At 36.1% G+C, this 288,358-nt stretch overlaps 2 protein-coding genes across 4 annotated transcripts; one reads left to right on the top strand and one right to left on the bottom strand.

The window, feature by feature from the left end:
* Positions 1 to 50,232: 50,232 nt before the first annotated feature.
* Positions 50,233 to 53,762, bottom strand: LOC109078845 (probable serine/threonine-protein kinase MARK-A). The gene is made up of 8 exons (XM_019094031.2): positions 53,373 to 53,762; positions 52,803 to 53,159; positions 52,320 to 52,640; positions 51,962 to 52,059; positions 51,766 to 51,816; positions 51,197 to 51,578; positions 50,943 to 51,119; positions 50,233 to 50,693 (listed from the first exon to the last, which is right to left on the bottom strand). The coding sequence occupies exons 1-8, from the start codon at positions 53,608 to 53,610 to the stop codon at positions 50,599 to 50,601; spliced, it is 1,719 nt and encodes a 572-aa protein (XP_018949576.2). The 5' UTR covers positions 53,611 to 53,762; the 3' UTR covers positions 50,233 to 50,598.
* Positions 53,763 to 56,950: 3,188 nt separating this feature from the next.
* LOC109069640 (cadherin-4-like) lies at positions 56,951 to 282,359 on the top strand. 3 transcript variants are annotated; one of them, XM_042734278.1, is made up of 18 exons: positions 56,951 to 57,168; positions 58,355 to 58,462; positions 91,601 to 91,712; positions 172,835 to 172,858; positions 213,950 to 214,176; positions 224,177 to 224,365; positions 242,498 to 242,653; positions 248,465 to 248,609; positions 253,914 to 254,086; positions 263,902 to 264,039; positions 272,615 to 272,800; positions 273,646 to 273,899; positions 276,139 to 276,281; positions 277,887 to 278,123; positions 278,328 to 278,561; positions 279,319 to 279,458; positions 279,606 to 279,770; positions 280,936 to 282,359. In XM_042734278.1, exons 2-18 carry the CDS (start codon positions 58,451 to 58,453, stop codon positions 281,140 to 281,142), a joined length of 2,742 nt encoding a protein of 913 aa, XP_042590212.1. In that variant the 5' UTR covers positions 56,951 to 57,168; positions 58,355 to 58,450; the 3' UTR covers positions 281,143 to 282,359. The 3 variants fall into 3 exon arrangements, with proteins under 3 accessions (XP_042590212.1, XP_042590211.1, XP_042590210.1); XM_042734277.1 differs by having other exon boundaries at positions 58,332 to 58,462; XM_042734276.1 differs by lacking the exons at positions 56,951 to 57,168; positions 58,355 to 58,462 and adding an exon at positions 89,249 to 89,503.
* Positions 282,360 to 288,358: the final 5,999 nt, after the last annotated feature.

Raw genomic sequence — 288,358 nt, 5'->3', positions numbered from 1 at the left:
TTTATAAATAAAAATATTTAATATATAAACATAACATATTTTTCTGAAATATATACATGCGTGTGTATACATAAATATACACAACACACATACATATATCATGTAAACAAAAACTTTTATTTTGGATGTGATTAATTGCAATTAATCATTTGACAGCACTAATTTATTTGCTAATATGTATCTATTTATAAGTGCATCAACATGAAGCAAGAAATAGCAGGAATAGATCAGAAAATCGCAGCACTTGTTTTCCTTTAAAGGTGCCATGTGTAAAAATTGAGGTAAAAATATCCAAAAAATGACCTACACGCATCAAAAGAATGAGAAGAAATAAGGGCAATGATGTCATTAAAAAAATGTCAAGTTATAGTGCTGCAGAGATATCAACCTTAATTAGCATTAGCATTACTAGCCACGGCCCGACAGGTGTCGTAATACCAGTTTCGGCCATGGGAGGCGGTATGCGGGCAATATACCCACCAGCCAACCTGCAATACACGAATAACTCGCACGGCTTGTGGGCGTACTTGAAGCTGATGTCAAGCAACCGCGCTCGGAATCACAAATCAAATCCGATAAGAAAAGGAGCCGAAACAGAGTAAACATCGGCACTGCTTTCCATCGCTGGAGACAAACTGATGGACTTGAAAGAAATGAGCTTCGACTCCGAACTTGCAACATTTCTTTTGGATTGGTAAGTAAGATGCTGTTAGTATTTCGCTAGAAGTTTGTTTTATATGTTTGCGTATTTTTTTCGGGAAGTTATAACATAGAAATGTATCGAAGGCTGTTCGATGGCTAACCGTAGCTGCTTTTGATAGTTAGCTAGCTATAACTTACCCACAGATCCGATCCGGTTTTCACCTGTTATCTACCAAAGCCCGTCTCTACCAAGCTGATGCTAAAAATGTAACATTACCTAAGAAGCTTGAAATGTCTTCGATGATAATGAACCCGAGAGAGAGAGAGTGCGCCCCGGCCGCGCGCGCACTCACTCACTATATTCAGAGCGGTCAAGTTTTTGAAAGCGTGTGAAAAGAGTCAATTGCGTGTGTCTCACGGTGAATGCTTGAGAGTTGGCAGCTCTGGTTACGTTGGTTGGCGCTAGCTTGGTCAACATCAGCCGTCTGATGTTGACCAATGATGTTGACAGAATGCTGTCTGTCAAATTAATTTAATTCAAATAATGTGTATATACAATTCAAAAGGTAATATGAACAAAACGAATATGAACATATTCACTGGTAAAGGTGAAGGGGAGTAGCTTGAAGATGTCAAAATCACTTGACATCACCCAACGTTCCTCTGGAGGCAAAACGTCCTTTAGGCTTCGGCTATGGCTCTAGGGTTGTTGTGAAGGTAGGGGCGGAGCATAGAGACTATGCCGTTTCTCGTTTGTTACTCTAGAGTAGACCAATTCACTTTATTGAGGCATATTGCCCCCATCTGGTATGGCATGTGGAGTATGACTTGATTTTTTTGCCAGACATTACACATGGCTCCTTTAATGGAACACATGCTACAAATATTATAAATTAATTATATTTTCTTGCTCCTCTAATATATTTCAGAATTCCATGATTACAACTAGTGTTACTGAAGTAAATCCATGGTAAATTTATGCAAGGTTAGTCAGTGTGTGTGCACTAGATGAACCAAAGGAACTGAGCTTTCTTAAAAATGAACGTAATGAATAAACACTTCATAAATGGTGGCCCAGACAAGTTTTTTAAACTGCACAAATATTGAGACTACCTTACAAAGGCTATGCTCGTTATTAAAATGACTAATCACAGCAAATATTCAAATGTGTAACGAACAGTCCAATGAAGGCAAGTTGTGATGAACCCAAGTGCAGCTTTTAATCAAAGTAATCCAAACAAACGAAGAAAGACTTGACTTGATTTGACTTGACTTGGCATGAACAGACTTGACTTGGCATGAAGAAACAAAATTGCGCAACCTTGTTTGCTTCCATTAAAAATACAGTTGAAAAAAAGGCATAAGGAAATTAAAGTCTCTTTTCGCATATATAACCAATCATTGTCAAAGGTGACCATTTAGGCCAAGCAGCTTTTAGTTTTATTTTGGAGCATCATCGAAGCAAGTGGTAAGACAACAGGTAAATATAAACCTTAAACATAACAATGATGAAATACAAATTATTGAAACTTTTTGAAACAGCAGGGGCATGTATAAATTTACCATGAAGAAGAAGTGAAGATTGGGGTTCATCTTCATACAGGCGAATAGATGATTGATGGAATATCTCTCCATTAGTGCATATTATGTTCTTAGTCTGTCTATGGTGCTGCAAGATTTCTTTCATTGATTTATTGTAGGTGTTATGTTGGTAATCGGAGAGATAACGTTTATTTGTGAAATAATTATTTTATTGGTTTGTTTATTGTTGATTTGCATTTCTCAGCTGAGCTCAGGGTTTAGTTTATGGTAGTGCTGCTGCGTTCCACTTTTAGAGTGTTTTTGGTTTTTGATGTTTCTCATATGCAACAGAAATGGCTGCACATTCAGTGTTGGGCAACTTTTAGTAGCACCAGTGTGAACTCTAACAAATGTGTGTCGCACAGGTAGAAAAAAAAAAAACACTGCTAGATTGCAAGACTGCACACCATGTGACTAATTACTCAAATGCAAGAAAAGTATACAGTGACAAAGCTGGCTGGCTGATGACACCACAAAAATTCCAGCACATAAGTTAAATCATTTAAATTTTGATTTATCTCAGTCCCAAACTCATCACCAACTACTATACTGGGCTGCATGCAGGCTTAATATATATATATACATATTAGGTCAATTAACTTGCATGATGAGAAAATCCATACATACTCCTTATCTGAACAAACTGATCAATTATGGAAAAGTCCAGGAACTAATCCCTATTTAGCCTATGCTGACAGTCTATTTTCCTCTTAGCTTTTCATTGCATTTTGTTGCTCCTCCTCACGGTTTTAATGAAAATCTCTTTCTTTTTATCCTCCCCCTTTCTTTCCTTCTTTGTCGTGTCCCATGCATTTATTCTTGTTCATTAAAAACCATGTTATCATGCACATTAAATGGAAAAGATTTACACGGGATAGTTATTATTCAATATCATTCCAATAATGTATGTATATAAGTATGTATGTATATGTATGTATACACACACGCACACACACACACACACACACACACACACACACACACACACACACACACACACACACACACACACACACACACACACACACACACACTTAAATAAAACTATTTTGGAATAAATTTTTAAACAGAATATGGAACTTAACTAAAAAATTATCTGCATGTAAAAATGTCATTCATCCATCTTCCTCTTAATCTCTCTATTTCCTCTTGGCATTTTCTGCCTTGTTTTCCTGTGTTTCCTCCTCTGCCCACCTCCCTCTCTCCCTCCCTCTCCCTCTTCTTCTAAGCTTCTGCTTGGATTCATTACAGTGTTCCCTCCCGTGAAAAATCTGAGCCTGTCAGCAGAACATCATAATCAAATTGTTTCAAAGGTCATTTAACATCGGAGCACAGAGCACCAACTAAGCCAAAGTCTTCAGACGATCTGGCTCAAAAGCAATTTACGTGTCAGAGATGAATTGAGGAAAGAAACATTTACAGAGAAAATGAACTATCTCAGGCCTGATTGTGACTGGGAGTGTCAGTCCATCTACAACGTCTGTCCCGTTCCATTCAGCCCCTCCATATGTTTCATGAATACTAGTAGCAGAGAGGAGAGATTTGTTTGGTATGGCGGGATACAGACAGCAGATGTGTATATCTTCATTTCTAAGAGCATATTTTGGCAGTTGACATTTGTTGTGTTGTTATGAATTGTTTATGCTTAGAAAGCACAAAACTGTAAAATTACTTGCACAACTCTTCTGAATTGATTATTTGGAACAAAGCATCACAGATGCCTTTGTGAAAAATTTGTGCTTTTTTTGAAATAATTACAAAGATTGTTTGGTAGGTAATCCAAACCATCAACGGTTATTACGTTTCTGAAGTAAATCAGAATTAGATAATTCCAAACTAAATTAGCAGGCAGGCCCAATGAATCATCCTGTTCCAATAAACGTAATGGACATGCTAAGCTTTGATTAATTGTTCAATTAACTTTTCCTTATGTTAGAACTTATTAGCTTTCTATGGATGAATATTCCTGCCACACACTTTATCTGGTACAACATCCTAGTTTCTGAAATAAACCAAAACAAAAGCATGGATTCTCATTTGTAAATTAGTCATCCACTCAGACATTTAAAGGCGTACCACGAGTCTTGCATATTCATGCAATCTTGCTATATTTAGTAATTTCTAAACTCGGAAGGATGTTTTATTTTTTGCTCAAATCCAACAGTACAATTTCAAAGAAAGAAATATTTTTCCCATTTTTCTGCACAGCTGATTTTAATAGATTTGGTTAAACAAACGTCTCTGTGTTCTTGTTAATGGACATTCATCAATTTTGCAAGATCAGTTAAACTACTGTGCCTTAGTTAGAACTTGACAGTACACATCTTTTTTTTTCAGTACACCTTATGGTGGCTGCTGTTTATAAAGGATTATAAAATGGAAGTTTCTTTACTAATGAGGCCTTCTCACTGAAACAGTTATATTGTGTTGACATCCATAATGCCTTGTTTGAAAAATGTGGCTTAGTGCATAGATTGTTTAGTTTTTCTTTTTAGATTTCTCTTTTTGAGTAATAAACTTCATAACAGACAGCAGTAATACATCACAGCTTACTAAATATATTACTAGAAAATATTAGAGATAAAGTAGGTGCACAAGCAAGAAATCTAGCTTGTCTGGGCTCAGTTTTGTAATGCTAAAGAACGATCTTTCTCTCTGACCTTTCAATGTCCCCAACCAAATGCAATCAGCATGAAAGCCAAACGTGATCGTTCTTCCGCACCCCACTTGTTTTAATCTACTTCAGCTTGTTAGGGCCTCATAATATGAAAACATTGCAACAATGATGACTGATGTAAAATGTAAATCTGTAGGGGAGATTAAATAGAAAAGTTTTGCCCCTGGGCCAAGCTTAGATGGATCAGGGTGGCAGAGAGCTGTCTCAACTCTAATTGGCTCCAGTAGACGCTAACAGCCAATCGAACAGTACTTCTTCCTCATTGATCCCTCACTTAAAGCCAGAATAGGGCAAGACACAGGAAGCAATAAAGAACATGCAACACAATGGGATTGGATTCGAGGGCACACAGGGAACAGAGGAGACCAAATTCTCCTTTCAGGAGTGCAAGTGGATTTTGGCATCAGATGAAAACAAACACACCTGTTTTATTTCACTAATCTGTTCAAATATCTGAGGGCTACCTGAGGTGTGTTTGCTCTGTTCTGGAGGAAATGTGTCATCCTACAAGAGCAGAGGCTTTGTGGAGAACTGGTTTGCATTAGCCACATGATGTCTGAGTGAGGCCTTAATACATCTACTTCAGGACCCTGGATAGCACACTAGGTCGAGCTCAGTAACAATTCCTGCTTTATTTGTTGAGTTTATCTCTTCAGAACCATGGAGAGCACTCCAATCATCCCTAGGACTTCAGAGCCTTGGACTGTGTCCTGTAACCTTGTTCAATAACACAACTCCATCTGACCATTTGAAGCTGTGAAAAATACCTATACACATGCTATGTCTACTCTATCTATCTATCTATCTATCTATCTATCTATCTATCTATCTATCTATCTATCTATCTATCTATCTATCTATCTATCTATCTATCTATCTATCTATCTATCTCTCTGTCTCTATCTATCTATCTATCTATCTATCTGTCTGTCTAACTATCTATCTATCTATCTATCTATCTATCTATCTATCTATCTATCTATCTATCTATCTATCTATCTATCTGTCTGTCTGTCTGTCTGTCTGTCTGTCTAACTAGCTTTATCTGTCAGTATAGTTTAATATATTTAATATTATTATTAAATATGCATTGGATATGCAAACTTATAATGCAATAATAATAATAATTCAAATCAATTCAATTCAAGTTTATTTGTATATCACTTTTCACGATACAAATCGTTGTAAAGCAGCTTTACAGAATATTAAGTTTCTACAATATATTTAGTAGTAGCTTATCAGTGGTGACTATGTCAGTTGATGTAGATATGGCATAAATGTACGGAAAAACCAATTAAAGACGTAAACAAACAGACAAATAATATGAGTACTATATAACAACATTAGTATTATTAAATGTGCATTATATATGCAAACTTATAATGCAATAAAAATAATAACAATAATAATTAAAAATAATAATGAGTACTATATAAAGCATTCTTATCATTAAATATGCATTGGCTATGAAAACTTATAATGCAATAATACATTCTCTTTGAATCTTCAGGGGCATTCAAGAATCGTTTGGGAAAATAATTTTTCTTTTAAGACTGCAGGTAATCAAAACACATTCTTAGATTCAAAACTACAAGCAGTCCTGTGCCCTGCTAATGTCTCAGGGTAGACAAAAGAGTATTGCAACTTTTAATCTGCTCTAATTAAGTTTCTTGCTACAATACTGGATCCAAGAAAATCGTTCATCTGCATGGGATTTCACAGAATAATTCAGCATCACATCATGTAGCCGCAGCAGTATATTTTGGGATATTATGCTAATTTTCTGGCAAGCCAAACATCGCTGATAGCATGCAAATAAAAACAGCATTTGGAAAACAATTTAAGGTGAATAATTTGAGATGTGAATGAGAAAAACACTGGAGGTAAAAGCATAAAAGCTAGAGTGATGACTCTTATCCAGACTCCGAAGTTTAGAGAGGTGCTCATGAATTTAAATTAATCAATGAAGACACATACAAAAATGAAATCGAAGCACAACAGATAATAACACAAAGGCCAGATGAATAGAGCAACACCGTGGGCATTGTTTCGAGATGCCATCATGTTAACTATGCGTGAGATGTCTCTTGATGAGCAGGCATACCATCCCTCTTTGTGCAGAGAGAATATGTTGTGGATGGTCTTATAGATTGGGCTTTAATCAAGACTCCGAGAGGGAATGTTTTTAGTTTGTTTGCTTCTCCTTTTTCATCTCTCCAAACAAATATCACTGATTGTGGTAATTTAGTCCATTATCACAACTGAAAAACTTAAAGCAGAATCAGAGGAAGACAAAGCTTTCAAGTTCCGTGTGAATAGCTCCAGTTTGAAATCTAACATTGCAGTAAGACTGTGAGAGGTATTTATGAGGCAAAAAAAAATGTTTGGGGTACAACAATGAAATGTGAGCGATAATTTAAGAACCAGCTATGTAATCTCTTCCAATGCTATCACTGAAAGCAGTCTCTGATAAGAGATGTTCACATGGTAACTCCATTGTTTTTGGGATAAAAAACACAGGAGTTGATGTCACACTTTGTGCTAAAAGATATAGAGCATTTTTCTGAAATTGCATTTATGTTAGGGGTGACACTAAGTTGACATGCAGAGCTTTTTCAAGTGGTCACCTTTTTTTTTCCTGACGTTTCATAGACTAGCCTTCACTAGGCTTGAGGATGAATTCTGTTGTCCCAGAGTCATCCGCTGTTATGTCTCTCCCCATTTCTTGAAGTTATCTTGGGGCCCAGGAGAGATATTTCTGGTTGATCCATAGCTATCGACTACAACTTTCTGCTGCCTCTGATGCATATTTGATGTTTTTTAGGGACTGACTAAATGGATCCCTTGAGTTTTATGGTGGATGTGGCTGTAAAACTTCTGCACCACACTTTTCTGTGGTTTTCCAGCCCTGTTGCTTTTGCATCTGCTGCCAGTTTCGTTTAACGTTGGCGCTTGTGTACTTAGTCTACTGAATTCTCCAATGGGATGTTAGGTCAACAGTGTTGACCACAGGCTTTTAAACTGGGGTTAAATGAGTCCCAAAAGTTTCTAGGGAGACTGTGTAAAATTTGAGAGACAAAAAAATAAAAAAAAAATAATAATTTTAAGTTGACAAACAGCTTTGGACCAATATTTATTGTGAAAAGTTCTATACAAATGTGAATAAAAATACTTTTATTCAGGGTTTCTAGAGCTAACATAAATCTTTAGAATATTATATTACGTTTTATTATATTTGGGGTAGGGTCAAATTTGTTATTGTATTTTTTGTTCAGCAACACATGATCAAAATTGACATTTATAAAGTCATTTATAATGTTACAAAATATTCCTGTTTCAAATAAATGCTACTCTTTTGACTTTCTATTCATTAAAGAATTCTAATTAAATGTGACAGTTTCCTCAAAAAAATATTGAGCAGTACAACTGTTTTCAGCACTGATAATAAGAAGAAATGTTTCTTGAGCACTAAATCAGCAAAATGTTTTCTGAAGAATCATGTGACACTGAAGACTGGAGTATAATGGCTGCTGAAAATTCAGCTTTGCATCACAGGAATAAATTACATCTTAAAATATATTAACATAGAAAAGTTGTTTTAAATTGTAATAATATTTCAACATATTGCTGTTTTTAGTTGCAGCAGTCTAGCAGATGGTTGGTTATGGACATCCACCAGCATCTTCCAGTCAAGGAAAATATTCAACTGTCCAGTTTCAAGCTCACAAGGGAGTTTTTTTTTTTTTTTTTTTTTTTGGTCTCTCCTGGCTGCATTAATGCCATTGGTCTTGCCATGTTGGTTATGCTCAGCCAGGAGTTGGTTGTCATTTTCTTTGGTCTCAATAGCTGCTGCCAGCCTTTTTTCAGGACCTGGTTGTGCACCTGCCTTGAGTGAGGCTAGTTTTGTAGCTTAATGTCAGGATGTGTTTGTGGGCTGCTGGAGTTGGACAGAGTGCACACACCATTCGCCAATCCTTTTTTCTGGCAGTGGAAGCACATCACATGTAGCTCTGATAATAAATCTGAGTCTATTTGCTTCCCTCTCCCAATTGCAAGAGGGTCTGGCTGCAGATTGCACTTGCACTCTCAGACTTGCATTCTCAGACTTGCACTCTCAGACACTTGCTCTTCCGCTAGTGACATCACTTGCAGTCTTTATTTTATATTTTGTTCTATTTAATTATTATTTTTTGTTTGAATCTCTCAACATTTTACAACAGTAGCCAGGTGTTGAAGACAAGAAAAAAGAAAATAAATTACAAAGTTGCTTGCAATCGCCACTTGCACTCTCAGCTACCTGCGACGTCACTTGCAGTCGACACAAATCATGCGTGTTGCCAATGGAGACAAGACACTGTGGTGATTAAACAATTAAAACTAATTTAGTACCATAACGTACAGCGTCCTGCAAGAAAAAGACAAGACCCGCTAATCCACGGCCACAAAACAGCAGAATATGAATGCACTGCACAAAGTCTCTCTCTAAGCGTCTTCCTCCTGTAGAAAAAACAAACACTTAATATGCTATTAAGATGCTATTAAAATATCAAATTCAATACAATTTATTAATATAATGAATAATTTATAAAACATGGCAAAACATGCGCAAAACATGGCATAATGTGCCATAATAATAGACTAAGATGATAAAAGACCAAACTCAATATGCTCCTCTTCATTATTCTAAAAGTGAAAAAAAATAAAAATAAATAAATAAAATATGCATAACTAATAGGTATGTACAGGCAAGCAGGTGAGCCCAGAATAAATGCAACACGCAAAGTTTCGCGTTAAGCGTTTTTCCATATAGAATAACTGTCTACAACTCTTTTATATCATTGTCTTTGTCCATTAAGCTAACGTTACATTACGTGTTTTATTTATAGGCTAATGATTGGAAAATGTTTAACGTTAACGCATAACGCATTGATGCTTTTAATATCACTTAATGCATTTCATAATGCATATATACAGACATATATTTGTTGGTCAAAAGAAAGACATATAGGCTCCTGAATTGTCTTTATAGTCCATTATTATGCCACATTAAGCGTTTTGCTGTATTGGAGGACAAGTGAAAGTTTGCACATTGTGTTTATGGCCATCTGCTTTCCTTGTAGTAAATTAAATAATAACTATATATTGAATTTGATCTTTTAATTTCACTTTATGTAGGCCTATCTTAATACATTAACCATATTAAGTGTTTGTTTTTTTCTACAGGAGGAAATTAAACACTTAACGAGATACTTTGTGCATCGCGTTCATATTCTGCTGTTCTGTGGCCGCGGATTTGCGGGTCTTGTCTTTTTCTTGCAGGACGCTGTACTTTTACGGTACTAAATTAGTTTTAATCGTTTAATCACCACAGCATCTTGTCTCCATTGGCAACACGCATGATTTGTGTCAACTGCAAGTGACGTCGCAGGTAGCTGAGAGTGCAAGTGGTGATTGCAAGCGACTTCGTAATTTAGTTTCTTTTTTCTTGTCTTCAACACCTGGCTACTGTTGTAAAATGTTGAGCGATTCAAACAAAAAGTAATCAACAAACAGAACAAAATAAAAAAAGACTGTTAGTGATGTCACTAGTGGAAGCGCAAGTGTCTGAGAATGCAAGTCTGAGAATGCAAGTGCAAGTCTGCAGCCAGACCCTTCTCCCCAATTGTCCTGCCAGCAGATTTTTCTCCTCTCTATATATTATATTATATTATATTATATTATATTATATTATATTATATTATATTATATTATCACTGAACAAAATTATAAGCTCAACACTTTTCTTTTTGCTATTATATTATATTATATATAAAAAAAAAATAGCCAGTCTTCAGTCCCATGATCGTTCAGAAGTCATTCTGATGTGCTGCTCAACAAACATTTCTAATTATTATTGTCATAGCAGAAGATGGTTACAGTTGTGCTGCTTTAAATTTCTGTGGAAACTGTGATACATTTTCTCCTTAGAATGCTTTAATGGAAAGTTTATTTGTCTTTTCATGTTTGTGAAGAGTGTTTCTGTGTGATCTGTTATGGTAGATTTATTGTATGCATGTTTGATCCTTTTTATTAACAGATTGTAAAGCACTTTGTGACTTCTTGTCTGTGAAAGGTGCTATATAAATAAATTTTACTTACTTACTTAAGTTAAAAAGAACATAATTTAAAATGATAAATATTCACTGTCACTTTTGATCAATTGAATGTGCCCTATAGATGAATAAAGGCATTCATTTCTTTCAAAATAAAATAAAATAACATAAAAACACAATGAAATATTTGAATAATAGTGTATATTTTTAGTTTGTTGACAAGCATTTTACATACTTCATAAACAACTTAAGATACATGCAGTAAATTAATATATATATATATATATATATATATATATATATATATATATATATATATATATATATATATATATATATATATATATATATATATATATATATATGATATAATATTGAATTCAAGGAATTAGTGTGTTATCCCTATTGTATTAAATAATAAGATTTCACTATTACGCTTTAGATGCTGTCATTACCTCCATATTGTATATTTTCTAATATTATATTATATTATATTATATTATATTATATTATATTATATTATATTATATTATATTATATTACACTATATTATATTATATTACACTATATTATTATTGTTAGAATTGTATAATAATAATAATAATAATAATAATTTATTCTGAAAATATGGCAAATTTTAAATAGCCATCAGTAAAAAAAAAAAAAAAAAAAAAAAAAAAAAAAAAAACTTTTTAAAGATTGTTAAGGAATCTACTAGCAGGTGCTAATGGGATCATGCTAACCAGCCAAATCTTGACCCCGTGGTTGTAACCTTGTGCTATGTTGATCCAATTTCCACAACTTCCTCCAATACAACACTATGAAACAGTCAGAACATAATAGGTCTTTTCCATAAGCATGTGTTGATATCAAAATTGCAGTTTTCGTCTAAATGTATGTTTTTCTGGTTTTAATGGAAGCACACAGGGCCTCCGCCACCCCTAATGAGCCTTATTAGCGGTTCTGTTTATTTATGCCTATTGCTATTGCAGCAGAATATCCAAGTTTTTTTTTTTTTTTTTTTTTTTAACTGTTGCTGTTTACTTAGGTGTAGGGTATCACTCACTGCACACACGAAAACCCAATCAGGGCAACAAAACAGGTTTGATTTAGATACCGAAGGAAAATATTGTCAAATTTAACAAACAGTACTAATGAATGAATCAGAGGTGCTACATTAATGACGGCCAATGAAAAGCACTGTGCTGGCACCACCAGTCTTTCTGCACCTGTTTTTCTCATCTATTAGGACTCAAACAAATGAGCAAATGAGGGCAGAGAGAAATTCTTGATTTAGTGCATCCTGTGGGATGAGATGAACCTGACGGGAAGAAGACATGTGTGGTAGTACACAATAAATCATTCCGACACCAATTATTTATTTTTCCCTCAAGGCGCCAAAAGCATAACAGAGGCTCTCAAGTCCATGGACTACAGTGATTGTAAACTGTTCCTATAGCAAACCATTTCACTCAGTTTTAAAAAATCAATAAGTACAAAGCTGCATGTAATAGCTTTGTGTGTAACTGTAACAAGTAACATTAATTCAATGGCCGCAATCATGTGGCCAAACACTGTATCGCTAACCCTTGTTCTTTATCTTCAGACCATGTTATTTGAGATTAAATTAGAGCTAGTTAGGCTACAGGTTTTAGTTTAGTGTGAAATACGTGGTGGGACAGGAAACTAAAAAGTGGTAAAAGCAAATGTGCGTGTGAGTTAAATAAATGGCTGTTTTACAAACAATCAATAGCAGCTTGGCTTTACAAGTGTAGTAAAGAGAATGAGGCTTTTTAAAAAGAAATTTCCTGTGAGGCACAGTTGGGTTGTTTTCAGTTAATGCCTTGTGAAGGTAACAATGCAAATCACGACTTGAGTCTTTATTGTACTGCCTTCTAATTATTATTATTATAATTTTTTTTTTTTTTGTAAACAGGTAAAATTGTAGCTTCTTTTTTTTCTTCTTCTTCTTCATGTGCTACATTTTTCCCAGATTACTTTGAGTGCAGAGAAAAGTTTGAAATAGAACTTTTGTAACATTATAAACATCTTCACTGTTACATTAGATCAATACATCCTTGCTGAGTAAAGATCAAAAATCTTACTGACCCCAAAATATTTGTACATTGCTATTAGTGCATATTATATTATTAGTGCATATTATTAACATATTAACAAGCATTTTATGTACAAACAACAGATACATAGAGTAAATTGTTTAGGTTAATAGAATATTGAATTCAAGGAATTAATTAGTTAATTATTGTATTGTACATTTTAGATGCTGTCAGTATGTCCATGCTATACATTTCTGATACATTAACTCCATAAAATAGATTATCTGCAAGTTTTAAAGTGTCTCTGCCTCACTGTACCAAGTTTTGGCTTTAAAGGGTTTTATGTTGTGCTTTCTGCTATAAATTGCAGATTTCTCTCTCTTTTCCCCATCCTTGGTTTCTTTCTAGTCCCAACAGTATTTTGTTTTCCATCTCTTCTTGCTGAAATCTATTAACCCAGTCATTTGATCCGGGAGCGTGGGCGTTGACCTGATGGACGGGTAGTTTTTGTGGTTGAGAGGTGAGAATTCCCACAGGACCACTGTCTCTCTGAACCTGACTTTAACCTTGACGGACGCAGCCCTGCTACGACACTGGAGCATCATTTGTTAGTTAGTATTTAACTCAGTAGAATAATTTAGAATGGAGATTTCAGGTTAAATGTCTACATTATTTTCAATGTTAAAATGATTCATTTCACGCAGTCCATTGACATTTTAAAATAAAAAAGCATGCAGTATGTAAAAGCGCACAATAACAAAGACTAAAGTGTGGTAATTACCTTTAAATACATGGGGTCGTCAAGCTCTGGCTGCTAATATGTGTTTGACATCCTTTATGATGTCACTGGGGAACTGTTGGAGCTGTCACACAGTTAAATAACGGCATTTCAGAGTAAGAATTATAAAAGGAAAAGAGAACTGTGAATATGCCAAAAGATTACATGAATTTAAGGAGCTCCAAACTGTTTTTTCCTTTCTTTTTTTTCACAGCAAGTGTCATGGTGGATGCCCAAATCCACAAAAATTTTAAAATAATACTGTTTTTGTGTGACAGAATGTAGTTTTAAGAGAATGTACTTGTTAAGACTTCAAATATGCGGTTTGTTAATAAGGATAACATCTATTTGAAAATTTGCTTTGACACTTTCGGATACGTGAGCTCCAGGGCATCAGCAGCTGTTCAGCTATCATGAACCTGATGAGAGCAGCCTCACCGCGGCTTCTTCTGGAATTTGCCTCTGGCTCTGATGTCTCTATAGTGGTCAAACATGAGATATCATTTGTTTTGGGTAAATCTAAAGGGCAGTCTTTGGTTTCATTAATCTATTATTTGTTCCAGAGCAAATAGTTTTGGCTGAGAGCAAAATCTTATCATGTTATATTTTATGTAACTTTAATGCTGTATTTCAGAATGCTGACTTTTGATTGAATTGTCTAGCGAATTTTATGATGGCTGTTGTTGTTTATTATTCAATAAATACTAATTTATATTCATAGTAGTATTTAGTATGGGGAAACAGTGTATGTGTTCATGATGGTGATTTTTGTGACATTGTTCTGTCATTAGATGGCGACAAGAGACTGTTTTATGAGTCAGCAGTAAAGACTTTTATACTGAAAGAGACTGAAACGGAAGTTCTTTTTACTTTCAACAACAGCTTGTAAGACACAATTAACAAATGCACTGAGCAGCGCTGTCATCGGAAATCATCCTTAACAGATGAAAGGACAGTACGACAAAGATATCGCTTTACTCGGCGGACATTCAAAATAATGTTTTATTGTGAATATGAGATTGAGCTGAAGAATGAATGCTGTATGAAGTGTCCAACATTCCACACTTCGTTTTTTTCAGTTAAGTGCATCATCCAGTTGTTTAAAGTGCACTTTTTCTTCTGGAATTTGGAAATCTCAGCCAATCAGAATCAAGGACTGGAACTCTCCGTTTTATAATGTCAAAGTGAGATTTGAATCTATGGCGGAAGGAAGTAGTTCTGCACAAAAGGGTTTTTAAAGACATTCAGTTGTTATTTTTCTTATATATTTACATACTTGTGCCATTGAACTGTTGTATAAATGCAATATCACACTCGTAGACGTGACATATGGCTGTATATCAGCACACTGTGATTACCTACGGCTGATGTACATCCATATCTCAGGTCTATGAGTGTAATATTGCTCATATACATACACACTTTTATATGGGCTAAAAGTTCATAAACTTCAGCAACGGCAAATAAGTCTACTGAGGTTAAGAGTATTTGCAAATTAATGTCAGAGTGAATCAGATCCATCTGTATCCTAAAATATACACAGAACACTGGGATCACAAAAACTGAAAACATCTTGGGATGTTATTTCTTGTCATTCTTGAATGAAAAAGACACTGGAATGCTATTAAATGCAAAATAATCTTTGCTTTTAAAAGTTTAACAGTGAAGAAAGTAGACTGTGATGTCTGTTCTTTCTTGTAATGAAGGAATATGAACTAAATGAATGCAAGCTGTGTGGAAAGAGATGCTCAAATTATTCTAAATGTGAAAGATTGGAAAAAGTATCAGTGATAAAACAGTTTACATTCTTGATCCAAGAAATTACCAATTGTAATTTTTTGTAAGAAAACACGTTTCCATGGTTCTGCTGCATTCCCCATGGATTTGTACACTTTGGTAATATTTACTGAAGATGATGAACAATATTATGAATTGCAACTTCAATATGTATGGAAGTTAATTGTCCTTCTGCCAGTGGACTGTTTCTGTATATTTTTTTTCCAACACTGTTTTGTTCATCTGTATCTGCAAACATTCTAGTTTGACAGTCATGTGATTTAAACTTTTGTTGTACACTCAAACTGAGCTGAATACAAAAGAAACAAAGAACATAAGAAACGAAGAAAAAAGTGCCAGTCCAACCACACAACTATTCAGTTTTGTTTTTAAAAACAGTAAGCTCTTTATATAATGTATAAAATTTGTTCCATCTTTCAGCTGCACTGCTGTGATAATGTCTTTGCTTATCTGTTCATTTAAAGGATTCATCTCAAAGACAAGGCAAAATGTGGGTTACTCAGTCTAACTGGTTGTACAAAAGGAAGGCAGAAACTGCTGGTGTTTATCTCTTAGATAAAATGGTTGTATTATGTGAACATTTGTCAGACCTATAGGACCGTTTGTTGTGTTTTCTTCCCCTATGTGCTCTGTTTGACCTAGTTTCTGTCTCTGTTTGATTATGTCATTTGGTTCAGGTGTGTCTGGTTAATGATCCTCACTTGCTCCACTGTATTAGTTGTGTTCTGTTCTTTGTTTGTCGTCCGGTCTACTTTGTCCCTACGTGTGTCTCCTGCCTGTTCTGTCCTGGATTTACCCTTGTGTGGATTTATTAAAGCCCGTTTGCATTAATCTTCATCTTCTTCGTGTGTTTATCTCACCGTAGCGTGGCAACATTAGAATGGGCAGAACCAGAAAAATATGCTATTATTCTCAGACAAAATGAATCCAACTCTATAAAAGGAACATTAAGAGAGATTTAGCTCTGCTTCTTGGAATCAATCCAGGTGTTTCATGGCTATTTTTATTTAAAATACAAAATACAGTAAAAACAGTTATATTGTGAAATATTATTACAGTTTAAAAAATAACTGCCAATAATGTAATTATTCCTGTGAGTGCAAAGCTAATTTTCAGTAGCCATTGCTTCAGCCTTCAATGTCACATGATCCTTAAGAAACCATTATAATAGGCTGATTTGGTGCTCATTGTTGAAAACAGTTATTCTATTTTATATTTTGTTGAAACCATCCTACGTTTTTTTTTTTTTTTAGGATACTTTGCTATTTGTAATACAAGTCTTTGGTAATATTATAAATGCATTTACTGTAAGTAAGTAAATGTTAATTTATTAAAAAAAAAAAAAAAAAGTAATCTGACCAGTAATGCGTATTTACAGTATTCAAACTTTAGCACAAGCCAAGGTTTTTTTTTTTTTTGAATCACATATACTCAGCAATCTGAAAGCTAATACGTCTACCTCTAAGTGTTGGCTGTAAAATCCCAGCCATAAATTCAGAGGCCCTGGTTGCTTACAAAACATTTGGAACAATTACACTTGGAAGTAAAAGCAATATCCTGATAGTACAGCGCAGGATGGATTGGAAATCCACACAAATGCGGCTTAAGGCTGCCAGCTTCTCTCAATATACCTTCCCTGAGGTTTAGCTGTGCTTGTGTCTAATCAATAAGGTTCATTGAAGCTCTACATGCTCCGATATGTGTTTCAACTGACAGTTTCATTCTCTGCTACTCTATTCCTATTCATTCTGCTGTAGCTGCTCTTTTTTTAAATGATTATTTTACACTCAGTCAAATAATGCAGTGCGTGCATGTGCGTTCAAATGAAATCTCTTGAATGGTTGACATTTCAGAAATAATATATATGCAATGCGCTCACTGAGTATGGGCCATTGTACTAGTTAAAATAATGAGAAATAGTTTCTTTCTGATATCCATTAGATGGCCACAGAAAGAGCTCTTGAGAGTGATTGCTTTATGGTTCAGCATGAATGTATAAAGAGCATTTTAAGTCTCAGCCTTGGCCTTGACTTGCTCATCTATCCTCCTTCGCCCAGCGCAGATGCACACAAACAAATGCATACTCTCAAAACAACATTTTTTATCTTCAGACAAAGTAAGTTCACTGAATAAACAGTACCCTATGCAGGCCATCCCATCACCACTCCCCCCTTCAAATGCACACACAAACTAACTTTTTCCGGTGCTTTCTGCTACAATAAATCACAGAAGGTCCCCTTTTCTAATACCACAAACTAAAACTCATCCATTTAAATAAACCGAGTAGACTGTACAGATTACAACTTTATGTCCCCAGTATGGCCACAGTCCAAAGGTCAGGCCGAAGCAGATGATCAGTCGCCTCCTTATTGGAGAGTAATTCAGAGTCAGTTAGAATGATTCATTTGGTGAGGGGGGTGAATCAATGCTGGTCTTAATGAGATTCTCCCATACGCTTCTTATCTGCAGCCAACACTGACATCCCAGAAACATTCATCCTCAGGTAGGACCTGTGCAGCCTGAGGCGGGAAGCTCGGCTCATTATGTATTTCCCTCCTTCTTCAACCAAGCCGGCCTTTCCTTCTGAATACTTAATGCTGAGAGTCATAACCCTAAGCACTCTGAAGGTTTAACAGGCTTGTGGTGCTCAGTCGGTGTTGATTACATCCGTTATGACTTGCTCTAGGATGTCCGGTGATGTTTTTTTTTTTTTTTTTCAACACTTGGGCTTGTAGTGTCATGGAAAATGATGTTATAGTGGTTTTCCCTGGATATCATAATTTGGTCTTCCGAACATCCTTCTGCTGAGTTGTTCTCAAGGTATGCATGCAAAATGATTTTTATGAGCAGATTCTTTTTTGTAAATCAAAAATAATACAGCGCACCAGTGTAGCTTGATTGCTGATACAATTGACTTATCAGTTTATGCTCACCAAGGATTTTTATTAATCAAAAATACAGTAAAAACAGTAATATTGTAAAATGTTATAACAATTTAAAATAATTTAGATTGTTTAGAATCGGTAGCAAATTTAGAATCAGTAGCATATAACATGACCAGTGTAGATTAATTGCTGATATAACTCTTATGAGCCAATTCTGTTTTAATTCTGTTTAAATTCTGTTTCCTGAATTAAAAACAGTGCAACCAGTGTGTAGCTCAATTCCTTACACAAATGACTCATGAGCTTATTCTTTTTAGTGAATCAGAAACATACAGCATGGCCACTTTAGCTTAATTCCTTAAACAAATGACTTATAAACTTGCATATAAGATGACCAGTGCAGTTCAATTGCTGATATGAGCCAATTCTGTTTTAATTCCTTTCCTGAATTAAAAACATACAGTGCAACCAGTGTGTGTAGCTCAATTTCTGACACAACTGACTCTCATGAGCTGATTCTTTTTAGTGAATCAAAAGCATATAACATGACCAGTGTTGCTTGATTGCTGAATCAAATGACTCTTAAGAGCCAAATCTGTTTAGTGAATCAAAAACACAGCTCGATCAGTGTAGCTTGATTCCTGATGTAAATGATTCTCAATTGCCTGATTCTAGTTCTTTATATGAGTATTTCAAAAAAGTTTGAATGACTCTTGCAGAGCGTCCTGTATAATTTACAGCATTAAGCAAAGATGGCATCGTTTTTACATATATGCATAATGAATGTGCCTAACATGAACCAAAATACTAAATATGCAAATGAATTGGCACTGAATCAATTGAAGCGAATGTCATTTTGAATTGCGAAATCCACATAAAGCTCTGTTGTTGACCAAATTCATATTTATTTTTGTCATTTCAGGTGAATAACATGCTGAAAAGAGAAACAAAAGGAGGGAGTGAAGTAGAGAGAGAGGTATGGAGGGACTGTGCCAGCAAGCATTAGTTACACTCATTACACTGCGACTCACTTGCTGGCACGAGGGCCGTAGCAGCAGACGACTTCATACCAGGGTGGCTCATTAACATCACTGGGAAGGAGTTGTGATGGTGAAAGAAAGAACAGGAGAGCATCAGAGAGGGAAGAATTATTGTTTTGTTGGGTTACATTTCCCACCTCAAATGCAGTCAAAGGTATATGAGTTTCAGATGATCGTCTTTGGTCTTCCAGGAAAACAGGAAACAGGTGGACTGGTGCTGTGCTGTACAGATAAAATCCCACAGAGCACTCTTCACCAAAGACAATATGATTAAAGGAGGGAGCAAAAAGAAGCAGATAATCTCTTGTGTCAAGGCTTTCTTCACATAAAAAGGTCTATCAGTTTCCCATAATCCCCCGTTTCCCCTATTAATCTGTGGACAGCCACTTTGAGAAGATCCTATCTCTTCACACAAGCACTACTTTTAATTTCCCCTTGAAGAGGCTGGCTAATGAAATCACAAACAGCTTGGCGCGGTGGGATGGGTGGAATGAGTTTGGGAGATGGAGAAAAACTTGAAGCCTAATTGGCAGCGCCAGTGTATCCAGTGTAATTGCACTTTATCTCCAGAGTCACCTTCCAGGGTCATTAAGACCAGAGTAGATTAATTGAGCATAGCTCACGAGTTCTGGAGGAAAAGCTCCTGAGAGCGCAGAGTTCCTCCATTACTCAAGTGACAAAGCTTCCCTCGCATAAACACACACACACATACGCTCGCGATCTATTCTGGGAAGAGTTTTAGGGAACATGTGCGAGTCCTTGAGCTCTGACAGGTGTTGAAATTCAAATGCAAGTGTTTGACATGTTTCTAGATCGCCCCCCCTGGTTATGCCATCATTAAAATGCTCATGGCCCCATTTGTCTGTTGCCGGGTTCGTTTGAGGTGACGGCGAGGCGTAGCGATCGAAATTCAAAGCAATTAGGAATCTAAATGACCCCACTGCATCCAGCTGAAAGTGAGATTATGTTAGATCATATTCATCGCAGTTTGACGCATTGTTCAGTTAATTCGTTGGGTTTATCTCATGCTCACAAGTACCTGGCGATGTACTGGTTTCAAGGACCTTGTGTAGCCCACTCTTTGTCTTCAGACCTAGTGTGATCATGCACCATTTTTCAAGAACAAAGGCTTGCAGTTCTTTGAGGGAGGAAATACTGTAGGTGGAAAAGTATTTTCTGCATTCCATTTCATATCCTCTAGAAAAAAAGGTTTGTTGCTGTGTAGATTTGGTGACTAAGGGGGCGTATGATGCTACTGTTATATTTTTTTTCACAATCACTGTCTACCTTTGTTGCTTGGACTGAAAATCATCATACAGGTTTTGTATGGTATAGGGATGATTCAATTGTAATTATGGGGTAACTGACCTTTTAACATCATTTTGCACCTTTGAAGAAGACATCTGACCCCAGGGGCCAGTTGCGTAAACATAGCCACTATGTTAAGATTGTCTTAAGAACTAGTTTGAACAAGTAGCAGTCAGCTTAGTGGTAATCAGTCTAACTTTTCAGATTTCTATTGGATACCTTTTTGTAACTGATTTTTAAAAAGTTACAACCAGTTTAGTGTGGCCATATGCGACGTTCATATGGGACACGTCCCGGCCAGGATTTTAATATTGCCTAAAATCTGTTTTAAGGCTGTTTGCATTGTGCAGGTCAATCGTTGTATGACATTCATGAAAACTATCAGAGAACAAAGCAGACAGCTCCTTTCAAATTGCTCTCGCACCTACTTTGGTCTCTTTTTTGATCGGTGCACAGCGACACTTCAAGTCAAATGAACGAACAAACACGTGCGCGTATTTGCATCACTTTGATCATTCCCTGTAGATCTCACCTTCTCATGTGCAGCCCCACGATTGGTCGATTATGTACAATACCTGCATGTTATTGGCCAAACTGCTTTGGATGTTTTTGGCAATATTAAAATTCTGGCCAGGATGTGTCCCATATGAACGGCGCATATGGCCACCCTAAGCCAGTTAGATGACTAACTTTTTATGCAACCAGGCACTTCTTACTTGGTTATATTTATCTTGCTAACATACAATTATTTGTACAAAAGTTTTCCCAGTTTAATTTAGTTTACTAAACACATTGTTTCTTTGATTGAATGAGTGAAGTGTGTACAAGAACTTGTAAAATAGCCTCTTGTTGGTTGTTAAATCGCCATATAGCGCTAGACTTAATGAACAGACATAATAGCTCTTAAAAGATTTTTTGACATTAGTGGGCAATGTTGTGATTTTGGTCATCCTTTGTCTTGTAACTGTTGTAGGCTTATCCAGAAGCAATACATTTTTCCATTGTTAATCGGCCCTAGTTTCCTGCTCTTTACAAGCAATTTTTGAAATTCTGAAGCAGTTTTAATTACTAGTTTGTCACATTTATAGTGTGTTTTCTGGTCTGTCCATATAGCAGTATGTTGCTAATCATAGCTTTTGAGCTTTCCTTAGTTTCACATTTTTAGCTTACTTTCATAAGATTAGATGCAGTTCATTCATATATTATGATTTTATTTGTTTCTTATTCCCATTACTTTTTTATATTATTTGAGAAGAGATTTTGGCATGTTAATTATAATTTGTGTAATTACAATTTTTTATTGTCACTATATACTAGGAATACTAGGTCCAAAATTAACTAATCTTTTTTGTTGTGAGTTGAGAAATTACCAGCCATTACCATTTTTATTTAACTGTGCCTTACATACATTATCTTTATAAAAATATTTTGTTCCCTATTAAAAAAGATGTTTTTCTTGCATATTTCTGATAAACAGTGCAGGTCGTGGAGTCACTAACAGAATTACATACGACTTGAGCCTGTCAACAGTCTGTAAATCTGCACCTGTCAGAAACATGAAGTTTGTGATTATATTTCTAGTTTTCGTTTTGGTTGCTTTATGTGAGGAAAATGTTTTAGAGGAGTTCTAGAGTAGAAAACAAACTTATTAACTTCCAGTGATGCATCTTCCACTGAGCTAAAGTTGTTAGGAGACATGCAGGTTTCAACATTTAATAGGCAGTTTGTATGTCTTTGATTTGAATTGCTCACATCACTAACGCTGGCAAAGTTCAGATCAGACTATCGTTTGATATTCTGCTTTAAGGAATAGTTACCCAAAAATAAAAAGTCTGTCATCATTTTTCACCTTCATGTCATTATGTTTCACTGAAAATCTTGACATCCAACATAACTTTTTGTGTGTGTGTGGGTTGCATACGAAAATAATTATTTTTTCAGTGAACTGTATTCATTTGCAAATCAGACTGATGACTCTCGAGTTCATCTCACTGACTCAATCTAGAGAAAACGATTAATAGTTATTTTTTTCTGGTTTTTAAAGCTTGAAATCTCCAGTTCCAAATAATTGTAATTGGATGGAAGTAAACATTCTTCTTTTGTGTTTCACAGAAGCCAGAAAGTCATACCGTTTTGGAACACCACGATGGCCAATAAGAAAAGAATATAACTTTTTGGATGAACTATCCTTTTAAAGGGGTCATCGGATGCCCTTTTTCCACAAGTTGACATGATTCTTTAGGGTCTTAATGAAAAATCTGTAACATAGTTTGGTTAAAATTTCTCAATGGTAGTGTAAAAAACAGCTTTTTTACCCTGTAAAAAACAGCTCTTTTCAGAGCAAGCCGTTTTAGGTGATACTCACTTAAATGTTAATGAGCTATGCTGACCCCGCCCCTCTCTTCCAAGCTGCTCTCTGAGGGACTGTTTACTTTAGCCACATTCATCATGAAACTCGCTAACTAGCACATTATTAGGAAAGGCGATTTGCAAAGATTCATTAAACCTTATACTCTAGTCTTCTCTAGGTGAAGCTGGACCATGAATGATTCGCGCGAACATAGACACATTTAGACGCATTTCCTTCAAAAACAAACGTAATCCACTGCGTCTTCAGCGGCTCTGATGTCGGGAGTAAATGACTACTGCTGTTCATTATTACATCCAACAACAAAACACCTCAGTCGCTTAGGAGTCATTCTTGTCTACATCTGCTCGAGCGGTGAAACAATGGCGGACTGATGACAGTTCACTCAGGGCGGGTCTAAGGTAAGACGCTAGTCCAGTTTGTGATGAAACGCTACTGTCAATCAAACTATCCTGGGAGGGGCCTGTTTTTGTGACGTCACACAGACAGGCATCTGAGATCGTCTCGATTTGAGAAAGGGGTAAAGATTTTAGTAGATTAATAAAAAATAAAATAAAAAAAACACTGGGGGGATTTTTATCATTATAGGGTGGTTGTGTACACTCACTGCCAACACACATTTCAGTTCAAACAACTTGTAAAAGTGCATGTAGCATCCGATGACCCCTTTAAACTATGTAATATTGCTGTTCCTGGGCAGCTGGTCAATTCTTTTTCTGGCGTTTGGCTCTTGGCGGGTGTTAATTTTGGACCCGGCTGCAGGGAAAGCAATAGATCAAAAGTGTTTCTGTAGTTGGGATTTTCTGTGCTATAGATTAATGAGAAAAATGTCCATCCCTATTTTGTTCTCTCTCCACTGATTTCTGCTCATGGATGGAAACCCACCATTCACCTTTTGAGTTTGAGATTGATACTGATGGTTCTGACCTTTAATTTGAGTGTTTTCCCAAACACATCATGCCACGGAGCAGAATGTATGCTGTGTGACGATAACTGGCAAGAGTCCATTGTATATGCAAGCATATGAAATCTTGAGCGTCTTGCATTTGGGTGGTTTTTCCTGTCTGCCGCCGCTCCACTTTCACTTCCCTTCTCTTCACGTCACCATGTTTCCCTCCCACTGAGAAATGTAGGAAAAAGGTAAAACATGAAATGTGTTTCGTAGGTGATAAAAGCAGTAAAGAACGCAGAGCTACTTGACCACATTCAAAAGTGAGAGCGGCATGTCGGCTTGCCAAATGTCAGCATGATAAATCCAACCTTTACAACCAGCCTCTGCTGCATGCTAGCTCATGTCTTCGAATTAATGATCACATCTATCAAATTGTTTTGGAATAATGAATGTCTCTGGACTGCCACATAGCCTCATGCGAGAGTCTATAAATTCACTCTTTAAAAACAAGTTATAGTTTATTTACAATGTGCCTGACACTGTGGTGGGAAAAATGGCACGCTTTATTGGTCGAGAATTTAACTCTTTCTTCTCCTGTGAAGTGTATGTTTTATCAAGTACAGGCTGAAAAGATCCAAATGCATTACGGATCGTCTAAACATCAAAGGTGAGGATGGTATATCTCTTAATAATGTAAGCCCACATCACAGTGCAGTTCCCAAGAGAAGCACCTTTATCTTTTAGCCAAGCTGAGTTAAGTGTTTCTTTTAATGCTTAGCTGTCCTCAAAGGGCCCTTTCCATGTGAGTCGGGTCTAGTCCACAGGGAGAGGGCCTGTTCTAGTTGAACATGACACCTCAGTACTGTTGAAAATGCTTAGAAAGGAGAAACACTGCTGGATCACACAAAGAATGCACAATGCAGGAGGATGTCCTTTTGCATATGCAAATAAGCTGGCTTGGACAGTTTCTCCCACGCTTCTTTTCGTATTTTTGTTTTTCCGCAGATCTTGCATTTTGCCTCATTCACTTAAGGATTGAGTATAGAAATATAAATTGAACTAGTATTTAAAATTTGTACCAGAATGGCAAATTGGAAATAATGTTAAAGTAATTATTATATTTATTTAATGATTATTGCTAGAAATCTATTATTCTAGTGGATAATCTAACCTATGCAGTGTTATTTTAGTACAATTTATAGTATTTACTATTGTTTTAAAATAGCTTTTATCAGTTTGTATATTAATTTTAGTAATTTTGTTGTGCGTTTGCCATTTTTTTTCCTTTCTATTCAGCTTTAATTTTATTTTAGTTTTAGTAATACTTCAATTTTTTAAAGTTTAAGTTGCTAAGTTTAACCTTTCATTTAATATTATATTTTATAGTATTTGATTTCTCTTTGGTTTAAAAAAATAAATGGTACAGTTTTAGTTGTAGTTTTAGTCACCAATAACCACACTGGATCTATAAATGCTACAATTAGCGAAATTAAACAAATCAGGGTTTTAAACTGTAAATAATCTCCATAGAAATTATATAGGAAAAATGTCTCATATAAATTTTTTCTCAGTTTGTGTGGTGCAGCTGATGTTTTTTTTTTTTTCCTTTTTTTTTCTTTTTTCTTTTAAGCACAGTTTTTCATGTACCAGTACAAAATGTAATACAGTATGTCCAGATTGTGCTGTATGGTAAATTATATAATAACAACATTTCAATTCTCATCTCAAATTTCTGCAAAAGAAAAATAAATCTCTTCCCTGCCCACAGCTGCCATCACTAGGGCCTATTAGGAAGGGACAGGAAATGTCTGTATAAACTATAGTTTGACATCCTTGAAAAACTTGAAATGAAATCTGTCTTGTTTACTGTGTCAGCACTGCAGCCAACTTCTGACTGAATTTCCATCTCAGACTTTCAGCTTTAGTCCATTTTTAGGTAATTCAAACAAGGCTATTTTAAGAGCTAATCTTGCTAAAAATTGGTATGTTTAGCCTTTTGTTAGGTTTTGATTCTTTTCTGCCCATAGTACATATAATTTGCCCAAAATTCAAGAGATTGTAGCGATCACACCTCCGAGTGCAAGCCCTTAGCAATATTGATTGTTATATTGAATATTTTGATGTTTTTGTCCATGCAATGAAAGTCAAAGTCACCCTCCCTTTGATTATAGTTGCCTATCTCTACCTATTAAATAGGTATATGCAAAAATGTTTTAACATCAAACCAATTATACACTTCACTTTTGAAGAGACACCAGTTCAAGGCAGTGAACCTGTTGCTAGGAGCAGATGAGATTATTCTTTGCCTCCATTGATCATGCAACATTATGTCTGCTTAACATCATATATATTAAAACCATCTCTCCACAGCCACTTTGAATAAATATAGACTCAGCATTAGTGCCGTAGAGCTCCAAACATTTGAACTGAGTCTGACAGTAATGCATGAGCCGTATTCAATACTGATTGTGTCAGCTCATGAACTGTACCATGCTTCATTTTCCTGCTATTATTTTACCATCGTGATCCCTTTATTGTGCTGCTCACAAGCCTATAAAAGTGAAGAATTAGATGGACGTCACATTCAATAAATGATTATTGAACATAACTGACATAAAAATCCTGCTCATTAATGTCACCTCACCCCTTGCTCTTGTAAATTTAGCGCATGTTCAGAGGATCTGCAAAAATTGGTAGTTTCTGGGAGGGGGGTTTCTGATTTGTTTGAATATCTCACTTGGTGTCTCACACCTACAGAGGTGAACTGCAGAACGGGAAGGGAGGAATAATCCACAAAGCTTGAAAACATTCACAAAAGATCTCTTAACTTCCCAAAGGTTACACTGTTCAGAAAAACTGTGTGTAAAAAGAACTTTACAATTTTCATAATGCCTCCTCGTTTCTGAATCTCTAATGGAGGTCATGTAGCCCTGGAACAAATTGAGATGAAGAGTGTGAGCTCTCCAGCTATTCTGTTGTTGATTTTTTTTTTCTTTCCTCTCTCTCTCTTTCTCTGCCATTTTGTTACACCGATCCATCCTAATGAGAGCTCTTCATGTTGTTTCATTAGGGTTGGAAAACTGTAGCTGTACCCTGAGTTCTGTCACAGCCCTCCATTATTAGATGGCTGGACCCATCTGTGACCCATTATGGAGAGTATGCAATTTTTTTTTTCTATACATAATGTGCCATATGTCTCAATAGCATAATCTTCATCCAGTTCATTTGTGGATGTTTTGAAGCTACAGTATATGAATTATTCTGCTTAATGTCATGGATCAACAGTAAGGATTTTTTTTTTACGATATTCTAGATTTTTATTTAGCTTTCAACGTTTTTACCTTCACAACATTTTCAATGCATATTTTTATTATTATTATTAAAAAAGGATGCATTAAATTTACATTTACATTTTTACAATAAATAAATAAATATTCTTTTGAATTTTCCATTCACCAAATTATGGTTTACACAAAAATATTAAATGCAGCTGTTTCCAAGACTGATAATGGTATACTATAATACATTGATAAGAAATTGTTTACAGCAATATGTAATACATCACTAAAAACCAAATGTTCGCAAAGCATAAAAATAATCAGAGAAAAGAGATTAAGAAAAATGAATGGAAAGCCAAGAGATGGATGACATACTGAAAGGGAAGGGTTGTGTTCCTGCAGAGGGAAGTTTGATCATTTCATTTTCTTGAAAGGGCGCACACTACGTTACATCATTGTTTCAATAAACTGAGATCAGCCTTGACAAAGATAAAAACCGTTCGAGATACACTGTGATTAATTTTTATGGTACGATGATGAAAACTGTCTATCAAAACCACATTCATTTTCTCCTATTTGAACAGTTTCCTTTGTTGCTAGAACAGCCAAACTCAGAATACAAGTGTGTGGGAACGATGTCAGAAGCGGGGCCCAGCTGGTGTCATATCCTTCATGAACTATAAAAGGTAATTTGCACTGTCAGCCATCTCCAAGCTGCACATTTCCTCAACATTAACTGCGCGATTAAAAACCCATTCTCCCTCTAATTCTGCAGTTAAGCACCTTCTTTTACTTTGTCTTTCCTTCCGCCTAAAAATCTACTAATCTGTCTGCTGACGTATATGTCCACTTTGGATAATTATTCTGATGGCTACTTGGAATGTTTTAATTAAAAGGAACGATTACAGTGGGATAAGGAATTCTGATTGGAATAATTTACAGTTCAGAAGAAGAAAGGTGCCGTGCAGGATAATGCTGTCTGCTTTAGCCTATGTAAATTATTGCTTGTATTACTTGTTAATTGTGTCAGCTAACTGATCAGTGCTGTTTCCACATCACTGTTAATTGTGTTGGAACTTGCACATACAAAGAAAAACATGCAGAAAAAACACTCATGTGTCATAATGAGACTATTGTTCCACAATATGTACCTTAAAGTACAGTAACAGTGTTTACAGAAGAAATTCCCTTAAAACATTTAAAACCTTTCCTTCACTCAGAAACTGATATTGTAATTATTTACTGTTCCAAAACTCACAGGCGTATTTATTTATTTATTCAAATCCTCCTACTACTACTAAATAAGAATAATAATAATAATTCATTATGGAATACAGTAACTGTCATGCAGCTCTTTCTATAAAATAAAAAATCACAGTGATCATTGTCTGTCAACATTACATTACATTACAAAATGTAAAATGTACAAAAAGTTGTTAACATTTTTGCTTTTTTTTTTTATTAAGTATTTATGTTGCCTGAAAATTTTAAGTTGACTAAACTTAAAATTTTAAGGCAGCACAAACACTTTTCCTTTGCATTTTCGAACAGTTTGGATACAGACAACGTCGTCAAAAATATCCCTGTTCACACTGATCCATGAAGAATACTAAAACGCTGCATTACACATACCAGGCCAGTAGTTGGCGATGTCATTTTGTAAAGACACATGATGCTTTCCAATAGACTGAATATGTATAATACTTGTCAAAACTGGAAAATGAAATATAGAGTAGCAGGTTTGTCATCATACACCCAGCACAACAGAGACAGAGCGACATGTGTCATAATGAGACCACAAACCACGCCCACCGGGGTGACAATCCAACCCATACCCCCCCAAAAAAAAAACAGAACAATGCCTAAAAGCTGCTATGTGACAAGGTGTACAGTAAAACCCAGAACTAAATTCTTATAAGCTGTCACCCCAAGAAAAAAACGAGTGTTTAAGGACACAAAAGTAGAGCACAATGTGGTGTGGGCGTGGCCTAAATCCGCTTTGTCTCTATGCGACGCCAGGTGCAACGCAAGTGTTTTTTGCTAGTTTCAGCCTGACACAGTTATCATTTTCACACCCAGTGCCACGTTGTTTAAATAGCAAATGCACTTGCACCCATCTGTTCGCCCATGGGCGTGCTGGTCTGCAAACGAGGTGTGTTCAGGCACATTGTTGGCGCATTGCTATTTTGAGGCAACTGAAAACGATTATGCCATAGACTAACTAAAACCTGGTCTAAAGTCAATGTGCAGCAATTTTTTTTAATTATTTGAAGGGCGCGTTAATAATATGTGCCTATGGGGGGGAGCACAACATGCATACAGCCTGCTTATTACATAAACAGGGACGTGCAGCAGCACTCAAACATGCCAAATATTAAAAATGAAAAGATTACAATGTAAAAGATCATTATTGTGTACATAAAGATAAAAATGCCTACATGTCATAATGGATATTCATTAACCCTGGGCACGAGCAGATCTGTTTCCTCTCTGGAGAAGCGTTCAGTCTTTGCTCTTGCAAATTCCGCCATGTAAATAGCGAATCCACCATGGTGCAAGTGCAACTGGCTTTTAAAGGGAATGGGAGATGAGACTCTGATAGGTTTATTGCATTTTATGCCCCAAACACACCCATGACTCATTAAGAGAATAGGTACAACCCTTTTGGACCATTGTCCTGTGCAAATGTGCCACATGAAATTCAGATGTAGGGGTGCAATTTCTAAATCACACGAGGTCCCCAGATAGTACTAATCTCATGCGAATAGGGCTTTAGGTGTTTTTGGTTCTTTTTTAAACAGTTGGAAAAGAGCTATGTAACAGATTCCTCCTTTTGTGTGCGATGGAGAAAAATAACACACACAGGTTTGGAATGACATGAGGGTGAGTAAATAATGATCGCATTTTCATTTTTGGCTGAACTATCTCTTTAATCTGCATCAAGCGGAGCGATAAGAGAGCAGTCCTGGACTTTAATTGCCTGATGTCTGAGTCAGTCTGGTTATGAGGAGTCACATTCCCTTCCTTTTGGGGAAAGAGCTGTTTGCGTTATGGACAGTCATTAAGGACCTGACGGGAGAATTAAATATTCATGGAAATTGCTTTTCACCCTTATGTGCTTCCCTCTAGAAGACATTTCCAGAAACAAGCTAGCGCCCCGTTTAAAAGAGCTGTTCTATAATGCATGTGTTTGGTGCAATTGTAAAGAACAAGGCCGGCGTAAGCTAAATTTGCGCTTTGCCAGAAATAGAAATATGAGCTCCTCGCCAATGAAGACAAAGCTGGCCGGCAATCACTTGTTGCTGCAAGGTCTTGTGAAGATCAACCTATCATGTCCCGACTTCTCTTGCGACTGATGTATTGTTTATGATGAGCCCGACAGGATGCTCTGTGTTTTTTCTCTCGCGCTCCCTCATTCATTTATGATGCTGGAGCTGGACTAGGTGAAGGGTTTGATATCATCAAAGGGCCTCATGACCATGACGGTGACCTTGAGTATGGTCTGTATCGTATTTCTTTCCTCTCCCTCTACTATTCTCTTTCAAGCTTTTCCTCATTCTCATTCGCCCCTTTCTCTCTTTTTCATTTATTTATATAACACTACATGAAACAACAGAGGGAAAAGGTTGAAAAGAGAGAACACGAAATGTTTTTCTCTTGACAAAAGCTCCCAAAGTACATCTGGATCCAACTGTTCAGGAGTTACACTGTGAACTGAACATCACCTCTTCATTCTTTTAATATCCAGATGGTTTAATATGTACTGTGTAGTAGAGATTTGAAGCGGTATTGATTCTGCGCAGACTCTAGAGCTGCTATCTTGGCCAGACTCTGGTCTTTTGGACAGGAACGAATCATGGTGGTTATTTGGAAATGGCCACTATAAGTGTAGCCTGGTGTGGGGGGTGGGGTTGTGCTGGGTAATAGCCTTAGGACCTGGCGGTTATCAGGTAAAAGCAACATGACAAGCAGGCTGATGGTTTGCCCCTGAGAACGAAAAAAGTGATAACAGTGGTTGAGTTAAATTAAACTGTATATATTTTTTTCACAAATAATTACAAAGAAATGGCAAGTAACAGTAAATTAAACTGAAAAGTAATCTTAAAATTCAAATTTCAGATTTCAAGGTCTGAGTCTGACCACAAAAGTGATGGGGATTTATTTCTGGGACAATATGATATTTATGTAAATGTAAACAATTGTGTCATTTTGACAATTTTAGGTCTCTCTTCAACACTTTGCTCTTTATTTTTCCTTTTCTGTGCTCCACTAATGCATCTTTTAATACATAAATCGAGTGGGCAAGCAAGTCTATTCATGAAAGAATCCTGAAAAAAACAAACAAACAAATAAAAAAAACCTTATGTCCACAAACATACGGACTGACTTCTGAACGATCATGTGACGTTAAAGACTGAAATAATGGCTGCTGAAAATTCAGCAGAGGGTATATTCTGTTAGTGATGTGCATTTTTCCTTCATACATTATATCAAGGACTGAGCAACTAATCAAGCTACATAATTAGCTTTTTAATTAAAGAGAATTACCTACATATAATCAAAGTAAGAAATGATTACAGGGATTAAATCACTCCACCTACAGTAAATAATTCCTAGGGGGCCATGTGTGCATTCTTAAACTAGCTTACTGTATTGAAGTCTACTAAGATAAAACAATATATATATATATAAAATGTAATTAAAAATCTTGATTCTGTGAGATCTGTGACTTTTCCAAGACACAACTGTAAAGCGCACCTGGATGTAGGCGTTGAGAATTCAAGATATAAAAAGTGAGAAGATAAATACAGAAGTCAGATAAAACTAATCAGAAATGGAGAGATTCTGACTTCAACTGCATTTATAGCAATGCCTTGCCATCTCCATTTCTCTTGCTCTCCCTCTTTATTCCCTACCACCAAAAATTTTCAAACACCCCTCTACATCTCCTCTGACTTGAGCTACAAACTGAAGGCCACTGAAGGTCCCTCTGATGTGCAAAACATTTTATTTCTCTTTGCGTTGTGTAAAGCCGAACAGATCAAATGCATACAACGGGATGTTGGAGATATCAAGTGATTTTTAAACTGCTTCATTACTGCTTTATTAGAGACGCAGGCTTTGAGATGTGTAACTTTACAGTTTAAATACTCTGGCTGGAGTAAGAGAGGCAGAGTGGAACAGAACCACTTTTTTTTTTCTCTCAGCGTTAAATCTAAAGCATGCAATGTCTGATTACTTATATTGAGCTTGTCTCCAATGGCCCCTGCCGAGTTGATCTTTTAATCTGCAAACCTTTTTGTTATTATTTCAGGGCATTCATTTAGGTAAAGTCATCATGTTTTGTTTTGACAGGATCAAAGGTCTTATTGGATATTTATTCAAATCATTGAGTCTTTGTACCATGTTGTGTTTTTTGTACAGTCTAGTTGTTAGCTGGATTACCATTAGATTATATATAAAGCAATGTTGCTAGTCAATTTCATGCACACTCTTTTAAAGGGGGAAAAAAATTAAATTATGTACATTTATTCACCCATATGCTGTTCCAAATATGTATGACATTCTTTCTTTCTTTCTTTCTTTCTTTCTTTCTTTCTTTCTTTCTTTCTTTCTTTCTTTCTTTCTCCAAAAAAAAAAAAAAAAAAAAACGTGGTTGCTTTTTTTTTTTTGCAACACAGGTTGCTGTAACATACCACAGTCCATTATGAAGTTTGTTAAATTCAGTAAACAAAGCAAAATCTTAAACTGACATTTTACTGGCGGATTTCTCTAAATTGAAGTCGTTAAAACATGCTGTGACTAAAAGTGCAAAGAATGAGCTCTTATAAAGCCGCTAATTGTTGCATCCCTTTGATGATATAGGCGTTTGTGAAATGAAAGCTTTTTAGGGTACTGCAGTGATCAAAGACTATCCCCAGGATAGATGCTGGTAGGACACGCAGTGTTTGAAGTGTTCTTACACGTTCTGCTATTAGGCACTGTTTAGGAGCGAACTGTAAATTCTATCTGATGGGGATTTCATTTGGATTCAGGCCTAATATAAAATGTACAGTCTTGTAGTCAACATACATTGTGAGATCACGTAATTGAAAATGTGTGTGCGCCTTGTCAGTTTGTGTGCAAGGCCGAGTTCTACATCCTGCTTTTTTATCTCTTTTCCTGGAGTTCGTGTTTCAATGAAATGGAGGCTGAATTGTGGAGATGTACACGCCGCAAGGAAGAGCTGCAGGGTGGAAAGGAAATTATTACCCACTTTCCTGTTCCATCAACATTAGCTACACACTCCGGCAGGCACCCCCTTCTACATGTTTGTAAAACCAGCAGCCTTTTCCAGGTAAAGGATCCATCAGAGATATGGAGCACTACAGCTCAGCCCTTCCTTAGTGGGTCACTTTTGCACTGTACTTAGAGTCTGGTGTCCTTATAAAATCTGAGTGATTTTAAGCAGGAAATTGCTCACTAAGCCCTGTGCTCTTAAATGACATATAATGACAAATTATCAGTTCACATGTGTCACTGAGATTTGGAAAGACCTCCGCTTTGGTGGATGGCTTGACTCCAGCAGCTGAGCAGGTGATGGCTCTCTGCACTCTTGCCTGATAATGTTTTACATTTGTTTAGATTGAAGGATAAAGCTTTTCTAAGGGTTCATTTATTCTCCTGTGTACAGAAAAGTGACGCACTCCTGTTCCCATGGAATTTAAATCACCAATGCATTTGGCAAATAAAAGGCGTTCGTGAAAAGGCATGATGCTTGCAAGGTTTCTAAAATGTTCTGTTCGTCTTGCCAAGCAGACACTTTTGCAGATGTGAGAGACATGTTCTTTTTCTAAATGTATGCATGAGAGTATATGAACGTTAATTGTTTCTTTAACCCTCACGTTTAAAGAGCTTTTGAAAAGTTTGTTAAATTCAGTAAACAAAGCAAAATCTTAAACTGACATTTTACTGGCCATTTTCTCTAAATGGAAGTTGTTAAAACATGCTAAGAGTGCAAAGAATGAGCTCTTATAAATCCGCTAATTGTTGCATCCCTTTGATGACATAGGTGTTTTCTAAGTGTGTGTATGAGAGTGTATATTATGAATGTTAATTGTTTCTTTAACCCTCACATTTAAAGAGCATTTAAAAGAGTTAACAGCAAATTGAACACAGAAGCCAATTTATAAATAGATATAATGTTTACAAGTGCATTTTTATTATTTTTATGTATATTAATATTGTTTATATATGAGACTGTCCCATAGATTGCCAAGTAAATAACAGTGTCAAGATTCATAAAAAGTATTAAAGTCGTGGTTAGAATACTCCATCTGCCATCAGACGTGCAATCTGGGTTATATGAAGCGACGGGAACACTTTTTGTAAGCGAAGAAAACTTTATTCAATAATTCCTTTGTCAACAGTCTCCTCTCTCCATATCACCGTATGCTGTGTATGCTCTTCTGTGTCATCTGCGCCACATGGATGCACTGTTTTATTTAAAATCAAAGCTAAATACACGTAGATACAGCGCATCCTTGTGTTGTGGATGACACAGAAGAGCATACACAGTATGTGGTGATATGGAGTGACACAGAGGAGACCGTTGACAAAGGAATTATTTAATAAAGTCATTATTTAAAGTTTTCTTTGCTTACAAAAAGTGTTCCCGTCGCTTCATATAACCCAGATTGGATGTCTGATGGCAGATGGAGTATTCGGACGATGACTTTTCATACCTTTTATGGACCTTGACACTGTTATTTACTTGGCAGTCTATGGGACAGTCACAGGCCTCCCAGTTTTCATCTAAAATATCTTAAATTGTGTTCCAAAGACGAATGGAGCTTTTATGGGTTTGGAATGACATGGGGGTAAGTGATTAATGACAAAAATTTTGTCAATTTTCAGAAACTAGAAAAAATGTGTTCTAAAAACGTTCATATAAAAAATGCTTGTTTAAGATTGTTGTCATTGCATTAATAACACATTTCATAGACAGACAGTCAGACAGACAGACAGATAGACAGACAGATAGATAGATAGATAGACAGACAGATAGATAGATAGATAGATAGATAGATAGATAGATAGATAGATAGATAGATAGATAGATAGACAGACAGATAGAGTACATGCTCTATTGGTGCCAGAGAACAAATGCCATTTGTAAGTAGGAACATGGGGTGAGTCATTCGATGCTATTTTTAATTCTTAAGATTAAGCAGAATCTTAAAGTCATTCTACATTCGCACTGCTTGCTGGGAATCTCAAATGTAATGGTCGGCACAAACTAAAGTGACAAAATGTCCAATTGCACTTCAAAGGCAGCAGTGATGAGGAAAGTAATTTGACCACAGCATGTTGTCCCTCTTTTTATATCTTACAATAGGGAAAAGCTGTCACCAGGAGGGCTGGAAACACACTAGGCAGAGCTGACTACATTATATTGAAATGCTAAGTACTATAAATCACAAATATGCCTGAACAGGAGTGTGGGAGTGTTAATGTGTAAGATGGGCATGCATGTTCAAACACACACACACACACACACACACACACACACACACACACACACACACACTGTCTATTTTTCATTTAGCATTTTACCTCTGTCCTACACAAGGGCAAGCTTTAACAGTACTAGCGCCAGGATAAATGCACTTAAAATGAACCTCCGATTTCTGTGTAACCTTACAGTATAAGGGAAAAATTGGACAAGACCCGACCTGATAATAATAGCTGGAGTTGAAATTACTTTAGTTCAATTTGAATAATGGTGCTGCCTAATCTGGTGATTTAACACATCCACTGAGGAAAAACTGCTTATGTTCCTTTTTTTTTTTCCTACCTTGGCACATGGTATGTTATCATTCTCAGTATCTGTAAAAACACTTTACTACAGTTAAGCAATGTGTTAAAATTAATAGAAGATTCCAGGATCAAAGCTAAAGCTTTAGTTTTAAAAATGTATCATTACTTCCCTATTTGATTTTTTCTTACTTTTTGTATTCTAGCAGTGACTAATTCATGAATGGGTCATTCTTATGAGTCAAACCTTTTCAGTGAATGATTTGTTCATAAACTGGACTGATTCTGATTGCACCCATGAAGATTAGCATCAACCAATTAACTTGTCACACAAATCCATTGTTTTCATCATTTGTGTTCATTTTATGCTGCATTTTTTATGCTTTTTGCATGTAGTCTAAATTTATTGTTATTGTATTGAATGAGCAACCAGCACATTGTTCAACATATTTTCTTTATGTGTGTGTGTGTGTGTACTTGTTTTGGTATTCAATTCAAGTTTATTTGTATAGCGCTTTTCAAAATACCAATCGTTGCAAAGCAGCTTTACAGAAAATATTATGTTTCTACATTACATTTAGGAGTAGGTTATTAGTGGTGACTGGCAGAAATGTACAGTAAGAATCATGCAGTTAATTACAAATTACACTTAATCAAACAGACCGTGAACACTATTAACTACAATGATTATATGTTGCTATTAAACTTTGCGATTGCAATTAAACATTGCGATTAAGCAAAATTTGAAGATTTGGAGCCTGCAGTCCCCACAAGGGAAAATAAAAAATATTAAAAATAGTAAATTATGTTTATCTGAAAGTGTAACAATGCAAACAGGTTTTCTGTATGGGGTAGGTTTAGGGGATAAAAAATATAGTTTGTTCAGTATAAAAGTAATAGAAGTCAATGGAAAGTTCCCACAATTCACAGAAACAAACTGTGAGTGTGTGTGTGTGTTACGCAGAAGATAAAGCCGTTTTGTACAATATAAGGGTGAATAAGTAATGACAGACGAAGTGAGACTACCTGCAACAAAGGGTGGAATATATAAATAAATAAATATAAATTTTAAAATATGCATTATATACAGTATATGTGTGTGTGTGTTTCCTCTTTGCTCTCAACTTAAAATTTGCCATCTCTTGACATTTACCCAACATATCACTAATTAAACCATATGAAACCTCTTTGACTGCTTGTGGCTGATTGCTTTTCTTCGAGGCTTGACTGTGTGGTGCAGTATAACGTTAATGCTTCATTAAAAAAAAAAAAAAAAAAAAAAAAAATCATGAGAGAGAGAGATGCAGAGCGTGTGCAGAACAGGGGGACGTGAGAAACAGGATTCAGAACCACTGCTTTAGAAGACTGATTTTGAAACTTGTGAATCTATTAGAATCGTTAGAAAACAGAATCACGATTCATATATTAATAGATTGAAGAGAAGAGAAGAGAAGTAACTCGTTGTAGTCCCTACGAGCTGTATTTGTAGGCATTAAACTGCCATATTTTAAAAGACAATATCTCCCTTTGCACTGAACTTTCAGCATCGTAACTTTGCAGATATTGTTTCCATAAAGTAACCATCACTTGTACCCTTCACTGACAGACTTGGGCAAGGGCCATTTATGAAATGATTCAGTTGTTGATTTTTGTTGGAAATGCCCCTAAAATTGCATCCTCTTCCAAAAGTGCCTTTCAAGGGCACAAAAACTCTGTTTGCCCTTAAAGATTTACATCAAAAGAAGTTATGACATTCTGTTGATTACAAAAGAAAATATTTTAGACTTGGAATTAAAATGTTTATGCTATGTATTGCTCCATGCAAACGATACTAAGTTAATAGTTACATCATGCTGTTAATACATTTACTGTAAACAAGATTTTCGTTTGTACTAATTGAATGATGATTATTTTAGTGGAAAGCATCAGCCTTTTTGACATGAAGCTTAAGTTGTATTAAATGTGGAATATTGTTTTAATCTCATGTTTCAAAAGAGATGCATAGAAGGCTTTACCTGCCCAATAGACCTACCGGTAAGCCCCTCCCCTCGAACGCAGACTAGCCAATGGCAGTCGAGTATCAGTTGCACGGGGAGCAGAACTCGGACATCTGTAGGTTTCAGCTCAATAGAGAAACATTAGAAGATCCTAAGCTTGCATCGTTTTTATGGGGCTTATGCTTCAAAAAAACAAAACAAAAAAAAAACAATGTGCCTAGGGACACTGTAACACTAATTCCAGGTATCCTGAGAGGATAGATAATGGAATTTATTTTATTCTATTTTCTAAACTCAAACAAAACAGAGCAAAATGTCCCTAAGCATTCACCCCCAATCCCAATGAAGACAAAAACATTAATTTTCTTGTTCTCGTATTCTCATTAAGTTACAGTTTTCATCTGCTCAATCAGAATGTTAATGTCATCTTGTGCTTTAGCAAGGTATCTCTGGCTAAAACTAGCTAACGTTAAAGTTAGTGAGGCCATGCTAATGTACAAACCTAAATAGCGTATTGTTCTCGCGTCTTGTACAGTGTAGGGCAAAAACACATAAACAACATTTCACTGTCACTTTATATTTAACTGGTTAAATGTAAATTAATATAATCTTACCCTGCGGTACATAAACAGTGTTGATCCAGGATATTTTCATCTGCAGTCGTGACGACCATAACATGGGACTTCTCCCACTTGCATTGTGATCTGTAAACTCTCACTTCCAAATTAATACCCACAATATTTATTTTAAAATCGTTTATATATCCCTCCATGGCATATTTAAGTCCCACTTGAATGGTGGTCCTTCTGTGTCCAAAATTTATCAAAAAGATATAGGGAAAAGATTTTCACATGGTCAGCTGTCACTGTAAGACATTTAGCAACTCCTTTGTTTGTCCGAGTTCGCAACAGTAACTAAGGGGGGTGGGGCTTACCGATAGGTCAATTGTCCACTGAGACACCATCCTCATGCCTGAGACAAAAAAAAAAGCTTTCCTTAATTTCCCTCTGTCATCATAAAATTATGAAATATATAAGATGAAGTCTTCAGTTCCAGTCAAAAATAAATAAAATAAAAAAAGGAGCCAGCATTTGCCTACTGGGATGAATAATATCTATCCAAAAAAACAAAAAACAAAACAACAAGTAGGATAAAAACTGGGATTTTTAAAATACTGCCAGTAGTTATACATATTCCACTGGGTCTCAAACTGTGCAATTAATATTTAGTTGATTAGTTCAAGAAAAATAATAATCTATGATCCGTCGGCCCTGTTAGACTCTGGCCGCAAAGCTTGTATTCTTAAAGAATATTAATTAAGAAGACAATAAACCAAAAACATTTTTACTTTTCTCCACAGAATGTGTAGCCTTGTGCCATCAGAGAGCCCTTCAGATGTTAAATAATTGGAGGAATTTACCATCATCATTTTTTCAGTAATGCTGTACAGTTTCTGTTCTGACAAACAAAAATACAATTACTGGCCAGTGTTCTCGTCAAATAATTTGTTTGTCCAAATATTTATGAAAATGATGGACGTAATTGGAAAAGCTTGTGATGTGACATTGTGGCCAGATTTTAGATGGACGAAGCTGCCGTTCTGATACACTTTAATTGTGTACAGTGGAGCCGTGTGTTTTAGAGTCTATTCTGTTGGGATTACCTCAACACTGAGACACTGGCCTCCCGGATGACCTCTCTGCTAACAATCTCCTCTCTCTGCTTTCTGCCATCAGAAGAAGGTGTGTGCGTCTGTGCGTGTGTGAGAGATGGAGTGTGTGTGAATGTGTATTGCGGGTGCTGTTGGAAGGCCCAGCAGTCTCTCTTCTATAATGAAGGGTGTGAGTGTGTGTGCAGTATTGCAGCAGCTGTCATATTGTTGGGTGTAATTGGGACCCATTGCACCATTAAGAGGGTTATGATCATTTGTGATGGTATGCAGCAACTGTCTACTTTTGACCTAGCAGACCATTACAGATGTAGAGTGGAACAGAGGGTTAATGACATTGCACACACACACACACACACACACACACACACACACACACACACACACATACACACACAGCACATTTTAGTTCCTTATTCTCCTGTCCTACATCGGTACAGGAATGATGCAGTATTCATGACACCAGCTTTTCTCTCTGAGCTGTGGATTACATCGTGCTGTAGCTTTATTTAAAAATAACTAGTTATGTATCTAGTTATATTTGAACTTGAAGATGTATCTTTATGAAATAGCAATGTAAATGCAATTTAAAACCAAAACAAATATCTGTGGCATCATCTCATGGAATAACACTAAGAATTTTATATTAGTCCTTCCAGGTTAATGTTTTTTCCTTAGCCTTATCTATCCACCCTTTACACTGGAAAGCAGTAATTCGAACAACATTTCATATTAACTTAATGAGTTCTATGAAAAAAAATCTATTTATTTAATTGATGGATAGGCCTATTAAAACATTATGTCATGTATATATAAGAATGCATGTCAAAGAGAGCAAAGTGCCTGTGGCATATTAACAGAATTGTCACTTAAATTTCATATTTTTTTCTGCAAAAATAAATAAATGTCTTTAGTGAATTAAAAGACTTAAAAGCTGCCATTAATGTACCTATGTAGATAAAGTATCTCTAAGATTTATTTTGTTGTGTCAGCTTGAGGTTTATAATGTTTCATTAATAGATACCATATCATTAAAAACAATTAATGAACAATAATGTTTATGTATGAAATATTCATGTCATTGAGAGCAAAGCGCTTGTTTTAAGCATTTAGCATATTCAAAGATGTCAGATACAGACCCCAAGACTTTACATGAAAAACATTATGAAAGGTTTATAATCAAACGATCATTTTATATAAATGAGCAAACTTATCTCTGGACAAGACAACATGCTACTACTCAATGTGACTACAAAATCAACAGCAACAATGTAAATAAAGCCAGTAAATGGACAAACAATTTATCCGTATTAATTTTTCATGCTCCAGTGGATGCTGGGAAGAAGTGAATGTGTCTAAACCAAGGTCAAATTAAATTTATTGCAAGCAAAAGCATACAATCAAGTGTTGACATGATGTCTTTTTGTAATGCTAATGCTAATGGATAACTCTCTCCAGGTAGGCTATGCTAGATGTCTTTGGACTGAACCAGAATACCCTTTTTCTTTTCTTTTCAGTGTAAGCTTACAGTATGTGAACTCAAACACATCCATCCACCCAACTGACTCGCCTTCTGTGCTTGTTGGTTCAAATCTGAGTATGTTACAGTAGAATAGCTGCATCTAGATGCCTTACTTCTGGTTGCTGAAAGTTCAGAATGGTACGTATGCTCAAGTAAATAATATATTAGATTGTTGGTAGTTTTTTTATCATTTACTTCATCCAAGACCTTTCCTACAGTGTGCCGTGTAACTCCACTACACGCTGTGTCCAAAAATTCACCTCCTCCATTTATCTCCTTCATTAATCATTCCTCTTTATTGAATTGTCTCTCATCCCCTCTCTTTTTAAACTAAATAATCCCAACCACTTCACAAAAACAATTTAATCTGCGACTGGGTGAGAATCCTGTATGCCATGCCAAAGGCACAGTCATCCTTCATTTTCCAATTGGTTGTGGTGTTTGTAATGAATGTTCCTGAGCTGGACCAACTGCTTGTAAATTAACACACGGTGCTCTGTTGCTTGCAGCATTACCGCAACATTTTTGGTAGAATGGTGCGAGAAGTCACTGTGGAAACAGCAAACGGCACATGAAGCATTAGCAGGGCTGCGGTGTGGTATGAGAGAAGTGCTATAAACTAAGAAGCCACTGCGCTGGAAAATAGCTTTGAAACAGCCCCCAGAAACAGCTAAGAGCTTGTGAGGGAAAAGGCTGGTCTTAGGAGACTGGGAGCAAGAACATTTCCTAAATGTGAGGATTTAGGACCTGCGAGGTGAAGTTGGCCTGGCACTGAACTCGGTGTAACCTGGTTTTTACCTCAGAGGTGTCACCCGGATGAGATTAGAGAGCTGGAATTTGTAAATGGCATTATGTTCGGCACACGCCTGCCTTCCCTGGGAGAGATCATTTAAAAGCGAATGGCTGGTCTGTATTGATTGAATATCTGAGGACGTGTTGTGGCTTTCTTTCCATGGAGACCCTCAGAGGCAATGATTTCCCTTAAAGTTGGCAGTCAAGGGAATCTTTAGTCACTAGATTGGGTTCATAAGTCAATTCCTTTGTGATTTACAGTAGCTAGAATGAGACAAACCTATCGGCCAAAGCCATGAAATTAGAGACAAATCATTTTACTGTTTAGCTTCACGCTTAGTAGCGTGTCCACGCATTAGATATTCTCTTTTCTCTTCATGGTCGAGTTTCTGCTGAAGGACTACTTTAGCAGCCATGGATTGGTGAGAATAGTGAGAGAAACATAGTCGATGGATTTCATGAAAATTGCAAGACCTTTTTTGTAAAATAGTAAAATGCATTATTTATAATGCAATTTAAAAATAAGTACCATGAAATGAAAGTGACTACTGCAAATACTATAAAAGTCTATTCTATATTATATTAGAAATGCCTTACATTCTTATATTTATTTTGAGTTCTATTCAATTTGTATTATTTTGTGTCATTTTTATTTTATTCTTGTACTGCTGTTTTAGGCACACTGAAAAAAAAAAATTATGTAGAAACAGTTTTCACTCCAAAATTGCCAGTTTGAAGTAGAAAAATGAATACAGTATTTTCTTGTACTATAATAATATTTTATTTAAAACTTCTAATCTTTTTTTTTTTTTTTTTTTACAGTGCACTGCGTCCCTCACCTTGTCCGAGAAAACACCCCTGCTTCATATTTGTGTAGTTGTGGACTTGCACCAGGACAAGGTCACCATTTAATTTTATTCAATACTGTTCACATCCCCTTTCTGCTCGAGACAATGGCAGTGGCCCAACTTGGCCTGAGGGACACAGCTTGCGTTCATTACAAGTTTATTGCAGCTGATTTTTTTTCTTCTCTGCTCATTTGGCCTGCTGGCAAGTCTTCTCTGTCCATCCATCCGTCCGTCCAAGTGCCCTGCGGGGATGGTCATTAAGGACATCACAATGTCCATCTCTAAGACGCCTGTCTTCATCAGATGCTGGGTGGTTATGTTCCACTTCTGCCTGAGGCGACTCATGGTGGGAAAAGCATCTCGTAGCCGGAGTCTTGACACTTGTGTTTCTTAATGAGGTTTAAGGCTGTCCCTGTGAAAGCATTTGGCCGGAGTCTGTTATGCCTGTGGTGATTTTAGCCAGGGAGATTTTTTTATGTCCTGCACCACAGATTCAAATCACAGTAATTTATGTTGTTTAATCTCCAGCTCTGTGACTCAATGATTTTGATCAATCTGGAATATTTCCTTTGAAATGCAATTAAGATTTTCACTGGTACTGTAGGTTGATAGATGGGTAGATACTGTATATGGATGGATGGATAAGTAGATAGATGGATAGATTAATAGACAGACAAACAGATGTCTTCAATCTACTGTATATCAATGATTAATTTCTTGCAAATATCATATACAGGACAAATGCATTGCTACTTTTTTCATAAACGTGACACACATAGTACACTAAGCGGAATTAAAAAATTGTGTTCTGAACAAATATTCATCAGCCTCGTAATGACAGATAAACAGAGAATATATTAAACTTGGGTTTTGTAAATACTGCCATCTTACCAACAAAGAAAATCTTGTTCTCGTCAACAACAAATTAGGAATATCAAAGGCCCAAGCTCTCTTGAGCATAATGAGATTGATTTTCAAAGGGATGCATACATCAGTATTAAAAATCACCTGACCATAGTAGCGATGGATTACCTTTTATCTCAAGAGCTTTCTTCGGAAAACCAAGAGACTATACTTGATATTTAAATACTCAGAAAACCTCATGCAAGTTCTCAGTTACCATCAAACTGTAGGCCACTGCTAAGCTGAGCTTGGAGATTTCCTCATTCTCATCCTCATTTCTTGTGGGTTCACTTAAATACCTAAACTAAAAACTTTTATGAGTGCTATAATGTTCCAAGGCATAATTTAATGGCTAGGCCTGAATATGTCCACTTTGTTTTACATTTAAATGTGTTTAAAAAAACTTTTTTTTTGGTTTGGATAAATCTATATTGTGCTATACCTCCACCTGATGTGTTTTCGTGAGTTCCAGGAGGTTTGTCTGTACAGTTAATTGACTTTAATAAGGTGTAACTCGTTGAATTGATCACACGCTCTCTGAAACACTTCATGTCTTTCTCGCTAGCCTTCAATATCCACCCTGCTGCGTAACTTCACCACAGTGCCTGTGTCCCAAAATCACCTCCGAATGCTTCTACTCCATTTATCTCCTTCATTAATCATTCCTCTTTATTGGATTCTCTCTCATCCTCTCTCTTTTTAAACCAAATAATCCCAACCACTTGACACACGGTACTCGTGGCTGGGTGAAAACCGCGTCTGGCAGCCCAAGGATAGTCATAGATTTTCTGGGTGTAGTGTTTACTGTTAATGTTCTTATAGTGCAACAAGTTTGTGTGTGTTGAACCCTAATTATGTATTTAAAACCTTCCTTTGAATGTGTGAGCATGAAGTTTTTGCCTGACATTATAAACGTGCTAAAATAAATTGTTTTTCCCATGACAATGGCAAATTAGACCTTTGCAATTTGCTAAAATTACACCAATGCATTTTTTCTTTACTGAACTGATAATCTGATCTAAGCACCACTTTCAATACAATCTAACCAATACTATCTTAGCAACTGTTGCTGTTTTTTTAATGTATGAAGTACTGTTTGTTTTCTTTGTCTGTATGTTTACATGGAATTTTACAGTATTGTATAAACCCCAAATAAGCAGTCTGATATAAACATAGAGAGACTTATACTGCAAAAAATGCTTTTCTTACTTAGATTTTTTGTTGTTTCCAGCCAAAATATCTAAAAATGCTTAAATCAAAAAGACAAAAAATCTAAGCAAGAAAAGTATTTTTTTTTTTTTTTTGCAGTGTAGAGAGTGACATTTCAAAATACATTTACATTTTAACTGCTTATTGTTCATTTTTTTATCCAATTTAGCAATGTTTAGATTATGAATCTCAACATGAAATGTGTATCAGTATGTGTCATATTTTCATTATTGAGTGTCCTAAACTGTATAGGGTGTATATATTTATTTTCGTTATTAATGAGTTGAAAGATAACACTACTTTTCATAGCTTGTGTTGAGAGAGGTTTCCCTCTGAGTTCAATTCTATGTTTAAAATTGTCATCATTACAGCCCACATAGAAGAATATAAGAATAATATCCCTTTTGTTTTTAACAATTTTATGGGACACATTAAAACCCCAACTGTCAACCCCCACCCCAAAAAAATACACAAAAAAATACACAAAAAAGCACAATACAAAAACAAAAAGTTGTATTATATTAAAAACCACATCAGAATATTTTGGCAAAAGTGGATTTTTTTCAAAAAAATTAAGTATCAAAAAGTTATAGAAGTTTAAATGTACTGTAAATAAAATGCGCTATATTAATTTAATTTAATTTTATTTATTATAAATATTTTACATAACAGGTTTTACTCTAAAATTGGTATAAAATTAAAGCCTTGTGTCTAAATAAGTTATGTTCCAAATTTGAAGTTGATATGAAAAAAATTGAGGTTCCTGTGAGATCTTATTTAGGGCGTCATACCACAAACAGCCACTGGGAGCCATCAAAACTCCTTTGAATTTTCAATTTCAACTTTCAATTTTACTTCAATACTCAAAATAACCACCAAATATGGAATCCTGAGACTCAGACCTTTCCAATGATATGTTTGTTGCCAAGATTATAAAAAGTTTTGATTCTAAAAGACCGTAATGCATTTTGTAATATGACACTTGACACTGCCCACTAAGGTGGAGGAGACCGCCATAAGATATTAAAGTACCATTTCCATGGTAACGCAATGTCCGATTTCAAAATGGTTTCACAGGATGAATCTTGGGCTTCTAAGCTTTCAAATGATATATAATTTATGATGATTACTAAAAGATTTTATAGTGAAAAAGGACAACAAAAAAAAGAGCGCCAAGTGTCCCACAGGTGGGACGGTGATAGTTAAGGGGAGAAGCCAGTTCCTACCATGGGATTAAAATAAATGTTATCGCAACTTTATTTTATATATGATTTTTTTTCTTGCAATTTTTAGTTTATATCTCATAATTATTTTTTTCCCCTAGAATTGCAAATATAAACTCCCTATTCAAAAAAAAAAAAAAAAAATTGTGACTGTTAGATGTTAACAGTTAAAGGGTGGAACTTAAAAAAGGGTAAATTGTGACTTAGTGATGTTTAGCACTGCTCTATTGTAAAATAAAAATCTAAATCTAAAAGAATGTGCATTTTAATTACCTTCTTCTTGTAGGTCTGACTATAGGCTTCTGACACACAGATTACATTTTGGTTTCCAGGTGAAGTGACTAAGAGAGAGATTCCCTCTTCTGTGGCCTTAAGCGAGGCACTTAACTGTGGGCTGCTTCAGGATCTGTCCCGGGATCATGCCCCTTAAGAAGCTTTGCAGAAAAGTCTTATTAATGAAGGTTATATAAATAACCAAGACTGGAATCTGGCCCCTATGTGATACTGCAGTGAGTTATCAGATCATTGCCTGTGACCAAGAAACTTCCACTGCTTTCGGTGCAAAGATAATCTAGTCTGTGTGTCATCCGTTAACATTATGCAACTGTCTGCTTTAATAGGCTATAGCGTAGGTTATGTCAACCAATAAAAGAAGAGGAAATCTTATATATAAAGGTGTTTTAGCTTAATTATGAGCTGTCACGAGCGTAAAAATACAGGCCTGCAACTCTTTACTTGACTTCAGGGCTGTCAGGGTTTTAAAAGTCATGCTGTTTTGATGTGCAGTACTGCTATATTGGCTCACTATTCTTAATAATATCTCAGAAAAAGTTGTCTGTCAAGCATTAATGTGCTTCTCAGGTACTACAGTCGGTTTTTGTATTGAAATAAATTAACTCTGCATACATATGGGCTTCTTAGCAGCTTATTAATACAAAGCGTTGACAACTACCATCTGAAGAATATATATGAGTGTCTTCTGTACATTTCTGGTAAATAGAGCATCACTAATTAGCACAATTCCCTTGTGAAAAGAAGTGTGCTTAATTTTATGCAATGTGCACTTTTAGTACTTCAAATCTTAAAAGTAGACTTTTAGGTGCTTGTCAATACATGATAAACAATTATTTTTCCTGACAGTAAAATTTCTAGTTTCCAAGAATCAGAAATGTAACATATTGTATAACATATGTATTTATATGACAATTTAACACAAAATGCACATAACAGAATTAAAGATGATCAAATGTCTGTAGATAAAGATTAAAGTATTGTAGATACTGAATAATGTTTTAAATGGCACGTTTATCACTGCTATGCACTCAGAATTAATATTTGTGATGTCTAATTAAAAAAAGATTGTACTAAATTAGGTCAAAAAGCATGTTTATAGTGTTGTAAAGTAGACTGGTAATTTAAGTTTATCAAATATTACGTTTTAATATTCATTCTAAGTTAAGACCCATTAACAATCATTAAAACAAAATTTCATTTAAATTCAGTTAAAATACATTTACTTTTAATCAGAACACTTGATAATACAATACAAATACATAAGTGTTTTAATTAAAAAAATACACTTTATTAGATTGTTGAAATACATTTAAATATATTAAATTGCAACTTCATTATTAGGAAAAAATTATTACAAATGTATTTAATTATATAATAAATGCAAATGTAATCAGCATTAAAGTATATTTTAGTTCACATTAATTGCTTGTCTGTACAAATAAAGATAAGTCCTTTAATTAAAATTAATAATTAATGTAAAAAAAAAAACCCTCTTAAATTCAACTAATTGCATTTATATAAAATAAAAGGCACATTTAAAATCAATTACAAATAATATGCATTTAGGTTTTTAAAAACACTGAAAGACTTAAGTATGAATTATATGTAAAGCATATTAAAGGGGTGGTTGATTGCGATTTCACCTTTTTAACATTAGTTTGTGTGTAATGTTGCTGTTTGAGCATAAACAACATCTGCAAAGTTACAACACTGAAAGTTCAATGCAAACAGAGATATTGTCTTTTAAAATTATGGCAACCTAAAAAAACGACTTGTATGGACCACAACAAGTTACTTCCTGGGTTTGTGACATCACAAACCCAAATAAACCGCACCCCCGGGAACATGCAATAAAGGGGTCGGGGCCATGTCGCACTGCTTTAGAGAAAAGGAAGAGAAAACTAGAGGTGCACATAAAAATCTATTCATATATGAATCACGATTCTAATAGATTCACAAGTTTCAAAATAAATGTTCTAACGCAGCGGTTGTTAATCCTGTTTGTCGCGTTCACCTGCTCTGCACACGCTCTGGTCTGCATCTCTCTCTCTCATTCAGATCCAACAATGAACTGTTCCAATTATACACTTATTTTCACAAAGCTAGGAGAAGCGTTAAACATGGACGTGCGTGCGGTTGCCATGATGTATTAAAGCTTTAATCAGGATAAAACCGTATATTAAAAGCTAATATAAGCAGTAGCATTTACAGATAACAGCGTATCTAAAAGTGTAAGACAACAACAAACAAAAAACATACTATTAAGAGTCGTCCTTGCACAGGTTCTGCACAATTCTCTTCACTATACCCTCCACGTCTCAATCGGGCTCAAATTCATAAGCGATCTTGATGATGCCATTGTTTACAATACAACTGAAGCACATGCAACTGAGCTGAGGGGCATGACATTTAGACGAGCACTGGCAGTTTAGCGAATTACAACACACTGGGCCAGATAAACAATCCAAGCCCATCGTGTATTTCTGAGGCAGTGGCTTCTTAAAACCAGGAAATCAACAGCGCGTTTATAGAAGGGACAGAGTGGTGTAGAATAAAGGTAAAATCTGTGAAAAAATAAGATTTATTTATTTATTAAATTTTGTTTTTTTATGACACATTAACACGTGTTAGACTGCACCCCATAAACACAATCAAGCCTAGAAAAAAATAAATAAAACAGTCAACCACCCCATTAAGTACAAGTATATTCTCTTAAACTATGAAGTATATTCGGATGAATCTGACACAGGCAACATCTCTGCAGTGGCTGGATCTGCATTGGCCTGTGTCGGCCTGATCGGAAACCCTGGCTCAGACTCAGCAAGAATGGCGTCTGAACTTCATCTCAGATAGAACTTGGACAGGCACTGGATTAGAATCGTGTAGATTACATAAACTGCTTTGCTCTTCTTCCCTTTTTTAACATTTTCTAAAATAAAGAAAAATGAATGAATTATTAGAAACATCTCTGTGAGAGATTATTAGAGATGCTAAGAAATACAATTAAAAATTTTTATTTTAAAGTTGTTACTTGCAGTGAATCAGAATTAAAACTGCAAGTAATTATAGAGAATAGAACATAGAAAATAAAAACTGGCAGAAATAACAAACCAAAGTAATGATGACTAACCATCACCCAAATCAGAGCTATCACAGAATCAGATCTATCACAGGTGGCGACTCAGGATCGGCCAGATCTGTGTCTGTCTTTTGCTCAGTCCTGTAGGGACCTGGCACACACAACGACTCAACATCTTCACAGACCTGGCCTGGCAGACGCACCAGCTCAGGGTCAGCAGCATCTGTGGCAGACGTTGGTGTGATTCTGAATGGACTTGGGGCAGGCATTAGCTCTGAATCATCTTGGTCCGGCTGCGGTGTAAGACGCACCACTCTGTTCAGGTCACAGTTTTAGAGCCTTCCATACTCTCTAAAAGAGAGCACAGACTTCTTTCCCCTTCCTCCCTTTTGCAGGTTTTTCTAAAACATAGAAAAATAAAAAATAATAAGCTCAGTCTGACTTGTCTCAGTCTCTCTCTCTCTCTGTATATTAACATCTGCTTTTATGATATCCTGATAGCTACTTGTGTATTGGAGTGCAAGAGGAGACGGAGATTGTGAAAGAGGGCTTCATTGAGTTTGTCTTCTGGTCCACAAGGCACAGATAGAGAGGAATATCTTTTGTTCCAGAAAGCCTCCGTATATGGATTTTGTTATTCCCTTTTCATTCCTATATTATGTAATGTGCAGTTCTTATTGGATGAATCTCTGTATCACTTCTTATAATATTCCTGCATAAGTTATAGTTTAACAATAAACTTTGTAGATGAAGTCTTGCCTCCTTTTACATGACTCTTCTCATGGGCAAGAGGGGACTGAGAAACAATTTAAGACCTGCTCTGTGTGTTACACTGCCTTTTCTTGTCTGGTTGATGCACGGGAACCTCTGTCTAGTTATTAAACCACCTGTGCTCTTCTAGATGCTGTAGCATCAGTCTGTTAGCTGGATTGCGGATCAAACACTGAAAAATCAGGTCACGGCATGCTGTAAAGTTTTCAGAAGGAGAGTGCGGGTTAGTCTTACTCAACATCAATGCTGACATAGGAAAAAGCTTCTGAAATGTTTTAACAAGAACATTTCATGATTTGATAATATAAATATACCAAATTAAATAATTAGGTCTACAGTCACATCAGTAAACATTTGTTACTTGCTAGACTTCCTGTCATATCCTGTCTGGCATATATTTTCCATCTGACACTGAAATTTTAAAGAGGTGTCTGTTGTGTTTACCTGAGGATAAAGTCAGTTTCGCTTGAACGTAGCCACGCAGTATTTCGTCTTGGCTTTCAAAGGGCAAATATCCATGCAAGATTTCAAAGAGCACAACACCTATTGCCCAGACATATGCTGGGTTAGCGTGGAATGTGGTATTCCTTATGACCTCAGGTGGGGTGCAGAGTGGTGCTCCTGTGAGAGAAACATTTTTAGCGTTGAGCAATGCTAAAAGACAATGCCGTGATCAATGACACTGCACTCAAACGTACCTCTATATTCACTGCTGAGATTGCCCTCACAGCTGATTGGATGAGCACAACCAAAGTCAATTAGTTTGAGTTTTAAACTGGGGTCAGTCACCAGGATGTTCCCTGTGTGGATATCACCATGGAGGACTCCACGGTCAATACAGTGTTTCACAGCTTGGATTAACTGACGGATTAACCAGCGTGCTTTTCCTTCATTCATGTCATCTGAATACATGATGTGTTGATTTAAGGTATGGCATGGTTCCGGGTACTCCATTATGAGCACAAAGCTCCTCTTATTCTCAATCCAATCATGCAATTTGATGACGTTGGGGCATAATGGAGGTTGTCCCAACCGAAGCAACATCGCCACTTCTGCGAGCACAGGTTTGGAATGACCAGCCTAGAGAAAAACAAACAGTTGGCTTTGAGTAACTCATTACTTAGAAGACAGGAATGATAAACATCATTGTATTTAGATTTGCACTTAAATCTTTGTTGTCTATTTCATTTCTGATTTATGTTAACTACAGGTTTCTACAACAATAGTCACTCAGTCAACCAAATATTCCTTTGATTTTTCAACTTACAACATCAAGATAACGGTCAGCTTGGTGCTTGTGGATGTACTTCATGGCAACCTGTGAATGCCAAAACAGAGTTAAGTTTTCCAAACATACCAAAGTGCCAGACATGCACATCTACAGTGTGTTTAAATCTAGACAGAGGACACACATCTCTACATCTGGAGCAAAATGTTGGTACAAGTCAATAAAAGTGCTTTACCTTAATTCTGTCACTAAATATATGGGATCCCTCATACACCATGCCAAAACTTCCTTGTCCTAGAAGCTCTCCCACTACAAAGAAAGACACTCTAGATCCTGAAAAACAGACAGGAAAAAGAAAATGACCATGCATCAGTTTCCTTTCATTGTCTGATATGATCAAAAGAGATCCATTTAAAGAGTATTAAAAAAATTAATAATAATTATTCTGATCTACTGTTAATCAGGTAATTAGGTAATTTACTCTAAAGGAAGTTAGAGTATCAGATTTACAGTCTAAATAATGATAAGCAGAAAGGAATGTAGAAAATAGTAGAGGGCAGAAATATAATGACACAAAGGTAATAATGACTCACCACAATCCAGACTGATCTCCAGATCTGATGAATCTGACACACGTGACAACACTGGAGTGGCTGGATCTGGGCTGGCCACTTGCACAGATGGGGACTGGAGATCTGAACAGACCTGGTCAGACCTGGTCTGACACCCTGGCTCAGGCTCAACAGAAATGGTGCCATCTGCTAACTTCATCTCAGAATCGTCTAGATCCACCTGTGGTGTAGAATGCTGGACTCTCTTTGAGTCACGGCAGGGGAAGAGGTGCTTTACAGCCTTACGGAATCTCCTGAAGAACGCATGGACTGCTTTCCTCTTTCTCCGTTTTTTAGGTTTTTCTAAAATAAAAAAAATAAAAATAAAAATAAAACTATTAAAAGTGAAAACAGTACAACAAACAAGTTACATGCAGTGAATCAGAATTACAACCGCAAGTAATAATAGAGAATAGAAAATAAAAGATGGTAGAAATAACATAAACTAAAGTAATATTGACTAACCATCACCCAGATCAGAACTGGACGGATCTGCCACAGGTGACGACTCAGGATCGGCCAGATCTGTGTCCAGTGTTTGCTCAGTCCAGGAGGGACCTGGCACACACAACGACTCAACATCCTCACAGACCTGGCCTGGCAGATGCATCAGCTCAGGGTCAGCAGCATCTGTGGCAGCTGTTGGTGTGATTCTGAATGGACTTGGGGCAGGCATTAGCTCTGAATCATCTTGGTTCAGCTCTGGTGTAAGACGCACCACACTGTTTGGATCACAGCAATGGAAAGGGCGCTTTACAGCCTTCCATACTCTCCGAAAGACAGAACAGACTTCTTTCATCTTTCTCCCTTTTGCAGGTTTTTCTAAAATAAAGAAAAATTAATAGTAACCCAATAATATCTGACTACAGATGAAATACAAATCAATTCCTGAAAAACAAATGTTACTTTTACTTGATGCATTTATTAAAGAAATATAAGTTCATAGTACTGAAATGTTCTTTTCAAAATGAGGCCAAGGACACCACAAAGATAACTTTTTCTCTGCAATATATGCAACTGCAAAAAGCAGCTCACCTGTTGGGCTGTTCTCCACACTGTCTGTAGGACAAGCCTTGATGCTGCCTTGATTATCTGGGCTCACGCTCCCTGAACCTCTTGTTGTTGTCTCGACAGTTTTTTTGTCAGTTGTTACCTTTTCGATGCTGACAGACTCATACATTATGTCTGAGGTAAGCATGATCATCTCCTGCCTATCCAGACCTTCTCTCTTGACTTCACTGCACTCAGTGTAAAACACAGATGTCTTGGACATTATGTTTGATTATATTATAAACCTAGAACTCAACAAACTGTGTGTACACCATGAATCACGAAACTAACTCCAGTTCGAACTCGAAACTTCAGCTTGTGCGTTTTGCGCTCTGTGACGTCACACAACTATGTCACGTGACCAGCCCGTGACGTATTTATTTTTTATTTTATTTTTTTAACCTTGTGACGTTCTAAATAGGCGCGTGCTTGAATTTCACAGCTGAACACCACACAATTCTGTCCTGTTGCTGTGTTAAATATAATGGACATATACTATAAGTTAAACACTCCGCACGAAATCCAACCCTCACCAAAAAGGAGGAGCGTCTCGCTGCAGCCTGCGGTGGACATCCAACCCGGCCCACATCCAAGTGTGACGTCACAGACCACGCCCATGTCAAAATACGTCACATTCTCAATCATTTTGAAACAGGAAGAAGCATCGATAAGAAGATAATTTGTATTGTTTGCCAACCGCTAAAAAAAGAAGCTGTTGTTTGCCGTGTCGGTAAATAAAAAAAAATATCTTTGTTCTTTACCAAACGTTGACAACTTTAAGAACGTGTCCGTCATTTGTGTGCATGCGGATAAACAACAGTAAGTATTTTTAATTTCAACTTCACACAGGCACGTTATTGCTAGCAACAAATATACTTATATATATATTATATATATATATATATATATATATATATATATATATATATATATATATATATATATGTATATGTATAGGTGTGTGTTTGTGTGTGTGTGTGGGTTGGGGGTGGGGGGTGAGATGAGTGTTTTTATGTTGGGGGGTCGTATATCCACACATGTATGTATATATGTACGTATGTATTCGTGGCATGCATGCGTACACACACACACACACACACACACACACACACACACAAATACATACATATATACATACATACATGTGTAGATAGATAGAGAGACAGATAGATAGATAGATAGAAGGCACAAGTCTTACAACATAAAATCAATTATGAATCAATGTGCAATATTTTTTATTTATACCAACTTCCCCCCCACACATAAACACTCATCTCACCCACTCAGACACACACACACTTCATCCCTCTCACACATATGTACTTACCTGCCCCCCCACCACACCACCCACAAACCACCACACACACACACTCACACACACATACATATGACATCTTTAATGATATACTCTGATCGTACCCCCATGCACAGTAACTTGGTTGGGCAACCGCATCATTTCATTATGTCTTGCTGGATATCTCTGTGTATGTCACAAATTATCTTTGTATTCTTCTATTTTAACAAAAAGATCACCTAATGTTTGTTTGTCATGTTTTACAGCATTCTACACATTTTCAGTCCAAGCCTGATGCAGAGCAGTTCTCCCGGGTTAAGGGGTCCCTGCTGCAGTTTCACCAGTAAAGAAAAATTACTTGTTTACAGTTCACTTGAAGGACCACATAAGCCATGCAGTGGTGCATGGAGGTATGGTGAGAGCATTTCTTTAGATATAGATTGATTTTTGTGGTGGTTTAAAATCATAAATATGTTTATGTAGAATGATGAGGTAAAATAATTTTTAGTAGTGGACACATATACCCCCAACACGTATGTATTCTCTATTTTTATTTTTAACAGGAGCGCCAAGAGGACATAAAGTGGATGTTTGTAAGGGACATTGGTCCAGCGTGGTACAGAGTCATCGTGGGTTATTCTGTGGGGAGGTGACAGGGCCTGCCGTTCTCCAGATGGACAGTAAAAATCACAGAATGCCATCAAAGACTACCTGGAGGGAGAATCGGAGGATATATTGAAGCAAGGAATCTCTCTGTGTAGTCTATGTATGTATGTGTGTGTACTGCATGTCAAGAACTGTTTATCTGCTCATTCAGCTGCTCAGACTTTATAATATTTGGAGCATAGCTTTTGTTAAACAACCAGTCAAAAGTTTTTGAACAGTGAGATTTTTTTATGTTTTTAAAGAAATATCTTGTGCTCATCAAGCCTGCATTTATTTAATCCGAAGTACAGCAAAAACAGTCCAATTTTAAAATATTTTTATAATATTTTGCTTTTGTAATATATTTTGCTATTTAAAATAACAATTTTCTATATTTCTATTAAAATGAAATTTATTCCTGTGATTTCAAAGGTGACTTACTCCAGTCACATGATCCTTCATTCTAATATGCTGATTTGATGCTCAAAAAACACATTTTATTATTATTATGTTAATACACTGAAGACTGGAGTAATGATGAAGAAAATTCAGATTTGATCACAGAAAATAAACTGCATTTTAAAATACATTCAAATAGAAAGCAGTTCTTTTAAATTGTAAAAATATTTCACATTACTGTTTTTGCTGTGTTTTGAATCAAATAAATCCTGGCTTGGTGAGCAGAAGAGACTTTAAAAAAATAAATAAAATCTTACTGTTCAAAAACTGGTGGTGTATATTATTATTATAATTTTTTTTTTTTTGTAAAATTGTACATGTAATTATTTTTGTAAAATAATAAATATAAAAAAAATATCCAATGAAACAATGGATGCCTTTTTCATTCATCTTTAAGTATGTGGAGGACCTGGACATGTTTCAAGGCCTGAAGGTCAATGTCATGTTACTTATATAATCTATCAATGCAATCTTTATTCAGCCTAAGTATGTGTAGCCTACTGCATATGGGGCACTGTTGATTCTATCATTCAAATGTTAACACTTTATGATAAGTGGAATAAATCTTTAGAAAATTAAAATGACAATTATACAATACCAACTTTTACAATAATTTTGCATACTTTTACAATACCAAAATCTAATTGTCCCCTTTAAATTTGATGCATTTCAATTTTGCTTGGGTAGGTCAAAATCGTTTTTTTTAATAAATGTGAATTTATCTCATTACATAAATGAACAAGGTAAGGTTTAAAAGTTTTAATTGACAATAAGCCTACTTTAATCAACATAAGCGTTTTAGGAGCTGTTATGATGACAAAATCAGCTCCGTATATTAGACATATTAAATATATATTAGATTTAAGTTGTGCCATTTTAGCCTAGACATCCTTTACAAAAATAAGAAAACGTGTATTAGTAAAACGAAGGACAATATTATTTTATTTAGATCCCATTAACTTCCATAAATTGCTTCAACATACTTCCGGGTTTCCAGGTACGGGGAAATCACATGAGGTGACGTATTTGATATGGGCGTGGCTTTCGTTTACGTCACACTTGGACGTGGGCGGGGTTGTGTCGGGATGGGCGTGACTTCTGACGTCACACTTGGATGTGGGCGGGGTTGGATGTCCACCGCAGGCTGCAGCGAGCCCTACTTGACGTAAAGGCGCAAGTTGTATTTCCTCGGAGAGCACACGCGTCGCGAACATGACAATCCAATTTACTTGAGGAAGTAACGTTAATGTAACTTAACATTTCGAAGTAACGCTGCATTTTTTATGAAATACGACTTTACCGAAGCGCTGTCTCAGTGACACGTGTGCTTTTGTGAGCTTTTTGAAAGAAAGGTCAGGAAAATCACTTTAGAGAAAGAGCAAGGTAACGTTAATATACTTATTTAATTTCATAGTGTATAACGTTAGCATTTTGAATTAATATAGAAGTTTTATGAATTAACTCACTGAGAATCTAATCGTTGAGCAATTGATAATTTTCAAAACATTAATTAACGAGAGACAGTTGTTGACTTTTAAAAGCTTTGTAGTGTATGAGCGACATAAGGGGTGTGTTAGGTCTATACTGGGTTGATAATGAAAATTAAACATTAAATAAAAATTTTAAAATTAGATTTTTGATACAGTTCATGCTTCCCCGAATGAAGAATATATATGTATATATACTGTAATGAAGAATAATATGTGTCTTATCAGTAGTCTAGTTTCTGGATTGTGCTTATTAACAAAAAAATTAATTATAGCATTATTTGCTAATGCTATAGTAAAATGCTATTAATTTGGCTACTTGTAGCATTTGAAACCATCTCATCTAAAAGAGTTCAGTTTTTATTGGACACTTGGTCTATAGTTTATAGTTTTAATTTTGAATTGAAAGAAATGAGGAAGCCGACTCTGCTGCAACAGAAGCATTATAGGCGGTTCTCAAAATTTGTGCTGTACCTCTAGATTTAAAACCAATAATTGGTTCCTATGTTAATAACAAATGGCAAACAGAGTGGGATATATATACAATGAATAAACTCCATGAAATTAGTCCCAATGTTGGAAAAATTATTTTCTATCAATTTTTGTTTCGATGGGATCAGATTGTTTGCACTCGCTGTAGAATTGGTCATTCCAGGATGACATACACAAGTGTTTAATAAGATCCTCCTTCATGTTCTCTCTGCCGAATCCCATTATCCATTAAGCATGTTTTATTAGATTGTGCTGGTTTTAACTTACTGAGAATTTCTTTTTTTTTTTTTATTCAGTTAAATCTTTTGAAGAGATTTTTAACAGAGTTAATCCAAATACAGTTTTGGAGTTTTTAGCAAAAATAAATGATAAAAACAGGATGTAATTCAGCCATAATATTTCTCGCCATGAAAACAGGCATACTGTAGAAGCTGGAATGTCGTTAAAAACAAACAAACAAACAATAGTTTTACTTACTTTCCATTAATAAATTACAGGTCATATTATTGTAATTCATATATAAAATAAGTATTAACAATTTTTTTTTCTTGTCTGAACATTTTTTAGATGTGTCTCCTGTTTTTGCTCAGATGCATCATTCCCTTCAAGTGCCTCAACATCAAATCCTTCTCTGGTCAACTCAAGAAGGATGTTGAAGATGTGATGACCTGACTGATAAAAAAAGAATGGCCAAATTTGTAAGTCAAAGTTTAGATTTGCCTAATTTTTTGAAGTTTGCATAATTGATTCTGAGATTTTACTGAGAAGCTGCTCTACTGTATAACTTGACTTGACTATGGTGTGTTCAAAGGGTTGTGCTGTTGTTTAAGAACATGCCAGATCCAATTAAATATTCACAGACAATTTTGGCTAACACTTATTGATTTTCTTGAAAGTTGCATTTTTGGAATCGTAGGTAAAGACACCAATTTGTTGTTATTATTGTTATTATAGGTATTTGCTTCTAAAGTACAAGTGATGGTCTGTAAGTCAATGTGATTATAAATTCCACTTCCAAAGCCTCGTTTAACAACACTCAGTGTACATTATTCATAAATAACATATGGTTGTTGATATGCATTTTGCATAATGTCGACTTTTCCTTTCAGATAATGGGTTTTATTGTGCTACTTGAGATTTAATGATAGGCTTTCACTCATGTGCTTAATTGGTGACAGGGTGCTTTATTAAACTATTTGTTACGGTATATATTATTATTATGGTGTCCATGCATAGTATGGGTATAAGATTCTGAGATGTGTGAAATATCCTGCATGTTTTGGTAACTGCTTTAGTGATATAAATAGCAAATCATTCTACAGAAAGTGCTATTTAAACTTCACACAATTTCATTGTGTGAAGTAATACTTTTTCACAACCTGAATTAGAATTTTTTTTTTCAATCCAAATGTTTAATATTTTAACTTGTTCCTACATTTATCATGTATACATTTATAATCTGTAACATACTTGACAAAATATGGGTGTTTTTTCACTAATAATGACTTAAAGAATTAATTAGGGATTTTGATTCATCTTTGACTCCTACAAGAAACACTTTTCCAGATAAAGTATCACCTGAAAGTTTCACCTGTTCCTTACTTGCATTTTTAAAAGCTAAAATGTTAGGTTGTTGATTATTTCATTATCACAATCAAGATTTCACATTAATAACTCCTTTAAAAAGATGTGCTTCATATATTTGCTACACATCAGATGTGCTTCAAATATTTGCTCTACTGCACTGGTACTCCCCGGAGTATATTAATATTCATTTTATCTTCCTTGGTACCTTGTATTTAGCTTAATGCAATGTTTTATGCAGTAGGTGGTCTGGTTTTGCCTTCTGCTTTTATTCTGACAAACACGTCTTAACATGTGTTGTATTATTCAACAGTCAGACAAAAATAGTGCTGAGTACAGTTGGGCCGCTAACAGCACAAAAGATCTTTATTATGCTGCTAAACAAATATTACTGGGGATTCAAGTGGCCTTCCCTCAAACACAGTTTCTTGGTGGTTAAAATTTGTAGCAATAAGTATAATGCTTAAATGCAATTATTGTAACACTAGCAATTTTAAAATAAGCTGTTTGCAGTATTATGCCTGTGCTTTATTGTGTTATGAGGAATCAGACTGAAATTTTGTTGAGGAATGCTGAGTTTGAACTGGAGAAAGCAGTGATGAGAGGGAAAAGAACATCTCACATGGCTGACAAGACCACAGATTTGAATTTCATGAACCATGGATCACAGATTTGACTCGCCTAAATCCTAAACAGAAATGCAAAAACCACATTAAGTGTGGGTAGTTCCTCCTGGAGTAGAGCGTACATATCTTTTCCATATATGTGTGGATAGTATCATTTCTACAACACATCCAGCAGCTATATCTTTTCTATAATAGCCTGCAAAGAGTGAATCACAAAGGCTAGTAATGATCTATTACGTCCCCAGCCAAAGCCCTAGCAAAAGGTTTAAAAACATGTTTTTACCTAATAAACCTGTCACCATGGAGACTCAGGCAGACCCTGTTCTCAAAAAATAAATGAACTGTGTTTTAAAAGTCCTCTCCTGTAACAGATGCATGGTGTTGGATTGAATAAACAACACTGAGCATTGCACTGTTACACTGATCTTGTCACTTTGTGGAAAGTCTTGACCTGTTCATTTAATGTAAATATGATCATTTCAGTATCAGTCATGCAATAATGGATAAAGAGGTAGTATACTTACCTACAGAGGCAAAGTGATAAATCAAGCCAAAAATGGTGTCATTGTCCATTATGACTTGAATTAACCAATTAAAAAAATCAAATGTATTCATATCAAATGTTTTATTTTGATTGAATAGTATAATATTAATACTAATATGCACTAATAGTACACCAAATAAATATACTAATAAATAAGTATTAGTAAATATTATTTTATTATATTGTTTTTAATAATAATTATGTATCTTTTTATTTTAATTGAATATTATAATAATAGTACTAATATACTAATACTATAGTAAATAAATATACAAAAATAATAATTAACTCTTTCAATCTTTCCACTTTGAAAACTCATGTTTAATTCTATGTGTTACTTGCCATTTCTTTGAAATTAATTATGGAAATTAATTGTGAATTTTGTGAAAATTGTTTAAAAGTAAACCCTACTACACCATTTTTCTCCAGTTACATGCATGTTTCTGCAGCCAACAATGCCAGAATGGTTTAGTTACAGCATCTAGCAGGGGCTAACTGAGCTGTGCCAATCAATCAAACCTTAAACCTTATGAACTTAACTGTACAGACAGTAGCGGCTCCTGACCGTAATTTAGGTGGGGCAAATTCTGGGTCGTAGCACTAATATATGAAAAGTATTTTGTAAACTTTATATTCTAATCTCTGAACCAATGCAGACAACATTTTGGCAGAGATGTCCTTGCGTTATCCTGTGGGTTTCACACTAATGTTAACTGACAGGCTCGGAGAACACGCATAAAATGCTGTATTATAATAGCTTTAATATAGCATTTATCACCTCCAAATGTTGATTTAGAATGTTACAAGTTGTGGAGCAATTCGAGTGAGGAAAGTCAATGATATGTCTAATCTCAGAATAATAAAACAAACACAATATAACCATATTTAAAGCCTTTTCATGTGAGCACATTTAAACTAAAGGATTTATACTTTGTTAATTTGATCCACTTCTCCACATAGAAAAAAAAAAAAAACAGACATGCCAACTAGACACTGACCTGATGCAGACACGCAAGTTAGCTGAAGCGGATTGATAATGTCTTGGTGCAGCGAGGTTCAAGTAAGGTAACGTGAAAACAATGGCTCTCAATTAGAGCGCGCTGCAGTTCCCATTTTCAGCACAGATTTACGTTGCAATAATTGTGGGGAGCTGTTGAGCTCAGGAGGTCTCATGCACTGTCTGCCCTGCTTATAGTATCATGTAGCCTACTAAAGCCATGCGCGGATTTTAAATATATACTGCTTACTTTACGACTTAAAATAGTATCGAAAGCTGAAAAATATTTGTTGCAGAATGCTGAACAATTTGTTATTGTTTCAGTTTATATAGAGGTCTATGTTGTGGATGAATATTTTGCCCCACCAGTCCATATAGACGAGCTGCGCCTGTATACAGAGCAGAGATCTGTGCTTTGACTGTCATGAATTCTGCAGTCTGTTGCTGCCTGAGGTTACAGCTACCCATGTTTGTGTCTACATTCTCCTTCAGGTTTTCACAGACAGACCACACTGACCTTGAGATAATAATAATAATAAAAAATGCACATTTGAAAACGATGTCATCATCTTCACATTGTAAAGAGGACTATGCCTTACTGGTATGTAAATATCATACTTTCTTGTGAGATTCACCACCATCCCCTGTGTATCTTTGATCTTCTGCTGTGTACAAGCAGAATAAACTTGTCACTCTGACAACTGCAGCAAAATCCCAGGGCTGTGATGCGCATCTTTGTATTCTTAAAAAACGCATTGGGTCAAACCCAGTCACAGAAGAAAATATTGACCACTGACACACAATTGAAAACACGGAGAGTCTGTCATCGTCCAATTGTTGTCATGCTTTCATCTCTCTGATTTACAGGATGGTGCTACTTGGTTGTTCACTAAATGCTCAGATCAATACTGACTCTCATTTTTAGCTAGATGACATTGACAATGGCTGTTTTCAGTGCTAGTGGGTTTGTCTTTTAAAAGATGGAAGTGACTTCTAACGTATTTTGAGTATAAACTGTTAATAAAATGATTAGGTCTCTCCTGTTCAATGTGATTTCAATTGGACTTGATAATACCAAACATTAATATCCATCCATGCCATATTGATTTCTCTGGAGCCGTGCTCCGCTCTTAGAGATTTTTTGAGTGACACCAGCATGATTCAATCATGGACAGAAGGTTTTGATCTAATTTTTCTTCCTTTCATTGGCACAGATGCAACGGTAGATTTTGCTAAAGCTCCGATCGATACAGCTCCCTGCTTCTTGCATCTCTCCCACAGCTTAGCATTTCCTCTGCAGGGAAAGATCCCCTCGTTTTTGCCTGGAGAGGTGGACACATAAGCTACTGTTGTCTTTTTATATCTCAGTACTAAAAGCTTACGAAATGTGTACTAATTCTATCTGCAATATCTTATTTTCTTTCACAAAAAATAACAAATAATAATAATAATCCTCTTTGATTGAATAGTTCACCCAAAATTTAAAATCTGCTTAATATTCACTCCCACTCAAACTGAGTATGTTTCTTTATCAGAACGGATTTGGAGAAATTCACCATTACATCACTTGCATACCAGTGGATCCACTGCAGTGAATGGGTGCTGTCAGAATGACAGTTCAAACAGCTGATAAAAACAGCACAATTACTCCAATCTCCAGTTCATCAATAAACATCTTGTCAAGTAAAAAGCTGCATGTTTGTAGGAAACAAATCCATTATTGAGGCGTTTTGGAGGCTAAACTGTTGCTTCTGGCCAAAATACCATTCCATAATCCATAATGTTTCCAACCCCTTTTTTAACCATACAATACATCAAAATCTACCTACATATTATAACGAGCTGACTTTGGGATGTTTTCACTTGTAAACAGTGCTTGATCTGTGCTTTTTTTATCAGCTGTCTGAACTCTCATTCTGACGACACCCATTCACTGCAGAGGATCCATTGTTGATATCTCATCTACATCTTGGATGGCCTGAGGGTGAGTACATTTTCAATCAATGCAATTCACCGCACTCTTCCAGCTGGTTAGGTGCCAAGACCTGTATTTGTTCAAACATTGCAAAGGTTGGTCTGCACTCTAAATTCTTTTATTTGAATTAAAGCAGGGGATAAAAGACAAACGTTTTGGCTATCTGCCTTTGTCAGTGTCACACTGCGTCAGTGTTTGAGTGAAGACCAACCTTTGCAGTGTTTGAGTACAACTTTCATTTTTGGGTGAACTATTCTTATATTATATTACTATTATAAGAATACTTGCATTACATTAACTTACAGTTTGCGACATATCATTAGTAATGCTAATGGCGGACTTTGAGTTGTCTAAAGAATTTCAAGTGGCAAAATATGAATTTACATACACCTTGTTAATCTTACTCATCTGAAATTAATGGACACCCACAACAACAGACGACGACCTCACAGGTGTTTACTGTACACGAGTCAATAACGACAGAACCCTTCAATTACATTCTACAGGGGATGCGGAAGAAGCATTTGTCTGAGACAATTGGCAGAAGATTGAATTGATTACCTGATTATGAAGAGACAGAGTTATTATTGTCATAACTCACTCCCCATTACAGTTCTTCGGCTCTGCAGACAGGCTATAAAAAGCATTATGGCTGTTATGTGGATATGGTGTGTTTACCACCTGTTCTGCAGGGAATAGCTGGCTTAGTTTAGATATCATCAAGATCGTTTTGCCCTGTGGTGAGAGAATCCTATTTTTTACAGCATATTTTTGCACCCCTTGTCTTATTTGAATTAGAGGAATAGTTCACCTAGGAATGAAAAATCCGCCATCCTACTCACCTTCATGTCTTTTCATAGCTGTATGACTTTCATTCTTCTGAGGAAAACAGAAGAAAATATTAATAGCATGTTTCTGAGCTGCTCTTTTCCATAGAGTGAAAGTGAATGGTGACCACGGCTGTCAAGTTCTTTAAACAGAGCTATGGTATACTATTTTACCCTAATCTTTTTTTTTTTTTTTTTTTTATCTTAATCATTAACTCAAATATTATTAAATAAATTAAAAAAAACTTAATTATTATTTTTTCCTTTTTAATCTTAATCTTAATCATTTTTTCAAATGTTTTTAAATATATTTTTAAAAACGTATTGATTATTGCAGAAAGTAAAATGATTTTGAGTATTTTTGTATGAATTGTGTTCATCAAAATCTTCAAAAATGAACACAACTTTTAGGCTATAAACAGACCTCAACATCACCACCACTAAACTTCTGACAACTCTATCAACCTTTATTTTAAATCTACAAGTTGGAAAGTTTGAGATAGAATAGCTTGCAAAAGTGCAATTTAGGGATGCTCATTTTAACCGGTTAACCGTTAACCGACAGTAAGAATTTTGACCGATTAATACAATCAGTTAACAGTTTTTTTTTTCAGGTATTAATCAAAATATTTTAAAACATTTGCTGCATGGTTAAAATACGTTACACATAGACCTATAAAATAAATTTTAAAAATTTGAGAGGAAAAAAAATAAATAAATAACACGTTGCATAGCCTATAAGTCGCATTTTATTATTTCATTCAGGAATAGGCCTAATGTTGATACAAAATGTTTGCAAACATTATAAACATATAGACTATTTTAGTTCTCCTCGCTTCACAGCAAATCTTCTAAATTTAAGTATTCAGAAAAGAACAAGAATTTTAAATGTGAGAAGCTATAGCTATATAGGACAAGCCAAAACATATTCATTTAGGCTAAAACGAAACTGAAACCAACGTTGGGTCTCTCATTCAACACAAATTCAAATGTTTCCGTATTCGCAATGTATTTAAATGCCAAAATATTATTTATGTTCCTGGTTTTGTACTTCACTTGCATTCCAATGTCCACGTAAAACAAAATGTGCACACAGATTTTACTACATTTTTCAACTTGAGCACAGTGTTTTTTCCATATATTTGACTGAGTGTATTTTATTATGATAATGAACAGGCTGCATTGTCAAGTTAGCAATGTTCAGCTGTGTGCACGCGTGCAGTGCCGGCACAATCACTTGAATTTTTTCCTTCTAAAAATGGAAACAACTACTCCTAGTCATACAGATAATCGAAATTGTAAAAGTTTTGCTTTTATTTGTGTACATTCACAATAAAGAACAAATCTTTGTGCTTTTATAGAATAAAGAAAAATAAAATGCCGCTTTCTGCCGTCTTGGTTTTCTTTCGCGCATGCACCACAACAATGCATGAACTAAAACTGCATACTAGACTAGCCTACTTGGTGCACAATTTTTCTTTCGATTTGTTAATTTATTATTTAAGTAAAATATATATAGTTATATATAGCCTAGCTTTATTATGTTGTTTTCTCTCGCAGAAGCGCTACAGGTGCGTGATGTGACCATGTGAATCTTCATGTTCTGTTGTTTGCTGCTTTTTGCGCATGTAAAATGAATCCCTGGGAAACAAATTTCACTATTTTTAATGGGTTACAGACGCTTATCCTTTCTAATTTAATTCAGTTCTAATTTAAAATAATCTTGTTGGTTAATAATCGGTTAATGAGCGTCAGTAGTCGGTTAATAGAAATAACTGAAATAAACATCCCTATAGTGCAATCATAAACACATCAAGGCTGTGAAAGTGGATTAGTGAGTATTAGTTTTCCTGTTCGACATGATGCTGTTTAATGTTCCCGACAATTTTTGTTGGTCTCTTCTAGCCACTTGTTAGCAACCACCTTTTCAAGACATGTAAGAGATTAAAAATGTTTTTTTTTTTCTTTTTTTTTTTGATAGAACTTACCCACATTCATTTTTTTTTTTTTCAACAAGTTGATCATTCTTTTGATATATTCTTTGTTTAGTTCTTGGAAAAGTTTGGTGAATATGATAAAAAATAAAAAATAAATAAATGCTGGCAACTTCTCTGGCGGGATTTTATTTATTTATTTTTTAACCAAAAACCTATTAAAAAACCTAATGATTTTTCAGAGGATTTTTATTTATTTTTTTCCCCTGTTATAAAAACTGTTTAAGCCTGACTACTTAACAATATTTTCTTTTCAGTTATTTAATTATATTAATATTTTTTTCCTTCATTATGATATACTTTACCAGTACATCACCCTGACATTTTTAACATTGACTTGAAAGGAATTTAAATTCAGAAATAAAAAAAAATTATATTCTCATCAAGTAAGAAGTGTATTTATGTAAGAGATGCATTTTTTTAATTAAATTCATAGATTGGACAAAAGAATGAGCACCTTGTCATTGACCCAAATATCTTCTTTGTGTTCTGAAGAGGAAAAGGAGTCATTTGTGTTTGTAACGACATGAAAGCAAGTAAATGATGACAAAATTCATTTCATTTCATTCATTATTATTTTTTTTTGTGATATTTTTATTTTATTTGAAATAACATTACAGAGCTTGAATGACAGTAAGTATTAAAAGAAGGGGAAAAAACACAAGTACAGTGAATAATACTTCAGGTTAGGTTAAAAGAAGGAACATACAAATAAACCACGGCACCAAAATTACCACAAAGAATAATGCATCTTTAATTTAAAACAATTCTTTTGAAGCTTGGGCTATTTTACTCCAACAGGTAACAGTCTGTATTCTAGCCCATTAATCCTTGCAGTGCTGCATTCTAAACAAACAATATTATTAAAAGAAAGCAGCCTAAGATCTAAGATCTCAGGTGTAAACCATTGCTGTATATAGATATATTTTTTAGCTGCAGTGAAGCCAGTCATTAACAATCTTCTCTGAACCAATGTAAACTTATAAGAAGAATCATCATTTAACAACATAAGACAAGGATCAAGATCAAACTGCAACTTTGTGATATTTTTTAGCACTTGAACTACGTTTCCAGAAATTTGATATGACTAAACAATCCAAAAACATATTCAAAAAAGTACCTTTAGAATTATTATTACACAAACTGCAATAAGGATTTGATAAAGATCATCAAGTATTGCTTATATGGGTTTCAATACATTTTGTGTACAGTTTTGAAATAAATAAGAGTGTGCGAGGTGAGGCAGAGATTTAACCAAACTGTATTCCAATCAAGACTATAACCCAACCAGGAGAGTTCACAACGCTAGTATCTTCAAGGACTTATATGAACATTCAACTAATTGCTTATAGATAAAGGAGACCATGCCCTGACAGTTTCCACTGTTTTTGATTCACTTTAACAATGGGTGATCATCTAAGCTAGAATTCCAGGGTACCCCATATGCTTTCATTGCAGACCTTAACTTCAAATACCTGGCAAGGAGTAATCTGCTTGAATATCCTGAAATGTGTGCAGTCCACTACCATTGAATATATCACCAAATGTGAGCACACCTTTTAAGGACCATGAGGGTAACTGAAAGGTTGGTTACCAGAAAATAGGCAGGTATTGTTCCAGAGAGGAGACTGACGTGAGAATTTTTTAACATGACCTGCAATCTTTTCTGCATTAAACCATGCTTTTAAAGTAGCTGAAATAATGTTTCCGAACTTCTGATGTAAGCTTCTTGAGCCTACACGAGTAAAAGGCAGCCTATCTCGAAGCCTATGGGGGCGAACACGGTCAGACTCAATACTCCTCCAGGGTACTTTGGAGTGGGTATCCACCCAGACACGCATGGCCCTAATTTGGAAAGCAAGGTAGTTAAGCATTAAATTAGGGAGAGCAAGACTGCCATGCGGTTTTGCACGCTGTAATACTGAAAAACTGACTGTAGGACGCTTACCGCCCCAGATGAATTTAGAAATTAATGAATTATATTCTTTGAAACATTTAGTGGGAGGAAAACAAGGGAGCATGAAAAATAAAAAGTTAACTCTAGGTAAAATATTAATTTTAACCTTACTGATTCTGGCTTGCATTTACATTTTAAGTTGCCCCACCTGTGCATATCCCACTTAATTTTCTGATTTAAAAAAAAAAAAAAATTGTCTGAGCAGATCGCTGATCTGATCTTAGCTTGGATGGAATCGCATCTGGATTGGAGCAGACATACCGATTTTCCCACTTGCTCGATCTGTCCTGTTACGATGGTGACTGCTTAATTGGTGTTTTCAATTTCACATTTCAGATCTAAAATCTGAGGTATCAGCACATCATCTATGGCAGATTTGACAGCGGCGGAAACTATTCTGTCTAAATCAGTCTGTTGCTCGCTCATGGCTTGTTTCACTCCGGCCAAAATGGTGCCATCCAGCTCAGCTTGGGAGATAGTGGTGAGGACTCCCTAAATTTTTTTCTTAATAGGAGAGGTTGTGTCATCCCGAGTATGAACAAGTGTGGTCTGGGTTGACATTTTCAATGATTTCACGTAGTTTAGCATTTAATTATCCTTCAAACACCTGGAAATATGTGAGTGGCATGGAGAGCGTCCTTTTAAAGCTGCATCACCATTAACGCGTCACGTAACCTCATTTAATTTATAAACTTTCGCTTTAATATCAACCCTCCTTGGATAATAAATTCTTTGCAGTTGATTCAGAAATGAAAGCAGTGTAAGGATGAAGAAAAATGCACCAGAAACTCTGACTCATACAGCATTCAATACTCAACGGTGCAAGAGATTCAGCACATATTGTTTGGTCAGTTGTTGTTTCACCTCACATTTCTCCCCTATAGCACTTGCTGTCAGGAGCTGTGCTCTGCTGTGTTTTACAGTTTTTGCAAGGTGTTGAGGAAATCTAAACATCCTTGCTGTCGGCTACGGCTCACACGCCTTGTGCTGACAGTTTCTGCTGTCAGCTTCCTCCTTCATCCTACTGTCCTCTCTGCAGAGGTGAGGCTTGTATGATTAGTGATGGCGAGGTGCAAGGAGACAGCTGAGGGAGGAGAAAATATGGAGGAAAGAAGGGAGAGAGTCATGAAAGAAGAAGAAAGAGAGGGAGGGAGGGAGATCTATTCAGCTTGTCAGTTTGTGGTTCTGTCAGACACCTGTCCCACTGCTTTCTGATGGATTGTCCCTTGCTTCACCTTTCTGCTAAGAGCCTGCTGCTCCTTTCTTGTGTGAGAGGCAGGTGCATGCATGCATTTGTGTGTGAATGTGTATGTGTTCTTGTGAGACTCTCTGGACAAATTGTGAACCTTAGCTGAAATGACTGTGGTATTCTGTGACAAGTGCACCATGTGGTTTTCCAATGCACTGCGAGTCACAAAGTCAGCAGAATGGAATTTAGCTTAATTGTTTATCAATAGACAATTATGTTTAAGCAATCGATACCAGACTATGTTTGATACCCAAAATTGCAAAAATAACATGTTTTAATTAAAGTCAACATGAATTTAGAATTCAAACTATGTACTTTTTAAATGGACGGTTCTACTAAAAATGAGAATTCTGTCATTTACTCAACCCCTAAACCTGAATGACTTTCTTCTGCAGAACACAAAATAAGATATTCTGAAAAATGCCATGGACAAACATGATTCTCAAAAAAATATCTTCTATTATGTTTCACAGAAGAAAGTACTTCACACAGATTTTGACCTTGTCGTTTTGAATTGAAGTGAACCGTCTGTTTATTTAGTGTATTTTTTTGTGTACTATTGTGTGTTTGTTTTTCAATGATCTGCACTGTATGTTCCACATAAGATTAGTCTTCATATTTTTTATTCATTATTTTTATGAAAAATAAAAGTTTCCTAATAAGTTGTAATATTTGTTTTAATTTTTATTATTTTTTATTTTATATTTAATGTTCAATAGACAAAAAACACTAAGACATTAATCAAAACATGTTTTGTTATGTTTCACATATATATATATATATACATATACATATATATATATATATATATATACATACATATATACATACATATATACATATACATATACATATATATATATATATATATATATATATATATATATATATATACACATATATAAAATCTATATATATATATATATATATATATATATATATATATAGATAGATAGATTATAATTATACACACACACACACACACACACACACACATATATATATATATATTTGTTTAATCTCTTTATTTAGACATTACATATATTTAAATATTTATATAACTTATTAGTAAATGAATAATTTATTTTATAAATTAAATTAATTACAAATTATTACATCACATGATCTGCTGAATCTGATTTTCTGTTTTACTGTGAAATATGAAATATAGAAGTAGGTAGCAAGCTTTGTTTCACGTTCACTTTAAGAAACAATGTATGTTGATCACATGCATTCTGGATACAGCCCGATGATATGGCTTGTCATTATTCTAGTGTGTTGCAGCTGTGCATTTCTGCATCCAATCATGTAGTCAGGGCCATTAGCGCTCTCACTGTGTTGCCAGTGGTAAAGTCTCATTTTCCCTCTCCCTTTCCCTCACTCATGCCATCTTCCTTTCTTGCTCTCTCTCTCCTGCTCGGTTGGTGTGTAATTGGGCCTCAAGTAAATGGAGATTTGTATGGAGATCAGCGCATCCACACACACACACACACACACACACATACACACACACACACAGCTTTTAATCAATGGCCGGAATGAGAGAACTTACATACGATAAAAATCCACCGTCAGGCATCAGCTTTGACCAGTGCCGAGTCCTTTGTGTCCCAGGTTCTGTAATTGTCTCAGTATCTGATTTCATTTGACTTTTTGATAAGAATAACCTCATTGGCTCTGCCTTGATATTTCCAATCCCATCATCCCACAGAGAATGATTAACTCTCCTCCTGGCTGTGAACGGCCGTCACCGAGGCGTAAAATATTATTTGTATTACCCAGCATTTCCACAAGCCTCAGCTGAGATCTTTGGCAGATGAGCTGGAAATAAACAGAGGGGGGAGCCAGTGAATCAAAGCTCCTAATATTAAATGATACGATATTAATTAGGGACAGGCGAGAAGTAATGCATCACATCTTATTGAAAAGGGCCCCAGAGGATTAAATTAGACTCGTGGGGACGGGGCTAAAAATCACCTAACCTTTTCTCCGTTTTAATATAAGCCATCCAGTGTGGTGGCGGTGCACTTTTAGCGGCGCTCGTTAAGACGTAAAGGGTTCTGTGAGGAGCTCCACTCCTTCTCTCTAATGATCATTATGCTCTGTGTAAACTGAGAAGCTACTGTTTGCTCTTCCCAATCCCACTCCAAAGGGTCATTCTTCTTCATTATCGCTGTCACAAAGTGCCTGACGATTATTGTGTAATCCAATTTGTTGTATCATTTTCAACAAATTGCTTCAGCCGTCTTTAGCCAAGGAAATATGTTTATTAGCGCACACGTCCACGTTTCCACACTATATGCTTTTAAGATGCCAATTTCCTTTGCCTTGCTAGTTAGCGACGATGAAATTATGTTTTTTCAGCCGTTTATTCTCCGCGGTATTAGTTTAGTGAGGACATTTCTGGCAGAAAGCCCCTTTTTAAAATGCTGTTTTTAATTGCCTCGCTGAATCAGAGCTCCAGGGATAGGCCGCGGCCTGTGCTAATGGACTCCCCCATTTGAGCAGGTAAGACAATTAGCCATATTACTGAGCCCACTTAGCTACAGGCTAACCTGTGCGCTTCTGTGGCACCTAAAGTGCTCTGCTTTGCTGGTGTCGAGCCGAACAAGTCGTGACTGCCAAAAGGCTAGGCTGTTTAAAGGTGGCTTGTTTGCTTTCAGATGCAACCGTGTTTGTTTGTTTGTTTTTTGGATTCGTCGAACGCTTTTTGTTCTAAGAGCGATGCCACATCACAAACGCTGCGCTCCATCCCACACCTGACTCCGACCAGAGGCGAGCGCATTTAACCTTGGCCGTGATTGAGAGGCAGATGGCGCACCCTTATGTCTATTGAGCATAGCAGTGTGCTAATGAAGTGATGTCTCCATAAACAGCAGACACGGGGTCAGTCAGGCTGCTGCGGGCCCGGAGAGAAGCTGTTGTTGCAACAGTGGACAGACCTCTGGAGGACTAAATAATGAGCACTCGCTCCCGGACTCGCTGGCCCTCTGCTGCCAGCTCTCAACCCTCAGGGACGTGACAAAGAAAGACCAAACATACACCTGTACACAGACAGACAAATGCACAGACGTACTTGTGCAGAGTGAGAGCCTCCTATAAATACAGATGCACAGCAAGCAGGGCACACAAATACCAGTACACAGACAAGCAAATACATATATTTATCTCCACATCCAGCTCCTGGATGTGTACTCGCACAGAAATACCAGTAAATAGTAGTTGCTACAGTACATACACATATGCTTAATATGCAGACAGTGTACATTCTATGAGATGTAGAGGTTTTGTATTTACTAGGGCTGTCAATCAATTAAAATTTGATATACTGATTCATTATTTAAATTATTTGCAGTTACTTGCACGTATATTAATATTTGCAGAGGAAAGCCTTGAAAGATGATTGGTTATTATATATGGCTGTTAGTTTTTATATATTTACAGTAGGAAATTTAAAAAATATCTTCATGGAAAATGATCTTTACTTTAGTATCCTAATTATTTTTGGCATAAAAGAAAATTCCAAATTTTGACCCATACAATGTTTTTTCGGCTATTGCTAAAAATATACCCCAGCGACTGGTTTTGTGGTCCAGGGTCACATATGGTTACCAATTGTTGTGGCAATTTTCTATTTCAATAAAGGTATGAGACAAAAGTATTTTAAAGGTTCATTTTCTTGCAAGACAAGTATACAGTCAATACTGCAGCGTGCGACTCAGGATTTATACCCTCCGGATGCTTCTATTTCATCCAGTCGTAACACATAAACATATGTGTCCATTTAAGGTATCTGGATGCATTTCTAAGTATTTAATGCAAATCATTTTCTTACAAGCGAGCATGTAGGAGCTCTAAAATAACATTTCTTGTCTCACTTTCAGCTACACACACACACACTTCCTGTTGGTCTTTTAGCACATCAAAATAACTCAAATTTAGATTTTTTCAGATTAGTTTAAAGAACACTCTTGTGTAAAGTAAAGCGGATAATAGCTATAATAATAACATTTCCCTCACACAAATATTCTTCACAGTAACTTTTTATGTTTAACAGAATAAAGAAATCCATTCATGTTTGGAATACTTACAGTAGGGGTGAGTAAATAACGACAGGGTGAACTGTCCCTTTTAAGAGCATACTGTAGGCTTTTCAACAAAATGTAAACAATAAAACTACTATCACAAAGCAAAAGCACTAATAAGTGAATCCATGTTTTGGCCAGCACATAAATTGTATACATTTTTATATACAGTCATGGCCAAAAGTTTTGGCAGTGACATAAATTTTGTGTTTTGCAAAGTCTACTGCTTAAGCTGTTGTGGTGTTCATTCACATTGTTTCTAGATTATTGTGTAGAGTGATCAGATGCAATTTAAATAATTGCTAAAAGCTTCACTGGCCTGTTTTTTGATCCTGACACAAAATGACCAGCTAACATTAATTGACTTGATCATATCAGCAACACATATGAAAGTGAAAAATGAGTACTAGTCAAGTTAATCACTATCATACTAATTAGATAGTAAGAGCAGACTGATTGCTATAAAAGGAGGGAAGAAGCGCTTCCAATCATTGTATTCTTGTTAGCAATGGTCTTCTCCAAAGAAACACTTGCAGCCATCATCGCTTTGCATCAACATGCAAAGAATATTGCACCTGAAAGAACCATTTACCGAATCAACAAGAACTTCAAGGAGAGAGGTTCATCTGTAGTGAAGAAGTCTTCAGGACGTCACAGAGTGTCCACCAAGTGCCAGGACTGTCTCCTCCTGAGGAGTCAGCTATGAAATCGTGTCACCAGCAGTGCAGAGCTTGCTCAGGAATGGCATTAGTTTGGTGTGAGAGCATCTGCAAGAACAGTGAGGCCAAGACTTTTGGACGACGGCCTGGTGTCAAAAAGGGCAGCAAAGAAGCCACTTCTCTCTAAGAAAAACATTAAGGACAGTCTACAATTCTGCTGGAAGTACAAGGATTGGACAGCTGATGACTGGTGCAAAGTTATTTTCTCTGATGAAGCTCCCTTCCGACTGTTTGAGACATCTGGAAAATCGATTGTTCGGAGAAGAAAAGGTGAACGCTACCATGAGTCCTGTGATGTGTCAATAGTGAAGAGCCTGAGACCATCCATGTGTGGGGTTGCTTTTCAACCAAGGGAGTGGACCCTCTCATAATCCTGCCCAAAAACACTGCCATGAATAAAGGATGGTATCAAAACGTCCTGCAAGAGCGACTTCTTCCAATGATCCGTGAGCAATTTGGTGATGATCCGTGCATTTTCCAGCATGATGGAGCACCATGTCACAAAGCAAGAGTGATAAAGAAGTGGCTCAAAGATCATTACATTGAAATTTTTGGATCCGTGGCCAGGCAACCCCCCCGGATCTCAATCCCATAGAGAACCTGTGGTCAGTCCTCTGAAGACAAGTGGACAAGCAGAAGCCCACAAATGGTGATCAACTCTGAGAACTAATAAGGCAAGAATTGATTGCCTTCAGTCAGGATTTGGCCCAGAAGCTAATATCCAGCATGCCAGAGCGAATTGCAGAGGTTGTGAAGAACAAGGGTCATCACTGTAAATGTTGACTCATCATATTTTTTTGCCAATAAAAGCCTTTAAAACTTATGATATGCTTATCATTGTCTTTCAATATACCATAGAACCATGTGGGAAAAAATATCTACAAATACTGAAGCAGCAAACTTTGCAAAACACAAAATTTATGTCACTGCCAAAACTTTTGGCCATGACTGTATACATTTGAATTATTTATATGCATATATTTTCATAAATCTTTTAACTATGTGTGATTATGTATGTGTATATGAATTATTTTACCCTGGTTTTATATTGATTTTCACTACTAAATATTTTATATATGCAGTCGTTGTGTGACTGTAATGCTGTGCAAAGGGTGATGTTGAAGCTTCATTAATTTCTTGTGGAACCAGGGAGCGCTTCTCTCTGTAACTGCCTTAGAGTCTGCATTATCTTCCCGAAATTAACTGATAAGGAGTAGCTTCCTGATGAGAAATAGCTGTATGTTTATTTTGTGTTAATCTAATGCATACACTGTCCGGACCAAACTTATCAGTGCTTTATTATTTTTATTTTGTATGATTAATACTGAATGTAATTTGTACTAAAATAACACGTTAAATTGAAAGTCCTAGTAGTTATGACTAATAATCAGAGGAGCAGGAGGCTGTAGAAAATATGAAAAAGAAAATACATGTTTTATTTTCAGTGCATACTGAGTAAAATCACAATATCTTTTCTTGTATTTGTATTTTTTTTTTTTTTTTATTTAAGCCAAAATTCAGCCGGGGAGTGTGATGGTGCGAGGCATCTTTATTATGAGAGCTCCCGAGAAAGAAATAGAATAGGCATCTGAAGTCATTCACAGCAAGATATAAAAAAGCACACAATCTCCAAACATCTCCTTTAAAGCACAAATGAAACAAAGAATTCAGTGTCCGTGGCAGGAAGCTACTCCTTATCAGTTAACTTTTGAAGATAATGCAGACACTCCTGCAATTACAGAGAGAAGCGCTCCCTGGTGCCAGAAGAAATTAATGAAGCTTCAACATCACCCTTTGCACAGCATTACAGCCTTATAGAAACTGCATATATATTAGAACACAGAATCAATATAAAACAAGGGTAAAATAAGTCAAATGAATGTTCAAATTATATATATATTAAAATCAGTTAATAAAGCATATACTGTATATAATATAATATATTAATTACAATATTTTCTAGCCAAAACAATATGCCATTCAGATTATATTTTAATAAGATTTTTGCTCTTTAATGATAGTTAACAATTAGCCTCAGTCTCCCGTATATGAATAATCATGTTAAGGAAAAGCAATAATAAATGAGTTGTTCTGCAAAAGTTTGTGTGCTTTCTGGAAGCAATTCTGAAAGGGCAACATTCATTATTAGCTCTCCAGACATGAGCCACAATCACCTCTCAGATAAGACACTCAGGTGGCTTCACAAACCAATTATCCAAGAATCCTTCAGATCGTCATGTTCCCAGCAGCACCGCTTCATACTAGAACTGTTAATAATAAATAATATTAGAAACAGGGTGTAAATTCGGCTTTGCACATGTAACCATTACCTCCACATGCTCAATGCTCTTTGTCACACAGTCTTTCACAAAGTTTCCTCCCGATCTATATTGGGCCCATTTCCAGGTCTGAGCTTTTTAGTTAGACTTTAATAGAGATGAAACCCCTCCATTCATAAATAGAACTGTCCTGGGTCTTAAGCATTGTTCATTAATTTAAATGCAAAGGAAAGTGTATTGTAAAGATGTATTAGACATGCTGCTCAGGTTAAGTAAACTATCTAATGTTTTCAAACGACCTTCTTTTAAATAAGGACATTCATTTCACTGCCCAAAGGAGGTATGATTTAGTTCTTCCTGAGAGAAAGCAAATGAAGCATACTTAAGAAGAGTACTAGTGGCACATCAGAGTGCACTTGTGATACCCACATGAGCTAAGACTATCTTTCCTGTATTAATATAGTTATTATTTCAAGTCACTAGTGAATGAATGAAATACTTGTAGTGCATCTTGGGATAGGAGTGTTACTGCATGTCAATCTTGATTTTGGTTTTAATCTGAAGTGATCCTGTGTGTTCCAAAGACGTTTTTCAACATTTGCCAGACCTCCTTGTGCATATAGAGTTACATAGAGTATTATACGAAACTGAGTGCTTCCTATAATTATGTGTACAGTATGATAATGCATTTATATATAAAAAATCTCTCTCTCTCACTCTCTCTCTCTCTCTCTCTCTCTCTCTCGCTCTCCCCCCCTGTCCCCCACCATGTGTGTGTGTGTGTGTGTGATTCAACATTAATAAAAATTAATTGCATTCACGACATGAAGGTGAGTAAATGATGACAGCATTTTTAAAGTGTGAAAATGCTGCCAAAGTTAAAAATTACACATTGTCGGGGTGCTGAAAGTGATTCAATATTACAGAATTTTATAAACCTGATAATGATGGCTTTGGAAAGCCTTTGGCAAGGTTTGAGAAATATTGATGTTTAACTTCATAGTGATTAATGTGACTGAAGAAAAATGCATTTAATGTGATTGCATGCAATGTGGGCCATGATGAGGGCCTCCGATGCTCATACTTAACCTAAAATTGTGCTTTTTGACTGAAAATTTTTAATTTTAACATTAGAAAACAGTAAATTATTAAAATGACAGATGTGTGCTTAAATTAAATACTTCATAGGCATATATTGTTTGATATAGAGAAACACTTGTGCATGCAATTATTATTGGTGCAACATGATTATTTAAAAAATAAATAGCTCAATTAGCCATTTTAGCTTAAGTTATTCGGTATCATTAATTCTCAGAAACAGCATACAAAGGCTTTGCTTTAATCAAAATCCATTATTGTCATTTATAAAGTCCCTTTGTCTTTGATAAACAGTGAAAGATCTTTAGTTGCACATAATCGACTTAAGAGGTTTTCATTAATTCAAGTTTTTGCATGCTACTTGGATATTGATGCTTTTATGTTTTTACCATGGACATTCATACTGTAAGAAGCAGCGCAAACCAAAAATGACTTGCAATCAACTTGTTGAGAGAAATCAAGTCACTGAAGAACCCTTGATTCTCACACACTTGTTCTCATTTAGACGCATAATGACAAAGCTGCTGTTTGTTTGCAGTGCGGCCACAATAGCTCAACCCACAGACAGCCCACTCCTTCCCCTTCCCGTCTTTGCTTTGGTTTTTGCCACAGAACAGCCAAATCCACCACTAGCATGTAATTACTGCCCATTAAAAGACCCCGATCTGTTTTTATGACCCACATTCATTTTTATGTACTCTATTCTGAGAGGCTTCTTCCTCTCTCCCAGGCATTCCTCCCTCTTTTTCAAAGGCTCTCTCTTTGAGTGTCTGTTTCTTTCTCCTCTCTACCCCCCATCTGCTGTGCTGGCACTTTGATAGTTGAATAGCTGAGGGAACCCACATCCCCTGAGCTCCCTAGTCAATATATCATATCTATACCTTGAAGGAGATACAGAGGGCAGTCGCAATGCAAATAGGTAAAGATGTACGGCATACACATTTGACAGCGTTGCTAGTTGAATGTGGGCGATAAAGGTCAAATGTCTAAAAGCAATTCTGTATCTATCTCGCAAATTATGCTGACAGATTTTTCTGTGCAGCACTGTTGGTGCAAAATGAATGCATTGTCATTAACAAGCCAATATTAAAAAGTTTAACTATCAAATTTCTCCAAATGTGGGCTCAGTAATGTTTTGTAGTCATAATAGTTTACTCACAAGGAAGGGAATAGTACTTTTGAGAAAACATGATTCAGTGTGCACATATGTGCATCAGCCTTCTGTCTTCTAAAATGGGTTTTTAAAAAGAGAAAATGTGGAAGGAAAGAATGCAATAATAATGTAAAAGTGGATATTATACTTTCTGCTATATACTGTAATTACTAACATTTTATTCCATTAATATGTAGAATACTTTTTGTTATACTTAATAATAACTTAATAATAAATACTTAATAATAATAATACTTATTATTACTAATATTATTAACATTTATTACGTATATATTATTATTTATTCATATTATTTATGTTTATGTACTTAGTAATAATATATTAATATATTTTCAAGATGATATTTGACAATATTTTAAAAAAAATTTTTATTTTTGACAGTATGAATCAGGTCTTTATAAAAATATATTGGCGACCATTATATTTGGGGATCTGTGGCATCAAAACGTTTGAAAAACCCTGTTCTGGGAAAAGTTGTTTGTTGAGATCACATGACGTGAGTTAATAATTATAATAATTATAACAATAATAATAATAATGTCTTTATATGCCCAATAATTTCCTGACATTTCTCTACTGTCCTGTCCTATAAAGCATTGAAAAGCCAATTAAAATAACTTAAAAAAGAAAAAAAACTTAGGTGAAGAATAATCAGTATTACTTACTGAGTGCACCTTTACATTTCCGATTTTCTGTGGTGTAGCTGTTGCTTTGTTTCTTTCAGGAGGTGCAGAAGTAGAGTGTTCTCTAACCAGAGTTATGAAACTCTGAACAAGACCTGTTTTGTTCTCAGGGCAGGTTTCCACGATAACGGCGAAATATCACTTTCAAAGGTGTGGTGTAATGCTAGCCAAGGGCTCCAGGTAGATTGGGTCTTCACTTCGTTTCTGCCAACACCTATTTTTTGATGGTGCAGGTGTGCAGTCCAGATTAAGGTCTTCATATTAAACTTCTCAACCTAGAAAGGGAGTCGCCAATCAGTTCACATTTCTCACCCTCTGCTTTTCCTGAAGCTCTCGAGCTTGCTTTAAAAAGGCCATGTGCTTACCATATTAAAGTTACAGAGTCAAAATGAAGGCAGATCAAGGTCAACGTTTCTTCTGCATAACGCAGGAGGTGATGGCACATACAAATAAGACAAAGTTGTAACACATTCATACATTGTTCTTAACAAATCATGAGTCCTGTCAACCCCTTCAGCTTTGCAATCTATCAAAAGTGTTAACATATATAATACTTGCTGAAATATACCTTCTTACTAGATTCCACCTATAGACAATCACTGAGACCATAAAATTCATGAACATTCAGATTATTTTAGCAAATATTTCCTATATATTTTATATATATATATATATATATATATATATATATATATATTTGTATCTTTGATAATAAAGTTGGGTTGACATCAAAGTGTCAAATGCATTGCAATAATTGCCAGTCAATTTCAGTTGTGATTTTTCTTCATTTTTATATTTGTGATTTAATATAAAAATATTATTACATAATTTACTCTAACATTACTGTAAAGGACCAGAGATTGGGACCGGTATTGAGAAACACTGTGGTGACAATATTTCTGATAAGTTATTAGAATAAGAGGCAGCATGATTGTGTGATACAGCACTTCAACAAACAAGATGTTAAAGTCGAGTAACTTACATTTTAGACAATATTGTCAGTCACTTTATCTGTTTTTGCTCTGCTCTGCCAACAACAACAACAAAAAAATTCCAAACAAAGATACAGGAAAACATTTGCGTGTCAACCTTCAGGTTCTAGAATGATTTTACACTCAAAAAAAATGCTGGGTTATTTTTTTTTAATCCAAATGCTGGGTTCAGCCTTATGGGTCATTTTTTTTATTTTTTTATTTTTTTTATGATGGTTTGATTGCAACATATAATCATTGCTGTTAATAGTGTTCATTATCTGTTTGATTATGACATTAGCTGAATTTTACCCAGGTGCTTGGTAATTTTTCTGTAACTAAGCTGCTGGGTAATTAAAAAAAAAATGCTGGGTTATTTTTTCTACCCAACCACTGAGTTGAGCCTGCTGGGTGGTTTTTGTGTTACCTAGCTGTTGGGTTAGTGGCTGCGTTAATCTCGCTGACAGCTGAAACTATACACCCCTCCCCTCCCTCCGACGAAACAGCCCAGCGTGGGGTTAATTCAACTCAGTCAGTGCGCTGGCTTTTTGCGTTCTATACAGGAGAGAGCATTTATTAGCGCCACCGCTGCCGATTTGGTGCACATGATGGAAATGCCTTGCCTTGCATAACGAACAGATTTTATTAGATATAAAACTAAATATAATTTAATTTAATGTTAACATTTTCTCTAATCGCAGTACTGTTTGTTTATGGGCAGGTTATAGAGTCAGTCACAGCATTTTTCAGCTGTGGTGAGACGTGAGGCTGTGGTCTGAGGTTCCCAGTTCCCCTGGTGAACAGCATCCCATCACGGCTCAGATTTCAGTGACCCACCGGCACAAGAATTAGCACTATTTCTGTGGAAAGGGATTAGAGATAATGGTTTAATACATTTAAAGTAAATTGCTTCTTTTAAACGTTACAGTTTTTATTTCTATAATGCTTGTTAAATGACTTTAAATGTATGTAATATTGTAAATTATGCTGTATTCACCCAAATATTATAAAATGACTAAATAAATTGCAATTTGTCTTATATTTTTGTCTATGGGTGTTCTTGCCTATTAATAAATGTTCATCTTTTGATTATTGCTCTTGCCTCAAGTAATTCTGTTTGTGAGTTTTAATTTACAGCCTATTTTAAGCCAGCAATATAGTAATTTTTAAACAATAGTTAAATAAAACAACCCAGCATGTTGGGTAAAAACATCTAACCCTAACAGCTGGGTAAAAATAACCCAATATTTACCCAGCGCTGGGTTGCCAAATAACCTGTTTTTAACCCAGCATTTTTTAGAATGAACCCATCATTTATATGAACCCAGCATTTAGGTTAAAAAATAACCCAGCACCTGGGTAAAAATATTAAAAACAAACCAATAAAATGACCCAACGGCCTGAACCAAGCATTTGGGTTAAAAAAAAATAACCCAGCATTTTCTTAGAGCATAGTTTTTCTTGTTCATGTCATATCTTACCTATAGTAGAGATCCAGGACTGTTGCTGCTACTGGTACCCTACTGAAAGAAAAACAAAATAGATGTATGACTGCCTGATTCAGACAATGAACTTTTGAACCAGTAAGGGAGTTGGGTGATCACAGCGCCACAGGGTTGGCTCATTCTGCTTTCTTGCATTTGTTTGTTTAATACCAAACTAGGCTTTCTCTGTGGCATAATTAAATCAGTTCTAATGTGCTATTTATGCATGCAGCCTCTGTATTATTCAAACAACACTTTTGCACATTATTGCATTTTTGTTGAAACACAAGAACTTGTGAGGTTGCCATTATTGAACAGCAAAACGTTCTCCCCGAAACCCCTCCCGAGATGCCATTTATTATTAATTTATCCCCCGCCACCTCCAAAAAGGAGCAGAGAAGTGATTTAGAATGCATTCCTTTAGAATGCTGCATTAGCATTTTACTCAAAATGAGCAAAACATTTTTCAGTGTGAGCATTAAAAAAAAACAACAACACTGTTGTTTATATTATTGCTTGGGATGGCAAGGCATTGTGCTGAGATGATGGTGAAGTGGGAAAAGTTTTATTCTCTTGGTGCTGTAGTGAAGTTGCTGGGCAAACTGTATTGTTTGTTTGCCTGAAGAGATCTATCAGTGAAGCAGGGAACAAACCAAACAAAAAATAAAAGCAGCTTTAAATTGATGAAAAAAAGTAAATATAAAAGCAACAGGGTCGAGAGGCCTTGAGACTAAAGACGACATGGCAGCAGGAAATGAGTTTGACAGGATTGTTAATTTTGACATGAAATGAAAATCTATTTTTAAATGCATGTTATTGATCTTATTGTGAACTACTCATCGCTGCACGTTTTTATTTATATGTATTTTTTATTTATTTACTTAGACTTCAGACTGTTATTACTCGATACAATAGACTGGTGAAATATGCCCATCTTGTCCAGTAGTTTTGTCTGACTAAATCCCACCCCTTTCTTTCAGTTAGCTGCAAACACACATTCAGATTTGCCTCCATCCAATCAACAATCAATGAATTAAACCAAGTCCCCACCCTCCTTTTTTATTTTTATTTTATTTTTTATTTTTTTTATTAATCTGTTTTACTTGGATGTTTTTTTGCAATATAGTACACAATATCTGTTGCTTCTTCAATTACATTGCAGCTTTAAATGAATATTCTGGGTTCAATACGAGTTAAGCTTATTTGACGGCATTTGTGGCATAATGTTGATTACCACAAGAAATAATTTCGATTTGCCCCTTACATGAATAGAGGTTACACTGAGGCTCTTACAGTGGAAGTGAGGCCAGTTGTTGGAGCAGAAATGTGAAGCTTATAATTTTATAAATGGATTTACAGTACATTCATTCTCCTGTTAAAAATTATGTAATGTTTCAGCTGTAATGTTGTTAAAGTCTTTTTTACAGACATTTTAGGGTTTGCATTGATCCTGGATATTCTTTTAAGTCTTCTTAATGATCTGGTTTGCTCTCCAGCTATAGAAGTTAAACTAACACATTTGAAATGTGTTACAACATTTGCACATCACATTCCGGAGGCACCGGGTTACATAACTCCTCACTCCGCAAATGTTGTCTGATGATGTTAGTATCAAAGAGTGCATTTTTATAGCCAAACAGCTACATTACTTTAATGACCCCTTTGACTGATAGAAAACATTATGTTCATTTCATTGTGGTGCCGTGACGTGCGGCATCTCCATCGTTGTAAATTGTGTGTGAAATGCAAGATCTACAGGAGCAGATTGCACCTCTTCCCTAAGGTAAGATGTGAATAGGAAGCCCTCCAAGAGGAACAGCCACCGTGAGGTTAATTAAGCAAAGTGTATTCCAGGGTTACGGTTCAAATGAAAATACAAATGACATCTGCCGTCGTTTGTCAATGTCGCTCGCTCTGCATGCCTATCAAGCAATCATTGTGTTTCGAAACTGCAGCCAAAAGGTCACGGGAAGAAACAGACAGCACACCGCTTCCATTTGTCTCCTGTGATACGAAATGCATTTACTTGGATGACAACTTTTGTCTGTAGCATGTGGCTGGTGCGAGAAGAGCTGCTTATTCACTTTTTTCCATTTGTGATTGGATCTACACAACAAGCCAATATTGTTATGCTGCAATATTGCTACATTCTGACTTATTGTGTGGATTGTGTAGTGTACACACACAAATATTTATCTGTAACTTTGCACCAGGAGTCAAGAGGTTTCCAAGTTTCATCCATGGATGAAATTGCTTATACATTCCGGATTTTCATATCTCCATGACTCTGTTCCCTGTGCGGCATGCATGTAGATAGGCACTGGAAATATTCTCTCTGCAATGTTTTAGAGGAATATTTTTGTTCAGTACAACTTAAACTCAGTCGATAGTGTTTGTGGCATTATGTTGATTACCATCAAAATTAATTTTTAATTGGTAAAGGGCCATTTTTTTGAAAAGTTTTAAAGCAGTTTTTTTCCTTTAAGCAGAAATGTGAAGCTTATAATTTATAAAATATTATTATTATTATTATTTTTCCCTGTGAAAGCTTGTGTAGTATTTGAGCTTCAAATCATTTCAATAGTGCCTGTGAAATGTCGCTAATTTGACCATGCCTTTGTTGTTAAATTTGTTCCAACTTTACACAGATAACATTATCTAAACAAGAAAACACTCATGTTGTTTATGTATTCTTGCTATACTATTAAAAAAGTGTGCATTTTAACATTTTTACAAATTGGACTAATTCACATCATTGTAAGTGTCAACTTTTGGTCTTCATAAACAGATTTTTTCTCACATAAACAAGTGGAAGTAGACACACTGTAACTCAATTGTGCATTTCAGATGCTGTCACATCCTACAACCTCATCATCTGCAGAAAGAAATTGCAACTCAATCACACCAAAATACTTAAAGGCATTGTAGTGGGTTATGAAAATACAATATTTCACTGGAACTTGGTATTCATTACACTATTTTCTGTTTCTATTTTGTTTACTTCTTTAAGTAGTTTTTCATGTTCAATGTCAATTGTCATTTATTAATTTATTCTTCTAATAACTGTTGTTAGAGCACTGCCATTTTTGCTACAATTTACATGTAAAAAAAAAACAACAACAAAAAACAACAACAAACAAGAGTACCTAACTGACAAGATGCTGTTGCTGATTTTATGTAAAACCCTAATAGAGGCTACAAGATATTACAATACTAGGCAGATAGAGGGGTAAAAACAATATTAATAGTATATACAAATAATATTAATGATACTAATATTAATGGTATAAATACACTAATATACTAATAAATCATGGTTCTTTATGCAACCCTATAAAAGGTTCTATTTAGCACCAAAAAGGGTTCTGCTATTGTTATAAGCTGAAGAAACTTTTCCTAGTACTGTTTAGAAACAATTTTCTTAAGAGTGTGTTGTTTAGTGAGCTTAAATTCCTTTAATATTTTGGAAGATGTTTGCTTTCACTGTGCAAGCCTGAGAGGTTTCATATAATGCACTGAAATCACATCTGTTTCATTAGAAATATAGTGGTGTTTTTATCTCCAAGCTGTTGTTTTTGAAGAAACTTTTTAGTCTTTATATGTCTTTGTTTTCCTTTTACCAGTATTCTGCATCTGCTGTTAACATTTTCCATGGATTGACACAACACTGTGTTAATGCTTAAATTAAATTAGATTACAGCCCTTCCATTTTTACCCCACAAATTTGTGAACCGACATTGATGTTATTCATAAAACTGGTTTTGAAAACATGGTTTATGCCTTTAATACAAAATAGCAACATCATTATCAGTCAAGAACGGCCGTTGTGTTGCACATACCCATTGTAAAATTGCAGCACGAGGCATTTGGAACACTCAAATAAGTGCTTGGACAATCAATCCTGGACTCCCTCAAGCAGCCAGAGCGATACAGGTGTCTTCAAACCATTAGGGCTGATGACACCAACAACTTAAACAGCGATGAATTATTAAATATAATAATGGGTTATTTATAAAGCTAGCCATCCACACGGAGCTGAGGCATTCAGTTTGGTTGGGATGGAAATGTCATCCAGTTTATGCTACGCTTCTCATTCTTTGGATTACATTGATCACGTCATTGGAATACAGGGACTAAAAGTAGAGTGTGGTTGGATGAACAAAGCCAGACTGCAGAATGCTAAGTATGGGTATTAACGTCTAGTGTGTCTCTTCCTCTGTCAAACAAACGAAAATGAAGAAACCGCAGACCAGCTGAGCGAAAGCCGTGAGAGAAAGCTTAGTGTCAAACTACTTTAAATATGTCAATGTAACCAGAAAAAAGCCATTTAAAAAGAAAAACAACCAGTGTGTGGCTCTCGATTTGTGACAAAGTGTTCAAAGATATCTACAGTGTTTGGCCCACAACTCTCGTCTTCTGTAAAAAATGTTAAGTGGGACCCATTTCAAAAGATTTGCTTAATAATTTAACACAACCTTAAACCAATTCACTTCAAGTGCCCAGATGGTGTTTTTATTAGGCAAATGTTCAGTACTCAAGTAGAATAATTTACACACCTTTAAAAAAAAAAGAAGCCCTAGTAGAGTACCTCCAATCTTTGCAATCCACTGAACTCAGAATTATTCACCACATCCTGCTATGTTGAGATTCATCTCAACAATAAATGTCTTTTCTGGATATCCATCTGTTTGCGAATGGTTTTGTGGACATTTAGACATTTCAAAACTGACATTGTGAACTTGAGTCAACCAGCTCTGGTTCCTCTGAGACTTGTGATCAGTCCACAGTGGTTCTTTCTTTGAGTAAAGATGTGTATATACAATCAAACACGGCACACCATTTCCTGCAGCTTGAAGCAGAGAATTCATTCACATTTGGTGGAGTGGTGCTTGCTGTCAGTACCTATTGTACTTCTTGTTTTTAATTGAATGAACTGAGTAATAAAGTTGTTCCAAAAGAGCCTCTTAAACCGATCCCCTATTTAGTATGCACAGAAGAATGTCAAAAGTCAGGTAAACGAATTGGTCTGTCCTAATTGCCATAAAAGAGCACATTCACATTTCTCTCATGTTTCTTTTGATTGGATCAGACTGGCGTCGTCCTTCTGATATGGAAATTGAGCTACCAACTCAGATGAGCGAGAAAATGTCAGCGTCATTAAAATGTGGACGACGGCCTTTTGATTACTTTCATTCTGGGCGAAAAGACTGTCGCCAAGGAAGTAAATTATGAATAACTTGGAGAGCTATATTTGTTTCTCACTGTTTAAAACAGTTACGTCAGATGGGATACAGGTCTTTTACAACGGATCACAGCAGGTTATGTGGCCAACTCAGCTATGATCAAAAGACAGAGAAATAAGTGAAGTGTGAAATGGCATCCTGCGTTGCAGTCTATAGCATGCAGTTGGTTATTATGAAGCCTGTAAGACTGACGTTTTTGCCTACGGACAACCCGTCTTATTTATTCATGGAAAGAGTCAGTTAGGAGTTTACACTTCAGGTCAGAAGCAGCATTACAAGAATTTTACCACGGCAGGGAAGACTGGAGAGTATTTAAACATCTGTAACTCTGTGCTTTTTTTGCAGTGCTTTGTGTCTCAAACTTTGATTAAATATTAATTTGTTGTTTACCCTGTAAATCTTTTATATTAAACACTTCAGTTATTGCTGCACCTCCACTGTAATTCAGTTATAAATAGCGGATTCACTAATAGTGTAAGCAGCTTTTGAAATCTTTCTTTCAATGTGTTTAATTTGTTTTTTTCATAACAGTGGTGGCTAACTATTATGTTGGGTAAGTTACTCTAAAAAAGTAAGTAAACACTAGCTATTAATTACATCTTTGACAGTGTAATTAGATTACTGTACTCATTACTCTTTCTAAAAAGTATTGCATTACTTATTACTAATTAATTTCTAAATTCTGTATCAATTTCAACCAGCAACAACAATACAAGGATTGACATGAAACTGAAATAAATAAATATAAATAAATAACATAAAATTGCATTAATTATTCGTGAACTGATCATAGTATTTGAAGGGACATAATTACATTTTAATATAGGAACATTTTAAAATTAGAAGTTAAATTCACTATTGTTCTATACAGTTCTCAATTCAATTACATCAGATATAAGAGCTTTATTATTAGATAATTAAGAAATTAATCCCTTACTTTACTGTTTAATGAAAAGTAATTAAATGACGGTAATCTATTACTTGTTAATGCATTACACCCAACACTTCTAATTATCATCTTGTTTTATTAATTGTTACCATGGTAAATGTTCAAACAGACCCACCCCCCCCCCCAAAAAAAAAAAAAAAAAAACAACAACAACAAAACAAATGTTGCTAGTGTCACAAATGATTACCCAAACATTCTGAAAATGTTTCGATTGAAACTCTTTTGGATATTATTAAGTAAAGATCATGATCCATGAAGACATTTTGGAATTTTCCTACAGTAAATATATACAAATTTAATTTTTGATTAGTATTATGCTTTGCTAAGGACTTTTGCACCCTCAGATTCCAGATTTTCAAATAGGCTAGTTGTATCTCGGCCAAATGATGTCCTGTCCTAACAAACCATATGGAAAGCTTATTTATTCAGCTTTCAGATTATGTATAAATGTCAATTTCAAAAAATTTACCCTTATGATGATTTTGTGGTGCAGGGTTACAATTCAATAACTTATGATCACTTTTAACAAACGGAAAATAGGCTACTCTTCAAAAGTTGTGTATAGTGTAAACTATTTTCAAAACAATTTAAACAAAACACTAAGGTTTTGTGGTATATTTGCATATCTATTAATTAAATCCATAATAAAGTGATTAATAATTACAGGAGGATATTTGTTTTTTTTTCGATGCACTGTTAGATATAGTAGTTCCTAACGCAAAGCGCTCGAGCACCGAACTGTTGCTATGGTTACTCCGAAGGCGAATGCTAATGTTTTCGCGCGTTTATTTAGCGAAAGCTCGTAATCTAACTTTTGCGTTAGAATTATTTGTGTAAAAAGAATTTATGTTTTTGAAACCCCCAAAACCTCAATTACAGTGGTCAGACCCCACCATAAAGCCCCTCGCAATTAATTCGCCACCTGACAGCATCCGCAGGCTATTTTAATCTAAAGTAGATATGTAGATTGTACACAATACGCGCCTTTTTAACTGTCAAGCGTGCTGTAGTGCGTCTTTAAGTAGTACGCTGCGGTAGGAGGAGTTGTAGCGTTTGTGACGCCGCCAGCGGAGCCGTGGTGCTGAGCTGAACAGCGCCTGTCCACCTGCAGTAGTGCGCAAGACCGACCGGGACAATATTCTCTCGCATCGCTCAGCGGAACCCTGCAACCGACAGCACGTCTCACAGGAATTATCTCCACGTTTGTGAATAACAAACATCTGCCTCCTCTGCTGATGGCCAAAATGAAAACCGGCTGCGCGATTCTTGTGGCGTGTGCCTTAGTTGTGGGCACCTCTTTGGTAAGACTAAATGTTTTATTTACAAACACTCTGGAAGTAACACTTCTTGAATTCAGACAGACCGTGCGGAACAGTGCACTTGTGTCTATGCGTTGTATGCGCTTATTCACTAAAAGTGGTGCATCGAGCGTTTACTTTGTGTGTTTGGAAATGCAGAATTGCTTTCGTAGCACTTCTGTAACAGTCGTTTTTTTCTCTTTCTTTCTTTGAAATAACATTCAAACAAGTAAATCAGTTTGTGCTGAACACTGGTCGTCTATCGGGAGGCTGCAGTGGCTTGCAGCTGCACTTTTAACACACATTGCAGAGGATGCGGCGATGCCTGTGGTGTGTCTGCGAGTAATAGTGCTGCTCTGTCCTTACTGGAGGAATATATGAATATGCAAATTAATTGTTTTCATATTAATATTCATGTTATGGAATATTCATTAATATGAACGTCAGGAATGATTTAACTTGTTGGATACTAGAGAGCTGGTTGCTTTGGTCAGTGGAATTATGAAACATTAATATAGCAGCCTAGTTAAAGACGCACATAGGCAGTTAATGAAATCTAGAAAGTGCTGGGGTGTTGAGTAAATATAAGTTCTGGCAATAAGACATATTGCTGTTGAATGTGAAAGATATTGACATTCTCTTTGATGACTCATTCAGAATAAAATCTGTATCCGGCTGGGGGTGAAATGTAGCTATAGAGCTGTATTCACATGGTGGGTAGAGGCAGCGCTGCTTTAGAAAGTATCCATCTCACAGCCCTCTGACTAATGTGATCTGTAGGGATGCTTTGACACAGACCGTTCCTCTGTGGATGTATGAAAGAGCTTAGTGCGTCGGCTCTTTGTTGTCTTGATTTTTCAGGTTCATAGTTGTCTGTGTTTCAGAATGGAAAAATATACGGAGAGAGACCCCTTAAGGCAACCTCTTGTTTGGTTCAGACACAGCCGAGGCCTGAGTTTAAACCGTGAATTGCTTTTAGAAAAGCCCACCATATTGAGACTGGCATAACCTGAATATGACCCACCATCTAATTATGCTAAATCTCCGTGGTGAGCACTATCCATTGATGCATACACACACGCTCACACACACACACACTAGGTCACTATCCTAAAATAGATGCCAGTGTAATGGGCACAATTTCTCTGCTTATTTACATGGCAGAACTCCAGCACAACCTTCTTTACTCTGCATTTTCTGTCTTCCATCGCATCCCCCTTTTCTCCCTCGGTTTGTTTTAATCATCAAACAGGCTCGTTTAGCTCTTGTTAAAGCTCTGGATGTTTTCGTTCATGTAAATTTCTTTAAAACCACCATTAGGGCATACGAATTAGATTTAGAATGTGTTCATTGGCATGGAACTATTGAATATTCAAATACTCTACTGGACTGTGATTCGTAACCAGGAGTACGTGCACAGCTGAGTGTATTTAAGCAGGTTACAATAGGTGCTTGAAAAGATTGATATATTGCTTTGTTAGAGCTACAAAATATAATTGTTATTTTTCATTTTTAAATGCATAAATAATGTAATAAAAATAACAAAACAACTAATCTTGATAATTAAACAAGCATATTTTTTAAAATAATTTAATTGTATTTTATTGTACTGAAATTACTGATATTGAATGACTACAGTGATTATGATATAATTTATTAAAACAGACCTATTAATAATTTAAACATTTTATACATTTGCATTGATGATATTCATAACAGAATATGTTTTATCCCATTTTTTTTTAATTTTATTAATTACTGATATTGACAGACTAAAGTCATTATAATACAATTTATAAAACGTGAATTAATAGTAATATCAGTAATAAAGCTATCCAGTTCAAATGAATACTGTTGATTAGGTTGCTTGAGTGGAGGGTACATAAGACAAAAAAAAGAAAGAAAAGGTATTTAAACTTGTCTATTCATTCCTAATAGTAAAACAACTGCATCCTTGCTCTGTGAGTTTGCCTCCTAAAGGTATTTATATCAGTTTCGATAACCTTGAATAAGAACCACAACCCTGTGGTCACAAATCAATTTGCCTAACCACTTCCCCTCTCCTGTGTCTTCATAGCCAATAATGTCTGTCTTTCTCAGGGGAGTCACGGAAATGCTCAGACCATCGCTCCATGTAGACCAGGTTTCTCCCAGAGTTTCTACACCGTATTTGTCCCCAGGGGTGTGCTGCAAGGCCTGAACATTCACAAAGGTAAGAGCTTGCAGTGCATTGCACGATACGGCGTTGGTTTAAATGTGTGTGTGTGTGTTAATCTCAGTGGAGCTTTAGCAACAGGTTTGTGGGTGAATGTAAATGCTCGTGCATCACTTTCTCTCCATCGTTCTCTGTGTGTAGGCTAAATGTAATATGTTAAAAATCATTTTAGCTTCATTATTGCACATTTATGTAGTCAAGTAATCAGAAGATTCTGTTGAGTATTCTTTGGTATTTTCACCTATGCAGTAATGTACACTACTTGTGCTTACTGTATGATTCCTCAAAAGGTGTTAACAGTGATCCAAAACCAGTTTCATCCAGCTTTAAAATAAGCACAGTGTGGAATAACAAGCACAAATAAACGGTTTAGAAAGGAAGAGCGGGGATGCAGATATGCCAGCGTGCTGAATGTTGATAGTACACACAGGACCAGTTATGCAATTAGAACATGTTTAAAACACACAATGCTTTTCAAATGCAATTTTCAAGGTCTGCAAAACGTCAGGTGATGCATTTAAAGAAACACATCCACGCTGTGCCAGAAACTACATTTCCTTCGTGGTGGATGTCGAAAGCGTATAAGCGTTCCTAATCATTGAGAGCTACAGTTGGCACACGTCTACATTAATAAAATGCACAAAGCCAGTGTCTCTTACTGATCACAATCAATATGCATATTATTCAGTTTTAGTTTTCGACTTTCAGACAAAACCCTTGCTGGATGATTAAAAACACAAATAAATGAAAAAAGGAAAGAAACCCATCTGAATTAAATGGATAGTTCATTGGCCCGGCTGGCTACAGAAGCCTCATTTAAATCTTCTGTTCAGCTCCCGCTGGGTGTTTTTGCCGCTTTGAGCTTTAAGCTTTTGCTTCCAACCCACCCCGCTCCCCCTCTGTCCTGCGTGTAATACAGTTCCTCAATTCTTTCCCACTTCTTTTCAGCAAGATTTCAGCCGTCCTTTTATTCTGTCGCTTTTCATTGTCATTGTACGTGTGTGTGTGTGTGTGCGCGTTATGCAGGGATCTGCTTTATCTATGAAATTTGTTTTGCTGTTACGGTAGGAGATGTCGGAGGGAAAATTGGACTTGCAGAAACAAATCATACAAGAAAATGGCACATTGATTCAATGAATTACCTGTTTTTTTCCCACCGCATTCAAACTTTGATTGAGTATAACTGTTATCAGAGTAATCAATGGTTTTATTGACACAAACGTGGATGTGCAGAGGGAGATTTATTTGTTGTTCTCATTCTGGCTGCAACTTCTGCGCTGATGCGGGAACACGAAATCGAATCTTCGCAATAATTGTGCGATCCATTTTATCATTTATATTTTATGAAATAAAATACTTTTAGAAACACTCCTTGTTTGCAGTACGTATAAGATCTGTTTGTTTTGATTCCAGCCTGTGGAGGTGTTGAGGGAACATTGTCAGTCATTGACATGTCAGATGTGCTTGTTACACAGCAAGTCGGCGGAGTGTTGGCGTGTGTGTCCAAGTGCTTGCGCATGAGTCAATCATTTTGTTTACTCGTGGATTTAGATATGAGCATTTTGCTGGGATCCACTCTCGAGCCTGTGCCCATAATATCCACCAGCCACCTTTCCTTCAATATCCAATAGTGCACTCTTCATTTTAAAATCACGCTTACCCCAGCACAACTTGGCACTCGGGTGTATATCGTCAGGCTGCAGCATGAGCCCTTATAGAGAGTGATTAATGTACAGTCACCGGCCTGCGGGAAGGGTGATGTGTTCAGAGGAACCGTAGTAATCGGGGAGTGGGGTCGCCTCACAGGGACATTAATGATAACAGTCTTGTGTAACCCAGAACCGTCAAAGGGGAGAGTAATGGGTGAGCCGGTGCACTCAGTAGGGCCAGCGCGCATCAAGTCGAGAAAATTCAGCGTCAATTTAGCCGTGATTGTAAACATTGGTCTGACACCTCGAGAATGCTAATGCCGAGGTGGGAATTCTCAGGAGCGCGGTGTGGTCTGAGAGTTGAACACAGCCGAGGAACCGAGAGTAGAAAGTTCCGCTTGAGTTGCTTCCATAACTGTTTAATATGGCTGCAGCGCACTGGGGTGAGAGTGAGCGATTCATCTCAGTTCTCTAGGTACTGCTTAGCATTGGTCTCTAAAGGCTGGCCATCCAAACAGAATCAGATATGACTACTCTTTCATGGCCAGAGCAGTCGGGGTGTCTGCCAGCTGTCCGCTGGTCTCGCAGCTGCTTGCGATGCAATTTGCTGATTCCGTTTAATTACACCGCTAGCTTGTTGTGTTTATTTTCTAGTCATTTACAAAGGTGTTTGCTTGCACCAGGCTTTTAATTATCGCAAAGTTTGGGTATGATGACAGCAGCGGTGCATTTATACCTATTATGCTCTAATCCTCTTGATCACTTTTATTGTACTTCTATGGATAATGAGCCTATTAAAGACACGGCCCTCGAATGAAGTCGACCGGAGTGGTTATAATTCAACCATCCAACGTTTCTAATATCTTTACACAGTAAAAACAGACAGTGTGAGTCCCTTCAGGCGCTCTGCCTCGCTAGACATGATTCATCTTCACTCAGCATGTGAAAAAAATTCATCATTTATGTTGACAAAATATAAATGCCAGGGTTGTCACATATTCAGCTGGCCTCAGGAGCATATGAAAGGCACCCGCATGGCCACGGTAAATAGGTATGGTAAGCATTTGTGTTTTACATGATTGGATTCCGGATTGTAAATGGGAAGTTTTGAACCGCGTGTAACGTTGACTGATGATGTGATCATTTAGCGCTGCTCGTTATTGCGGTAGGCAGTCTGGCTCAGGAGAAAATGATATTTTATTGGTTTTATTGTGTTACGTCATGTCTTCCGGTGTTTATGCAAACGTTTATAGACGTATAAACTCATGCATAAATGGCCCGTCTTGCTGTGTTGACGTGTACGGTGGGGTCTAAGCGTTTGAAACCACTCTGGAACAATTTAAAGGAACAAAGGAGCGTTATATACAGTCTGTAAAAACAAGACATATGTAAAGATATATGCAAATTTGATTGTGTGTGCAAATGACATAGTTCATGAGCCAGTGGACATGAGGCTGTCATGGTAACACTTTACAATAAGGTTCCATTTGTTAACATTAGTTAACTCCATTAGTTAACATGAACGTACAGTGATAAATATTTGTAAATGCTTCATTTATACATTATTTAAATCAGAAGTTGTATCTGTATATATTATTTATTGGATGCGAGCTAACATGAACTGCTGTATCTGTATTTATTATTTAACTAACATGACTAACATAACATAACTGTTAGCTAACATAAGCTTACTTGAACCAACTGTTATATTTGTACAAAATCACTTAGAAATTATTTGAAAATGTAAAAATGTAAACTTTTTTTTTTTTTTGTGGTCTTATACTTTTAGACTCTTTTGATGTTAATATACACTACTGTTCAAAAGGCTGTGTTTTTTAATCTATTAAAAATATAATGGATAGTTAAATATATATATAATATTGTGAAAAATTATTTAAATTTAAAATAAATGTTTTGTGTAAATGGGATTTCAGCATTTTTTAATAAATAAAATGTTCTTCATTTTATCAACCAAAATGCATCTTTTCCAAACAGAAGAATCAAAAGAAAAGAAAGAAAAAAAAACGTTTGAACTGTAATCTGCATACAGTACAATCAGATCAGCATAGAAGAAAAGAAGAAAAAATAAGGATTCATATACAACATACAAAACGTTTATGAGAGTATATTGTCCATAAAGACGAATGGAGCATTTGAGCGTGGGCCTTTTTCAGAGCAGGACCCCACCTGGGAGAGATAAACCATGAAAACGGATATTCCACTGATTGCACATTGTAGTGTAAACCATCATGTTGCCTAAGAGCAGGATCAGGCACTTTGAAGCCAAAGACAGAGAGATGGAGATGGAGATGGGGGGGAGGACAGGTACACACTAACACAAAAGAACAATCTGATTTGAGTTGCACTTACCCCTAAATGGTGGTCTGAATGGATGCTGTCACAATGTGTTCAAGAGAACATGAGCGATGAACTTCAATGCATAACCCTTTAATATCCATCACAGTGCTGGTGGGAAATGGAAGTCAGTCGCCTTTGCCGTTAGTTCAGAGGCGGCCATTAATCATCTTAATTACTAGTGCTTATGCATAGTCAGAGTCATTTGACTTCTCTGGCAGATTTGTGGCATTTGCAGTGCCACAAAATATAGTGCCTGCTTGGATTTCTTAGATATTTTACGTATATACCAGATTTTATCATCAATAAAATATAGTAAGGCCCCACTTTAGATGTCCTTTCGCTTTAAAAAATATACCTCTTCCACAAGGACATCCATTAAATCCAAATGCACAGACATCTTTCGACAGTTTTACAATAAAACCAGAACTAGGACTCCGCCTGTGAGATGGAGACGCTTGGCGCTTGGACTCCCGGGCTCTCTCTCGGCTTTCCACTTGTGTCTTAAAGTTTACCTCATTATCTAGCAAACACATTGCTCTCCATACTTACACCGTGCTGTGGAACCTCTCATGGATACAGACATTCACAAAAGCTCATTAGGATGGTTCTGCTTGAGCCCTGTGTGTAGCTTTGCAGTCACAAACATAACAGGGTTAAGAGTTTATTATCAAATGGAACATTTCGACTGAATTCTGATTGGATGAGCTGGATTAAATTCAGTCTAAAAGAGTAAAATTAGTAATTATAAGAATAAGAATAAATTATTATTTTTATTATTGTTGTTGAAAATTATTAATACGTTTATGAACGCAGCAGCTCAGCTTCTTACTGGAAAGTGCAAATATGAGACTATTACACCGGTTTTAATCTCACTTCATTGGCTGCTAGGTGTAGAATCGATTTAAAAATGTTAATGTTTGTTTTTAAATCTCTTCACAATCAGGCCCCGCAGTACTTAACTGATCTGTTACAGCCTTACACTCCGTCGAGATCATTTAGATCTACTAATTCTGATCTGTTACAAGTGCCTTGGACAAGATCAAAAACCAGAGGTGAACTTGCTTTTTTTTGGTTGTTGGCCATTGTTTCCCATCTCACATCAGAATTGCCCCGACCTTGTCTGTTTTTACATCCACTCTTAAGACCTGTTTATTTTCTTCGGCATTTGATTTATTGTTTTATAATTCTGTTCTTAGGAACATCACCTGTGTTACAGCTTGTGTTCGATAATTGCATAATTGTATTTTTTTTTTTTTTTTTTTGACTTTTTATATTATTTTCTGTCATTGTATACTGTTGTAAAGCACTTTGGTCAACTTTGGTTGTTTTTAAATTGTGCTATATAAATAAAATTGCATTGTATTGTATTGTATGATATTAATGGGGCAAATATGAATAGATGTTTTTAATTATTTTATAATTGAAAATTCTTTTTTCAGTTTCATAACAGTTTTCCATTTCATCTTACTGTTTCCATCTCATGGTCACATATTGTTAAATAACAGCTTTCAAAACTTAAAGCTTTTGATTTTATCGTATACAGCATGATAATATGAAACAAAAATGTTCTATTTATCGGTTTTGTAATGCTCAAGGATGTTTACATTTTGCCCAGTTGAAGATAACATAATTTGTGCTCTTCTCAAAGATGAAATGTTCTTGCATTATATGCTGTTATTGAACAGAATCTAGTTAGGTCTGCTACTCAGCTCAAGTGGACCAAGCATTCAAGAGTGTACCATATGCACAGACTTGGTATGTGTCATGCCTAATTTATTTTTCCGTTGCATTTCCATCTAGTGGTCCACAATATATCAGTCTATAGGGAGAAATCTTGATTTCCTTGGATCTTTATTTTCCTTCCCATTCTTCTCTCTATCTCATGCTCTCTTTCTAAAACTCACCTAGCAGTTCTTAATTAAGTTTTCTTATGAAACCATGGTTCACTGTCTATTTGAATATAAATCAGATTGGATTTCCATCTTAAAGGCAGATTTTTCACTGCTGGCTGCATGTATACTATTAGCCAGCAAGGCATTTCTCATTTGCATTGGCCCCGTCACTTAGAGTTATGTTCTGATCTAACGTATTCAGATGCTTTGGTGCTTAAGGTCGTTAACCTGAGATCGAGGTGGCAGAAGTGGGCTGTGATTCTGCTGGAAGGCCTTGAGCACACTGCTTTTGAAAGAAAAATGATGTGAATTCATTCATTACTAGCAATATTGAAGTGAATGCTTCTTTTTTTAATAGAAATTTCAGTTTGTTGTATATCAGGGTGAAAAAAATATTATGCATACGCAAGGACACTTCAATCCAAAAGCACAACTTCTGTCTATAAAACTTTTCTGTGTGATCAAACTGTCAAATAATGGGTAGAAGGAAATATAAGGAAATAGTTTACTGGTGATAAAATTGTTCAGACTCATTCCTTCAGATTCACTGAATACAGCTGACACAAACGAATGATTCGCTCGCAGATTGGGCATTGGTACTTCTCTCATGAACATGCCATGGACAGTTAGGGCAGAGGTCAAGTCATATCGACTGTTTTTATGGTGCTTTTGTGTATTTTTTTTGAAAGCTCCAGTTTCCATTCGTTATACACTTAAAAAAAATTATATAAACAGCAAATCAACATTAATGAATTTGCATTAATTTAACTCATCAAATTAATTTATACAATTCTAACTTCATTTTCAACTTCATGTCCATGTGAATTGTGCATCTTAAGCTATATGCAGTGATATTTTAGCATTATTTTTGTACTACTACTGTTTCATATTTATCATTTTCAATATTTTTAAAATATTTCATTTTAACTTTATTATTTCTTTTATATATATATATATATATATATATATATATATATATATATATATATATATATAATATATATATATATATATATATATATATAGTTTTAGTCATTTTAGTACTTCAGCTTAATCTTACTTTATTTCATTTCATTGCTAATTTCTTATTTTCAAGTTTCAGGTTTTCATGCAATATTTATATTTTATTGTATTATATTTCAGATTTATTTCAATTATTATGTTACCTTAAAAAATAAAATAAAAAGACCATACATGTTTTAAACAAAAAGAGGGTGAATAAACAAAATCATTTTCCTTTTGTTTGGTTGTACTGATACTTTAAGAGTATTTGTCTTAAGGTATATATGTATAAAAATACATGTTTATACACAGCAGGAATGTTAAACTACATGTTAAACAAACTATCTCACTTTTTCTATATATACATATGCATGTGTGTTCTCAGCAGGCCATTACAAGTTTCATGACTCTGACCTAGCAGGGTCTTTAATTCCTCATTGTGCCCTTAGGTTCTGTTTTAATTACTTCTTCCTTTGACATGGTGGGTTTATTTTAAGGAGCAAATACTAAAACGCCACCGGGAAAGCGAACATGATTCAGCCCAGAGAGTCTCAAGGTTTGGCACCAATCTAAACCGAGTTGAAGAAGGTAATAGGAAAGAGGTGAGGTGTAGAGCCTTTTTCCGCTGTTGGAGATCGCAGAAGGGCTGGGGGGGAGATGAAGAAGGGAGCATGTGAAGAAAGAGGTGAGAAATGCTAATTGTATTCATAAGATGCAGCCTTAGTTTATCCTTATCTATGCACCTCTCTCTCTTTTCCTTTTTAAGGCTTGCAGACAGCTTCACTTCAAGTCCTCAGGCTGTCTTAAAGAGATTCTGTTGAGAGGGCTGTGGTCAGGGACTGTCGGACATGCATTTAGTCTGATTGCTTGAATAAATGCAGGACTCACAAGGAGAGAGAAATACACACAGAAAAACAGAAAAGGTGTCGCTGAGAATATTTGGCTGACGTCTTGAATTTGAATCACACACAAACACTGGCACGCAGCCTCTTCTCCAGCCTGACAGTTTGTCATTTGATTGTGTCTTTGGGGTTACATTCAGGGTTTGCAGCGTTTTGACTTGATTGACAACGGCCACAGGAAGTGGAAGCATCCCTCCATTCAGTGAGTGATTATCTTAAATGGAGAAATTAAAGGATTACAAACTGGCCCAGTAATCCAGCTGTCAATCTCTTGACTCATTAAGGAGTTGGAAAAGAGAGGGACAGAGAGAGAAGAGAGGAAACTTAGGTGTTTGGAAGAGAGGATTAGTCTTGGTATATCTCTCGGCTCCGTTTTCCTAATCTTTATGAAACCTTGTATCATTGATGATATCACAAATATGATGTTCTGTAGAAAGAGACAGTTCATACAGAAATTAAATACTGTCATATTTTTTTCCGAACTGTTTGAATTTCGTTTGGTGACTTTTTAAAGTCCTGGCTGGTCTTTTACAATTGGTAAAAAGTGGCTCTCAAAGTCAAAAATGACTACAACGAAGCTATTGCGCCGACATATAGCTTTTATTTTTATATCATTCCTTTTCATATTTAATTTAAGGTTTAGTAATTTTGTTATTTAGCTTTAACTTATTGGTAGCTTAGTTTAGTTTTAGGGCCAGATTTACTAGCAGCTTGTGCCAGCGCAAACTGCCTTTTTGGCGTTAAAATAGTACTGTCAGGATTTACTAAAGACGTGCAGTGGAGAATTAGCGCTGAAAAGGTATGGGCACAGTTATTTTTGTGCTAGATCTTATTTGTAGGAGTATCCCTTTCAGATACAACATTTATGGGAGGAGAGTATTCAAATGAATCACGCAACGAGATTTGCTAACGTTTGCGCTTGTCAAATTGCTGGTAGTTGCACCATTATTTTATGCCCCCAAAAAAGCAGGCGGTAATTTGTGCTGCTCTTGGTAGATTGTGCTGGTCATTATGGAAATGCGTCTGTGTTCTTTAATGTGGGCATTTTTTGTAAATCACCCGCAGGATTTTCCCCTCCGATCAGCGCTTTTATGGAATTATGCTCTAATTTGCCCTGTTTTGTAAATCTGGCTCTTAGTACTTTTACTTGACCTTATCCTTATTTTATTTTTGATTGTTTCCAAGTCAACATTTCTCATTTTTGAGCATAAAGGAAGACTTTTGATCGTCTTTTACATTTCTTATGTGTATACATAATATCCTTTATGCACATTTTGTGTGCCATAGAAAATATAAAAATCATATGGGTTTGTAATGGCATGATGTTACATTCCTTGAAGTTTTCTTTGAGGCACACTTTTTGAAAACAATTATGAAATAAGCTTTCCAGGCCAGTGAAATGGCAGATTAATAAATCAGACTATGAGGAGGAGAATGATATTAATAGAAATATTGTGGACTTCATAATATAAATCCCAAGTATGTGACTATTGGTTCTTTCAAAGCCATTGTCTACACTGACAGTCTGGAACAGACTGAACTATCCATACAGAATCTGCATCCATCCTTTCATTGATTTCTTTTGTTATTAAGTCGTTTATATTGTCCATAACGGGGAGGCATCTCTTGTAAATTATGAATATCAGCTCGAACTTGTAGACGTTTCTAGAATCCTGGAGCTGCTTTGGGGACTGGAGTAAGGCAAGGAAAAATCAATATAAATTTCCACTGTGCTGCCAGTTCAACATGGTCACTCACTTACAGCATTGATCGGCTCTTCTAAAGAATCTTTGTAGTTTTATTTATATGTTCTTACATGCATTCGTACAAACAAAACCTATTTGAAAAGTAAAAATGCTGAAGGACAAGGAAACACATGTCGAGAGGAGGTGAAGCCAGGTGAGACCGCAGAAGCAGAAAAAGGGGAGGGGGTCTTCCTGAGTTCCCAAAGCTTGCTGAAGTTCCCTGGATGTCAGCCAGGAATGCAAATATGATTATCAGAAAATATCTTTGGCAAGTGCTCGGACTCTAAATTGTCCTCTTCAGACCTTGTATAAATTTTCCACAGGCCTGCAACAAGCTCTTCATGTTCACTGAACTGTTGTGGTCTGTAACTAAAAAGACGTATGGTGGCACAGACTTCAGCACTTTTGCGCTGATAAAGAGCTTGGCCATTGGTGGGTAAAAATTATGTTTGCAAAAGGACTATTCAAATTTCATCCCTGGCAACCAGTGGCTTAATTTTGAATTCTGCAAGTGTGTACAATATCCATTATCACCAAATGCAGCAGTTTCATATGAAAAAAAGTAAGCATTACCAGACCCTCGGCTGATATTTGGTTTATTTATTTATTCAAATCATGAATGCTGTTTACAACAGATAATTTGGAGGTGAGGTATGAGACCTGAATGTGAATGAAAAGTCCATAATGTCCAATGGCCATTGTGCTAGATGTGATAATTCACTAAAGAGCGCAAATAAATCCATTTCTGCTTCACTCACCGAGTCGTCGCTGTACTTGTGCTCGTACAGTCTGGATTTTAAATTACCCTGTAACATTTTGTGCTGCTGGTTACATAGAACTGCAAGAGGGGTTTAATTAAACACTTCAAGTCTATACTAAGAGCTGACAAAAGAGTCAAAAGAGAAGCATGCTATCGAATGACTTTAATTTATCAAATATATCTGTTGATTAAAGGTAAACGGATGCCTGAATGCATTTAAGGTCACTCGGTAAGCCTTGAGTCAGAGTGCTGGGATGGTTAATGTGCTTGTCATTAAGTTTTGATTTTGCAGGTGTGCTTGACACTGTAAATGACATTGGAGCTGTAAAAAATAATTATCACCATGGTCATATACAGCAAGAGTGTTATTATTGCAGCAATGTTGTGAAGTGTTAGTTCATATTCAAAAAATACAGACATCGCTTTTTGAATTCTGCACAATCCAAAGAATTTTCTTTTAATATATTATTAATTTATTTATTTTTTTCCCTTTAATTATATAGACAGGTTAGCAGACAGAAATATGTTGCTAGGCCATGCCTCTGACAGTTTAAGGAGTTTCAAGTCTTTTGAAATTCTGCCACATCATTAACATTAATAGTGTCATTAAATAATATGCCTGTGGTTTTGGCTGTACTGTTGGATCCAGTAGACCACAGATGCTGGTGTGGTGCTGTTTGTATCTCTTTGTGTATTTTATATATATTAAGCAAGGATTCAGTAAATTGATAAGAGTAGCAGTAAAGATATTTATAATGTTATTCATTAAAGAAATCTGAGGGGAAAAAAAAAAAACGTATCAGAGTTCCACAAAAATATTGAGCAGCACAACTCATTTTAACATTAATAACAACAAGAAATTTGTCTTGAGCACCAAATCAGCATATTAGAATGATTTCTTAAGTTATGCCAGAACAAAATATAGCTTTGCCATCACAGGAATAAGTTACATTTTCAAATATATTAAAATAGAAAACATTTATTTTAAATAATTAATTAATATATATTATTTTTATTTATTTTATTTTTTTTTTCATTTTTTTGTATTTAACAAATGCAGCATTGGTGAGCATAAGAGTTATTTTAAAAACAGTTCACTGAGCCCAAACTTTTAAATGGTTGTGTATATTAATATATAGTTAAAACTTGTGTATTATTTGAGCAAATAAAACAAAAGCAGTTTTATTCACACTAAAATCATGGTAACATGCATATTCTTTATGATTTGGTACCATTCACTTTCACTGTAAGACAGCTTTTTCAGCTTCCAAAAGAAGAAAAGGTGGGTGTTTTTTTTTCCAAAAGAAGAAAAGGTGGGTGACACAAAATTAATACTTGTAGTAATTACGTAGACCATACATGTGTTGATTGGGCTTAATTTGTATTGAACCCAAAATATTTCTTTTAAGCAGCACCTGTTTAAAAAAAAAGCCCTTCTAACAAGCTAATCCATAGGCACATGTACAAACTCAACACAACGCACAAAGATGCACAGATGTTCAGACATGTGTAAGCATACACACACATGCAAACCCAGATCCTAGCAACTGCTGTGAATTTAATGGCCACATTCTGTGATGTCATTGTGTTTAGATCTGAGGAGAAATGCCTATCACAGCTGTAGCAGCAGCAATCTTCTACTGTATATTCTCTCCAAACATCAGTACTGGAAAATACCAGGATTTTCCCAGCCGACACCCACAGAGTTACAAAACTGAAGGTTCACTTTATTGCTTTGAAGCTGCACGGCTTAGAAAATACACAAACACACACATAGTCAGTGGATGGGAAAGTGCACAAACACACAAAACATACATGCACACATCCATTCAAAGACACATTCTTTGTTATTGAGCTTAGAAGGTGATTTAATCTCAAAAGTTTAATGACATTAAAGGAAGCACCATCACTGGTGAGATCAAAAGACTAAGAGTTACTTCCTGATCCTGTGGCCTCTGGCTTTTTGTATTTCTTCTGTTACCTTTTTACAGGATTTTAGATCCAACTCACATTACCTTAACCAATCCCACACATCTCTCTTTTCATATATGAAGAGGAACATTTTTCTGTGATTTTTTTTTATTTTTTTTATATATTTTTTATTTTTATTACATCATCATGCCAGTAGATGTTGATAAGTTATTAGTGAATCATTTATCATTAATTTAACTAGTTTGTTCAGGAATGAAACAGGTGGCTATGGTTATAAATAAGTCATTCACAAACAATTTGTTCAAAAATGCTGATTTATTCAGTTACATTGTCATTGAATCATTCAGTCATTTCATTAGTTCAAAAACAACACACTGCAATATGTTCCTCTGAGACATATTCTCACAGCATAACTGGAAATATAGTACCAACATGGTAGTCAATATTAACGTCTTGTTTATTGAACTGATGTTTTAAATGCAATATATCTGTATATTTATTACTATGTGTAGCATATAGTCTCTTTGTTGTTCTAGAAGAAAATTGCATGTACTGTATATTCTTGAGAAGACTGAGATGATTTGACATCCAGTGTTGTGTGCAGACTGTGAAGCTGTTAGTTTCACATTAGTGAAGTATAGCACCAATATATTGATGAGGTAACAGGGTAGTGTTGAGATTTTTAGATGAATTTGTGAATGAGGCACTCATTTAAGGCAGTTCTTCACAATAAACAGGATGAACGGGTCAGCAAAATGGCCCATGTTGGTTTGTGATTCAGTCTGTATCATTTGAACAGGCTGCGTGATGATTCATTTGAAATAATGTCTCTGTTCATACAACAGTAACAGGATATTCCAGAATGCAGTGAGCAAAATGAGTGCTGGATGAGCTGGATATTTAGTTACAGTCAGATGAAACGAAATCTGCAAATGCATCCAATGATTTGGTGAAGATGAAGAAGCTCTTTATTAAGTTCTACATGTGCAGCTTGTATTTGAGCTACATTTGCAACCCAAAAGAATATCAAAACACTAAGGCTGGTTTCACACAGCAAGCGCGAGCAGCAAATATTTTTTTCGGCTTGCATATTTACAAATGAGTGCATTCACACCGGGAGCAGGAGAAACATGTGAGCAACACTGAAGCGAAGGTTTCAGCACAGAGTCTAATTTTGCTGCCGCTCACATTCAATTAACAGCACACTTTTGATAGACAAAAAAAAAAAATAATAATAATTATATATATATATATATATATATATATATATATATATATATATATATATATATATATATATATATATATATATATATATATTATATATATATATATATATTTTTATTTTTATTTTTTTTCAGACAAAAATTGTTAAAAATGAACAGAATAAGCATGTCTAGTGTGTATTTTGGAAAAGAAAATGAACATTGACTTCCATTCAGAATCTAATGAACTTTAACAAGCTCAAGAATGTAACAAAAGTCCAGCACGCATCAATAATACAATTTTAACATTTGTAGTTGTAGCTAGTTATCATTGTATATAGCAGCTGTCAATAGTTTTTGTTCTCCTTTACTCCTTTTAGCAGTTTAAACATTGATTAGATCAAAGCTGACTGTTTTAAATATTTTATTTTTACTATATTTTATGTAGCTTCTAGTGACTGGGTAGTAAGGCTGAACGATTTTGGAAAATAATCTAATTGCAATTTTTTACCAATGCGATTGCGATTTAATATGCAATTATTTTTTAAAGCTCTTTATGTTCTGTATTATTCAACAAAGACAAGCTAAAAAAAACCTTGTATAGTATGACCAACACGATATTAGATAGATTAAACAGAAATGTTCTTTTCTGTAGGCCAGGCCTTTGTTACGATGAAATTAGGTGATGCATGAATTTATATGAATGACATTTTTATTAAACTCACAGTAGTATATTGACTGATTTGTTGAACTTCAAACCTTGTAAGCATGTAATAATTATGACAACATAAAACATTGATAAATAAGCCTGGTGTAAACATTAATATACAAATCACACAAACTAATGTAGATTGCAGAAATATAAAAACAAATCTGTTGCTTTACCACACTACTTTAGGTAATTCAAAATCACTGTAATAAACACATGTAAACATGTGGACTGGACTTTTTAAACACTGTTTGTTAACTTTTGACAAGTGGATCTCAAACTTTTTTGGTTGCGCCAAATTTCACTAAACATTATAAAAAATTAAGGCTTTATTTTTTATATTTTTTTACCTACAGGGAAAAAACACTTGCATCACTTGAAGCATTGAAAAATAGCATAGAGAGAATAACTGTTATTATTATTCTCTCTGTTATTTATTTATTTATTAGGACACACAGTGGCTTTCATCCTCACCAATGACATTAAACACCATGTCCACACCAGACGCTAGCAGCAAAATACAGTAGAACCCGTGATGTTGTCTACACTGGATGCGGCACCGAGTGACGCAATACAACAAAACCCAACATTAAACTGATGCCTTGTTCTATTTATGACTTACTGACACAAAGTTAAATGATTTGCAACAGTCGCTTTGTTGCATCCAGTGTACAGTAGAGCTGCTGCAGTGCGACGCGACAACTGTAGCTGTTACTGTAACTGTAACTGTATAGACACAGTGAGTGAAGCCGAGAGCAAGATATGCCTCGTCATATTTTCTGCTTTTGAATGAACAGCATCTGCTTGGGTCTGTGCGACATCATCGATGGCTTTTTCTCTTTCCTTTCACAAACCGATCCATCTATCATTATTATATATATTATTTTAAGGTCGAAGTCTTCAGTAATGAAATGCACCATAACACTGTTACTGCTTGAGTAATTTCAGTTGTGCCGTTTTGAAGTAGGTTCATGTTATATACGCTTTCAAACATTTCTGCATGTAGCGTAGCGTGCCAGGGTTGCCAGGTTTTCACAACAAAACCTGCCCAATTGCATTTCGAGGGGGGTCCACCAGTAAAATACATGTTTAATGGAGGGGTTCCCCAAACCGCGGACTTGGCAACACTGTTGCTAGCCAACTTGATGCTTCCTCTGAAGACTGCACTTACATGTGTTCAACTTTAAGTAGCGCTGCTTAGACTGATCAGTGCGTGTCATCAAAGTACTGTGAGAGCTATAAGAGAGCGGACGTCTCCTTATGCTTTCTCTTGCTGTACTTTGATGTCATACACCGATCCATCTTCAAATCTAGCCGAACACACCTCTTTACGCTCACGTGTCACATGACTGAGTGTAATCAGCCTTTGTGATTGAAAAATCGTGTTTTTTCATATTGCGATATTATTGCAAATGCAATTAATCTTTCGGCCCTTCTGGCTAGCTCCATCAAGTTTTTATCTGTAGAGTATTTAGTGGCTTAACTTGCTGAATTTTTAGAGTAGCTAGCCCAGCGCTGTTGACATCAGATCAAACGTAGCTTGGTTACCCACAATGCCATATTTCTTTACACCCCCTTGGCAGCAATGTAACATGCTTAACTATGCATAGACATGGATGTTGACTCAAGAATCATGAGCAAATCACCTATTTAAAGAGCACCATAGTGTGTGCCCTCGGGATTATGCAGCTGTCTCGTGTCTTTGTGTGAGAGAGAATAATTGTTTTTTCTCTAATTACGAACGTGAGATGTGTCTGCTGGTGTGGTTGTTCGCAGCTGCCATCTTTTCATTCTTGTTGGCACCTTTCTGGCTGAAAATGGGGTTTTCTACCATCTGGATTTGTGGTTTATGCTGATGAAACAAAGTTGTTCAAGTGGAATTGAACATAGTTTGCTGCTCAATTTCTCAGTATATTACAGTTAAAAGATCTGTTATCGTTTCCGTAAGCAATTTGTATGAACTTTAAGGGTGAACTTACTAAACAAATGTGGTATTTCAGCAACAACAACAAAAAAAAGTCAGATGCACTAATCACTAGCAATACAACTTAATCAGCCACTAAATGCACAAACAAGACTTGTTTCTGTGTAAAAAAAAGCTTATTAAAGACTACACCTTGTTTGCAAAAACTCCAGCAATTACCACCTACAGAAAGCAGTCTGTAAACATAATTTTATTAAACAAGGATGTTTGTGTGCATTTTCTATTGATCATGGCAGCTGTTACCTATCAAATGATGGAGAACAGCTATATAACCTAGGGCTGCACGATAATGGTTAAACTGATAATCACGATTATTTTGATGAAAATTATAATCGCGGTTATTAATAACGATTATTCTATCCTGCTGAAGAAAAAAACGGCTAAAACCAGCCTAAACTTAGCTGGTTTAAGCTGGTCTTCCAGCTTGGTCAAGCTGGTTTTAGCTGGTTGTTCCAGCTGGTCTCCCAGCCTGACCAGCTAAGGAAGTGGTCAAAACCCCTCTAAAATCAGCCTTTTGACCAGCTTTGACCAGCAAAGACCGGGCTGGATGACCAACTAAAATCAGTCAACCAGCTTAGGCTGGTTTTAGCGTTTTTTTTTTTTTTTTTTTTTTTTTTTGATTCAGCAGGGAAATGCAAAAACATTTCATGTATCCTTTAACCAACCTCTACTGACTATACATTGACTTTATTTAACCAACTATGATAATACAAAAATCATGGTTTTGGTTAGTGTTTTGTCATCTGTATTCAAATTACATTTTCTAAGTGACAATTTGTTTGCAAATGGGAAAAAGCCACTCAGATCGCACAGTAAATTTGCTCAAAGATCGTTAATACACACTGAAAACCAACATTGCCATGCCATTTTTAACACGAAAACTGGTAAAAAACTTTAGAAACTCTTAATATAAATTCCAACAATTCCAATTTATGTACATTTTTCCCCATTGTATTGTCACAGGTAGGAAAAGCACATTTATTCCTCAAACACAATAGATCCATTACAGTGAAAGTTTGACCATGGCACATTTGGTAACACAAACAGTACAAATGGCTTGTGAAAAAACACAAATTATCTATATGACACTTTCATGTAAGCAGAATATCGCTGTGGAGAGATCACTAAACTCGTATGTTTTCATATCATCAGCGCTTGTTCCGCCATCAGTGAGGGCACACAGGGTTGCCAGATTGCACAAATTAAATAAAGCTCCTTTATGCAAATAGAAATGCAAATGGCAACTTAAAAACACGTTTCAGGATAAATAACGGGCCGGCCAATATCGTGACGATTATTTTTAATTAATCGAGAAAGGTGGATATCGTTATCGAGATTAAAATACGATTAATCGTGCAGCCCTAATATAACCGACATAAAGTTTGATGTGATGTGTAGTGCATGATTCAAAGCGACTTAACCCTGTGAAGCCTGACATATGAAGTAATAAATAATAGTCAGAAAAAAATTTATAATGTATATATAAATTATATATACAGTATATACACCGACAGTTTATTGAACCTTAAGACAAAGTATAAAATCAGTGACATGTTTATAAAACCATAGCAGACTACTTACATAAAATATACGTGGTCACTTGTTAAAATGTATTGAATATGATACATCTAGCGTTTGATCTCTCAGTCATTACTGTATTGCCCTGTATTATATGGTACAGTTTTGATAATAAAAATGCTACATTTTAGCAAATGAGAAATATACAAAATGTACTCTTACTTAAATAAAAAAAATAAAAAATAAATAATAAATAAAGCAGGTAACCAAAACCAATTAGTTTCTGGTCTCCATTGACTTCCATAGTTTTCATTGTTGTTTGTTTTATACTACGTAAGTCAGTGGGGACCAGCAACTGTTTGGTTACCCACATTCTTCATATAAATGATTGAGTAAATGGTGACAGAATTTTTATCTTTGCGTGAACTAGGCCTATCCCTTTAAGCTGTCAATCAGATGACAGAAGACATGGGAGAAGACATTATCACCATAGTTTTCATCTTGTTCCATCAAAATTTGACACAGTAGACTATAGGGTTAATTGACAAAGCACTATTTGTAGATCTTCTGTATTCGTATGTTCTTCTAAAGCATCAGTATCAGTGATCTTTGACCTTTGACTTTTGTTTACAAGCAAAGCTGTGAGCCAGCGCCCAGGTCCCAGGAGTTATTCGTGTGTCACCAACAGTAACCCTTGTCACAGTGATGTTGATGGCCCGAGGGGTCTCTGCCTCAGTGACAGCTGACAGAAGAGTGCAGAAAGAAACTGGGCCCTAGGAGGCCAGTCGTGCTTTTCAAACAGAAACAGGGACTACAGGTGTCAGAATCCATCTGTCCAACCTGATAACGAGTCCTAGGATTCACTCTAACCTATTTAGCTGGTGTTTAGTGTGGATCTATAACCTTTTAGGGGTGATTAGCTAATTAAACGGGTCCCATAATATTAACAGTCTTTTAAGGTATTTAAGGTAAATATATTCTAAGGTATAGAAACCTTATTTTGCACATCAAATCCATATAAGATGCTATTAAAGTGTTGGTTCATCCAAATGTTCATGCTCATGTTGTTTACCATAGCTGTCAAATATTATCAGAGCTTTTTTGATAAGCAGTGTATTGTGAACCAAAAGTGCCCACAGTTGGGGACTGTGGTGGAGGGCAAGATTTGAATTTAATATAATGTGTCTGTTGATATTGTGATTACAGTGTCTTTTGGGGCAGCTCATGTTTGAACGCCTCCATGCCAAAACTTATTTTGATTGTATGAACATGCAACCAAGCGAAACACTGATTTGTTATTTATGAGCCTCATCTCAAGACCTAGTTTTGTTCTGTTTATTTGATTTATTGGTTCAGACAGTAGTCTATTAAAGTCTGAGGATTCTGTGTTAATGTTCCTGTTTGTTTGTTGTTTGTTCGCATTACCATGTAGTATATATATAATTATATTGTATTATATTATATTATACATTCAAAGACTTGGTAAGGTTCTTATGAAAGAAATTAACTTTTATTCAGTGATGATGCATTTAATTGATCAAAAGTGACAGTCATTTAAAATGTTACAAAAGATTTCTGTTCCAAATAAATGCTTTTCTTTTGAACTTTTCTATTCATAAATGAATCCTAAAAAAAAAGTCTCCACAAAAATATTAGAACAGTTTTTTGAGCATAAGAGACTTAATGCTAACTGACTGACCTAACTGACCGCAAACATTTACCTGACAGATAATTCATTTTTTGTTCATTTATTTTACACAGTGTGAATCAGAGGGGTGTTTGGATACTCTGTCATGAGCGGCATGTCTGCCAAATGTCTCAGACCGGTTTATATGCAAGACCCATCATACATTGAGGGACAAATTGACTGATGAATTCTGGTTCATAGCGAAAGTGGTCTATTTAGTTGTAATTGAGTGATATGCAGGGGGAGATTATGCAAGTCAGCCTTCACAGACCCCATTAAACAGCTTGACAAAGGCTATTTTGATATATTTTCTGTTGAGACAGGAAGTTGGGGCAGGACCAGCCAAGTTACTGCCTTTAAGATGAATGGCAATACTAACAGATAGCTGTCTCTAAAAGCCACAGAACTTCAGTTTTGATGTCATGGGGTCTTGAGTCATTTTTAGTACGGTGTCGAAGATGCCGAAGATGACGAAGAATGAAGGGTGCCATTTTTTGCCTCTGGGTGACTGGGTGTCTCTTATCTTTCTGTTTATATTTACATTCATATTCATCGATCGTCAAACCTTTGTGGCCACTGTTAGAGTTTCTATTCATGTGCGTCGTGGTACAAATGTGATAGACCTATAATTAAATGTTGAACATACATAGCTACACAGTGTCCAAATGTCCACCCACACAAACACCCAAGCAAGGGCCAAAGACGTGCCTGACATACAAAAATATCTGTAATTCCACAGACTGTATGTGATGAAGCTTAGTTTATTTAAATGACTTCATTAACTCTATGAGATTTCATTAGCTACTGCCACTATGCTTTCGGCAATGTCGCATTTGGTTCATTTGGTAAAATGTTCGGTCAACAAAAGGAACATCAGGGTTTAAATACACCCATTTCTTTAGAGACAATTACTCTGTGAAGTGCTTTTAGGGCTTATTCGGAACACTCTTAATGTCTCTCTTAATGAGGAGATGTTTCTTTGCTAACATTTTGCGATGGTTTTTAGTGTGTGTGCTGTAAAATATTTAAAATATAATTCTAAAAACCAGAACAAAAACAGAACAAAATGATCAGCTAATGCAACAAATTCATGTCACAAATGAGTCCTTTCACCACTTAAGAGGATTGTTTCCAAAAGATTTCTACGTGGAGAAAATGGTTAGGAAAAACATGAAGAGGTTTTGAGGTGCAGAGTGAGGTGTGATTTTCGCTCTGCAAGTCAAGGCCATGGTGGCCTGGCCAGACAGAGCCATTTATCACACTGTCCTCTCGTGATGGATCTTAGATCGGTTCACTTGGCTTGTATTAGCTTCAAGGAGGCTAAAGGGGCTGTACTACACACACATACACAACAGTGGGAGAATATGGACTGGCACACTTGCAAAATTAAACATATGCTTAGAAAGGCCAAATTGTTGTTTAATGTTTAAACTGTCCCATTAAAATTTGCACATCCAGACTTTAAATAGAATAAAAAAGACTCACTATATTTGCATGTGCCAACATAAACATAATCATGTGCAACAAGCATTGTCTTTTTTTAAGTACTGTAAGTGGCTAAATCCTATTTAACAGTGAGTGAACAAACTGAATAGAACCAGTGTTTTGCCCAGTTAAACCATTTGATCCATCAGTGTCCGGTTTGATAACTCTTTGTTCATGCTCATTTAGATCAGTGCTGGTCATTCTTGGTCTGGGACATGGACGACTGGGTGACCAATCATATCAGAACTTCATGTTTTCAATGGCCAGCTATTTCAGGTTACAGCTGTCCATGTGGAAAATAGCTATAGAAAAATAGCAAGGCCTTCAGGTGCTACTGCTGCTTAGACTGTGCATGGAGGAAAAAATATGTCAAGTCCCCAGAACCCAGGGCATTCATAAATATTAAAGAACATGTGTCCCTCAGAAGAAATCATGTGCTTCCATACAGTTGTATATATTTTGCAGATTGTGCTTTGAATCTAAAGGAATTCTGTGAATAGACTCAAAATGTATTTGCTGGATTTTACTGTAGCTCAGTGGAGTAATTGTGCAGTAATAGGATGCAAAAGTAATATTCTGTATGTAAAGTAATTATTTTATTTTTTTTTATTTTTATTTTTTTATTGATTTTAGCAGTAATGTATAACTGCTAAGATAATTTTTTCAGTTGTAATTATTTTCTTCTTAATTGAATGTTTTTCTGAAAGATTGTTGTTAATTCTTCTTCTTCTTCTTCTTCTTCTTCTTCTTCTTCTTCTTCTTCTTCTTCTTCTTCTTCTTCTTCTTCGTTGTTGTTTCATATTTTATCCACTTTTCTCACTGTATTTTTTTCAGGTCACAAGTTTAACATAATAGTATTTAATAAATGTAAAATCAAAAAAAATTATCTCAATCCAAGGTATATCCTTTTGTAGAAGCCTTAAGACTGTATGGTTTAACTTTATTTAAAAAATGAAAAAAAAAAAAAAAAAAAATACATAAATAATAAAAAGCATACCATTTCCAAATTCATTTATTAATATTATTTATTAATATTATTAATATGCATTTTAAAAATGAAATTGTAATTAAAAATAAAACATTACTTTCATACTAATAATCAATTACTAATTTAAATTTATTTATTTTACTGTCATATGCAGTTCTTCGTGGGATTTCCATCATTAAAGACGTGCACTTTTTCTGCTTCATTTCAACAATTGTAATGTAAATTATTTGATTGATGGTTAGTTTAAATTTTTCATTTTAATTGGGAAAAATACTTTAGAACAATAATAACTGAAAAAGTGGATGGTCACTGGTTTACGTCAATATTAGTATTTAACCAAGGTATCTTAATGGATCCCATACTAACATCAGTTCAATGCTACATACTAGATATTCTAGGCACTTGGAAAATGTCTACCTCTCTTTCTTCCTCTCTATCCTTTCTTTTTTATGTTTTTCCATAAGATGTGAGCACTACTGGTATGTCTGGATTCTCAATTACTCCACATGAGCTTGGAACAAAATGGCCTCGTAACTGAGAAATGCAATCATTGCTCTTTAATTGGGTTTGAGTTGTGCCGGTTTCTCTGTGCTATTCACTGGAGAGGCTCCATCGCTTTTCATCAGCTTGGCCATGTCAGGGTTTGAATGAACGGAATTCCAGTGTCATGGGTCCCTTTCACTGAGTCTTAATGAATGTGTAGAATTCAACTATAGTCCTGCAAATAGAACACATGCACAATGGCCTTTCCCTGTAGTCCCCTTCAAAAAAAACAAAAAAAAAACAGGAGGCCTTCAATCTACCTCCTCCCTGGAGAAATTGGTATTCATCTGAGCGTTACTCACTTAGAGAAGGCATTTAGGACTTCCTGCTACCATCTGGCTGAGCTTTTCAACCACCAAAAAAAATCTGAAATCACGCACACCGTTGTAAGTTTTCACAAACATTTGTCTCTAGCAACTTGAATTAAATATGACAGTGTTGTCTCTGGAATGATAACCACCAGGCATGAAAAGTTGATTTTGTCCTTAAAAGTATGATTATGCAACTCTGTGACATTTGTTGCTGTTGTCTCTTTTTCCATCTGCTGAAATTTTGCAGCTTTCTTTTTCATTTTAATTTTTTACCATAGTTTTTCCTTTTAAAAAGTTATTTTATTTTAGTAGAATGCAACAGTCAGATTCTGTAAGTAAAATACTATATAATTTTATTTAACTGATTTTAGCAGTAGTGTAAAACTGCTAAAAAATAAAATATTACTTCATTTAATTTTATTTGTTGTTATTGTCCCCTTAACTGATTGTTTGCTAATTCTACATGGTTGCTGATCACTTTTTCGTTTTTGCTGTTGTTGTTTAGTATTTTATGCACTTACCTTGCTATGGTCAGAAATTGAATAATATATACTTTAATATATACTTTATATTTAAGTGTACAGTATAAGAGTTAATAAAATAGTATTTAAAAAAATACAACAACAAACAGCAATAAGAGAAAAATAAACAAATTAACAAATTAAGTCAGATTATAAACTATCAACTAAGAAGGCACTAATAACAAAAATTAAATAATATTTATTTATTATATAATAATATGTTATATATTTTTTGAAAACTGGTTAGTGCTAATTTGGTGGTGGTCTGTCTAGTAGAAATGACCAGCATGACCTTTCTGATGATTCTAGTTGAAGTCTTGGTGGTTAAGTTGGTTTAAAAAGTCTGATGGGAACACTAGCATCCCATCGCAAGCAAAACATATGCTTTTCAGCAGGGTGGGTTATTAACCTCCTGGATTTTGCCATAAAATGCTCAGATGAGGAATTTTTGGCAACTGAAATTCTCCCCCCTGTACTTGTCAAACAGGTGTTGCCTGTTGTTAGAATGATGACACAGAGCATATGTTTCCTTCAGACTCGCACCCGCTCCTGAGTGAGGTACCTCCTCGCAGTACTGCAGGATCTATCCCCAGTGGGACCCATTACTAATTTTAGCAAAAAGCTGACAGTTTGGTAATCACTGGGGATATTATTAACTCAATGAACTGAATTTTAATGCAGACCCACATAAAATACAGCTCACAGCAAACATGGCGTCTGTCTGGGTGGGAGCAGTTTTCTCAATGCTGCCCTTGAGTGTAAACGGCACACTTATCCAAAGGTTGCCAACGGTTTAGCTTCTCGAGATTCAGACATAAAGCCATTCTCACATTGTCAACAGCGGCACAAAGATAGTATCTGTGCTAAGCCCCTCTTGAATGTGTCTCTCATTCTCTCCATGAACTTGGCAAGGCTGGATTAGCCAGTGGGTCTAATTTAGCCTTTTTTCAAAATCCCATTCAACAAAACAGGGGCATAATGTTCGAACAAAAAAGTGCAAACACTTATACAGGGGAATTGGTCCCAAATCAATTATGAGAATCTCAGTCCCCTTCCTTTCCAAGTGTCCCAGTGCTGTCAGCAAGGCCCGAGCCTTGAGCTAACAGAAAGCGTGATGGAGGAACCTGAAAAGTGGGTGAAAATGGAGGAATGTAGACCCTAGAGAGGGGCTCTGGTTCTAGATACACACAGTATTGCAGCTTAAAATGATTGCAAGCGTGCAGCAAAAAATATGGTAAAAGGATGGGTTTGGATACGAGTCGATTAGTAAGGTCAAGTAGGTTAGCTATTCATCAAAGCATATATTAAAACAAATGTCCACACTTTATTTAAAGGTCCTAGTCTCACTACTAACAAACCATGAACTACAAGTTTTGCCTCAAACTCCTTATTTGCTGCTTATTAATAGTTAGCAATGCAGTTGTTAACTTTAGGTAATGGGTAGGAATAGGGACGCAGATTATGGTCATGCAGAATATGTGCTTTATAAGCACTAATACACAGCCAATATGTTAACAGACATGCTAATAAACAGCTAGTTAATAGTGAGAATTGGTGCTTATACTAAAGCGTTACAAAAAAAAATAAAAAAAAATAAATAAAAAAAACCTCAGTTAACTCTCTGGGGTCTGAGGGGGTTTTGGGGCCCTGAAGAAGTTTTGACATGACATGACATTTGTGTTAAAAAACATTAATTGCCAAAGTCTGATTACACTGTAATAATCACAAACTGGGCTACAGTATTACATTAAAATAAATTTAATTTAATTTAATTTAATTTAATTTAATTTAATTTAATTTAATTTAATTTAATTTAATTTACATAGTCTTCTTAATTCATATGTAATTCAAATTTAGGAACTGAATTATAAATTTAAATGTATTTGAATTCTTTTCTGCAACCTAAATATTTTACAGGACTTGCTTAAAACTAACATCTTATCATTCAGACAGCTCACCAATTAGTTCAAAAGAACAGTTTTTTACATCTCAACTGTGGTTTTACCATGTTTTTTGGGGTATGAATAAAGTCAATACCATGGTATTCTTAGTGTGTATACTGTACATTGATTAAAGTATTTGTTTTCTATTCGATATCGTAATACCATAATTTATCATTTTATACCATGATACCACAATTGTGCTTAGGTCTATGTGGTTTATTTTCACTGCAAATGAGGCACTAAAACCAGCAACCCAGTAAATAGCCTAATCTGATTTGCTATACAGTAGATATAGTCAGGAGATTCTGTGCTAGAAGTGTCACTGCTGTCGTAAATATCTCTGTGTCCCCCATTACCAAAGTGCCCCTCTGAAATGCATATCACTTAATCGTTACTCACTGTTGGTGTGTAATTATGGTGTATTTGTTTATCACTGGCCCAGTATCATGCTCATTTATTTAATATTTCACACTTCTTCACCCAAAGCAAAGCCTGTGTGGACTAGAATCGACTTCTCCATCTCTCTCCTCTTCGGTCGCCCTTCACAGAGCGCTGGTCATCTGATGAAGTGTGGCGGTGTGTGTTTGTGTGTGCGCGTCTGCCTTTCAAAGTGGTTTGTGATGCATGGCAACACCTTAATTCGATATTTTGGTGTGGGGGTGTGTGTGTGTTTGTGTGGCGGCGAACTGGGCCAAGAGAAGTGAAGAGAGAAGGAATAGGCAGCGAGTGAGTTCAGTCGACTCAGCAGCATGTGTCGAATGGAGTAAATTAGATCTAAACTGAGAGGGAGAGTAAATGAGAGAGAGGAGATATTTTATTAACAGCGACCTTATGCTGGCTTCTATTACTGTCTGCTTTGACCTGTCTGTGTCCCTGGACTTCAAAGAAAACTTGATACGGCAATATGGCGAAAGCCGATCTGAAGTTGAAGGAAATAATGGCCGCGAATGGCCATTGCCGAAAGTTCATTTTTGACCCAAATGGCTTTACGTCACTTGGCTCCAACAGACATTTTAAAGGTCAAAGGTTAGAATATTAATGGCCACATGGTGCAATTAACGTTGGTATAATGGTGGCCACATCCCCATCTCTCTCTGGTAATGGATTTTAAATGACGGTGGTTTCCACAGCACTGTGGAGAACATTTCATTAAAATGAAAGAACATGATGAGGATAATTTATCTCATTCTGCTTTTACATTCGTCTGGGACTTTTTCGCCCATCTTTGGATGTTTCTTGGTCATTCATTTGACTCATGAGGAATGACTGTTGCTGAACACCAATCTTATGAAAACAGAGTGTGAAAAATGCTAATGACCTTCTAAATTGATGGCACTTGCATGAGGTGCATTCGATATTCACTGACAAATCTGCAATATTTTTACAAGTATGTGCTTGACACTGTGGAAGAAAGAATGGGAATGGAAAGTAACTAAGCAGGTCTCTATTGTGGAAAGATGAATGGAGTCAAAAACAGAATAGTGGAGCACTAAGGTCTGTCTTGTGAGAGGATGGAGAGCTCTGCGTGTGTTTGATATGGTGTCACGGACGCTGGAGGAGGCAGGATTTTTTCATATGGGTGGTCAGACAGAGACCAGAAATCACTCTGGTGGTATGGCATAGAGATATATAAACATAAACGTGTTTAACTATAAAATATTGGGCTATTAATTCCTTACTCACAGGTATTTTAATAAAAATGAAGTTTATGCTGCAGCTACTGAACATTGTATGATCACTGCGTCAGACAGGCAGGTAACTGCAGGAGTTTTTAATCAAGAAAGTCATCTCTGATTACATTTGTATACATAACCAGTGACATTTTTAATACGATTTCTGAAATAAGAATTAAGAATTACTATTCTTTTAATATTTAAATATTTCTGTGCATCTATTTTTGTGCATATTAGGACATTTCAGAAAGCTGCCCCGCTTTGTCAAACTGATCTTTAGCTTAGCAGAATGCTAATGTCAAACTCTATTGGAATCAATTGTGAGAGTCTCCTGTGTGGTCCGCAGAGTCGCTACTTATGTAGGGCATTCGGAATCAGTCACTTATGAGCTTCTTTCTCCGTTAGGATACTAAGCAGGCAGTAAAAAGGGAGGTAGCACAACAGGTTTTGAAATATAATGTATGCTAAACATTAAAGCATTATTTGATAATGAATCACACTAACCTTAAAATGACTCAATCATTCTGAATTCAATTTCAATTTATTTCATTTTAAACATGTCTTCTAGCACTTCTAGCAAACAAGAAAATGATTAAGCATACAATAGAATGTTTTTTGAATTACGTGTATGAATTCATTCCGCTTACATCAGTTATATTTTGAGATTGTTGTGGCAAAGAAATACACAAATGTTTTATGAGGCGGGTGCTGAAGGGACAGGATCTCGAGAGTGTGTGTGGCGTGATCAGCTGGTTACATAAAATATGTGTAATGTAAACCATTATACAAGCTACTAAAGAACTAGGACAGGGTTTGGACTATATTTAAACACTTAAATCCAGCTATTTGCATCATTGAAAAATTTGGCATATTTAGTTTGAGAACAAATTTATTTATGTATTAAATGACAAAATCACCTAAAGGGTGCATGAGACTTTTTTAAATATATTTTTAAAGGAACCAAGGCTGCATTTATTTGATCAAAAATACAGTAAAAGCAACAGCATTGTGAAGTACAATTTAAAAGCACTGATTTCAACTTTTATATATTTTAAACTGTAATTTATTCCTGTGATTGCAAAGCTGAATTTTCAGCAGTCATTACTCTAGTCTTAAGTGTCACATGTTCCTTCAGAAATCATTCTATATGGTGATCTTATGCTTAAGAAGCATTTATTATTATTTCTTTATTATTAAATGTCTTATTTTTATGTTTCTTTGATGAGTTTACTTTTCAAAAGAACAGCATTTATTTTAAATATGACTTATTTTGTAACATCATAAAATCTTAACTTACATGTTTGGTCAATTTAATGTGTCCTTGCTGAATAAAATAAATAAATAATCAATCTTATGTTTGTGCATGCATCGATGATGTTATCTGCATTTTGTATGTGAACTGACACATTATTTGTTGAATGTTTTGACTCTGCTTGAATTCTTTCCATATTGATTAGTTTTAATCATGCCGTGTATATCCAACTGTTCCACTATCTCTCTATTCCACAACATGCCAATCTACTATTCAGCTCTACCCAGCAGCCCTTCTTTTTCCATAGCGCGTTTGACTTGCATCAGGCAGCACAGCTTGACTCCTCCACTTGTTGCTAAAAACAAATTTAGTCAACATTTTGGAGCATATACCCTACCATTCAAACGTTTGGGGTCAGTGAGATAGAAATATACTTTATTCAGCAAAAATGCATTAAACTGATCAAAAGTGACAGTAAAGAAATGTATAATGGTACAAAAGATTTCTATTTCAATTTGAAGTAGGCTGACCACTACTATGCCACTAGTTCTGCCCCCTGGTCATGGGAGAAGAGTGCCAGTGTTTTCTTACTGGCGAGCCTGAATGAGAAGTAGCTAAAGAGCGCTGTTGTTTTTGGAAGTCCTGAGAAGAAAATGTTATGAGAGCTACAAGTGCAACCTCCCTTTGAACTTAAGGATGGAATTGCCTTGCGGGTTTTAAGGCTATAGGTGGTGAGAGGGTGCTTGGGAAACAGGGAGGGGTGGTGTATATGTGTGTGCGTGGGCCCACAATTTGCCCGACCTAACAAAGCTCTCTTTGTTTTAAATCAGAGCCTATGGGGAGATGCGGTTGAAAGAGACTCTCTAGGAACAGAATTCTGCAAATCTTTGTAGCTATTTCTTGCTTTTTATACATGATCAGTGGGAGACTGAGTGTTGTTTTCAAAGGGAACTGTTTGTAGTGAGGGTCATACTGTTTGTAATACAGGTCAGGCTGGTTATATAAACTGTGTATACACTCACATCCTTACACAGATTATGGTATCAAGTTTGTTGTATGCAGTTATCAGCTGTTTTTGCTTTTATTGATTTTGATGCTTCATTTTGAGTGCATTGGATGATCACTTAAAGGGACAGTTCACCCAGAAATGAAAATTCTGTTTCAAACATGACTTTCTTTTTTTTTTCTTCTGTGGAACATAAAAGAAGATATTTTGTCCATACAGTGAAAGTCAATGGGGTCCAAAGTGTTTCACAGTTGAAAAGTCATACTCTCTTGTGGTTCAGTGCTTTATAGTTAATGCAGAAGATGTCTTTTTTTTTTTTTTTTTTTTTTTTTTTTTTTTTTTTTTGGTGGGGTTGGAAGTCCTATGGTATAGTACAAATTTCGGTGGGGGGGGGGTCGGTGTTTACTGATGAAAAGCTGGTCTGATGATTTCGATCACTTTAAAGTTTCGCCCTTTGTTTGGCAAGATGTCTAAAAACAAATTATCCATATTCACATGCTCATTTCAAATGATGTTTATCCTTAGAAAGTTAGCTTGTGTGCAAAATATAAATTATTCCTTCAATACTCTGTATGCATCAAAGAACACGTTCCCAATTATTTTTTCTGTAGCCTCAGGCCATTTTTCCCTTTTCTTTCTTTTAATCTTTGCTTTTTTTTCACTAAACTCCAAAGGTAATTTAATCTATCTTTGAAAATAACATTTTTTTTTTTTTTTTTGCATTAGGACATTCAATTACTTTTCCTCAAGAAAAGGGTCCAGCTGTCTAGCGCGCTCTGTCTAGCCTCGCCACGCTTAACGGTTTTCACAGGTAAAATTTCAAGCCTGGCCCGGGCATACCTGCAAACAGGTGACTTTGCTCGCAGATGGAGGTTTTGTTTCCCTGGAGATGCTGTGCTGTGTCGTTTGAATCTTAGCCTCATAAATCTTTCATAAAGGATGTCAGTTTTGCTTACACAAAGCGAAAGCAACTGCCCCACAGGATAGAAGGGAATACATGTGCAAAATGCGTGATTCAAACAAACTGTTGTTTACACTGCAGCCGTTTGAGTTCGTTTGGTTCGTGTCCGACTGAAGTGGCATTCTGTGCTCAAAGCAAGTGCACAGAAGAGACCCTTTGCCCCTTTCAACTGGCGGTCCAAACCAGGTGTTCTAAAGAACTTATTAAGTCTAATTCTCTCCTTAGTGCATTTATTCATTATTAAGTCTTTTTGAACTGTCTCTCTCCCTTTCCCTGATTATCCCTCTCTCTTTGTAAAGTGTTGGATAAATGTACACTTAGTTTTTGCTGATGTTTTGGTGCCAGCATTCACGAGGGTGTGCTGCTATAGTGGCGACTGAGTGTCTGATCCATTGCTCATATTTCTTTGATCATTCCATCTGCACAAAACAGATTTCTTGCAGAGTGCTTCACTAAAAGAGTGCACTTGTACCTGATTCACATTAAGCCTCTGTTATTGTGTGTAAACTTCACTTCAAAAAACATATTTTGTCATTCATTCATCTGTTCATTGATTGACGCACTCTCTCACTTGCACACTGAGAAGCTCAGAGTGTTCTGCTCATTATCAACATGATGTTGTTATTGATTTCTGCCACCAGCCTTGTGGTGTACAAATTTAGGTATAAAGTGCAATTAACCTGGTTTACTGCATAGATGCACAGTCTGCCGGGCGCTGGTCAGCCAAGCGAACACTTTAATCAATATTCTTTACACACATTCCTGTTTCTTATGTAGCTGATGGATGTGGATATCTTGCACCGAGTGGCCCCTTTCTTGTAGAAGGGTCAGGGTCTAGCTGGTTAGCCCCTGCTGGTAGACGCTGTTACTGCACTGTCTGGTCCCAAAAAGTTTTTTTTTTTTTCTTCAGTGAAATTTTGTAAATATCATATTGGGACCTCTAATTTACCCTTAATTTTTTTTCTTCACCATAGACACAACTAAACCTCATATTTTATAAACATATAATTTCTATAAAATATATTTTATGAACTGTTATCCTTTTTTAAGTATAAAAATAAATGAAATGTATTTAATCTAAACCGTTTTGCTCTTAAAATATCTGTTTCTTTGTCACTGAGGTAAGATGACCCTCTCAGAATTTGAAGTTGTCTAGAAGAATTGAAAAATTATTATAATAAATTACAATTTATTATATTATATTATACTTTAATTAATAGTTGAATGAAGTAGATGTATTTATTTTAGACATAATTACATGACATTTCAATTTGTCTTTATTATAACCTAAAGGCTAATTCAGTCTGAATTCATAGTGTATTGCTATTATCACATATTTTCATATAATAATAAAGGTCTATGCGAAATTTTATATTTAAATTAAATTATCCATATTTTTATTTGTATTATTTTTAATTATATGATATTTTATTAGATTTTTGTGATTTGGGGGGGGTTTATGCTAAAAGAATTTAGCAAATGTTTCCATTTATTTTATTTAAAAATATATTGTATGATGTGTCATCATTCCATACATTCTAAAGTCATCTCTAAATGGACTGTGATGACACATTTTCACACTATTAAAATCATAAATCTAGAAAAGTGTTTCATACTTTAAAGAAAATGTACTGTACATTTTTAAAACTTTACTAGATCTTTATTAGATCTTTCTCTCTTGTGAGTGATATAATCAATGTCTTTATAGTTTTTCCCTCTTTTGTAAGCACTACTGTGGATTTTTTCTTTTGCTATTTGAGCAAATGGGAACGCAAAAACCGATCACCACTATAGACGTTTACCCAGCTATGAAGGCTCCTGCTTCTGAGAATCCTGGAAATGTGAACAGGGTCCATATGTTGCAATTTAGTAGTAAATGCACGCCCTTTGTAATTCTCCTGCAGACTTGAAATCACATACATCCAGGTGGTCCTTCACCAGCACAGCAAGCTGCATGGAATTGAACAGGAACATTAACATACTCTCTCCAAGTGTCATAGACGTCCTTGGTTCGAAAGAGCTTAGTGTGGAGAAGAGAATCTGAAAACATTCTGTAATGCTGCTTGGTCTGAGCCATGTCCCCAGACTCTGAGTGACAGTAAATTACTATTGATTGTGAAGTTGGAGAGCTGGGGGTCACTGCCCTGCTAAATACTAACCCTGTTCTAGGGCTATTATTAGTCCATCTCTCTCGATCTCTATCCGTCTTTCTCCTCTTGGGATGCTTGGCGTTCACTTCACAATGCACAGTTTGCCATACTGTTATCTCAGGAGACTGAGACGGCCCTGTGGCTGGACACTAATTTACGAGGAGATGCTTATCAGCTTAAATTAGGAGGAAGAATGAAAGTCGGGATGAGATAATTGTTTTTGACAATCCATGCCTTACCACAATGAACTCTCCCAAGAGGGGTTAGATAGTATACTTGGCCCCTGGAGAGTTTCTGCGTGCGTCTGTGTCGTTTATCTGTGCAAACTTTGGAGGATCGCATTCAAGAACATCCACTGGCCTTTCATGGAGGTTAAAATAGCAGTTTATTGGTTACACTATTAACAGCATTGTACTGTTCTGATATAAAAAGTGTTGATTGATATAGCACTTATGTCTTTTTCAAAGATTTAATGATAAATTTGTCACTTCATCATTCCAAAGTTAGCCAACTGAGCGTCTAAATGATGTGTCACTTGTTGTTGAACAGCGTTCAAGCTCAAATCAGCAAGAAAAAGAATAGAAAAGCTTGCCACTTTGCTGCCCTCCCTTATCATGACATTTCAGGATTCATTATCACATATTTCAGGCCTTTATTCAGTCTGAGCACTTAGCAAAACAGGACGTCAGGCAGCATAAGTGTTATTATTATAATGCTGAGACAATGCGGCATTGAACTCAATACACAGCCAGCTTTGTGATTAATTTTTTATTAATTTCATATACATGCTTGCGGGGAAACAGTCCTAATATGTGCTCGTAATTGAAGTAGTCTGCCTTCAATCACACATCCCAAATAAACAAAACACACAAATGGAGACCAAAAACAGGGCAATTAAATTAGAGTGAGCTCATGTGCCCAGCTGAGTAAATCTGCTTTTTTTAAATTTGCTTCATTCCCACCTGTGCTATCTACATAATGATCCCACACAGCACTGGAATCCGTGCCAGTCATTTATCTAAGAGATCCGTTAACAGAGTGTAGAAAGCATCAATAGTAAAAGGACAGTTCATCCAAAAATAAAAAAATCCAATAATCATTTTTTCACTCGCATTGTGTAAAGAACAGACTGGAATTTATGCTGTTATTCGCTGATAATTGCCCCCTCCCATGAGCCATGATCTACTGTGACCAAATCATTAAGCCAGTAAATGGATCTCGACAACTGAATCAATTCATTCAGTCTGGTTTTGTGAGCTATATCAATTAATCATTGATACGATCCATCTTAAAATAAGGTTTCCTTGACAAATCCAAGGTGTTACTGAGATTTCTCACACAGCCATTACCTTGGTCACTGATAGCTCTTTTATACAATGCAAAAGAGATTTCTGTGTTGATATCAAGCGGCAGTGAAGCCAACAAGGAAGTGACTAAAACTGTAATTCGTCAACTGGCCGCTAGAGGCTGGTTGCAAATGGGAGTCAATCTCATAGACTCCCCATGTTAAAATGCCCAACTTTACAGCAGAAAAAAACATGTTTACAGCCTGGTTCAAAAAAAGATTTTGGTCTATATAGCTAATTTTGCCCTTCATGACAACTGTGAGGAGGGTTCTTTTTTTTATAACTCATCCTTTTAAATTATATTAAGCCTTGAAGTTATGCATAATTAAGGGCGTGGCCACTTGTGTGACAGGTAGATTGCCACTGCTGACACTGCCGTCGCGCTAGGTGGGCGTGGTTTCAGCAACCAGCTCCCGCCTCTTTGCCCATTTTCGATTATCCGGGAATGACACGCGGTGACTCAATGCCAAGATGGCGACAGCCGCCTCCGCCCACTTTGAGCTTCAAAAACGCTCTTCAGAAGCCTACGGGTGACGTCACGGACACTACGTCCATGTTTTTATACAGTCTATGGTTGATATGTTGTGTTTTATTGTTGTATTAGGTTTCTGTTATTGCATAAGCAGCTGGGTAGAGTGGTTGCTCCTTCTAGCTCACATCACGTCTCCTCTCATTATGAATCTGTGGTGTGATATGAACCGACAGACCCTCAGGACTAGATATAGATCTGCCCATCCATATGTTACACACACACACACACACACACAAACACACACACACAAACAAACAAACACTCACATACATAGTCACATACACATAAAGACATACAACATACATGAGCATGCAAATAAATGTATATTGGCTCTAGCAAAGCTAAAGCAATGACTAGCACTAGCATGTTGAAAAACATAAAGGCTTGTTAATTCTTTTCATTCAGTATTTTTTCAGTCAAAAATTAAATGGGAACATGAACATTTAGATAAAGGGATTGACAAAGTGATGGCAGGAGAGCGGTGAGGGGAAGAATAAGGACAAAGAAAGACCATTATGTTTGCACAGGATCTGTTTTAATGTTAGCCGGTAACTCATGATTGAAGTACAGAGGGCACAAACCAAAATGAAAGGAATATTGTGGATTCAACACAAGTTGAACCCCCCCCCCCCCCCCCCCAGGAAATAGCTCAGACGCATCAAGCATAAATTACTGCTACAGGCACCTACAGTACGATAAAAGTAAACAGGGCTAAGCAATAAATGTTAAATAATGTAGTGTGTATTGCCACAGGACTTAAATATTGTACGTTAATATGGAATTAGTGTTACAGAAACTCTTACTAGAAATTATTTCGACTAGAACTGTACTTCCACCATATAGGTGATGAATCGGACAATTATACAATTAAAATAAGCATTTGAAAAAATTACAATTACAATTCAAACATTTGGGATTGCTAAGATTATTTACTTATGTTTTTGATGTATCTTATGTTTATGCTGCTTTTTAAAAACAAAAACATAATAAAAACAGTGATATTGTGAAATAATATTAGTTTAAAATAACTGTTTCCTGTTTTAATGTATTTAAAATGTAAATTATTCTTAATGGCAAAACTGAATTTACTCCATACGCTGATTTGATTCTTCTTCTTTTCTTTTCTTTCTTTAAAAAAAAAAAATCTCTCATCTCTACTGCCATTATGAATAACTACATCCTTCCTGAATAAGTAAAAAAATATATATTTATATATACATTTAAAAAAAAATAATAATAAAAAAATCTTCATGCCCCAAGTATTTAAATGATAGCGTATGACATGGTTATTCTCACCTTTGAACCATAGTGTGTGACTTACAGTACTGTTTCAAATAAAGAAATGAACATTTCTTTAAAATAAATAAATTAAACCTTTCTTTAAAACTGAACAGACCCTCTGTATTCTGTGGCCAGATGGATCCAATGTGGAATGAACTCAACAGGAGCTCTAGGATGTTCTGGTACATGCTCCAGTTGAAAAATTCATTTGTGAGGAAAGTGAATACAATATCAAAGTGACACTGCTGTGAACTATAAAATAAATAAATAAACTAGACTGACTGATGCCCATCTCCAGGCAATTGTCAGGGTGTCCACTGCCAACTCCCTCACAGCAAATGTGGTTCATCCATCTCAGCAGAAACACTGCATGCTGTCAGGCAGCAACACTAAATAAATGTTGAATTTGGCCACTGGCTCCATTGTAATCTGAGTTTAAGCCCATATGCTGTTGCAGATCCGAAGCATTTACACAAGCTTGGCAGATCCGATGCATGATACCCTCTTATCATGTCAGAACATGTTGTATCATACTAGACACTAATAAAACTTTTTTTATTTTTTTATTTATTATTATTATTATTATTATTTTTTGAGTATTTATGAGAATGGACTAGTGATAAAATATTAAGAATTAGTCTTAGAGTCTAGATGTTTAAGACCACAGGCAATTCATTTGTCTGCAAATATCCAAAACCACTATGTCCTAAAGGCTTGTCTCTATTTTTGTCTTTGGGACAAAAAATTTCAATTGTTTCTGTTTTATCACCCCATATTTTAGTGAATACAACATTTTTTTGTCAAATTTTTGTCAAGCTCCAAATGAATTTGTTTCCCATTGATTTATGGAGTTTTATTTATTTGTTTAATTGTAGCGAAACTAGTTTTAAAATTGTTTCAGGTACCAATTTTTAAATAAACCAAGTCAAATTGCTACAGCATATCTCTGTGAACATATTAAGGCTGCATAATTTAATCAAAATCAAAACCACAATATGGCTTACAATATTCTTTTTAATAGTTATATTATTATTATTTTATAGTGTTGATATATAATCACACAATTGCCTAGCCCTGCAAACAAGCACAGCCATCCTGACAAACAAACAGCCATTTTTATTTTTATTTTTTGAAACGATGTTGTCGGAATGCATACAGTATATAGATAATTCTGGAATGTTCTAGTCCCTGAAAAGATTTATACTATAATCCTTCAATACTCTAAACTGATTTCTTTCTTCAGATAAACCATCCTGAATTTGCATTTTGTGGTGACTCCACAGTTAATTTGTGGCAGCTGCATAAAAACAATAAAAACAATGTATTCAGCATTGTTGATGGTTCCTCTCCGCGTGCTAAGCTTATCTGATTTATTTGTCTTGACATTTCAGAGGTGGAAACGAGCTCGCGCGCGGATGGAGAGCCCAAACGCACGTTGCATCAATGGCAGGCTGTGACAAATTTAATGTCTGTCATGTTTTGATTATGATCAGAGTTAATTAAGGCCTTTAAAAAGCCTGTCGTTTTTAATTAGCATTGTGCTACATGGCACTGCTCAGCTAGAAAGGGAGATACAGATAAAGCTTTACTGGACAAGTGCCGATGTCTGATACGTCGTGTGCTTTGACCTTTCACTCGTGTTTAACAAAATGAGGAAAATGAGGGCCTGTCAGACTGGGAATCTGAGCTAATCGAAGCACTTCATAAAATGGTTCTTTTCCAGGTATAGTAGACTAGTTTTCAGAAGGAAATCAGAATAATTGAGCCATGGCGACCTGCTTTCGCAAATAACCGTCTGTCCACTCACTCAGCCACACAGCATGGCCTTTGCTTTCACCAATCAGAGCGCTAATGCCTCTGAACATCAGTGTCATAAGCCATTAGCTCCCACTTGTAAGGAAAAGAGCGGGAAAATAGCGTTGGGCAGAGGAGAGTGTAGAATGAAATGGCGAAGAGGGGTAGGGATGGATACAACCGAGCGAAAAGAAGAGATAACAGGCCAATTTCCTCCACTGCTAATAGGCAGATAGCACTGCAGCATTGCAGCTCATTAGCATCTTGCTATATTTAGCCACCTCCTCCCTTTTGACAGCGAGCTACACATCCACGGGCCAGCGACAGAAGGATTAAGGGATGGAGATACGGCCACCTTTTCCTCAGCATCAGCATTTTAAATCTCAAACACACATTGAAACTCGCAGCTCTTCTCTGAGAGCTCTAGCTGCCTTTCAGAACCGCTAAAGATGAGTGCAGTACTTAAGCAAAGCTGCCATATTTTCCTTTTATCATTTTTCCTCCCAGGCTTAAGCTGATATTCTTACCCTCCATATTTTTGAAATTTTTTCTGGATTTATAGAACTCGCCTACTGACTGACCTAAACCTTTCTTTCGGGTTGAGAGTGAGTTTGTGTGCCTGACTGAGGCAGGTCGGGTCGCACAGACACCATCCACCATCTTTACTCCCTCAGGAAACAATTTTAGAAGGTCACTTGGTGTTTGGAGTGCACAGGAAGAGAAATGGAGCAATCAGGAGGTGGAGCAGAAGGACATGTCTCCTGTCTATGCCCCTCAACCCACCCAACCACTCAAGACCATTGCTGAAACCTGCGAGGCTAAGGACAGGTTAAGAAAGACTGTCGTCCTGGTGTCTTTCTTAACCCGACAACAAGCCAAACAGTGATGAGTGGTGCACGCTCAAATTAGAGAAGTGCAAAACTACTTTTTTTTTTTTTAATCGAGTAGTCTGTGGGTATAGCAGGCATTTTATTTACTTCAGGCAAGTCATCGGTGTCTACAGCTCACTATTTGCTAAAGAAATGAAGTCTAGAGAAGAGCATTTTGAGAAATATTATTTATATATTATTATATATTATATATTATATTATTACATTCTTTGAAGCTGCTCAAAAGGTTAAAAACACCATAAAAGTACTATTTGAATGTAGCCTATACATGATTATATTAGTACGTGAATTTGTGAACCAAATAATTATTTATGATCAAAGTTTGCAAGTCTTTCACGCTTTCTTCAAAATGTTCAGAACATTTTAATGAGGACAGGACATTCATTTTAGAAGCAAAGGCTTTGATTGGCTGAAGTCGGTGGCATCCTGAAAATACTTTTTCATTTCAGAGGGTTCAAACACATAGCAAAAATTTGATTAGGAATTTTTATTAGCCTTTAGGAAGAAGTCCAAGTCTAATAATGCATGTTCACAGACATAATCGTAATGCATGAATAAGCGATAAGTCAGAAGCTACAAACAACAAGCTATGAGTGAATTGGGAATAGCATACTAGTGTGCAATGCTTACTATTTCTGCCACGTAAAGATATGGTAGAAATAGTAAGGGCAGTATGCTATTTTGAATTCAGCATATCTCTTTTATTTTAAAGTATTTGTTTTAACAGATAACAAAAAGTGTCAGGTTTTTTTTTTTTTTTTTTTTTTTTTTGTAGAAATCTCATTGTTAAAATTTTCACTGCACATAACTGTGCATTATTGTTTTAATTGACTGCGAATTGGCACATCGTTTTTTGTGTGTTTTTAGTATAGACACCACTAGCTGGACTTTTAAATGTGCTCGACTCACGAAAATCATTTCAGAGTGTTCAGAGCGGTTTAATGAGAACAGGACATTCATTGTAGAGTCTGAGCGAAGGCTCTGATTGGCTGAAGTTTATGGCATCCCTAAAATACTGACACCACAATGCGGTTTTTCATATCAAAGGGCTCGTACGCATAGTGAAAGTTTGATTAGGAGTCTTTATTAGCCTTTAAGAAGTCGTCCGAGTCTAATAATGCATATTCACAAACATATACGGTACATGAATACACACACAATTTCCGGTGTGTCGTTTCTATCCTCTTTTGCCTTTGATTCATTCTCTCTGTAATTTCCACACACCCACACTTCCTTCCTTTATCGCTTTCCCTTATTATCTCTCTCTTGGCCCTTCTGTTTGTCTCCCCTCCTCCTTTAATTCATACAGTCCTCCTCCACATGCACAGAAATACTGTACTCCTACAGGTGTGTGAGCAACTTCTCTTTATCTCTTCCATTTCTATGTGTGCCTCCACACACAAACACAAACACAAACACACACAAACACTCTACTGGGGTGAGCAGTCGGGTTCTCTCACAGACACTGGGGACCAGAGATAGCACTTGAGCTCCATTATCTGAGAGCAGTGGCTGCTGAAGCAGAGAGCAGGGAGGAGAAAAATCAATCCAGCCCTAGAGCTCCACTCTCAGCCTCCACCTCCCTCTGCCCCATGCAGGTGCAATCCCTCTCTTCCTCTTCCTCCCTTCCATACTTCCTAACAAAGCACACTCCCCACCCCAACACACACAAAGACACAAACACACTCCCACCTCTCAACTCGCTGCTTCAGTGCAGCTGTCAGTTTCAAGTTCTTGTTGTCCTAAAACCTGATTACGCAGAGGGCACAATTCCACATCTTTGTGTCTCCCGAGGTCCTCCCAACACACACTCGCTCGCACATGTAATCATCCACCCAGCCTGCCTCCGAAGGATCGTTTTCGCAATCATATCTTATCTGTAGCATCATGCGCTGCAATGCAATTTTGTTTTATCTGTTGAACAGCCAGTGGGAATTTGTCTTAAATATCACCACGTTCTGTTTGCTATAATATCAGCACAAAGGGATACAGTTTACTGAGCTCATAATGTTTTGCTCTGTTAACTTAACAAGATATATGTAATTAGAAACTATAACAATGCACTGTTAATTTAGAAGCAAAACAATTAACTATAATTTAAGTATACATGTATAAATTGCCTTCAAGTTTTGTTGCTATCTGTACTGTGTAACAAATGCATTGTTGTCAGTTAAACGAAAAGTTTAAATTCTTTGAATTTTAAAGCTAATGTTAACATTTGGATTTGGTAAGATTTTTAGGTTTTGTACTCACAAAGGCTGCATTTATTTGATAAAGAATACAGTTAACCTGTAATATCTTGAAATTTGATTATAATTTAAAATAACTTATATATTTTAATATATTGTAATTTATTCCTCTGATGGCAAAGTCAAGTCACCTTTAACTATGGAGACAGTTCAGATTATGCTGTAAAGCAGCTCTAAAAGACAGTATGTCATTTAACTCACTATTTGGCTCAAGTCACTTCAGCTGAATATCAATGTAAACTTCACCAATTTGAAACAAGTTCAGCTATAAGTAGTTCTACAAAAGCAGCAATGTCATTATTCATTTTGGAGTAAGTTGTGTGGATTCAAATGAGTTCAATAAAATCAAAGATGGTGACATCCATAATACTGAAAGTCTTATCACTTTTTGACATACTGTCCAATTGAGCCGCGCATTCATCCGTCAAATCTTCATTAACCGATGGCAACTTTTTATATTCGGTACAGAGCTTAGCATGAGTCGCGTGCAGAACACAAAACTGACGGGAGCGACTCTACTAAAACTCTACAACTTTCAGATGATACACGGCTCATTTCTCCGTCACCTTAAGTTACCTAAACCACAAATTAAAACACGCAACTCACGTTAGACTCGTGTTTGTGTGGCAGTGCAGCTCTCTAATATATATATATATATATATATATATATATATATATATATATATATAATATATATATATATATATATATCAGTGGTGTGCGGTGGTGTTTTAAAATGAGGAGGCAGTTTTATATATAAATATTAAATAAAAAAGAGAACAAATATAATTCTGTTTTGTATATATATATTTGTTCCAAAATAATAACCAACGGCAGTAACAATTTGAACAATATTCCCACAGACATGAAGATATATCTTTCAAATATCTTTTTAAATTTACGGGAGTGAGTTTGGTTATAGAATGCAGTTGTCACGCCCGTAAATAACTTTACCATGTGTTAACGTAACCATATTAAGGACTCAAAAACAGGACTGACAACCATATTTAGCTGCTCTGTGAATGTGGCCATAAATTATTATAAAGGTTCCAAAAGGGGGCTTTTATAGTGATGCCAAAGAAGAACCCTGAACAATTCTTCTCATTTTTCTAAGTGTAACTGACTGCAAATGAGCACATTATTTTTTGTGTTTAGGACAAACACTTCTAGCTGGACTTGTCATGCTTAAATCACACGAAAAGCATTTGTAATATATAAAAGTTTTTCGTTTTCTCATCTTCCTTCTTTTTTTTAATATTTTTGTCACAATGTGATCTGGTGGGTTTAGACGAACCCTACAGCGCTGTGTGACGGTTGTAAGGAATGGACAAACCATTACCACCCATTAATGCTGAATGTCATGCTAAGTACCACCCCCGGCATGATTGGGTCATAGGGGTTAGAAGACAGTCCTGTCAAATCGCACTAAATGATAATAATAATGTGAGAGCACTCTCACGACTTCTGACATTAACGCTGCCGGACCGGACCAACCGCCGTGAGAACTTCACCCTCATGCTGCTATTAGTGCACATATCTTAACTGCAAATTTATGTAGGATCTCTTTGAAAGCCACGCGATGCTCCGTAGGCATGGGAACACACAGAGAGAATAAGAACAAGACAAAGTCGGAATGGCAGCGCCTTGCCCTCTCTGTCTCTTATCTGATCTTGTTCCATGCCAGTTGGCATTATCGCTGGCAGAAGTGCCTTTGTCGGATCGGGGCAAATACTAGCATTAAACAGCAGGTTCCCCAGCTGAAGAGAGCAATAATGACTTCAGTTTTATAACTAATTTAAATGGAGCTCACTGAAAGAAAAAAAAAAGTATTTTCTAAACATTTTTGTGACTTTTTCTGTCAACTGCCTAATGAGCATGGATGAAAAGGGCTTCGTTAAAACACAAGCATAGCAAGAATACAGTTTTAACAGCCTGTAAGGCTATTTTAAAGCCCTGCTGAGTTTTAGCACAAGGCCGGTAGACTGCGCTGGAGATGTATGATTTCTTTTTGAAATAAGCATTGAGTTTTAATAGACCCTGCTTGTTTAAGAAAAGAGAGAAAGTGCTAGCTCTGGTTCATGGCTAGCACGCTGCTTCTGAGCGGCTCACTGCTGCTGTGACGCACAATGGCTCAACCCCCTTCTTTCACTGCCAGGAAAGTCGACTTGAAAATCGCACACTTCAATGACTTTAAGTGTTCAAAAAAATAAAAAATAAAAATAAAAACTGTTGGACCAAAGTGTCGCTCATAGTATCTAGACTCTTTAGTAGTCTGCAGAGCTTCTGAAGAAGCTGTCAGTTAACTAACATATAAGCTAGCTGCTTGTTGCTATTGAATGAGAATGTTTTCATGTTTTTTTTTTTTTTTTTTGTCTTTAAAATGCATTCAATTTTCTTATTAGCAGACAGCAAATACACCCGGAGAGAGCTAGCGTTGTTAGCATTCCCTTTCATCTCACTGGCTGTTGCTCAGTAAGCATTGGAAATATATTATTTACACATTCACACACTTTTACATCTATGTTTACTTGTACCGTAAATTCTATGTGAGCCACAGGATATGATGCCATGAAAAAGTCATTCTGATGCTTCTTATAATGTACTTTTGAATAGAATTCAAATTGATAAAGATACTTTTGGATCAAGAGAGTTTTAGGTTAAGTTTAGGTCTACATGATTTGGGGATTTTTTTTTTCTGATTAAAAATGCCACCCACCCAGACAACCCTGTAATGTAATATTTCACTATAATAAAAATAAAAATGTATATAATAATGATATTAACAATATTAATTTCATTTCTTAATTCTGAAGTTCTTTTAAATGTAAAGCTTTTAGGTTTTATTTTGTCAGAAAACCGCAGGGAAACCCTGAAAGCTTCCCTTTTGAGTGCCTTAAAGTGCTTCTCATTACAAGAAGGTGGAAGATGGTTGGCGCATGTTATATTCCCGAATGTACATTATAAACGACTGAATCTCAGAGCAGATGCAGAGATGAGTTTGTATGGAGCAGAACTTACTGTGTACCAATCCAATCCAAGACACTGAAAACACCAGATCATGAGCTGCTTGTGTGTAAAACAACACAGTGCCACATTTCACTTTGAAACATGCTGTGTCAGACTGTCTATTTTTTTTTTTTTTTTTTTTTTTTTTTTTTTTTTGTGATTTGTTAATTAAGCTAAGCCATTTCACTAATTTTGTTTTGTTTTGTGTTATAATAGTTTTAAATCTACAACAGGGCCATAGTAACAAATGATCCCTTGACATCTCCAAATGAAAAGTTCACAGTCTTCAGTGATCTTTTATTGAGATGTGAGACCACAGAACTAACATGACCTCCTTCAGTCTCCTTCGTTTTTACCAACTTATCAAAGGGAATAATTCTAAAGATGATTTTATTCACCTGTGTTTCTATGGCTGCTGCTTAAATGTTCTAAGCATCACTTTGAAAACACGAACCGAAAATACTAAATAATGTTCATAATGAACAGCCTGGAGAGTCCAGCATATCTGGTGAGATGTACTGTTAATGTACTGTAGATTGTTATATACAGTGCTAATCTTTCAAGGGAGAGAGCAAGGATGCATTTAAGAATTCATGTCCTTGTACAATTTGTTCCTGCCTCAGGCCTTTCATGTCTCCATTTCAAACATCAAGTCCAAAATTGAAACCAAAGGCACATTGACAGGCCCTAACACCGACCCACCATCCTCTCGTGATAGAGGGGGAGAATGGGAGTGTGAAAGGAAACTAATGGAGCTGCCCATCCTTTCCATTTGCCTCTCCTACCTGTCTTTCTTTCTCATCCCTCTCTCCCTTTTTTCTCTCCGCCTCCTTCTCTGTTTCTTTCCCTCTCTCTCTTGAGTTTACTCAGGGGTGAAATGAGCTGGTGCTAGTGGAGTAGACTGATATCTGCTCCAGTCAAACTGAGACTGAAAGTGTCTCAGGCTGTGTGTGAGTGATGACGCAGGCTAAGGTACTCACTCTCCCCAAGTGTGGCTTATTTCCCTTGGCTTATTAAATACTAGCCTCCAGCTCTGAAATGCAGTAGTATAGAACACTGGTACAGGACCTTAAACACTAAGGGCTGCGCCTTATCCCAGATGTCTGAAACAAACACTGAGCATTTACCAAATGCAGGGGCGTCATGCATGTGATTTTAAGGGGGTTCAGTGGCCAGAGTGAGATACAATGCAGCAAAACAGAAATATTTTGCAATATTATTACAATTTAAAATAACAGTTTTCTTTTATTTTTTTATAGATCTTTTCGAATGCTATGAATTTGGACATGCTACTTGCCTCACATACTGTTTTTCGCATACTTTATAGTAGGGAAGTGTGCGATTTCAGACGCAGCTTAAGCTTTTCAGCAGCCATTACTCCAGTCTTCAGTGTCACATGATCCTTTAGAAATCATTCTGATCTTCTGATTTGCTGCTCAATAAACATTTCTTATTATAATCGATGTTGAAAATGGTGCTGAATAAAAGTATTCATTTATTTTGTAAAAATAATTTATTTTAAACACACACACACACACACACACACACACACACACACACACACACACACACACACACACACACACACACACACACACACACATATATATTAAATACATGAGTACTTTTATATAAAGCATTTGACTTATAATACATACTTTGACATAATGCAACCATAAGCTGGAGGTTGTATGGAGGACAATGAGAGATGTGGTGAGATGTGTGTACAGATTGTGGGATATGCGCAGAACAAAAATAGCTGTGCTTGTAATTAGCACTCTGTAAATTACAAACAGTGTGACAGCCACATCAGACCGCAGTGGTGCAGTGGTATTTTTTTATTTCTTTTTTCTAATGTCACATTCGTCCTTTTCCTTCCCTTTCCAGGACTGTGATATTCCCTGGATAATCTTTGTTAGCAAGCTAGCACTGTCATTATGAACAATGGTTTCGTTCTCCATTCAAAGGAGGGAGGGACCCAGACAATTCTCTATGATTGTTCCCAAATTGCGCATTTGGGAGAATCACACATTCACATGCTTGGGATCCTCCTGGGAAGACTTCGATCTGGAAGATTTTTTCTCCCTATCCATTTCGGTTTTAGAATATGTGCCGTTCGTCTGAAGGAAAAACTAAAAAGCTATTTTCGCAATCCCTAGAGTTAGCCCAGAATCAACCACACCAGCCGTGAAGTCTAGTAATATTAGTCCAATGCTGCTGTGGCCACTGAATTGAGTGAATATGCTGACTCTCTCTTTTGAAAATTGCATTTTTGTATATTGGACATTAGGTCGGCTGGATGAAAAATCAGCTTCTACTTGAAGAAGTGATCGGTCAACAGCAAAATGAGGTTTCCCAAGCTGGAAGAGGTTGATATGCAAGCGTAAAGAGTTCCATAGGCGGAAAAATTTGATATAATTTAAATCCATTAAGGAGCAATATCTGTTATCCACTTTAATGTTAGAGCTCTAGATTTACAGCAGGGCTGAGCCAGTTGTGTTGTATTAAAGGCTGTAGGGGCTTATGTTATTTACAAGCTCAGACTACCAGAGATTTGCAGCTGCAATAGAAATAATGTTAAGAATTACAATATTGAAATGCTCATCTTTCAATTTAGTTTTGCAACTTAACCATACAGGGCATTCCCAGGCACGGTGTCACTCTAACAGTAGGATTATTTTCTATGCCATTTTGTTTGCAATAATTTGTGTTGTAATAATGGTGTAAGTTAATGCTACAAAGCCTGTCGAGGGTAATAGAATATGACACGATGCTCATTACCTGCACTGATACTACATTATAAACAAGCACCTGTAATTAAAAATGTCACATAGATGCACTGATGTTGTAACATGTCGTCCTACTGTTAATACAAGAATCACACACACCTACATGATTAGTTTTTTTTTATCACTGTTGGCCTTTATTTATTTATTTCTCAATTTTCCATTAGCTAGAACATTATTAATAATAAGTACTCTACATAGCCACTTTTTATTTTTTCAAGTGGTTGTAAATGTCTCAGAGTCCTAAAATACATTTTGTAGAAGCATTTTCTGTGATTGCTAGGGCTATAAATTTTGGATGTTCATTTAGTGTGATTCATTTAAAAAAAAAAAAAAATGTAATAAAAATAATACAAATTATTATGTCAAAGAAATGGCATAATATTTTCATTATTATATATTTATAATATATATTTAATATATATAATATGTATTTTATATATATATATATATATATATATATATTCTTCTTATTCTGAAATTCTTTTTACATTCTCAGAGAGAATGAAAATCTCACTTGTAAAATGGATTATTGTGGATAGTAAACCAGTGAACGATTTACATTTATATATTAATTATACAGTACATTAATATAATTGATACAAAATATTGATTCCAAAGCCACTTTTTGTAATGCCATTTTGGATCTCTTTTCAAGATTTATTAATAAATAACCATAATGTGTAATTGATTTAAGTGCAAATTCTAATTGTTTGACAACCCTAATGATTGACATGTCATTCCGGGGGTTCTTCTTAGCAGTTATCAATAACTCACCATATTCTGTAATTAATTACATTACAAATTGTAATCGATTGACAACCCTAATGGTTGCATTTGTCTGGTTTACTAGCTTAGATGATCTAGATCTACTGTATGTTATTTGTGAATTGGTGTGTTTCTGGTATATGAGTGGACATAAATCACACTTATGCTTCAGTTTGTGAGCCTCACTGAATGTTTAAACCAAATGAACATGGTTTTCATTTGACCTTTCCTGCATCTCCAAGCCCATTATCTTGTGGTCGCAGCAAAAGTATTCACCTCTGCTTACTGAGCTTATCACCTGCGTCTCATCATTTCTCGTTTTTCGCCGTGATGGACTGACTGACCTCTGTCCACTTTGCCCTTCTTTATCTCTCGCTCTCTCTGTCTACATTGTCTGGATTGATGCTTTTATCTGGCAGTGCAGGTCTGGTGGGTCCAAAACAACACATATAAGATTATAATGCATTGAATCAATGCTCTATAACGATGGTAAATAGGCCTATACATACACTAAATACCATTATTACTTCAGTGTGTTTATTCCATGTGATCTGATTTGGCTATTGATCATATATACATGTATATAAAATGCTTTGTAATTCAAAGAATTTTAATTTCCTTTTATGACCAACATACAAAATGGCATCAGTGAATAGTGTTATGCTAAAGGCAATATTGAGAAGTTCTCGCTTTAAGAGAAGTTAGTCCACTCGACGACCATTTTGGCAACACCATTAGGCATCTTTTTTTTTCTTTTTGTGCAGTTTTCTCCTATTTATTTTTCTACATATTGTCTTTCTACTGTATCTGGTATTGATCTTTGTCCATTTCCTCATTACTAAGTATAAGATTAATTTCCTTTCTCTTTCCAACTCTTCTAAAGTTAATTAAAATAAGATCATGCCATCACATTTTGTGGAAATAAATAAATAAAAAATAAATAAAACATCAGTTCACTTGGAATCACCACATTTAGTTCTGCCCTGTTTTGTTGCTGAAAAAGACGACGCCAAGAAAATTAGTTCCTAAATAAACTCCCTGCTCTTTAAAGACTTGCTGCGTTTTGCTTTGTAATTGGTTGGCCCCATTTTGGTTTTTCAATTATGCATGCTGGATTCAGTAATTTTAAGAACACCGTGACAGCTTTTGAGTAAAAAAATAAAAAATAAAAAAATAGATTACCCACATTTATGTTTACAGCTGTGTGTAAGCATACTGGTATGGTAAGTTGTTCTGTTTTTTCTTAGGATTTGAAGGTGGAAGGCTTGTCACAGAACCAGGAGATTGTATTTAAGTGTCTTTTCATGGCATCTTTGGTATACTTTCATACATGTATGCATGAAGTATGCATGAAGTACCTTTTTCCTTCAACATCTATTTCTGGTCCATGTGTATCTAAGGTAAGATGCATGAACACAGAAAAAAAAAAAAAAAAAAACTGATATTTAAATGGATCTTATTTTGCGTCTGATGGCAGTTCTGTCTATATTGAGTCAAATTAGGCCAAACGCAATTTCTTGACCATTATACTGGCAATAAAACCACCTTGTGTGTGTGTTTTTTTTTTTTTTTTTTTTTTTTTTTTATAATTTGAGTGGGATTTAAATGGATGTTTTCACCTCATTAGTGTTACCTTGTAATCAGTATAGAAATCCTGGCATAGCTGTTTGACAATTTAACTGCACATGGGTGGTTCTCAGAAATGCAAGTTTAATTTAAATATTGATGGACAGATGCTAATAAAGAGAAAGAACTTTGACTGCCAAATGTCACACTGCCACTCAATTCTTTAATAACCCAAAGATACAGGATAAGGCCATGTGAGAAGGCTTACGTATAACTGGCTAGAGCAGAACAGGTATGTGAGGGGATATACAGGTGCATCTCAATAAATTAGAATGTCGTGGAAAAGTTCATTTATTTCAGTAATTCAACTCAAATGGTGAAACTTGTGTATTAAATAAATTAAATGCACACAGACTGAAGTAGTTTAAGTCTTTGGTTCTTTTAATTGTGATGATTTTGGCTCACATTGAACAAAAACCCACCAATTTACTATCTCAACAAATTAGAATATGGTGACATGTCAATCAGCTAATCAACTCAAAACACCTGCAAAGGTTTCCTGAGCCTTCAAAATGGTCTCTCAGTTTGGGTTCACTAGGCTACACAATCATGGGGAAGACTGCTGATCTGACAGTTGTCCAGAAGACAATCACTGACACCCTTCACAAGGAGAGTAAGCCACAAACATTCATTGCCAAATAAGCTGGCTGTTCACAGAGTGCTGTATCCAAGCATGTTAACAGAAAGTTGAGTGGAAGGAAAAAGTGTGAAAGAAAAAGATGCACAACCAACCGAGAGAACCGCAGACTTATGAGGATTGTCAAGCAAAATCGATTCAAGAATTTGACTGAACTTCACAAGGAATGGACTGAGGCTGGGGTCAAGGCATCAAGAGCCACCACACACAGACGTGTCAAGGAATTTGGCTACAGTTGTTGTATTCCTCTTGTTAAGCCACTCCTGAACCACAGACAACATCAGAGGCATCTTACCTGGGCTAAGGAGAAGAAGAACTGAACTGTTGCCCAATGGTCCAAAGTCCTCTTTTTAGATGAGAGCAAGTTTTGTATTTCATTCGGAAACCAAGGTCCTAGAGTCTGGAGGAAGGGTGGAGAAGCTCATAGCCCAAGTTGCTTGAAGTCCAGTGTTAAGTTTCCACAGTCTGTGATGATTTGGGGGTGCAATGTCATCTGCTGGTGTTGGTCCATTGTGTTTTTTGAAAACCGAAGTCACTGCACCCGTTTACCAAGAAATTTTGGAGCACTTCATGCTTCCTTCTGCTGACCAGCTTAAGATGCTGATTTCATTTTCCAGCAGAATTTGGCACCTGCCCACACTGCCAAAAGCACCAAAAGTTGGTTAAACGACCATGGTGTTGGTGTGCTTGACTGCCCAGCAAACTCACCAGACCTGAACCCAATTGAGAATCTATGAATTTTCCCAGAACCGTCAGTAGTACACAGGCCCAGATTAATGGGTCAACAAGTCACATGCCCAGGGGCCTATATATATATATATATATAGATATATATATATATATATATATATATATATATATATATATACTGTATATATATAGTGATTTTTTTTTCACTTTTGTTTTTATCGTTGTTTAGTTCCACAATTTGAGTGGGACAACTTAACAAAACAATACCCAGATGAGAAAACAGATACACCAAATTCCTTTATTAAATTATTAAGAAATATCATACTGAATTGAAACTGAAATACTGAAACTTTATTTAAAGAAAAAATAAAATTAAAATAAAATATATATTTTTTTGTCTTATGTTTTTTGTTTTTCTTTCATGATTTTTTCCACATTCATTCATTTAGCAAACACTTTTATCCGTTTTGTTTTGTTTTGTTTTGTTGAAAAGGGAGTGAAAATAACAATGAAGTAAATGAAGTCCCACACAATTTGAGTGGGACAACCAAACAAAACAATATCCAGATTAGAAAATAGACATACAAAATTGCTTTATTAAATTAAGAAATATCATGTTGAACTGGTTTGCTGCACTGACCAAGACTATCAACAGTAACACCTTCCCCAACATGACTAGTAGCAGCAACGACAGGCCGGTAGAAGACATATTGCCAACACCGATCGGTAACAGAACAGCGACAGCAGAGGAGCTCCTTACATTACCGATGATAAAAAACAATGAAATCTACTACTACTACTGAATCATTGAAGGGGAAGGAAGATAATGTCCATTGGTGCAAGAAAGCTACCGACCCATCGCTGTGGGAGATGTCGATATAGAGGCAGTTGGAAATATTCAGAGTAAAAGAGCGACTTCTGCATTTCTTAACAGGGGAGTTAAATATTGAGCCACAGTCAGTGGTCTATGTTGAAAGAGTCAGTCATTAACAAATGATTTACTCCAGGGTCGTTTGAAGTATGAGCAGATTGTGCTGTTTTTCCCCCTTTATGATTTTTAGAATATGTATTTTAATTAATATTTTTACATGCATTTTTATATGCATACTACTATTACTATGTTTTTTTCTTTATGCAAATAATATCATTGTAAGTGGTGTCATTCTGTGGTGAAGTCACATTAAAGAGTCTCTCCCCTGTTTGTGTGGTGATTTTGATTTAGATTTGATTTTGAGCTATAAGAGGTTTCATTCATCCAGGGCATTGTGGAATTTCCGGTGAAATTTAGTCAAAAGAAAATGGACTTTGTTCTCCGTTTGTTGAGGGTGTTTGGCTTTTCATCTAAGAGGTTTCATCACCATCTGAGGACTTGAAACTGTCCGTGTTCGTTGTGGGTCTAATTATTTGAATGGCACCGGAGACCAAAGTAAAAGCCCCTCCAATGATCTCTCAGTATGGCTCTCATCTCTACACTCAGGGGGTCTGTAACAGTAGGGAGAGCTCTTATATTTGAAAGGGCCTGTATTAAAATGCTGTTTTAGAGAATGAATTTCTGCTGTCTTAAGCCGATTGAGCAAAACAAATCTCTCTTAAAGTAAAATCTGGTGGCAGCAGGAGAGTGTGGCAACAATAGCAAGCTGAGAGACCAAGAGAGAGGCAGAGGAAAGGGAACCAGAAAGATACGGGGGGCTTAGAAATGCAAAATTGCATACTGAGAATTGAAACTAAAGTTGAAAAATAATGCACTTAGAGTCAACAATGAAAGCCCACTTTGTGGCCTTTAAGTACAGACAAGCTGTTTTTCAACTGTCAGATCTTTAAGTTGATTAGAGCAAAGTTATAGGCCTAATGTCTGAGAGCTAATTTAGCATGTGGGTAGATTATGTTAATGGCTGTTTACTTTGTTCTCATAACAAGGTAAAAAGGTCAGTTTCTTAAGGGACAACAATATGGAGGCTAAGAATGTCCACATTTGATTTAATCTAGGCTGCATCTTTCTTATGTTTATGTGTGTGTGAGTTAGCTCGCACATATGTGCACTTGGCACTTCATGAGATATGAAGGCTTTCAGGCTCATAAAAATTTCAAGGGAAGAAGATTTTTTAATGAGGAACACAATATGCCGCGAGTAAATGACCTTGCTGCCTCTACATTACATGCTGTTATTTTATTTTATTTCATTTATTTATTTTTTCTTTTTTTGACTGTTTTTTTCCTACCTTCAGTGTGATAAGTAGCTTTATTTTACATTAATCTCGGCTCATTTTTTGAATATTTTTCCACATAATCCTTGATAATAATCAATTCTCGTAATCTTTTTAGACTCTGAGGAAGAAATTAAAAACCCCATGAAAATGCTTGTCAGCCACGGTTTTCTTTAATGTTGATGTACAGTATATATACAGCTTTCTTTGATGTGTTGATATAAAATATTTCCTGGAAAAACAGGCAGTTTGGGCATTAGTTTCTGTATGTGACAGCAATGAACCGTAGTTGCACCCATATTCTCGTACTTGCATTCGATGCAGTTGCTGCTTGACTATTGAAGTACGTATTTCAGGTGTGCATTTGCATATTATAAATATGTTCAATGACATACTATACTGCCCATTTTGACATTGATCTTTGACTTGTGAGTAATAACTACCACAAAAATGATTTGCTCTGTTGTTGCTAAATAAGTATAATTCACCTCCATCATTCACCTATTTTTTTTTAGCAGGGAAGTATGCTGCTTGTTAGATTGATGCAAGTGGAGGGACATTCTCATTCCGGAGAGCATTTGATGGGACGAAATATCCTTGTGATGCAGGATGAGTCATCGATTTTTTTTCAGCATTTCCATAAGAAAAGGGAATTTGTCAAATGTTTACGTTAGCATATACTGACCTCAAAGCTAGTAAGCTTTGATGTAGAAATGGTTTTGTGTGAATTGCGAGTTGACACACATCGATAGTATGTCTTTGACTGAACAGAATGTCTTAGACCATTTTGAATCCAATCACAATTCCCATGTTGTTTCTTCACACCAACTGTCTCGTTTCCTTCTCCTCCTCTCTTCCTGCTGTGAATAATAGCTTCCAACCGCAAGAGATAAGATGCGATTTAGAGGAATGGCTGACGCCTTTGTTCTTCAAAACATTGTCAATGTTGTTTGGCTAAAGCTTAAAGCTGGACACATGTTTTAGACCTCTTCCATTCCTGTCATCCTGTAATCCCCCTCCACCTCCCTCCCACCTCTGTCTGCCTTCAATCAAGGTTATTTTTCCTATTCTTGAATATCCCACCCAATATCCTGATCCCTCTTCAATTTTTCTTTGTCTCGTTCTGTCCATAATCAGCCTGCCCTGTCATGCATCCACCTTGGATTTGTCTCTTCTTATAGAGTCTGTCTTTGTGTCTCTCTTTCCCCGTCTTTGAGGTTGCAGCTGGTCAGCTGGGCCAGGGAAAATGTGCCTGCAGCTATTACAAGCAGCTGGCGTCCAGAGAGATGGACAGGGAGAGAATGGGCGAGAGAGGGTGGCGTGGTGAGACTTCAGGGCGCACAGTTCTGCCTTCAGCACATGCTGAGGGTACCAAATTCAATTTCATCCGCCTCACTACTTCTAAATTTATGATTTAAGATACGGCAGAACATTTTTACCTTCGTGTAAACGCCCTTATGGTCATTCTATATTAAAATTTATGCAAAAAATGCTCTTGAGGCAATGTTGGTCCATAATACTTTGTGTTTTCAATTCTATAATAGACACGTAAATATACGTCTTACACTGACATACTTTTGATACAAGTTAAACACAAACGTTTACGTTGATTGAGCAATAAAGACTCAAACCTAAATTATTGGAGGTTATCGCCCGATCTTGTAAAGTAATAAAGAGGAAGTATATATATATATATATATATATATATATATATATATATATATATATATATATATATATATATATATATATATATATATATATATATATATATGAAAATAAAAAAAATAACTGGTTCTATTTTAATTTAAAGAATAGAAAATTTGCATATTCATAGATCCACGTATAGTAAATGAGGCAAGGGTGTAGAGTTACATTCAAGCTATTTTAAGGCATGAGAAAATAATTTTCACATGAAAAAAAAAAAAACATTTAAATATGTCATTTTGATGATCAAAGATGAGTTTTTAGGGATAAAACTTTTAACTACAGGGGGGCTTTAAGGCGAAGTACTTCTTCGGTACCACAGCAAAAACTTCTAGCCTAACTATGAAAGTTCAAACATGATTGAAGAGACAAGTGAACAGCCAGTAAAAATAAGAACAAATTCACAAACTACAAGCATAGATAAATAAAACAGAACAAAGTTACTAATAAAATAAAGTCGGTAGTATTCAGGTACAGAAATGTAATAATAAGGGTAAAATAAGACTGCATAGTGGTCACTGTATAAATTAAATATAGATCTCTGTCTCAAAGTGTTTTGTTGTTTGATGAGCATTTAATTGCAGCAGCAGTTATTTATAGGCTGCTGTCCCTTTAAGAGCCGTTGCATGGATCCAATATAGTGATACACATCCGGTTTCTTTCTCAGCTGTTTTCATTCACTTAAGACGTAACCGACTGTGTTTACCAGAACGATTGTCGAGATCGGTATGTTGTCATAATTTTGTGTGTGCGTGTCTTTTCAGAGGATTTAGAAGAGTATTCAGTTCAGTGTTCGCGCGCAGTGAAACGTGCCTCTTCGCGAGTGCGTGGCTGCGCACTGAAAACAGCGCGCGAGTAACGAATAGAGTTCCTTTTCACTGGAGTGGTATAAAATAATGTGTGTGTGTAAACACATACAAATTATAATCTTTCACTCTATTATGGGTAAATTTTGCAATTAATCTGCGGATCACATGTGTGCTGAACTGTGGGGCTTGGTCCGAACGGATCACGGATCAACTACGATCTGTTCAAGCACTATTGCGTATTGCTTCAATCTGTGTTGCTCGCATTTAGCAACTTGATCTTCAAGTGTTTATTAATCAGTGCAAATAGCACAAAATGGAATATGTAATTTGAGGGTACTTTATAATTTGCCAAGATTTGTTTAGCAAAACTTTCTGTTTTGTTGTGGCCGACACTTTTTGCGCATTGCTGCATTCGATAAAACTTGCACTGTTTATTTTAGGAAGACAGGAACTGTCTGTTCTGTTAATTTATAGTTTCTCTACAAGACCAATTTAAATGCAAGTTAGCTGTAACAGCTTCCTGTTGAGGGCTCTGTTCCTCATTGGTATTCAGTTCAATCATGCAATTCGCCCCATCCAAACCGAGACATAGTCATTAAATATGTTCTATAGTTTGAATCTCTTGCTCAGTAACACCTGTTCGTCTACTGTTTTTCAAAATAAAGCCACTGTGGGTGTACGTGGGTATTTTTGTGTCTAAAATTGCAAGTCTGTGAGCACGCCCCCGTTGGACCTGGATGTGTGTGTGCATATGTGTGCATGCATGCCTTCGCTCTAACTTCCACTATCTTTTTCTCAGCTGGAATTCCATTTGTTCCTCACCGGAATGAAACTGCATTGATTGTTGGCTCAGATGTCAGGAACGAGGGGGAAAAAATCTACAAGAAAAGACTGGGGAGCGGTAGGAAGAGAGAAGGAGAGAGTGACAAATAGAGGAAAAGTGCTTGCCTGTGCTGTGGCAGCCAGTTGTAGATCAATAGGGGACTTTAAGAGTGAAAAAAATGAAGGGGGAAAAAACAGAGAGCTCGTGATGGCAGAGACGAGCCACTGATGGCTACGGTTTAAAGGGGAATGACATGCTGTCATTTTGGATATGTAGCGCGCTTCTTCCAGACAGAGCTGTTCTTAATAATTAAACAATGTCAACATAATGACCCTCAAGTTACACTGATTAATGGAGGTGAATGTCAATTATTCAAATATCTTTTTTTTTTTTTTTTTTTTTTTACCTCAGTTCTCTCACAATGTCAAGTCGCAGTAAAAAGCTTGCAAAAAGCAAAATATTTAACAACGAATTCTGTCTGGTCAATAAATGATTCTCTAGGAGAATCATTTTGATCTAATATCAGTTGCTTTATCAGTTTCTGTGTTTTGCAGCTTCTGCGGAGGCCGTGCTTGAGATATTGTTTAATGTTCACGTTGTCAATGGCAGACCCAAACAGTGAGGAATTGCCTCGTGGCATATAGCGGGTCTTAATATGGACTGCCTGCCATTAATGGTAATGGAATACCATTAGCAGGCTCGACTCCAATAGCACAAAGGCTCTCTCGCTATTTCTCTCCTCCTCATTCCTTTGTCTTCCTCCTGCTCCATATCTAAACAGACAGTAAAGAGTGGGTGGAGATGTGTTGTTAATTTGCTGCTGTTGTGTGGAGAGTAGGCTGCCTCCAGTGCTTTGTTTCACTACAGTTTGGGAATCTAATTGATATGTTTCTCAGACAGCGTTGCGGTGCTGCGCAGCTCCACCACAGGGGTGGTCTTCAGGTGGTATTTATGTCAAGTGGAAAACAATGTAGTTTTTATGAGCCTGAAAACCCAGAGCTGAGGCTCTGTTCCTCACCTTAAGGGATTGAGCTGGGAAACATTTAAAGGGGCATATCGCAAAATATGGAACTTGTTTTGTTCAGGTTTGATGGCATACTGAATCTTTCATATCTCAAAATGTCCTGTCTAGTAGACTAATTTATAGGACCTAATCGGCATTTATATTTTTTTAAAAACGATGAATACATTAACACATCGCTACACTAGCATTAGCAAATTAGCACATACAGTTATTTATTTACTTAATTACGAGTATTAACACATACGATTAATATATTAGCAGCACAGGGCCACCACAACACCTATTCAGTGTAGAGAAATGTAGCTATTACAAATTCCTGGTAAAGTATTATTCCATTATATAAATAAAGATAAGAGTAAGTGTGGGGAGTTCCTGGGAGTAGGATAGCAAATGCATCTCTGCAAAAGTTAGGAATGGCTAAAATTTACTTCAAACAAGGTCACTGATCACATCGGTCCGACCTCTAAGTCAAAATAAAATAAAAATGGACATATTTATTTTAATACATGAGGCTGCACAGTTCATCAGTGCATGTTATTCCAAAATTAGTTTTTATTCTTCAATATATCATAAGTTGCTCCACCATTAAAATGGAAGCCTGTTTGTGCCTCAGAGTGTGTGGGGGTCACATGATACTTCTGAAATCATTCTGATATGCTCATTTGGTGCTCAAGATACTTTTAAACTTTTATTTATTTATTGTAATTTTTTATCAGTGTTGTACAAACAGATGCACTGCTTAATATATGTATGTAAACAATACATTTTTAATTAATTTCACCCAAGAGGTCAAAAATATCCTAAAGTGCTAATTTAACACATAGAAAGTTCAAAAGAACAGCACTCAAGAACTCAAAAGAACAGCATATATTAGACAAAGAAATATTATTGCAATTTCTAAAAAACAAACAAACAAAAAATATACTGGCCCCAAATTTTATATATATATATATATATATAACATATTTGTGAAAAGGCGCATTAGGGTATGTTTTGACCTTTTGGGTCAAATGAGATAAATTTACTGTTTAATTTAAATTCCCTCAACTCAACAGGCAATTAATTCAGAACTGTGTTAGTTTAAATGTGTGTGTACTAGTTTATCATTGTATTATGGGTCGGAAATTAATTTAAATGTAACATATCCTGCAATAACTATGCCGGCAACTGCTTAATGATGCATGAGTGGATCTAATTTGAAGGACACATACACACAACACTAATGCACATATGTACACACACTGACACACACTTTAATCTGAGCAGCTCAGTCTCATGCTGAGAGCAGCAGGAGACAAGATCTGAAGAGAGTAACGCCACATAACTAATTAAAGCAGAGTGATTTCCTGATAACGTTCTCCTCTCAGGGTTAGTGGTGAGGTCTGCTGGGGAGATGAGAGGAGAGAAAGAAGGAGCCCAAGTGTGTTTTGAGTTTGTGGGCCAAAGGTTTTGCTGACTCATGAGTTATAGATGTGAACGTGGCAGCCAGTGTCCAACGTGGATCAACCTGCCATGGGTGTGAAAGGAAAAATATAGAGGAAGAGCAAGAGAGATAGTCCTTTTAGAGCCGACATATTTCAGGCCTGTGTTATTGACACCAAAAGTTCTCAGTCTGGCGCGCCGGGTGTTTCAAATTCATTAATATTAATTAGTTTAATTTCCAATGTGCTATATTTATGTGACACATTTGATGTGTTTGTGATTATAAATGGTCAGGGCATACTTCAAACAAATTATTTTTAGTGCTTCCTGCTTCCTCTTCGCTAGGTGTACCACATTCGGTAGTTCATGCTCAACAGTCACTGTCCTGGATGACCGGCAGGAACATCAGGAAGTGAGCCAGTTCTGTTTCACGATGAATGTCACATTCTTGCATATTAGCAGATGGCTTTGGATAATGCGATCACTCTGTTTACTAACAGGCACTTGGAACCAACCAAGGATGCTTGCCAGCACATAGTTGGGCAAATGCACCAAAGAAATATAGAATTTCGAAAAATGATTGGTTTTAATACAGAAGACGACCGCATGTTCCACTTTTGAATTTAGTGCACACTGGAACCCAGTAGAGCTCTGTTTACTTCTGTTTAAAAGCACAAATGTGATGGCAGAAATTTGCACAGTATGTTTCTTTTTACTCTGGCATATGATCCTTTTACACTGGCAAATGATATTAGGCGTGGGTTGTATAAGCAGATTCATCGCAATATTCTCAAATGTTTGGTTGATGATAGTGAAAGGTTTATTTATTTTTCAATGTTACTTTGTCAATGTACTTTGTCCTGCCAGTTTATTAGATAGGTATTCATATATGGATTGCCCCAAATCTGTGGCATAATCAAAGTATTGCAAGTCTGCCACACCAACACTGGTGCAACTCATGTAAGTGTTTTGGTGGGACTGTTCAGATATTATTTTATTTATTTGTTTTAATTTTAATTTTAAACTGTGATGAAACACATTTCTTTAGCAACATTTTGCCTTAACATTATAGTAGTTGGAATAATGATACCAGCGATACAAATTTCCAGTGGTTCGTTGTTTCAGTTGCTATCTCCCATCATATCCATCAACTATTAATAGAATAGAATAGAATAGAATACTAATTGTTTTTTGTTAGTTTGAGCTGAAGTAAAATAAAATAAAAATATTAGATGAGAAATGTAAACCAAAATTATAAATGCTGCATTTGAAATAAAAATTAAAATAAATTAAAGCTAAATAGAAATATTTAAAAACAAGAAAATTAAAAATGTCAAAAGCAGATAACAAAAATTCCAATTATATTCAATAAATACATTCAAGTACTAAAAAAAAACACTTATCCTGAAATGTCATATCACACTTTTGAAGTTTTTGAGTTGTTTTAAGCTTGGAGGCTGATGCGCTAATGCACTATATATGCAGCTCTGTATATCCTGAGGCAGTGTAATGATAATTGGAGGTAAATTCACAAATGTGCCATTTCTGAATTCTCATTTGGGCCATGATTTTTTTTTCCTTTTTTTTTTTTTTTTTTTTTCTTTTGCAGAGATGATCTTGTCATGTCACATACCCTGCACCCACATGGTATGGACACACACACTCACACACTTGATGGATGTAGCACTGTGGATTCACCACTATTTCTCTGCCTGAGTGCAGCACTGCAAGCAGATCAGCCAACTCTTGGGAAATAACCTGCTCTCCTATGGCCAATTAGTCAATTAATTGCTTATCAGATCCAATTTATAATCCCTTTAAATGAAAAGACATGTCTTTTATGTTCTCTCCTACATCTGCCCCTCTCTGTTTTTCTTCCTCTCTTTTTTTCCCCCACAGTTCCCTGTTCTCACCTGTCATTTTTAATCTGCAAGACTGAGGCATTTAATTGTTGACTGAACTCATTTTGTTCTTGACACTTCCTTTTGTCTTTCACCTCCTCGTCATCATCAGCATCCGAGGAGGGGTGATGCGGGTTATGCTGAACCTCACAAAAGGAGCCCGCCCTGAACCCCTGTCACCCTCCCCGATTTGGGGTAGCGATGCCAGGTAACCTTTTTTGTGACCCAGCAGGAGGTAATTGATGCGGAACATTGCGTTTTTCACATCCTGTCAGGGCTGAGCATTACTGACATCTCCTTATTGGATCAGACTAAAATAGAATAGATTCACACATAAAATCACACACACGCGGAGCTCTGTTGTTCAGTGGTGTAATAAAAAAGAACAACATTAGTCTAATTCTGCATTAATAGAAGAGTGTGCCTGTGTTTGCTACAAATGCACAATGCCTTTATTGTTTTGTGTGGTAATAGAAAAAGTCTCCATTATTTAAAAAAAAAAATAATTCTCTGAATGCACCAATCGTTGTTCTTTTTTTTTTAAGGAATTGAATATTGATTTTTTTTCTTTGGCTGATTAGTGAAGAGCCAATATTTCCCACAAAGAGAATAAAGACCTTTGTGCTGAGTTGGACAATTACTCCACTACTGTTGAATACAGCTTTAGTACATAATTAAACATGTGGCGTAAAACAATTAAATGCATTTCATGTGATGTCTGTAGAAGGAATAGCAAAACAGTGGGCTTTTTTAATAAAGGGAAAAATATATATATAAAAAGAAGAGATTGTAATAATAATTTATTTGTTTGTTTGTTTGTCCTGAAATGTAATTTTTAAATAAAAAATATAAATAACAAATAAAATTAATAGTTTTCCCAGCTGACAGCTATATTTGAAATATTTCAGTGTCTACAAATTGCTCTCAATTGCTCTCCAAATCAGTGTGAAATGATTAAAGTGATTTTTAAAAATCTAGTAATCATGAAGGAATGGGAACTGGAAATGGAGTGTTCACAAGAGGACACAACCCTATTTGGCATAGTTTTTGCTATGCTGTGTTTATCAAAGCAAATAAAAAGAGATGTAATGCCTGGAAAAGGAGGAATTTACGGGCTGGAAGTGATGTATAGTGGTCATATCTCTATCAGGATGCGTCCGTATGTGACTGTGTATTGTGCTCAGGAGAGCAGTCCACTTCGCAGATGAAGGTTTAGCTGCTCTGCAGGGGTCTTTAGGATCACTCGTTCATTCAAGAGAGAGGGTGAACCAGGGGAAGAGAAAAGAAGGGACTTTCTTTGGATTTTGCTCATGTATTCAGAAACAATTTAGCCTCAGATATCTTTAATATATCAACAGTCATCGCAAGTTTCAATTAAATTTACAACTTTAATAAGATACAATTATCTAGAAATAAACAAAGGCTAATTTAACCTTCATAACACCTGTGCTGTGTTATTGTGATGGAGGAATTGTACATGAGATATTATATAATAAAGTTTAAACTCCAAAGACATGTTTCAACACTGTGCAACATCAAATATAACAGTACTTCAAAATAATCATCAAAATTATTTATTTTCTTATGCTCATTAAACTGCATTTATTTGATCAAAATCATCTTATATCTCATATATATATTCTTATATAAATTTAAAAGAATTTTCAGGATTCTTTGATTAATAGAAGGTTTAAATTTTCAATTAGTTAAACATATTATTATGTTACACAATATTTATATCTATATATATATATATATATATATATATATATATATATATATATATATATATATACATATATATATACACACACTAATATAAAAATATACTGCTGTTCAAAAACTTGGGATAAGTAAGACTTGTAATGTTTTTTAAAGAAGTCTCTTATGCTCAAAAAAGGCTGCATTGATGTGATCAAAACTACAGAAAAAAAAAAAAAAAAACGGTTAACTTGCAAAATGTTATTACAATATAAAAAAAAAAAAAATATATATATATATATATATATATATATATATAATATATATATATATATATATAGATATATATATATATATATATATATATATTTCTGTGATGCAAAGCTGAATTTCCATCAGCCATTACTCCAGTATAATGTGTCACATGATCCTTATGAAATCATTCTAATATGCTGATTTATTATTAGAATTATCAATGTTGGCAACAGTTGTGCTGCCAAATATTTATTTGGAAACTGCAATACTTTTTTCAAGATTCTGTGATGAATAAAATTTTCAAAAGAACAGCATTTATTCAAAATAGAAATATTTTCTAACAATATAAATCTTTGCTATCACTTCTTATCAATTTAACTTTTGAACTGTAGTGTATATTGTTAGAAAATATTTCTATTTTAAATAAGTGCTCTTCTTTTACATTTTTTATTCATCAAAGAATCCTGAAAAAAATTATAACAGGTCCCAAAAAAAATATTAAGCAGCACAACTGTTTCCAGCAATGATAATAAATCAGCATATTACAATGATTTCTGAAGGATCATGGGACACTGAAGACTGGAGTAATGATGCTGAAAATTCAGCTTTGATCACAGGAATAAATTCACAATATAATTTTTTTTCTTGTATTTTTGATCAAATAAATGCAGCCATGATGAGCATAAGAAACTCCTGTAAAAAAACATTAAAAATCATTCTGATCCCAAACTTTTAATAGTGTACATTGTTGCTGACTCCAAACTTTTTAATAGTAGTCTGTTTTATTTTGCATTGGATGCTCTTTTTCACAGGCCTACATAAGTCAGCTGTTGCGTTCACACCGACATTGTAACATAACATTGTGGCCAAATCAAACCAAAGAAGATAAAATCACATGCATCCTTTGAATATGTAATAGCTACATAGAATTATGTGTAATTTGATTTATTGTAAATAAAATTGCAACCCTAAAACCAAAAATTACATAAACAAGATATTTGTGCAAAACATCTGTCAACTATTATTAAAAATTTCTGATGGTTTGGAAAGAGGTACAGGAAGAGCTAGCGTGAGTGCATTGTGCATTAAAATGACATTTTCAATGTTACACTTATTCGCTGTTGAATTGAATCCTCCAACAAGAACTAACAGCAGAAGTCAGAAAGGAGCAAAAAAAAAAATACAAAAAAATAAAAATAAAAAGGAAAAAGATGGTTATGAGAAAGAGAGAGGACATTCATTTTGTCCTTTTGATAATTGTCTTGATAACTGGCCCCCACCGCAGACAGGTGTAATTGCTTTACTCTTTCAATAACAGTGCATATAATGAACCCCTGTACCTTCACAGAATGACAGTGTGTCATTTTCCATTCTCTCAATGTGCCACTTTTACACACACACACACACACACACACACACACACACACACACACACACACACACACACACATTCACGCACTCATACAGAAGACCATACAAACACACACACACACACACACACACACATTTATTCTTACCTCTGTGCTAGTGTTTAGGTTTCCGCCTCAAGGGCTTTATTGAGATGAAATGTCAGTTTTAATGGAAAATGTGATAGAAACAATATAACAGAACAGAATATTGCCTGGGTAGAGAAGTTGCAATGGGAATGTGTGTGTTTGTGTGTCTATTAGTGTGCCTTTGTAATAGAATACTGGCCCTTCATGTCTTTTTTGAGAATAGTTTCCAGGCATAGATAAGCCATTGGTCACACTATAAGAGTGAACATAAATTTTGGCAGAAGTCCACCCATGTGTGTGTGTGTGTGTGTGTGTGTGTGTCTGTGTGTGTGTTATCATCAAACAGGAGGGTCCACGCACTGTAGACTCAGGGGACGGGTGGGAACACAGTTAAGATGAAGAAGTCATTTTAGGGGAAAAAATGTCAGCGGTCGTACTTCAAAGTCTTTCGGGGGAAAACACACATCACTGCGGCGTGTGTGTTTCTGAATGTCATAAGTGTACCTTTAGGCACAGGGAACATGTAGCTCATTATATGGTTGTACATTTGCAGTGAGTTCATTTGCCAGCCGGCCCTGCTGCGCTGTGGCAAAACAAGTTTGAGGTGGCAGAAATGGCTGCCGGGGTCCATCCTTGTGTACACCAGGGACGAATCACCATTTACATACTGCTTCTTGGTATAAAAGGTAGCCGGTTTACTTGTTATAGGAAAGATAGGACGGTGATAGGATGATATGACAGTTGAGCATATAACCCAACACTTAAACGCACACTTCATAGCTGTGTGTTTAATAAAAAATAATTCCACACCATAGAACATTTGTCAAACAATCAGAATAAAGCATTTATCAGACCTGTGGAATAATATAATATAATATAATATAATGTATAAAGTACTGTTTTTTATTATTAATTGAATATACTTTAAAATGTAATTTATTCCTGCGAAGCTGAATTTTTGGAGTAATTTTGCTCCAGTCTTCAGTGTCACATGATCCTTCACAAATCATTCTGCTCACAAAACATTTCTTATTATCTTCAATGTTGAAAACAATTGTTTTGCTTAATATTTTTGTGAAAACCAGTTTTCAACACTGAGAACAACATTTATTTAAAATAGAAATCTTTTGTAACAATATACGTCTTTACTGACACTTTCAATCATTTTTAATGCATCTTTTATGAATACATGTATTAATTTCTTTCCAAATAAATAAATAAGATAATACATTTAAATATTATTGTATACTTGTTTCCAGCACAAAATGGCATTTTGTGTTAGTATGTATCAAATGAAGACATGGCTTCAAACAGGAAAAGGGAAATGAGGGTGAGGCTTGTTATTGTTTCCACTGTTACTTCCTGGATTACCTTTTGCTTCTTCATTACCGTAGCAGAATTCAGAGTAGTACACGAGCCTAAGGTAATGTTCAGTAGCACACCGACATACAGTACTACAACTACTTTTACAACTACCATTTCAGCAATGTGTATATAATCCCGTGTACATGGGATACCCAGAATAACCACATTACAAAACGTGCTGAACAGGATGCTGTATCCCACAATGCAATGCACTGGTCTTGACCTTCCATTTACATAGGATTGCATGAATAAAGTCAAATGGGTTTTTGATCTCTTTCTTGACTAGCTATTGCATCAGTCTGCTTGGAGTCAAGTCGTTTTGCATAAAATTACATTAAAAATTTAAAATAGTTTTTGATAGATGTGATGAATGATAACTGTTTTGATAAAGGTGATAAATGGGCGGCATTAACTGAACATACTAATTAAACACTATGTAATGGGGTTATGTGATAATTTACTCTGCCACCATTGCTAGGCCTATAAGTGATAATTTACACTTTACTATATATATAGACTGTACTGTACTCAATACTGTACTGTTCTCAGTGCTGTATTATCTTTGCTGTCTTTCTTTGCTCTCCCAAGCTTACTTTGCTCATTGTCTTCACTCAGCACAGGGTTTTATAATAATTAATTTCCCCTTTTTGCTGATCTATTAATTTTATCTGTTGTGTGAACAAGGTTATAGCAACTAGCATATTAATGCCTACAGCCTTATCTTTATTCATATGCAGTAACATATCAGCCATCCCTGAGCAGACCTTAGTTTTAAGTAGTATTTTTAACTAAATTAATTCACTACAATGTAACTTTAAACAGATCAGTGTTAGTTTAACCCTGGTGAGAAAAACAGAATAAAAAAAAAAAACTTCCTTAGTTCCTTTCAGTGGTTAAAAACGCCACTCAAAACCAAGCGTAGGGTTTGAATCGAAGTCATTTTGTCATCTCCTAATTCTGAAATTCGGTTTTGTCCCTCTCATCGCCTTCAGTCACAGGAAGCTTTCATCCCCTTCGCTTTTCATCACCCTCACTTTGTGTGTCAGGTGCATGCGGTTTTGTATTCTGGGGAGAGTCTGTGCTCTAACACAGCTCGAAATGTTTAAAAGCTTTGCCATTTTTAAGATGAAAGAAAAAATACTACAGCACTTAAGTACGGCCTCCACTTGTACAGTTTATCTCTTCCACGACCAACCCAGGTGCTCGGGTTGCACTCGTTCCCTCCCAGGGAACGACGGCGTGCAAGATCAAAAAGAAATATATTCATGTATTTTTCAGAAAGATAATAGGATGCATTTCGGTCCACTGTGGCTTTGTTGGAAGTTTGCATAATCCTCGCAGCAATATATTCATTACGAGGTTAATAATTTATTAGCAGTCTTGTTGATGAAATGCCTCTGAGACGCTTCAGCAAATGTTTGCTGTGATGTTGCCGTTCCCCTTTATTAGTTGTATTAGTCTTAGCTTAACCTTATACTTTTCTCATTCATGTAAAAAAAAAAAAAACACATAATAGTTATGTTTATATAACTCATGATGGGAGGTGTTTTAAAATACAAGAATGCATCCACATGCAAAATGATAGCTATCATTATCTTCAGAAAAAAAACGAGCAATATTTGAAATGTGGTACACAAAATGGTTCGTTTGTAAAAACTGAAAACGGATGGAACAAAATCACCTGTTTGGATTTCAAAAGAAGTCATTATGCCTTTTGTAGGAGTGTGCGTGTGTGTGTTAGGGTCTTTTTAGTGGACTCGAGGGACATGAGGGAACACAGATAAAGATGAAGTTGTTATTTTAGGGGAAAATGCCAGGAGTTGTACTTCAAAGCCTTCAGAACTGCAACATAGACCATTGCAGAACAGGGCTGTTTTCACTCCGAGGGCTTTTAATAAATGCATTCAATCTCATGCGTTTATCTCCGGCTTTATTACTTTGAACTGTTTCTCCCATAGGACCAAAAACAACGCAAAAGCAGTCTAGTGTTCTAAATTATTTAAACCATGCACATTTTGAAGACGAGGAAAAAGCCTCTTGATTATAGCCTTTTGAGTATACAGGAATGCATTCCGCAAACTCCACGACCCTCCACCGAACGCCGTCGTCGACTATATACTCCCGTTCTTAGGGGAGGTGATAGTTGTAGCATAACTGAGCAATTAACCTTCTTATTGTCTCGGAATACAGGTAACAACCCACGAGACCTGCGAAAACAAAATAAAAACATGCAGAGCTCAAGATGAACAAACAGTTTCTTATCCCTGGGTTCTCATTCCCGGCATTACTGTTAATTAAAGCCGTGCCATCTCTCTTACTTTGCTTCTACTTCCCTTTTTGTAATCATAACCTGTCATGTCCTTACTACATCAAAACGTTAATGTTTTTGGTCGCTTGTGTTTTAATGGCTCTGTCAGGGCTGAGGAAAAACTAAGGCATGCAGAGTCACAGATAACACAAAACGCCATAATTAGATTTCAGCTTATAAAATCATGATTTCCATTTCCTTCTTCGCCGCACATTTATTTATTACCCATAAAAGATTTTCATAGGAGAACCCAGTACTCTATTTCATAAAACAGTTTTTAGTCCATATGTGGGTGATTCTTCAACAAGACAGAACAATTCTGTCCCCTTTTATGATTTTAAAGACAGAATGCTTATCTAGTTTTAACACTACCACAGTAAAGACTTTTACGTTAATACATTTTTTTTACAATGCAAAAAGATACTGTTCTTTCGATCTTTCTATTCATCAAAGAATCAAGATTACAAAAAAATATTAAAAAATAAATAATTTAAAAAAAAAAAAATAATAATAATAATAATAATAATAATAATAATAATAATAAGAAATATTTCATAAGCACCAAATCAGCCTATTAGAATGATTTCTGAATCAGATGACCCTGAAGTAAATTACATTTTAAAATATCACAATGCTACTGGTTTTACTGTATTTTTATTTATCTATTTTTAAAATCAAAATAAACAGCTTTGGTAAGCAGAAAATACATATTTCAAAACACAACAAAGCAAAACAAAATACACATTTTTGAATGGTAGTGTTGATTATAACTTAATACTTAATAATGTAAACTTTTAAACTTAATATTATATATTATATAAACTTATATTTAAACTTAATAATTAAAACTTTTTTTTTTGGGGGGGGGGGGGGGGTTAATATGGTATTTTTCTAATTTTAAATGAGTTTGAATTAAGAGACAGTGAATTTGCCAGACCTTTTCTATGTTTGTGTTTTAACATAATAATAATAATAATAATTATTATTATTATCATTAGTTTTAACTCCTAGCCAACTCCTTTAAGATTTTTTTTTTTTTACAAAATCAATCAATCACTCAATCAATCAATCAGTAGCACACCTTACTGTATGTTAAAATTCAATTGAAGATTGATCAAGGCCATGATGTTTTGATAAAAGTTTTAACAGATATTTGAAAAAGTTTGAAGATCAAAAGTGCCACTGATTGAAGAATCACCCATATACTTTATACATACAGTAGGAAAGATCACCTCGTGTCAACTGATCTGTCTTGCTTTATCATTGCATATGAAAGCTGCAAGTCAGATGTGAGGATGAGTCAGCAAGTGGAGTTTCTGAGGTCTTGCTTCCTGGCCCTTTATTTTAAAATAAGGTCCTTAATTCTGCACTGCTTCAGGGATTCTGTCTAACCTCTGTAAGTTTTAGAAAGTTTATTAAATGTCAATTTCTATGTTCATACTTCACAGTCTTTATCTGCTCCATTGACCGGTTGTGGGCAGTGTGCTGAGGATTAGAAAAGCTGGCCTTGGTCAAAGGCATGTGTGCTTTAAGGCAAGACAAGGCGTTCCCATCTCACACATGGAGACATCAGAGAAAGTTCAGACTTAACTCTCAGACAAAGAGCAACCGTGGCTATTCTCAGAGCGACCCTTTCTTTACATTTTATCCAGATCAGCATATATTGACTTTAGGCCGACCACAAGGAGTTACCGTAGCCTCTATATTTTCCACCATAATCTACACTGCAAAGGTTATAGCTGTTTGGAAAATGTTAATGATGAGCAGAAAACCATAGACATTTCATGGAAGATAGCTGAGTGTACAGCAGTATGATAAAAAGTATGAACAATATGTTTTGAGTCTTTATTTACTGCTGCATGACCAGATCAGCAATCAACAAACACTGATCTATAATCACCTCAGAGCAGATACTGTAACAGTTATTATCAGTGTCAGTTATCTTTAAAACTTATAATATATTCTAAGTATATATTAATAATATAATATAATATAATATAATATAATATAATATAATATAATATAATATAATATAACAATTTATATTGGTGAGATTATTTTTAAGTGAATGTTTCTGGAGGCTATATCAACGCACCTGGAGGTGGTGGCAAGTGACTTTTTTATGAGTGAGTCATTTGAGTCATTTGTTCAAGCGATTTGTTCAAAATAGCTGAGTTACAAAGAAAGCTGTTATCTTAATGAGTGAGTCAATGAATCATCTATTCAAGCGATTCATTCAAAAATGATAATTCATTCAGAACCTAAACATTAATGACGTTGCATCATTTACTCGAGTGATTCTTTCAAAACTGCTGATTCATTCAGAAACATCACTGCTGTGTGTTTGTCGGCATGACGGTTCTGTTGCGGCTTTGTTTGGAGCTATTTTACTTGACAGAGCAAAAACAAACCAAGTAACTGCCAATACTGTGACTAAAATGTAAGTTACAAAATAGTAATGTCTTATTTTGATGTGCATTATAAAAGCAATATCACAATCCCAGTCGAATATCAATATGTCTGGAATTGCTTGTAGAACTGGCATTTGACAACAACAGTGCTTTTGGAATTGCTTAATACATTATTTATATATGTACAGCATGTATACTGCTCTCAGTCAAAAAAAAAAAAAAACATATTCAAACACTAGACCCATCATTGTATTATGAAGCACAGACTGTAAACATAACACCTACTGTATGTAAACACACCAAACAAGACAAATAAGTAGATATGGAAAAATCTGTATGTTAATACTTTAAACCCAAAGAGAAAAGATCACACAAGAATGTAACTTTTGGAGCGGTAGCTGTCTGTTTTGGTCAAACCATCTTTATTTATTTAAATCTGATATTTTGGTCGATGGCAGGGATTGAGTTACATGTGCACAGAGCAAATATTGCCAAAGAGAAGTTATTGAGTGTTACGTGTATATAGGTTCTCCCTTGATCTCTTTGAATTGCATGACCCTTGTTGAACATTATGTGAATCTTGAATGCATCTGTGTGATATCAATTGATAATACTGTATCAAGTTGCTCTCATGGTTTCATTGAATCTTCTAACGTGGAAACATGTTGAAAAGCTTCAGTATTTTTACTGCACTTTCCACATGTTTGAGTTGTGTGCTTTCCGTGGCAGTTCTTTTACTGTAACAATCTGCATTTGTTTTTCAAATCAGAATATTTTTAATTTTCACACTTTGACACAATAGATAGAGAACGTCACTGCTTGTTTAAAAAAAAAGAAAGGAAAGAAAAGAAACATGCTCGGTTTAGATCTGAGGAGCCTGTGTTAAAAGTCTGAACTGCTGCCCTGCTCAAAGGCCAATGTAGTGCCCTTGGGCTACTCACGGCTTTTGTTTTTCGCTTCTGTTCTCCAAATTGCTCTTCGTATTCAGCACTTCTGTTTCACTTTCATCATGACCAGTGAGAAAGACAGAAAGCGAGAGCCGCAAGACCACAAAAGGTAGGTCTTGAAACGGAGCTTAAAGCTCTAACGATCTTTCTGCAGCCTGCAGCTCTTTCTCTCGCTCCCTCTTTCTCTTTATCCACTCCATCCTGTTCATTAAAATCAGTGCAGAGCCCGTTGGGACAGGCACAAGCAGGGCAATGGATTTCTAGTCATTTAAGAGGAGGCGCTAACTGAAAGAGAGCAGGGAGGAGAACATTGGAGGAACAGTCAATGAATATAGCCTAAAGATGAAGAATTGGATGTGGCATTGTGAACATGTGGAGGAGATCGGTGGGACGTTGCCTTTAGTACTTGTTAAATGGCTTTTGGTTAATGTTTTCGGAAGGACTTTTGACATGTCTCATTGCTACACAGCAGCTTGTGTGTCTGTCTCTGCCTTTTTAACGATGAAAGTTTCAAATAACAGTTTTTCCTTTGAATATATTTTAAAATGTAATTTATTCCTGTGTTGGCAAAGCTGTTCAGCAGCCATTGCTCCAGTTTCCAGTGTTACGTGATCCTTCAGAAATCTTTTCAAACCAATAATGATGGTAATCGCATTGTTAATAAATGTTAGCTTAAAAAAATTTTTTTTAGTGGTCCTTTTTAGTGTTAATTTCCGTGGTGTGGATATTGAATTACTGTATATGTACTTTGTTGTCATACTGTAGCAGTAATGTATTCACAAAGTGAGATGAACTAAGTTAGAATGTGCAAGTTCGCCCATGCATTTATTGTTTATGCAGATGTAATCAGAACGGTTCAGTTCAGCGGTGTTCAGCTCTTTCAGATCAAGTGAGTCAATATGCAACATACTATGATTGGATTGTTTGGATCAGTAGTTTCTATATTTTGTCTTTAAAAACATTGTTAGTACATTGTTAAAGGCGTAGTTCATCACAAGATGGTAAAATTGTCATTATTTCTTCGTCTCATGCCCTTCTAACCTAGTATTATTTTCTTTCCTCTATGAAATGTCCTAAAGCAGATTTTTTTTTTTCAAACAATCATGGTTTCCGCAAAATAGTAAGAAATACAATTGTTCGTAAAAGATCATGTGATACTAAAAACTACAGTAATGGATGCAGAAAGTTCAGCTTTGCCATCAAAGGAATAAATTGCAATTAAAAGTTAATTAGTTTTTAATTTGACTGTATTTTTGATCAAACGAATACAATCTCGGTGAGTTTTTATGGTGCTTTTTTTTTTGGAGTTTGGCATTTAAATTCCCCCATCCACTTTTTTTCCCTTGTATAGAAAAGCTGCGTAAGGACATTTTGCTCTTTTTTGTTCTAGATAAGCAAGACAATATTACTGAGTTTGCATGGTGGTGAGTAAATGATGACAACATTTTCATTTTTCCCTTTAATATCTTTCAGTGTTGTTTTTCTCACCATATTTTCGTCAATAGCATGCTATAACTCTTTGTTATCTCTGACAAAAACTATTTGTCAACAAACATTTCTGTCAGTAATTTCGTTGAGGAGATTACTGCTGATTAGACCCCCCGACGAGTTCTGAAATAGCGGAATAAAGGCGAACGATTCCACTCGCTGAATATATCTCTCTTCCGTGTCTCCTCCTGGTTTCATAGGCCATTGTGTTTGGAAAAGAAAACCACTTGTGAGTCGTACGCAGTCAGACTACCTTTTCCTGACCTGGAGCAAGCACTTCCTCGGAGGGAAATTATTTCTGCTCTCATAGTCCTAAATACTTAAAGGTCCATCAACCGGGACCTCCAGCCAGTCGGGTGCGGTGTAATAAACCAGACGGACGCGGGGAGGACAAAAGCAGCCATGTCATGGCTTCCGCCCCCTCCCTGCGACAAAATGGATTCACACCATTTCAGCCTCTGTGGGCCCTTGTGGATCTAAATGTCTGTTTTGAAATATGGAATACAAACTCTATTGGGATTGACAATGTATCTCAGCCAGCAGGCTGTAAACAGACCGCAGGTGGAAAGGGGACGGTAATGTCAAAATGAACCCCAAGACTAACTATAGACGCAGTGGAACGGACCCCCTTTGGGCTTTGGGTGCACCTTGAGTGTATACTCGCTCTTTATGTACTTTTCCATAAAAATACATTGGATTGGTTGATGATGGTGGAAGGCTTGCCACTGGGTCTTCTGATGCAGTGTTACCACACGCTGTCAATTTTTCTTAGCGACGGGGGGGAAGCTGTCGTTTCGCTTTCTGTCTTACTGTCACCACCTCCTCCTCTCCTTCTCCTCTTTGTTTCGGTCTCTTTTTCATTCAGCACCATTTGGCCGTTATGGCTGCAGCTCATCTGTGGTCAGTCAGAGCTCTTTGTCGAAAGTAAGAGAAGCCCGCTCTGAAAATATCTCTCTCTCGCTCCATCACTCGCTCTTATTTTGTCTCAATTTCTCGCTATCTCCCTGGGTCCCTCATTTGATGGTCTCTTTAGTACCTGCTCCCGCTTTTTTCTTCCAGTTATTTTATTTTCCTTTTCTCTGTCTCTCTCTCTCTGCCGTTCTGTCACTCCCGCCCTTCCTTTCTCTCTGGCGCTCCTGTGGACCCTAAACCCTCCTCCCCTCCACCAGTGAGCGGTAATGACAGACATTTGTTTAATCCAGGCAGTGGGAAATGAGATTAGAGAGAGGAGAGGAGAGCTTACTGCACTATCTCCCACACTGTGCCCACAGGCTCCGACTGCATGATGAAGGAAGAGAGAAAAGATGGGGCAGGCGAGGAGAGAAAGCGACTGTGAGACGCAGAAATAAGACTGAATATGCATGTATGTGCAATCATTTACTGACTGTGGGCCCTAAACATACCCGCTGCAGAGGCACTGTGTCATTATTTTATTTTGAGCTCAGACTCATTGCTGTGATGAAGACGATGAGAGGACGATCAACCATAGAAAACTATTTAATCTGGGGCATTACCCCCCCCCCCCCCCAAGTTTAAGACGTTCAACCATTCCTTCATGATTTGGGAAATGATCATTGTATTTTAAGAGTTTTGTTTTGCTTGGGAGATTGTGTAAAACAACAGCTTTAAGTGGTAATCGCAGGGCAGTCGCTTGAATTCACAGGGCCCGGGACAAAAAAAAAAAAAAAAAAAAAAGGGTGAGCTGTAATCATAGTGTGCCTAGTGCCTAACATCTGCCTTTTAGCAAATTAGTTAGGACTAATGGACAAAATGTCTTATGATAAATATTCATGAGCAACTGTGTAATAATGGTGATGTTAAATTATGTATATGCATTTAATATAAATTTAAAGCTTACTGTAAACTTAGAGTATATTTACATTGACAGTCCATTTGTATGCTGAAAGCAAAATAATAAAAAAATAAAAATAAAAAAGGTGTAAAGAATGATAAATAAAATTAATTAGAATAAATACCACATTTTTAAACAAGAATAACAATAATAATAATTATAATTATTTGTTATACCTTATATAAAATATCTTTACACAATAGTTTTTTGTTGTTAAAGAATTTTAAAATTATTATATTATATTACATTTTATTTATTTTTTTGAGAACCATACAAAAACATTGATTAATTGTTTACTGTTTAAAGCGTTGATTACCAACCTTGTGTATTTTATATTTATAAGCAGCAGCATAACAGTTGTGGTGCAGTGAATGAATACAAAATCATCCACTTTACTTGATAGGTGCCTTATTAACATAACAGTGTTACAGCAAGATATATGACTGCAGAACTTCAGACTCTCATCCAATTTTTAATGTTTTGTCAGAACAGCAGGGAACGAGTGAAAAACAATTCAATGATTATGTATAACAAAATCTGCTGATGAAGCTGTTGCCCCCCTACTAGCCCTTGGAGTTCTTTCTCTGTTGGTAGTCAAGAGAATTTGTGTTACTCTGTTTGTAAATGCACTGTTTACCTCCTTTCCTCCTGAGCTCATTCTTTTCTGACATAGCTACCAAAGCACCTTGCAAACACAGATGCATTTTTGTTTTTACATCTCTCTATTCTTGAAAGCACGTAGGGCACTGCATAAAATAGAATCTGCATCAGTCAGTGATGCTTTGGCACCAAAAGTGATTTTATACATTTTTTCCCCCCTTTTTGTGACATTTATGTGTGTGTGCTACACTGGCTCACAAACTGTGGCTGACTACCCTTCATTTCTAATTAGTCAATGATACGCATATAGAACACTCTCATAAAAACAAACACTCACTCAAACAAGTGAGCGTGTATTAAAATGAGGGAAAATATTTTGTGGCAATGCCAAAATGTGTTGATGTGCTATATGGACATCAAAACATAAAAATATTTTCTCCTTTCCCTTGCTTTTCTATACTGGTCATCCATCAACACTGATGCAAGAAAATTTATCTCTCATCTCATATTTTTCTTAGATTGTGAAAACTGCATTAAGGGATTTGGGAGCATAGTTTTGCATTCATAGATGAAACTTAATAACACAAGGCTCAGTTGATTTACTCATAAATATTGTTCATCAGCAGTTTCTTACTCAAAAAAAAAAGAAAAGAAAAAAAGAATAATATCTTACCAGCATTGCATTAATTTGCTCCTGACAAAGCATGCATATTATGAGCATCTTAGCTTCGCAAGAATTTATGCTTACTTTCATCCAAAAATCAGTGAGCCATATGGTCAGACGTCTATGTTCTCTTAATTTGCAGAAGTTATTGAAACCAAAAGTCTGGATCAGCACCAGTTGTGTCTAGTTAGGCCTTTGTGCTGAGAATCACAATGTCAAATTTGACCATAAGGCTTTTAATAGTATAGTCTCTTTACAGCTTACAGATTAAAACAGGTTATTACAGTATGTGATGCAGTACTTTATTGCTAATTAGCTTTAAATGTGAAAGCATTTGGTGTTATGATGGACTACAGCAGATTTTAATACGCAATACAGAGCAACGGCTGTGTTGGCACGCACAACCTCAATTCATGGTTTTATAATGTAGAATAAAGTTTTGTACTGTCAGAAACTTTTTACCCCTGTGGCACCGTACATGTGGCATTGTGATCATTTTTCATCTTCATTTCTGCTTGCCGGAATGACTCCTCACCTCTCTGTAATTTCATAAATTTGCAGTCCTTTTTGAACCCTCTGTTCCTGTAGCTAATACTGTGCTTTTGCACTCTGATGTAGCAATTTAATCCTTTTATAAATGGAATTCTTTGGCTCCCTATCTTTCTTTCTTTTTTTTTCAACACTGCTTGAAGGTTCACATGAACACACCTGTGCCTCTTCCCATTTTATTTTTCAAGAGGCTAAATGTGTTGATTATGTTAATTGTGTAATGTAGATGTTTGCTGTATACAATAAAAAGGTATATTTCTTGAGCAAATCAGCATATTAAAATTATTTCTGAAGGATCATGTGATATTGACTGGAGAAATGGCTGTTGAAAATTAAACTTTACCATTACAGGAATAAATTACATTTTAAAATATATTTAAAGAAAGAAAAAAATTTAATGTTATAAAAGATTAATAAATACTGTAACACATGGACTGCATTAATTAAAGTTAACTAAGACCTTATTGTAAAGTGTTACCAATAAATCAATACATTTTACATAGAAAATATTCATATTAATTTAATTTATGTATATAGGCCTTTGTCTCTGAAAATGTTAAGTGTAGTGTTTCAGTGGTGTTTCAGTGTTTCCTGCTACAAATCTCCAGCATTTTAGTATTACACTTTTTCAAATGGTGTTTTCTATTACTTTAGCTGTGTTGTAAAGAGTGTGCCATCCTTTGTTTAGCAACAACAGGTATAACCAGCCATGTGCCGTCTTATCACAGCATTACTGTATCATCTAAAGTGCTAGTTCTGTACTTCAGTATTTTGCTGGAGTATCAGCACCAGCCCAGTGCATCCCTTCAATGCGTGAGACGAGGTGAGAGTCCAGCTGGGGAAATTACAGAACCAGCCGCTGATTGAACCACTGATGGAGACCATTTGAGCCTCAGTGCTGCAGCAGGAAATTGAATTACCCTCACAATCTGTTTGTGCTGTACGTGCATCCCTCTGTTGTTCCGTTACCTCTGCCGTGTGTGTGTGTATGTTTGTGGAGACTGTTTTCGATTACCTCGCTGAATGTGTGAAATCCTCCTGATCTGCTTTACGGTTGCACACGGCCGGATTTAACCATGTCACACCTACAGGATATTACCTCTTTTATGGTGGGTCACATGACTGTTAAAAGCTGTGCCCACAACTGGGAAAGGTTTAGAGATATGAGATGATGCCTGAAGGCTCCAGACCTACTGAGCCTAGTTATTTGATTGAAAGTGATATTCTTTGGTCACTTTGGACTTCCATCTCAACATTATCTATACTAAAGCTAGATCCTCAAGATCAGAGTCTGCCGGATTTACTCCACAGCATAGATAACATAAGTGAAAAACACTAATTTTCTTGCGGTGCACCAAGGGAACTGGTGCTGGTTAGGCTAGTTAAGAAGCCTGATGCATCTAATGCTACTGTATGTCTACATTAATCCAGATACATGTATATCTGGATTTTTTTTTTCTTACAGGTCAACTACTCTCAGAGCAACAGTTTGAAGAGAATCCTGCTTTGCAAATTAGTGTAATTTGACATGTCCGTATTGCTAGCATATGGTCCTGGGGTGTGTTTCACGTACAACGACGTAACTCGCTGATTATCCACCATAGTACTATGCATTGTTGTTGAAATGAACTAGCTACAATAGTTACCACTGTCTTCCGAACACGGTCGCATCTCCGTCATTTGAACCACATTAGTTCAACAACATATTGTTAATGACGTCACATGCATGTGGTGGAGGAATAACTTCTGCTATTTAACCGATCAGAAATATCTAAGATGGTGCTATATTGAACATGGCACCTGATGACTAATTAAAAAATTTTTGTTCCCTGTCATTTTGCTTTATTTGATGTTTGATTCACAGCAGGTTCCCTCTTACGTCATACTCCGGGGCTCCCTTAGGTATTTGTGCACCTGCGCACTCTATGAACTCTAAAAATATGCTTCTAACCACAGGTCGAGAGCTGTAGTTCCAGCCACGTAAGTTTGCGACGCTGTTTGCGAATGTTCGTTTGAACCATGGTTTCGGGAAACACCGAATTGTTGAACTATGTTGGTAACAACTGAACTTGTGACAATAGTTGGCTGACAATGCTTTCGGGAAACGCACCCCTGGTCAGTGTGGCTCGTCGGGGGAGGCAGGGGAGGCACAGCTTCCCCAAAATTTCGAGGTGAATATGAGGACGATTTAATGTTAATAAAATTCGCAATTCATTTCAGTTCATGTCTCAGAATGTGTATTTTTTGTTTGTAAATTCACAGCTGTAATACCATGACATGTTACTGAAGTTGGAAAGCTCTGCTTTTCTATCGCGAATGTGCAGAATCTGCTGATGTAATTACAACCGCTAAGTGATAGAAAAGGGGAGGGGCAGGCTGGGGGAGAGCCGAGCTCTCGTGCCTCTGTTGGTAAAAAAACAAAAAACAAAAAGACAATCAGCATTGAGTGTTCACTTTCAGTGCTGAGGAGTGTTGAGAAAAGAAACCTCGTAGGGGAGGCTAGCCTCCCTTCTGGTATATCAACCAATCATCATAAAGACGTAAATTACTTGCTGTTAGCTTGAACGTCTCCTGCTGCACTGATAATGTACCAAGTACTTATGATGAGTAGTGATATTTAGTGAGATTTACCAAGCCATTCAAACAATCTATATATAAATTAAAAAAAAGGGAGAACACGCCTAAGCTGGATATAGGCTACAGCAGTCAGCTTAATTAAATGGCACAACAGGCAGCTCTCTTTTAATACAGACTTATAAGAAAGGATGGATGTTTGCTTCAAGTGATAGGGCAGGTAAGTGAAATTATATTATCTTGCTGTATGTGTGTCGTTTTCTTTACGTTTTCTGACTAAAAGCCACCAAAAAGCCATTTTAAAGTAGTTAAGCAAATAATAATAATAATAATAACATTAACAATAACACTTGGCAGGGATCCCCAGACAAATACAATTAGTGTGCCTCCTTTATTTTAAAACACACGAGCCACCACTGGTTTTGGTTACGATAACTATCTACTATAGTTGCAAAGACATTTGAAGGGAACTCTACTGCCCCCTTGAGGACTGAAGGTTATTGCCACCGACACGAGCGCACGTTTAGTATGGCATGTTTGTATAAAGTATATTACAGGCTTTATCCTTTTGCACATAAATAATTAGTAATAGACTAAAGCAATTTACTAAAGCAAACATGCTGTGTTTTTCCACTCTGACTTTGGCATGTATCCAGTTAACATTTTTGTGGCTGAATATGGCAAAATACATTATCCGAATTGGAATAAACAATATCCAAACACGTGCTGATGTACGAGATGCGGGTTCATATCCAGCAGTTCAGTGACAATAAACAATAAAGATATATATGTGTGTGTTCCAGCACTGGTTAAGCTCAAATAATGCACACAGTTCTCAGGAATGATGTTTATTTCCGCCGTCACTGCTTCTGATACTATAAACCCTCAGCAGTGCACTTCTGCTTATTTAAGCAATCAAGAGCATTTTACCTCATTGTTATTCTGCACGCAACCCATTAGTAATAATTAATCAAAACAAACAAATGGCAGAAAACAATAAAGTCCATTGTTGTTTTTCATAATCAGACAACTAATTAATTTGTATGAAGCCAACTTTCCGGCTTTCTCTCCAGCAGTGGTAAAGACATGGAGGAACATGGAAATTTCTGCTTCTCACAACGCTCATTCCAATTAATACGGAAATCCATGTGGAACGGAATATTGTTTGTTGCCATTTGTGCAATGAATAATTCATGTTTTTGTTGTGGGAGTGTTTTGTTGGTAGATACATTTCTTTGCATCGTCTTCTGTCTCATTCTGTTTCCCTCTGCTTGGTTTAACAAGACCCAGCAGAATTGCGCATTACTTCTGCACTTAAAATTAAACTTTAGTACAATTGCTTGTTCATTAGTACTATATTAATTCCAGTGGCTGGGTATTGTTATAAAGAATGTGTTCAGTAATGCATTGCAGAGGATCTTCAGAAATCTCACGGGTTCTGTCACGTTGCTCCAGTGGCAAGATGTAAAGAAGAACTTGCACGGTTCATAGGAAACATTCACAATGGCTTTAGTTTGGGTATTTCTTGCTGTGCGCAGGCAGTGACCGAAAGCACTATTGAACAAGAAACAGAGTAATCTGTATTTTCCGAGAGAGAAATAAATTGCGATGACCTTTCCATTTCAAAGATGTATGAGAGTGCGCGTGTATAGTCATCCAGCAAGAGTGATTTAAACGCGTAACGGGAACGTGTGACTCAAAGAAGCAGAGAGTGTATAGACAGGAAAGGCTGAGTGGGTCCTTGGAATGCTGCAAATGTTTTATACAATTATTTTCTCCAGGCAGATGCTGCTTAATTGAACCTAAACGCGTGTCTGCATCTTGAATGAATCATCGGTGGAGGAGAGTTTCTTAGTTCATTATTCAAATGAAAGGAGTATTTATTTTTTAAGATTTCTTTCAGGGTAGAAGCAAGTTCCTTGATGTTTTACAGTTGGCTAAGTTTGCCCTGTACATGCTGGGAGTCTGAAATCGTAACAGTGATTGTTAGTCATCTCCTGGTGAGCGCTACAAGGTTTAGGCATGGGCGAGAGTTCAGACACAGCGTTAGAGTCTGCATCCATGCCAAAATGCCCAGATTGTGTGCCAATGAGTCTGCGTGAAGCCTTGGGGAGGAGAGAGGAACTGCCTGAGTTTGCAGCAGTGGGGGATGAGATACTGAATAAATGAGAAATTGTTATTCATGTAGAATAAAGGAACATTGTTTGGAAGACCTACAGCACTCTGGATTTTTTGTGATTTTCCCCAAGCAGAAGTTTTGGAACATGGATTGCATACTCGCAGATGAAGGAACGCATGAACTTGGAGACCAAACTATATTTTAACCAAAAGTAGATACAGTCAGTTGAGCTGGCTGGTTGAAAATGTCCTCATTTTGCATAGACAGTGAAGGGGAACTCCTGAAATGTAAAACAACAAAAAGAAAAGCTTGAAGAATTGTTTGAATGTTTAAGAGCAGGGTTATTCTCAGTTGTTAGCATGATATCCTTAAGCATAATGACACACGCAAGAGTGCTGTTGATTTGGCAATATGTTAATATTATTGGGTTAATAAACATTTTTGACACAGTTGCGTTGTGTAGTTTGCTTTTTTACCAGAAATAGTTCCAGACAAAACCAAAGCATAATCAGGTGCTGTGACTCCAAAGGATGCTACACATGCTAGTGTGGTGTATTGTTATTGAATGATTCTTTAAGCCATAAAGACATTCACAAGTTTCCTTTCTGAGTGAATCAGTGTTTATGACTAAATTGGATGAATGAACAATTCAAGTGACTCACTTATATAGAAAGTGGCTTAATTTGTTCATCAATGAATCAGTATATTTGAACAAATTGGCTGAATGAATGATTCAGATGACTCATTTGATTCATTTATGATTGAATCTGTGTGTTTGAAAGAATCGGTTAAACAGGAGATTGGGTGACTCACTCTTTTTTTTTTCTTTTTCAATCACAGTGACTCATTCTTTTTTAATGGACTGACTGAATGAAATAGTGTTTTTGAACATTAATGAAGAATGGTTCGAATGACTCTGTTTCCCATCTATAATAGTATTTGTAAGTCTAACCTGTCTCTGTTGTTATGGTTTCTTAAAATGTTATGATAAAACCCTATGGGTATGCATATTGTCAAAGTTTGTTGTACTGAATGCTATTGATTTTTTGCTCATGTCTAAGTTGTGTATAAAAGTTGGTTTCATTTTCTAACCATCTCTCTGTTTTCTCTCACTTGTAGATACCCTGCTGTCATCTGGCCATGGTGAGTACTTGAGAAATATGTTCCCGGATACAGCTCTGCATGACTCTGAATGTGCCAGATCTCAAATGTGATTATTGTTTTTCAGTGTTGGTCCGCAAGCACGCATGACTCCATCCAAATGGAGCATCGCTGCGGCAGCAGATGTACATCTTTTTTTCTGAAATTCACTTAGCATACTTTCAGGTCTGTTGGCTGAAAAAGAGAACCCAATCTTTGTTAGTGATTACAGAAGACTCACCTCTGCTCCCTCGGTTCTGTTCTGAGTTTCAGAGCTGGCACATTTTCCCAGCATGCTCATTCAATCATTCTAGACTCACTTCGGTCAATCACCCCTCGTGGTTCTATTGTTCGGTTCACACGCGCTCAGTCTGGCTGTTTGTCAAAGATGAGACGCTTGCCCTGGGAGTCGCTGTGTAGACAGACCCCTTTTTCATGTACATTTGACTCAGCGGGGGGCAATCTTTAAAGTGTATGTTTTTGCTATTGAATTTATGCTGTTATATGTTCTCAAATTGCCTCCCATTTTTAGCTTTGCGCATGTGCTGGATATATAATGGACTCCGTGACCAGCATATAGTCCACCTGCAGAGCTGCTAGGGCCACTGGAAAATAACACCTGCGCTGTCCATTTCTGCATCCATTCGGAGATGGAGAGCAAGAGCGAGATCAGAAAGGAGTGAAAAAAGCCTTGCAGAGTCTGCGCTTAAATGGCAGTCCTGTCCTGAACTCGAGCTGTATATGTTTTGCACTCAAAGCACACTTGCCCACAATGCTTTGTTGAAACAAGACGTGGCACTGGGTCCGTTTTTTCCGTTTACTCTGCACTTTGCACGAGAATAGGATATGTGCAGGCCAGCAGGGTCTATATTTCCAGGCCAGCACATTTTACTTTCATTGCCAGTGCTCTTTTGTCAGACGGTAAGCTGGTACAAATAGTGTGCTGCCCTTCAAGATTTCTGCAAATGCACCATAATGGATAATAATACGGCTAATGCAAGCGTTTTGAATAGCTTGAAAAGGATGTTAAAAAAAAAAAACTCTCTGCGGACCACAGAGTTTCTTTATTTTAGCATGTACTGCATTTTTACTGTGTTTGTGTGGTGTTAGTGTAAACGAAACAAAGGGCCATATGGTCGAAGCGATGTAGAACGATGTTGACGACATCATCCTGACAACAGTAATGGTGACGGTCACTGTTTAGACAGCAGGCATTACTCCTCCGGCTGCTTCACACAAATGTGTTCACACAAACACGAGCACACTCTATCCTCCTGTCCAGAGCTGTGAGTGTGACTCAAAGTGGCTAGGCCTGAGGTGTACACATACACAAAGTTATAAGTATATGTGGGTACAAGGATATATATCTTTATATGCATATACTGTAAATATTCATATGCGTGGCTGTACTGTATATAGAGGGATACGTATGAGCACTGGCCCGGCCTGTACATGTATGAATGAAGAGCCCAAATTTAGGTCATGAGAATAGGCTGTACTAATACATAAATATACACAACTATGTGTTTAAATTATGTTAATAAATAGCAATTGGGGCAGAATATTTAATTGGGCATTAAATTAATCAAAACTGACAGTAAATTTATAATATTACAAAATACTTATGTTCACATAAATTCAGGGGTTTTTTTTTCTGTTAATTAAGTTTCCTATAAAAGAAGAAGAAGAAGAAATGTTTCTTGAGAATCAATTTTTTTTAGAATTTAGCATGTTTTCTGACAGCTGGAGTAATGTCTGTTAAAATTTCAGCTTTACATCACATAAATAAAATACATTTTTAAAATTGTTATTTTAAATTAAAAACATCAACAAAATCTTACTGACCTAAGGGTTTTGAAAGGTAGTGTATATTTAATAGCACAAATATAATACATGAAAACACAACATAAAAAAAAAAAAAAAAAAATCTTAATTAAAATAGATATGGCCACTGGATTCCATTTTTAATATCATAATTTAATTTAATACATTTAATAAATTACTGTATACTTACACTCCTCTGATCTTTTTGTGTCTTTATTGTTCTTGTTTACATCTGATCAACACATGCTCTCTTTCAGTGTAGTTTACTTGATAAGAGTTTTGCATCTAATATCATGAATATCAAGGCCACAGCTGGGCGCCTCTATCACCTATAGGACATGCTGGCTCTGCATAGAAACAAACACAAAGTAAATTTTTTACATGGATGTTTTTGCTGAATGTTGCTCTCATTCTCTCTGTCTTTCTCCTCACTGCCTCCATCTGTTCTTTAGTATGAATACAGTTGATGGAAGATGAAAGAGTGAATGAAGGAGAACTCTGTGTCCTTGGCCTTTGTGTGGGTCTGGCTGCACTCTGCGGTTTTGATGACAGAACGCTTTACAGCTGTCAGCTTATGCGCACCTCACTACCCAAGAGAAAATAACATGTTTTCCCTGTATCTGATTTTTTTGTTGTTGTTGTTGTTTGTTTTTTTTTTTTTTTTTTTTTTTTTTTTTGCTTGAAAGGATTTCAGTTTGTCCTTTTTTAATTACCATTTCTCTAATATTTTATCCATGGTGGTTTGTTTGGGATAGGTTTTTAAACCCACTGACAGTATTGTAAGATAAAATATTGTAAGTAAAATATAAAATATATTTATATTATGCATATACAGTATGTATATGTATATGAATATGTACAGAAATATATATTTCTTTTTTTACTATGTATGTATATATATATATATATATATAGCACAATATGGTGGCTGAAATTCACTTTAAACTATCAGTATAAGGATGCATTTTTAATGTAGTTTTTCATTATTTACATTTATTATAATGTATAATAAGTATGAATAAAATGTGTGTGTATATATATATATATATATATATATATATATATATATATATATATATATATATATATATATATATAATTATTGTTTTAATATGTATAATATTGAGCACAATTCATAGTACCTTTTTGACAGATTTGAAACATCATTATATTATTTTTTGTTTTTATTATTAATAATTAATTATTATTAACATAAAATTGTGAAAAATTACAATTTAAAGTTTTCTATTTTAATATATTTTAAAATCTTCAGTAATCTTCAATGTCACATGATCCTTTAGAAATTATTGTAATATGCTTGATATAATAATTTGGTGCTCAAGAAACCTTTATTCTTATTATTATTTTTGTCCTGCTTAATGTTTTTGTGAAAAATGTGACACTTTTTTCGGGACTGTTTGATGAATAGTCATTAAAAAGAACAATGTTTATTTTTAATCTATTTGATTTTTTTATTTATTTATTTACTGGTAGTGTTAATAGAAGTAGCTGCACAAGAAGCATTACCAATATGGCCGCTAAATGACTTGCCTTGACTATTTCATGTTTCACCTCCACTGGAAACTATTTCCATCTATTTCTCTTCTTTTGTCTCTCTCGTTCTCTCTAGCCCCTCACTGTTTCGTAGTTTAATTGGCGCTACCTGAGGTAGGCCTAGGTGTAATTGTTATAGTAGAAAGTGCCTTGGTCGGCTGGTTTTAAAGCCTTTTATCTGTAATCTCCCAATTGATTATGCTTTTTTCTGCCAGTCGAGCAAATTGTTCAAACCCATCAGGTGCACGGCAGGGAAAAAACAGCAAAAGAGGAGCTTCAGCTGTGCAACAGCCAAATCATAGAGCACATTGGCTAGAACATCCAATTTAGTGACAGACAACACAATGTTGCTTTTTAGTTTACACACACAGACAAATGAAACACAGATGTCTTCCTCGCTCCCCGTGTCACTGAGGGTTAAAAATGGAAAAAAGGGGAAGATTAAAAAGTGTGTAATCTGTAATTTAGAAAGAAAAAATAAAGAAGGAAGTGTTTTTTTTTTTTGTTTTTTTTTGTCTAACTGTTGGCATGTAATTTATCAAAACATTATTTAGGCTGCAATGGATTGCAGTGAATGATTTCTACAGCGTTATTGCAATTCTGCAGGCAGCTTCGCAGTCCACCCAGCTTGATCAATATCTTATTCAGCGCGGTTGTATTTTTAATACAATACAGTAATGAATGCCGCCACCCAGGGGACTTGGCGTAGCCTCTTATTCTGCATATCTGTCTCAAATGGGCCCTCCTGTTAGCCTGTCATAATGTTAAAAAAATGCCATGGTAGGATATGCATTAGTCTTGAGTATTAGATTTTAATACAGCGCTAAGGAGCGAATAAGAGGAACTTAATAGCTGAGGTTAATGTGGGTGTGATCCAAAACCAGTTGACAGAAATGAAGATAGATAGCTAGAAATGCACTGTTCATACTTAGTATGCCGGGTAAAATCCTACCTCTCCGTTGGGTTTTTGCTCTCCTTCTGTTTCTTTCTTGCACTCTTTCTCTTTCGCCATCTTCCCAGGAGAGCTATATCTGTCCTGCTAATAGGACCACCATTGGAGAGGCTCTCTAGTAGTCAAGCAGTGAGGTGAAACGTCCAATTTGGCTGCCGCTGGTGGGAGCAGTGTCCAGACTCTTACCATCATGTTGGCACTGTGGGATAGAGATGCTGGTTGTAGATTGGCAATGATATGACAGGTGTTGCCTCTGCAATTAGGACTGTTTTTTAGTGTGTGGAAGTGTGTGTGAGTCAGGTTTTGCTTGCATTGCAAGGACCAAATGTATCCACAATGATGGTAAAACCAGAATTCACCTAAACTGTGGGGAGCAGACAATGGTCCCCTTGTGGAAAATGGTGTAATATACATATTAAATGGAAAAAGGCTTTTTCAAAGTTATGTAGTTTATTGAGGAAAACACCTGAAGTGAGTCATCTTATACATTTTTTGTGGGTTTAATGAATATGTAATTTGTGGTGTGCTTTCACGTGCACAGTAAAGAACGGTGTCAGTGCAAATGGATTAAATGACACCGGATTTATAGCACAGGATTTATCATTCCTGAAAGTAATTTCAGAAACGGTCACTGTGAAGAAATTATTGAGAGTTAATGCAGCAGCTATTAATGTGAGTGGTGGTGTGTACTATGCTGTTATTTTGACAGAATTAAAACTTTGAGAATATAGGATACATACTGTGGCCAATATTGCTGTTTTTATTTTATTTGATTTTAATAAATAATCTTCAAAAACTATGAAAATAAGTTTTATTTAAAATTTATTTATTTATTCATTTATTTTGGCAGAATTGAGACTGAATAGAGAATGCATAGCCAAAATGGCTTTATTTTGTTTTGTTTTGTTTTTTATATACAATTTAATAAATAATTAAAAAAAATATATTTTAGTGAAAGGGACTAACATTTAGAGAGTGCATAAGACAATGTCAAGTGCGCCCAATACAGTTTTATTTTGTTTTATCATTTTATGAAATAAACGGTTACATAAAGTTGTGTTTAGTGGTAGAGACTAACTTTTAGAGAAAACATAAGGTCAGCACCAATAGTCTCGTGGTTAGTGCATCAACATAAAGCACAACTGCACTCACTATGACCTGAATTCGATTCCCATCTCGAGGTCCTTTTCCGATCCCACTCCTCTCTCTCCACCAAATGCTTTTTATGTCATCCCTCTACTGTCCTATCCTAATAAAAGGCATTAAAAATGCCTATAGAGAGACCATAAGAGCATGACTAACATTTGTAACAAATGTGCTGTGCAAAAAAACTTCCTTTTGTGTGTCCAACCTACTTCAACACGTTTTTTATTTGCACAATTATTTTTAGTAATTTGCATGCAATATGTTTGATAGATTTCACAAGCAAATTAGCACCCTTTATTTGGGATCTTAGTAAATCGAGCAACTATAAAATTCTTAGTATAGCTCTTCAACAGAGTTTATTTCGGTTAATTGTTTGACACTCTGAGTATTCAGGGAACTGCCTTTTTAAAGATTTTAAAAAGTCACACATTACCTCACATTATTTGCCAACAGCTGCTGCCAGCCTCTGGAACGCAGAACTTGTGCTTTCTGTAAGCGTCAGTGTGTGTGTGTGTTGGTACCCATCTGCATGGGTTTGTTTGCACTGCATTTGAGTTCCAATTAAAAGCATCAGTCCTTTTGGCACCACAAGCTCCTTAAGGAAATAATCTCATATATATAAGCACAGGAGGCACAGCAGATGGTGTGATAGAGGGTTACCACCAGTGAACTGTCACTTAGGAACCGGGATTTATAGTCTCTGACTCAACACTGTACTTTAATTTAGCTTTTGTTGAAATGGAAGATCTTCCTCTTCCTCTACACTAGGATGTTGTTCTTATGATGAAAAGACGTAAGACAATGACACTTGTCTTTTATTTTACAAAGAAGCACATTGGTAAATACATTTCACAGAGCCGCAGCTGCTCTAGAGCTGCACATCTGTTGTGCTGTAAGCTTGAGCTTAATACCCAGACTGGAAAAAAGTGGCAAACTGCATTATGGCTATCAGCTAGTTCAGCCGGGCACAGATTCAGGAGCTAAAATAAATGTGTAGTTCTTAGGTCCTGCAGTGAGGTGGACAGGGAAGGAAAAGACACTATTTAACTACGAGGCTGATGGATGAACAGCTTTTGGTTTTTACCTTAGAGCTAACACCTGTTCTTGCGGTGGTCCAGGCTGACAGCTTTGGGCTTGACGGCGCTCTGCCATGTGGACTGTTATTCAAAACAATTAATAGGCCTAATTTGATCACATACAAGTGCATTTTTCCATCAATGTGGATACTTGCTTTAACTATGATACTTTCATAGTTCACAGAAAGTATGATTATTAAGCTATTTTCCTCGTCTGGATTGTTGCCGCTCCCTCAGTGCTGGTGATTTCAGGTTTTACTTTCCTTCTGGGCACATTTAGTCCTCACAATGTAGGCAAAACCTGACCCACACACATACACCAGAATTATTTCAGCTTCCCTGGAGTTGAAAGCTGTCCTATTTTCTTTGCTAATTTTGAATTTGGTCAAACATCCAGTGTTATGTATGTGAATTCTATCTCTTGAGAGTGTGAAACACATTTTCCTGTCATTACACTTAAAGTTTCATGTCTATCGCTGGACATATTCATGTTTTTCATCATTAAATAACGCAATGAACCAAGATTCTGTAAAATGTAAAATAAAAAAGTTCCTGTGGCTCAGTGGTAGACTGGCAGTGGCATTGTGTTAGCAGCACAAAAGGTAATGGGTTCAATTCCCAGGGAACACACATACTGGTTAAAAAAAAAAAAAAGTACTGTGTAGCCTGAATGTACTGTAAGTCGCTTTGGATAAAAGCGTCTGCTAAATGCATAAATGTAAGATGTGCCTGTTAAAGGGGTCATGAATTGCATTTTTTGCTTTCTGATGTGCAAAGAGATTCATTGTGCGCTATGGCTGTTTTATGTCAAAAGACCAAAGAAAATTTGATTTCTCAATTCACGACTCATTTAAAGTGTTTTTATGATGGGGAGTTAATAGGCCAGTTATGGGCACTTGGGCAGCGTAAGTAGTGACAACAGCTATATTATAAAACGATCCATTCAAAAATAATTTAATTTATTACTTCAAATCACAAGAATAATTGCAATGATCAGGAAATAAACACCAGGAATTTTTATCTTATGAATAATAATTACAATAAACAATTCTTCCGGCAAGTGATATAGTTCATTAGCCTGACTGCCGGCTGTTTGCGGTTGCCAAGCAACGTTGGAACTAGGTGCATTAATATAGAACTCAACTGGTGCGTATATCACCTTAAGCTTGGAATTCTTTTTTGCTAATACGGTGATTTGCGGTAGTTTTGATAGTGAACTTCTGTTGACGTTTACACTCAATTTTGCTGAAAGCTTTGTAACCGTTAGCATTGTGTGTGTCTTATCCTGAAATAGAAAGGTTAAAGAGACCATTTAGACTCTAGGGTGAATGCTTTCACTCCATCTGCTGTTTTAACGCAGACTCACACCTCTCATTCACTCGCTCTCTCTCGTGTTCAAAGGCAGTGTAGCATTAAGGCCTATGGAGATCAACTGTGTCCAGGCAAATCCCTACACAAATTAGATATCAAAAGCCATTATTACATCCAATGTCTTCATGGCACTCCCAGCAGTTAAATTACAACCTTTCTGCTCCTGTTCACAGTCAAAGAACAAAAGAGAAACCATTTTCATTACAGCCAGTCAGTCCCTTTTTCTCCCTTCCCTCTAGATAGGAGGAATAGGAACAAGCCCCGTTTATTAGATGCTTAGGTGGTATCACACATGCCTGTTAGACTTAAAATAAAAGAGGAAGGGTGTGTGAAAGAGAGAGCTTTTCATAAACTGAATTATATTTCACTGACTCAAAGCATTGGGAATGCTAGTGCCATGCTCATGCCTCAGACGACACAAACCCGTCTCACACACACACACACACACACACACACACACACACACACTCGAAACACTTTACTTTCCTGTCAAGTTTTCTGAAGCAAGTCATACTTCAGGTTCAAACTTCTGCTTTGCTGCTTTTGTTTAACAAGAGAAGCTCTCCACCTAAACAAATTGTCTGTCAGTCAAAAGAGAGCTAAAGCTTTATATTGTGGATTAATGTATTGAATTCTGTTCTGCGTTTTGGTGCAGACCTTCTTTCATTGTGTAAACATACAATACAGACTACAGTGCCATTTAACATCAAGCTGTCATGAGCAGTTTCGCTGTTATAGAAAAAAGCTACCCCTTCTAACTTAAAACATTTTTTTTTTTTAAGTAGCAAGACTATTTCTCAGCTGTTTTCTTTTTGTAGTTTTTTCGATAAAGTAATTGTGTAGCATTTTGTGAAACTCAGGCATTGTTGAAACACATCCTTTTGGAATTTTCTTGCTGTCTGAGGTTGCCTCTCATTCATTCATTAAATATTTTATGAAAAATATGTTATGTTTATATATATATATATATAAGAAGGGGTATATATATCTATATATATATATATATATATATATAAACTTTTATGGAATATGTAGTATTATGACTACTTTTTAAAAATATTAGTTAGTTTTATCTCGGAAGAGGTTTGAATTTTTTATTTTTTATTTTTGTACTGTTTTGTGAACATACTTAAAGGGATAGTTCACCCAAAAATGACAATTCTGTCATCATTACTCACCCTTATTATTTTGGCAGATTTAAAGGCCATTGACTTCCATTGTACAACTGTGTTCTATTAAAGAAGCACAAACATAAAGGTGCAAAATGACATGAAGGTGAATAAATGATGATAGAACTATGCCACAGCTTCACACTGGACACGTATTCAGTTTGGTTTTCAAATCCAATCCTTATAATTGACTTTTTTTCACTGTCATTTTGCAAGTTTGTACAGACAGCTTAGTCAATATCCAGTGTATCTACATTGGTTGCCATAGTAACAGCATAAGCATCAGCACAATGCCAAGAGACTTTCACATACAACTACTCAAAGAAGCTGTCAGTGTGGAAAGGAATGATGGAAAGTAGAAAATATTGCCTTTCCTCGTGTCTATCATGATATCATAAGATGAATCGGGGGAGTGTAAACATCAGATTTTGGCTGTAAATATTCTGGGTTTTTGCTGTGTAGACTACAGAAATGGATTTGAGTTGGATATGTGTCTAAACAAAGCCCAAGAATTTGGTCCAGTGGATGCTGCCCTTTTCTTCTGGTTCTTTTGGCTCAGTAGTCGACAGCGGCTGTCTCACAGATGCTGATTTTGCATGCGCACAGATTGAAATCTCCCCCTCCCTGCGTTCAGATGCTCTCCTCCTCAGTCACGCAAACGCTCCCATCACACCGTTCCATCTGCATCACTGTCACCGCTCTCTTCTTTCATCATTTCAGTTGGCAAGCGCACACATACGTTCATAGACTGTGTACTCAGAGTACAGTGCATGAGTGGGTATTTAATATGTTGGCCGACAGATGCATTGGTATTGGGCACAATATGTTGATGTAATTGATTTTAACAGAGAACATGTCATCTTCATTCAGCTAGAAGATGATGCAGTCTACTTTTCTGGCACACTAGATGCTGCGTTTGGCACGTTTTCCATCGCTCTTATGACCTATGGCTTAACCTCTCATATTTCATTTCTTCCAGTTACTCTCCTCTTCAGATTTAGCTTTGGAACATTGAAGCTGAATGGGAACTTTCTGCAGTTCAACCTGATTTGGCAGATTCCGTTCGGAAGGGAGCCCAATTGCTTGCATTCCTGTTTCTATTATGCAGGCGAGTGTGTGCTCTCCTCTTCGGCTGTTCCTTTGGTTACGATGGCATCATTACTCATGTCTGAATGCTCTCTCTGGCTCTTGGCATTGGTGCGGTGGGCACACAGGGGTCACGTTGTGCCAGGGTAAGGCGCTACAGGAAAGCGTGACCCGCCAAAGGGCGGGCACGAGGAAAGGGGGCCCGCTGAAGCCAAGTTGTTCTGCCGGTCAGCTAGGACACTCCATCAACCTGTCCTCTTTTCCGGGCTGTTGATCTCTCCATAAATGAATCATGTTACGGCTGTTCAACATCATTTATGTAACATGTAATCTGTTACTGTTTTAATTCTATTTGACTGTCCATATGGTAATGATTATTTTATTGAACTATTGGTGTTGCAAGGCATGGAGGCATGGATGAATTGCCACTAGCAAGCCTCATTAATTTAAAACAATCAACATACTGTATGTGAAATATTAAGAGAGTGATAACAAAAATCATTATACATGTACAGTAGATTGTAGGGATGAGTCACGATGGTTAACTGACAAATGGTTAAACTGTTTTTTTTTTCTGTTTTTTCGTAGGGATACACAATATATTTCCTAATATAATTCCTTTTTTCATTTTTACTTCTTTTGCTGTATTTTGTTTTTTTCTCTCCATACATTTCGTATGATTACAATATTTTGTAATTATTTTTCTGTAAAATATTTTGTGTGTATGCATATACATGCATGTACACTATGCACATATACATACTCTTTTGTGTATATATATATATATATTTATTTATATATATATATAATTTTTTTTTTCAGTTTAAACAATAAAAATATAAAAGCAATTAAACCAGGGGTGGAGCTAGGGTTGACAAGAAGTGCATTTATTCAGTCGCAGAACGTCTTTATGACCACATCAAATGGGAGACGTTTCAGATGCACGCTCCAGCTTCACTTCAGCTTAAGTGAACGGTACGGTGCTCGTAGCACATGTTCTTCTATTGCACACACAAAGGCGCCAGCGTGCGCTGTACCCTGCATCTTTTCATATCAACGGTGAAATAAACTATGTGCATGCAATGTCGTCATCAGTTGAAGTTTCCAAAAAGCAGATTAAAGCTCCCTTAAAACTGTGCATGCATGTATTATATTTTATATGAGTCAATGGTTTTCAAAACTGTCCTGGAGCATCCCAGCAATGTCTCCCTCATCTGTCACACCCGATTCAACTCACCAGCTCATTAGTAGAGACTTTAAGACCCGAAGTTCGTCAGAAAAGAGAGTTGAGAGGAAATACGATGCGTGTCAGATCTGTGTCATGTTCAGCAGCGGCAGCTCTTAAAGAAATAGCAGCCAAAACAACCTAATAGCTAGCTGCTGTGATGTCTGTTAGTCAAAGGATAAAGAAAAAAGGAGGAAAAAATAACTTTAAGCTTTAAGGATACGTCTATATTTAATTTAGAATTTAGTAGTGTTTGAAAATTTCAATTTCTGTATATTTCTGTTGAAGGGCACAGGTAAATATGATATTTATTATAATGGGTTTACAGTATGTGAAGATTGTCTTAAGTTCACTTAAATTAGAAGTTTTTTTAAGTCTAATAAATGTTAAAAAAAAAAATATATATATATATATACACACAGACACACACTATAGATATGTAGAAATAAAAAAATCATTTAATTACATTGATAAATATAATCTTTAGCAAATCAATTTTTTTATACTGTAAACTGAACATGTATTTATTCATTATTGTGATGCTTTGATTCACTTGTAGCATTTAGGAGGATTTACTTTTTAAAGGGTTTATTTATTTATTTATTTTACAGATAATAGTATTATTTATTTTTATATATATATATATATATATATATTCCACAACCTGAAAATAGTTATGAAGTATTAAAAAATATTATTGGATTTGGCCTAATTCTCAATATCATTTTTTTTTTTTTTTTTTTTTTTTTCAGCTTTATTTTATTTTATTTTATTTTATTTAATTTTATTTATTTTATTTTATTTTATTTTATTTTATTTTATTTTATTTTATTTTATTTTATTTTATTTTATTTTATTTTATTTTATTTTATTTTATTTTATTTTATTTTATTTTATTTTAAAGCCATTGTTCCACTTTTAAAAATGTTTTTCCAAGACCTCTTTTCTTTCCCCTTTTCTTTCTCTGTCTAGATGTTTTGACCACAATAACATAAGTCATACATAAAGCAGGTAAATCTGAAACTAGCCTAATTGTATTCTTTATTTTTGGCAACCCATCGAGAAAGCTCATTCCTAGCAGACAGACCGGCCATGCTCTATTTTATCTCTGTATTGGCCATTTCTCTGAGAACCTTGATAGATGAGGCGTACAATTACACCGCAACTGTTTATAGTCTCCTGTGAGATCCTCATTTGCCAGCTCATTTACCGACTCATGCTTTTTAAGGTAACACGAAATTTCCCTCTTTCAATTAACAAACATCAAAGTGATATGCTAAAATTATATTTGACCACTGTATCTCATTTCTAAGGGCAAGCATCCGCACACGTGCATGTTTCACCTTCTGGTTTCATTTACTTTAGAAGCCTTTCCCTCCTCCCTTTTGTATCTACAACCTGATAAACATGTGGTTGGTACTCCTCGACTCTCCTCTCTTCTCCTTCAGCCCTTTTGAAGTTCCTCTTCAAGCTCATCAAAGATTTTCATTTGAGATACAAAGAGCCCTCCCTCTTGTATTATCCAGCCTGGTTGCTTTTGGCCACACTGGCCTTCAGGGGCAGAGGCGAAGAAAAGAAGATCTGGCCGCAAGTTATTGTCCGTTTTCCTCGACCTTGAAGAAATCGAGAGGTCCTGATCTCCCAACGTGGAAACTTGTTTATCAGAAATCAATAGCCATTTTCTGGCCTTTTCTAGACCAAGGGCCTGGTAGATGACTTTGCGTCGGTGGAGTGAATGTGGGTGATGGGGGAAGATCTAGTATACAGACAGTAGCGTAGCGCATGTGCATCCTTCCAAAAGGCTGGTTGATCTGAAATTAAGTCTCACCTCTTCATTATAAAGAACACAATTCTTTACTCAAGGCTAATGCTTTAAAGAGGGGCAAAAGTTCAGAAGAGTGCACCAACAGTGCCTGTTTTGTTCTGGCTGTTTAAGCACATGGGTGTTTGTGTGTGTGCACATGGTTCGAATTTACACTTAATATGCTCCATTTTCAAATAACAGGCTGGCATTCAGTGGTTTTCCCCTTAGAATACTACTCCAACTTGAACTGAGTAAACACCGTAATCGCCATTCACCTAAATGCATTATGGGAATGAAGGCCGTGCTGCACCGATGGCCTTTACTGGCTGCGGTAAGTTCGGCTTAATCTTCCTAATGTCGAGGATGTTAAAGAATAGATAATGAATCCTCAGGGTGCTGATTCAGTGGAAATGAGCTTGACAATATGGCTGACGTGTGTGTTAAATGAACACAAATGTGTATAATTGACCACAGTGTGTGGGCAATCTGGGCATATGAATGTACTTCAAAAAGACCCAAAAGATCAGCCTAATGAGTGTGAAAAATAAATTCATTCGGAATAATAAGAGGGTGGACGGGTCATTAATAAAGTGTCTGTTGACCTTCTGATCACAGGCCTGCGGGAGGATCCATTGTCTCTCCATCTGCCTGATACTTTGTTATTTAGGATGTTATGCCTGGAATACACTACATGACTTCTACCAAGTTTTTTGGCCTGATTTACAGTCCAGACGAGTTGATGCTAGTTGCCGAAAGTCAGAGCTGGTCTGCAGATTTGAGATGACACATTTCACAGAAAATCCCATAGCGTATGATGAACACAGACTCCAGCTTCAGACTATCGCTGCATCCAAAATCGCATAATGTCGAGTAGGTTCTACATTTGGTTTGAAACTTACGTTGCAAACCGGTAAAAAAAATCCTCTTTTAAAGATGTTGTTTATAGTATGAATGTAATTCAGAGGTAGTACATCCCCCATTTTGCCACTGTCATGTGACCTACAGTATCAGTTACGCCACTTCACTGCCATTCACAGTGCCATTCTTCCGTGGCCTCATGGGATAGTAAAGAGTCCATCAAATATAAAACTATAAGTATAACGATAGTTATAGTTGTATATCGTTCTAAATTTAAAAGAATGGCAGAGTCCATGCCACAGCTATTTCAATAATGTTAATAAACCTATTAGAATCCATCCTGCTTTAAAGAACTCAAGCGCTTAAAGGGATAGTTCACCCAAAAATTAAAATTTGATGTTAATCTGCTTACCCTCAGGGCATCTAAGATGTAGGTGACTTTGTTTCTTCAGTAGAACACAAACAGAGATTTTTAACTCAAACCGTTACAATCTGTCAGTCATATAATGTAAGTGAATGAGAATCACGGCTTTGATAGTCAAAAAAACATACACAAACCAAACCAAATTAAACCCTGCTGCTTGTGACAATACATTGATGTGTAAAGACACAAAACGATCGGTCTGTGCAAGAAACTGAACAGTATTTATATTTATTTTTACCTCTGATTTTCACCGCAATGTCTGAACTGTCCTGAGCGCATATGAGTATGTGAGTATGTTTTTCTCAACAGCCGTGCCTGATGCTTCTTCTTCTTCTTATTGCTTTATGGCGGATCGCAGACTTATAAGTGCATTACCGCCACCTATCTCTCAAATGGACCATTGACACTCTATCTACAATCTCAATTAGGAGATGCACTTAGAATTGCTCATGACAGTTCAGACATTGCAGTGAAAATCAGAGGTAAAAAAACTATATAAATTCAGTTCAGTTTCTTGCACAGACAGATCGTTTTGTGTCTTTACACATCAATGTATCGTCACGAGCCACAGGGTTTAATTTGGTTTTGTTTGTGTTTGTTTTATGACTCTCAAAGCCGTGATTCCCATCCACTTACATTATACGACTGACAGACCCCAAAAAATTGACATAAAAATCAAAACATTTATAAAAATTAATAAACAAAGTCTTCTACATCTTGGATGCCCTGGGTGTAAGCTGATAAATATCAAATTTAAATTTTTGGGTGAACTATCCCTTTAAAGCAGTAGATGACATAACTGCAGTGTGTGCTCATAATAAACAAACCACTATCATCCATTGATGTGGTCTCTAATATAGTTATCGTTATGGTATTCACCAGTGTTGGGGTAAGTTACTTTTAAAAGTAAAGCATTACAATATTGTGTTACTATCTTAAAAAGTAACTAATTACGTTACTTAGTTACTTTTTATGGAAAGTAATGTGTAACGTTACTTTTGAGTTACATTTTTATTCAGGGCAGGGCTTGCTTGTTTGTTTTTAATATATATATATACCAAAAGTGAAATTAATACGCCTCAGGCTGAAGGAAATGTAAATTCACATCTGTACAGTAGAGGGCACAGCTCAAACAAATTGCATGAAGAATATGACGAGAAGAAAGTTTAACACTATTCAGCAATAACAAAAAGAAAACACAAATGTGTCATTTTTGCTTATTAGTATGGTTGAGTTGGATCATCGAAGGTCATTAGCAAAGATATTGGTTAATAAATTGGGATTAAATACATAAATGATATTTGTCCCATTTAACATATGTAATTATTGCAGGTTTGTATTTAGTGAATAGTGAATCCGTTTTTGTGCAGTTGAGATGAGTAAATGTTCCTATTTAGTCTAGAACTACAATAAGCATCATGTTCACACCGCGCACACAACGCCTCTGCACTTAATCCCATTTCTCTCAACATGGCAGAGCTGTCCATCAAGACATGGGAAACAAAGTAACTGAATAAAAAAAAAAAAAAAAAAAAAGAAACTCAGATATTTCCTTCTAAATTAAAAAGTAATGCATTACTTTACTAGTTACTTAAAAAAAGTAATTTATGTAACTTGCGTTACTTGTAATGCGTTACCATCAACTCTGGTCTTCATAGTTATTATTCTTGTTGTGAACAGGCCTTTAGTCGTAGCTGAGGTTATGTGGCTTGCTCAGTGGTTTTGTTCTTGGTATTGTTCTGTCCTTGTCTGTTCCTATTTAAAGTTTGTAGGTAGTCCGAAGGGTCCTTGGGGATCAGAGATACTTTATTCTTACCATGAGATTGCTACAATGCACCTTTTATGCAGTAATTGCCGATTGAAGCAGTCCATCTCTCGTGCAGGATGTTTTCAGCACTGATGATAAGGACCTTCTTGCCAAACAGCTAAATAATGATATTGCGTCTGAGTCGGGGACAGAGACAAAGAGATCAGCTCTGTGCGAGACATCTACCCGTAGGTTATGCACATAAACACAAGCGCAAACGCGGAACAAAAATTGCTTGGCATCAGCAAGTCAGTAGATAGATGATACAGAGGATGGAGAGCTGTTTCTTTCCCTCCAGCTCTCTCCTCTCTCTTAAGATAACTGTGCGACAGGTGTCTTTACATCAGGAAGGAATGATGAATGGCTCTGTTTCACTCTCTCAAGCCTAAGCAAATCCAAAAGAACAGAAGAGTCATTCCACAATCGCTGTGGCAGATTCTGTCACTCACTTTTCCATGGAAAAACTGCAATGTACACAATTCTTAGATAACCATGTTTGTGTTAAAACAATGATCGTGGAATATTATATGATGATCTTAAATATTAAATAATATTTTATATGATTTTTAAAAATATTTTTTTATGTATAATAAAATGTACAAAATAATATTTAAAATATTATTTTTTCTATATATACTCTTTGAAGTTCATTGTTTTGAATAATTTGTTATTACTATTATTATATTTAATAATAATAAATAATACATTATTATTATTATTATTAATTTGAAGTCTTTTAGAACATGCTAATATACATTTTATTAAATTATTAAATGCATATTATTGTAATTATATTTCTATTATTTTATTTTAAATGTTATTTAGAGACAGTTTCATATACAAATTATTTTTTTTAATATAACTTTTGTAGTGTATGTAAGATATGGATTTTTCATTTATATATTATTATTACTATAAAATAATTTATAATAGCATTTATTGTTTAATGTAGTATTGATAGGTTTAAAATCACAAAATGTCACTTATGCCTCACACTGGAAAAAAAGAAAAAAGTTGTAAATAAAGATTACTAAAGTATGTTTTACAAGAAAATACTATTTCAGTTTGTCTTAGTGTTTAATTCAGTGTGTTACTTGCTGTTCCTTTGTAATTGTTTGTGAAATTTGAAATTTCTGAGTAAAAATTGTTCTACACCAAATTTATTTCCTGTGCAGAAAATAAACAACAGGTCTTCTGTGCCCTTTGGATTCATAAAAGCTTTATGAAACCTAAGGACATAATAGAAATGCAAGTATTCTTCAAAAAATGTTCATCGATTTTACAGAAGAGCTGCTGAGGTCAATTAAAGACTTAACATGAAGGACCACGGGAAACATAGTTATCATTACGCACAACAAGCACCTCTAAAATGTCAGCTCTAATCATTTTCTTAGACAGCGCATAATGAGCTGACATTTGGCATGGAGGTAGATAGGATTAATGCTACTAATGACTAAATTAATGGTGCTAAGAGTCTGACTGAAGGGTGGGGTGGTGTAAAGAAATCCCTAAATTAGCTTGGTTTCTTGAGAAACACTTATTATGGAAACAGGATACAATTAATCAGAAATGCTAGAGCACTCCGGGCCCTGACATATATGGGTGGCACCACTCAGCGCTCGCATAAACGCACATGTGCGAGCACAATGCAAAGATGCGTGACACCCACTGTCTCTGTCTCTCAACCGTACGGCCTGTTACACATACTGTGCTGTTGTTTGCAGACTCTTTTAAGCCCAGAACCCTACAGAGGGACTGTAAAGTCAACTCTTCAGTCATGTGAAAGGTCTAAATGAGACAGATACTTTTATTCGTCACTCTCACCAGGCTGCCTTAAGATGTGAATGGGATGATTTGCATCGTGTGCTAATTAACAGCTTTAGCATTTGGATGGTCTCCAGCACGGCGGAGCAGGAGGAGAACGTGAAAGAGAGAATGTCTGTAGGTGTGAGAGATGGAGAGAAAGATAGAGAGAGAGCGCAGGATGTAAGAGAACATATGCTTATGTGCTTAGTGGTGTGCAGCAGTGCGCTAATGACTTAACTGCTCCGTAGAGACACCACACTCACAGGGACGTCTGTGTATGTCTCTGTGTGTATGTGTGTGTGTTCAAGACTGCGTTCACTGTACTGACTAAGGCTGTGGAGCATATTGAGGTCACATTCTGTGCATGTTTAGGCTTTCCAGATGTGTAAACAAATGGGTGGAGGGTTGGAGAAGTTCATAGCGTGAGCATAATTTTCTTGACAAATTGCCATCCTACTGTGGATTTTGTCCTAAAATGGTGTAGCACCCAAGGGGTTACACTTTGATAGGTTAACATGGACACATGCCTACCAGTAGATGGCAGTTTGGGGTCAGTAGTTTTTTTTTTTTTTTTTTTTTTCAAACAGTAAAGCTATGACGTGAAATATTATTACAGACTAAAATAACTTTTCTTTTTTAATATTTTTTAAAATGTCATGTATTTCTGTGATGGCAAAGCAGATTTTCAGCAGCAATTACTGCAGAAATTTTGTAAATGTCCTACCATAAATATATCAAAACTTAATTTTTGATTAGCAATATGCATTGCTAAGGACTTAATTTGGACAACTTAAAAGGCAATTTTCTTAATGTTTTGATTTTTTTGCACCCTCAGATTCCATATTTTCAAGTAGTTGTATCTCGGCCAAATATTGTCCTATCCTAACAAACCATACATCAGTGGAAAGCTTATTTGTATAGCTTTGGGATGATGTATGAATCTCAATTTCAAAAAAGATTTGGTCCAGGGTCACATATGCTGATTTGGTCAAAAGTAAAATAATAATAATAATAATAATAATAATAATAATAATAATAATAATAATAATAATAATAATAATAATAATAATAATAATAATGTTAGTGATGTGTGGCCATCACAAAAATTAAATAAAAATTTTTTTTATTCTTTTCAGTCAGGTTATTGTTTGTTTGTTTGTTTGTTTTGTTTGCATGCTTGCTTGGGACTGTGCAAGTTCTTGTGGTGCCATCAGCCAATCAGATTGCCTGGACATCTTTTTTCTTGTGGGTTCAGAAATGAGGCATCTACAGCTTAGGCGATTGGCTCAAAAACATGTTCCCATGAGCAAAGATACCAGATAGCAAAGCTTTTTTTTTTTTTTTGCAGATTTCTTCAACATTTGGTTGTGTCCTTATGTTCCACAGATGAAAAATAAATTATTCTGCACTTTTCGGTTCACGCAATTCCCTGCAAGTTCTTAGCTAATGAGTTCCTGACAGAATTCATTAATTGTTCATTATAATAAATTAGTCCTGTAGCTGTTGTCTGACTTTGAGGAAAGCATTTTCTAGTAATATTCGGTTGAATGCTTCTCAGAGTCTGACCATATGTTCTTTTTTATTAAAATATTGCATTGTGGTGACCTTTAGGGCTGATGTAACATTGCGTTAGTTCGTTGTTGGAGTTGAGAGAGTTTTAAGGTCAACCCGTTCCCTCGACTCACAAAGTGTGGGTTCTTTTTGTCTACCTGGCTTTCTTTTTTCCCCCATTCTTTTTTCTCTTCACTTTTCAGTAGTCACCCTTCATGTCACCACTTTCTTTACATCTCCGGTCCATTTCTCATTCCGTTTCACTCATCCGTCCTCAATGTTAATTTTGCAGCTATTTCTGTCTTTTCACTCTTTTTTATCTCGTTCTTTCATGTCACCCTCATCCTCTCTGTTTCCCTTGCCTGTCACTGAGCCCAAAACGACTGATGCGCGTGTGAGCTGCCATGGTACTCACATTAATAACTTTGACCTCTGAGTTGACTGAGATGTTGCAGAGAAATAGTATTTGTCAGTAGATTACATAGGTTGTATCTCATTCCTTCCTTGGTGACCTAAAAGCAAACAGAAACGGCATCATCATAGCCCCTAGTGTAGCCATTGCCTTCCATTCTTTCTTTCTTAAGGCCATATTGTTACATTTTTTAAAAGGTTATGCTGAAGATAGAGCAGAGCAAGTGTGAGACAAAAGGAACGTTGACATTTGTACGCATTAGTGGAACATTCTCGATGGCCGGAAAGAGTCGTGAGCATGCTGTGTGCCTGTTCCTTTTCATCAGTGTGAGATCTGTCTTCAGTTTTGGAGCCTTTTTTATTACTGTTATTATTATTTTTTTCCTCGCTCTGCTTTTACAGGCTGCAGATAATCACTGTAATTCATAATGGCATCTCCCATATGGAAGCTGTCATTCAAAGCGCTTTGGGGGCCGCCATTTAAATTTAATGGGAAAATATGGTCATGCATATTGCTGTACCCACTCATTGATTATATAATACATCTAGACAGAGCTTTCAACTTGGTTTTTATTTTATTTTTTTTTTTTTTTGCTTAAATGTATCCTGTTATACATAATTATTGTTCCTTTGTTCTGACTGTACATACATTTCCCATTACTTGTAGGAAAAATGTATAGTACAAAAGATCAAACCTGAGATGCAAAATAAGTATAATGAACAATGGTATGGCATGATGCTTGCATTGAAAAATTTATTTATTTTTTTACCGGTAGCTATGCACTCGACTGTTGGAATAGGTACATTGAAAGTGAAAGTTCAGGAAAGTGAATTTCTACCACGAGGTGACAGATTTGCTTTGTACTTTGCAAAAGCTCAGCACGATCCCACACACATTCACTCAAAGCTCTTGAATAAATACTTGCAGATCTTTTTGATTGCACTGTTTACATCCATGGCCACGCTCATCCTCTGCATAAGTGGCACAGCGAGCCCTCACATAACGCCGGAGTTATCCGTGACAACAATGACCATAATACACTCGATTATTTTCACAAATCCACTGCTGCATGTTGTAATACAGAATGAAATCCTGTTCATATGGGGATTATATCGTTTGGATGCATCTTTCAGCTGCAGCGGGGAAGTCAATAACACTTTACGTGCATCTCCTGCACCTCCAGGAGATGATGTTTATGAGGTTCGTAATCTTACTTATTGAATGAACTCTGCTGGATCAGAGTTTTTGTTTGTCAGGGTCATGGGATACTTCTTTTAGGATTATTATCAAAATTTGTTTAGTTGGTGGATTCCATAGTTTATAGTATCCATGAATCTATAATGCATTTCATGTGGGTCCACTGAATCAACATCCGTCTTGAATTAATGAAGGACACATAGTGAAGGATTCGCAGTGCAGACGGTGAGGTTGCCCGCACTAGTGAGTTTTTCACCTCTACTCCAGTGCTGAGTTCTGATCATGGAACTATTCATTTTTAATGAGACAGGAACTCTGCTGAATAGAGAGGTGGGGGATGTTGTGGTTGCTTAAGTCACTTCACGCATTTCCTTTCCCCCTGCTGTACTTCTTATCTGTGTACTATTTCTTCCAATTTCATTTATCAAACCTCTCTCTCTCACACACACTCTCTGTTGCATTTTTTTTAGCCTCCAAGCCTTTCTGGTGATAAAATTTGAGTTCCCTTAGCTTCAGCCATTATCAAAGCAAGTTTTTTTTTTTTTTCAACTTATCATCTCTCTCTCTCAGTTGCTTTTTCTCTACCCATAATTTTTTAGAACGTCTGATGTTCAGTCCCACACATGCTGCAGCTCATTACTCTGATCTGGCACATCTTTGCATAAACACCGTTGGGCGCCAATGACGACCTCATTTAAGGGCAGGGGAGTTTTGTCCAAATGCTGTCTGACAGTGCCTCCTTCAAAAAATTGAACAAATAAAAAAATATATATTTTTTTTTATATTATTTTTCTAATTTAGCAACAGTGATACCAGAGGATAACGATTCAGAGGAATGTTGCGTCTTTTTAACTCCCTTTGGGATCATCAAGTTCTCACTGAAAACCTTAAATATGGTGTGAAATGTAGGTGAAAAGGCATGTGAGAGAAGGGAGTGCTTCAGCATTGCTGTGATTGGCTGATTACCCTGTTGACAGGATAATGCCTGTCTATCGTGCATGCATATGGTCCCCAAAATGGCTTTAATGTGTGCATCTGCTCCAAATGGACAGACTAATTGCAAAGTAAACATCTCCAAATAGAAATTATCTTGAAATTATTTGGAATAATGGTTTGTGAGTGAGCCGCTTTTTTCATTTCTTTTTTTCATTTCTTTTTTTTATTTTGGCGAGCACTAAGCTCAGTTCAATTAAACCTGGCACTGCATGTCTCCAACCTTCATGACACCTGCAGTGTTTACAGAGGATTTTTTTTTGATTAATGGTCTAAAAAGAAGGTGACTAAAAATAATCAAACAACATCCATCAGTAACAAACAGAAACTACGCAAATGTGCTTTTTTACTTTATTATAGTTCTTATTTTTCAAACAGTGTTTTAGAAAAAACAACAACTGAGACATTTGTTCATATATTTAAATATATTTAAACTTGCAATATGTTTGGTAATAAAGCTTTAAGTCCTATATATAAAAAAGTGACGTGACATTCAGCCAAGTATGGATTCCAAAAATAATAATTAGTAATAAAAAAAAAGTGACGTGACATTCAGCCAAGTATGGTGACCCATACTCAGAATTAGTGCTCTGCATTTAACCCATCCGAAGTGCACACACACAGAGCAGTGAACACACACACACACTGTGAACACACACCCGGAGCAGTGGGCAGCCATTTTATGGTGCGGCGCCCGGGGAGCAGTTGGGGGTTCGATGCCTTGCTCAAGGGCACCTAAGTCATGGTATTGAAGGTGGAGAGAGAACTGTACATGCACTCCCCCCACCCACAATTCCTGCCGGCCCGAGACTCGAACTCACTCATTAGTATTTGTAATTGTTTATTAAATCATAACTCAATTCAAAATATTGTAACTGTATAGGCCAAGCGGGATTCCAAAAGTATTCATTAGTATTTGTAATTGTTTATTAACTTTTTCTGCAAGTTACATCATTACATCAGAACTTGGTGCCAAATGATGAATCTTTGTGAGACATTGAGAACATTTACTCCAATGATTCCCTTAAAACACTGATTCATTCTGGAACCAGACCAGTGATCGAGTGAGTCATTGAATCATTTACTCAAACAATTCATTCAAACAAATACTCATTCAGGAAAAAAGTGACTATACTGTGTCGCTCAGTTGATTCTCCTTTGACTGTTTTTGAACTGCCTTTGTTGGAAGAGAAAAAATAGACAAAGTTACTTGCAATATTTTGTCTAAAATTTATTTATTTATTTATTTTTAATAAGCATTTAGATAAAAGCAATACTGTTCATACTCACACGGTTGATCTGAATATCATATTACATTCAAACTGATATTCAGAACAACAGCTTGCGGTTTTTGTTTTCTTGTTGTTTTTTTTCTCTGCCAATAAAAATAGTTCCAAAGAAGCCAAAGCTTCAAATTTTGTATACTGCATTCCATATGTCTATAACCCAGACACTTGTGTTAAAATGAAATGAAACTAAATCTGTTACACTGAAAAACCCAAATCCAAACAGGAGGTTTGTTTTATTTCAGAAGACCACCACATGGCACTATCGAAGGGGCTTTGGCCCTGTGATGGAGCTCTGCCGAGGGGCCCTCGCAACAAAAGAGACGACTAACTGCTGTCTGCCACAGATAAGCGAAGTCTTGGCTTTTAGGGCCTTTTTAACTATTTGCGTTTTAGTAACCTCACCACTCTCATATGAGCGTGTCACTCCGACTGTGTCTGGAGTCTCTAGCCTGCTGACATCTCGCTAAAGGGAACACCGTTCTTAGCTTACAAGCTGGCCGTGCTTATGAAGTCTCACAGGAGGAGGTTTATGGCTAGCGACAGAAGTAAACCCGCTTATGACGTACAGTCCCATGCGGGATGTCTCAGGTAGCCTGCCTCCCCTGCTGTCTGACCATATCTTCAACCGAGTGACAGGTGTTTGTACGAAGTATGCGCTCTCTCCTTCTTTCATGCTTGTGTAAACTATCCTTCTGTCAGATTTGAGAAAGACGTTCCGACTTCGACCATGGCTTTATTTTGCCTTCCTCCTTCTTAATCTGAAGCAACAGATAGTCAGCCATCTCCACCTTATCTCTGAGCTGTTTCCTCACGAGGAGAAAAACAGCCCAGAGGAGGTGAGGCAGACAGACTGTTATAGCTAAAGCTCGGCTGGATACCTCTCACAGCACCAGAGAGACATGTGGTGCATATACAACTTACTAGGCATTTGCTTGTTGACAGTGATAAAAGTTCAGAGCATTTTTTTTTTCCTGGGAGTAAAGCGAGGTTCGAGATGGGTATGGGAAGAGGTTGGGAGCCCTGACAAATGGTAGTCGTGCGCTGACATTCAGTGGGATTGGTTTCTATGCGTTCAGAGCTGTTCGGGGTCTGTTTTGACGATGGGTTTTGCGGAGGTTTTGACAGCCCCTTTGCCAGCGGTCTCACTTGTCGACAATGAGGTGCATTCCAGCAACAGACAAGAAATCGACCACTCTCTCTGTCTCAGAAATTTTTTGACACTGTTTCAGTCTCCTGTGTGAGTAAACCTCCCTGCTCAGCTCTATACGTGAGTAGGCAAACTCACAGGAAATCATATACACTTCGTTTCACAAACTGTTGGGGGGAATCATTCGCTGTGTGCATTGTTTTAACGCAAGATTCATTCAATGAATTATGTAAATCAGGTAATGCTGATAAACTAAGTTTTCATTGACAAAATCCAGTAATTTCAATAGGAATCCATGCAATCAGGAAAGTTTAAGTTGTTTATTCACCACTATGACCAGCAGAAAGCTTGCTTGGTTTGAAAGTGTGTGAGCTGAGCTGTTTATTCAGTGTTTAAGTTGTTTATTCACTACTATGACCAGCAGAAAGCTTACTTGGTTTGAAAGTGTGTGAGCTGAGCTTTATACATTACTACACTATTGACAATAGACAACTGAACTTTTTTGATGGCACAATTTTGCTAATGTGACTGCATCTTTACTGGGTGATTCAGTGGAGCAGACTACTGCAATCTGGTGTACTTTTTTATATTTGGGGCCTTACTCACTCTTTATAAATCAGAAAGAGTTTTCATCTATACCGCAAGACTGAATAGAAGCTGTTATAATACTTTGCTCCATCATTTGATCAGTTATTGTTGTCACAATCAATAGAAAATGAACACATACATCTCTTTTGAAAAGCAGTAATTGCACCAGGTAGTTTTGTGAACAGTCTATAATGAGGATAATTTACATAGGAATTTACATACTGAAAGGAGGCAAGTTTGCACTGAAAATAATGATAATGCATTTAAATACTGGTTAAACTTCATTATGAGCAGTTAGTGAATAAGGATGCAGGATTTTGCATTGGCTAGTGGCACTAGTGCAAAAGTTCCCTTGAATTTACAGTAAAAAAAAAAACTGCCAGCTGTGGTTGCCAGACTTCACTGTAAAATAAAAATTATAATAATAAAAATGTTTCCTATATTATACTATTACAACCATATATTTGTGATGTAGTGTTAATACAGTATACAAAAGAAGTCTTAAAAGCAAATATTTAATAAATGAAAATGAATGCGGTTATGAAAATACTGATAACCACCATAATAATATAGGTAGTACAATAGAAAGAAAGCTTGAGTGGCCTGAAGTACATTCAATAATTGTGTATAGACAGTGCACGGGGCCATACATGCAAAGACAAAATACCATCAGTATAACACATGACTCAAAAATAAATACTAATAACAAAATTGAGAAAGAAACAAAATTAATTATAAAAAAAAGATAATGTCATGTCATACAGGTTAATGTCCTTCTTCTGTTTTTCACTGTGCATTCTATGATAGTTCATAGTTTTTATGTCCACAAAGTAATGTTAACCATTTACGGTTTTTACTGTATATGGCACGGTAACTTGCAATGAACAGTGAAGTTGTTAATTGGTGTGGTCGTAATGGTTAACGATAGGTTGTAGGTTCAAATCCCTCAAGGAGTGATCCATGATCTTATTACCCTCTTGAGCAAGGCACTTAACCCCAGTTTAAGGGAATTTGTCCCTGTACTAAGTTTACTTTAAGTCACTTTGGCTGTATGCTACATATCTACATAGTTATTCTTCAAAATTGTGTACTTATAACAATTCAAGCTGTCTTATCCAGAGAAGAAACCATCTTTTGTAGTATTTTCTTGCTTGTGCCTTGCAATGACCACTGTGTTAGGACAGACACATTAATCATGTACGCTAGGTCTGCTGCTTAATATTGCGCTAACTCCTGCTTAACATTTTGGCTCTGAGGATCTTCCATTTTGTGTTCTTATCTCCAAGGCCACGGCGCAAAAGGCATTTGAAATATCTGTGACCCATGATCGTTCAATCTTCTCTATCCCCCTCTCCGCACATCACCTGCAAGACATGAAAAAGGGATAAAAGGAACATGCAGCTGTCAGCCAGGATCACGTCCAAGTGTGTGCGTCACATTCTCTTTTTCTTTTCCACCCACCTAAGTCGGGGGCAGATAAGAAATAATATTTCCTTATTTTGTAAAACTAAAGTCTAATGGATTTCATTAAACCATCTTTAAGGTTTAAAGTGAAATTAGTTTCTGAATAATTCATTGAATAAATAATGGAGATTACTATACTACGATTAACAAACTGTGAAACATGTCACCATTTCATTTTGGGCTCCTGTATTCCTTGCAGTGGTTGACTGTTGTAACCAATTACAAACATTGCTATTGTGTGCATGAATCAGAGCGAGAAAGCAAAAATGAAAAGCATCATAATTCAGAATCATTTCGGATTAGCTAGATATCTCACCGTTCACTTGCAATGTAGATGCTGTATCATCCGATATACAATGAAGTGAGCAATGCGACAAAGCCAGAATAATCAACATGACGCAGAGTAAATAAGAGATTTATTGTTCATTGCAAACAGCTTATTTTATGATAATGGGAATGTTAGCAAGAGTCCTAAACTGCACACATACAGTTGGTGAGCTCCAGTGGAGCGTCCAAGAAATTTTTAATGGGGTGGCCAGGTGGGGATAGTAAAAATCTTTGGGTGGCAAACCAGAAAGGCTGTTGCAAGCTATGCAGCTTGCAGTTTTGTAGATTTAGAATTTGCTGACGTCAACAAACCATGAGTCAACAATAGAGAATTTACCAGTTCCTCATAAAATATAGTAAATAATTATTAATAATAATAATAACTTGTATCATTAATAAAAAAAAAAAGAAATTAAGCAAAATAAAGCTGTCTGTATGGTCTAATGACAATGCATTATACAATATAGAGAGTTTAAAAAAAAAACAGCTAGTTTAAAAAAATATATTAGAGGATATTAGAGGTGTCCTATCTTTATTGACTGTGTAAAACGACAGTATTTAAAATACTTTCCTTTTGTACTTTTTAGATATGATAAAGTACAGTTGCTGAATATATATATATATATATATATATATATATATATATATCAACGTAAACTCTTTTAATTGAAGTGAATGTAAAAATATGGTATGATCAGCCCTATAGTAAACCTCTGTACCCTTTCCCGCATTTCAATCTAGTCTTTTAATATGTAAGACTCATCTGTAACTGCAGTGATTTAATAGGCAAATTAAAGGCTGTCTAGCTCATTGGACTGGTCAGGGATATATTTATTGCATGTATTAATGTGTGCTGCTTCTAGGCTGCGGATAAAATAAGCTGAATGTTAGCAAGCTATTTATGGGCTGATATGAAAGCTTGAAGATGACTGAAAATTGATTCATTTCAATAAGAGCTGGATATATAAGTGGAAATGGTATAATGTCGAAAGAGCCCTTTCCATGCGCCAGACCGGCATTGTAAATAAGTCTTTATTTTTAATAAGCTCACATGGTGAAATGGAGGCTAATAAAGTTCACATCAAAATGATGCACTTAAATCATTGGCTTTCCAATGTAATGCCATATCAGAGAGAGAATTAGCAGGAAATAGGAAGGGGTCGACTGTGGTTGTGTAAGCCATTAAGTGTGTCAGGTATTATGTCGTTCTTTTCAAGCTTGACAACCTTAGCATTTTTCAGTCTCCCAGAAAACGGATTTTGCTTAGCTCTCTCAGCAGCGTTACCAGCACAGCAATCGTGTCTAATGGATTTTCCAGCTCCGCAACGGCTGAACACACAGAAAAGTTACAGCGAGACTGACAGAGAGGTCATACACGTCCTCCTTAAACTTTTTGTGTGTGTGTGCTGCAAATGTTTATTTATTAACAGGGAGCTCAGAGGACCTGCCAAAGGGCTCCAGAGCTGATGAGATAGTGTGTGAGGTGAGAAGCCTTGTTGAGGAATATGTGAATGTGGTTTGAGACCACACACGATAAGCCAGTTTGTGTGTAGAGAGTGTGTAGGTGTGTGTGTGTGTGTGGATCCCTTACCCTGATCATTTTGGAGGACTTGCAGGCTAAAGCGAAAATCCTTGAATGCTTGCTCTATAAAAATGGAAATACAGCAGAGTATATGTGCTATGGCATTATCCAAATATGCCCAATAATATCACACTTGCTTTATATTGTAACAAGGTGGCTATCATAAAAGGAATAGTTCACCCAAAAATGAAAATTGTAATAATTTACTCACGTGTTATTTCAAACTTGGTGGCTTGCGTTCTTCTGTAAAACACAAAAGAAGATATTTTGAAGAATGCTGTGGATTGTCCCTTTGACTATCCCTATTCCTAGCCATTGACATCCTATTCAGTGCAAACTTTTTTTTTTTTTTGGTGTTTTTGTTGTTTTTTCCCCAAACCTATTTTGTGAATTTTGAATAACTATTTAATGTAAAGAAACATTTTAGGCACATTTTCAGAAATGAAATTTTTATCCCATTAGAATTTCCCTGCATATTCGTGGCATTATGCATTATTTCTGTAAAGCAGGGAACATAATATATACATAATAAATAAACAGTACACATGCATATATTGTGCAAAAAAACTTTTATTTTGGATGCGATTAATCGTTTGACTGCACTAAACTGCTTTTACTGTATTTTTAATCAAACATTATAATGGTTGTTGTACTAAAACAGCTGAAATGTTATTTATTTATTTTTTTTAAAGTTATAAGAGTCGAGAAGATGATTTTTAGAATTCTCATCGCTCCATAATGTTACGGTTCAATCACTGATGGCAGATGGACTATTCTGACGATGTCTTTTATACTTTTCTGGACCTTGACAGTGTATTTTACTTGCCAGTCTATGGTACAGTCACAAGCCTCCCGATTTTAATCCAAAATATCTTAAATTGAGTTCTGAAGACGAACAAAGCTTTTACCGGTTTGGAAAGACATGGGGGTAAGGGATTAATGACAAAATTTTCATTTTGGGGTGGAGTATCCCTTTAAGCCTGGGAAGCCAACATGATGACAGTTGACTGAAATGAGCTGAATCACTAATAACAAAGCACATAGTGCATTGCTTGCGCATCTCAAGCTTATTTGCTGCACAACTGAAAGGAAAATAAAAATTAAGAAGACAAAGGCTGTTTCAAAAGTCAGTGGAGATCCGGAAGGCCTGTAGTGAACGTGTCCTTTGGAAGGTCAACTTTATGATCAATGGATGAAAAAAAAGGAAATCAGGAAATCACAAAGAGAAGAAAGCAAACATACTGCGCCACAAAGACGCGAGCATTTGACCTTTAAGGGTTTTTGTTCCGTGGTGAGATCAGAATCTGATAAGGGAAAAAAAATCTTAGCAGTCGTTGCACAGGGAGAAGCCAGAGATAGTCAGACGGTGGAGGCCTGTCACACCTATTGTGCCGTTGCTCTTTGAGAAAACAATGAGTGTCCCTGTGGACCGAGTACAGCCACCTGCCACTAAATGGCAAAGGAAGAGATTGCTTTGACAGTAACCTGCAGAGGGAGCAACCTTGAGAGTGTGTGTATTTGCATGTGTGTATGTGAACGTGTAAATTAGACACAGAAAGGTCAGAACTCCTGTCTTATAGCGTTCTTTGAGCTTACAGTCTCAGCGCTCAGCATGCTTTAACAGGCAGAACGCAGGTGGAAACTATATCTTCGCATGCTGTGTTGTCACCTGTCGTCTTGATCAGGCGAAACCGTCTTTCAGAAGTCCTACAAAAATAGGTCAGGAAACATAATTTCTCATAAATTATTTCATTTTAAGTAAACATGCTCATTTGTTTGTTTATTGCGCTTTTAACTTCGGTTTATAGCTCATTCGAATGAAAATGAGATGTCCTTGAGATCTCTTTCATTAGTCATTTTTAGCTATATTAATCATCTTTTTGTCAACGAAAAGCTGTTAGAAGCTGTCGGAAAAGAACGATGCAGATGCATGTAATGTTTGGATAGACCGGTATTTCTGGAACAGGCCACAGCCAGTTCAAACAGTACCTCCAGGAGACAAATATGGATTCATTTCTAAAAGGTGTGTCATTGACCGTTAGAGTGTTCTAGGTCTGGTGAGGGAGGTATTGATTTTCTCTGTCTCTTTCTAAGGTGCTAGACTGAATATTTTAAAAATAAAAGACAACATAATTAAACCGTTTCACACTAGTGTTTTCTCTCTGATGGATCAGATTGTAGTAGCTTGGCTGGACAGACAAATAAATAAACAAAATAATAATCCAATCAAATTCATATCACACTACTCTAGACTCTAGACTACATGCTGTGGCTGGTGACACTCGTTTCAAATCTTGAGAAATTGTTTTGTCATTCATTTTTTCATTCTCAGTAGATTACTTACTTTCATCAAAATCCCCCATTTTCTTTTATTCACTAACCATCTGCAATCAAATTAGTGAAATTTGAATAATTTACATTACATTTAGATTTTTATCCAAAGCGACTGCTAACTGAGGACAATAGAAGCAATCAAAACCAACAAAAGAGCAATATTATGACAAGACTTGGTTAGTCTAACGCAGAACATGTAACAAAGGATTTTTTTGTTGTTGTTGTTGTTTCTTTTTATAATAAATAAAAAGCAAACAAGTAGTTAGGATAGAAAAAAAAATGTAGTGTTAGATGGACTTTTTTGATAATAAAATAGTGAGAAAACAGTGTAAGTGTGTCATGTTTTATAATACTGTAAATAAAAAGAAAACAAGTACAATCAAATATTTTTGATATGCAAATGTGTATGCAATATTATTAATAAGCATTGTTTTTTCACAAAAGAATATATATATATATATATATATATATATATATATATATATATATGTATATATATATATATATATATATATATATATATATATATATATATATATATATATATATTTTTTTTTTTATATATTCTCTAACAAATAAACAAAAAGAATTTTTTTTTTTTTTTTACCAATTTTTTTTTTGTTACTTTTCCGTAATTTTTGCTTAATTTCTTTAAAGCAGCATTCCCAAACTTTTTGTCTGCCCGACTCCTTTGACATTAAAATTAATGGTATGCAGGTAAACAAACAAAATATTTTATTTAAATATGTATATTTTTAATAAGTATTTATTGTAGCTATTTATTTTGAATTTTTTACTGTTATGCTCTATTTAATTATTCACTGTTCATCAAATCAGATGCGAAGTTCCCTTAATCAGATGCAAAACCAATACATACAGCGTTTGCGAATAAGTTATGCTGTCAGTGAGTGCAATTCATTCTTAGTGAAAACATCCCTTAGTATTTTGACTTTCTTTCAACATGCATCCAGTTTCGCCTGTCAGTTCCAACAATGAGTCTTTTTTGCTACAAAAAGTGTAGATGTGTATTGAATGGCAGTTTTCCGTTCAGAGCTGGTAAATCTATGACAGTGGGCACAGATGGGAGATTTAATCATCTGGACATAAGAATACTTACAGTTATGAGTAAAAAGAAATATTTCATGAACAATTGACAGCATTAGTCTGTCTAACAGATTTTGGTGACAGCAAAAATGTGAGAAATTGTAAAAAGGATAGATAACTATGTCAAATACAGATGGGTCACCATGGTTGTTGCACCACTGGTCTATTAGTAAGATTGATTAGTGTATCTAGGTACTTTCTTACATGTGTTTGCAAAATAAATATAAATAAATATTGTTCTTAGCTAAATATAAATATGAGTAGTGTTGTGTGTTTAAGATAGTGTACTAAGTTCAAAATAGATAAAAATGAGTCTTGGCTGTTTCAAAATATGAGAATGTGTATTATTTAAAAGCCCCCTAAGAAACATGGTCCAAACCGGTTCAGACAGCCCATCAACTGGCTAGCTTTGAAAATATGTAGTTTTGCACACACACAAGTTACAAAGTCAGTTTATTTGATGAAGGCTGTCAGAGTGTTTTTGTGTGTTTTACCCTGAAACCAAATCTCCAGTCAGCAGATAAATATTTTTCAGCGTTTTTGTGGTTTTGAGGATTTTTACGCTTCTTTCGAATACGTATTTACTTGTGTGAGTGTGAAAACAAAAAAAGACTGGAAAAATGAGGATGGCTATACAACATCCACAGACCTCTGGTAGAAATGATAGCAGCAAATTAAAATTGCTTTTCCGTTTAGGGAGTTGGGATTACTTGCCTTCAAGAAAAAAAAAAGGCAAGAATGTGGAGAGAAATGCTGAGAAAATAAAGTGTTAAAGAGAGATAAAGCTAGGCAGAAGGAAACACAAATTAAAAGCTTACTAACATCCCAAAACTTCAGTCAGTCCTTCTCGACAGAAGCGTTCTGTGTATTTTATTATTTATCAAATGTGGCTTCTGGGGAAATATTCTGAAGACTATTAAACACAACAAGGGTACTGTGAATTAGAGAACGCAAGCATCCAGCCCTCCATTTTCATTGGCTTTTGTCTTCAGAATGATCACGTGTGTACTTATGTTCTATGAATAAGGATGAGTGCCTTGTCTATGTACATATATATCAAACTCTGTGACTCTCTACAACTTGAATGAATGCAAAAAGCATGTTGAGGCGAATTGGCTGGCTGAGCAGAGCTGCTGCTGTTTGTTTACCTGTAATCTTGTACCTCTGGAGAGGTGAACAACTCTAAAGCAGCTTCAGGGTTCTGTAGTGTCCTTGCGTCACACTTAAATGAAAGAACAGAAAAGCCTCAAGGCTGGTGTCTTTGCTTCCTTAAAACAAGCCGGGACAAAGGCCTGGAGAGACACCAACAAATATGTGTCACACAAATATGAAATGTGATATGGACACTGTGTGGTGTGGTTGTTACCACATACTTTATTTATTTATTTACATTATTACACTTTTTATTTTTTTGCTACATTTTTCTGGGAACCTGAGGGGGGTCCACCCTAATTACATTGTGTCTGTGCACTGTTTTTATCTCACTTTCAGAAAGAAAAAAAAAAGCTGGTTTATAACAGATATGTTGCTTTGGGTTGTCCACATTATTTTTCAGTTGTAGTACCAACATGTAAACAAATAATAAACAAACGTACAAAATAGTAGCTATTAACAATGCACATTTATAACCTAAATACATGTGGTTAAACGCAAGTCAAGCATGAATCAACCTATTTTTTTTTTTTATTTTTTTCTCTAAATTTGAATGAATGGCACAAGGAGTTTGAAATTGACCCATTCAAAGGTTTTTGGTTAATTTCTAGTTGGACGTGATCAATTGACTGAGCGATTAACTCTGTAATCCCTCCAAGCATTTCAACTGATTTAGTTTCAGCTGATAACTTGGGTTTAATTCAGTCCAGTCTGTGAAATGGGTTCAGCCAGTTTATTAAAAAGAACCAATTCAAAAGAATGCACTCAATAGGATGTCAGTGTGACTAATGTTTTTGTAAGAAACACACGCTTTCTTTCATGCCAATGAGGTGTATTAATCACTTTGACACCTCCGACTGATGTTAGTTTCCCATTCTTTTAATTGTTTCCACTTCTCGGGGCTTCCGCACAACTTCTTTATCTCATGTCCGCTCTATTTTCCTGGGGCCTAAAGCACATCCTTCTATACTATGAGCTTCCAATTCTGAGATAAGAGAAGGAAAAGAGAACTGCAGTGACCAGATTCTCCTCTCCAGATCTAGAGCAGATCAACACTCGATGCCTGAAAACACGGCCATGTCCTTAAGGATCTCACTATCCTTGAGGGGCCTTTTTTATTTTTCCCAGAAAAATTGCAACAAAATATTATTTTTACTTTTATTGTGGTTATTTTTGTTTAATTTTATATTAAAAAGGTTTTAAATAAATGAACTTGATGAGACTATCATGTAAATTGATTTTAGAAAATAATGTTAAAATTAGCAGCAACTCTTAACACTGAGTTAAATTTTATTAGCCTTATTGCATAGACTAACGATGACCAATACTTTTACATTACTAAATCTATAATCTAGGTTGCACATAATATGTGTAAATGAACATGTTATTATTGAACCTTATTGTGAAGTGTTACCATATAAAGGCAATATGTTATATTTTATTTATTTATTTATTTATTTTAAGAAAGGAATAATTTAACAAGGATCATTAAATTGATCAAAAGTGACAGTAAACACTTACATATTGTACATTTATAAATGTTAGTGATTTTCTTCAATATTTCAATATTTGTAGCTATACAGTACTTACATAAAAAAATTCTGAAGTTTCAAAAAAAAAAAAAAAAGCTGCTCAAACTGTTTACCCAGGGTGGCTATACTCCAGTATATGCAAGAAGGAGGAAAATAAATAGTCTTACAGTTGTTGTCTTTTTAGGCCACTGGCCTGCAGGACTCAGGAAAGGCGGTTCAGTTCACAGTTGTGAACTCACTTAAATGTTTTCGTCCTCTGATTTGTGGACAAAAGTGTCAAGACCTGCTGATTAAGTTCTCCTTGGCATTGCAGGACCTCAGTGATCAAGGCAAAAGATTAAAAGATGGCTATCGAGAGCTCTTTCTGATAGAAACGTAAATAATACAGCGCACATAGATGTGGGATTTTTTTACAGCATATTTGTATCTCAGGCACCTAGCAGCATCACACAAAAAGTGCTGTGTGCAGAAGAAAAACAAGTGTTTTGGTTCATTCACACTAATTAGCAGTCCAGACAAGTGGTTTTGTGAGGAGGATTTGATGCACGTCCGATCTCTCTGCCATAGCTTGTTTTCCCAACACAAACTACCCCTCAAACTCCAGACCTATCAATTCACAACTTGTTAAATTTTGCCATTCCAAAGGGAAATTCACATAACAGTGTATTAAAGTGTTTACTCAACATCCTGAGTGCATAAGATGAGAGTCACATCTGCGAATGTCATATTACTCACAAGCAGTACATTTTCACCATTCCAAGACTGTGAAGAGCAGCACAGACTTAGAGTGTTATAACCCACTTCGCTTCATCAAGCATAACTGCCATTGTCAAAAGTGACAGAATGTTTGGGTCAGGGGGGACCCGCGTGAGTGTGTGCCTGGGTTGGCGCATGTGTGCGAGGGTAACAGTTTGGTGCCCTCACTGTCCTCCTGTCTTTGTGTTGTGCGGGTCCGCTGGTCGTACAGAGAGTTCTGTGCCGCCGTACATTATTCCTCCGTCAGTCAAGTGGAACAATACAGCCCTCCAGTACCAGACCTGAAGACCTTGTCACGTGTATGTGTGTGTATTCGCACACACACATCTGCACTGTGCAGTTGTGAGTGTGTGGATGTCTTTGTGAATGTCATGCCCCTTTTTCCCAGTACTGGACCTGATCAGGAATAGGGTAAACTTTTAAACAATAACCCTTTTTTTTGGCAGCCACCATTTAGACAGGAAACATTAAAAAAGGATAGTTCACCTAGAATATGATAAAAATTCTGTTTTTATGCCCTCATGTCATTCAATACTCTTATATGGTGTTTTCCCCCCCTTGTGGGAAAAGTGTTCTTAGACTCCAAGAAAGACTAAAAACACATACACAAAAAAAAAAAAAAAAGTGGTAGTGACTCTGAAGTTGCGCTACTATTCAAACGTCTTTTTCAAAGTCTCTTATAATCACCAAGGCTGCGTTTATTTGAATTTTTATTTATTTACGCCAGTCTTTGTTGTCACATTATCCTTCAAAAATAATTCTAATATGCTGATTTGGTGCTCAAGAAACATAATTTTATCAACGTTGAACACTGATGTGCTTTAATATTTTTGTGGAAATGGTGCTGCCTTTTTTTTTAGGAATCTCTTATAAATAAAATGTTTAAAAGAACAGAATTTATTTGAAATATTAATATTAATAATATTTTTAACATTATACATATCTTACTGTCATTTTTGGTCAATTTAATGTGTCCTTGTTGAATAAAAGTATTTATTGTTTCCAAAAAATGAAAGAAGAGACACTCAAGAACCAGTGATATTTGATGTTAGCCAACCTGAATTGTGTTTGCATATTTCTAATTGAAACAGGAAGTTGGAACTGGACATTTGTAGGGGCTTAACGCTTGTCGATATCGTCAATAGCCATTAGTGTACATCACAGCCTAGAAAATTCACACTTAATAGCTTATAACACAAACAAAAGCCATCAAGACACTTCAAAATGAATAAACTAGTTCTGTAGTATCAAGTTTGGAAAACAAAACTAAAGATAAATATGAAGTCTAAATCTAAAGATAGATGCTAAAGATAAATCTGCTAAAACCTTAGCCTGAGGATGGTTGTGTTTATAATTTAGTTGGGGATCTTATTCCAAAGAGCATTTTATTAGACAAAAAAAAATGTGTGTAGTACAAGTTGCGCTAGCAATATTTTTGATTCATTTCCCTCTGGAAGAGAAAGTAAATTTTAAATGAGTGTGTGTGTTAAAAGTGAATTTGCAAGGCAAGGTTTAGGTGTACACTGGCATATAGATTAGCCTAATGCTTACAGACATCAAGTAAAAACCACAAATCTCCAGCTTTGATACTCTCGTCCCTCAAAATCCTATCCATACTGCAGGAGGTGTTTTTCCACTTATAGCTGATTCATGAGAAGGCTTCATCTTCAGCTCCAGGTGACCCCTGCACACCTCTCTGTGTCCACACACCACCCAGTAAGGCAAAGAGCTTGTTGTAAAGCACCTGAGTTTGTGATGTTGTTCTGTTTGTGAGCGCAGGGCTGAATGACCTTCAGGGGAGCCTGCGGAGAACATCAAACACTGCAGCTCTCCTGAACTGTCTTAACCTGTATACTGTAGACCTGAACGTGGAGAGAGGACACACCTCAAAGCCACTCAATCCCCACCATCATAGAGTTGCTCCTGGCTATATTTTTTTATTCTTTTTTCTGTGCATTCCTCATTCTGTCTAGCATTCTGTCTGTCTGTCTGTCTGTCTATCTATCTATCTATATCAAGTTCTAGTCAAGTTGAGCTTTATTGTCATTCCACTACATGTGAGGTCATACAGTGGAACGAAATGTCGTGCCTCACAGGACCACGGTGCTACATAAATACAGACATACAACAATGAAGTAAAACAGTATAAACCTATGCACGACTAACCCTACTGACAGATTTGGACTATAAATATACTATATATAAAAGTTTTACCTATACATAAACTGAAAAAGACAAGCTATATGAATGTTTCACATAAATACAGAAATATATCCATTTAGCCACATACTCATCGGCATACACTCATACACACTCTTACAGACACGATCATTTAGTTTTTCTTACTCTCATTCTTGCTTCTTGGTCAATATCTCTCCCACATATCTTCTTACACATTAGACCTTGACATTCCAAAATCTGAACTTCAGTTTCAATAAAGCTGCCTTGTGCAGAAACGTCAATCGATTATTGATTTTTCTTGTTGTTTTTATTTATGTGTGCTGCAGTTAAAGCTTCTGACTAGAATGAGAAGTTGTCATTGAATATCGTACTCGATTTTTGTACTTCACATGGCCACATTTCAGCTTGTTTTGAATTGCTATTCCAAGAACCTCCTAATAAAAGGTCTTTTTTATTGGATTTGCAAACTTGCAGATATTAACAGGCTGTCAGTGTGTGTTAATAGTGAGGATTTTTCAAAATAAAATATTAACTAAAATACAAAACTAGTTATCAGTTCATATAAAAGTAATATTAAAAAAAAATTATTATGCACATTATTCTCTCAACAAGCTTTAGAAAATACACATGAAAAGCTCAGTCCCCAGTTGTCTTATATTATATAAATACTATTGATGTGGACAAAATTTACAGTAGATGCACTGTGTTCACCTGGTGGTCAGATGCTGGTCAAGTGTAACAGGAAGTTCATCAAACAAAACTCAGGGCAGATTGGTGCATTGTCAACCAGTTAGACTGTCGAATAATGCTAGCCTGTTTTTATGTTTAACATGCATGAGGAGATCAATAAATGGACTTTTCATCTGAAGCTGAGATTCGTGAGCACGTCTGTACAACCCTGTCTTTCGTTATGAAATCAAGAAAGAGAGCAATACAGAGAGAGAAAGAGGGAATTCTGGTTTGGCGTCTTCTTTGGGCTAGTTGTTTTTGAACAACACACTTTGAGGCCGACCATTCTTGCGTTCCCATGCCAACATCCCATCCCATAATGAAACAATAGCATGCAGGGCAACTCCTGTGAATCCAGTGTTTTTCTTATGCAAACACTCGAGGTTTAGGCTCTGTCCCTTGATCCGCAGGTTTACCCTCTGTATGTCAGTTGTGGAGTGACAAAAATCTTCAATGACAATAATTAGTTCATTCCATTAAAGCAAATTAGCCTAATTTACAAAAACATTGACTGCCGTTGTTGCTTCACAGAAACATCCATCTCTCTCTTTTTTCAGGAGTGTGTTTTTTTATCTTTCCTGCTGGCAGATGTTTTTGTTGATGCTTAGTAAGGAAGGAGAAAAAAATTAAATGAACAATTTTCCCATCAACAACAGGCTGCAATTAGTGTATTCAGACCATTCGTGGAGGTTGCCAAATAGCAAAATCATTCTGATTCTTGATTTAGTTCTTCTAGACATTTTCAGGAGAACTGACAGAGTAAAATGTTGTTATTCTCCTACTGCAATGCACTTTGTTTTTCCGTTTTGAGAGAGCTTGTTAAAGTAGGCAGCATGCTTTCATGTGTCAGTGGTTTGGTGCTCATTCTGAAAACTGGATATTGGCCTCTTCCCCTCCCATTTGCAATTATTCACCAGATGAAACTCTGGAGCGCTGAGCAAGCCGTGCTGCAGTTGGTGAAATGGATTCTACGCTTTATTAGCCTGTTGTTTTGGTGCATCTTCTGGCAGGAAGCCGTGTGGTAAATTGGATAGATGGCTTGATAAAAAGCTTGTCTTGCAAGATATTTCATGGCAGACTTATTTATTTATTTTTTTTACATTTTCGCCCGGCACTCTTAACAAGTGACTTGGTCCCACGGTGATTTATGAAATCAATTTGTCTTGTTATCAGTGGGATTGTGGAAGAGAGATAAAATCAGTAGGAAGTGATTTTAGTTCCATTTTTCTTTCTTTTCAATCCTGAGGGAAGAAAGAGATGAGAGAAGCGGCACTCAAATCTATTTGGCATGCTTTGACCCTCTAGTACTGGAAGTCTGCAAAGACTGAACACTGTCAGAACAGTATGCAGTTGAAGGTGTCACAAGGGTTATTATTATTATTATTTTTTATAAAAAAAATAAAATAAAAAAAAAATGTGTGCTCTAGTGGTTTTGGTTTAAAACGCTTTAGTCAAAACCATCCTTCTGTTCTTAGACCAAATTTAAATATACTATTTTTGCTTTACTGTAGAAACAGTAGCTATAGTGTTGGGTCACATATATTTTTTAAATGCTGTTTATAACTTTATATGAAATTTGAAATGCAATATTAGCAGGACAAAGCAATTCCTTTGCTTGAAAGCATCTGACAGATGAATAAATGTAAATGTAATGGCAGGTTGCATCATTACAACTTACCCCACTATTGTCAATGTGTGTTCGTGTCATTTTTTTCACCCTAAGCAATATAAGTGCAAATGATCAGTGGACATTTATTGAAAAAAAAAAAATAATAATAATAATAATTTATGTGTCTTTACAAAAATTTCATTTCAAAAATGAATTTCAATGAATAGTTCATCAAAAAAAGAAAAAGAAAAACATTTCCACCAAATTTCACTACATTTTCGGGTGACCTATTCCTTCAACCTGAGATATATGTACTATTTGTGAAAACTAGTCCCTGACTCCCATATACTCATAAAGCAGAAATAGAACTCTAATTTTTAAACTGTGATTAATTTAGACATGGCACATGGCTCTCTCTCTCACTTGCTCACTCGCTCACTTTAAGTAGAGCTGAAGCTGTGGAACTTTCCCTCAGGTGTAACTGAACGGACCATCTGCTATTGTTGACCAGAACCCTTTCCAAGCAACCGTAGCAGGAGAAAATATATGACTCACTCATTCTGTTTGCTATCTTCACTTGTTTTAAGAGAAACTGAATTTTTCACACTTCTGCTGTCAGAAGAGTCTGTTATTAAGAGAATCCTTTTTTGTATATACTATAAATATTATCGACAAATGATATCCTATGTTCAGTACATTGCTTATGCTATTGAATTTAGCCATAGCCCATCATTTATTACATATATAATTAATTTAATTGATTTGTCTATTGGTCTGTATGCGACTGAATGAAGTATTGAATCAATAACGCCTTGTCCACCTTAAATGTAATAACTACATTACGTTCATACTGTATATAACGAGGATGTTTTATTTAATAAGCAGGGGGAGATAGACAATGAAAAATGGGCAAGAGCAATGAAACATGTTGGCCAAAAATAAGATTGCTTTGAACAGTTTTTGCGTCTGGCAGCAATGAGAGTTTCATTGTTATTATTTAATGTTTTTCTTACCCTCTACCGTCTCTTTCTCTCTTTTCTTGCAGTGAAGTTCGAAACCTGTCAACAAATAGAGGAGGTTTCTTTTGAAAGCAGTGACCCAAAGTTCAGCGTTCGGCCGGATGGCTCTCTTTACGCAGAGCAACATGTGACGAATCTCACTGAACCCATCCAGTTCATGGTGACAGCCAGAGACAGCGCGGGCAAGTATATCTGGGAGACCACTGTTAAACTGGCCCTCGCTGGACACCTGCTATCACCTCCTGTTAACCAGGTAAGGACAAATGATGTGTAATTTATGTCAAATATTATTCCAAAAATATCTTTTTGTGAACAGATTTGTGCTGACCTAATTTTTTATAAGCCATGTTATCTTTATATTTTATATATTTAGCTATAGTATTGATTAATATATTTATGTTATTAATTAATTATTTATAGAAAAGTTTGTTTGTAACTATTTTATAGAATTTCATTGTTTTTTACTGAATTTTTGATCAAATAATACATGTTGAGCATAAGATACTTCTTTCAAAAACCTTACAAAATCCCCAAACTTTTGAATGGTAGCATGTATACAGTTTTCGTTGTTGTTGTTTTTCTGTGAGTATTGTGAAAAGCCGTGAGTGAGTCTAGCAGCTCAGTAATGGAGTGAATGAAATAATGTACATTGATTGAGTTCATGGTTTTAGGGGGGTCGTGGGGGGAGATGATGTGCCGTCTCAGTGTAATTATTTGCCCATATAGAACAAGCAAGAACGAGATTCAATAACACAGCAAGATGTTATTACATTTAAGCAATCATCAGAATTTGAAAAGTAGTTATAGCTTTTAAATTGATTACATTTCGGTTCTCCCTCTCGTGCATGTATGCACAGGCGGCACTGTCACGTGTGGAGCACTTTTAGAGGGTTTGCACAAGCCCTTGGCAACACACCAGAAGTCATGATCTGATTATGAAAGTGAATGCTCAAATGTAATTTTTATACAAAAGATGAAAGGAGTAAAATTTCATCTAAGTTGTCCCCCCCACACCCCTTCACACACACACACACACACACACACACACACACACAATTCTGCCACGATGTTTCCTGCTTGGCAAGTATCATTAAACTTTTAATACATGTGGCTGTCATGCTCCTGTCCTGTGCTCTGGTGTAGTGCAGATGAGGTGTACAGGCTTTATATAGATGTCTTTCCCACTGGCATCGGACTGTTTCTGCATCCAAAGTGACCTAGAAATGCCAAGTGGAGAGGCAGGGATGCAGGTCCTCTAGGGATCCTGGAGTCTGGTCTGGCGAGCCCTATCCCCGTGTCCCTAACCCCGCACATGTCCTCTCCTTCTGCACCACCATTTAGAGAAATGTCTCCTTGCCAGTTACAGCAGGTTACTGAAGGACAAACGCACATGTGTGCACACACACGAAGCAAGAAGATACATAGGTATTCTGGCAAATGTGACTCTTTGCAACTATCTGACCTAATTGAGACCATAAATAATTAATGAAAAAAAATATCAAAGTAAAAATGAAGTAGTTTAGCTCTCAGAGTATTTCAGCATTAAGGCATATCTAATCAATTTATATAATATAATCTCACCTGTAAATAAATCCTGGCAGATGTGATTTTCATGAATTAATTATCCTTAAGTAACTCAATGAAGTACCAAAAAGCAGGGTGTAGGAACAATTTGACAAATTAAGGGGGAATATTATGAACCTTAAAAGTTTGGCTTGTGTCCAGTCTACTGTCTACTACAGTTATATATATATATATATATATAATCTGATTATTTCTATATTATATTTTTATATATATATAATCTACTTTTCTATTCCTTATTAGTAAATTATTTCCAATAATAACAATAATGATTATTATTATTATTAATTTAATTTTATATGCTGTATGTGTATATTTGTATTATTTATACACATTTTATACATCTTTATAATAATAATATTTATAATAACTGTTAGCCTTATGTTGCTGTTGTTTTGCATGATGCATGATAATGCTATTATTTTAACTTAGTAATACATAAATACCATGGTATTTGAATATATAATCATGGCATGTAATAAAAGTACCATGGTTTTACCATCATAGTACTGTTTTAGTAAGGGGTTCCATGCATCAAATGACTTGTGCTGATTGGAAGTTTGAGCTTACGTAAGACAAAAGAGATTTATTTCTTACTTTTCTATACATTTATTTAATCTATTTTGGCCTCATGACTTGAAAGACAGATATATTTAGAGGTAGCGCTTAGGAAAATTAGCATAGAAATTAGCACTTAAGATCAGCACCATCTTAAACGAACGCACTCACATACAGAAATGCCCACACACACACATCCGCACAGCCATGACTCGTTGGCCATAAAAGTAATTAAAAATAAGGCATCTCATTTACAAAGTAAGCAAGTCTTTTGTTACTTTGAAGTAGCAGAGGTGCTTTGAAAGACATTGATATGGAAGCTAGCTATTATCAAATGTGTGTCAACAAAGGTACCCCTCAGTGCAATTCTTTGTGCCTCTGCTGAGCGTAAATGTCAGTAGGTTACATGTAGTTCATTATAAACTTGCATGGCATTTGCCTGGATGGTGTGGCTGTTATTTGTTTGATCCATATGCAGCTTTTATTCTCGAATATTCTGTTGTATCTCCTTCTGGGCTGATAAGTTCCAGCCAATGCTTTAGAGTTCAGCACAACAGTGCAGTTTCTTTGTCCCCTAACATGTTTTATTGAGCAAAGTTTCTATGCTTTTGGATGGTTCAGGTCTAAAAATACCCAGGACTGTTCTTTGGCTGGCATTTAGCTCAATATGAGCCTCATCTGCCCCTAAGCTGGAGTTTGGAATTCATGTGTGCTGGGAATTATGTTCAGCAGCCATTAGGTCTGTTTTCCTCTCAACTATATGAATTAATTTGAACAAAGAGTCAGAAACTAGACTGAAGTTTTAACCACAACATAACACAAAATGTTGTTTGTTTAAAGAGTCATTTGTTCAGTAATTAGTTTAAAATTACAATTGGAGTTCAGTAACACAAAACTGTTTTTTTTGTTTAAAGAGTCAGTTGTTTTTTATTTCATACTGGCTCAAAAGAATCATAAAACTAATCCTAAAACCAATCCACACTTCTAACCACACATGTTTTCACTTCATACTTTCACAAAATACTATCTAAAAATAGTCATTCAAAAGTAATATAACCTCCCCATAAGACTAATTTGTTCAGAAATCGGACTACTACTGGTCATGCTGTATGTCTTTGATTCACTAAAAAGAACCAGTTCATAATACTTATTTGTTTGGGAATCATACTGCACTGACAGCACTGTATAGGGCCTTTCGCACCACTTTAGAAACAAATGTTAACAAAGTACTTGGACGAGCGAACTATTTCCCAGTACCACTGTTGCATCTGAGCTGTGTGTTTACTTTGACGTGACGTCCAGTCACAGCGATGTCATTTGTGCGCGGCAACAACGTTAATAAGGAACAACGTTAACAACAGGAGGATGGAGGACACTGTGACTGAGCTACAATACATGGAATGTCGATGAATACGTAAAGCGATTGAAAGAACGGAAAGGAGGACTAAGAGACTTCAACGACAACTGGCAGTGCTACATTTGCTACAAGTGCCTGCACATCAGCATCCGTATATTTATCGCTGTTCGTCATACTTGCGAAATAAGTTGACACAATGTTTACAGTATGTTACACGGCATTTTAAATCATGGCGGGTGGGGGTGTTTTCAAATGTGTCTGGCCAATCAATGTCTACTTACGTCACGGGTAGAACCAGTTGTGCTGGTTAGACCCTGCTCTGGAGTAGGTTCTCGAAAAAGGCAGTCCGGTACTAAAATCACCCAAAAGTGGGTAGTTCCACAGTTAGTTCTGGTACTATGAAAAGGTTCCTGTGGTGTGAAAGGCCTGTATGTTTCTTTCATAGACTGTTAAAAAAAAAAAAAAAAAAGATGAACGACATGTTTCCACTTCCGTCCACTATAGAAAAGTGAAGCCAAAACATCCCTGCATGGTCCATAATCTTGCACTGATGATGTTTTTTGGAGCCCGTGTTCACATGTGATTATGAGTCCTGCCAAAATTCTTCCAGACCCAATCACAAGCTCAAATAACTAATTAAGTGTTCTTAAAAAATAAGAACTACTTAAAATCATGGAAACCATCTTCCGGAAAAAAAAAAAGTATTTGAAGTGTAATTTGATTATTTAGTTTGGCTTACATCCTATTTGTTTAAATGGAGAAGGTGGGGTTTATGACCTTTAGTGCTGCTAGCCACCAGATGGCGATCAAAATGTTTTAATTTAATTTTTCAGGATGTGTGCAGCACGCTTGATATCATCCTGTAGATTCAGTATTTGTATGTTTGTTATAAATAAGACCCTAATGCCACCTAGCTGACACGATTAGTGAAGCATTTTTGCAGCACTTATTATAAACCCAGAGTAACTCTTTCTTCTCGCCTTTTTAATAATGGAACTTCAGTGAGAATCCAGGTACATTTCCATTTTCTCTCGAAGGTCTGGTGCAAAGACGAAAGTAGCAAATGAGTGCTGCCTAATGGGGAATTTGCACATACTGGCATGTAATGGAAAAACTCCAGACAGGCTTGCAAGTAGTGCAATGCGGCCCTATAGAACAATAACCTCCAGATGTCTGCTGCAGAGCTGTAGGCTGACTGATGCCCAAACGGGTTTCTTCTCAGCAGGGAGGGATGGGGAGCCAGCTGGCAGGGCTGGTTCTTCTGGAGCTACAGGAGCTCAGGGCAATCCAGGCAGCCATTTCACACATGCTGACTCCCGAATGCGCCCACACACACACACACACATGCACGCACGCATACGTAGCAGCACATTCCCTACATCTGCCATGCGCCATCCCACAACACAACATGCTTGTTCTAGTTTATTCTTTCCTCACTGTCTGTTGTAATGGGTGCAGTGTTTGTTGCCCTACCAGAGGAATAAACCTTTTCATTAGGCATGCTGTTGTAAGTCTGTGCCTTTCATTGGCGCTGTCATGCTATGCTGCATCAGACTAGCCTGGATCTTCCTGTGCTGTTGGCTACACATTCGGAGGAATGCTTCTGAAGCGCAAGTGAGAGCTGATTGATAAACCAAGGTCTTTATCACAGCTCCCAATGTCCTGTTTGTCAGCAGGAAAAAAAAAAAAAAAAAAAAAATGATAGAGATGGAGCGCGAGACAGATCGAGAAGATGAATAGCCCGCACTAATGAACAGATCTGTGAAGGGAGAGATTAAGCTTTTGCCTATGTTCAAACACATTCGGCTGGTCACACCGTATATGAATGTGTCCTCCCGAAGGTGACGTTGCTTAAATATAAAAGGGGTGCAATAGAAGAACCATTTCAGTGAACAGTTCTTTAAAAACAAACAAACAAAAAACAAACAAATATTATTTTCTTAGTGTAAAGACCATTTTAAGAATCGAATGTCCCTTCTGTGCAATGAAAAGTTGCCATGGATGTTAAAGGTACTTGTACCACAGGGCTGTTGAATGCTTGATTCTGATTGGTCGTTGAACATTTTAAAGTGTGCAAATATTCACAGTTATTTAAGAAATTTCATATCTGTCGACCACATTACCCATGCTGACCAAGCAAACAAACATCACTAGCAGTAGGTTAAAAATGACAATTTCCAAGTTTTTTTTTTTTTTTTTTTTTACTAAATTAGCCTTTATTACTTATGTATAAAAAATGCTTTCTTTCACCTGCTGTCCGCGTGCACACACACTTGCATGCAAACAGAAACATACAGATACAGAAATTTGTCAGCGCTGCCCTGCCACTGACTTTATTTGCAGTAAAATAGTTTGCACATGAAAAGCTATGTTGCATTTCTCAATAGTGAAGTTGTAACGTCAGTTTTTGAAGCAGTTTAACTTACAGTTTCAGTGTTCGTAACACTGTTAAGAGACACACAAACTCAGGTAATTTACACATTCTTAATTTCTCTCTCTCTCTAGTAACTGCATTATTCTGCATATTTATTGCTCAAGCCTTCATTACTTGCTCTTAAATTATGTTTTAGAAACATCAGCGGAGACTTGGGATGATATTCCAAAGATATTAGTTTTAAACCTACAATTTTATTAGGGCTGTCAGTCAATTAAAATTTACAGGGTGCTGCGATTAATTAATCTAATTGATCACAAACTAAATTTGCCTGTGAAAATACCCCCAAAAGATAATTTAAAGCTATTATTGTGTTAAATGTTTAGGCTACAATGGCATAACAAAAAAATATGGAAAATTAAAGAAAATAATTTGAGAAACATTTGAAATGCAATGAAAGTCACTACTGACCAAAACAGCTTAGTTATAAACAGTATTCAAAGTACCTTCTTTTATGTTGTGCAAAAGAAAGTCATTCAGGTTTGAAACAACATGAGAGTGAGTAAATTATGACAGAATTTATTTATTTTTTCTATTTTTGGTGAACTATCCCTTTAATCATAACTTTTTTAAATAAAAAAAAAAAAAAAAAAAAAACTAAAACTACCAGCAGGTGGCGGTAAATGTCCTTATGAGTCGATTCATTCAAACGGCTAATTCATTTAGGAATTCAGTAAACGGCTCTCTCTATGGGCTACTGAATCATTGGTTCACGCGATTTGTTCAAAACATGGATTTATTCAGAAACTAAACACCACTTGACAAAACTGTGTTTAAAATATAGCACAATATTAACTTATTTACTGAACTGTTGTATAAAATCACATTTTGACTCGTGTCCATTTTGACTCGTGTGATATTGCTCTCACTGCTTGTGTGATATTGCTTATCATATGATATAAATATGAGACTAAAACTCAAAACAGGCATTTTTTTTGCCCCAATATCTTGAATTTTAGGGCAAAACTGCATTTATGGAGTTGTTGCCCTGGGTCATATTTGTCAACATTCCACTGTAGAAAATGTAAGATGATGTACAGATCTGGGGGGCGGTGCCAGTGCATTAACGGCATTAAAATATATTAATTGCATTATTTTTCATAACTAAATAATTAAGTTAACGTGTTAAACTGACAGGCCTAAATTTTGTACGTAATTTTATACATAAAACTTCTCGCTTTGCAGGTCTTCAGGCCGGTTCTATCAAACCTTTACAATTAATCCAGAATGCGGCAGCAAGATTATTTTTTAATGAGCTGAAAAGAAAGCACGTCACACGTCTGTTTATCAGTTTGCACTGGCTACCAATAGCTGCTCGCATAAAATCCGAGGCATTAATGTTTGCCTATGAAACCACCACTGGCTCTGCACCCCTTTACCTAAATTCATTACTTCAGACTTATGTGCCCTCTAGAAGCTTGCGTTCTGCAAGTGAGCGTCGCTTTATTGTGCCATCCCAAAGAGGCACAAAATCACTTTCACGGACTTAAATTATATGTTCCCTCCTGGTGGAATGACCAGCAAAAAAATCAATCCAAGTCCTTAGACATATTCAAGAATCGACTAAAAACACATCTATTCCATCTTTATTTGACCCTCTAACACTAGCACGCTATATTCGAATACTGTTCTTAAAATAAAGAAATAAAGAAATAAAAACTTGCCCTTTTTAGACTTTTAGATTAATTTACTAACTGCTTGTTTTCTTAAAAAAAAAAAAAAAACTATTTAAAAAACACTAGCTTCTCTATTATTTTTGTATTCTATCTGTTTTATTTATTATACAATTAACAAAAAAGCAACAAAAAAGGCCTCTAACACTAGCTTACTCTATTCTTTTTCTATTCTATCGGTTTTCTTTTTATTTATTATATAATTCTCCAAAAACAAACAAACAAACAAAAAAATCCTTGCTACATGTACTGTGTTAGGCTAACTGAGACTTATCACAGCACTTACATATTGCTCTTTTGTTTATTTTGATTGCTTCCATTGTCCTCATTTGTAAGTCGCTTTGGATAAAAGTGTCTGCTAAATGACTAAATGTAATGTAAATAAATACGTTTTTAAAAGACATTGGGTCCATATTACCACCTTGGGTGTGCATTATTTTTCAGTAATTCAGTGGCCCATCGTCAATTATTACTTACTTCATCGAACCGCTGAAGCCAATAATGAACCTTTATTTTTAAGATAGCTGTTTTATTTTTAAATTTGCAGTTTAGACACAGGAGCTCCGAATACCTTCTTATAATTTGTCTTTTGTCTGGGAGGATTATTTAGCCCTCACTGCTCAACTTGATTTTGCCTCAATCTCTTTTCCATTCTCCAGCCTCTTCTTTCTCTATTTCACCCTCTTATGCACCGTAATTCCACCTGCCGCCCCCCGAAAGGTCTTGTTGCAGCCGCTCTCTGTTGCAGGAGCAGGTACCTTTGAGCTTCGTGGATGAGCAGAGCTGAGGCGGAAGTGATTTTATCAGTGCCTCACAGCTGCCCTCCTCGCTCATTCACGGCTCCCTCCCTCCACTACAATCCCTCCATTTTCCGAGCCCCTGCAGCCAGAGCCATCAAGCTGTGAAAAATTAAAACAAAAGAGGAAAAAAAATACAATATGTTTGCTCAGATTTGCCTCACATCTGTTCGAGCTCTTCTGCCGACAAACCGTGTTTGTTAGACATTGATAGGCTGACCTGCCTACGCATGCTTGAGTTGGCAACCCCCGCCGGGGGACACGAGACAGGCAGAGAGAGAGAGATAGTAGACTGGGATTCGACTCGAAAATGCAGTGCCACAAACGTCAAGGTGTCAGGGGAAGAAACGGCAACACAGGATTACATGAAAAGCTGACAATTCAGAGATGAGCGCTAAAGACACTAAATGAGCTGCAGGACAGTCCCCTTTTCCACACACGCATACACAGTCAGCCCCGTGACAAACGGTGCCTGTTTGGTCGCTTCAGCCCTTTTCCTTGGCCTTTGGATGAATCAAGTAAGGGTCAGCGGCAGCTCTAGTTTTTCTTGTCTAAATTATTGATGTGGTATTTCATCAATCTTTTTCATTGGGCACCCATGAGGAAATGTCATGGAATGCGTCACTGTGGTATTGCTGTGTTATAAGGGCTGGTTTACAGAGGCCTTGACGTGATTTGTCATTTTGATTGGTCGTTTTAGCAGAAACCCCACAGCTATGTTTACGATCCTGACTCAGGGCTCAGGTGTGCAGGTACAGCTCCACAACTATTTTGTACCATTGCCTCAAAAAATAATGAGTGATTAAAAGTAGGTGCTCCTAGGGGTGTTTGTATGTTCAACCTGGCTGTTGTATGCATCTAATTGCTCTTTTATAACTCTGGAGATTTAAAGAGTTCTCACTTTATTCAACTCTGTTTCAAAGATTCAAAGTATTAATTTTAACAGTTTTTGTAGTCTTATTGTATTGTAGTGTTAAAATTTAGTTGTTGATTTTTTTTTTTTTTTAATTCATTAATTTTAGACAGTTTGAATACAAAATTATTTTTAGTTGACCAGGTTTAATTTTACACTGAATATTCAACTGTTTATGTTAACTAAATTAACTGTTAATTAACTCGAACCCGACTTACCTAAACCAGCATTATTAATTGTAATTTAAAAAAAAAATTGTTAATTGAATTGAAATAAAACAAAACAAATATTTTAGATAAAAATAAAATAAAAATGGAAGTATTAAAATAAAACTAAACTGTTTGAATGTAATTTTTTTAATGTAATTTTAAATTTAAATTTAATTACAATTAAAAAAAAACTGAAAATGTAAAAATTAATTAAAAACCCTACTGAATACTATAATAGTATATAAACTAAACCCAACACGTTTTATATCAAATTAATCAGATACATTTGTCTTAAATCAAAACATTGTTCATTACCATTTTTTATTACATAATTAATTAGAGTTAGATTTAGATATTAGATTTAAGATAGTATTCATAAATTGATAATTTTGTCAAGCAAGATTTTTTTGGTGGGGGGTGTGGGGAATTTGAAATGTTGGACATTTGTTTATAGATTTTGATATCTTAGCAAATCTCTTTATTAGAGATATTTAAAAGTTATATACTGTATATTGTCTATTATATATCATATGTTTTGTATATTTTAGTTTCCCATTTCTCCCAGTTTAATTTGCTGTTTGAAAATAAGTAATTTATGATTTTCTTTTCGAATCATAATGATCTTATTTATAGCATCAAATTTAGTTCTTTATAGTTTCTTTTTAATATGCTGTCTTTGTGAATATCAAGATCTGCTTCATATGGAGTGTGTGTATATGTTTCCACAGTTTGCTGGCGATGGTATTTATGGCGGATCCTCCCACAACCACTATCAAAATCCCAGGCTCATTACGTTTCCGCGACAACACCAGCGAGGCTCGTCCAATGGGCTGCGGCGACAGAAGCGAGACTGGGTCATTCCACCAATCAACGTGCCTGAAAACTCCAGAGGACCCTTCCCTCAAGTTCTCGTCAGGGTCAGTAATGGCTACAGTTCACAGCTAACTGTTATAAAAAGCCGTAAAGGTTTATTTTTATTCAGGGCAAAAGTAATCTCAATCGCTTTTACTTAATGATCATATGAAATATTTTGACACATCCTGCTTGGTTGTTAGTAAAACAGATATAACTCTCAGCCATGAATGAAAAGACACAAGATCTTGGCAAGCTTCGTCTCTCAGAACAGACAGTTCCACAACTGAAGTTTCACTGTGTCCCTTCGAGACATAAAAGAACAAGCCTCTCTCAAGTTTCCACACAGAAGCTTTTACCCAGGCCTCGCACTTCTGAAAGAGAGCTTTCCTCGCCACGTCTCTTGAACCGCAGAGAAACCTAAGAGGTTAAAAAGCAGTATCACAGGTGAACATTTTCAACAGCTTTCTTTCAGACAGCTCTTCTGCGTCTGCCGCTGAGAGCCCTTCTAAGGTAAGGAGAGGACTTGTGCTCCCTCTCTGAGTCAAGGGTTGATGAGGAGGGGGCTCAGAGGTAGATTGGCACAGGGTATCAACATCTCTCATCCATCTAATGCTTCTACAAAGCCTCTCCATAACTTTCTCCAGGATGAGATGAGAAATGAGGCTTTGAGGGATCTTTTATATCATATCTACAGGGTTCACTGCTAGGTTAGATGTAAGGCATAACGTATCTACAGTCAGGGTCCTGAGCGACCCTGCGTTCACCGCCAACCAAGAACATCATGTAAAATCAGTTCCTTAGTTTGAAATTAATTTGAATGAACACTAAAAGAAATTAATACAGCTTTTTAGACAAATAAACTGAGTTTAAAGGTGCTGTATGTAGGTTTGACACCGAGTGGTTGAACTAGGTATTGCAGTCCAAATTCAAAATATTGGAGAGGGTTTTTTTCACCCGGCCCCTCCTCCTCAGACTTGACGCACATGCAGGTTGCCAGATTGACGACAGAAATAGGAACGAGCGCACTTGACGATGAATGAAATTAAATACACTGCGTTTTCTGCCAACTGGCAACCCGGGTGCTGAAATACAATTGGGTAAACTGGCAGTGGGTGGGTTTCACAAACCAAAACAGAGGCAGACATTCCGGCCCAGAACGCACATTTTCAAAGGAGAATAACTGACTGTAGCATTGTTTTTTTTTTTTTTTTTTTTTTCAGATAAACAAGTATGTTAATTTAGCATGTTAATTTAGTATGTTAATTTAGTATGTTAATTTAGCATGCAGATACATATTATGTTACCATAATATGTATCTGCAAACATATTATGGTATTTTTATGCTTTAGTCAAAATCTTACATACAGCACCTTTAAAACTGAAAAAAAAAAAGATCAAAAAGTCTTAAAGTTTGAAGATTTATGGCCAATAGATGAAAAAAAGAAAGTGATCATTGTGGAATATAGAGTTTATTGGTCATTACACTGCAATATTTGGCCATGTAATGCCATTATTGACCAATCAGAATTCAGAAAAAATCAGAAAGTATTTTAGACAGCAGTGTATAAGAAGGGAAATTATGTGATTGAGGACCATAATGGAAGACTCTAACATAGTTGGTATGGCAGAAGGTACTTCAAATGTTGAAGAGGATGTGTTCTCATAAAGAGTTTTTATAGAACTCTGCACTAAAAAGTATCCGCCTCCGCAGTACTTTGAGGCGTGTTATCCATGCTTGAGCTTCTCTGGGGTTCTACAAGCTTAAGTTTGTGTTATCTGTCGTTCAGACTCCAGCCTGGCCTTAGCATTCTGTGGACTGTCCTCATAAACTCCCTCACGGCCACTTGTACCTCAGATTACACCCATGGATTACTACAATCTCTTTCCACCAATGCGCACGCAGACGCATGGACATCACTTTAAACCACCCATATGGAAAGATTAGAAAATCTGTGAAAAAGCATGGAATCCGTTTGAGGAGAGTTTTGATAACCCTTCTCACCTCTAGCCTTAAATGTGTGGCTTTAGAGACCCGGGTCTGTGGGTGTGTGGAGCTGACATGTTATGCTTGTTGGCTATTTTCAGGCAATAAAAGATTACCTGCTGCAGCCAATACTAGGCAAATTCCACACTATGCCAAAGCAGATTATTTTGTACTGAAAAAAAAAAAAAAAAAAAAAAAAAAAAAAAATATGGCTTCTTTTCAGTTCTCTGGATTTTACTTTACATAGAGAATTCGTAATTTTGAGGCTTGCATTTCGTGTCGAAAAACCCATCCTTTATGCATTTCTGAAGAGTTTCTATAATGTAGAAGAAGTCTTGTAGTACCAAGGACATGATGTAACACACAGAACCTTGAATTACATCTATACATTTGCATGCTGTTTTAAAATTTTGAAATTCACATCTGAGCACATTTCACTCAGCAAGAGCCTAGCCTGACCCATTTTTTTATCTCCCAAAATTTGTGCTTATTTCTTACAGAATTAATCAATACACTATCGAATCTCATAGGTGTAATTATGTAACCAGCAAATTATGTTATTAAGATTAACAACACATTTGACTATTTAGTTGATTTTAATGATATTGACTCTGTAATAAGAATGGAAACAAAAGATCTGGGTGGTTTCATTGGCACTCACCCTGTCTAAAGTGGGCTGGGCTTGTGTGTTATGCTGCAAATTGCCAATAAGGTCCAACATCAAAGTTGATAGTGTGCATCTGCTGTTATATCCATCTTGGATCTGTATTTGGTCTAAATTAAATGTATTTATATAAGTAATTATATATATATATGTGTGTGTGTGTGTGTGTGTGTGTGTGTGTGTGTGTGTGTGTGTGTGTGTGTGTGTGTGTGTGTGTGTGTGTGTGTGTGTGTGTGTGTGTGTGTGTAACAAAAAATATAGTTACTGATATTATTAATACAATGTATATTAATGTGTGTGTGTGTGTATAATTTTCAGCATAATAAATGTAATAAGACACTATTACACTATTAAATTTTCTAGAAGCTGTAATTGTTTATGGTTCATTGAACAAGTATGAAAAATATTGTTTAAACCTTTTTTCAATAAAGTTCTGTATATCTTATTTGGAGATTTTATATATATATATTATATATATATATATATATATATATATATATAAATTATATTATTATATAATATTATATTACTATTATATATATATAAATGTATTAGACTCTATAGAAAATGTAAATAAAAGGTATTAGACAAATTGGACACTATAGCATAGATTCTCATTCTTGAGACAGTATATTTATTAATAGTCTAAAATTCTCATACATATAGATAGTATATATATATATATATATATATATATATATATATATATATATATATATATATATATAGTATTATTATTTATTTTTTAAATGTATTATTTTGCTCTGTCACATAAATTATATTTATATATAAAACAGAATTAATATAATTCTTGCAGGAATTAAGATTCTCTGCTCTAGTATCTAATTACCTCTATCACACAGTTGTCACTTTCTCTGCCTATTGTCTAGAGACGCACAACCCTGAAGGACAAGAATGAGTTTCATTGACATGAATAAAAGCAAAGCAGCCTTTATTCTTGTTTACATTTTCTACATCCCCAATTACCTACGACATTCAAATTCTAATAAACAATACATCCCCCCAACACACGCACACAAAATGAAAGCGGTGAATTCTTAATTTACTGACTACCTCGAATCAATTTCCATTCTCCCATATTGGTCCATTAGCTCCGAGGGGAGATAGGGAAGCTCAGTGCACCTGGCCAGCTCTAGTATTCACATTCTCTGTGTCCTATTATTTGGTGAGCAGAGCTGGGGCTTTGTCGTAGCATGGATGATTTAGAAAACGAACTGCAAAGGGGTATGTGCGCTAATGCCGCTAATGGCCGCTTCTGCCTGACAATGGTGCTCGATGATACCTGGACCTGAGCTCAGAGAAAAGAAATAGACAGGAATGTTTTGCAACATCATGCTAACCTGCTTGTTTTCCAGCATAGTGCAATAAATAATGTTGTTGAGACTAGAGAACAGGTCATGTTTTAACTAATAGATTATAGGAATCTTACATCCAGAAAATTCTGTTTTCATTTGTTCAACATTATGTAAACTTTCTTTTACAGATCACTAAAGGAGACTGTTTAAAGATTTTTTCCATGCAGTTATAATGAACAGGTACTGAAGCTTTCAAAAATGCAAAAGCACCATAAATCATCAAAAAAGTCATCTATATGACTAAATCATATAAAAGTTTCTGAAAGAAGTAACAATGACTAAATTTGTGAATTAATTGTTCCAATGAATCAGTTAATTCGTATCGAAAATGATCCAGTTCGTAAGTTCATCTCACTGGTTCAATGATTTGGTTGCGGTGGTTAGCAGCTCACTTGAGGTGAAGATTGTCAGTGACTAATGATTCAAATATTGGTTTCAAAAGCATCATAGGAACCACTATTGTCCAGCACATTTTTTGAAATATTTCTTACATGTCGTACAGGTTTAGAACGGCGTGAGAGTGAATAACGGATGACAGAATTTTTATTTTGGAGGAAAGTATTCCTTTAAGCACAGGCTGGGAGAACAAAGACTTGGCCAAAATCTTTATGCAATTTTGTCATATATGCAATCTAAACAGGTTTGTGGCAAACTCCTTGGGCATACCAATGAAAGACAGAAGTTTAGTTATTCTGTTTTGACGGGAGTCAAGATATCTGAGGGCGATCACCCACACAAAGGAGACATCAAGCTCTAATCTAAGCTGCTTGCTATGTGATTACACGTCTCTACCTCAAGCTAAAAATCCAGTGTGGTAGAAGCATAATTAGATCTCATGGAATGCTCCTTGACTAAAACTGGCAGTCATACATAGCCTATAGCATTACAGCTAGTGTAAGTGTCCTGGTGGGGCTCTTCTATTACCGCCTAACTTAATCAGAGGCAGTAAAAGCATGGGTCAGAGGGTAACATATTCACTTGAGTGGAGAGTTTGAATGATCGTTATTTCTCACACTGACCTTGAATAACTCTGCCGTTAAATAAGCAAGATGTATAGTAAGCTACTTGTAATGTGAAACTTAGCTCAAGTGTTAGAAAGTTCACTCACTGAGTACCAAACTTCCTTGAATGTGGGCCCACACAATTTCGGCTTCAAGAACCTGCACTAAATGGCTTGATGCAGTGACCTGCTTGCATGTGTGAGCATTTGTGTGTGGGTGTGTGTAATTTTAACTAAGAGAATAATATTGTAATGTTAATGTTGTGGACTGATCGTTTCTATTACGCTAAGAAGGTATTGTGTGGTAATTTAGCCTGTGAGAAAGTTGCACTGCCGAATACTTGTCACTGACCTCCCTCATGTTTGTACCGCCCACGCAATCCTCATATTTGTATGCAATATGTTTCATGTAAGAGGCTTCTAACACGGCCTGTTCTTTACATACTGTATGTGGACATTTGTGTCTTTGACAGAAGCACATTTATCACTGGCACCTGTATTATACTGTATCCGCTGCCATATGTATTATATAGTAGTGTATGCATTCAGTACCTCAATGACCCAAATTCATTTACCAAAATGATTAGTGTAACACAGATCACACTACACGGAGTGCTGTATCCCGTAATGAATTGCACTAGACTTGACCTTTTCCAGCGTGATGGATGAACCCAGAAATAATAACTGCTGACTTGTTATTTAATCAGAATTCCAAATAATGACTTTGTACAAAATTGGACAAAATGCAAAATAATCATATTTATTTTTACTTTAATGTACAGTACATCACGTATTGTGTGTATTTAACCATATACACTAATTTAAAAAGTTTGCTATGACTTCTTAATGTTTTTGAAAGATGTTCACCAGATGGCAAAGCGAAATTTTCAGCATCATTATTATTCCAGTCTTTAGTGTCACATGATCCTTAAAATTCATTATAATATTCTGATTTGCTGCTTAATTAACATTTCTTGTTATTATGAATTTTGAAAAAAGTTGCACTGCTTAATATTTTTGCTCAGAAACTTCTGCAAATGGAATGTTAAAAATGTTTTTTATTTGAAATATAAATTTCTTGTAACATTATAAATGTTTTTACTGTCACTTTTGATCAATTAAATGCATCCTTGCTGGAATAAAAAATTGTACTGACACCAAACTTCTCAAATGGTAGTATACACTTCATAGTAGTATGCTAGTATGTCATTCCCAACATTATGGGAGGGTTTGTTGTGAAAACACTTGTTTTATTTTGTGGCTCAAAAAACTATAAATTTCGCCCAAGAGATACTAGAAGCCATTTGGAGGCTTATAACGCTAAACTAACACCCCATTAACCAGTGGCATCATTATGATAGCCATGATTCGCTCCATCCCCCTTATTAAGTCCCTCTCTCATCTGCATATCTGGCTCCTTCTTTATTCTCTATCCCTCCCTGCCTCACCAGCGTGCTTGACATTTCTCCCCGCATCCATTCTTCATGCTATGTGTGCGTGTGTGTTTATAAGAGCATGGAGTGGAGAGAAAGAGACGGAGTGAAAAGATGGGTGAGGTGGATAGCTGCAGCTAGCACGGTAGAAAAAGTGCAGAAGCTGCACAACAGCATCGCCTCTTCTCCTGCAGTCATGTAGAGGTTGTCTCTCTAATTACCCGGCCCCCCTTTTCACGCCGCTGGCCCACCTCTTAGCTTGTACCCTGGGATTTGTCCATTGTGCTTTTCAATAGACACAGCGTGATTGGACTGAAAGCAGTCATTAGCCTGTGCTACTATCTCTGGGGTCCTTGCGCTTTTATAGAGGGAGAGAAAAGGAGAGTCTCATGCCTGGAGAATACAGTTGGACACTACTAGGGAATACATAAAGGCTCTATTTGTACTGTTTGCCCATTGTGCTGACTTTGGGAAATTAATGTGATTGTTGATATGTGGAAAACCTCCCATAATTCCATGAATATCCAGCTATTCAGCAGCCAGCTATTTTAATTGCAAAGCTAATGCAGTAATTGCATTTGTGATTCAATTCTTTGCACCCATTAATATTAATTTTCTTCCTAATTATCTCATTTCAATACCATTCTGTTCCCTCTTCGCAGTTGGGAAAAGGTCTTGGCGGAGCGTATGTGAATACAGTTCATGCAATTTCAGTTTGTAGAGTTCTATTCAAAAGCTCTGATGCACGACTTGATGACTGTCTTATTGCTTTCTCAACATTAATAAGCCTTTAAGGCACATGTTGTGTACACTTAAATGTATTGATTCCATTGTGTTACAAAATGTCAAATCAAATGGAAAATGAGGCAAGATTTTTTGCTGTTGTTACTTAACTTTTTTTTTTTTTTTTTTTTTTTTTTTTTTTTAACTTTGAACCACCTGGTTTTTAGGGGCATTTTTGCAGATCTATAAAAGCAGACCAATCATCTTATACTTTGTTTTATTTATTATTATTAATAAATACATTTTGTAATGTATTTACAAAATATTATATACAAAAATACCAAACATATACAAAAACCTTTTATTATGCAGAAATTTTATTTCATTTACTTTATATATAAAACCTAACACACCTATTTTTGTATGGAGTGCTTGACTGCCACTCAGTTTGACAATTTGTTAATTTGCACAAAGGCAAAATTCACACATTTGTAAATGTGCAGTTATGTGTCAAAATACTTTTGGGGCTGCTTTATGTTTGGCATGCATGTGTATGATATGATTTGACAAAACAGCTCTAACATGTTTAGATTAAATGCTTTTTATTATTATTTGCTATCTTTGAAATGGGAAACATATAACCTTGCAAAAGCAACAGGCTTCCACTCTTTTTTCCCCCCCAGTCTTCTGACGTTATTATTTTTTTATTTGTCTACATCATGCGGTTATTGGCGCATTCCACTCTTCATCTCCTGTTCATCTTCCTCTGAGAATGCAGTGGTGAATTCATGCAATTTGATTTGGGCTGTATCTGTGCAGATGGCTGTCTCTCTTCATCCTTCTCCATTCCTCTCTTCTTTTCACTCAGATGGTTATTTTCTCTTCTGCACTGTCGCTCCCCTCTCCCTTTCTTTCTCTCTCTATGTCTCAAAATAAAAACAACTTTCAGGGGAGACAGAGAAATCGATCACGTTGACAAAAGATCCGCATGACTGCAGCCCTGGCGATGTGGCTCATCTTTCAGTCTTTCTCTTTATTCTTCTCGTGATAAACTCCTGATATCGTCCGGCTCTATGATTATGTCCTGTATTCAGTTCAAGCAGGTTCCCTAGTGAGTGTAATCAGCATAGCTTTTCCATTTCTGTCCTTACAAATGCTGTATGTACCTTCATTTTACTCTTAATTGTGTCAGGGATTTTTTTTCCATACCTGCATCACATGGAATGTGGACACTTCTCTTCGAATTTCACTCTGTATATCTCAAAGTCACAAGAGGTTACAATTACAAAACTAGGCTTTATGGGTAAACACAGCTCTGTTGGAATTAAAGCCGGGCCATTAATCTCACTACAGGACCTGAGGAATTACAGTAAAATAAGACAGAGCTTTCAAGAGTCAAATAAGACGTGTCCCTGTATGTTGGAATAGAGCTGATTTAAATTTCGAATATCAGTCTAGCTGAATCACCCCCTCATGTTCCATTGCCGCCTCATTTATATAGATGGAATTCCTCTTCATGCTATCCATACCCAGACAGAGAAAGGAAGAAGGAGGGAGAGAAAAAAGAAAAAATAGGGAAGAACAAAATCCATATTTCAAAATCCAGCCACTGCTCCATATTCCTTTCCAATTCAGGCTAGGATCCATATTAAAGTAGCCTGTGTGGAACAGACAGTTTCATCTGTTTCTAATGGGATTTAAGAGCAAAAGTATTTGACTGACTCCAGCTTTCACTTGAGAAATATTAAACCTGAGCATCCGGAGCTCAATCTTAAAGATGTCATTCATGGCTTCTTTTTTCATACATATTCCATTTTGTCTTCATATAACTCGTAAGCAGGCTGAATCCGTGTGCACAGAACTTTGAAGATTGTCAGAGTTGACTGCCATTTACAAACCTTGCATTGTGTGTTTGTTTATTCATTTATTTGGCTAATTCAATTATGCTACAGCTTTAATAATGTACACTGTACAACAGGGACAGTACACTAAAAAGTACACCTCTGTAACTTTTCTACACTTGTAGGGTGCATATTAGTATTAGGATACTATTATTAAGATACATGTAAGTACTGATAATCAAGTACATATTTGTCACGATTTGCTTCCGGAAGGAAGGATGGAGATATAAGCGAAACATTGTGGTCTTTAATTAATCCACAATATTGGGTAAATCCACACCAGGAAGGAAGAATGACACACAAACACAACTTGTAGACCCAACAGAGACAGAATGCTAGGAGTAGGACTTGAATACAAAAAAAAAAAAACACGAGGAAATAATGAGGAACTTTGAGAGGAACACAGGTGCACAGAATAACTATTTAGACAAAAGAAATGAAGACATCTAAAGACATCTAAGAAACATCTAAAGACACATCTTTAGCACTTGACCAACTAATACTAGCACTTACCTTTTCTTTTCTATTCTATTCCATTCCATTCTATTCTATTCTATTCTATTCTATTCCATTCCATTCTATTCTATTCTATTCTATTCTGTTCTTGAAAAAAAAAAACAGCTATGTGTTCTGTGCTGGACTAACTGAGACTTGTCATGGCACTTGTATACTGTTGTTCTCTCGCTGGTCTGATTGCTTCTATTGTTCTCATTTGCAAGTCACTTTGGATAAAAGCGTCTGCTAAATGATTAAATGTAAATTTAAAGAGTTAACATTATTACTAGTTAGTATTTAAGATACAAATACACAGGTATTCATTGTTGTACCTTAAGTAGCCATATTAGTATCTAAAGTATGCATTCTATTCATAATTAGGTGCTAATATACAAATACATACACAAATTAGTATTGTAACTGAGCACGTATTAGCACTAATTAGCTTACTAACATAGTAATACATAGTAATACCAAACTGCACATTTTAGTATTAATTACTAATATGATAATACCTACACATATTAGTGCTTTAAAATGTAGCATACAAGGTACATATTAGTTCTTAATGGATGAATGTTAGTACCTAGAGGGAGATTTTGTACTAATTAGAACTTAAGGTACAAATATGCAAATGCATATACATAATTTTACTTTAGGGTACATATTAGTACCTTAAGTGTACATTTTAGTGCTAATTCATATTTAGGGTATTAGTAGGTACTGATATAATGTTAGTACTTTACTAATATATTAAACTTAACATACTAATTCCCAATTAAAAATTCACATTAGTAATTAATACTCAAGATTCCAAGTACATATTCACCTTATGACCTTAAAGGGTATTTGTTATTACCTAAATTGTGCATTTTAGTCCTTAATGTACTAATATGCAAATACATATGCATATTAATACCCTAAGGAAGCTACAGTAATGTGTACATATTAGTACACAATGGGTTGATTTTGTGGTATTAGTGTTATGTTAGTATTGTAGTACTAATTAGTGCTTCCTATACAAACATGTACATACTCATGTTAGTACTTTAATGGTACATATTAGTACCTAAAGTATACATTTTATTCCTTAAGGTATTTATATCCACCCTTTAGAAGGAGATACAAAAAATCTTATACAAAAAATGCAATGTAAAAAATATATTTCCTCTTAGCTTACCTATAAATATAAAGAGTTAAAAATAAAAGGTAAATATAAATATTAATATCTAAGTGATTATTTTCAGATGTCCTTTAGTACCTAATGTTACCTGATCAAATGAAACAACTGTCTTCTTTTTCTCTTGTCTGTTCTCAGCTTGATAAGCTCATCTTCACATTTGAATTTGTCCGTCATTGAGAGAGAACCTCCATCAATCCTGACAGGGCTTTGAGGAGATACACCATCCATGATCAAAACGAGACAGAACACCTTGAGAACAGTGAGGCAGTTTGTTGGGTTATCACCTTGATGTTAAACATAAGAAACTATGTTATGATTCTGAGAGTCATAAAACTGACAGAAGTAGACTGCTGTCAAATTTACGGAGGGAGGAAGCGTTTGATAGACACTTTTGAAACCGATCTACTGTAGGGTAATTTGTTTCCGTCTGCCAGGTTTTGGTCATATTCCTATGATGTAAAGAGGTTTATTGTTTATTGCTTTGAACCTGGGCCTTAAAGGATGTGACTAATCTTTTAAATGTGCAAGACTATTTCCTAAAGCGTCTTGAATGGTCTGCCAAAGCAATAAGTTTCAACCGTTTCTCGAAAAAATTTTAAGCCGCTCTTTATTTTCTCAATAAATCCTCTACTTTGGCTTCTCACGTTTTCTTTTTTGGTGCATTGCTCATCCTTTAGCATGCTGGCAGGAAGATGATTCATCCTGGTGAATTGTATCCGTCTGTCTTTGGACGGAAGACAATGAAACTAAACAGCAGCCCTGGTCTCCATATAGTCGGACAAGAGCTTGTATGCTGAATTATTGAGTGTGATAGGTCTAGCACAATATGTAATCAGAAACCTTTCATAAAGGCACATGTGCGCCCACAAACGCATCCACACATGGTTGAATAGCAGACTGCTTTGTAGTTAACCACTTTGTAAAGAACTTTGCAAGTTGCAAGCTCTCAGCAGATGTTACACAAGTGCCACCGCAAATGAAACCCAAACATCAGGTGCGTGGCAGACAATAGCAGCACTAAAGGACACAAAAAGACAGACTTGACTGCAGTGAGAATACCTGACCACAGTGCTTTAGTTATCGAAACAGCCTGTAGGAAGCCCGACGTGGCCTGTAGGTTGGAGAACAGTGCCTGACCGTACACTCATCAGACTTCACACGTTGACCAGCTCATCAACCACCTCACACAGCTCTTGACTCTCATAGCCTGCTTGAATGCCTCGGGTTCTCATAGGAAGAGCAGAGAGTGCCAATAAGAAGTCATAAAATGAGAGTGCAATACTATAAAATCAAGAAAAAAACCTGGGCAGGAAATAAGAGAGGGCCATCAAGACACTTTAGTTGAGTCCAGAGAGGCCTATAGAAAAGAAACTTACTTTTTGGGCTTCAGTCATGCATTTCAATGAGCTCCAAGAGTATTTTTTTTATTTTTTTTATCTGATTTGATTTGTTGTGTTTTATTTTCTCTCTCTCAATTTGAGTTTTCATACTTTGCCGGTTGCACATGTGAATAACTTCAAATAACTTGAAATTAATAGTACATTTGTTATTCTAGCGGTGTCTGTTTCATTATGCCAAATCCCAAAATGAAAAACGGCAATGCAGGGAAAAGCTAATGAAGGATTCAGTCTCTGATGTAAAAGAGCATTACGCTGTATTTTGAACATTCTCTGCATCTAAAGTGGTTCCTGTAGCTCAACTGATATGCCGCTAGCAACCCTGCAGTAACGGTTCGATTCTCAGTGATCATAAACTGATTCAAATACACCTTAAATTCACTGTCTCAGTTTGAGTCTGTCATTTGTTAGAGTTAACATTGTGCAAATCAGTTTTTACACTGAGCTCATTTAAAGTAGTTAGACTAAAGCATGTTAGTCTTTTGAAAAAGTTGTTACGCTAAAGGCTACTAACAAAAAGTAACTACAGTTTCATTTAAATATTTGACTATTCAACATTATAATTTAAGCAGAGGCATGTTTTGGGGCACATTGAGGGTTTGAATTAATTATAGGGTTCCTACAACTTTTGACCATGACTTTTCTACTAGATGAGGGTTTTTACAAATCACTTTTATAGCCGTTGCACGTACAAAGACCAATTTCTGCTCTAGTCTGTATGAACTATTTTAGAGCATACTGTAACTAGTAAAACTGATATTCACTGTTGAAGTTTCCTTGACTTTTCCATGACTTTTTCAGATTTTAATTTCAGTAACTTTTCACTGCTCTATGTGAATTTTTCCAGGATGGCATTTTTGTGCTCTGTGAAAATGTGAACAATTGCACTAGGAACAACTAGGAAAAATGTATTTTAAGGTCCAGTTCTTGCTATTAACTACAACTGTTGCCTCAATAAACTAATAATTACTGCTTATTAATAGTTAGTAATGTAGTTGCTAAGTTTAGGTATTGGGTAGGATTAAGGATGTGTCATATGGTCATGCAGAATATGTGCTTTATAGGTACTATGGGTAATATGCATGCTAGTAAGCAAGTAGTCAATAGTGAGAAATGGTCCCTATACTAATGTGTTACCGTTAAAATACAATACACCTAATTTATGTTCATTGTGAGAACATAAGACTTACACTTAAATGCTTAAAATGTTATTTCTCTATAACTGTTTATTAATGCAACAACTAGGTGTCAAAAAAATCTTCTTGTTCCTGTGTGACAATATAACAGTTTGTTGCAAAGAGCATTGTATTACTGGAAAAGCTGCACTATTTTAAAAACCACTGTCAAACTACTGCTAAAAAAATAGAGACAGAAGGAGAGAGAAAATGTAGTTAATAGTGTCACTACTTGTAAAGAATTACTCCGTGGCACTTGTACTAATCCCTTGCCTGACTCCATTTGCTCTTTTGAAAGGGGCTCTGATACAACCTCTCCCAGGACGGTAAAGTTCGCCAGAAAACGGCAGAAGTCACTCTGAACCTGCCCTAGAAACGCTGCATTTATCTCCAACATGCTATCTGCAGAAAGAGCACGTTCCTCACGTGCTAACCATCTTCCTCCATTCAACCCGCACTCACTGTAATTCTACAACTAACGAGTTGGAGGAAGATTTCAGAAATTGCTTTTTGTCATTAGGACTGAATTCAGATGACTCAATCAAGCCCAGGGGACTTAACGAGGGCACGATCATCATTTATTCAATTTAGTATTATAAAGAACATTCATTAAACAGGGAGTTTGGGGGGCCAGGGTTTCAAACATGACAAATCCTTCCAGGCTGCCCACGGGAGGTATTTTAAAGAGACTTTTAAATGTACAAGGGACCTTACCTCCTTCCCTCTGGGATATTTAAGGGGATGTGTCATCAGGTTGGCTCTAGCAGCGAATGACGATTCATCTGAATCAGGAAAGGTGGATATTCTAGGTGTGTGTTCATGGTGCACCATGGATGCTGAATTATTGAGCAGAAAAACTCTCTTTGATCCATGCTATGGAGCCCACATACCAATCTCTTACCTGTCAGCCTCCCAGAACGCCATTCATTCTTCAAATGTTTGCAAGGAGGATGCTGCGGTATGTTATTTTTCCTACCGCAAGAAATTTCCAATCCCTTTCGGGCTCTAAATTGATATGTAGCCACCATGTTATTAGCCGAATACAAAGAACTATTTCTGGGATTTCAGATTTGATTGCCAGTTCATGCAAGGAAGTAGCAAGATAAAAAAAAAAAAAAAAAAATCCTGAACTTTGATTCTTGCTTTTTGTCTATTTGAAAAACCTTGATATTGAATGCAGGCTCAAGCTGTACTGAAAGCTACCAGGAATACGTTTTATTACCAAATCAATATACTGAGTTTCAATGTCCTGAGCGGCGTATCTCTTAGATGTTTTTAGCAGCCTTTTAAATAGAAAGAGAACTTTACCAAAGCATAGAGAGTGGGAGAGCGAGGTTCAGATATTGCAACCAAAAGGTCATGTGTGGGAGTTCAGTGTCTGAGTGAAATGAAGAGAAAGCCATCACGCTCAGTCTGCGGAATACGTTATGCAAAAAAGGACTGTTGCACGCTCACCAGTCATTTCACTTTCACGCATGGTTTCCAGACCCACGGCTCACGAAATGGGTAGGCGGGATATGGGGTTTATATCCCGTGACTCAAACGCGTCAGGGTTTACATTTGATTGCTTCAGCACAAAATCCCCTCACATCAAATGTCATGTGCTTCGCAAAGCCCAGTGACACACAGAAACATGGTCATAATTTCAAATCTGGTGATATTTCATGAAGTGTTGCTTCATTTGAAAGTGGAGATAGTTACGTGGGTGCATAAGCACATCTCCTGAAAGATATCTCCACTCTGCTCTCATTTTTTTCAGTCATATTCCTGTTTACCGAGAAGCCAGTGCACTAAAATTTGTAAGGGTGGGTATTAAATAGTGAAGCCGGAGGTGTAAACAAAGAGAGAGAGCACTTTGCAATGCAGAAATGCATTTCTACATTTATGTGTTCAGTACGTATTTCTTCTTGGGCTGTCTGTTGATGCACATATATATATATATATATATATATATATATATATATATATATATATATATATATATATATATATATATATATATTGCAGTTTTAGTAAGTGCATTTAGTTAACATGATATATTTCATATTTTATATTTAATTTTACATGTTATTTTTATTACATTTGCTCCAATGCTCTTCCCTTATACATTTGTACAGATATGGCAGTAAACAAGAGTTACGTTTTGGGTGACATTTTTTGATGCTATGATAAGTTTATCATATTTTAGAAAACAAAATGACCAGTACAACTGAATTTCTGATCCAATAGCATGTTTTTATGCAAGTGTGCCTGATCCACTTGGGATGAGAAGTTGAGGCATTAAAGAGGACATAAACACTGTTTTGGTGTTTTTATAGGACAAGCTTTTCGTTACATAAACAGGCTAAACATGCTTCAAAAAATGTGTTATTATGGCACTTTTGATGAGAAGAACCATTGTGAGAAACATCCTCTGTCAAACCAAAGCATCAAGCAGATTGATATCCAGATGTTTAATGTCCCACGGTTCTGCAACATGTTTCTTGCTTCAGTGCAAGAGAGAGGGAAAACAGAAGAGGGAAACGTCTTATCGCATTGAGCCATGCCATGGTTAATGATGCCAGATAGAAAAACGGGAGACAGAAAAGAGATAGATGGAGGTAGAATGAGACTGAATTGTGTATGCATCTGTCCTTTACATTAAACAGAGTTTGGAAGAAAAATATGAAGACGAGGATTTCATACACGCCAGTGATCCAGCTTCAATTAAAAGTAGGCCAGAAATGTCACTTTTCTACTCATCAAGTCAGTCAGTCGTTCAATGAAAGTATGTACGGTGTGTTTTTTTTTTCCTCTGAAGTGTGTAATTTCTTTGACAAAGCAGTGTAATTGGAATTGCAAAAAATAATGCCTGTTTTTAGAATTCTCCCATTTATCATGGCCCTATACCCACATTTCACTGGATGCAGTTTTATAAGCACCACAGTGTTTTCAGAGAAATCCGTCTAGTAGTGTTTATTTTTATTTTTTTTAGTAGTGCCCTCATGTCCACTCTTAATGTATAGCTCTCTCCACCCATAAAGGTTTAGAATGAAAGTACTTCAACAGAAAAATACACACATCAACTTTAATAAACAAGTCTATGTTGCTTTATCTTTTCTGTTTGCTTTATTCTCTGGCATTTTGAGACAAGTTTGTATGGCAGGCAGCTGAGAGAAAGTGTCTACTAAAGCATTATCATTGTGATCGATGGCCCAGTTCACTTGGCTATATACGATCAAGTATCAAAGCCTGATGCTGAATACTACAGTATTTACTGTTTGGGAAGCAACGCTTGCTTGACTTTGATTAATAAGCAAGCATTTGACATGTCACTGCCACATTATCCATTGTACATTTTTTAATTTCCTGATGCTACTGAAGCCTAAAGATTGGATCGGTTGTGCAGTGCAATGTTGTTGTATTGAGAAAAAGCACAGAAAATACAAGCAGTGTCTCTATTTATGCAAACTTTTAGAAATGTAAAGTAAGCACCAGTGGGCTTGTGACAGAATGTTTTCAGAAATCATATAGACAGTGATTGTATGCGTATGGAAATTATTTGACATTTGTCATGAAAGTGTGTGGATGATGTCTACTCAAGGCATTTGGTCTGTTCTAGTCTGTAAAATTGACCATACAATCATACTCAACAGTGTTTTTTGTTGAAAATTCTGTTGTTTACTGTGATATTAATATAATTTAATGCTTTGATCTAAAGGCATTTTGTACAATAAATAATTTTGGTAGCCAGATTAAAAAAAAAAAAGAAGCTTTTAATAACTTTCATTAGAAAAATCTTTAAAACATTATATAATGTTTAACCGATCATTAGTTAATATACATATTCACATGGCTAGAAACATGAGATAATGTGCTTAATGTTGGCTAATGTACTTATTAATCATTATCTAATGATTAACAGATATTTATTTCATATAAATTTATATGATCATGCACTTTTTTTAAATTTGATTTGAACAAATGGTCCTAACAAATATTACAAGCATATTTGTTAATGTACTTTTAAATGCTAACAAATGTCATTAAACTTCAGTCCATATACTGTATTTCCTGTTGCTAATTTTTACATTTACAAATGATGTGGGGAAATTTTAAGCACTTCACAGACTATTCATGTTAACATCATTAATTAACTCAATCACGGTCTGTAAAGGTCATGTATTTGGTCTTCGTTTGTTATGTAGACTTCTACTATTTACACATCTTAATGAAACAATGTTTTTTACAGTACATTATCTAAAGTGGAAACTATTCATCATTTGTAAATGTTTATAAACATTTACTAATCATTAGTATTTTTATTAGCAGTCATCTCAATGGTGAAAAGTGTCTCAAATGGCCTGATATTCCTTGAATAATACATCAACAAGAAAAAAAAACAAAAACAAATCAGTTTGTTAATTTATCAAAAGATTGAAATGTGTTCATTTATAGTTATTAAATTGACCCCTGTACTCTGTTGACCCCTTATCCAACCCTTAAACCTACCCATACCACCGAACCTGTCCCTAACCTTATACCGTATCACACCTAAATAGCAGCAAAAAGGTTGTACATTAAAGTAAGCTTTTAATCATTGTGTAACATCTGTTCAAATCATTTATAGAAGTGCATGATCATATGAATTGAAAGTTTAACGACATTTGTAAGCATTTTAATTTACATTAAATACTGATCTGTTACTCATTAGGTAATGTTTAATACGTTTATTAGTAAACATTAAGCACATTATCTCATGTTTCTAGCCATGTGAATATATATTACCTAATGCTATATTAAGCATTATATGATTGTTAATGATTTATTAAATTAAAGTGTTACCCATCAAGGTTTCTTACTCATTGTTTCAATTTATTGCAGATTCGATCAGACCAGGACAAAGAGATTGAGATCCGGTACAGTATAACAGGAGCCGGAGCAGACCAGCCTCCCAATGACGTCTACATCATTGATCCTGTGACGGGGAAAATGTCTGTCACTAAACCTTTGGACAGAGAGGAGAGAGCTTCCTACCATGTAAGTGCACCTCTTTCCAGAGTTGGCTCCAGAAGATAATTTTTGCCCTATTCAGATCCTATTTAAAGCGGAACTGGCCTCAACCCATTTAGGAAACATGCTCCAGTTTGCAAGAGTTTATGGCCTTTTGCCAGTTGGAATAAAACTAGAACTGAACTGTGTGTTTTTTTGTTTATATATGCAGTGATCCCAAAAAGTGTTTGGTCACTTAAGCACATTAAAAATGTATGAATGCCTTTACATTATAAAACAAAATAACAAAATTATTTTTTTATACTTGAACGTTCTTGTCATATCTGTGAACTTGTACAATGTGTGTGTGTGTGTGTGTGTGTGTGCGCGTGTGTGTGCGTGCATTATGTCATCCTTACAGGTGGTTGAATTTCATTGAATCACAAAATATTAAAACCTATGCAAAAAAACAAACAAACAAACAAACAAACAAAAAAATAAAAAAAATAATTCTGAGACACCAGATGGTCCCAGGGTAATTTTTCATGCATCTATGAAGTCAGTTCCTTTAAAGTTCACAGTTGTCCAAACTAAATTGGTGTTCCTTAAATTAGTACAACCAGAAAGTATACAAATACCTTTTAACTTCATTTTGAACTATATATTTCATAATATTTGGAAACCAAGTTTTGATTTAAAAGTCTGCTTGTGCTGTATAGATGAGTAAAATAAATAGATTTCGTTTTGACACTTCATGCAATGCAAATACATTTTGGCTTAAGTGTCTTAAATTTATATATAAACTCCAATTTTGAATAAATATTTATATCTCTTTATCTGGCTATTCAGGGTAACTTTTAACCAGGACTCTAAGGCTTACAAACTTCGAGATCTGACTTGATTGCGAACTTGATTGGTTCCAGAAAGTTGTAGCCATCAAAACAAGAGCAGTTGCCTTGTCAGCCTGTTTAGATATCAAAGACAAAGCTACAGACTTATTAAACCTGCTTGTTGAGCAAAGTTTGCAGAAATCTTAAGATTTATACTTCATTGTGCAATTAAGTCTATTCAAACTGCTTTCAATGCATTAAAAACAAAAAGTTTCGGACCTGCCGGCTGGCATCACTTGTGCTTTTTTTATTTTGTTTTTGTTCCACTATTCTGTTTATGTAGCTCTTTCCTTATGCATAATGTGAAGAAGAAAAGCTAGAGACAAAGAAAAGAATTGCTTTGACACGTCAGGGTTTTTTTCAGTTAGTCAAACTGTCAATTAGACAAAGGTTCAGTAGCAATGTGCAGATGAGAGAGGGAGAGAAAGGGAAGGAAATAGTCTGGAAAAGAAGTGTTGAATTGTCACAAGTGATGAGTATGCAACTCCCAATGCTTTAACTCAACTGGGGAATCAAATCAAACAGCGACCCTGCCCCCTTATGTTTCTGCCTGTCACCCCACCTCTGTCACAAGCGGGCTGCCAGCAAGCCACATCTTCCCCAGACTTCCCCAGGCGCTCCTAACACAACACATTGCTTTTGATTCTCACAGTTGTTCCTTACAATTATAACTGGCACTTTATCTCAGCTCTTTCGCAGGAAGTGTCAATAGGCCCTTAGTATATATTTAGATCAGCTATAAAATGAGGTCTTCTCTGTTTGCGGCTTCTACTTTTGACTTATGGCTCTTTTTCTCTCTCACTCCGTTTCTTTTCTCTTAATTCTCTGGTCCATTGAGCAGTAGATGATGTGGCACTGTGTGTCTACCTATCAGTCTAAATTATGGCTAGGCTTGCCTCACCAGGTGTGTGTGTGTGTGTGTGTGTGTGTGTGTGTGTGTGTGTGTGTGTGTGTGTCTACATATCTGAATAAGTCAGCATTCACAGTGGTTAAGTTAGCTCAATATGTGTGTGTGTGTGTGTGTGTGAGAGCGCACAGATTTTCTAAACATAGTGAGCTGCCTATAGAGGCATTGTACTATAGGCTGTCCCAAAAGGTAGGTAACTTAATTATGCTGTCGCCTAAGATACCTCATTCAGGACAGAATCAAAGGTGACACTGCATAAAATATTTGTGGAGAATGCAATCCCAGAATGCATTGCAACAAGCTTCGTAAGAAATTATATATATAATTCATATGTAATGTATGCTATGCTCAAAAACTATGCAGTCTTCAGTGTCATGATTCTTCAGAAATCATTCTAGTACGCTGATGTAGTGCTCAATTATTAATCATGGTTATTATTGTCAATGTTGAAAACAGATTTTGCTGCTTTTTATTCTTCTGATATATTTTATCAGCATTTTTTTTTTGTTGATGAATATAAACTTTAAAAGAACAGTTTACTTAATCTTTAGATCATTATAAATTCATTATTTGCGAATGCATTATTTTCATTAATTATGAATTGAATGTATCTTTCATTGATAAAAATACACTTTTGAATGGTAATGTATCATGGCTTCCACAAATATATAATATAAAAAATATATTAATATAGAAAACAGTTCTTTTAAATTTAATAATTTAATAATTGTTCACGTCATTACAGTTTTTACTGTATTTTTATCAAATAAATGCAGCTTTGATGTTTTTAAGAAACTTCTTTCCAACACATTTAAAAATAATAATAAATTGCAAGCATTTTACTGATAGTGTGTCTGTCTTTGTGTGCATTTGTGTATTTTGTTGTTGTTGTTATTATTAATAATATTATTATTAATTACGCATAATTTATAATTACATATATGTTAATATGTATAATTAGTTTAAAATGTATAATCTAAAATATTCCCTGTGATTTGATTGATTGATTGATTGATTGATTTGTGTATGTTTTGTATTTTTATCTTGTTTTTTACATTTAAAAAAATTTAGGCAGTGAGACAACTCAGTAGATTTTAATAGGCAACAGAGCTCATGTGTATGATTCTATGTATGTGTGTAAGTGCATGTTTACAATGAGTTAGACACTGCCTGCAGTTAGTGAGTCAGGACAATAGGCGTATGAACACTGGTAAGGTTAAGTGGCCCCTCGTGTCTTGTGCACTGGTTAGCTTATGCAGCCCCTCTGTTACTCATCATAGTATGAATATCCATATGACTGCTCATATCTGATATCTGTTCACATTTTGCACTCTTAATTCCGGATGTTCTAGATGTCCCAGTTTTACACTCGAGGCTTTTGATGTAATGTATGAGGAGTTTGATTCAGTTAGAGCCTTCTTGAGTAGAATACAGTGCTTTTTTATCAGCACATCACAAGGGCTGGAATTGATGTCTCCAGTGCTGCAACTGAACGCAGTCATGGATTTATCCCCTGGAGCAACCTGAGGTTAACAATGGTGATGGCTCATAATTATCAACAATTGTGTTTAACAATAGTGATGACTCCCTCATCACAGGAACCAAACCAGCAACTGGCTATTTAAAGCTGAGCTTTAAGTCAACATGAAATTGAAATTAACTAGATTTAATTTCATATATGTATGTGTATATATATATATATATATATATATATATATATATATATATATATATATATATATATATATATATATATATATATATATTTTTTTTTTTTTTTTTTTTTTTTTTTTTAAACAAATTATGTTTTCATTTAAAAGGTATTCAAATTTTGGTCAAACTTTATTTTAAGATCCAATTTTTTCGCTATTAACAAAACAGTAACTATCACTTTTGCCTCAATAAACTCCTAATTTGCTGCTTATTAATAGTTAGCAAGGTGTTAAATTGTTGAGTTTAGGTAATTGGTAGGATTAGGGATGTAGAATATGGTCACACAGAATAATAATGACTAATAAACAGCCAATATGTTAATAATAGGCATGCTAATAAGCAACTAGTGAGAACTGGTCCCTATACTAAAGTGTTGCCAATTTTATAAAGTCTATTGTGCTTACCAAGGCTGCATTTATATAATCAAGAAAAACAGTACTATTGTGAAATATTATTCCAATTTAAAAGCACTGTTTTCTGTTTGAATATATTTTAAAATGTAATTTATTCCTGTTATGTCAAAGATGAATTATAACTTGGAATAGACTTTTTTTAAACAATTTACCCAAAGCATGGCTTTCTTTCTTTTTATGTATTGGCTTTGTTGTCTTTATTTGATAGGATTGTGAAAAAGTGGCAGGAATGTGCAGGGTCAGATCTCCAACAATTCAGTCTCTATAAACATTATGGAAGTAAAATAGATTGTAAATGCAGTTTCATGTTGACATAAACCACTGCAGCTCTTAGATTTTTGATGAGCTTGGAATTTAGATTTTTGTTTGTTAAACCTACACAACAAAAATATGACTGCATTATGAATAAATTCCCTTTTAAGTCCTTCTCATAGTTTCTCCATGATTGGCCCAGAACTGTTAAAACCTGTAAATAACAAACTCAGGCGTCTCATTAAAACAAGAAAAGTTGTTTTCAATCACAGTATTGATTGTGTTTTGTTTAAAAGTGAGACTAATGGCCGCTTTGATAATATTAACAATGATGATGAAGAGGTTTATGTAGAGATGAATGTAATTTTTTACATTAAAAAAAATAATGGCGAATTTGCTGCAGGCATGACACTGACCCTCTAGCTCATTCTATGGTTTGTAGCTTTCCCTTATTTTGTGAGTTTCCAGTAGTTTTTCTTCACTGCCCAGAAGTCTCCCACCACTAGAGTGTGTTGCAGAATTTAAAAGCTGATGGCTTTGACACAGTGGCAAGAGAAGAAAATAAACAAAGGGATAAAGAACTACAGCAGAGGAGGATTCTCTATTTCTCAGCCCATCTCTCTCTCTCTGTCGCTCTGTCTCTGTCTAGCGTTTCGGTTCTGTCAGCTAGCATGTTAATAATGCCATTAAGTCACACATTTGCAGTCCGCACGCTCTCATGGGTCGACAGATCAAAGATGCAGTGTCTCAGCCACTAACAACAGACAATCTCACACATATCTACAAGCTCTCACACACACACACACAGCCGCCTCACCAACCCATACAGAATGCTAAGCACAGCAGCTGAGGAAACAGATTTTCCTGTTGTGTGTCTTTATTTATTTGTTTGCTTGACAGTTAGTTTTGCCCTGCACAACAAAAACCTGTCGTCTCGGGCGATATTAAATGAGAGCTTTTGGCAGCAGGTGTCGTATTACTGCAGAAATGCATATAGAATCTGGATATTCCCGTGTATAGCATATGGAGCAATGCAACCCTCTTATTTGGGATGTAATTCCGGGGAGGGATTTTAGGATAATAGTTTTATTTAGTGCGTGCGCATGTAATTCTGTAGTGAATAAATTCAAAGAAGAGAATTTGGAGTTAATCCAGCCTTAAACCTTTCCTCTATCCCTCTCTTTTTCGCTCTCGGTCTTTTTCTTGCGCTATCTCTTGCTCTTTTGTTTCTCGTTCCCCCTCCCTTATCCCATCTCCCATGGGAATGTTCTATCACTAAAAAAAACTATTTTATTTTTAAGGGGATGTTTATCTGAATTAAAGAAAGCTTTATCTTGCCTCGCACGCTTTTTTGGAGATATAACCAAAATAGCCTTTTTTTCTTCTTCTTCTTCTGAAGCTAAACTCCAACTCACACTCTGTTCCTCTGGAAGTCCTCTCTGAATAATAACTCATGGATTTTAGATAGGAACAACGCAATGCCTTCCCTCCGGATCCCGTATCTAATGTATGAAATATGAATGCAATTTCCATTTGGTGCGTCCGCTGAGCACACAGAGCCTCTGAGTTTCTTAAAGCTGATTTAATATCAGCACTGTGCTTTCCACTGAAGCATCGGCAGAGGTGAAGTTATGTGAATTATGAATTTTTAATTAATGTGCCTTTATTGTCATCTCATCCACAGCTCAGAGCTCATGCAGTTGATATTAACGGGAACCAAATGGAGCCTCCTATTGATCTGTACATTTATGTCATTGACATGAATGACAACAGACCCGAGTTTAAGAACCAGGTTTACAACGGATCAGTTGCAGAAATGTCCAAACCAGGTATGTATCCACAATAAAGATCATGCTGATGATTATGCTGTGATGATGTGTTTAGTTTTTTAGTAGTATGCATCATATTCTCATTACTCTCATTGTACTAATATAAGACAAACAAAGGAATCTTACAGTATGTTTTCCCTTGATGATTTATTGAATAGCCCATGTGAATCAGCCCTTTCTGTGAATGCTTCTCTGTGCTCTTTGAACAGGCATTCCCGTTGTGTCTAACAAACACAGGTTCAGTTTCTTTCTTTATTCTCCACCTCTTCGGGGTGTAAGCCGTCAGAGTCGACTCACTGAGCAGCCAAAGCGTAGACTGTGAGTCAGATTGTGTCCAACTTCTGTAATGTAACAGCCCAGAAAGCTTGCCTCTGAGGACAAAACTTTAGTCTTTATTTTGTTGAGCTCTCCTCAAAAAAAAACTTGATTCTCAAGGGAATTCATAAACAAAGAGAAAAAAAAAAAAGAACAGCGCAATATTTTCTGTTTCCCTTCAGTAGAGCGTGGGTCTGCTCCACGCCAAACAAGCACTGTAAATTATCCATGGAAAATGGACACGATACAGGCTGTTCCATTATCCCTCTGCTGTCCATGCTGACATGTTTCACGTGCATTAAAAACATGAAGTTCTTGTGAAGTCGAGCTAAACCCAGCTCTAGGCTCTCATGAGACCGCAGTTAATCTCATTGCCTTGAAAATGGCAATGCCAATATTGGCCGTTGATCTTCCGTGATCACAAGGATTTAATCACAGCAGATGTTTTGTATATTTTAAACGTGAACGTTGAAGGAACATGTTTATCATTTTAACTCACCAAGGGAAGCTTAGACCAAACAGATGCTCATATCAGAGTGTCTCTGAAGTATTACAGCAGATTTTCCATCAGCTCCTGCACTACAGGCCACGTTCAAAGAGGAGCATGCAGGGAAGTGTCCTTATCACCAGCTGCAGATGTATGTGAACTGATCAGATCAATTCAACAGAGGGATCCATCTTTAAATGATACATTACTGATTCCATTGCCAACAAAATACTTGTTTGGTGGTGTAGACACATAGAGTAATTAAATTGTGTTTGTTGCTGCCTAAACACAAGTAATCACCCAATTACTGCACATTTAGAAGACTGATCCAATTTAAGTTTAATCAAATTCGGCTGTGATTCAGACCTGGATCAAATTAAACTCTTTAGTGTGAATCCAGACATTTTTTCCCCTCATAATTGCCGATTTATTGGCATGACTGAAAACAATACAAGAAGTAAAGTAATAATATTTTGTTCTTCCTGTCAAGTCAAGTCAGCATTTATTTTACCTAAAAAAATGGGCTGGAATTCATTTTTACTTAAAACTAATTTAAGTTCGATTTAAAGTTTATCCTATTTACTTTCTTATTGCATATTTCTGGTCTTATTTTGACAGATTAATTCCAAAATTATATGAGATGCACAGATTGTCTTTTATTACAAGATAAACATTGGTTATTCAATATTCCTTTATTCTTTTATTCTTTAAATCTTTCTAAATAAAACCAGGATCATGAAGATTTGCATACACACACACACACACACACACACACACACACACACACGCATACACAGACAGACAGATAGATAGATAGATAGATAGATAGATAGATAGATAGATAGATAGATAGATAGATAGATAGATAGATAGATAGATAGATAGATAGATAGATAGATAGATAGATAGATAGATAGATAGTGCCCTACATTTTGTCTTCTTGTAATTATTTGCTTTATTATATTACCATATAATTTTTATGTATTATCTTAATTATAAACACATTGGTATATAGTGCAAACAGTTTTACCGTTTACTGCACTTTGCTATTCTTCTCGTTATTTACCTATAATGGCTAATGAACCGGATGTCTCACCCATAGGCTTACTTCCACGTTGAAGAAAAAGGTGGATAGATTTTTTATAAAAGTTTAGTATTCTTTGAGGAGAAACAGAATATTAACATTTCAGACTAACTAGCTAAAAGTAGTCTTTATAAATAGTATTTTTTTTTTTTTTTTTTTTTTTTTTTTTTGAGGAATTATCCAGCAACTGTCTATGAAGCAGTTAAGGCAGCTTTACAGTTCTCGCATTCTCAAAGGAGTGTCTCAAAGTGTTCTTGCAATAATTAATCCTAATTTTCACTTTCTTCCCTGTACAAAATTTGCATGCCAAAAAGTCAGCTGCACCACCCAATGACAGTGTTTAGAAAACTCTGCAGAACTGCTGTAGCCAATTATCTTTTAAAATAATCTTTTCTCTTCTCTCTTTTTTCCTGCCATCTTCGAACTGTTCTCTGTTGTTTTGCATTTTGCTGGCCTCAAATTTCAACACTGATCCTGCCTCGTTTTTTAGTCAGATGTATCCTTGTTTACTTGGCTTTCTGTTCTTTTGCCTAAAAAAACAATGACAAGGGGATATTTTCACTGTCTGTTGCTGAGAAAAACAAGCCACAGCAAAAGAGTGGCATAGCTAGAAAATTCTGTTTTCACACTTCCAACTCACCCGGCCGATAAGGAAATTTGCTAACAGTGGACGATAGGACACTACTCAATGCTCAGCCTTAGACAGCTGGCCATGGGGGTTAATTAGGCCCTGACGTCCATGCACGGGAGAGGAGAAGAGAGGGTAAAAGAGAGCGCTGAGAGGAGAGAGGAATGTTTCAATCAGTTTAATGGACTTAAAGTAGGCGTCTGCCTCTGGCTCTTTTTTTGCAGGAAAAGTCATTTGCCTCTTCATAGTCCTCAAAGGACTCCATATGGCTACGGCCCTGACAAAACAGATTTGCTTTGAAAGCCTCACCGTGAGGGTGGTGTGAGACAGTGCTGAGTGTAATCTGCAGTGGAAAACGGAGTGATAACAGCTTGGAGGACTGGTTTAGTCTGGCTAGCAGCTTGTCTCGGACGGACAGCCAAGTATAGAGAGCTTTTATGTTGTATTTTCAATGTAAGCACTTTGTGATCTAGCCAATCCGCGAGCAATTGAAAATTGGGACAAAGTGGTGGCAAGATGGATTTTGCGTGTACCAGTCTGTCTTCAAATGGCGGGTGATTCGAAAGGAGCCGGCGCTGCAAGGGTCGATTTCCATTCTCAGGCTGGTTATGTTAAACTTGTTAAAACTAATGACTCCCCAATTTCTTATATACCTGTGAAAGAGAGAGTCTCCCGACCAGCACGCGTCTAATGAAAGGAGGAATTTTGAGCTTCAGTGGTTTAAGTCGAAAAGCAATTACAGCATTGAATTAGTTTTCAAATTAAAAAGCAATTGAAAAGGCCTAGGGGTTAACTGTTTCCTGCACGGTCATCTCTCTCACTTTTACACATAAAGAGCATTTAATCCTGTTACAGAATGGCACTCATTGAAAATTGAAGGCGACAGAGTTGACATGCAACTCTTTTGTCTTCTTCATCCCTCCACATGTGCTTGCTCACTCCCTGGTTGTTCAAAAATTGATGTAGCCCTATCAGAAGAGGGCTTAATTGTTTTTCTTCTCCCTTCGCTCATTTCTTCCTTTTCCTCTTTCTCATGGGGCGTAGTGACAGATTCTGCTCTGAAACTTAATGAACTTTGAAATAGAACTCTCAGCCACAATTATCCCCTCGTAGGTGTTTTGTCACGAAATGATGCCACTATCTCCTCACAATTACAGCGAGGCCAGAGAAACCCACAAACACGTGAGGTCTTGCGTGTGGCTGGACATGCGGCCGCCCCCCTTGGACCGACTTTCTGGGTCGCCGTGGCCATTAATATTAAATGACAGAAGTGACTGGAACACGGGAGCGACAGAATGACATTAACACAGAATGACAGGGTGACATTTTGCCCACGTCGCAAGGAGGTTTATCCTCCGTTTCTCTATTTGGAGGCCCCTGATTGCTCACTCACATTTGAGATGGTGTGAGACAAGCTCTCAGAAATCGATAAACATGTTTTGGGGACTAAAGGCCATATGGACCCCCACCCTGCATCATCCTGACGCCTCGCATTCACACAAACACATTTCACACGCACGCACACCCAATCTCAAATTGCTGTTTTTAAACACACAACTTAGAACTAATAGAGGCAAGAAAATGGGCTTTTAAAGGTGGCACACTGTTTTTGATTTCGTTTTATTTTGGTTTAGCCATTTTTTCTCCCTCAGCTATGCATTTGAAATGTTAAGTGTAAAAATATTTTGTCCTATAATAGTTAATAATTTAAAACTTTTATTACTCTGACAGAAATGGTTTAAATATAAACATAACTTAAAATATTTCAAGTCAGCCTAGTATAATAAATATAACTAATAAATAGATTTATATATACTATAGATATATGTAATAATGTGTGTGTGTGTGTATATATACCTTATTTCGTACCTTATTTCGTACAAACCTTATTTCGCTTCTGAGACTCACTGGTACTGCCACGTGAGTGTGAGGTTTTGCGTCTGCTCAGCAAACAAATGTAATAATAAATAATAAATGTACATTTTGCATGTTCAGAAGAAGTGAGCTGCCCTGTCCTGCAAACAATGTAAACAGGCTTGTGTAAGTAAATTGCTCAGTGCAAAGAAAGAGAAGTAATGGGAACCTGGTATTTCTATGTTCTTTTTTGCATGTCTCCAATAGACATGAACAAGTTATGTGAAAAACATTTGAAACATGTCTAGTCTTCAAGCTCTATGTTGGCTATGGTTTCACTAATAATGTGCATAAAGCATCCACATTTGTCCATGCCCATGTTGATAAGAGTATTAAAAACTTTGAAAAGTATTCATTTAGAACAGATAAAAATGTGTGATTAAGTTGTGATTAATCACGAGTTAACTCTTCATGATGCATTTTTATCGCAAAAAAATACTTCAAATAATAACAAAAATACTTATGAAAAAACTAATAAAAGAATAACAAAATCTTTAACAAACATTTTATAAGTCATTTCGTTTTTGACTTTAACACTGCCGGCACAGCTATAGCAGGACTGGGGAATAATGAAAGTGACAGAAGCAGACGGACCCTCATTACCGAGCAGATTTAGTATGGAGAGCAGAATCAGAAATGAAGAAGATGAGACAGCTTAGGTGCGAAAGACCCCGGGATCAGATGTGACGTTTGGACATTGCTCTGACACAGGGAGCAGCACAAAAAGTTTGAATCACTGATCAAATAGCCACTGTTTGTGCGTGTTTGTTCTTAGCGAATCGGACAAACAAGCCCAGCTGCTTTATGACAGAAATGGAGTGATTATGCATGCATTAGTGTTTTGATTCAGGCTTGTTTTCCTCTCTTCCTCTGCAGGCACTTCTGTAATGCAGGTAACGGCCTTTGACGCCGACGACAGCACCACGGCAAACGGGCTGGTGCACTATCGCATCCTGAGCCAGACGCCACACATCCCCATTCCCAACATGTTTACTATTAATGGAGCAACAGGAGAGATCAGCACCATCGCTACAGGCATCGACAGAGAGGTCAGTCACGTCTCGTACATGTAAAAGCAAGTGAGCTTCCAAGAAGCTGCTGCCGTCTGATTTTCTTTCAAAGAACTGTTGATAAGTGTGTAATGTGTTTGGAGTGTAATGGGTTTGAGTGTACGAGCATGTGTGCTTGCCATTCCATGAAGAGTGTTTTTCTAACCTCCCTTGTGGTCTCTCCTGCGTTAGAATATAATTAGTTCTCAGCTATGGTTTGTCTTAGCATACTTATTGTGGATGGTCCCTAGTTTTCTGTGAGCAACATTGTGAAGAGACATTCTTGCACTGTAACAAACAGGCCTTTTAGAATCACCTTAATGATCAGCCTGTCCTTCGAGCTGTCTGTGACTTTTTCAAGTTGAAGATCAGCTATCTGCCCTCCTAGAACACCCCATCAGGACAACAGTCACAGCTTCAATGGCTAGGATGCTCAGTATACTGCAAAAATCATGGCTGAACTTGAGACTATCTGTCCTATGTAGTTTTGTGGGTAAGGATCAGTGGGTCCCAATTCATTATTTATTGAGAAACCGTAGTAAACATTTTTTCTGATCAATACTTTTTGTATTCTTTTCAGGCTAATATTACACACAAACCCATGCGCTATGAAAAAATAGGTGGTTTTACAAATTCAAATGCTAAAAATAAACCAAAATATAAACTCAAGTGGTATTTCTTTCCATGTTTTTAGTGACTAACACTTCTGTAATCAAAGTAATAATAATTGTATTGAATTAATGTAATATATTAAATTAATTAACCACATTACTTAATTAGGTAAATAACTAATCATTGAAAACAAGCAGCTTTGCCATATCACAGAAGAAATACTGGAAATATCTTGGCGTATCTTTGAATATTGTGTTCTACAACAGGGGGCCTTTGTTTCAAAAATTTGAGAAGCACTGGTCTAATGTTTGAACGCCATTGACTTATTTAGATAAAACAGTTCCTCAGACAGGTTTCACAATCCTCAAAAAAATAAAAAATAAATTGGCACCTGATTTTAATAAATGATGTGCTTGATTCCCAGGATAGTGTTTATTTCTCATGCTTAGCCTCTGAATCATTTCTGGGATTTTCTAGCTTGTGTAGCAGAGATATGTACATGCTCTGGAGTCTTGTTATACTTATTATTTCCAGCCCCACCTAGAATTAATTCAACTAATCATTGGGGTCTTCTTAGTGTCTACTTTAGAATGCAGTTGACTTCATTTTTAATACATGCATGCACTCACATACCCACACAAATGAACCCTATGGGTCATGGGAACAGCTTTCCCATAACTCATCTGAGTATCAGAGCCTGACCCTTCCCACCAGACGTGTTCCCCTCTTTAACCTCTTCATTAATCCCTCTCTCTATCGCTCAAGTCCCTCTTTCTTGCACACACACATGCACACACTCTCACAAACACAAGCACACACACAGTTGTGTGCTCCTCCTTAACCTCCCTCTGCTCCACTAATGAGCAGGGTCATTCAGAGGTCCATTCAATTTATCCCAGAATGGTTAAGCGGACCTTCAGGGAAGTCTTTCAACTTCCCCTTTATCTCTCCATCCTACGTGATCCCTTGCTTCTTAGTAGCATTATATTAAAATAGATATGAAAACATTTCTAGTTGTAGTAACTGGAGACTGTCCTGCCTCTTCAGTATTAATTATGTGACAAATGTTGTTTCTAGTCACTGTTGCTCAAGTGTAATTGATGATGATGACGACGATTATTATTATCATCATCATCATCATCATAACTGTAGCTATTATCAGTTACACTTTAGTGCCAAAATTTGTTATATAAATAATTTTATTTAATAATAATAATAATAATAATAATAATTTTATTATCATAAATCACACTATAGTTCTGGATTTTTTATAATAATAGTAATAATAATGATGATTTTAAACCATCAAAACCATTTGTTCTAACAAATTATTAAATTACTTATTAAACAGTGTAAATCGCTGTTAGTGGCCTTTTTATTCAAATAAGCTACTTTGCAGTCATTCCAGTGATTTGTCAGTTGTTTAGAGGGTTTTGGCACTACAGTGCTGTTAGAGTCATTTTGGCATCTTGTTTCTCTTGGCACATAAAGTTCTCTACCCTTCATGCCACGTTAGATGACGTTAGCTGTCATCTCAGGATTTTCTATTTTTCTCTGACAAGTTATCATAAGTCTATACCTGGAGCAGTGACTCCTGCTAATCCAATGACTAAGACAGACTGGCTGAGAGTGTCTACAGGAGCATGAATGTGGGTCGTGGTACCTACTGCAGGCATGTAATCTGTCCTCCTCTCAGGACCAGAGAGCGACCCTCATTAATCTAACGCAGTGATTGTGCTCTCTTTCACCTGTGCACTCCGATTAGAACTAGGACACACTTATGTGTTTACAAAGCCACATCACAAATGGAACATTTGGAAGATTTTCAACATCACATTTTTTGTCAGGCAAGATGTTGTTGGATGAGACTGAAAGGAATAGTTCACCCAAAATGGAAAATTCTGTCATTATTTACTCACCCTCGTGTTGTTCCAAACCTGTATGACTTTCTGTCTTCCATGACACACAAAAGGAGATGTTGGACAGTGTGTCCAGGCTTCTGTTATCCATACGGTGATAGCGGATGGTGATTTATTCTGACAAAATAGTATAAATATTTCCATTCTTTTTTCATCAAAAGGAACAACAAATGAATACATGTTAGGAGCATGTCTGGGTAAGTGACAATAGAGGATGAGTAAATTATGATGACATCTGGTGTTTATGTACTATATATATTTAAGCAAACTGCTGTTCAGAAGAGTTTTTTTTTGGCTATTCCTTTTTACTATTATTATAGGACAGTGGAGAGATGACAGGAAAGTATTGGGTATAGAGAGAGGGGAGCGGGATCAGCATTGGACCATGAGGCTAGACCGAAGTGGTTTTTAATAGTTTTATTCAAGTATATGTAATTTAATCATAAGTGACAGTAAAGACATATATAAAAGATTCCTATTTCAAATAAATGCAGTAAGTTTGAACTATTGAGTAAAGGATCCTGAAAAATGTATCAAGGTTTCAACAAAAATATTAAGCAGTACAACTGTTTTCAACATTGATAATAATAAGAAATATACTTATTTTGTTTCCAATATGCATTTTCATGAGACTGGGCTCACCAAATTAGACAACGACAAGCTGTTGTCTCGTGTCCGTTCTATCCGTCACACTGTTGCCAAGTTTGCGGTTTTCCCGTGGAATTGGGCTACTTTATCACTGTTGCTGCGGGTTGTTTTTCACATCCGTGGATTGAAGCAACCACAATAAATTGTATTTTAGCCCCCAGGATGCGATTTTTACCCTTGACCCCTTGAAATGCGGTTAGTTTGGGCTAGATTTGGGTAGCAAAAAGGTTTTGTTGTAAAAACCCTGGCAACCCTTTCCTTCAAGCAGGTAACGTTATTATTGCTAGCATAGCGACTCATCGAAAAATACATTGGCATCATCTGTATTAAAGAGAAAATAATCACTTCATCCAACGTTTAAGTGAATAAAATAGCCTTGACAGCCTTGGAATTCCACAACTATTGATCGACTTTGTTTTCTCTCACCGGACTTGTGTGTGTGTAGCCTATGTGATGTAAAAGAGGAAAGCAGGTATTTGGACCAAAGCACTGTGAGGTAAGGGAGGGGGAGACTCAAAATGTTTATAAACTTAAAATGCATTTTTGCCCCATTTGTGTTGTTTTACTACTTACACAATTATTAAAGTATAAAACATTTTTATTTACAACACACAGACTGTTTTTTATCATATTTTTAAGGGGGACAACCCTCAGATGGGGGGTCATGTCACCCCCGACCCCCCCAGCGGGTTTCCGCCTATGCCAAAACTACTCACTGCTGTGTGTATGTACACTTGGATGGGTGAAATGCAGAGCACAAATTCCGAGTATGGGCCACCATACTTCGCTACACACCACTTCACTTTTTTTTCTTTTTTTTTTTGATTGGTAAGCATATGAGGCATCTTTCATAAACAAAATCAAACTTAATGATAGTGAAAAAATGTTCCTCATATTAATTTTTAAAGAGGTTATGTGGAGGTTTTTTACAAACTTTTCATGAGAAACTTAGCTTTCAGTTGGTGACATGATAGGGCAAAAACGCTTTAAAAAATGTGGAAAACAGATGTGGAAAATAAAATGTTAAATGGACTGAGGCATTGCTGTTTAATCCACTTAGTGTTTAGATTGGAGGGCTTATATGAATATGCTCCTCCTGAACTTTCAGTGTTTTACCCAACGGGGAGTACATGGGAGACGGGCAGCTGTCTACACACACATATATCCATCCTAACATTTGCCTCTCTGCATATCCATCTGTCTCCTTCACATACACATTTTCTCATCAGGAGCATAATCCTCCTTCATCAGTACCTGTCGTCTAATTGGAATATTTATGCAGTAATTAGTGGGTTGAAGAAGCCTGGAGCAGTCGCTTGCATTGGTGGGAGTTCACATTCACTTTAATGTCACACACATCTGATCAGGTCTGAATACCAATTACCCTCTCACACCGAGACCCCATCACCTCCACACACCTCTTAACCTGCTTGCCATCACCTGTCTGATTACAGCAGCTAACAAGCAGCCCCTCTCCCCATCTTTCTGCCCTGCATGCCTTTTACTGAAACTGTCATCTTGTCTTATGCCCCTCATGGCAAATATGTCCATCTTATGCACTTTACAACCAGCCATCCCCATTTCTGTCATTTTATTTCTTCTCTTTTCCCTTTAATAGCACTGCATGAATCTATAATATAAGACAGGAATTAAATGAAATTGGGTGTGTGTGTGCGTGTGTGTTTTTACGAGTTTAGAAAAGACAGATTTCTGCAGAGAGAAGTTAAAATGAATAATTTATTCCCCCTCGTGTCATTCCAAACCATTGACTTACTTTTTTTTTGTGAACCACAAAAGGAGAGATTTGGAAGAATGTTCATGTTTCTCATTTCTGCACAATGAAAGTGGGTGGGGACCACAGACTGTCAGGCTCCAAAATGACAAAAAGCATTCACTAAAATAAACATGTGGAGCCAGATTTAGTAAACAGGGCAAATTAGCGTTAGAGTACAATTGCATAAAAGCACAGATGGGAGGGGAAAATTCTGCGGGTGATTTACTGATAATGATTTACTGACCCCACGTTAAAAGAACACAAGACAAAGATAATTTCCGTAATGACCAGTGAAATCTACCAAGAGCAGCACAAATTACCACCTGCTTTAAGACTTACTTTTTTTGGCCGTATAATAATAACTCAAATACCAGTAATCTGATGAGCACAAACGTCATGTGATTAATTTTAATACTATCCTCCCATAAATTTTGCATCTGAAAGGGAAACTCCTACAAATGCATATTCAATAAGGTCAGGCACAAAATTTCATGTGACCACGCCTTTTCAGTGCTAATTCTTCACTGCACGTCTACTATTTTAATGCCAAAAGATGGTTTGTGCTGTCGCAAGCTGTTGGTAAATCTGGCCATTGATGGTTTAACATTTGAAAAAAAAAAAAAAAGATTTAAATTTTGATCACAATTTTTCTCTTAACTGATATGTGACCAGGGCTGATACAGCTGTATTATTTGGCATTTTTCAGTTATTGGAGTTGGTCGATACATTTTTCTGCTTGGCTGATAAGAAGCAGGGCTTTTATTTTGACTGTACAGAGGATGCCAGCACATCTTTATTAGTTTATGGTATCGGCCGTTGACCGCTCTGCTCCCTTCGATATCAGCATCGGCCATCAAAATATCGGTCCACCACTAGAAAGAGCAGCTTGGACAATCTGTTATAAACATCTCCTTTTGTGTTTTAGAAAAGAAAGTCAGTCATAAATTTCAAAAGACATGAGAATGAGTTAATGATGAGAGAATTTGAATTTATACATGAATGATCCCTTTAAATCCCATGGTGCTTTGTAACCAAATGTAGCATAAATCTTATTGATGCATCACAGTGTTTGGTCACAGATTTGAATCATATAAAATCAAAGCGCTTATAAGTTCTGCAGTGGCAGTGCTGAGTCTTTTGTCTGTGTGTGTTAAAAGCCTTGCATGTCTGTCTGTGCAGCTCTGTGAATCTGTTCGAGCCAGATTGTCCAGGCTGTTGCTTTTCATTACCTGTCTCTTGTCTCTGCCAGAGGCCATGTGGTCTGTTCGCATGAGTGTGTGTGTGTGTGTGTGCGCTTGCCTCATTGTGTCAGGTCTGGGTTAGAACGTGTCCACTCTGTCTCGCCTGATTAGGGAATCGATCGGTGTGAAGTACATGTGTGTGTGTCCCAGTCATTCCCAGATGATCTAAAGCTTCCTGCATGTGTGAGATGAGGAGAATCATAACTTCTGGTTGAACTCTCTCCACTATCATCTCCTCCACCGTGACTTTCCTCCTCTCCTTCCCCTTATCACCTCTCCTATTCCCTTCTCTCCCGAGGGAACGAGCGAGGTGTCGGGGAGAAGTGAGGTCAGGGCCCGTTGGGCTGTGAAATGCTCCTCATAACAGTTGACTCAAGCGTGTGAGAGTCTGTATGGGTGAAACTTGCCTCTCGCTGGATCTGCTCTCAAGTCGCCGAGATTTTGCCAGCTGTCCTGAGGTGTAATCGTTTTACATTCTCTTCAGGACTGGAAATGTGTTTAAGCTCGTCTCTTAGCGTCACGTTCTCCATCCCCGCAGCCGGAGCTGTATGAAAAGTGTGCAAGATTAATTACACACTGATTTGTTTCTCTTGTTCTCTGCAGAGCATAACCAGAGGAGACAGTATTGATATTTCATTATGGTGTTAATAAAGGTCAGCCGCTATTGAGTTCTCATTAATAGAGCCGAACTGGGCAATATTAACGAGAAGACGCAGGTTTTAATGACTCTCAGTGTGTGTCCACAGTATTCTGTGGTTCTTTAAGTGCTTTAAAACCATGAGCACTCCTCTGAGGAGTCCCTGACCTGCCTCTTAAATACAGCTACCTGAGGGAGAGGGAAATATGGATGAGTAGACAGAAAGATTCTGAAAGACCTGTCCAGTCAGTCAGTTAATTAACAAACAGTTTTTGAATGAAGGTCCCTGCTAAGGAAACTGGTTTCAGACAGGTCTTTCAGGCATCATAAGGTCACGTCCATTGAGCTAGAACAAATGCAAGTGAGCTTTAGAGATAACCAAATAAATATTTATTGACTACAATGCATATTTTCCATTAGAAATGGAATCATATGTTGAAAAAAATAGACATTTATGAATGAATTTACTTTGAAACTTCCACCAACAGCTTAATATCAGAGAATTGTCAGATACTGAGAAGGATACATGCTACTCCCAACATTTTGTTCATGTTTAACAAGGATACATTAAAGGGATAGTTCACCCCAAAATGAAAAATAGTCACTCTCATTCCAAACCCATAAGACCTTCGTTTATCTTTGGAACACAGATTAAGATATTTTTGATGAAATCAAAGAATCAGAGCAAGGACATTATTAAAATACATGTTAAAATATGGTTGAAGCACTGATGTCACATGGACTGTTTTCACAATGTCTTTACTAGTCTGGGCCTGGGATCGTTTCAGTTGACAGCGACAATGTGTTTCAATGACAGATTTTTCATTTTTGGGTAACTATCCTTTTAAATTGATCGAAAGTGACAATAAAGACATTTATAATATTACAAAAGATTTCTTTTTTAAATAAATGCTGCTTGTTTTGAGCTTTCTATTAATCAAAGAATCTTAGAAAAATATACATCACAGTTTACACAAAAAATATTAAGCAACTATTTAACTGAAAACAACAGTTTTCAGCATAGATAAGAAAAAAAAAATGTTTCTAAAGTTACAAATCAACATATTAGAGTAATTTCTGATATGTCATGTGACTCTGAAGACTGGAGCAATTGGCTGCCGTACATTCAGCTTTGCCATCACAGGAATAAATGAATTCTAAAATGTATTAATAAAACTCTTATTTCCAATTGCAACATTATTAGGGGTGCACGATAAATTGTCAGTTAACAATGGCTCTGTGTAGTAACAGCTGCTCTATGTGAAATCACGCACCTGATGGAATTTACAGCTGATTAGAGAACCGCCTTTACTGACGAGATGCGCATTAATTATCGGCCGATATTTATTGTGCACCCCTAAACATTATTTCACAATATTTCTGTATTTATAAAATAAATAGATAAAAAAAAACATTAAATGTAAGGCACTATATATATATAGTACACACACACATTGTGAAATGTTTTTGGGTTTTTTTTTTTTGTGACGGATACACACGTATGAATTTGGCTTTAGAAGGCAGCATACGTAGGCAGCCCTGAGCCAGAGAGGCAATTCTCATGTTTAGTTATGGTTAAATTGATGTCCCATGGTCAGTCATCTGCTAAAACAAAAGGAAGCCTTCGAAGTAAAACCATCAAGATCTCCAGCATGCTCATGTGAGGGTATTCATTGCTTCACAGCAGCAGTCAGCCACCTCCCTCCAAGACACCCGTCCCCAGACCAGTCTCAGTGGAACGCTGACTTGTCCTTGACTCCCCCCACTTCCTGTCTGCAACAACAGAAGGCTTTCGGCCAACCGGATTAATACGGCTGGAGCTGAAAGAGGCAGAGGAGAGGCTTTGGCTCAGGCTCAGCTCTCTGTCTCCTCCCAGTGTGGACTAACTGAGTTAGATTCACCCGAGCATGGACGGGGAACAGTTTCAGATCTGTGCCCAAAGGAACATTGGCCATGCAACAACAAACACTTCTATGTGTGTGTGCACGCATGTTTCTATCCATCTGTTGCCCTCGCAACCCCTGTTTTCATCCGTGGTTACAAACAGGCTGGTTCATGTCCGTTGATGAAGAGTTGTTTTTGCGCACTGATTATCTGTGTGTGTATGAGTGTGGGTGTGTGTCTTTCCAGAAATAGTGAGTGACAAAGTATCAAAGCAAAACAATGCTCACTGTAGCCTCTTGTCCTAATTAACAGAAAAGCCTGCATTCAAGCAGACAGACAGACAGACAGACAGACAGACGTATCCACAGACAAACACAAAGAGCCACCATTTCCCAAATATATACAGTCTCAAAGTCTTTGTAAGACGGCTTTGTTTAGGCTTAGATGCCAAACACAAAAAAAATGGATGAATAAGGTTTGTTGTCATACTTTAGGGACAACACTTTTTGTACTAGTATACCATGGTACTTGGGAGCAGTGTTGTTATTGTTAACAAAAACTAATACTATTCAAATTTGTTTTTGTTTGTTAAAATAAAGCTGAAATGAAAAATATAAATGTCAGATATAATCATTTAAAACATTTTTTTAAATGACAAAAGTACATGACAAAATATAAATATAAAAGCTATTTCAAAATATTATAACTATATAAATAATACTAAAATAACACTGATTTGGAGTATAGTATATATTTAGCTTTATTTCCAGGTCCATTAGTAAAACAATACAATACAAAACAGTACAATACACTTTGTACACAGAATATATATTACAATATACTATATTATTTTGAAATAACGTAGTCAGTTACAATTTACAGTCTACCATCTGTTATTATTTCTGTACAGTCATTCTCAAAAATGAAATTAATACATTTTTGTGTCTGGAAAATAAAGGGAAAAGGTTGTTCAAACATCATTAAATACATTTTTGTTTTAATTTCAAAACTGTATTAATTCTGTGGTAAATCCTCATGGTAATTCCTGATTTACATATGTGATGTGTTGATTAAAATGAACATGTTCTGTGTTGTTTCAGAAAGTGTCTCAGTACACCATTATAGTCCAGGCCACCGATATGGAGGGCAGCCTGAACTTCGGCCTGTCTAACACCGCCACGGCCCTCATTAGCATCACTGACATCAACGATAACCCTCCTGAGCTGGACTCAAAAACAGTGAGTACCCTACAACTTACAGAGTGTTTACCATATAATGTGTTTTAATATATACGTAGACAACATTTTAACATATCATGGGTGTGCTACATGCACAAAACCTCTCTGAAAAGGATGCAATTAAAAGTGAAGATTGAAAATCAACTATATTTCATTCCGTATTGAAAGGTTTCTTTTAAAAATATAGTTGTGTAGGGTAAAAAAGGATCTAGTTGACTGATTACATAAATAATTAAAAGCATTTTTGTATTGCAAGTTTTCTGAAATGTTATGTTTAAATATGAGGTGGTATCTGATTAAATATGCACTAATTTGCATACTTTTCAGAACAGAAATCTGAACACTGGATAAAGCCAGATTCAAAATTCTTATTTCATTTTGTTGACAACTTTTACAGAGGGAATTTTGGAAATCTTTTTATCACTCCATAAATCAGGAATTGCTGTCTACAGCAAGAAAAATAAATTTTTTACCATGTGTCTAGGAATTAAATTTTGTTAAAAGAAAACAAATTCATAAACAAAACTCTCTGTAAAAAAAAACAAAACAAAACAAAAAAAAAAAGTTTCAAATATAGATAGAATTAAAATTGAAAAATTTGCTGCAGGCAAGTTCTGTTGAAGTTCTATACATTTTGAGAAACAGCCTTTAAAGGTATGTATTCAAATTGAAATCTACAGACACAAATAGATAAAGGTCAATAAAATGAACACTTAAAGTGTATTTTGGATATTTTCTCCCCACTAGTCTGAAACATTTATGAAAAACCAAACAGCTTTTAACCCAAAGTCTCAAAACTGACCAGTGCTTACAAAAACATGTTTTTGCCTGTAATGTCTTGCCTATATGATTATTTTACCCAGTATTTGTATTTGTGTCCTTATAAGAGTATCATTCTGCTAACATCAAATTCTATATAAAATATTTGCAATTGTAAGCCAGATTTCCATTTGTATGGCACTGAGAGTTGCTGCTCATGTAGAGTGTTCCAGATCAGTATGTCAGAGGTGCCATGATGATTAGGACGCTGCCTTGTAAGATTAGGTTTTGGAACAGAGCTCTGCCTGTTTGGACGCATCCACTCCTCTCATTACCTCGATTTCAGAATTCGAGCAGTGTCTTGATACTCATTTAATTCACACAATACTGTCTGACAGCTGGAGGAACTACTGGAGCTGTGAAACAAAGAGAGATTCACTAGGAGCAATGAATTCTGGGAGGTGATGAGGAAAAAGATGGAGTGAAATGGAGGGTGTAGGGAATGAGAGAGATGTGTGATCAGGTGCTCTCTCTCTCTCTCTTTCCCCCCCCCCCCCCCCCCCCCTCCCTCTCTCCTGTCCTAGTGCCAGTTCTGCCCCTTAGGAGACTGTAGTTTCTCTTCAGGCATCTGGCTTCAATCTCCTCTCATCCACTCTTTTTTTTCCTCCTTTCTCCTTCCGTACATCCTCCATCTCTTATTTTCTTTATCTCTATATCTCTACACCTCTCTTCCCACATTTACCAGTGTTTGTTTCTGTCAGCCTTCATCTCTGTCTCTCCTTCCTTCTTCGCTTAGCCATTTATCTCCTTCCCTCAATCCTTCTCTCTGGCTTTCGGTATCTATCTCTCTCTCCGTTTCCATTTATTTCCTGCTATCTGCCATCCCTCTTTTATCGCTCTCTCGCAGCGCTCATCTCTGGTGCCCTTGCGTTCTCTCTCTCATTAAGTAATATCCCCGGGCCTCTGCCACGCCGTCTGATGCTGAAGCATTCTGAATTATTTTGCACATTTTTTCTACCTGAAATATTTATTTGAAGGCCAAACGATAGTTAGTGAATCAGTATGACATCTATCATCTGGCATCAGACGGTCTTGCGCTTCATTTTAATTGGTGTCATTTTATTCTCAAATGTTGTTTTTGAGGACCAGATGCTTGTGGACAGGTCTGACAGGGGTATAGATGCCCATAGTGGAAGCCTCAAGAGTTTACAGGGTCAAGGTCAAAGGTTCTCCTTGGGGTCATGACCCAATGCCCCTCGCTCGAGCCAGAGCTGATGCTGCTCAGAGGAATGTTTATTTTGTTCATTTTCGAAACACAAATGAATGAAAATGAGAGATTTCTTTCACTCCATTAAAAGTCCATGTAACCAAAACTTTTATTTATTATTTATTTTAAAATTTAATAAATTTAATAAATTTTTTATTTTTTATTTTTTTATTTTTTTTATTTTATTTTAAGTATACTTACACATACAATTCAATACAATTCATACAATTCATACAATTTTAAGCTGAAATAAACATTAGTAAAACACCAACAACTTTTATTCCAGCTCAAAGACTAGAAGTAAGCTAAAATGGCATGTCTGTTTCAGTAAGTTCATTAAATTTTTTCAGTAAATTTTGATCATGTTTGCTTTTGTTTGGTTAGGTTTGGAGAGAGTTTAGTGTAGGTGGTGCGATATTTTCATACTTTTAGTGCTACTCACCATTTCATTTCCGAACTGCCATGATACATACAGTACAACAGCCAATGTGATAAAATGTTGCCAGATGTATATTAATATTTCCCAAATTAAACTGAATGCACTTTTAGCACCACTTCCTGGATATTTCACTTCGAAACTGTTGTGAAAAATGAAGAAGCAATGTAATATCAATTTGCAGAAATGTTGCCACATGCACGTATTTCCAATGAGCCTGGGTTGGGATTACTTTTTCACATTGTTTGTGTGTGTGTGAACTTTCAATGAATGGACAAAAAGGATTAGACAATATTAAAAATATCTTCAATTGTGTTCCAAAGATGAAAAAAAATAAATAAATAACTTTTATGGGTTTGGAATGACACGAGGATGAGTACTGTCAGTGGTGACCATTTTTATTTTTGGGTGAACTATCCCTTTAAGTGCAAGTAGAAGTTCAAAACTTGTTCGATTGACAGTTATTTTTAGTGGGAAAAGGATAATATTTAACAGAAACTTTAAAGTTGTTTAATGAGTATTCACAGCGAACAGCTTCAGATAGCTGCCGCAGCTGCTGTTTTCATCAAAGGTGAAGAGAGATCACACAATCACAGATTTTTAAGGGTGCTGACAGCTCAGTTAATCGCAGATTTAAATTAGGGTCTATCATCGCTTATGGTCCAGACTGAGATGGAGAGTTGGGATGAAGGGACATCTTTTCTGTGGCACCTCCCCTATGTAATACACACTAAGATGCTCTCATCCGTGCATTAGACACTTTCTCTGTCTGAATGAACTGTGAGGGCAAAACAGAGCGAAATTGAAAGCAAGATTAAAATCAAATGAACTCATTGCTCATCCACCCACTTGATTACTCTTGATACTTTCTGAAATTATCAAGTTTTGAAAGTTTTTTTTCCTTCATGCAGGCTTGAGCGCTCTGGCGCACACGTCCGTGTCCATCGCAGCGTCTGTAATTATACAGTGCAGCAGAAGAACAACTCCAGCGTTTGGGTTGTCTTGTCTTAGCTCAATGCGTATGACAGGTCCTAACAGAGCAAGTTAACCCAGATGACACCAGCAATTAAGTCCCACACTCGGCACATGCTCTCGCTTCCAATAACAAACACTTGTGTCACATATCACTGAGCCGAGAGAAAATTACCCACAACTGGTTTATGGCGGGCTCGCACGACCTGACACTTGCAAGAGGTTTGTTGATTCAGTCAGCGGTTTGTGAAAGACTTGCTGAATCTGTTTTTTAGAAATAGTAGGCCTACAATAGGAAGAAAGAGAACGAGCAAAAATATCAAACACCTTGATGGTGAGAGCACAGACAGCAAATTGACTTGCTCATAAGCGTATGAAATTCTTTACCACGTGCGTTGCTAGTTAAACGCAGACAAACATTCATTAAAGTAAAGCTTTAAAGCTGAGATTGTGAATGTCGGAATTAACTTCTCATCGACGCTTTATAGCTATAGGCTGTGGAATTGGGCTTGCGCTTCTTCCAATTGCATGCTTGTGACAGACGCAGACGCACACTGAAGCACATACGCACCATCTTTCGAGCAGAATTCATGAGTTATGTGCTAGAACTAATTTGTTTTGTTTTTCATCCATCCTCTCTCACTCTCTCTTGCTCTCTCATTCACCCACACAGACTGAGTCGAAGCAGGGTAGAAATGTTCTGTGATTATTTGCATTTGACAGAGGCATGAAGCAGTATACATCTTGCCGTAGGAGACCCTCAGAAACGTAAGCAAGCTAATTAAGCGAAATTGCTTGAGGGGGTGTAAACCTAGCAGATATATCGCTTCCAATTTGAAGACAGCCGTATGTTTTATTCATGCAAAAACCGCATGAATATGGAAAGAGCCATCGCTTCTGGAGAGTAAAGCAAAATAGTACTGCATTTTAAGAGATAACTGATCACTCTCTGTTTTGAAGCACATTGATGACTGTAATGGCAATTATAATGATGATAAAGATGATGGTGGTTTAGAAGATGATGATGAACACAGTGGACCTGAGAGTTCGTCAACCACGGGAAGTAGTATACCACAGGCTTTATCATTAATGCGAGGCACTAATGTTTATGAGCTGCAATGGTATGGATCTCTTATCTTTAGAATGCCATAAAATCACGTCTCTGTAGTCGTGTTTTTCATCTTGACTCAGTGTAGAGATTTTTGTTTTGTCTCTATTTTTACTTTCATATACTCTAAATTTCTCACCGCAGATGCAAGTTCTGTTTGTTTATCGTTATTTTTTACAGAAGCCCAAGAATACATTTATAAGCATCAACATTTTTGATATTATTGTGATTAGTTATAATCATTCAATAAGTATATCATAAATACATTGATTTAGGGTTGGTTTACTGTAACTTTTTAAGTCAAAAGAAAGTACAACTCAGCAAAATGTGCTTTAGGGCTTCTGTGATTATTTATTTAAGTAAAAATGTGAAAAAATCAACAAACCAAAGAAACTTTATGTTTTATATGGTCTATTCTTTTTTTTTTCTTTGAGACTGAGCTGTTTACAAAAATGCAAATGTAAACTCTTGACTGAAGTGAGATTTAAAAATAAAATAATATTGGGCAACACGCTCAGCCTGTCATTAAATATAAATAATGTTACTAGCAATGAATATCTTTAGCTCTTCCAACTGACTTGCCTGACTTGAATGGAAATGTACTGAATATTGATGAAAGACATAAATCCATTATTCCTCTAATTAATTCATTGCTGTCACAGATCATTTCTGTCTCAAGTACAATCAAACTAGCACATCTAATATGGTGCCTATGAGATACTCAAATTTGTAATGAGTTATTTCTTTACATATATTTAAAGAGGATGTGGCTCAAATTTTGCCCTTGGTTCCAAAACACCAAGAGAAAGGAAGAAAAATTAATTTTCTTTGTCTATCCTCTGAATTTCTTCCCACTTCCCCCCACAATAATCCACAAATCATAAACAAGTATCGCTTTCCTTCCCTCTTCTATTTGACAGCACACACACACGTACCGTGCCTTCACACACACATACACACAATTTCAAAATCTTATTGAACTAGCCTCCAGAGGATTTTTTTTTTTTTTCAAACTGGAAGCGGTAGCCTATAGAAAAAGCATACTCTAATTTTGCACAGATCAATCAGTCACTCAATCATGTCTTCTACTGTCCTGTCCTCTACTGGTCTCTTGCACCCTGTCCTGGAAGGGACACAGCACATTTGTTTGATCTCAACAGAGTGTTTTTTTGCTTATCAGTAAATGCAGCTGTGCATCCAAGACAGCGTGCAGTCGGAAAGACGGGACAGCCCTGTGATGTTTTCATCACTACAGCCAGTAGATATTACTGTCTCTCTATCATTCTCTCCTTTTGATGATTTCAACCAACAAACCATGAAAATAAACCACCATTTACTGTATTTTAAGTAGCTGGTGTATATATGTAAGCATCTTTGCCAGTGTTGGGGAGTTTCTAAGTATATAATAAAAAATAATAAACAATAATAAAAAAAAAAATCATTTCATTTCATGATACTTAATATGCTACTTTTTCCAGTGAGTAACATTTGTAATAATAAAAAACTCAGGCATTAATCAAACCCAATCCTCTAACATGTTCGTTAGTTTAATTTGGATTATTCAGTTAAATGAACAGTTCAAAAATTCATAGCTTTGTCATGCCTTGTGGAAAGTGCGCTATGGGCGTTCCGAGTTCGAATCCCAACTCAAGGACCTTTCCCAATCCCGTCCCCCTCTCTCTCTCACTTCCCATCAGCGCTGATCTGTCCTATCATAATAAAGGCAAAAAAATTAAATAAATAAACATATAAAAAAAACAAAGCTTTTTACATCGTTTTAGAAATTTAGAAGCTTATTAATTGCACTGGGTGTAAATTTATCGTTAATATGGTAGAAAATGAAATAAACTTTCTTTTAAAGTACCTTTTTTAGTAGCTTGATGTGTAGCTAACTTCTTAAGAATATATAGTTTGCTTGTTAGTGGATTGTAGTGAACTTTTTAACTACCTACTTTAAAGGGGTCATCCGATGCTACATGCACTTTTACAAGTTGTTTGAACTGAAATGTATGTTGGCAGTGTGTGTACACAACCACCCTATAATGATAAAAATCCACCCAGATGTAGACAAGAATGACTCCTAAGCGATTGAGGTGTTTTGTTGTTGGATGTAATAATGAACGTAGCAGTAGTCATTTACTCCCGACTTCAGAGCCACTGAAGACGCAGTGGATAACATTTGTTTCTGAAGGGAATGCACCCCTGATATACATAAATGCATTTATGTTTGCACAAATCATTTGTGATCCAGCTTCTCCTACAGAAGAAGTGAATATAAAGTTTTGTAATGAATCTTTGCAAATTGCATTTCCTAATAATGTGCTAATTAGAAATAAACAAAACTAACTCAAATAAAGTAAACAGTTCCTCAGAGAGCAGCTCAGAAGAGAGGGGCGGAGTCAACATAGCTAATTAACATTTCAAGGAAAATGCTACAAAACAAGAAATTTTAACCAAACTATGTTACAGACTTCTCATTAGGACCCTAAAGAATCATATCAACTTATGGAAAATGGACATCGGATGACCCCTTTTAAAATAACTTAGTCCTTATTAGTATAGCAGCTTTTGTTACTATCTGGTAGTGTAGCAACTATAAAAAAAAAAATAAAAAAAAAACTTTAAACCTTGGTAACCACAAATGAATCATGGTTTTACTACACTAACCATAGTTTTACATAGTAAAACTGTGGTTATACAACTGGCACTCAATTCGCCAAAAAATAAAAATAAAAAAAAGAAAGAAAAAAAACATGGTTACTATATTTTTACTATAAAAAAAAACCTTGGTTAATTTTCGTAAGGGTTGTTAGTATGTTTGCAGCATTAAGCATTTGAACTAGTTTCGTCATTGCTTTAAGAATACCTTGTTAGTCCTTATTAGTATTGTAGCTTTAGTAGCAAACTATTTTACGAATATCTAATTAGTTTGTGTTTGCTTGTTAGTAGCTGTTAGTGTTGCTAAATAAATTTTGCTAACTACTTTAAATATAGCTTATTAGTTATAATTAGTATAGTAGCTTTCATTAGTACCTTGTAGTGTGGCAAAATGCATTATCAAGTAGCTAACTACTTTAAGAATAGCTAATTAGTTCATATTAGTATAGTATCTGTTGTTAGTAGCTTGTAGTGTACCTGACTTTTTAGAGTAGCAAGGAGCTTGATTGTAGTGAAAATATTTTAAATAATGAGTGGCTTTAATCTTAAGAAGCTACACTTAAAAGTAAATAGCCTCCACTGCAGCACAGGTCTCTACTGAGCATGTAGCAGTGTGTATTTGGCTGTAGTCTCTGCTGCATGGTGATGCCATTACTGTAAACAGCATCTGGCGGACACACTTCATAACCCCTTTAAACAGCAGATTACTCAGCTGTAATGAGCTTGTGTTTGTGTGCTACAGCTTGCCGCACATTTGCACCTTGGGCTGTGGGTATAGCTAGTAGACTGTGATATTCTTTCAAGAGCCGCACGTGTAACAAATGAGATCCAAAACTTACCCCAACACTGTCTGTAATGCCAACTTGAACTACTGAGATACTCGGAAGCAGTCCCAAAAAACTGAGGGGTCCAAGAATTAAGCCCTCAAGGAACTGTTTGGTAATAACCCATGAACCATTACCATTGTGCCTTGAGCAGGACACTGAACTGTAGGTTCCTTAAAGTCAATTGTCCCTGTAATAGATTGGCCCTAATTATTCCCAAGTATTTGGTATCCCAATATGTATGAATTCCATTGCAGTAGAATATTTTTTTTTTTTTTTTTTTTTTTTTTTTTTCATTTTTTTTTTTTTTTTTTGAAATTTGTGCAATTAACTTTTGAATCAGTTGGTCCAATTTTGTAGTGAGTGTTTAAATTTTGTTTTGTTTTGTTTGTGCATTTATCACTGTCTGAATACATTTTGAACACTCTAAATTTTACTGTATAAAAAACACTCACAAAACACTCGTAAGTTTACTGTATGCTTAAAAAACATATGTTTGTTTTAAAATAATTTTAGCGCGTCATTTTATTTGTGTCTTCTCTTGCTCTTAGTTCCAAGGAGAGGTCCCAGAGAATGCTGTGGGTGTGGTGGTGGCCAATTTGACAGTCAGAGACAAGGACCAGCCTCATACACCAAATTGGAATGCCGTCTATAGGATTACTGGAGGAGATGCGATGGGCCATTTCGCTATACGCACTGATGAGGTCACCAATGACGGCAAGGTCATAGTGGTTAAGGTAGGTGTATCCAGTTGGTTACTTTGTCAAACATTATTTGTGGTTCTCAGGCTACTGATCTTTTGATTTTTAACTCTGCATACTCAATTATTCAACACTCTCATCCACTGTACGGTATGTCCTCTGTCTTCAGACACGAAAGAGCTTTACCTGGCTTTAGAAATGCATCATTTCCACTTAGAAATTAATGAGAAATCAAAAAACCTTTCCTCAGCATATCTCAGTGCTATTCATATTAAAACCTTTGCAATTTAACAAATGGTAAAAAAAAAAAATAATAATAATAATAATAATAATACTTTAAATTGCTAAAACAATGATAATGCAAGAAGCAGGAGATTGCAACCCAACACAGGTAAATTGTTCACAGGTAAACTGAAAAAAAAAAAAAAAAATCTATGATGCATAATCTTAGCCTTTACTGCTCTAATATTAAAGTGTTTGGCCATTTGCATGGTGTGTGTGAGAGAGAGTGATATAAGCCTTCGGCAAAAATGTATTTCAGTCTTTTTGGAAGTGTTACACAGCTTTCAGGGTCACATGCGGTTCGGCACACCACATTTCTAACCACAGAACAGCTGATCCTCTCAAGCTCATCTCCTCGTCAACTCCTCCTAACCTCATTTTCTGTTCCTCTTCTAACACTTTTGGAGTCTCATTCAACCTGACAGTGAAGAGTTAGTTTAATGTCTTATTGAAATGGGTTTTACTGTTTCATTGAATGGCTTCATTGAATCAAAAAAGCCTCTTGCTCATGTTACCAGATCTAAAATCACCTTCCTATTATCAGAGCACAATCAAGTTGAAATCTGAAGGAACTTTTGTGTTTGTGTGCATACGTGTAGCCGGTCGACTATGAGAGGAATGACGCCTTCACGCTGATGGTGGTGGTGTCGAACCAAGCTCACCTGGCCAGCGGGATCCCCTCCTCGCCGTCCTCCTCTGCTGCTGTTTCCATCAAAGTACTGGACGTCAACGAGGCCCCCGTCTTTCCTTCCAACCCTAAAATCATCCGTTTTGAAGAGGGGGTGCCTGCTGACACCACCCTCGCAACTTTTGCTGCACTGGATCCAGACCGCTTCATCCAGCAGACTATCAGGTAGAGAGGAATGACAGCAGGTGCTTGTGTCTGTCTGTTATAAATTCGGGATGTCAATCTTTCTGAGTGACCGTAAATGTCAATCATTTATATTTTTACTTGCTCAAACACACACATAGGTCAGTGACAAAGTGAGTCTACAATGATAAAAAGGAAAAAAAATAAATAAATTAAGGTCACTCCATAGATGACAGGTTATTATTAATATTCACTTAATTTTCAAGTTGTTTTTATACATTTTTTACAAATATTTATACCTTTTTCAGTCAAAAAGTCTGATTAAATAACTCAATGTCAAGTGATGTAACCAACGTCATACGTTTTTCTTACACACTAAATGCACTGAAGCGTAGGCTATATATCCTAATTATTCTTTAAAAAAAAAAAAAAAAAAAAACATTTTTTTAATATTTTTTGTTATGATGATAATGACCTCAGGAGTTAGAAGTCCACTCTGTTATATAATTTCCTGTTTTATGGCTTTCTACATGATTGTTACACCACACAGAGTTTTTAAAACATTAACAGTGTTTTAAATAATAATAATAATGTTGTTATTGTTATTATTATTATTATTATCATTATGTAGGTTTTTATTTTTTGCAGTTACAGTTGATTAGGCCCTTCAAAAAAATTAAATGTATTTTTATTCACATATTAAATATGTATATCATGGATGTATAGTCCAGTCATTAATGTAATTTTACTGACTTATTTAGAACAAAAGATTCAGCGTCACATTATTGACCTACATATTAGTGCACAATTATACACCGTATTTGTGTGAAAACTTTTTTTGTTTTATTTATGTCACATAACAACAATACTTTTAATTAAATGCTTTTAAATAATTTCGGTCCGGAGTCTTATTGAATGATCGATTGAGTCAGCAGTTGTTATTGTTAATTTAGATAAAGCGCTCATTAGCTGAGTGACACACATGAATAGCAAATCAAGATGTCTGCCACATAAAGTCTAGTATATTCTACCCACTCTTCTCGCGTTTAAATTTTCAGCTGAATCATTCTTGAGTTTTAAAATCCCCATAAATCAATGAGGGCTTTATTTGACTAGTGAGTTTAAGAGCCATTTTTATAGAAACCAGGCTTAAAACAAATCCATCACTCCCGGGTGCAGGTCAGCTTCTGACTTTGTAAGTGAGCGTCAGAAGTACATGCAATTTCCATACATATAAGTGCTTAATTTTCAAGTTGTTGTATGTCAAGTGATGTAGCACATATCGTTCGCACCATTAGCACCCCAGGAGCAGCTAAATGCTTTTAATTGACTCTCTCCCGTTCTAGTCCCTTGGTTGTGCCTGGGTTGCCAAGCAACAGGGTGAAAGGTCGTTGAGTAATGAGCCGAGCCATTCCCCACACTGCTGCTTCCATTGTGTCTCTCCCTCTCTCTCTATCAGTCGTTCACGCTTGATCTCTCTTGATTTCTTTTTTTCATGACTCAGAAGTGTGCGGGCAACATGCCAGCTTGAAGTATCGATCCAAAGTTTGCCTCACTGCACGTTCACTCACACACTTGGGGACCTTCACTAGACTTGCTCCATAGATCACTGTGTGCGAGGAACGGTTCGATCAATACGGTCCACACTGTGGCGCTCTCGCTCTCTGAATCTATCAATGTTATAGGCTCAAATAAGTCACAGGAAAGTGCTTAGCAAACAAAAGACCCTGACAAACAAACAAACAAACAAAAAGATGCAGTGTGGGCTTGATTATTAGCAATACCGAAATAATTTGCGCTAATAATCGAACACCAGTAGCGAATCGATACAGTGGCATTCTTACCAACTTTTGAGACCTGGTCTGGCAGATGAATAGGCTGTAACTGTTTTAAAATTCAGTGTTTTGGATTAATAGCACGGAAGCCTGATACATTACCCAATAATATATAGAAGAAAGATTATGTGTCACATCTGTGATTTGATTGAGTGTAAATGTTTCCACATTTCTCTGTGCAGATCCATTGATCAGAACAGAGCCCGTGCTGTGACTGAATGAGGGACATATCTTAATAATCCACATGCTATATCCTCATAACAGACTAAATATGATTTTAACGGCATTTAAATGGATTGATGATCTCAAAGTTCTACATTATTACCCTCAGCCATACTGTTACAGCATAAATTATGATTGAATGTTGAGCTCTATGGCCGAGTCTTACGGATGCTTATGGATTTTTATCCAGAGTAATCTGATGAACAAATGCTTTTGGCCTTCAGGTACTCCAAACTGTCAGATCCAGCCAACTGGCTGAAAATCAACAGGACCAATGGAAGGATTACCACCACGGCGGTGCTGGACCGCGAATCGCCATATATGAAGAAAAACGTGTATGAAGCGACATTTTTGGCTGTAGACAATGGTAAGAATGTAGGGGGTATTGGAAAGTTTGAACAAAATCAACACTTTGAGTGTCGATGCTGTGTATGGCGAAAAAATGGATTTAAACGATTGGGTAGGTCAGTTTGGAGAGAAGTTGGTTAGCCTGAACTTAATTTGTCCCACGGAGCCAAAAAGCTGTTCTCAGCCTATCGATTCATAACCTATCAGCACTGGGGCGTTTTTCAAATCTGATTGGATTTCATTTTCATGCTCTATTCAACCAAGAAGGTGTTCCAACAAAGCTGCTGTCCAATCGCAGTTGATTTGCCTGCCCATTTTTACACAGACTTTCCTAAATAGACAGACTAATTGCTTAACACCATCAAAAAACATCAGCAAGAGTTGGTAAGAAAAGGACAAATGCTAAACCCATATTTAATGTAGTCTAGGTTGTGTTGTTTTAACTCACTTAGTTTTGCTCATGGTTTTTGAGGATGAGGGACTGATAAATGTGTGAATAGTTTTTTATTATTATGATTATTATTATTATTTATTTACAGGAACTGTTCAACAACCAGTTCACTAAAATAAATTGGAGCATCGAATGAAAGAAAGTGGATAGTTGAACGAACTGATTTATTGAATGAATCAGATTTTTAAAAGATGCTTCTGAGGAAGAATCATTTAGGGCAAACTGATTTATTAAGATGACTCAAGACTTTCCAATGCTACATATGAAAAATAAGGTTGTTAAGGACAAACTGATTTTCTGCAATAAATCAAACTATCCAATTCTACACAGGTAAAAAAGGGGAGGGGGGGGACTATTTAGAACAGACTGATTTTTTGGAATTAATCTGACTTTCCAAAATCAGATGATCTAAATGAACCAATTCCAATTGAAACTGAACTGAATTTATCTAAATGAAACCAAATCAATCCACTAAAATAAGTTGTTGATGATTTAGGCGAGCGTGTTTGATTCAGAAAGGAGATGTATATTACTGTTTATTTGCCTGTTTATTTTTCGTCAGAAGCTGAAACTGCTTAACATAGGGTATTGCATCAAAAGCTCAGAAAACTTTAGGGGAGGTTGGTATGATTAGGAAATTGACCAATCCATCTGCCTGTCTTGGTGTGTTTTTCCCAAATGTTTTCAAAGGTGTCCGTAGTGGCAGGCCTTGTCAGGACAAAGTCTTGCAGTTGATACAGATGTCCAGGGTTGACGGATTGTATTATCGGACCTTCTAATAACAGAATTTGACAGAATCAATCTTTATAATATCTAGCCTGTTACTCAGTCAGAGCTTTGGGAATGATACCATGCCATGTCTTCCACAAATGTCCCTCGTCTGTGATGGCAGATTGTGTTTTGAGAGTGTGTAGGTATATATCTAACCTCTGTTTTTTGTCTTTGATTCACACACAGCCGTAGGGAGTAGATATGTCTGTTTCTTCAGGCAAAGTTATTACACATATCTGTCCTGGGAGAGAGCCCAGCTCTATTAAAGGGAAAACAGCTGTGTGAAATATTTATGTGCAGTTATCTTTTCTTATATCTGACAGAACTGAGAGTTTTCAGGACGAATACATAAACTTTACGACCCTAACCCCTGACTGTCGTTATCCTCTTTCTGTCTCTTAGGTTCCCCTCCTGCCACAGGAACTGGTACTGTCCAGATTTATTTGATAGATGTGAATGACAACGTGCCTGTCTTAGTTCCTCAAGAGGCTCTGGTCTGCGAGAGGTCACGACACGGGTATCCAGTCAACATCACAGCCTCCGATTTAGATTCAGAGCCCAACGCTGGCCCGTATGTCTTTGAGCTGCCCTCTTACCCCTCTTCTGCCCGCCGTAACTGGACCATTTCACGCCTGAATGGTTAGACTCGGATTTTACATATTACAAATTCAAAGTATTCAAGGCTTTTACCATTTCAACAGGTCATTGTAACTTCAGCTAATGCGTTTCCTTCAGGATAATACATCTAACATTATTAATAGTGGATAGAAAAAAGATTTGCTGTTAATATGTAAATATAGTTTCCAAAAATATCCAAATATTTAATTTTCTATCTCTTTCTAGGTAATTATGCCCAGTTGAAACTCCGGATCCCGTACCTGGAGGCAGGCATGTACAGAGTTCCCATTTTAGTTTCCGACTCGGGAAACCCTCCCCTGTCCAACACCTCTGTCTTGAAGGTGAAGGTGTGTCCCTGTGATGAAAACGGAGACTGTACTGTGCTCGGGGCAGTGACTGTGGCCGGGCTGGGAACCGGGGCCATCATCACCATTCTCATCTGTATCATTATACTGCTCAGTAAGTGATGGATGGATTAGCGTGCAGATTGATGGTTTGATTTATAAATGAATAGATGATTAAATCAGAGAATGCAACAAAATCAAATCTCCACAACATCAGTAAATTATGATTAATAACCTTTCAACATGTCATTTAATTTTTGATTATTCATTTTCAGTCAACATTTTCTCAGCTTTATAAACCTCCTAACAAAGTCTCCTTAGAAATATGTACAGGACTATTCCCATCCAGTGCATGTGCCATCTAAAAATTTTAATGCGACTTCCAAAAACTATCATATATTAAATTATATTATAAACTTCCAGAGAAATATTTTATATTATATTATATTATATTATATTATATTATATTATATTATATTATATTATATTATATTATATTATATTATATTATATTATATTATATTCAGAATCCTGAAAAATATTTTTACAGTTTCCACGAAAATATCTATGCCATCGCAAGAATAAATTATATTTAGGATTAAATATTAAACTGTTGCTTCACTGTATTTCTAAACATATTAATGCAGCCTTGGTGAGAATAAGAGATTTTTCAAAAATCTTACAGTGTACTGTACCAGTAGACTTACACATCTAAGCTTATATATACTATATAAAAGTGCATCAGAAAGTGTTTCGTTTTTTTTAGATCATGACTTATCTTGCCTAAGGCACTAAATACATCTGGAACGCCACTGGTGCCTTGTCAAAATTAAAAGATAGGTGCGTGACGCCCCTGTATGTTTGTTTTTTAGGTATGGTTCTGTTCTTTGTGGTGTGGGTGAAGCGAAGGGAGAAGGAGCGTCAGACGAAGCCCTTATTGATCGACCCTGAGGATGACGTCAGAGATAATATCCTGAAGTATGATGAAGAGGGAGGAGGAGAGGAAGATCAGGTCAGTGTCACACACGTCAGGCTGTTATCGATTTTCGAGTCAAGGCTGTTTCGAAGTTTGCAATAGTTTGCTGCTTTTTCGTAAGTTGCAAGAGCATTTCTGACCTTGTTTCAGACGTGACCTGATATATTTTTATTTCTGTTGCAGGACTATGATCTGAGTCAGCTGCAGCAGCCCGAGTCTCTAGATCACATAATGAGCAAGCCTGCAGGTGTGCGGAGAGTGGACGAGAGACCCGTTATCCTAGAATCTCAGTACCCTGTCCGGCCCACGGTGCCACACCCAGGGGACATCGGGGAGTTCATCATTGACGTATGCTCCCTCTGTTTCTTATCATGAAGATAATCTAGTTAGACCTCAAGTTCAGCTAATGCCTGCAGAGGGGCACAGGAAGGAAATACAGTTTTAATTTGAAAGCGAGATTGGAAAGCCATACTTAAAGAGGTCATAACAATTTTCTTTCCTGATGTCTACTTACAATCATAGTTTATTTCGGTAGAAATCATTCAAAAATTGTTTTTCATCAACAAATTGAGAAAGAAAAAGTTCTAAATCATTTCTGCAAAAAATAACTAAATAAGTGGAACTCAGAGAAGAAAATGTATTGTGTTCTAACAAAATGTGGCAACACTTTACTTAAATGTATAATGCATTATAAAAGTCTGTTAAGTGTATTAATTATAACAAGATATAATGAAATACAAAGCACATTATGAATAATTATAATGCATTATACCCTTTAACAACCCTTAATGATGTAATATACATATATAAAGTCTTACGGAAAATGTATAATTCTGTGCTGAAAAGTGACGAACAAAGTGTGACGTATTAAAATAATCAACAATCTTGTTAGATGTAAACCTCAGCTACACTTTCCCAAACTTGCACTGCTTTAAGATATGCAGAGTAGCAGGTGCTACATACAAGCATAAACAGCATAATTTATAGTATTTATGAATTTTAATTAGCTTTTTCTGATATTTTCGGTTTCCATTTGTTTGTTTTGTACCTTTGTTGTGTGCTTTTGTTGTTTTTATTACTTTCATTATTTCAATATTTCTATTTAAATATATTATTTTTTTTTATTTCAGTTTTAGTTTTTGTCACTTTAGCACTTTCAATTAGTTTCCAAGTCAACATTTCAAAAGTTTTTGATTTAATATTTATATTTGAATATATTTTCTTTCAACTTTAGTTCAGTCGCCAAAAACAATTTTAATGGTTGGATGGACAGACATGTGTTCATCTGATCTGCCTGATGTGAGAAAAAAAAGCACAAAATGAGTCATTTTTGCAGCTTAGTTTACAGCGTGTTTTCATAGTGCATCAAGGTCTTTCATCTCAAACGATCAAGGAAAATTTGATTCCTCCTGATGTGACCCCTTTAAGCACTTTCCAGCAGCAGCTTTCAGAGCATTTTGTATGCGTCTGTTCCAGCAGCCTCATCTCACGTTCTCTTCTTCTCTCTTATTAGGGTCTGCGTGCGGCGGATAATGACCCCACTGCTCCTCCCTACGACTCCCTGCTGGTGTTTGACTACGAGGGCAGCGGCTCCACAGCGGGCTCCGTTAGCTCCCTGGACTCCTCCAGTTCTGGAGAACAGGATTACGACTACCTCAATGACTGGGGTCCTCGCTTCAAAAAGCTGGCAGACCTCTACGGAGGAGGGGGAGAGGACTAAAGGTGGGAACTCGAGGAAGACGGAGGGGAACGGAGAGGGACAATTGGCTTCTCGGATGTTTTATCGAGAAGTCACACGCCAAGCCTCCAATTGGGCTGATTATCTCTCAACTAAAGTTCCTCTGCACGCTACGGAGGCATCGAGAGGGGAGGATATTGCCCTGCAGCCTGCTCTGGACCTTTGCTGCAATCCACAAGTATTTTACGGCTTTTTACAATATTTCGCGTTGTGGTTTCTTCAGTGTTGTTTTGTCACTCCTCTCGGACCACCTAGAGGCTCAAGATGGAATCGAGTTGCGACAACGAATTCTCGGCGTGCGGGAATAAAAAAGAAAAAAAACGAGTGCGCACGCTCGTTTTTTCGTTCGCTTTATCACTAAAGAGAGTTCCACACACACTTTTTCTCTCAACTTGAATTTCAGTAGAACAGAAGCACTGTTGTTGATAAAGTGCCTTTTGTGGTGTGTTTTGTATCGGACTCCTGCAATCTCAGGGTCGGTTGCCATTTTGAAAAGTTTCTTCTGTTGGACACACACTCCCCCGTTCCTGTCTGCTCCTCTCGACTACCTTTTGCTTTCCTTTCATCCCTGCATTACCGGTGCAGAACGCCTCTTTGACTACTATGTGGAAAACAAACAAAGGAAACAGAGAATGATTTGTCAAGACTTTTGTTGATAAACACAGGACTCATTTTCCATTCAGAAATCTCATTCTCCCTTGAGAAATTGGAGCGTATGAAGTACAGTGATCCAATTCGAAAAATCATATTTTATTTTTTTTTTCACTTGACCGACCACGACCATATAATGTTATGTTGTGTAATGGTTGTGTAAAAAAATCAAGGTCTTTATTTTAAAAGAAGAAAAAATATTACTGGAGAATGCCTTTTAGCTCATATTCTTGCCTGCCTTGTACGATTTTGTGTTGCGTTTCTGAATTGTAAAGGTAATTTAGGCATGACAAGTTGCCAGACAGCGAGACTAAAAGTGATGGCTGAAGAAACCCGACTCTACAAGGATTGCATCATAAGAAACCTTCTTTTTTGTCTTGAACATTCCCCTTTTCTAACTTTATAAGTTGATTAAAATATTATACGTGCATGACTTCTTTCAAAACAATGTCTCAAATCTCTCGCACTTGTTCCTCTGTGGTCAGAATGTGAAAAGTAGTTGGCAAAGAATATACACCATACAGAATAAATATAATCTGAAAAAAAAATAAAAAACAAACAAAAAAAGATTCAAAATGTTTAAAATGCTGTAAAATACTTATTTTTGAAGTATTATTTGAAACATTTGCTGCTCTTCAAGCTCCAAGTCGGGCTAAATGACAGTGTCTGGGCCTATTTGGATTTTAATTGTGCGTGAATGTGTGTGAGTGTGTGTTTGTCTATATCCTGTAGGATTTTTAAATTCTCTTTTTATATGTTTGTATTTTTCTCTTAGGTTTTATGTTTATTCTTTGGTTATGAGAAATGCAGCAGCATTCGTTTTGTCTTGTCGTGCTGAAGAAAGTCTGTCTTGTACGTTCTGTCCCTGGATAAGGGTCTAAACCTGCATTGCAGAGAAGCTTACAATCATGCCTGCTCCACCATTCAGTGTAACTGATTTCTCTTTCCATTCATCTCAAATATTGGATGTGCTTTAGAGAATAAACAATCACATTTAAAAAAAAAAGAAAAAAAAAAAGAAAAGAAAAATGGAAAATTCTCAAGTCTCTGTCCTGTTCATAATAGGTTCATGTCTCTTTTCTTCTCTCTCATACTTCCATGTTTCTTTCAGCAGCTTGTCATAATGTTTTCTGGGCAAGAGTGTGCATTGCATTATGCCATCAAGTGACAATTGAATTAAGCTGATATATCCAGTATGGGATTTCTGATTAAGCCATAAAATCAGGCCATTTTAAAATGGCAGTGTGATTATCTTTAGAACTTCTGGATTTCCATGCATTACCATTAAATTAACATTGACTTAACATAACTTTGGATGACTGCTCCTCCTACACATTTGCCTTCAGAAGCATTAATAATGAAGCACTCTGTCCAGTGTTGACAACACTTATCTGACAGAAAGTTTCCTAGATTTTTCACATGTATTTAAATGAGCCATGAAGTTCTTTCCCACGACCAAGTGAAAGGTCAGTGTACTCAGAGGGCATATGGCATAATTAAAACATAAGGCCCACCACTAATGACGAATCTCTGGGAGTGGATTAAAGCTTAAGACCATGAAAATGTATGAAATTACAATTGGGTAATGAGATTAAAAATGTTATAAAAGTTAATACTTTATCTCTCTTTAAAAAAAAAAAATAAAGTCCACATTTATATGATTTTTGTTTTATGCTTTATTAGGACTATCAATCAGTTTAACATTATAATTGCATTAATTTCTTGCTATATTGGCAAATTTGCAAATAATTGCATATAAATATTTGCTGAGAAAAACAAAGATAAAAGTTAATATTTCCATATCATAAACCTATCATCTTGCAATCTATGTTGCAGTGGAGTTTGTCCATATGTCCAGGGTACACTTAGGGATCATCTACTCAGGACATGGTCTTGTATACCACCTACAATATTTTTTAATTGTTAGTCTATGTTAAATTGCGTAAGACAATTTTTGCCTGCTGCGTCGCAACTTGCTGTTTTTAAAGCATCATTTTAAAGCACATTTTCAAGTCACGTTGTCACAATAAAAACACTTCCATTAAAAATGAAGGGAAAGACAAGGGAGTTTGGTTTGGACTCTCTAACCTCTAACGCATGCCAAGGCTCTTTTGGTTTTGATCTCATTTATAAACCTCTTTCCCATTTTAAAGACAGATACTTACTGACAGTTTATCAGTGCTCTTCCATTTGTTTCAATCAGTACAACTCCAGCTCGCAGCATCCCTCTCTCTCTCTGCATCTCTGTTACCCTTTGTATACTAATGGTGAACATTTTTTGTTTTATCTATTCTTCATGTACCAAAACTGTGTATGAGTATCTCTCTGCGGTTTCAATAAGTCAGCACACAGAAAGAGTGAGCCGAGACACCAGAGAGAGTGAGAGCTGTAGGGGATTGGAACTCTCTGCGGCCGTGTCTATCAATTAGTGCTCTGATTAATCCCTTGCTTTAATCTCATCAAGCAGAACCCTGCTAATTACCCACAGACGAGAAGAGAGAGGGATGAAGAAAGAGCAAAACTATAAGAGCATGTGTCATTAGATGCAAGAAGGAGTGGTAATAGAGGAAAAGAGGGAGGAGAGGAAAGAGGGGAGCGATCATACGAGATGGCATCTATCTTTGGGGTGAGATGTTGAAAATTTATGGCTCTCTTTTGTGGAACACAAAATTTTGAATAATGTACTGTACAGGCTTAAGTTTAAGCCATGTTTTGTACAATTTAATGGACTAAAGTAGGACTAAAGTGACTCTAGTTGAGAATTGCAAATCTTCTAGTTGTACTAAAGTAAGGTCACTTCAGTTTAAAAAATGTTGTTTCTTGCACAGACCGATCGTTTTGTGTCTTTACACATCAATGTATCGTCACGAGCCACAGGGTTTAATTTGGTTTTGTTTGTGTGTTTTATGACTCTCAAAGCTGTGATTCCCATTCACTTACATTATAAGACTGACAGACTGCAACGGTTTGAGTTAAAAATCTCAGTTTGTGTACTGAAGAAACAAAGTCACCTACATCTTGGATGCCCTGGGGGTAAGCAGATAAACATCAAATTTTCATTTTTGGGTGAGTTATCCCTTAATAGCAGCTCTTGTTTTTAGTAAAGGAAAGTGTTTAAATGAAGCCAGCTATAAGATAAATTTTCTTCGTATAGTAAGTTCTCAGGCAGCCAAGCCATGGCGGCAGAAAAAATATAGTAAGGCACTGATGGATTGTTCTTTCGCAAATACAAACTTAACAGGTGGCTTGCAGCCAACACTGTGTGTGTTATTAATAAAGTTTGCCCTTTCAAATACACTTAAACATATTTTTCATCTACTCAGAATAGGCCTAGATTTCCAAGGCCATGAAAGAGAACAAATCAATTTGAAAATGATTTGGACAGAGTACATGTGCCTGCGAACATTATTGAATAGGGTGCCTTAATTGAATGTTTGCAGGTAAGTGCTGAGAGCATCCTGAGCAAACAAAATCACTCTACGACTATGCTTTGCTGACTCGCCTCTTCTATTGTGAGATGCAAGTCAACCACAGAAAGTGTTTCAGCTATGTAAATGAAATGAATACAAAGGAGCCTTGCAGTTTATTTGTCAGTTCCTGTTGTAATGGTCATCCATGTTTCACTAAACCATCATCCAGCATTATAAGTGCATAAACTGGGAAGTAAAATGTAATATTTCTTTAGCTCACTAATAGTAACTGCTGTAAACAATGGAGATAGCATGCCAGTCTTAGACACTAAATTATCGAACACAATTTACTTTGGCAACTGGTAAATGTTTTGCCAAAGTAGCATTGAGATGGGTCTAGTCACTACTAGGGTGATGTTTAAATCCTGATTCAGCAACATGACAATCCATACCAAAGTCAAAATGCAGCTTTAGCAGAACTCCGAAATCCCTCTGGGATGCTAAAGTTGGTTCTTCCCATAGTGGGCGTGTCTCAAGAGAGACAACTAATTGGCTGTGGCCAAAACACACAATCTCCATGGATCTGGATTCTGCTGTTTATATATATATTTCAGCTGGAAGGTGTCATACTGTTCTATTTCAATAATATTATTTTGCTGAGTCTGATGAATTGCATTTTTTGTTTTTGCGAGGTGGTGAGCAATTTGTCAATGGCCCACAAAAGTCAAGTTTGCTGAGTTTCCGGAATCAGTGAAAAACCTCTCGGGTGAAGTCTTCATAGAAACAAAATGGTGTAATCTGGGAAACATATTAGCCATGTGAAGTTGTACAGTAGGAAAACTGTCCAAACTAAGCTTAAAAATGGGAGACATTTTCAGGGGGTGAACAGCGATAATTGCTAGATGTTGCTAGATGTAAAATTATCTACAAAACAGCTTATTTACACACCTGTATCTGTAAAAAAGAATATTAAATATCATGTAGAAACTTTGACACTGATGGATTTTATTGTTTCAGAATCCCCTTCTGGGTGCTGAAATGTTCACACACTGAAATGTTTTGTTTTAGGAGCTGTCACTGAGTCATCCGAATGGGAATCTCATTAGCATGATTACAGGTGGAAGAACATTTCTGAATGTTCTGATGGATGATCCGGATAGGTTTTAAAACCTGAAAGTAGTCATTACGAGAAACCAGCTCTACTGAATCAGTGCTTTTCATTGGTAATATTTTAGTTTATGTAGTGTATACTTTCATGACTATCAAAAAGCAGTCTAAAAGAAGTAGAACAAGCATTTAGGAGATGCTGACTCAAGTAGGCCAGGTGAAGAAGCCTCTTTGGATGTTCTACAATTGAGTGTGATACAATAATTTTCTGTCCGTGGAACTGCAATGGGAAATCAGTTTGCTCCCTGCATATCCAATATTCATATGGACAATTTGGAGCAAGCAAGTATCTGGAGCAGGTTGCAACCAACAGCCTAATTTAAGAAAAACCTGCCTTACAATGCAGAGACTGTGCAAGATTACAGAGGCGGCTACAAATATAACAACAATTGACTCATTTTACTAGTGCAAGAGCAAAACACTTTTGTCTTTGTAATCTTTCATCAAAATGTAAATTTGAATAATGAACTTGGTCCACCACTGAAATTACTTTTCTTTTCAGCTGACATCATCAAGTCCTTTTTTCAGCCCCTCACATCCAAAAACCTTTCATATCAAGAGACTTCAAGAGAATTCAGTCACTTCCCAATGGATAAAATGAAGTCCTGTTCTGCACATTCTTTTTCATGCAGAAAAAAAGTCACATTTTGTTGTGAAAAATGTGAAAATGCCCTAAACTGAGGTGATAAACTTCTTAAAACTAAAACATTGAGAGCGACAAGGATCTTTAAATTGGGACAATACTCCAAAAATTATAAATCTTATGCCTTTTGTGACCACCTTTCGTTTACAGTGTAATTATAACGTTTGAGTGAGGCATAGTACTTTGAAGTAATAGCCGTGGTTCAAGAGGAACACGGGGTCCTCTGGTTCATCACTTTGGAACAGACAACGAGGAAACAAGAATAATAACTTTAGAAAAATACATCCAAAATCCTCTATATCCCTTATTTTCTGTTTGGAGTCTGAGAGACCCTTAAGTCCCATTTAACTAAAAAAAACAGGCCTGACTAAAATTGGTACAAGGCAATACTTTCTACTTTTGTATGAATTTTATGATTACCTGTAAGAAAGGATTCTAAACAAATTCAAACTTTTTTTGTGTGTTCTTGTTGGGGTCAAAGTGACCTCCAAACACAAGTAACATCATGTCTGAACAGTGCTTTGTAGTAATACAGAGGGTTAAACCTTCAGTTATATCATCCTCTAGGTTTTAATTAGGTCGGAAAATTGTAAGCGATAATATCTGATAAATCAACACTTCTTATTTACATTTACATGAGCGTGGTGAGGAGAATCTTGCTACTGTGAGTCCTAAGAAGTAAAATGATTGAGGATGTAAATGATTGATATTGAATCTGCATACCAATTTTCCTAATGGTCTGAATGAAATTATTAAAAATTTCATGGATTATGGGTTAAGAGACTATTTTAGGTCTTCAATTATGAAGCAATTATAAAATCCCATTTTAACTAACATTTCATGAAATTCAAGCAATATTCAAGCAGTTCCGTGTTAATTTTATTCTCTCATGCTGTATAGTTTTGATACTGACATATTTTCTCTCAATAATTCACATGGGCATGTGTGGAAAAATACACACCATGTGGTTTGTATATAGTTCAATTTATATATACAGGTATGTATTGATATGCATCATAACCGCCATGAAGCTTAAACCAATACTTTTGTTTTTTGTTTTCCACAGGTGATATCCAAAGATTGTAGATTCAAGCTCTTATTCCTAATTGTGAATAAGATAAACCTAAATTCAAATGCTTAAAGCTACGTGACACCAGTCAAATCGAACATTTTGCTCTTTATTTGTGACCGCTAGTGAACAGCAGCTGTTGGACACTGTCAACACAGCTAAAGCTGACCATTTCCATGGGCAGGCAAACAATTACCATTAGGCAGAGCTGCGGTCGCAGTGGCACGTGACATGCTTAGACGTGTCGTATCATCCAAA

This window comes from Cyprinus carpio, chromosome B11 (assembly GCF_018340385.1).
Source record: "Cyprinus carpio isolate SPL01 chromosome B11, ASM1834038v1, whole genome shotgun sequence".
NCBI lineage: Eukaryota > Metazoa > Chordata > Actinopteri > Cypriniformes > Cyprinidae > Cyprinus > Cyprinus carpio.
This window is presented reverse-complemented; position numbering and strand designations above follow the sequence as displayed.

What these genes read in the sequence shown, in the direction of transcription:
- LOC109069640 (XM_042734276.1), top strand. Translation starts at nt 89,438, where the DNA reads ATGGCCAAAATGAAAACCGGCTGCGCGATTCTTGTGGCGTGTGCCTTA. An exon ending in TATCACCTCCTGTTAACCAG is followed by an intron (nt 214,177 to 224,176) that starts GTAAGGACAAAT and finishes ATGTTTCCACAG; the next exon opens with TTTGCTGGCGATGGTATTTA. An exon ending in TTCATCCAGCAGACTATCAG is followed by an intron (nt 273,900 to 276,138) that starts GTAGAGAGGAAT and finishes TTTGGCCTTCAG; the next exon opens with GTACTCCAAACTGTCAGATC.
- LOC109078845 (XM_019094031.2), bottom strand. Translation starts at nt 53,610, where the DNA reads ATGTCCAAGACATCTGTGTTTTACACTGAGTGCAGTGAAGTCAAGAGA. An exon ending in TGTGGAGAACAGCCCAACAG is followed by an intron (nt 53,160 to 53,372) that starts GTGAGCTGCTTT and finishes TCTTTATTTTAG; the next exon opens with AAAAACCTGCAAAAGGGAGA. An exon ending in TCTCAGCAGTGAATATAGAG is followed by an intron (nt 51,120 to 51,196) that starts GTACGTTTGAGT and finishes TTTCTCTCACAG; the next exon opens with GAGCACCACTCTGCACCCCA.